The sequence below is a fragment of the Leopardus geoffroyi genome, chromosome B2, assembly GCF_018350155.1.
Source record: "Leopardus geoffroyi isolate Oge1 chromosome B2, O.geoffroyi_Oge1_pat1.0, whole genome shotgun sequence".
In the NCBI taxonomy this organism is placed as follows: domain Eukaryota; kingdom Metazoa; phylum Chordata; class Mammalia; order Carnivora; family Felidae; genus Leopardus; species Leopardus geoffroyi.
In genome coordinates, this window is record NC_059332.1 from 100,118,062 (window position 1) to 100,341,940 (window position 223,879).

General features: G+C 40.3%; 2 protein-coding genes, 2 long non-coding RNA genes and 1 other non-coding gene across 6 annotated transcripts; 3 read left to right on the forward strand and 2 right to left on the reverse strand.

The window, feature by feature from the left end:
* Positions 1-38,922: 38,922 nt before the first annotated feature.
* LOC123610064 lies at positions 38,923-39,052 on the reverse strand. The gene has a single exon (XR_006718090.1). It is a non-coding gene; the product is annotated as a small nucleolar RNA SNORA42/SNORA80 family (small nucleolar RNA).
* Positions 39,053-62,777: 23,725 nt separating this feature from the next.
* SLC16A10 (solute carrier family 16 member 10) lies at positions 62,778-172,014 on the forward strand. The gene is made up of 6 exons (XM_045499298.1): positions 62,778-64,842; positions 129,309-129,453; positions 132,128-132,593; positions 159,653-159,796; positions 168,139-168,367; positions 171,386-172,014. Exons 1-6 carry the CDS (start codon positions 64,509-64,511, stop codon positions 171,616-171,618), a joined length of 1,551 nt encoding a protein of 516 aa, XP_045355254.1. The 5' UTR covers positions 62,778-64,508; the 3' UTR covers positions 171,619-172,014.
* LOC123608865 lies at positions 141,644-202,025 on the reverse strand. Of its 2 annotated transcripts, XR_006717479.1 has the most exons (6): positions 201,754-202,025; positions 177,934-178,093; positions 166,760-166,834; positions 159,617-159,770; positions 159,199-159,262; positions 141,644-141,942 (listed from the first exon to the last, which is right to left on the reverse strand). It is a non-coding gene; the product is annotated as an uncharacterized LOC123608865 (long non-coding RNA). The 2 variants fall into 2 exon arrangements; XR_006717480.1 differs by lacking the exon at positions 166,760-166,834.
* On the forward strand, positions 176,759-180,590 carry LOC123608864. The gene is made up of 2 exons (XR_006717478.1): positions 176,759-177,005; positions 177,253-180,590. It is a non-coding gene; the product is annotated as an uncharacterized LOC123608864 (long non-coding RNA).
* A 23-nt stretch (positions 202,026-202,048) lies between the features above and the next one.
* Positions 202,049-215,158, forward strand: MFSD4B (major facilitator superfamily domain containing 4B). Its single transcript, XM_045499297.1, is given in 5 exon segments — positions 202,049-202,420; positions 204,031-204,199; positions 205,725-205,841; positions 207,034-208,241; positions 208,243-215,158. Coding segments are annotated over 5 exon segments (1,581 nt in total). The 5' UTR covers positions 202,049-202,369; the 3' UTR covers positions 208,279-215,158.
* The last annotated feature ends 8,721 nt before the right edge of the window (positions 215,159-223,879 follow it).

Genomic DNA, 223,879 nt, shown 5'->3' on the forward strand with positions numbered 1-223,879 from the left:
AGACGTTATTACTCAGGAAAGGAAGAAAAGAACTCACCCCAAGTCAGTTTTCAGTTATCTGATTACCTAGCTTCTTCTGATCTCTCTTTCCTTTCGTTTATACTGTTAGCAATTTCATGTCCCCCCAACCCCCAGGTGGGGCCGGGAGAAAAAGCTTTATTTATAATGGAAGAAGTTAAAACTATTCCTAACATTTGACCAAGGAAAGGCTTGTTTTTAAACCAAATTTCAGGGGCACCTGGGTGGCTCGTTCAGTTGAATGTCAGACTTAGGCTCAGGTCATGATCATGTGGTTCATGGATAGAGCTCTGTGTCAGGCTCTGTGCTGACGGCTCAGAGCCTGGATGGAGCCTGCTTTGGATTGCGCCTGCTTTGGATTGCGCGTGTGTCTCTCCCTCTGCCCCTCCCCTGCTTGCTCTCTGTCTCTCTGAAAAATAAACATTAAAAATTCCTAAAAATAATAATAAACTGAATTTCAGTTATTGGTGCTTTGTCCATCATAAAATTCAGTGCCTGCAAATAAATATACAGGGTCTTCATTATATCAACAGTATTTTTAATAGATCGTCAACATGGTCAAAATATCCCCGAGCCGCATTAAAGGCAAATATATCCTACCATATCTTCTACACAATTGAATAATGTTTTACACAATTTCATTATGTATATAATGAAATATATATGAATAATATTCTACACATTCATTGAAATAAGTTACTATGGACCAGGAGGTAAAATGGGCTCACTGGCTTGAAGTTTATACTAGCTGTGACAAAGTCAACTTGCTTTTAAATGTATATTGTTTTTCTCTTAAACCAACAACTTGAGTTCAAGTTTAAAAATAGCAAAACTGTCACTATGTTTCCTGTATCACCCAGAGTGGCCCATGTTAAGATTTAACTGTGCTTAGGTTGAATTGGAGCCATTTGCAGTTTTTCCACTTGAAAGCTCTTTGGGAAAGAGTTTTAAAATAAGGGGAATATATAAGGTAAGCCTTTCTTTTTAGATAACATATGCATTTTAAGTCTATTTTTGTTCTTTTAAACAACTTTCCCTCCTCCCTCCCCAAATCCATTTCCCCCCCACCTCCACCTTCACACCCACTCTAGGGCATCAGAAAATGGGTTCCAAATATGGGAGAAATGGCTGGCACCACAAGCTCCTGCTGAGCAGGGTTGGGGCTTGTATGAAAGATGGCAGATCATAGGGAAATGACAAAGCTTGTAGAACTCAGCAGTTAGCATTTTTGCCAAGCAAAGATGAAAGCCCCTGAACTTTACTGGGTTTGGATTGGTTCTTCAAACTGAAAGCCAGGGTTCTGAGGGCTCAGCAAGAAGCAGAGTGGCGGGTGTTGGCTCTGGGAGGCACACCCTCCCACTCAGCTGCAGAGGCACCAGGTCTGGATGCCTGATCAGGGTAAGGGGCTTGAAGCCAGGCCTTGTTCAGGTAACCCCTCTGTCCATCTCAGAATGCTGGAAGTGAGCGCAGGGGTTCTTGGAAGCAAAGTGCAAACTAGTAGGTGCATTTAAAATAGATTGGAAGATTCACATTCATTAACTTGAGGAATTTACTACCTCAGTCCCTTAGCTAGTTCCTCAGAGTCCTCTGACAGAGCAGATGGCAAGGGGACCTAACAGAGCTCACTTTAGATGACAACCTGTGACAGCATGTCTGGTTCAGCCTCTCAGAGTCAGCTTTCAGGTTTATGACCCTGGAGGAAAGAGCATGAGAATTCATTGTCCCCATTAGGCCCCATTTCGATCCATTTAGCTCATCACTTAAAGCTAGCCCAGGTCACAAATGTGTTTTGAGTTTTACCCCCAGCACCTTTCTCCATATAAGGGGACCTTAGGGAAGGATTAGATGGAATCTTGAAAAATCAATAAAGCCCAAACAGCATGGGAACTCCTTAAAAGAATTCTGACTGGAATGCATGGGAGGGAGGCAGTGCAGTGTGGGGTTCGGGGAAAGTTGTGGCATTAAAAGAAACACTCCTGATGCTGAGAGCTCAGCTGAGATTTAAAAGGTCAGGAATCTGGGATGCCTGGGTGCCTCAGTCAAGCGTCTGACTCTTGATTTCTGTTCAGGTCACAACCTCATGGTTTGTGAGTTTGAGCCCTGTGTTGGGCTCTGTGCTGACAATGCAGAGCCTGCTTGGTATTCTCACTCTCCTCTCTCTGCCCCTTCCCTGCTCGTTCTCTCTCTTGCTCCCAAAATAAATAAACTTTAAAAAATGAAAAGGACAAGGATCCAATTAAAGAGAGCATAAAATGATGGGCAGCACCATTTAGTAGTATGGTTTTCTAAGAGTAATGTTGGAGTGGTTAGTTCCCAGCATTTTCCCCAGAAATACAAAGGAAACAAATGAGGTTTTGTTGTGGTGGTAGTATGAAAGAATTTTTAAGTGCCTAATAAGGCAGGTGGTAGGATACTAGCTGACAGAATTCTTACGTTATTTCCATGCTTGAATATGAGAGGAGTAAAGCCATCATGGTTGAGAGGCAGAGTTCCAGAGAGTAATCCTTGTGACATCAAGGGGGGTTAAGCATGGTATGGAAAGCTCTTGGCTGATTGAAATGATTTGGAATCTCAATCCCAGACAGGGACAATCAGTTAATCTCAGAGGAATTGTGGGGAGTTGTGGCGTTGGGTAGAGGTAGTTATCTTCTAGAACTGGCCTTGGTAACATTTGGGGAAGAATCATGTAGGTGGCTTATGAGCTCTTATGTAGAAATGGAGATAGTCAATGCTGGGAGCCAGCCTGGGTTCCGTGGGGACTAAGAGTCAACCGTTCCCCCAACCTTTTTTTAAAAATGTTTATTTATTTTTGAGAGTGCAAGCAGGGGAGGGGCAGAGAGGGGGAGACAGAGGATCTTGAAGCGGGATCTGCACTGACAGCAGCGAGCCCAACGTGGGGCTCAAAGTCACCAAATGCAAGATTATGACCTGAGCTGAAGTCAGAAGCTCAACCAACTGAGCCACCCTGGGGCCCAATCCCCTTTATTTTTGGAAAAGAGTTGACTCTTGAACAACACAGGGGTTAGGGGAATCCCCCTCCTGTGCAGTAAGAAATCCATGTCTAGCATTTGACCTCCCCAGACCTTAGCTACTGATAGCTACTGTTGACCAGAAGGCTTACTGGTAACAGTCAATTAACACATATTTTGTATGTTATATGTATTAAATGCCATGTTCTTATAATAAAGTGGGAAAAAGAAAACATTATTAAGAAAATCATAAGAGAAAATACATTTATAACACTGTCCTGTGTTTATAAAAAAAAAATCCATGTGTGGGGCGCCTGGGTGGCTCAGTCGGTTGAGCGTCCGATTTTGGCTCAGGTCATGATCTCACAGTTTGTGAGTTTGAGCCCCGCGTCAAGCTCTGTGCTGACAGCTTGGAGCCAGGAGCCTGCTTCAGATTCTGTGTCTCCCTCTCTCTACCCCTTCCCTGCTCATGCTCTGTCTCTCTCTCTCAAAGATGAATAAACGTTAAAAAAATTCTTTTTAAAAATCCATGCATAAGTGGACCCGAGCAGTTCAGAACTGTGATGTTCAAGGGTCAACTGACCTTGCGTGGTAGATAGGGGAGTAATCATTCACTCCACATTTACCAAGTATGATTATTTTGCAGCTGCCTTCATTATGTATAGTTAGAATTTAAAAAGCATTTTTCTTAAAATACAGGTTTGATTTTTTTCCCTCATTATAAAAAAGAAAAACCAAGTCATTTTTCTAATTACCAAAGAGAAAGCTGTCTTCTAATTTCTAGTCTAGTGGATCCTCAACAAAACATTTAAATCTCTCCAAGTATTCTTGTGAATCAAATGGTGAAATGTGATATAACTAACACATTTAGGCTGCTTCATAGCAATTTGAAGGGCCACTGTACACAAAAAATATTGATGAATGATGAATAAATCTGTGGCATCTGCAAAGGAAATCTTTATTGGCAAGCCACAGGGCTCTGTCCTTGGCCTTTGTCTCCTAAACAGTTTTACTTTCCACTCGAATGATGACAAAGTGACACACTTACTAAATTTGTGGATGACATAAAGCAAGGAGAATATTAGATGACATAATTGTAACGTATCTTGGGCTAGAAAATATATTGGCTAAAAAATATATTTTGACTGAAGCCAAAAGGAGAAATTTAGTAAGATAAGTGAGAAATTCCATACCAAGGGGGGAAAATATAAATATAGTTAGGATAGGGGTGCCTGGCTGGCTTGGTTGGTAGAGCATGCAACTTTTTTTTTAACTTTAAAAAATTTTTTATTTATTTGTTTTTGAGAGAGGACCTGTGCCAGCAAGGGAGGGGCAAAGAGAGAAAGAATCCTAAGTGCAGAGCCCAACTGATGTGGGGCTAGAACTCATGAACTGCGAGATCATGATCTGAGTGGAAGTTGGATGCTTAACTGACTGAGCCATCCAGGGTCCCCATCAACTCCTGATCTTGGGGTCATGAGTTCCAATCCCATGTTGGGCATAGAGATTACTTAAGTTAAAAAAAAATAAATGAGGGGCGCCTGGGTGGCTCAGTCGGTGAAGCGTCCGACTCCGGCTCAGGTCATGATCTCGCGGTCCGTGAGTTCAAGCCCCGCGTCGGGCTCTGTGCTGACCGCTCAGAGCCTGGAGCCTGTTTCAGATTCTGTGTCTCCCTCTCTCTCTGACCCTCCCTCCGTTCATGCTCTGTCTCTCTCTGTCTCAAAAATAAATAAACACTAAAAAAAAAATGAAAAAAAAATAAATGAAAAAACATAAGGGAGATGTGGTTCTATAGTTGAGAAACAACCCAGGAAACAAACCCATTGTCAGTCATCAGTGTTAAGTAGACTTCCAGAAAGTTCCACAAAAATATAAGTTGCGTTGACAGAAGTAGAACATTCAAGGCTGACTGAAATAGTATACATGAGATAGAAAAGCAAGTCTGAAAATAGCACTGGCTGATATGAATATATAGTAAAAAGGTAGAGGCAACAGAGACCCAGTGTCTCTAATTTGCCCAAACCACATCTACAGTATTGGTTCCAGTTCTGGGGACCACCTTTGGAGGAACTTGAGCTACCTGGAGTGTGTTCAGAAGATGATGATGAGGGCAATGAGAATCTCCAAACCTTGCCAGATGAGGCCGAAATAATTTCCCAGGGGAAAAAGGCATTCACTGAACAAAATTTGTTTTTATCAGCTTAGTTGGAATATAATTTATGTATAAAAGGGTACATCCATTTATTTTTTTAAATTTATTTTGAGGGGCAGAGAGGGAGAGAGAGAGAATTCCAAGCAGGTTCCATGCTGTCAGTGCAGGGCCTGATGCAGAACTTGAACCCATGAACCGTGAGATCATGACCTGAGCTGAAACCAGGAGTCAGACACTCAACTAACTGAGCCACCCAGGCACCCCTGTATAATAAAGTGCATCCATTTAAAGTATATAATTTGGTGAGTTTTGACGTTTGTATATATCCACGAAAGCACTGGCACGTTAAAGACGGGAACATTTTCATTACCCCAGAAAGATATTTCACCCTTCTTTGTAGTCCATTATCCCTTTATCCCAAGGCCAGGCAGTCACTGATCTGCTTCCTGTCACTACAGATTAATGAAGATTTTCTAGAATTGCATGTAGTAAATGGAATAGAAAAGGACATCTCCTGTGACTGGCTTCTTTAACTCAGCATGAAGATTTTGAGGTTCACACATCTTGCTGCATCTATCAGTAGTTCATTGTTGAGTAGCATTCCCTTGTATGGATGTACCACCTGATTTACTTCTCGTTCATCTGTTTGGGAACATGTGGGTTTCCAGTTTTGGGCTATTATGAAAAAAGCTGCTATGAACACAGATGTTACAAGTTTCTGTTGATAGATGTTTTCATTTCTTTTGGTTAAATACCTAGGAGTGGAATGGTTGGGTTATTTTGCACATACAGTTCCATTAGAAACTGAGTGAATGACAGAGAGCTCATGACAGAGCTCTCTGAGTGAATGACAGAAGCTCACATTCTAGTTGAGGGAAGGAGGCAGTAAAACACATGAACAATAGGATAAGTTTAGAAAATGGTAAGTGATAAAAGGACAATAATGCAAAACAGGTGAAGAGTGACTAAGAAGGGTCTACTTTCACTTGAATGACAAGGAAAGATCTCTCTGTAAAGGTGACACAGGAGTTGAACTGAGTTCTGAGTTGAGAAGGAAGCAGTGTATGGAGATTTGGGGGTGCGCATTCCAGGAACTGGGAACTGCTGGTGCAAAGTGTTTGTGAAATGAAAGATGGATGAATTAGGGGTGTAATAGTTATCTCCAGGTACCTGAAAAGTAATCAGGAAGAAAAGGGATTACACTTGTTCTGGGAAATGTCAGAGTCATAAATATGACCTCCGAGTTTGGAAGTTAGATGGAGACAAGTTTTGGTTTAGTCCAACCTTTTAATAGTGGGACATGCAGGGATAGGAAAATGACCAAGTTCTAAGTTCTTTTTTGTTGCTATTGAGGTTTTGCTTTCTCTCTTTTTTCTGTTTTATTTTTTAAAAATTTTTTGAAGTTTATTAATTTTTGAGAGACTGAGAGAGACAGAGCATAAGTGGGGAAGGGGCGGACAGAGAGGGAGACACAGAATCCAAAGCAGGCTCCAGGCTCTGAGCTGTCTGCACAGAGCCCGATGTGGGGGCTCAAACTCACTGACCACGAGATCATAACCTGAGCTGAAGTCGGACACTTAACCAACTAAGCCATCCAGGCGCCTCAGGTTTTTTCTTTTTTAAAAACCACATTTCCTACTAATGTGAATAACAACTACGACTAGAAGGACCTGAAACTAAACTTGTGACTTTGGTCCCTCAATGTGAATTATAGAGCAAATAGAAATCTAGCTTATAAACCAACTGCAGTAATTTGTACTACTTCGTAAGGCCACTGATAGAAGAAATATTTCTTTTTCTTACTAAGTCTGGGTTTAACAATAGACCGTTAGAAAACATTCAAGTGTGCCCTGAAAGCCTGGGAAAGGAAGGATGTGTTGTCTTCCTTCAGTCAAATGACATCTTCTGTGGTTGGTGTATAGGAAGTGTGAGCACATGTTAATAATAAACATGAGGGGGATTCTTTAGCATTTAACTACATCTGTCCATTTATTTTTAACTTTTTTAACGTTGATTTATTTTTGAGAGATGGAGAGAGACAGAGCACAAGTTGGGGAGGGGCAGAGAGAGAAGGCAATACAGAATCCAAAGCAGGCTCCAGGCTCTGAGCTGTCAGCACAGAGCCCAACATGGGGCTCGAACTCACAAACCGCAAGTTCATGACCTGAGCCAAAGTCAGTCACTTAACCGACTGAGCCACCCAGGTGTCCCTATATCTGTCCATTAAAAGTAATAATATATCTCTCCATTAAAAAGTGTTGCACCTGGGTGGTTCAGTCGGTTGAGCATCCAACTCTTGATTTTGGCTCAGGTCATGATCTCACAGTTCAAAGTTGAGCCCTGTGTGGGGCTCTGTGTTGACATCGAGAAGCCTGTTTGGGCCTCTCTCTCCCTGTCTCTCTGCCCCTCCCTCACTCTCTCTCATTCTCAAAATAAGTAAATAAACTTTCAAAAAAATAAATAAAAGTAAAAATAATGATTTCTAATGATATCTACCGAGGTTTTAACCCAGACAAAAGATGTAATTATATAATTGGAAAATGTATTAGAGGACAAAGTTATATAATTATTATTGTGCAAACTTAAGAACAATAAAGGAACAGAAGAAGGGAGAGGAGGAGGAGGAGGAAATGGAAGAGGAGGAGAGAGAGAGAAGGAAAAGGGGAAAATAGCCCTGTCAAGAAACCGCTGCTTTCATTCTTCCGTGATCTCCTTCAGTCCTTGCCTATATGCTTCTGGAATCATCAGGAAAGAGTGCAGGCATAATTTTAGGACTATATTACTTTGTGGAATTTTAATTCAATAAAGTAGATCATTAATTATCAATTTCTTATATAAAAGAACAGTATATTTAGAGTCTTTTGCCAGAGAAACTTATTGGTAGTTTCTCTGGATGGGAGGGTACATAATGGATAGGAGTAAGATACAACTCCCCAAGCGGGGCTCCTCAAGCTATGGTCTGTGGCTCCTGTCACCTCCAAAGAATGTGATAAGGGCTACTTTCTAGCCCTGGTCATCCTCAGGGTCCTCAATTTGTACAGAAAGATCATTTACTAGTGGCAGAGAATGGCTGTTCTCCATGAACTTATCAGGGAGTATAATCTTTATTGAGATGTCATTCATATACCATAAAATTCACCCTTTCAAGGTATACAATTTGATGGTTTTAGTATATTCACAGAGTTGTGAAACTATCACCACCATCTGGTTCCAGAACAATTGAAGAAACCCAAGAAGAAATCCCGTACTCATCAACAGTCACTGCTCATTCTCTATTTCTTGGACTAATCTACTCCTGTCTCTATGGATTTGCTTATTTGGGAAATTTCACATATGTGGAGTGATACAGTTTGTGGTCTTTGGTGTTTGGTCTTTCACTTAGCATAATGTTTTCAAGGTTCATCCGTGTTGTAGCATGTGTCAGTACTTTACTCCTTTTTTTTTTTTTTTTTCTCCCAAGTAGGTTTCACAGCCTGCACAGAACCCAGCGTGGGGGGTTGAACTCACCACTGTGAGATCAAGACCTGAGCCGAGGGCTGCTTGGGTGGATCAGTCAGTTAAATGTCTGACTCTTGGTTTTGGCTCGGGTCATGATCTCATGGTTCATGTGCTGACAGCACAGAGCCTGCTTGGCATTTTCTCTAGGCTTCTTTCTCTCTCTCTCTCTGTCCCTCCCCTACTTCGGCTTTCTCTCTCCCTGAAAATAAATGAAAAAACATTAGGGTAGCATGGGTGGCTCGATCAGTTAAATGTCTGACTTCAGCTTAGGTCATGATCTTGCGGGTTTGTGAGTTTGAGTCCCGCATCCGGCTCTGTGCTAACAGCTCAGAGCCTGGAACCTGCTTCAGATTCGGTGTCTCCCTCTCTCTCTCTGCCCCTCCCCTGCTCATGTTCTGTCTGTCTGTCTCTCTCTCTCTCAAAAATAAATAAACATTAAAAAAAAACATTAAAAAAAAAAGACCTGAGCTGAAATCAAGAGTCGGGCACCTAACTGACTGAGCCACCCATGTGCCCCAATACTTTACTCCTCTTTATGGCTGAATAATATTCCATTGTATGGATACCAGTGAGTGTAATCTTGAACTCACTGTCACTCTGTATTTAGCAAAGATAAGCCAGGCCCTTGGAAAATGGACATAATTCTCAAATATATTTGTAAAAACAACATTGTTTATGGAATTGTACTGCAAAGGTCAAACAATGAAATGAAGGCTATCCAACCAGGCTATTAAACAAATATAGTCATAAAATCACACATTTCTTAAAAGCTTGATTCACTCACACTTGCAAAAACAATATAAATTGTGTACATTTTCATAAATTTTAGTTTTATTTTTCCAGATAGAATCCAAATCAAACCTTCTCCTCCCTACCCCAAACACTATTCACTATGTAATATTGATTCTTGTTTTAAGTGGATTTCCTTTCAACAACTTTTTTCTGTAATTTTTCTTTCAATGTTTATTTATTTTTGAAAGAGACAGAGACAGAGCATGAGCAGGGGAAAGGCAGAGAGAGGGAGATACAGAATCTGAAGCAGGCTCCAGGCTCTGAGCTGTCAGCACAGAGCTGGACGTGGGGCTTGAACTCGTGAACCACAATATCATGGCCTGAGCCGAAGTCGGATGCTTAACCGACTGAGCCACCCAGGCACCCCTCAACAACTTTTTTCCAATACTACTTATCTCCAACTTCAAGGATCCGAATGCTAACAGTGATCATTTCTAGGTGATGAGATTATGGGTGATTTTCATTTCCTTCCCTCAACAAGCATGCTTTATATTTGTAAATAAGAGGAGGAGGAAAGAAAAAGAAATAGGCTGAGAGAAACAGTTACGGAAGTTCTGTAAGATGTGCAGTCTCTCCATTTCCCTAGAGTCCAGAGTGCATTCTGTGATGAAGCCAGAGGTGGGTTGCATTTACTTTGGTGCCCTAACCTGTGTTAAAGAGTATTCTACGAATATCTTCATTTCAGTTGTTGCTGCATTTACTGAAGGATATCCATGGGACTGTCTTACTACATTTCACAGGATCCTCTTTATAAACATCTGTAGAAGAAACATCTTTTTGACCTCAGTACCAGGAATAGTATTAGCATTTCCCCCAAGGAAGTAGTTTGCTTTGTTGTTGTTTTTTAAGTATTACTGTTAATTTTTTAAGTAGCTTTATTGAGATCTAACTCATATACCATACAATTCACACATTTAAAATGTATCATTCAATGGCTTTTAGAATATTCACAGAGTTGTGTAACTATAACTACAATCAATTTTATAATGTTTTTATTATCCCAAAAGAAAGCACCTCCCCTGAGCCACCATCCTTCGGTTTCTCCTTCGCCAGTTCAAGACAACTACTAATCAATTTGCTCTCTGTGAATTTGCCTGAGCTGATATTTCATATAACAGAGTGATACAGTGTGATCCTTTGTGACTGCCTCTTTCACTTAGCATGTTCGTTTGTTTGCTTTTAATTTAAATTCAAGTTGGTCAACATACAGTGTAGTGTTGGTTCCAGGAGTGGAACCCAGTGATTCATCACTTACACACAACACCCAGTGCTCATCCCAACAAGTGCCCTTCCTAATACCCACCACTCACCTCACCCATCCCTCCACCCCTCTCCCTTCCAGCAAACTCCAGTCCGTTCTCTGTATTTAAGAGTCTCTAATGGTTTGCCTCCTTCTTTGATTTTATCTTATTTTTCCTTCCCTTCCCATATGTTTATCTGTTGTGGTTCTTAAATTCCACATGAGTGAAATAACATATTTGTCTTTCTCTGCCTGACTTATTTCGCTTAGCATAATGCACTCTAGTTCCATCCACGTTGTTACAAATGGCAAGAATTCATACTTTTTTCAAAAAAAATTTTTTAATGTTTATTTATTTTTGAGAGACAGAGCATGAGGAGGGGAGGGGCAGAGAGAGAGGGGGACACAGAATTCAAAGCAGGCTCGAGGCTCTGCGCTGTCAGCACTGAGCCTGACGCAGGGCTCTAACTCATGAGCTGTGAGATCATGACCTGAGCTGAAGTTGGACACTTAAGCAACTGAGCCACCCAGGCACCGCAAGATTTCATACTTTTTGATTGCCGAGTAGTATTCCATTACACACACACACACACACACACCCCACATTTTCTTTATCCATTCATCAGTCAATGGACATTTGGGCTCTTTCCATAATTTGGCTATTGTTGATAGTGCTGCTATAAACATTGGGGTGCATGTGCCCCTTCAAATCAGCATTTTTGTATCCTTTGGATAAATAACTGGTAGTGCAATTCCTGGATCATAGGGTAGTTCTAGTTTTAATTTTTTGAGGAAACTCCATACTGTTTTCCAGAGTGGCTACACCAGTTGCATTCCCACTGACAGTGCAGTGCGGTTCCCCTTTATCCACATCCTTGCCAACATCTGTTGTTTCCTGTGTTGTTAATTTTAGTCATTCTGACAGGTGTGAGGTGGTATCTCATTGTGTTTTGATTTGTATTTCTCTTTTGATGAGTGATGTTGAGCATCTTTTCATGTGTCTGTTAGCCATCTGGATGTCTTCTTTGGAAAAGTGTCTATTCAGGTCTTCTGCCCATTTCATCATTGGATTATTTGTTTTTTGGGTGTTGAGTTTAGTAAGTTCTTTATAGATTTTGGATACTAACCCATTATCTGATATGTCATTTGCAGATGCCTTCTCCCATTCCATCGGTTGCCTTTTAGATTTGTTGTTTCCTTCACTGTACAGATGATTTTTATCTTGATGAGGTCTCGTAGTTCATTTTTGCTTTTATTTCCTTTGCCTCCTGAGACAAGTCTAGTAAGAAGTTGCTGCGGCTGAGGTCAAAGAGGTTGCTGCCTGTGTTTTCCTTAGGATTTTGATCATTTTCTGTCTTACATTTAGGTCTTCCATCCATTTTTAACTTAGTTGTTTTTTCTTTAATTTTTTTTTTTTAACATTTATTTAGGTTTGAGAGATAGAGACAGAGTGAAAGCAGGGAAGACGCAGAGAGAGAGTGAGATAAGAATCCAAAGCAGGCTCCAGGCTCTGAGTTGTCAGCACAGAGCCCACTGAGGGGCTTGAACCCACGAACTGTGAGATCATGACCTGGGCTGAAGTTGGATGTTCAACTGACTGAGTCCCCCAGGCACCCCTTGAACTTAGTTTTGTAAAAATATGGAATGCTTCATGAATTTGTATGCCATCCTTGCACAGGGGCCCTAGCATAATGTTTTTGAAGTTCATCCATTCTGTGCAATGTATCAGCACTTCATTAATGTTTATTGCCAAATAATATTCCATTGTATGGATTTACCCCATTTTATTTATCTGTTCATCTGTTGATGAACATTTGAATTGTTTTCACCACTCAGCTATTGGGAACAACGTGGCTATGAATACTCATGTACATGTATTTGTTTGAATACCTGTTTTTAATTCTTCTGAGTATATAACTAGGAGTGGGACAAATGAATCCTTGATCGTGTGATTAATTCTCTGTTTAACTTTTTGAGACATCTCCACACTATTGCCACAGCCATTGTACTATTTTATTTTACATTCTCACCAGCAATGTACCAGGGTTTCAATTTCCCACCTTCTCACCAACACTTGTTGTCTTACTTTTTTGTTATAGCCATCCTAACAGATGTGAAATGCTGTTTCATTGTGTGTTTTCTGGATGCCTTTTATTTCATCTGCCAACTAAAAGTGATACTTCTTTGTCAGTAAATAAGAGGTTGTCATATGCTGTTTTCAGGCAGATTTGCTTTTCATTGTTGTTCCGATTAGCATTTCCCTGATGACCAGTGATGTTAAGTATCTTTTCATGCACATATTGGCTATTTGTATATCTTCCTTAGAGAAATGTCTATTGTGTGGGGGTTTTTTGGATGCTTTTTATTTTATACACTTTAAATTGGGTTATTTGTCTTTTTTTACTGAGTTGTAAAGTTTTTAAAAATATATCCTAGATACACAAGTCCTTTATGAGATATATGACTTGCAAATATTTTCTCATATTCTGTGAGTTGTCTATTCAGTTTCTTGATGATATCCTTTGAAGTACGAAAAATTTACATTTTGATGAAGTCCAATTTATCAGTTTTTTCTTTTGCTGTGTTTTGGTGTCAAATCTAAGAGACCGTTGCCTATTCCAATGTCACAAAGACCTACTCCTATGTTTTCTTTGAAGACTTGTAGAGTTTTAACTCTTACATTTAGGGCTTTGATCCATTTGAGTTAATTTTTGTATGGTGTGAGGTAGGGGTTCCAACTTCATTATTTTGCATGTGGATATCCAGTATCCCAGCATCATTTGTTGAAAAGATTATTCCTTTCCAATTGAATGGTCTTTCACCATAGTAAAAAATCAATTGGCAGTTAGTATGAGGGTTTATCTCTAGAGTCTTGATTCTTTTCCATTGGCCTCTGTGTCTTTCCTTATGCCAGTACCACAAATGTCTTGACTACTATAGCTTTGTAGTAAGTTTTGAAATGGAGAAATGTGAGTCTTCCAACCTTGTTCTTCTTCAGGATTATTTTGGTTATTCTGGGTCTTTTGAATTTTTACATGAATTTTAGTAGCTTGCCAATTTCTGAAAAGAACTCAGCTGTGATTTTGATAGGGTCTGTGCTGAATCTGTAGATGAGTTGGAAGTGTATTTCCATCTTAACAATTTTAAGGTTTTTTTGTATGCCTGTTTGTTCCTCCAAGATTTGGTTTAAGTTCCAGGTAGTTAACATACAGTGTAATATTAGTTTCAGATGCAGAATTTAGTGATTCAATACTTACATACAACACTGGACGCTTATCACAGTAAGTGCCCTCCTTAATCCTCATCACCTATTTAACACTGCCCTCCCCCCAACCCCACCTTTTGTCTGGTAACCATCACTTTGTTTTCTATAGTTAAGAGTCTGTTTCCTGGGGAATCCTGGGTGGCTCGGTCAGTTAAGCATTCAACTCTTGATTTCGGCTCACAGTTGTGAGACTGCATCAGGCTTTGCGCTGGGCATGGAGCCTGCTTAAGATTCTCTCTCCCTCTTTCTCTGCCCCTCCCTGCCTCAAAAAAATAAAAATAAAATAAAGTTAAAAAAAAAAGTCTGTTTCTTGGTTTTCCTCTCTTTTTTGTCCCCCTATGTTCATTTATTTTGTTTCTTAAAGTCCACATGAGTGAAATCATATGGTATTTTGTTTTTTTCTGACTGACTTATTTTCCTTAGCAAGATTTCAACAATTTTAAGTTTTAAATTTATGAACATATGATGTCTCTCCATTTATGTAGGTCTTCTTTTTTAAAAATTAAAACATTTATTTTTATTTTATTTGTTTATTTAATATTTGTTTATTTTTGACAGAAAGAGAGACAGAATGAGAGCAGGGGAGTGGCAGAGAGAGAGGGAGACACAGAATCTGAAGCAGGCTCTAGGCTCTGAGCCCTCAGCGCAGAGCCTGTCACAGGGCTCGAACCCACGAACCATGAGATCACGACCTGAGCCTAAGTTAGATGCCATCCAGGCACTGCATTATAAGTAGAATTCTTTATTTCATTTTTTTTTTTCAACGTTTATTTATTTTTGGAACAGAGAGAGACAGAGCATGAACGGGGGAGGGGCAGAGAGAGGGAGACACAGAATCGGAAACAGGCTCCAGGCTCTGAGCCATCAGCCCAGAGCCCGACGCGGGGCTCGAACTCACGGATGGCGAGATCGTGACCTGGCTGAAGTCGGACGCTCAACCGACTGCGCCACCCAGGCGCCCCTCTTTATTTCATTTTTTTGGTTGTTCATTGTAACTATTGTGTAGAAATACAATTTATATTTGTATATTAATCTTGTATTCTGCAAACTTGCTGAACCTGATTATTAGTTCTAGTAGGTTTTTCGTGGCCTCCTTTTTTTTTTTAATGTTTATTTATTTTGAGAGAGAGAGAGAGAGAGAGCATGGGTGTGTGAGCAGGGGAGGGGCAGAGAGAGGGAGAGAGAGAATCCCAAGCAGGCTCCATGCTGTCAGCACAGAGTCTGATGTGGGGCTTGAAATCGCAAACTGTGATATCATGACCTGAGCCAAAATCAAGAGTTGGAAGTTTAACCAACTAAGCAACCCAGGTGCCCCTTCCTTAGGATTTCTTTTTTTTTTTTTTCTTTTTTAGGATTTCTTTATGCAAAATCACATCATCAGTTAATAAGATAGTTTTACTTCTTCCTTTTTAATCTGGATGACTTCTTTTCTTATTCTAGTCTGCTTGCCTTGGCTATAATGTCCTGCACAATGTCGAATAGAAGTGGAGTCTAGTTCCTCATCTTAGGGGAAAGGCAACCAATCTATCACTTTAAGTATGATGTTAGCTGTGGGTTTTTGTAGATGCCCTCTATCTGGTTGAGTAATTTTCCTTCTATTCCTAGTTTGTTGAGTGTTTTTATCGTGAAGGGGTCTTGAATTTTGTCATGTGCTATTCTGCATCTACTAAAGGATCCTGTGGGGTTTTGACCTTTATTCTATTAATGTGATGTATTTTGGATGTTTTGTGTTAAGCCAATCTTGCATTCATGGGATAAATACTATTCCTACAAGACAAATCTGAGCCTCTAAATTCTGCTTTTCAAAGATGGAAGAATTAAAAAGTGAGTATTTTCATTACGAACTTAGTCAATATTAATATTAATATTTCAAGCAAAATTCACTATAAGGATCTCTAAAATAGTTGGCATCTTTAGGTATTACATGATTCTGTTTCCAAAAATATTATTTGCACATAACCTTCCAGGAGCACAATGGTCCTTTCAAATAAGGTACACCTATGGTTATAAAATGAGAAAAATGGGAAAACTAATATTTGGATTTCTTTTAGAGGTAAAACCCTGATCTAATTATTGACGATTGACCAACTCTGTCCATATTTTATTCATTGCATAAACATGCAAAAGTAATATTTTTGTTTCCCTCAAACATGTTCCGAGGCCCAGAAACCTTTGGGCCAGAAACTATAAACACCTTTTGAAATAAATTTTATTAATGGAACTCCAGTGGCTTTTATTAGATCCTTATTTTTGGTTAGTTAGTCCTTTTGCTTTTTGCACCAAACTGAGGTGTTTTGAAATAATATTGCATTGTCCCAACAATCTGGCAGGCATGGAGTTTTCAGACAAGAAGATATTTATGGTCAGCTGAGGCAGGGCAATCACTGTTCTAAATCTTGAGGTTTCAAGTTAGATGTAGAGACTATAACAGACTCTTTTTACTCCTGTCTCATTGCTAAAGACTTGGAGCAGATTCCAGTTTCCACTGGTAGTCTTTGTTGAACAGTTCAACCTTTGTAATATGTGATGGTTGGAATAATCTTCCCTTCTACAAAACTTAAAATAGCTTGGGTTTTGTTTTTTGTTGCTAGATTGTTGCAAAGGGAGCACATAAGGGTTTGAATATATATATTGAATATATATATATATATGTATATATATTTGATGTTTATTTATTTTTGAAAGAGAGAGAGAGAGAGAGAGAGAGAGAGCGCGCGCACAAGTGGGGGAGGGGCAAAGAAAGAGAGGGAGACACAGAATCAGTCTCCAGGCTCTGAGCTGTCAGTCAGCACAGAGCCCGATATGGGGTTTTAACTCATGAACTGCAAGATCATGACCTGAGCTGAAGTCAGATGTTTAACTGACTGAGCCACTCAGCCATCCCAGGGCCTGAATGTATTTGGAAGCATTCATTTAATGAGTTAGGTAGAGTTTAGAGAAGAGTTGGAGGAGAATTTGCTACAGTTCATGAAATTCGGACCAATTTTAAGTCATACAATTACTTCCAAACTTCTTCTTCACCAAGCTGTTACTAGTATCACTAAGCAACGCTTTTGGAAGATCAGCTTCACCCCATGCCAATGAAGTCAGTAAAAAGCATTAAATGGCTCAAAGGAAGCAGGAGGCAGGAGAGTGTTATCCCCCAAACCCCAAGGGCATATCTGTGGGTGGTGATTGTATCCAACTGCTACCCATCTTCCATTTAGAAAGGCCAGCCTGGCTCTTCCTCTTCTCATTCAGACGTAGTTAAAAATAAATTTAACCAACAGGAAATATCAGATAACATACATCCTGTTCACTCTTTCAGAAATTACTTATTGAAGGTATAGGATGGGCTAGGCCACAGGGACACATCTATGAACTAGACCTGTTCCTGCCTTGATAGAGTTTGAGGTATTTTACTGGAAAAGACAAATAAAAGACACGATGACAAAAGTAAACAAATGAAGTTATTACAAATCACAGTAATCTTTCATAAGATCTAAGAAGAAAGAAATATACCATGGTCTGGGATAGAGAATATCAACGAACCACCTTCATTAGACAAGGTGGTCAAGGAGGCATCTCTGAGGAAGTGATATGTTAGCTGAAATCCGTGGGACAAGGAGTTAGTCACTTAAAAAGCAGGGTGAACAGAGTCCTGGAGAAAAGGAATAGTACATGCAAAGGCTCAGAGCCTGGAACAAGTCTCACCTATTCTGGTAACTAGAGAAGGCCAGCCTGGCTGGAAGGCAACAAGCAAGGGAGAATGGCCTCAGAGGGAGCCCAAGGTTAGTGGGAATCCAGGCTATACTCAGCTCTTTTAAGCAACTGTATTAGTTTGCTAGGGCTATAGGATATATGTTTTGTTCCCCACACACTAAGAAATTAACCCAGTTCTGACACTATTTATCCGGTGGCAGCATCAGATCCTACAGGTTAAGGGCTTGGTCTTAAAAGACTGCCTCATCCCTTCACCCTCCAGATGCCAACGGCCAATTCCAAGTTGTCACCTGTGCTCTGACCAACTTGGCTATAGATTGGAGGTTCCAACAACCCTTTCCTTAGGTTTGATTAACTTAGAGTGGCTCATAGAACTCAGAGAAACATTTTACTTGCTAGATCACTGGTTTACTATAAAAGAATACAACCCAGGAAGAGCCATATGGAAGAGATGCATAGGGAAGTTATGGGGAAAGGGCACGGAGATCCCATGCTGTCTGGATGCACCACTCTTCCCAAATCTCCACGTGTTCAATGACCTGGAAGCTCTCTGAACCTGGTCCCTTTGAGGTTTTATGTAGGCTTCATTACTTTGGCATGGTTGATGGAATCCCTGGTCACTGGCATCATTTTCACTTAATGACCTCTTTAAAGGGCCATCTCCAAATACAGTTACATTCTGAAATATTGGGGTCTTAAAACGAAGACACAGGCCCCAAATGGAATTGCTGGTGCTAAGCCTCCCATCACCAAACTAAGACTTAAGACAGTTTCATTTCTCCCAGAAATGGAAACTTAACACCAATTGGGAATCGCCTGATCAGTGCTAGTTAGGTGATCTGTCCAATAGGCCCCCCCCCCATCCCCTAAAAGAAAGTAATCTTATAACAAACAACTGCCTTTTTGCTTAGTAGAACTTCCTTGTTCCTGTTCCCTTCTGGCTATGAAAGTCTTTGATTTTGTACAGCTCCTTAGAGTCCCTTTCTGTCTGCTAGATTGGGTGCTGCCCAATTGGAGTTGACTTTTGCTTAAATAAACCCTTAAAAATTTGAATATACCTCAGTTTATCTTTTCACAGGGGGATAGGGCTCCCACATATGAATTTTCAGGGGCATAATTCAGTCCATAACAGCATAACTTTAAGGATTTCAGATTTGCTCTTAAGAGTGGTGGAAAACCATTGAAGAGTTTGAGGAAGGGGTATGAGGAAGAGTATGTTGACGGAGATGTAGCAAATGCTTTTAGATATTAATTTTTTGCCAACCAAACCTTGTTTTTTGCTCAAGGCATTGATGTGTTCAGCCAAAAATGCAAATCGACTGGTTCTTTTGGCACAAGAGGTGGTCATGTGACAGTGTTACAAGTGCCTAATGGATACAATTTGGAGGTCTACTGAGTGGAATTCAGTAGTCTCAGGAAAGGCTTGTTTTACTGATGTAAAGGCATGCATGTCCCTTCGGCCTTCACTGTTCCTTCTTTTTCCTACAATGCCTGGCGACACAGCAGCCATCTTGCACCTGTCAAGATGAAGGTTTTATGCCAGGGATATAGAGCTGGCACATAAAAGGAGCTTGGTTTTCAGATGACACCTTTGTGCAGCTATATAAGCTCTGGTTAGCTTACACCCACACTTTGCTCCCTACTTGTTTAAGCCACTGAAGCAGGGATTCCTGTTACAGCTGAACACATTCCTAACTGATACAGAGGTCTGGACCAGAAGAAGGCATGCCAGTTCGGAGGCCTTTGCCAAGGTCCAGGCCAGAGATAATAAGGGCCTGGATTAGAATGGCAGTAATGGAGTTGGAGCAGAGTGGACGAATTCCAGAAACAAGGTACATTGCCTGAGCAGCACCCATGTGAACACCAAGAATTTTCCCTTACTTATCCAGGACCATTGAGCCCAAACTTGCTTTATTTGGCCTTTTCTTAAAGTCTTGTAGCATGTACAACCTCAATAAACATTTTGGTATACCTACTTTGTGCTAGCTCTTGTAGTTTTGAGGAATTCTTCCCTGGCTACTCAAAGGTACACTGATCATTTCTTCCTGTGAAGTCAGTTGTTTTCACTTTATTCTATAATCCACAGTAATAAATATATTTTGTATCATGGCCAGAACACATGTAACTGAAAAAAAAAGATATGTACAGATATAGGTAGATAGATAGATAGATAGATAGATAGATAGAGGCAGATATATAGATATATACACATATATGCATACATACAGATATATAGCTGAAAAAGAAGTATTACAAAGCAGTAATCAAAATATGTGCCACACATTCTATTCTACTCCGTTAACTGAAAAGATTCTGGTCACATACACCACCCACTAAATTTGCTTTCATGATCCAGTGAGGAATTAAGAACCATAGTTTGAAAATTTGATCTAAATTATTGTTTTGGGGCACCAGGGTGGCTTAGTTGGTTAAGCGTCCGACTTTGGCTCAGGTCACGATCTTATAGTTCATGAGTTCAAGCCCTTCATCAAGCTCTCTGCTGTCAGCTCATAGCCTGCTTCCAATCCTCCGTCACCCTCTCTCTCTGTCGCTCCCTGCTCTCACTCACTCGCCGTCTCTCTCTTTAAGAAAAATAAACGTTAAAAAAAATAAGTTATTGGGAATGCAAGCCGGTGCAGCCACTCTGGAAAACAGTAAGGAGGTTCCTCAAAAAGCTAAAAATAGAACTACCCTATGACCCATCAATTGCACTACTAGGCATTTATCCAAGGGATACAGGCATGCTGTTTCGAAGGGACACATGCACCCCCGTATTAATAGGAGTACTATCAACAATAGCCAAAGTATGGAAAGAGGCCAAATGTCCATCGATGGATGAATGGATAAATAAGATGTGGAATACACACACACACACACACACACACACACACAATGGAGTATTACTCGGCAATCAAAAAGAATGAAATCTTGCCATTTGCAACTATGTGGATGGAACTGGAGGGTATTATGCTAAGTGAAATTAGTCAGTCAGAGAAAGACAAAAATCATGACTTCACTCATATGAGGACTTTAAGAGACAAAACAGATGAACATAAGGGAAGGGAAACAAAAATAATATAAAAACAGGGAGGGGGACAAAACAGAAGAGACTCATAAATATGGAGAACAAACTGAGGGTTACTGGAGGGGTTGTGGGAGGGGTGATGGGCTAAATGGGTAAGGGGCACTAAGGAATCTAATCCTGAAATCATTGTTGCACCATATGCTAACTGATTTGGATGTAAATTAAACAAAATAAAAAATTAAATAAAAAAATAAAAAAATAAGTAATTGTTTTGACACTTATTTTTACCACCCAGTGGTATCTCTTGCACTGATATTTGACTTTTCATGACAATGTCTTGTCTTACCATCTGGACCATGATCTTCTCCTTACCTTGTTTTTGTATCTGTCCATAATGCCTAGCACAGTGCTTGGCATATAGTGGATTATATACTCTTTGAGATCAAGAGCCATGTAATATGGAATTTTGGGTCTCCTTGTTACTGTAAACATGATAAACCATTCTTTCCATTTGTCTGTGGTTGGGTAGGTCATAGAAGTTCAGGAAAATAGGAACAGCTGCTTCAGGCTGCCATCCACTTCTCTTAAGTAATGTCTTTCTTTTTAGGACTCGATATTATTATTATTATTATTATTATTATTATTATTATTATTTTGGTTTTTAGCCTTTTTTAAATTTTCTTAACTTACAACCAAATGAGTTAGCATATAGTGCAACAATGATTTCAGGAGTAGATTCCTTAATTCCCCTTACCCATGCAGCCCATCCTCCCTCCCACAACCCCTCCAGTTACCCTCTGTTTGTTCTCTATATTTAAGATTCTCTTATGTTTTGTACCCCTCTCTGTTTTTATATTATTTTTGCTTCCATTCCCTTATGTTCATCTATTTTGTATCTTAAAGTCCTCATATGAGTGAAGTCATAAGATATTTGTCTTTCTCTGACTAATTTCACTTAACATAATACCCTCTAGTTCCATTCATATCATTGGAAATGGCAAGATTTCATTCTTTTTGATTGCCGAGTAATACTCCATTGTGTATGTATACCACATCTTCTTTATCCATTCATCCATCGATGGACATTTGGGCTCTTTCCATACTTTGGCTATTGTTGATAGTGCTGCTATAAACATTGGGGTGCATGTATCCCTTCGAAACAGTATACCTGTATCCCTTGGATAAATACCTAGTAGTGCAATTATTGGGTCATACCGGTAGTTCTATTATTAGTTTTTTGAGGAATCTCCATACTGTTTTCCAGGGTGGCTGCACCAGCTTGCATTCCTGCCAGCAATGCAAAAGAGATCCTCTTTTTCCGCAACCTCGCCAACATCTGTTGTTGTATGAGTTGTTAATATTAGCCATTCTGACGGGTGTGAGGTGATATCTCATTGGGGTTTTGATTTGTATTTCCCTGATGATGAATGATGTTGAGCATTTTTCCATGTGTTGGTTGGCCATCTGGATGTCTTCTTTTTTTTAATATGAAATTTATTGTCAAATTGGTTTCTATACAACACCCAGTGCTCATCCCAACCGGTGCCCTCCTCAATGCCCATCACCCACTTTCCCCTCCCACCCGCTCCCCCATCAACCCTCAGTTTATTCTCAGTTTTTAAGAGTCTCTTCTGGTTTGCCCCCTTCCCTCTCTGTAACGTTTTATCCCCCTTTCCCCTCCCCCATGGTCTTCTGTTAAGTTTCTCAGGATCCACATAAGAGTGAAAACATATGGTATCTGTCTTTTTCTGCCTGAATTATTTCACTTAGCATAATACCCTCCAGTTCCATCCACATTGCTAGAAGAGGCCAGGTTTCATTCTTTCTCATTGCCAAGTAGTATTCCATTATATATATAAACCACAATTTATTTATCCATTCATCAATTGATGGACATTTAGGCTCTTTCCATAATTTGGCTATTGTTGAAAGCGCTGCTACAAACATTAGGGTGTAAGTGACCCTATGCATCAGCACTCCTGTATCCCTTGGGTAAATTCCTAGCAGTGCTATTGCTGGGTCATAGGGTAGATCTATTTTTAATTTTTTGAGGAACCTCCACACTGTTTTCCAGAGTGGCTGCTCCAGTTTGTGTTCCCACCAACAGTGCAAGAGGGTTCCCGTTTCTCCAAATCCTCTCCAGCATCTATAGTCTCCTGATTTGTTCATTTTGGCCACTCTGACTGGCGTGAGGTGATATCACAGTGTGGTTTTGATTTGTATTTCTCTGATGAGGAGTGACGTTGAGCATCTTTTCATGTGCCTGTTGGCCATCTGGATGTCTTCTTTAGAGAAGTGTCTATTCATGTTTTCTGTCCATTTCTTCACTGGATTATTTGTTTTTTGGGTGTGGAGTTTGGTGAGCTCTTTATAGATTTTGGATACTAGCCCTTTGTCCAATATGTCCTTTGCAAATATCTTTTCCCATTCCATTGGTTGCCTTTTAGTTTTGCTGATTGTTTCCTTTGCAGTGCAGAAGCTTTTTATCTTCATGAGGTCCCAATAGTTCATTTTTGCTTTTAATTCTCTTGCCTTTGGAGATGTGTCAAGTAAGAAATTGCTGTGGCTGAGGTCAGAGAGGTTTTTTTCCTGCTTTCTCCTCTAGGGTTTTGATGGTTTCCTGTCTCACATTAAGGTCCTTCATCCATTTTGAGTTTATTTTTATGAGTGGTATAAGAAAGTGGTCTAGTTTCATTCTTTTGCATGGTGCTGTCCAGTTCTCCCAGCACCATTTGTTAAAGAGACTGTCTTTTTTCCATTGGATATTCTTTCCTGCTTTGTCAAAGATTAGTTGGCCATACATTTATGGGTCCAATTCTGGAGTCTGTATTCCATTGGTCTATGTGTCTGTTTTTGTGCCAATACCATGCTGTCTTGATGATTACAGCTTTGTAGTAGAGTCTAAAGTCTGGGATTGTGATGCCTCCCACTTTGGTCTTCTTCTTCAATATTACTTTAGCTATTCGGGATCTTTTGTGGTTCCATACAAATTTTAGGATTGCTTGTTCTAGCTTTGAGAAGAATGCTAGTGCAATTTTGATTGGGATTGCATTGAATGTGTAGATTGCTTTGGGTAATATTGACATTTTAACAATATGTATTCTTCCAATCCATGAGCATGGAATATTTTTCCATTTCTTTAAATCTTCTTCAATTTCCTTCATAAGCTTTCTATAGTTTTCAGCATACATATCTTTTACACCTTTGGTTAGGTTTATTCCTAGGTATTTTATGCTTCTTGGTGCATTGTGAATGGGATCAGTTTCTTTATTTGTCTTTCTGTTGCTTCATTATTAGTGTATAAGAATGCAACTGATTTCTGTACATTGATTTTGTATCCTGCAACTTTGCTGAATTTACGTATCAGTTCTAGCAGACTTTTGGTGGAGTCTATGGGGTTTTCCATATATAGTATCATGTCATCTGCAAAAAGTGAAAGCTTGACTTCATCTTTGCCAATTTTGATGCCTTTGATTTCATTTTGTTGTCTGATTGCTGATGCTAGAACTTCCAACACTATGTTAAACAACAGCGGTGAGAGTGGACATCCCTGTCATGTCCCTGATCTCAGGGGGAAAGCTCTCAGTTTTTTCCCATTGAGGATGATATTAGCTGTGGGCTTTTCATAAATGGCTTTTATGATTGGATGTCTTCTTTGGAGAAGTGTTTATTCATGTCTTTTGCCCATTTCTTCACTGGATTATTTTTTGGGGGGGTGTTGAATTTGATAAGTTCTTTAGAGATTTTGGATACTAACCCTTTATCTGATATGTTGTTTGCAAATATCTTCTCCCATTCCGTCACTTGCCTTTTAGTTTTGCTGATTGTTTCCTTCGCTGTGCTGATTGTTTCCTTCGCTTTTTATTTTGATGAGGTCCCAGTAGTTCATTTTTGCTTTTGTTTCCCTTGCCTCCAGAGACGTGTTGAGTAAGAAGTTACTGCAGGCAAGATCAAAGAGGTTTTTGCCTGCTTTCTCCTGGAGGATTTTGATGGCTTCCTGTCTTACATTTAGGCCTTTCATCCATTTTGAGTTTATTTATGTGTATGGTGTAAGAAAGTGGTCCAGGTTCATTTTTCTGCATGTCACTGTCCAGTTTTCCCAGCACTACTTGCTGAAGAGACTGTCTTTATTCCATTGGACATTCTTTCTTGCTTTGTCAAAGATTAGTTGGCCATATGTTTGTAGGTCCATTTCTGGGTTCTCTATTCTGTTCCATTGATCTGAGTGTCTGTTTTTGTGCCATTGATATTATTATTATTATTATTATTATTATTATTATTATTATTATAACAAACCTTAGATTTTTGTTGTCTTTCTGAGTATTTAATGTATAGACTAGTTGATTTGGTAAGGTAATAACACACCCTAAAATGCTAGCAGGATAAAGCTAGGAGAGAAGGCTGTTCCTCTAACTGGGAGATTTCAAGAAAACTAAGAGAAAAAAGCCATGGTAAGGAGATGGGGGGACATTTGTGGGCCAGGTTATCACACCAGTCTTGGAGCAGCCCATCTGTGTTTGAAGCATTGGAGAGGTTGAAGGCTGGGGAGGTCTGGGGAGGTTTCCTGGAACATGTGTACTTGCACAAGCTAGTGAATGGGAGACAGAAAACAACCTTATTTCTTGAGCAAAGTTCACTCTTCCTGTCTTGTTTTCTCTGTATTTGCTGTCTTCATTTATTAACAGGAGACACTACTGTCTCCTTGGCTTCTGAGTGCCACCACTCTGTGGGTGGGAAATGGAAATCTCAGACTTGACATTCCTGGCTCACATGAGCAAACCTGGCAGGCAGGCTCCTGTCACTTGGGCTCAAGGGAGGGTCTGGTGGCTCTTGGGAGAGCCACCATTTGTTGCCGGCTAAGAAATTGCTTTTTGAATGAAAAGAAGAAAGCAGCTTTAATTTGGCAATCTGGAATAGGCTCCAAGATACACTGAGAAGTGAAAAAACTAAGTGTAGACAGTGTGTATGTGAGCTACCCTCAGAGGGAGAAGCTAGAAGGATATTTATTTGTAAATGCATATTTGTATATATGTAGAATATCTCTGGAAGAACACACAACAGACTAGAACTGTTACTATGTTTGAGGACGACTGGGTGGCTGGGAGATAGGGATGGGAGAGAGACTTATTTTTCACGTGTATCCTTTCTGCATTTTTAATATTTTACCACGTACATGTTTTACCCTGTTGAAATAAATTATCATTTCCAATTAAAGTAATCTATGCAGCCCCTAAAAGTGATATTTATGAAATATGTATGAGAACACAGCTTAAAATATTATTTTAAATGAGCCATTATAGTATATATAATACAAACAAAAATAACAATAAGCAAAATCCCTGTGTATGTAGAAAAAGACTTTGAAAGTGATACACCATAAGTTTAAAAGGTGGTTTCTGAAAGTAGAGGCATTCTTTTTTTCATTATTTCCAAATTTTCTTTTACTGTATCTTATTTAATCATGGTGAAAAAATAAACAAATCTTATAACTGAGAAGATAAACTGCTTTTCCTTCCCAGGTTGCAGCAACCAAGCTGTCACCGGGCTGACCTGTCCACATGGTCTTGATTCTGCTTGTGGCAAGTGGGTTAGATTGCGACTAGAGAGGAGGGTGAGGTGAGAGGCAGCGTCAAACAAAGGAAAAGACAGGAAGATTTCAGCTGCCTTCCACCTGAGGAATTTTCTTCACCTTCACCACGGATGTTTGTCAAATGTGGGAGAGTCAGGTGTTCCGGGCTAGATACATCTACTCATTAAAGCTCTTGCCATCTGCTAGGCTTTCACCCCTTGGATCACCGGTTCTTCTGAGTTCCTTGTGATTTTAAATGTTTATTTATTTTTGAGAGATAAAGCATGAGTGGGGGGGGGGTGCCGTGAGAGAGGGGGGGACAGAGTGTCTGAAGCAGGCTCCAGGCTCCATGCTGACAGCAGCAGACCCAACGTGGGGGCTCAAACTCATGAACTGTGAGATCATGCCCTGAACCAAAGTAGGATGCTCAACTGACTGAGCCAGCCAGGTGGCCCTCACAGTCTCATATTATTAACTGCCTCCAAGATATCTTCTCCTGGAGAACATCTAGCGCATTCAGTAGGTATGAAGGGCATGTGTGGCTCCCTCTGACAAACTTGCTGCCTGCCATATAATCTCTTTGTCTGTTAATAGCACTCTCATCCCCCCAGGGATCTCCTGGCTCACCAGCTGTTAAGTCCCCCAGCCTTTAGTCCAAGCCATCATTTAATTATTAATTTGTAAGTAAGCTGTATGCCCAGAATGGTGCTTGAGCTCACAACCCCTAGATCAAGAGTTGCATGTTCTACCCACTGAGACAGCCAGGCATCCCACCTAACCTGTCATTTTATTTTTATTTCTTTATTTAAATTGTAGTTAGCCAAAATATAGTGTAAGATTGGTTTTAGGAGGAGAATTCAGTGATTTATCACTTACATACAATACCCAGTGCTCATCCTAAGTGCCCTCCTTTTTTTTTTTTTTAAATTTTTTTTTTCAACGTTTATTTTTTATTTTTGGGACAGAGAGAGACAGAGCATGAACGGGGGAGGGGCAGAGAGAGAGGGAGACACAGAATCGGAAACAGGCTCCAGGCTCTGAGCCATCAGCCCAGAGCCCGACGCGGGGCTCGAACTCCCGGACCGCGAGATCGTGACCTGGCTGAAGTCGGACGCTTAACCGACTGCGCCACCCAGGCGCCCCCTAAGTGCCCTCCTTAATACCCATTACCCATCTAGCTCATCCCTTACCCACCGACCTCCATCAACTCTCAGCTTGTTCTCCACGGTTAAGAGTCTCTTGTCACTTGTTTCCCTCTCTCCTCTCCATCGTCCCTTCCCGTATGTTCATCTGTTTTGTTTCTTAAATTCCACATGAGTGAAATCATACGATATTTGTCTTTCTGTGTTTGACTTACCTTGCTTAACATAATACACTCTAGCTCCATCCACGTCATTGCAAATAGCAAGATTTCATTTTTTTCGATGGCTGAGTAACATTCCATCGTATATGTGTACCACATCTTCTTTATCCATTCATCAGTTGATGGACATTTGGGTTCTCTCCATAGTTTGGCTATTGTCAATAGTGCTACTATAAACATTGGTATGCATGTACCTCTTCAAATCTGTATTTTTGCATTCTTTGAGGAATCACCTAATAGTGCAATGGCTGGATTGTCAGGTAGTTCTATTTTTAGTTTTTTGAGAAACCTCCACACTGTTCTCCAGAGTGGCTACACCAGTTCGCATTCCCACCAACAGTGGAAGGGTGTTTCCCTGTCTCCACATCCTTGCCAACACCTGTTGTTTTGGGGTTGTTCATTTTAGCCATTCTGACAGGTGTGGGATGGCATCTCATTGCGGTTTTGATTTCTGTTTCCCTGATGATGAGTGATGTTGAGCATTTTTTCATGTGTCTGTTAGCCATCTGGATATCTTCTGTGAAAAAGTGTCTATTCATGTCTTCTGCTCATTTCTTCACTGGGCTATTTGTTTTTTCGGTGTTGAGTTTGGTAAGTTCTTTATAGATTTTGGATACTAGCCCTTTATTGGATATGTCATTTGCAAATATCTTCTACCATTCCGTTGGCTGCCTTTTAGTTTTGTTGATTGTTTGCTTCACTGTGCAGAAGATTTTTTTCTTGATGAGGTCCCAGTAGTTTCTATTTGCTTTTGTTTCCCTTGCCTCTGGAGATGTGTCTAGTAAGAAGTCGCTGCAGCCAAGCTCAGAGAGGTTGCTGCCTGTGTTCTCTTCTAGGATTTTGATGGTTTCCTGTCTCACATTTAGCTTTTTCATACATTTTGACTTTATTTTTGTGTATGGTGTAAGACAGTGGCTCAGTTTCATTCTCCTGCATGTTGCTGCCCAGTTTTCCATTTGTTGAAGAGGTTTTTTTTCCATTGGATATTCCTTCCTGCTTTGTTGAATGTTAGTTGCCTATGTAGTTGTGGGTCCATTTCTGGGTTTTCTATTCTACTCCACTGACCTATGTGTCTGTTTTTGTGCCAGTACCATTCTGTCTTGATGATTACAGCTTTGCAATATGGCTTGAAATCTGGAATCGTGATGCCTCCAGTTTTGTTTTACTTTTTCAGGATTGCTTTGGCTATTCGGGGTCTTTTGTGGTTCCATACAAATTTTAGGATTGTTTATTCTAGCTTTGAGAGAAATGCTGGTGGCATTTTGATAGGGATTGCATTGAATGTGTAGACTGCTTTGGGTAGTATAGACATTTTACAATGTTTTTTCTTCTGATCCATGAGCATGGGATGCTTTCCATTTATTTGTGACCTCTTCAATTTCTTTCATAAGTGTTCTGTGGTTTTCAGAATACAGATCTCTTACCTCTTTAGTTAGGTTTATTTTTAGGTATCTCATTGCTTTTGGTCAATCTATCATTTTAAAATGAAATTCTCACCAAGCAGCTTTCCTACTTAAATACTCTTGGCAGAACTCCATTCACATAAAATCCACATTTCTTGTGTAGTAGAATGGGTTCTTCACAGGATGTTCCTAGCTTGCCTCTCTGGCCACATCCCCTACCATTGCCTTCAGCTTCTTCTTCTTCTTTTTTTTTTTTTTTTTTTTTTAATGTTTATTTATTTTTAGACAGAGTGCAAGTCAGGGAGCGGCAGAGGGAGAGGGAGACACAGAATCCGAAATAGGCTCCAGGCTCCCAGCTGTCAGCACAGAGCCCGATGTGGGGCTCAAACCCATGAACCGTGAGATCATGACTTGAGCCGAAGTTGGAAGCTTAACCGCCTGAGCCACCCAGGCGCCCCTGCCTTCAGCTTCTTAATGTTCCTTGAACAAAATACATTCTCCATAACTCTGTACTTTAGTATATGCTGTTTCTAATCTAGCTAATCTCCTACTCATCCTCACAGAATTGCCTGAATTATCACCTTCTCCCTGAAGCCTTCCCAACTTCCCTAAGCGGTATCGGCAACTCCCTTTTTGTGTGTGTTGTCTAGGACTTAATCCCTAATCCTTGACACTACACAAGACCAAGGATTGTTATATCCCCTGAGTCTTCCTTGCACAATGCCTAGCACACAGTAGGTGCTCAAAACCTTGAATGAATTAATCAAAGGTTTGCATTTCTTCCGTGTTTCTATGATGTTATTCTGGCCCTCAAATATTGTCAAATGTTGTCCTATCACTGGGTCACACAGAGCTGTGGCCTAGAGGAGCTATTCATAAAGAAAACTTTCCTTCACCAATTTCCCTGGCTCTTCCCCTTTAGCCCTTTCCCCCTTATCTTTCAATCAGCAGACTCAGTGTGGGTGGTGGTATGCATAATAAAACACGTATGCCTTTGATTTGATTCTGTTCTTAATTTTCATCCTCCTCAACTCTGTTCTTTGTCAAGTTTTAATAAATAAGTGTGAATTCCCCTTGGCATCGGACTGCAAGTGGAGCAAGAGAACTATATTACGGTGAAGAATCATCTGAGCAAACAGAGGAAAGGGGTGCACGAAAATTGAAAATTGCACTGGAAGGGAGATGCCTATCAGGCTTTTGGAAGAGAGCTGCCCACCCCCGTCCTCTGGCTTTGATCTCCAGGGCTCCACTAGAACAAGGTATTAGCTTTAACCAGCTCTTTGTTTCTGTGCCAGGAATGGATGCCAAGGGGTCCTACTTAGAAGCAATAAAAAGTAACAACAACAAATTGCTGTCAGAGTCAGACATATAATAACCTTAGGAGATGGGCCCTTATCTAGCAGAAATACAAGCAGAAGAAACCTTAGCTGTGATCTAGAAACAGGGGAGGAGGTCATTTCCAAGCTTCCCCTGAGCCACAGCCCCTGCTGACCAGGAGACCCAGGACTTTTTTTTTTTTTTTTTTTTTTTTTAATTTATTTATTTTTGAGAGAGAGAGAAAGAGAGGGCGCAAGCATGAGCAATGGAGGTGCGTAGGAGGGAGAGAGAGAATCCCAAGCAGGCTTTGCACCATCAACGCAGAGCCTGATGGGGGGCTCGAACCCATGAACCCTGAGATCATGACCTGAACTGAAATCAAGAGTCATACACTTAACCCACTGAGCTACCCAGGCACCCCTGGCACAGAACTTCTTAAAGGCAGCCACTATCACCACTCCTCCAGAGGGAGACCACCACGTAGGTAGAGTGGGGACAGTGGGGGTGGGAGCCACCATCTCAGAAGAGAACAACACCAATGTACCAAAGGGCACTGTCTCTCATCACTCCCTGTGTCCTCGATCTCTACCTGCTGACAACACGGTCACTAGCATGCACTCTTTGAGTCTCCTTCTAATTGTGTTTCATCATCTGTGACTGACTCAAGTACAAGGTTGTATAGACTGGGACTATGATGCAGAGATGTGGTCCGGTTTAACATATATTCTATATCTATGCATATGTGTGGAGTGGGAGAGAAAAATGAGAGCAATATTAATTTTTCTTAGCCCAAGATAACCCTTTAGCAGACAAACCACACCAATGTCTGAAGAACATATCTTTTCTAGCCCAGGAAGCTACTTGAGCTTCCTCTTTCATTCCTGAACATCTGCCAACTTCATCTCTTCTAACCACTTCCATTTCCTTGTCACAAACTTCCTCATCCCTTTGCAGTGCGGCCCCCTCCTCCACTTCTTTCCCGAGGTGACACCAAGACTCCTGAATCTTCTCAGACCATATCCTGTTTTTCTCTGGGAGAAGAGTAGTGCTATTCACAGAACAAGATCAGGGGAAAGTGGTATCTCATTTATCGGCTGTGAAACCTTGGTCACCTTTGCCCCTTTTGTGCACATCCTGTCCCCCTCCCCTGCCCATCATCTAAGGAGTTGCCAAGGTCACCGAGTTCACCTCTGCAGGATCTCTCTAGCACCTACCAATCCTCTTCATCCTCACTGCCATGACAGAGTGCAAGAGTGGGAGTGGGGATGCTGATATCTGTCAATTCCAACTTTCACACCATGACCTTCTTCCCGTCTGTATTAATGTCCTAGAGTTGCTATAGCAAATAGCACAGACTGAGTGCCTTAAAACAACAGAAATTTATTGTCTCATAGTTCGGACGGCTAGAAGTCCAAAATCAAGGTGTGGGCAGGGTAGTTTCCTTCTAGAGTCTCTTCAGGAGGGCCTGTTTCATGTTGTTCTCCTAGCTTCTGGGAGTTGCCAGCAATCCTGGGCATTCCTTGGTTTGTGGATGCAACACTCCAGTCTCCGCCTCTGTTTTTCTAGGGCATTCTCCTCTGTGTGTGTGTATAGCTCTGTGTTTCTGTTTTCTCATAAAGACAACAGTTACTGGACTTAGGACCCACCTTCATGTTAACTAATTACATATGCAAAGATTGTATTTCCAAATAAGGTCACATTCTGAGGTTCTAGTGGACATGGACTTTTGGAAGACGCTGTTCAACCCTGGACACAGTTTTTCCAACTCTCAGAATCTCCCTACACCGACCTTTCTCTTTCTCCTCATAGGGTCCTCCAGTTTCATGGTCTCCCTACTTTGTCCCAGTGTGTCTGTCTTCTGTTGACGTCTGATTTTCTATCCAGATTGGACCACACAGTTAATGACTTGCCCCTTCTTCCAACTTTCTGTTGCTCCCTCTGTAGGCTGCCTACTTGGGGACACACAGGCTTTTCTCATTTGTTAAAGGAAACTGCGCACCTGTGAGGACTATGGTCGCAGGGAAATCTGTCTCCAGCTGCAGCTGGGCCTTCCAGGCCAATTAGCAGTCTTCAGTGACTCTTGCCTCACCTCTCTCCCCAAGCCCCACCTGACCGACCCTGCTTTAGTCTCAGGAATTAACTCTACTTCACTGAGAAAGTTGAGCCATGAAGCTTCCAGGACCTAAACAGCCTGTCCCTTCTCTGTTTTACCAACATTTACAACTAATCTCCTCTCCTCTCCTCTCCTCCCCTCATGTCACAAGGTAAGCTGCCCTCTCTGCTCAGGCCAGTCCAAGCCCCTCACAGCCCTCTGGGAGCTTGCTGCTTCAGCCATCCTGGCTCCCTCCCTCAGCCTACACCCATGCTCAAGCCATGTGGGTCTAAGAACACACTCCCTCGGGGCACCTGGTGGCTCAACTGGTTGGGTGTCCTGACTCTGGATTTTGGCTCAGGTCCTGATCTCACAGTTTGTGAGATCCAGCTCATGTCGGGCTCTGTGCTAACAGCGGCTGAGGCTACTTTGGGATTCTCTCTCCCTCTCTCTGCCCCTCTCTCCCTTGAGCTCTCTCTCTCTCTCTTTCTCTCTCTCTCACAAAATAAACATTAAAAAAAAAAAGAACACACACTTTTCCTCTCTCTGATCTTCTTTCTTCCTAGTTAATGACTTCTCTCTCTTCTCTGTATACCTTCCCCCATGCCCCGGGGCTTCTCTCTCTCTCTCCTTCTCTCTCTCTCATTAGCTAAGGTGCTTGAATAATTGTGTCTGTGATCTACATACACTCTCCCTTTCCATTCCCACAGATGCCATTTGTTTCATGGAGCATCCCAGGCCCCTCGGTGGGATGTGGTCCCTCCTCCCTTCCTCCTTCCTCTAAACCCCAAAGTTCTGTTTGTGCCTGTCCTGTTTGGTGTCATCCTGTCTTCCAGATTCAGAGCAGGGTGAATGTTACAGGCATCATTTAACTCTATATGGTACATGTAAAGGCTATGAAGGCAGCTCGTTCTGGGCCACATTGTGTTTGTTTTCCTCCTTGTGGCTGGATGAATGGAGTGGGCCTCATGGGCTGAGGGAGACAGAAACTTGACAGAACATGTAAACAGTTTCCGTTTCCCAAGGTCTCTTCCCTGTGGCTGCTGCTGCTGCTGCCTTCCATGAACAGTGGTGACTTGGGCAAGGAAAGAGGGAAGGGGACTGAGAAGGCAGCCCTCCCATTGGTGCCAATACCCTGCTTATCTCTCTTCTGACCTGAGTTTACATGTGCATAAGGTGGCCTAGGAGGCATGCATTTCCCATCATGTATGGCTTTGTGGGCCCAGTCCTTGCCAGCCCATCACACGGTACAGCCATAGGACAACCTCTCCTCTCCACATCCAGGTCTGCTATATTATCCAAGGCAATATTAGTCACCCATTATTAAACACGCACATGTGAGGCTCTGAGGTAGGTGTTTCCTATACCATTTTACCACTTCCTCTAGTCCTTACAGCAATCCAGTGAGGTAGGTACTATTGTTTCCCATTTTCCAGGTGAGAAATAAAGACGTAAAGAGGTTAAGTAACTTGCATAGAGTCCTGCTATTAGTGGCAGACCACTCCCCACGCCCTGGCCTGGATGATGCCAGAGTCCATGCTTGTGGCAACTCCACCAGCCTGTCTTCTTTTCTCCAAAGGCCAACCTTGATCTCAATTTTCACCTGATCTCAGGCCTAATGTTTCGGTGGTGCATTTACAAGGTGTGAGCTGCCTGAGGGACACAATTCTCCCTCTTCCCCTGTGGCTTGTCCAGGAGCCTTGTTCTGTTACCCATCATGGAAATGCATGAGGGGTGTAGGTGGACAGGGGAGCAATGAAAAGGAGGGCAACAGACCTGGGCTCTTACTAGATCCTCTCCTTCTTAGGACAGGATCTGGCCTATGTTTTCCCCCTTGCATATCTTTAGTGCCCATAACTATGTGCTGAGTGAGGAAATAAACATTTGCTCCTGATCAAAATCTACAAGCAGATGTATTTGCCCTGGTGGTGAAAGTTATTGCAGAAGCAGATCCTCATCTGGACTTTCTTCCCCTGCCTTATTGGAATATCATGTCAACAAGGCATAGCCCAGTAGGTACTCCAGGATGGGGAAATCTTAGAAAGCTGTTGTCAAAGAGTGGCAGGTGGTTTTGACATAAAGCAAGTTTTCGTGAAGATTTAATGTGATAATTTGGATAAAACCTGGCACAATCTTTATTAAAAAGGGAAGTGTTTAGTAAAGTAACAAAACATATTGACATAGCCAATCCTCTAAAGTGGCATCCAAATAAATGAGGCAAAGGGATAGTCAAAAACTTCTGTGCCCCTTTGGATGGCCATTTTACCTTAAAGGTCTTGCCACTGAATGTGGTACAAATAAAAACACATCACAATCTGCCACTTCTCTTCTCTTATGGCTCTCCATCATACTCAGAATAAAACTGAGCTGCCTCCTCTGACTTCAGGCCCTTCTTCATCTGCCTCCATTATAGATCTTGTCTTGTACCCTCTCCTTTCCTGGTCTCTGGCTGGGGGAACAGGCCAGAACCTTTTGCATGTGCTTCAGGGATGAATTGAAGTGTCATTTCTTTCCCTGACCACCCAGAAGGGTCCTCATTTGTCTGTTGTTTTGTTTTGTTTTGTTTTGTTTTAAACACTATGTCCCTAAGACTGCCTGACAAATAGATGTTCAATAGATTGTTGTTGAAAAAGTGCACAAAGGAACTGGACCGTTGCTACTTTGTTTTTTGATTATTTTTAATTTTTATTTCTTTTTAAAATTTCCGGTATAATTAACACAGTGTTATATTAGTGTCCGGTATACCATATAGTGATTCAATAATTCTGTACATCACCCAGTGCTCATTCCCTTAAGTGTACTCTTAATCTCCTTCAAGTATTTCACCCATCCCCCACCCAACTCCCCTCTGGTAACCATCAGTTTGTTCTCTATAGTGGAGAGTCTTTTTCTTCCTCTTTTTTTCTTTATTTGTTTTGGTTTTTAAATTCCACATATGAATGAAATATATATTTGTCTTTGTTTGACTTATTTCACTTAGCATTATATGCTCTAGATCCATCCATGTTGTTGCAAATGCCAAGATATCATTCTTTTTTATGGCTGAATAATACTCCATTGAATATATATATATATATATATATATATATATATATATATATATATGCAGCTAGGCACTTGGCCTGGCTGCAAGCCTGCCCCCCCAATATATATGTATATATCACATCTTTATCCAGTCATCTATTGATGAACATTTGGGTTGCTTTCATAACTTGCCTATTGTAAATAATACTGCAATAAACATAGGGGTACACATACGTTTTCAAATTAGTGTTTTTGTATTCTCTAGGTAAATTCCCAGTAGTGGAATTACTAAGTCATATGGTAATTCTATTTTTAATTTTTTGAGGAACCTCCATATTGTTTTCCATGGTGGCTGCACCAGTTTCCCAACAACAGTTGGAAGTTGCATGAAGGTTCCTTTTTCTCCATATCCTTGTCAACACTTACTGTTTCTTGTGTTGTGGATTTTAGCCATTCTGACAAGTGTGAGGTGGTTATTTCATTATAGTTTTGATTTGCATTTCCCTGATGATGAGTGTGTTGAGCATCTTTTTATGTGTCTGTTAGCCATCTGGATGTCTTCTTTGGAGAAATGCCTATTCATGTATTTTGCCCATTTTTTTCTTAAATGTTTATTCATTTATTTTGAGAGAGAGAGAGAGAGAACTGGGGAGGGGCAGAGAGAGAGAGGAATAGAGAGAATCCTAAGCTTGCTCTGCGCTGCCAGTGCAGAGCCCGACGTGGGGCTCAATCCCATGAACAGTGAGATAATGACCCCAGCCAAAATCAAGAGTCAGATGTTCAACCGACTAAACCATCCAGGTGCCCCTCTTCTGCTCATTTTTAAAACTGGATTGTTTGTAGCACTGCTAGGAATTTACCCAAGGGATACAGGAGTACTGATGCATAGGGGCACTTGTACCCCAATGTTTATAGCAGCACACTCAACAATAGCCAAATTGCAGAAAAAGCCTAAATGTCCATCAACTGATGAATGGATAAAGAAATTGTGGTTTATATACACAATGGAGTACTACGTGGCAATAAGAAAGAATGAAATATGGCCCTTTGTAGCAACATGGATGGAACTGGAGAGTGTTATGCTAAGTGAAATAAGCCATACAGAGGAAGACAGATACCATATGTTTTCACTCTTATGTGGATCCTGAGATACTTAACAGAAACCCATGGGAGAGGGGAAGGAAAAAAAAAAAAAAAAAAAAAAAAAGAGGTTAGAGTGGGAGAGAGCCAAAGCATAAGAGACTCTTAAAACTGAGAACAAACTGAGGGTTGATGGGCGGTGGGAGGGAGGGGAGGGTGGGTGATGGGTACTGAGGAGGGCACCTTTTGGGATGAGCACTGGGTGTTGTATGGAAACCAATTTGACAATAAACTTCATATATTGAAAAAAAAAGAAAAAAAAGAAAAATTGGGTTGTTTGGTTTTATTGGTGTTGAATTGTAAAAGTTCCGCATATATTTTGGATATTAACCCTTTATTGGAAATGTCATTTGCAAATATCTTCTCCCCATTCACTAGATTTTTTTTTCCTGTTGTTGTTCTCTTTCCTGTGCATAAACTTTTCTTTTGATGTAGTTCTAATAGTTTATTTTTGCTTTTATTTCCCTTGCCTCAGGAGACATATCTAGAGAAATGTTGCTACAGCTGATGTCAGAGAAATTACTGCCTGTGCTCTCTTCTAAGATTTTTACTGTTTCAGGCCTCACATTTAGATCTTTAATCCATTTTGAGTTTATTTTGTATAAGGTATAAGAAAGTGGTCCAATTTCATTATTTTGTATGTAGCTGTCCAGTTTTCCCAGCACCATTTGTTGAAGAGACTGTCCTTTTCTCATTGCATAGTCTTGCCTCCTTTGCTGAAGATTAATTGACCATATGATCAAGGATTTATTTCTGGGCTCTCTATTCTGTTCTATTGGTCTATATGTCTATTTTTGTGCTAGTACCATATTGTCTTGGTTACTATAGCTTTGTAGTATGTCTGGAAAAATGGCATTGTGAGACCTCCAGGTTTTTCTTAAAATCTTTGTTTTAAGTAAACTCTATGCCCAACATGGGGGCAGAACTCACAACCCCAAGATCAAGAGTTGCATGATCTACCGACTGAGCTAGCCAGGTGCCTCTGTGATACCTCCAGTTTTTACCTTCTTTTTCAAGATTGCTTTGGCTATGTGGAGTCTTGTGGTTCCATTCAAATTTTAGGATTATTTGTTCCAGTTCTGTGAAAGAGCACTGTTGGTATTTTGATTGGGATTGCATTAAATCTACATTAATCTACATTAATTAATGTAATTAAATTACATCTTTGTGTCATCTTCAATTTCTTTCATCAGAGTTTTATAGTTTTTCAGAGTGCAGTCTTTCATCTCTTTGATTAAATATATTCCTGGGTATCTTATTATTTTTGGTGAAACTGTAAATGGGATTTTTTTTCAATTTCTCTTTCTGCGCTTTAATTATTAGTATATAGAAATGCAATAGATTTCTGTAAATTGATTTTGTATCCTGAAACTTTACTGAATTCATTTATCAGTTCCAGTAGTTTTTTGGTGGAGTCTTTAGGGTTTTCTATATACAGTATCATATCATCTACATATAATGAAAATTTTACTTCTTTTACCAGTTTGGATGCCTTTTATTTCTTTTTCTTGTCTGATTGCTATAGCTAGGACTTCCAGTAGTATGCTGAATAAAAGTGGTAAGAGTGGATGTCCTTGTCTTATTCCTGATCTTATGGCAAAAGCTCTCAGTTTGTCACCATTGAGTTGATGTTAGCTGTGGGTTTTTCATATGTGGCCTTTATTATGTTGAGATATGTTCTGTCTAAAACTACTATGTTGAGGGAGTTTTATTATGAATAGATGTTGTACTTTGTCAAATGCTTTTCCTGCATCTATTGAATGATCATATGGTTTTTATCCTTTCTCTTGCTAAATTAAGAAAAATTTTTTTAAAGTTTATTTATTGTAGGAGTGACCAAGAGAGTGTAAGCTGGGGAGGGGCACAGAGAGAGGGAGAATCCCAAGCAGGCTCCATGCCATCAGCACAGAGCCCTATGAAGGGCTCAAACCCATGAACTGTGAGACCATGACCTGAGTTGAAATCAAGAATTGGACTTTCAATTGACTGAGCCACTCAAGTGCCCCTGTCCTTTCTCTTTTTGATATGATGTATCATGTTGATCGATTTGTGAATATTGAACCACCCTTGGGTCCCAGGAATAAATATATCTCACTTGATCATAGTTGATGATTTTTAATGTATTGTTGGATTTGGTTTGCTAATACTTCAGTGAGGATGTTTTAATTATGTTCATCAGAGATATTGGCCTGTAGTTGTCTTTTTTTGGTAGTGTCTTTATCTGGTTTTAGTATCAGGGTAATGCTTGTCTCATAGAATGAACTTGGAAGGTTTCTTTCCTCTTCTATTTTTTGGAATAGTTTAAGAAGAATACATATTAATTCTATGTTTTATTTTTGTTGTCATTTTTTCACACTGTACAGCTCCCTTCAGTGCTCACAGCCCACTGGTGAGAAGGCTGGGCAATGGTTTGCATGCATCTCTGGCACTGGCACACTATGAAAGGCCCACAGAGAAGGGCTGTCATCAGTCCATCACTGTGCACTTAATTATTCTGTAAATGTTTGGTAGAGTTCACCAAATGGTGAAGCCATCTGATCCCAGACTCTTGTTTGTTGGGAGTTTTTTTGATCACTGCTTCAATTTCATTGCTTATAATTGATATGTTAAAATTTTCTATTTCTTTCTGATTCAGTTTTGGGAGCTTTCATGTTTCTAGGGATTTATCCATTTCTTCTAGGTTGTCCAATTTGTTGGCATATAATTTTTTCATATATTCTCCTTTAATCCTTTGTATTTCTGTGGTGTTGGTTGTTATTTCTCCTCTTTCATTTTTTATTTTGTTTATTTGAATCCTCTCTCTCTCTTTTTTTATGAGTCTGGCTAAAGGTTTATCAATTTGTAGATCTTGTCAAAGAACCAGCCCTTGGTTTCATTGATCTGTTCTATTGTTTTTTTGTTGATGTTGTTTTTTGATTTCTATTTAATTTATTTCTACTCTAATCTTTATTATTTCCTTCTTTCTACTGTTCTTGGGTTTTGTTTGTTCTTCTTTTTCTAACTCCTTTAGGTGTAAGGTTAGGTTATTTATTTGAGATTTTTTTTGCTTCTTGGGGTAGGCTTGTATTGTCATAAACTTCCCTCTTAGAGCAGCTTTTGCTGCATCCTAATGATTTTGAAACATTGTGTTTTCATTTTCATTTTTCTCCATGTATTTTTTGATTTTCACTTTGATTTCTTGGCTGACCCATCTATTGTTTAGTAGCATGTTACTTAACCTCCATATATTTGTGTTATTTCCAGATTTTTTCTTGTGGTTGATTTCTAGTTTCATAGTATTGTGGTTAGACATGATAGATGCTATGAATTCAATCTTTTTGAATATGTTGAACATGTGGCCTAACATGTGATGTATCCTGGAGAATATTCCATGTGCACTCAAAAGAATGTGTATTCTGCTGTTTTAGGATAGAATGTTCTGAAACACATATTTATTGGATCCAATGTGTCATTATTAGGTCCAATGTGTCATTCAAAACCACTGTTTCCTTATTGATTTTCTGTTTGGATGATCTATCCACTGATGTAAGTGGGGTGTTAAAGTCCTCTGCTATTACTGTATTACTATCAGTTACTTTCTTTATGTTTGTTATTAGTTGCTTTAAGTATTTTGGTGCTTTCATGTTGGGTGCATAAATATTTATAATTGTTATATATTCTTGTTAGGTTGTTCCCTTTATGATTATAATAGTGTCTTTATTTGTCTCTTTTTATCAGTGTTTGTTTTAAATTCTATTTTGTCCAAGGGGTGCCTGGGTCTCTCAGTTGGTTGAGTGTCTGACTCTTGATTTTGACCTAGGTCACGATCCCAGGATTGTGGGATTGAGTCCTGTGTTGGGCTCTGTGCTGAGTGTGGAGCCTGTGTAAGATTCTCTCTCTGCCCCTCTCCCCCACTCACTCTCTGTATTTCTCTGAAATTAAAAAAAATCCTATCTAAATAGAACAAAGTCTATTTTGTCTGATATAAGTATTGTTACCCCATCTTTCTTTTTATTGCCATTTGCATAAATGCCTTTCCATCCCTTCACCTTCAATCTGCATGTGTATTTAGGTTTGAAATGAGTCTGTTGTAGGCAAAAAATAGATAGGTTTTGTTTTTTATTCATTCCATCCCCCTATGTCTTTTGATTTGAGTGCTTAGTCCATTTACATCCAAAGTAATTACTGACAGGTCTGTACTTATTGCCATTTTGTCATTTGTTTTATGGTTGTTTTTGTAGTTCCTCTATATTCCTATCTTCTCTTTCTCTCCTTTCTCACAGTTTGTTGGCTTTCTTTAATAATATACGTGGATTCCTTTCTCTGTCTCTCTCTCTCTCTCTTTTTGCATGTCTGGTTTTTTTATTTGTGGTTACCATTAGATTTATATATATCATCTTATGCATATATATCATAACAGTGTATCTTAAGTTGATGGTTGCTTAAGTGTGAACCCATTCTGAAAGCATTAAATTTTTACTCCTTCCCCCCCATGTTTAAGTATATGGTGTCATATTTTATATCTTTCAATTTGTGAATCCCTTGACTGATTTTTATAGATATACTTAATTTTATTGCTTTTGTGCTTCTTACTTTTCTTACTCTTGCTTTTAGTCTTTCCTTTCTGCTCAAAGAATCCCCTTTAACATTTCTTGTAGATCTGATTTAGTGATGATGAATTCCTTTAACTTTAGTTTGTCTGGGAAACTCTTTATCTCTTTTCTATTCTGAGTGTCAGAGTATTCTTGCTGGATAGAGTATTCTTGGTTGCAGGGATTTTTTCTTTCAGCAGTTTGTATATACCATTCCCCTCCCTTCTGGCCTGCAAAGTTTCTGCTGAAAAATAAGCTGATGACCTTAAGGGGTTTCCCTTGTATGTAACTGTTTTATTCTCTCTTAATGCTTTAAAAATTCTCTTTATCACTACTTTTTGTCATTTCAGTTACTATGTGTCTTGGTGTGGACCTCCTTGGATTGATTTTGTTGGGAACTCTCTGTGCTTCCTGGATCTGGATATCTGTTTTCTTCCCCAGATTCAGGAAGCTTTCAGCTACTATTTCTTCAAATAAATTTTCAGCTCCCCTTTCTTTCTCTTCTCCTTCTAGGATCCTTATATGCAAATATTATCACTCTCTTTTTTTTAATGTTTATTTATTTATTTTGAGAGAAAGAGAGTGCAGAATGGAGGAGGGGGCAGAGAAAGAGAGAGAGAGAGAGAGAGAGAGAGAGAGAGAGAGAGAGAATCCCAAGCAGGCTTTGCACTGTGAGTGAAGAGCCTGATGTGGGACTCAAACTCACAAACTGTGAGATCATGACTTGAACCAACATCAAGAGTTGGACGCTGAACCAACTAAGCTACCCAGATGCCTCACAAATGTTATTACTCTAGATGGTGTCACTGAGTTTTCTTTGTCTATTTTCATTTTTTATTATTCTTTTTTCTCTTTCTTAGTCAACCTGATTACTTTCCATTAATGTATCCTCCAGGTTGCTGATCCATTCTTCTGCTTCCTCTAGTCTACTATTTATTCCCACTAGTGTATTTTTTTTTTTTTTTTTTGATGGGTAGGGGGAGGAGCGGCAGAGAGAGAGAGAAAGAGAATCCCAAGTAGGCTCCATGTTTAGTGAGGAGCCTGATGTGGGGCTTGATCCCACAAGCCTGGGATCATGACAAAAACTGAAATCAAGAGTTGGAAGTTCAACCAACTGAGCCACCCAGGTGCACCCTCCCTCTAGTGTATTTTTAATTTCAGTTATTGAGTTCTTCATCTTTGATTGTTTCTTTTTTTATGTTTTCCATCTCTTTGTTCAGAATCTCACTGAGGTCCTCCACTCTTTTCTGAAGTTCCATGACTAAGTTTATGACCATTGGTATCTTACATATCTTCCTTTCCTTTAGCTCTCTTTCTGTGATTTTGCCCTGTTCTTTCATTTGGGACATGTTTCTCTGCCTCCTCATTTTGTTTAACTTTCTGTGTCTGTTTCTCTGTTTTAGGAAAGTCAGCTGTGCCTTCTGCTCTTGAATGTAGTTGCCTATGAAGAAGAGGTCTTATAGTGCTCTGCATGTCCCCTGTTAACCAGAAGCTGGTGCTTAAGGAGAGTCTTCTATGTGTGTAGTGCGCATCCTATTATTGTGGCTGAGCTGCATTTGCCTTCAGTCCAGTCACCTGCAATGGCTCTCTTTGCCTATTGTGGGCAGGGTTTGGTCCCTGTGTTGTTAGTGTGCCAGTCTGGGGCCACCTTGTGCTTGAGTTGGGTCAGAGAAGGCTTTTGCCAGAACTGTGGCAGCACTGAACCATAGGGTGCTCTCTCTGTTTTGTCTCCTGAGAAGCTATTATTGGTTGCTGAGGTCTGCGGTCAGACCAGTTGTCTGTCCCCAGCCCACTGCTGGGACCACAGTCAAACTGGTATGTGTGGTTCTCTTCCTCTCTCCCTGGGTAGGAGGAGTCAATTTGGGGTGATGCTGATCCCTGTTGGGGCTGCTTGCTGACAGCTGTGGTGCAAACTTTGGATGGACTCCTACCAAGGGTGTGTTGGAGGGAACAAGTCCACAAGAGAATCCAGGGGCGAGACTGCAGTGTTAGCAAAGTTTGCATGTCTGCTATGGGAGGAGGTTGGCTGGAGGGAGCCAGTCCTCTTCCAGGGGGTGGGGCACACTGTTAGGAAGCTAGGTGGAAAGTGTTGGCACTGTGGTCTGTTGATTCTCACAGGTGTCCGTGTATCTAAGCTGGATGTGAGGAGGGAAATGATGCCTGCCAACTCTTGTGTTCTTGGAGAAGTCTCCCAAAGATCCCTGCCCCTTCCCCACAGGCCTCTAGATTAGGAAATAAATCTCCCTCCCATACACCCGAGGAATCTTTCAAACTGCTGCTTCTGTGCTGTATCTCAGCAGAGCTGTTTGTTGTCCTGTCTCTTTAAGGGTGGGGACTTGGTTTCCTGTTGCCCTCTGGCTCTCCCAGAGCTGAGCCCACTGATTTTTAAATTTCCAAGTGTTAAGCCCCACTGATTGTAAGAATTCATGAAGTTAGGTCTCTCTGGTTTTCAAAGCCAAATGTTATGGCAATTTGTCTTCCCAGTGTGGATGCCCCCTGCTTGGGATGGGTTCTACTCTCCCCTCTCCATGACCAGTGGATCCCTCCCTCCTGTGGACAGTCCTGTGGGTCTGTTTGGCTCCTGACCATGTCTTCCCCCTTCCTACCCTCTTCAGTGTGACCTTTTCTCTCCATTTAGCTGTGGAGACTGTGTTCTTCCAGTCTGTGAGTCATTTTATGGGTTATTTACATTGATGTGGGTGTTATCTAGGTGAATCCATGGGATGAGGTGAGCCTCGGATCCTCCTACTCTGCCATCTTCCCTGGAAGTTGACCATTGCCACTTTAGATGGGAAAGGTGCACTTGGTTTTCTTGGGGTCTTACCTGTCTTCAGGGCTTTTTTCAAGATGATGCCCTGAGAAGTTTTTAAATGTTGGGGTGATCTGGAAAGTATGTCAAAAACATAGGGAAAAAAAGGCTGTCTATTAGTGAGACTAGTAGATAATTGCTTGAACTCTTTTTAGCAATCCCTGGGCACAATCCACTTCCTGATTCTGTCTGTTGACCTCACCCTGAGCACTAACTGCACATCAGCTTAGCTTGTGGTTTCTACCATTGCTTTCTTTTTCTTTCTTTCTTTCTTTCTTTCTTTCTTTCTTTCTTTCTTTCTTTCTTTTCTAAGTTTATTTGTTCATTTTGGGAGAGATAGAGGCAGCACAGGTAGGGAAAAGGCAGAGAGAGTGGGAAAGAGAGAATCCCAAGCAGGCTCCACATTGTCAGCACAGAACCCAATGTGGGGCTCGAACTCACAAACCATGAGATCATGACCTGCACCCAAATCAAGAGCCAGGTGCTCAACGGACTGAGCCACCCAGGCACCCCCACCATTGCTTTCTAGGTTTCTTGACTTGTTGCTTTCCAGGTTTCTAAATCTTATAAGGAAAATCTAGTTACACAGGTTTTTATCCCAATTAAAATAATTCTACAGTAGGAAGACAAGTGACAAGAATTTGTATTATAATCCAATTGCCAAACTCTTTATAGAAGTTGGTCAATTTTAAAAACAAACTAGAAGGTGCTTAGGTGGCACAGTCAGTTAAGTGTCTGACTCCTGATTTTGGCTCAGCTCATGATCTCACGGTTCATGAGTTCGAGTCCCCCATCGGGCTCTGCACTGACAGTGCTGAGCCTGCTTAGGATTCTCTCTCTCTCCCTCTCTCTGCTCCTCCCCTGCTCATGCTTTCTCTCTCTCTTAAAATCAATAAAGTTACAAAAAAAAAAACAGGCTAGAGGGGCATCTGGGTGGCTCAGTTGGTTGAGCTTCCGACTTGGCTCAGGTCATGATCTCGAGGTTTGTGGGTTTGAGCCTCATACTGGGCTCACTGCTGTCAGCACAGAGCCTGTTTTGGATCCTCTGTCCCCTTCTCTCTGCCCCTCCCCTGCTTGCTCTCACTCTTTTTTTTTTTTTTTTTTAATTTTTTTTAACGTTTATTTGTTTTTGAGACAGAGAGAGACAGAGCATGAACGGGGGAGGGTCAGAGAGAGAGGGAGACACAGAATCGGAAGCAGGCTCCAGGCTCTGGGCCATCATCAGCCCAGAGCCGGACGTGGGGATCGAACCCACGGACCGCGAGATCGTGACCTGAGCTGAAGTCGGACGCTCAACCGACTGAGCCACCCAGGCGCCCCTTCTTTTTTTTTTTTTTTTTAATTTTTTTTTTTTTTAACGTTTATTTATTTTTGAGACAGAGAGAGACAGAACATGAACAGGGGAGGGTCAGAGAGAGAGGGAGACACAGAATCGGAAGCAGCTCTCACTCTTAAAAATAAATAAACATTAAAAAATTTTAAAAATAAAAGAAAAATAAATTTATTTTTTATTTTAAATAAAATAAAAACAGACTAGAGTGGGCGTCCTCTCAACCAGAGATTTATAGCAGCTAATGGCAAGGGTCCTGGCCAAGGGACAAAGGTAGGAGTTTTAGGGACTTCTGGGGGCCTCGGGTTTGCCTCTGAGCATGATTAGGAGGTGTTGCTCTACAGGAGAGAAAGAAATGGATAGGAAAGAAAAAGCTTTTCCAAAGGAAGAAAGATTAAGGAGAAAAGTTAATGTTTGCCCATCCTATGAAAACAAAAAATGTTATAGGCCAGAGATATGAGGCCTTCTATATTCAGTCACTCCTTCATTGTCTCCTGCATTTATTCATCTATTCAGTGAATGTTCGGTGCATTGTGCAGGCAGTGAACTAAGTCCCAGATGATAGAAGGATGAATGGGTCTTGGTTCTTGACTTTGGATAGGTCAAATTACATGACCAAATGTTATGGTGTTTGTGAAAGTGTCTTGTAAACAGCCCAACACTATAATGTGTTGGTTATCCTATCAGTGCTTCATACAGTGACTGGTATGGAGCAGGTGCTCAAAATGGCTGTTGACTGAAGGAATAAGGTGAGGGGCTGAAACAACAAGCTGTGATATGTGAGAACCGGAGACTGTTGTGGTTGGAACCTAAAACGGGAATTGCGTGATTCAATAAAACACGAAACAGGTCTCCTTGATTATTCCGGAGACTGGGAACTCAGTGTTCTTTTTTTTTTTTTTAAATGTTTATTTATTTTTGAAGGAGAGACAGAGCATGAGCAGGGGAGGGGCAGAGAGAGAGGGAGACACAGAATCCGAAGCAGGCTCCAGGCTTCGAGCTGTCAACACACAGCCCGATGTGGGGCTCAAACTCACAAGCTGTGAGATCATGACCTGAGCTGAAGTTGGACACTTAACCAACTGAGCCACCCAGGTGCCCCGGGAACTCAATGTTCTAATCCCTCCTCTTCTCATAACTATGTGACCTTGGGTGACTTAATCTTTCTGGGGTTGAGTCAAGGAGTACAATCAAATTTCGGACTACCACCTTTGATGTGCTTTATTTGTGAATTGAGCTCCATCCTGAAGTTTGTTGAAGAACGTAGCTGGAGTTAGAATAATATGTTACTGATTCTCAGTTGTAAATCCCTTCAAATCCCATGGAAGAAAACAGATAAAACTGTTGAACAAACATTTCCTTTTCTGTGTAGGAATGTGGTCATCTCAAACGGGAACCACTGGTTAAATTATAACCTTACGCTGGTGCTTACGTTAGCTTCTGTCTTTCACCTGTTGACCTTCAGGAAGCTGCAATGAGGATTTAGTATCTAATTTGGAAATTAATAAGCTGGGCAAGTTTTGAGAGATTTATAATTCGTGCCAAATTAATTCCCTCAATTTTTTATATCATTAAATGACCATTAGCACATATAAATATAATAAATACAAAGCTTTCAAAGGCTGCTTGACCATCAAAGCCTGTATCATTCTTCATTTGTGCCAGGTTAGAGAAGAATGCCCAGAGTGAAATGTGGCCAGAAACCACAGTGCAGAGAAATTTAACAGTTCTCCGAGTTCCAGAATGAGTCAGAGAGGAGCCAAAATTTAATCTTACAATCTCATAAGTGCTTTATGACTACAATTATTACTTGAAGCTATCAGGTGGCATAGACATGTACTAACTACTATTGTGAAAATTGAGTAGTACTTCTAAGTTTTCCAACAGAGATCATTTTGACAGTAGGTTTATCATAAGTGGTAAGGATCTATTTTCTATTAAAACATTATGATGTATTTCATTATATGATTAATAAATGTTCACTACTGAAAAGTTAGAAAATGTGGATAAACAAAACAGGGGGGGGAACCCTCAAATTCCTATCCTGAAGGGAAAAACACACATATTTTTTTAAAAAAATGTTTATTTATTTTTAAGAGAGAGGGAGGGAGAGGGAGAGCGCAAGGGGGGAGGGGCAAAGAGAAGGGGAGACACAGAACCCCAACCAAGCTACCTGCTGTCAGCGCAGAGCATGATGTGGGGCTCAAACCCATGAACTGTGAGATCGTGACCTGAGCGGAAACCAAGAGGCAGACGCTCAACCTACTGAGCCAGCCAGGTGCCCTCACACATACTTCTTGAAATAAAAAAATGGGATTATACTATTTGTAACTGGAAAAATACTCAGAACCTAAGATCAAAAGTCTACACTCATATTTCTGTACTAGGAAAAAGCACCTGGAAAGGAGTGAAGGTGGAGGCTGACTTAAAAAAAATAAATTGTAGATACAAAGGAAAATGAAAACTTCGGGGAAAAAACACTAATCTTGAGGCATGTTTAATATATTGCTTCATATTATATTTGTATGGTATTACTTGAGGTCAGAGAACTTGAGTTCCTGATTTCCTGTGCTTTGTCCTAATAAGTGTTTTTTGAATTGTTTGCTGAGTAGTAATGTTCAAGTGTTCCACTTACTCTATTAGGTTATAGTAGTCTTTATTATAATCAAGAACCAAGTTTGCTGGGCGTCAGCCTGGCACAGTGCTATGCAGTACTCAGCATGCTCAATGAATATTTGTGGGTTTTTTTTTTTTAATGTTTTTTATTTATTTCTGAGACAGAGACAGAGCATGAGTGGGGGAGGGGCAGAGAGAGAGGGAGACACAGAATTTGAAGCAGGCTCCAGGCTCTGAGCTGTCAGCACAGAGTCCGATGCGGGGCTCGAACTCACGAACTGCGGGATCATGACCTGAGCCGAAGTCGGACGCTCAACTGACTCAGTCGCCCAGGCGCCCCTCAATGAATATTTGTTAAAGTGAATGTATGTGTTTAAATAATAGTTTCAATCGCTGTTTGAGAGGACAAGTCTAGGATGCTGAACTCACATGGATTTCATAGGTTTCACCTTTTTCTTTTTTAAAACATTTTTTAATGTTTATTTATTTTTGAGAGACAGAGCGCGAGAAGGGGAAGAGCAGAGAGAAAGGGAGACACAGAATCCGAAGCAGGCTCTGGGCTTTCAGCTGTCAGCACAGAGCCCAAAATGGGGCTCGAACCCATGAACTGGGAGATCATGACCTGAGCTGAAGTTGGACGCTTAACAACTGAGCCACCCAGGTGCCCCTCACAGGTCTTATCTTAACAAACGTCAGAATATTGATTTCTTAAGAGACTTAATTGACACACACAATGTACAGATTGACACTATGGCAGAGACTAAGTGCCACGCTTCATAAAGTGTGCTAGAGTTTGTCTAGAATCCCAGACCATTTGGTTACTAAGAGAAAAATTTGCTTTATGGCGACAATGAATGAACTGATAACTTTTAGGAAAGATTTACGTCCTTTTACACAATGAAGAAAAAAAAAATAGGCCAAGAATACTAATTTGACAATTCCCCAGAAGAGAATGATAGTTTATTTCATAGGCAAGGGGAATTCCAGAGAAAAGGGAGTGACTTTTCATAGAGTCATTGAGCTAGCTAATGGTAGAGGTAGGACTAGAACCTGGGACCCCTGAATCCTGATTCATTGCATTTTCCACTACCATGCTCCCTAATAGCATATGTCCTACAAATACTGGATCAGTGACCTTAATTTGGAATACTTTCATATAATATTTTTAACTAAGAAATGCAAATGCTTACCACCCTTATGGTAGACGGAATAATGGCCTTCCACGGAGTCCACATCCTGATCTTAAGAACCTTGGGGATATGTTACCTTACATGGTAGAAAGGCTTTTTTGCAAATGTGATTAAGTATTTTGAGATGGGAGATTAGATTATCCTAAATTATCTGGAAGATCCAAAGTAATCACAAGAGTCCTTACAAGAGGAGTCAGGAATGTCAGTGTTAGAAAAGGAGATATGATCACAGAAGCCAAGGATTGGAGTGATGTCACCATGAGCCAAGGAATGCAGGCATCTTCTATAAGTTGGAAGAGGAAAGGGACAGATTTTTTCCTGGAGGCTCCAGAAGGAGCCAGCCCTGATATCTTGATTTTAGGTAAGATTCATTTCAGATTTCTGATCTCCAAAGCTGTGAGAGAATCAATTTGTTTAAATCACTGGTATTTTAAGCCACCAAATTTGTGATAATTTGTTGTAGCAGTAATAGAAAACGAATACAGTCTTCATTTCACAATAGTTGTATTATTATTTTTTTTCAATATATGAAGTTTATTGTCAAATTGGTTTCCATACAACACCCAGTGCTCATCCCAAAAGGTGCCCTCCTCAATACCCATCACCCACCCTCCCCTCCCTCCCACTCCCCATCAACCCTCAGTCTGTTCTCAGTTTTTAAGAGTCTCTTATGCTTTTTTTGTCATATTCTTGAAGAGCTGGAGGGTGGATAGGTAGCAGTAGAAGAAATCCTTTTGGCTCTGTGGGGTGGTTAAGTATTTTCCACTTCAGGGTTTCAAAAGGTAGTGTTTTGTATTATATTTATCTGTTTTTGTCCTTCCCTTTATCATATTTTTTCTACTGCTATCTAAGCAAACTTATTAGGTCACTTACTGAGTCAGGGAGAGTCAAAATTGAAGCTTCTATTTGTGTCTTTTATCACAGACCTCTTACAAATATCTCATTCTTTCACCCCATCCCAATTCTTTCTTTTTCTTTTTCTCACAATCCCCTTTTCCTCATGCACTTTCTTTTCTGTCCCCCTATTCCATTTAATTGAAGTTAAATTGCTTACTCATCCCCCTTCTTCCTCTCGGTTTCTCTGGAGCCTTCTGTCACCATCATATTCCTTTTTTTTTTTTTTTTAAGCCCAATGTGTGTCTCAAACTCATGACCCTGAGATCAAGAGTTGCATGCTCTGGGGCGCCTGGGTGGCGCAGTCGGTTAAGCGTCCGGCTTCAGCCAGGTCACGATCTCGCGGTCCGTGAGTTCGAGCCCCGCGTCACGCTCTGGGCTGATGGCTCAGAGCCTGGAGCCTGTTTCTGATTCTGTGTCTCCCTCTCTCTCTGCCCCTCCCCCGTTCATGCTCTGTCTCTCTCTGTCCCAAAAATGAATAAACGTTGGAAAAAAAAAAAAAAAAAAAAGAGTTGCATGCTCTATTGACTGAGCCAGCCAGGCACCCCTCACTGTATTATATGCTTTAGTTTCTACCTGATTTTGTTCAAAATAGTCTAGACACTCCCTACTTTACGTGTGCTTTCCAGAATTTCTCACCCATAGGCTGAAAACCAATCAGAGGAGTCAGAGATTCTCAGAGTTTAAGGAGGTTTCAAAGATCATCAATTTCAACTACCCACTTATGTTTGAATTCATACCTTCTCCCTGATGTGCATGACAAATAACTTCCTTTCTTCCATCAGTTTTTTTTTTTTTTTTTAATATCTGTGTGGCAGGCATATGCTCAACCTTTGCTTGAACACCCCCAGGATGGAGAGCTCACTCCTCTATGAGGCAGTCCATTCTGTCTTTGGGATGGACTGACAGGGAAGCTCTGACATGGAAGAAGTTTCTCCTTCTGTTGAACCAGAATCTTTTCTCCTCTAACTCTGACCCATGGGTTTAATTCTATTCCTCAAGTCATGGAACAATATTAATTTTTTTATATGACAGTCCTTCAATATTTAAAGATAATCTTCACATTTACACTGGGTTTTCCTCTTGTCAGACTAAACTTCTCTGTTTCTTTGAATTCCTTGCCAAATGATGTCTTTTAGCTTTGTAGTTATGTTCTGGTTTTTTCTTTTCCCTCTTTGTCTGTGTTTGATTTGAAAAGGAATGCCCAGGACTGACTGAAAGAATCAGAGAGGAACGGTACTATCACCATGCTCATTAGATCAGTGCTGCCCAGCAGAAGTTTCTGTTATGATGGAAAAAATGTTCTATTTCTGTGCTGTCCAATATGGTAGTCACTAGCCACATGTAGTTATTGGGCATCTGAACTGTGATTAATGAGCATGAGGAACTGAATTTTAAATTTTATTTAGCTTTAATTATTTAAAGTTTAAATGGCTCTTAAAATAGAGGAAATTTGTCTCTATACATAAGACAGGAGAAGTAATAGGAAGTTCTGAGGGAGGGCCGTGATGAGAATCACAAGGGCTGGAGTCTTGTCACTATCATGACTTTGATGTATGTGTGTTCATGGAATAGTCAAAACACAGTCACTTTCCTTTTTCCTAGCATCAGTTTTTCACTTGTAAGGTGAGAGCATTGGATTGGATCAGTGTTTTTCAAACCTCAAATCTGAATTCATTAGTAGGTTTTAAAATCAATTTAGAATTTTCACTGGCAGATTGTGAAAATTAATAAAGGGAAACATTATTTAAAATGGAATCAGGAGGGGTGCCTGGGTGACTCAGTTGGTTGAGCGTCTGACTGCGGCTCTGGTCATGATCTCGCAGTTTGTGAGTTCGAGCCCAATGTCGGGCTCTGTGCTGACAGCTTGGAGCCTGGAACCTGCTTCAAATTCTGTGTCTCCCTCTCTCTCTGCTCCCCCTCCACTCATACTGTCTCCCTCTCTCTCTCTCTCTCTCAAAAACAAATAAACATTAAAAAAAATTTTAAATAATAAAAATAAATAAATAAAATGGAGTCAGGAGACCAGCAGGAGAAGTTCTCCCACCCTACCACTCCTCCTCAGCTCCTTGCAGACCCAAGAAGAAGAAACCTATGCTTAACTACCCCAGCAGGTGGGAAGAAGTTTTTCCCTTGCCCAACCAATGAGAGATTGCTTCACCTCAGCCAGTGAAAAGCCACCACACTTCAAAATCCCAGTTTACTCCAATGGACTCTTTGTTTATAATAGCCCTTCCCAACTCCCCCCTTTCCTCTATAAAAGTGTCTCTCTTCTTTGTTCCCTGGACTTGCCAATGGTTTTGCCATAGCTTGTATGTCCCAAATTGCAAATTCTCTCCTATCCCTGAGTAAGGCCATTTGCTGGTAAAATAACTGGCTGTTTTATTTTTAAGATTAGCAAAGCTTTTTAAAAGATGAAATAAAAGAGATCAGAATGTGCTGTTGTACTTTGTAAAGTAAATATTGTTTTGTTAAACTTTTGTTCCAATTTGTGTGTGTGTGTGTGTGTGTGAGTGTGTGTGTGTGTGTGTGGGGGGTACATACTGTGTTATTACATTAAACGTGTTTCTAACTGTGGATCACAGTAAAAAATGTTTTAAAAACATAGGAATTCATGACTGCTGAGGTTCCTTTAGCTTGGTATTTTTGGTTTCTCTGTGTCTGCAAAAAGTATTCCTTGGGGCTTTACTTTCATGGTGAGGTCAGAGAATACGTTTCCATGATGTCATCCCACACCCTCAACCCAAGCAAGCAAGTCTCTGTACTGAGACTGTGACAGACACAGGCAACTCAGAAGGTGAGAAGAGGCTGAGGTATAACTGGGAGCCATATTGTTAAACAATGCTGATTCCATGACATCTTGAGGGTTTTAATATACATGGACAGGATTTCTTGCACATTGTAGCCCCTTTGGTTTCACTATAATACTTGGAAGAGATTCTTTCTTGGGGTGCGTGGATGGTTCAGTCGGTTAGGCTTCCGACTCTTGTTTTTGGCTCAGGTCACGATCTCACAGTTCATGAGTTTGAGCCCCACTTCAGGCTCTGCTCTGACAGAGCAGAGCCTGCTTGGGATTCTCTGTCTCCCTCTCTCTCTCTGCCCCTTCTCTGCTTGCTCTCTAAATAAATAAATAAATAAATAAATAAATAAATAAACAAACAAATAAATAAAACATTAAAAAAAAGATATTCTTGCTTTAAGCAGGAAGTTGTACAAAATAATAGGATCCCCTCTCTAGAGGTAATATTGTATGATTCCATGAATACAAAATTTCAATAAATACTCATAACTAAGGACACTCTTCTAATATCAATAATGACATCAGTCCCTCTGCAATGAGGCAAAGGTCACAGAGCTTATTATCCCACTCCATCTCAACAGTCCTGGGGTCTTAGGTTGGCAGCTTTTGAGAGGGCAAGGCTGGGCTTGAGTTCAAATCTCTTTCCTCCAAAACTGTCTAGAATTCTACTGTACCACATGCAGAGGGATTATTGTTATCAAATTTAAGTGATCAAATATGTTTTTTCTTCTCATGTCAGTAAATGTAATTCTACTGAGTACAATTCAACAAACATTAGTAGGGCCTGTGCTAAAGGTGGGATGCTGCACTCAAGAGATTTTTGTTGAGCACCCATACTTTGGGGACACTTGGTATAGATGAACTAGGCATGGGGAGCACAGGCCACCACTAGGGCACACTCCTAAATTTAGGAAAGAAGGAAAGAAGAAAAGAAAGAAGGAAAGAAAGAAAGAAAGAAAAAGAAAGAAAGAAAGAAAGAAAGAAAGAAAGAAAGAAAGAAAAGAAAGAAAGAAAGAAAAAGTAAAAGGAAGGAAGGAAGGAAGGAAGGAAGGAAGGAAAAGGGGGGGAAGAATGGGTTTCCCCAATCATCTTTTATGATACTAAAATATACCTATGATAAGCTGTAGCATGACTGAGGTAATGCTGTTGCATGACTGAGGTAATGCTGTCATACTGGAAGGATGGAGTATGTTGGGTGAGTGAATTGGGTTAGATGCTGAGGAATTGTATTTGGGTCTCCAGCACTGACCTGCAGGTAAGCTCTTGAAAGCAAATGACCAGAACAAGGTCATTCAGATGTTGAAGTGACAGAAGCTCATTTTCTAATTCCAAGTGTTCTTGCTATGATAGCCTGTGTGTTCTGTAGTGGAGTTAGGGGGCATAAGGGTAGCATAGGCTTGAACATTTTCTCTGAAGATTACTCAACCTTCTTAACCTGGCGTAGGATCTCCTAACAGCCTTTGGGTAGTAATAGGTTTTGTCATGCAGATTTTTCCCTCTGGGAAAACAAGACACTGTGCAAAACCATTAGAATATCCAAGTTGGCCTGAAAGTATATGAAATTACATTTAAAAACTATATCCTAGGTTCTTAATTAGTTTTATTGTGGATTTAGTTTGACTGACTCACTCTCTAAAAGACAAATGACCCCAGTGAGGGGAAATAATTGAATTCTGGAACACAGAGTTGAAGACCAGACTCTGGACCTACATTGCACCCCGAAGGTGCAGGTGTTCAGACTCTAGCCTGAGCAGTGTCCAGTGAACCCCAGGCCAGTCTCTGTCCTGTCCTATAGAATACCATAGCACAGAGTTTGAGAAGCCTGTTGGAACAGTTAACAGTATAAACATTGATGCAAAATATTTTGCTTTATAAAATATATATAAAAACCAAAAATATCTGGAGACAAATCATGGTGTTAAAAGTTGTTACATTAGGGACACCTGGGTGGCTCAGTCGGTTGAGCAGCCTACTCTTGGTTTTGGCTCAGGTTATCATCTCATGGTTTGTGGGATCGAGCCCCTCGTGGGGCTCCACACTTACAGCATGGAGCCTGCTTGGGATTCTCTCTGTCTCCCTCCCTCTCTCTCTCTGCCCCTCCCCCACTCATATTCACTAACTCTCTCAACAAACAAACAAACAAACAAACAGAGTGTCTGGGTGGCTCAGTCAGTTAAGCATTCCACTTCGGCTCAGGTCATGATCTCACAATTTGTGGGTTTGAGCCCCGCATTGGGTTCTGTGCTGACAGCTCAGAGCCTGGAGCCTGCTTTGGATTCTGTGACTCCCTTTCTCTCTGCCCCTCCCCAGCTTGCACTCTGTCTCTCTCTTTCAAAAATAAATAAACATTAAAAACATGTTTTTAAATCTTTAATAAATAAACAAAAAAGATGTATTAGAAAAAAAGGAAATGTTAAAGTTATTTTCAATTAGAAATGTAAAATGGGTAAATGAAAACCACAGTTAAAACTTATCCACTTTAAGCAAATGGTTCTCTATCAGAAATAAAAAAAAAGAAACTTATCCACTTAAGTTGCAGAATTAGGGTCACAAGGGCTGGAGTCTTGTCACTATCATGGCTTTGATGTATGTGTGTTCATGGAATAGTCAAAACACAGTCGTTTTCCTTTTTCCTAGCATCAGTTTTTCACTTGTAAGATGGGGGGCCATAGGACGGCAGGCATAGAGCTGTTTATACCTGTTCTTGAAATAAGGAGCAGGTCTTAAGCCTGGAGAGTAGAAATTGGGCAGAGATAGGGTAGAGGATGAATTGGTGGAGGCAGAGATTTTTGGCAACAAGACTAATTAGAAGGTCACTGTGATGGTCCACGTGAAATGAGAAGGAATCATTAGGGAACCAGCAGCTAGATGGAAGGCAGGGGGCCAGTCAGAAGACCTTCTGGAGTTGGAATTGGCTGGATTATATTTGAGGGAACTAGGTGTTCTTCCAGCTGGAGTAAGAATTCAATTTACATGAGATTTATTAATAGGGGGGAAAAAAGCTAAGTTTTATTATGTGCACATGGAGGCCCAGTAATGAAAATGAGACCCAAAGAAATGACCGGGTCAGGTAGTTTTTTTTTTTTTTTTTTTTTTTTTTGTGAGGAATTTACAGGATAAAGAAAACAGGTGTTTGGGATCTTTAATTAGTAAGGAATTCTAAGTGGAATTTGGGCTGAGGCAGTGGATCAGTAACAAGGTTTGCTTCTCTGGCTTCTGAACTTTAAAGTACCTGTCTCTGGTGATAAGGATTTTTTTTGTTGTTGTTTTTTACTTCTTAGTATAGGGAGGGGATTTTTCTTTTTTTAAGTTTTTTTATTAAAATTTTTTTTAATGCTTATTTATTTTTGCGAGAGAGACGGAGCACGAGTGGGGGAGGGACAAAGAGAACAGGAAATGCAGAATCCGAAGAAGGCTCCAGGCTCTGACCTGTCAGCACAGAGCTCGACGCAGGGCTCGAACCCATGAACTGAGAGATCGTGACCTGAGCGGAAGTCGGACGCTTAACCGACTGAGCCACCCAGATGCCCCAGGGAGAATATTTTTCATATGGGTGATTTATTTCCTGCTTTCAGAGAGAGAGAGAGAGAGAGAGAGAGAGAAAGGGAGAGGAGGGTCTGAGTGTTCTTACTCCGGCTATTTCCCAAGTAGTTCCAATTCAAAATAATCAATATGTCACAGGGGTACATTTAGGAACAGCCTGCCCTGGGCCCCTACCTAGGGAAAAGGGATATAAAGGAGGAGCCCCAGCTTATTAGCCTGGTTTGGAGAAGATTAGGGGGATTCTAGGGGAAGAGCAGATTGAAGGGATTTTTAAAAGAGGTGAGGAAGTGGAAGTCAGAGAGTTAATCCAGTGTCACTTATAATGTGCAGTTTTAAGCATCAAAATCCTCATTTATCACTTGTGCAAGTCAACATTGAAGAATCTCTATGCATATGTTTTTAATCAAAACATTCACAATAAAATGTCTAGGTTGTGTGTGTGTGTGTGTGTGTGTGTTTAAATTTGATTTTATTGTAGCAGTTCACTAATACTCCATCTTCTCCCAAATAATCACCATGATAGTACTATTCCTATTTTGTGATTTGGAGAATAGACACTTAGAAAGATTAGGCATTAGAATTTGTCCATAGCCACAAAAGCAGTAGAAAGCTACTGTTGGCCACTAGATTTAAAATGGTAATTAAAATGGTATCAAAGCAGGTATTACGTACTGGATTACATAGAACATAGCTGGAAATCCATGACCGCATAATTTAGTAATTTAGTATTTAGTATATTCAGTTCAACTCAGATGTTTAAAGAGTATTTATGCTGAACCAGACTAGATGGAGAACATTTCTTGGAGAGTGGAAAGTGTTAATATTTAGCTAAAAAATGAGACTCTCCTAAATAGGAAAGAATGGCATCTCAGGATACAGTGAGGAGTCAAGTAAGGATACTTTAATAAGTAGTTAGTTTATAAATAATAGGTTTGGGGCGCCTGGGTGGCTCAGCTGGTTGAGTGTCCGACTTCGGTTCAGGTCATGATCTCGAGGTCTGTGAGTTTGATTCCCGCGTCGGGCTCTGTGCTGACAACTCAGAGCCTGGAGCCCACTTCGGATTCTGTGTCTCCCTCTCTCTCTGCCCTCCCCTGGTCATGCTCTGTCTCTCTCTCTGTCTCTGTCAGAAATAAATAAAAATTTAAAAAGTTTTTATAAATAATAGGTTTAATACAAACTACAGGTGAAAAGGCCTTACTGTGAAGTTACTGCTGGCATTTAGAGTTAAAGAACATATTGTTCTTTATATGTTGTTCAAATATATTTTATCGGTTATATATATATATTTTACTGAGAGAGAGAGTGTGAGCAGGGGAGTGAAGCAGGGGGAGAGAGAAAGAATCTTCAGGCTCCACACTCAGCACAGAGCTTGACACGGGGCTCTATGCCATGACTCTGGGATCAAGACATGAGCCAAAATCAACAGTCAGATGTTCAACCAACTGAGCCACCAGGTACCCTGTGTTTTATGTTTTATAAATCCTTCTATCTCATGATCACGAAGTGCTTAATAAATAGGAACCCATTAAGGAATAAACCATTATTATGAGGTAGTTATATATAAACAGTTTCATATTTTCAGATGGAGAAGGTGAGGCAAGAAGTCAACGTATACAATGTAAGTTAGTGGCAGGTTTGGATGTAGAAATAGAATATAGTTTCTCTTCACACCCAAAACTTTGCTTCAGTAGGTGGCTTATTGGCATTTATAAGTTAAAAGCTTTCTTGTAAAAAACATTCAAATAAGAAAATCTGATTTAAGTTTCCCCCTTTGATATAGCAAAACAAAATGCCAAACACAAACTTGCCTGATTTAATAAGATTTCAGCCCAGAATCCAATTTGGGGTCTAGAATATCTTTTCCAAAGAGCATGGAAACCTAAAATAACTCTTGATTTTTAATGTTTAAGGCACCTTATTATTTTTAAAGTGTTTTATTTTTTCATTTCACATCATGACATCTTTTCTTTCACCAACTTAGAAATTTGAGAAAGGCAAAGGAAAGCCGTGAAGGTGAAGGCAAAGCCAACTTGTGGCTTAACTAGAATGGAACTTCTGTTTTTATTGGTAAACTTCAGTATATGCCCTTCACTCAGACCATAGTCTAGAAGAATACTTTGCCCTGAGTAAATGAACCAATTGTTCCAAACAGATCTAGTTAGTAATGGGAGAGAGAGATTTTGTATCAGATTATTATTAAAAAAAATTTTTTTAATGTTTATTTTTGAAAGGGAGAGAGACAGAGTGTGAGCAGGGAAGGGGCAGAGAGAGAGGGAGACACAATCTGAAGCAGGCTTCAGACTCTGAGCTGTCAGCACAGAACCTGATGTGGGGCTCGAACTCACAAACCATATCCTGACCTGCACCAAAGTTGGACACTTACCCAACTGAGTCACCCAGGCACCCCATATCAGATTATTATTATTTTTTTATATTTAAAAAATTTTAATGTTTTTATTTATTTTTGAGACGGAGAGAGACAGAGCATGAGCAAGGAAGGGGCAGAGAGAGAGGGAGACACAGAATCTGAAGCAGGCTCCAGGCTCTGAGCTGTCAGCCCAGAGCCCGACGCGGGGCTTGAACTCACGGACTGCGAGATCATGCCCTGAGCCGAAGTCGGATTCTCAACTGACTGAGCCACCCAGGCGCCCCTTGATTATTTTTTTAATTGAAGTATAATTGACATACTATATCCTATTGGTTCCAGGTGTGCATCATAATGATTCAATATTATTATACATTATGAATGACCTACACCATAAGTCTTGTTACCATCTGTCACCATGCAGTTATTATAATATTACTATCTTCCCTATGCTATACATTACATCATCATGACTTATTTGTATTATAACTGGAAGTTTGTACCTCTTAATTCCCTTCGCCTATTTCTGCCATTCTCCAACCCCCAACTGCTCCCCACCCTGATAATAACAATTTGTTTCTCCCATCTACAAGTGTGTTTCTGTTTTGTTTTTTCACATTTTTTTAGGTTTCACATATACGTGAAATAATATAGTATTTTTATTTCTCTGTATGGCTTATTTAACCTAGCATAATACCCTCTAGGTCCATTTATGTTGTTGCAAATGGTAAGATTCATTTTTTTCATGGCTGAGTAATATTCCATTACATCGATATATTACAACTTTTTTACCCATTCAGCTATTGATGGACATTTAGGTTGCTTCCATATCTTGGTTTTGTAAGTAATGCTTCATCACATAGGGATGCATATATCTTTTTGAATCGATGTTTTTGTTCTCTTTGGATAAATATTTAGAAGTGGAGTTGCTAGATTGTATGGTAGTTCTATTTTTAATTTTCTGAGGAATCTCCATACTGTTTTCCATAGTGGCTGTACCAATTTACATTCTAACCAACAGTGTATGACGGTTCCCTTTTCTCCACATCGTTGCCAACACTTATTGTCTTTTTGATAATAGTCTGATAGATGTGAGGTGATATCTCATTGTGGTTTTGATTTGCATTTCCTTGATTAGTGATTAGTGATGTTGACCATCTTTTCATGTGTCTGTTGGCCACCTGTGTATCTTCACTGGAAAAATGTATATTCAAGTCCTCTGCCCATTTTTAAATTGGGTTATGTGTTTTTTTGGTATTAACTTGTACAAATTCTTTATATATTTTGGATATTAACTCCTTAGTGGATGTATGATTTACAAATATCTTGTCCCACTCAGGTTCCCTTTTCATTTTGTTGATGGTTTACTTCATTGTGCAAAAGGTTTTCAGTTTGATGTAACAATTTTATCTTTCTTTTTCTTTTTCATTTTAGAGAGAGAGAGAGAAAGAGTGTGGGAGAGGGGTAGAAGGGGAGAGAGAGAGAGAGAGAGAGAGAGAATCTTAAGCAGGCTCTATGCTCAGTGCAGAGCCCCACATGGGTCTTGATCCCGTGACTCTGGGATCATGACCTGAGCTGAAATCAAGAATTGGATGCTCAACTGACTGAGCCACACAGTTGCCCCAGTTTGAGGTAATTCTATTTGTTTATTTTAGCTTTCATTGCCCTGCCTGAGGAGATGGGTCCAAAATATATTGCTAAACTAATGTCAAAGAACTTATTGCCTAGATTTTCTTCTTGGAGTTATGATTTCAGGTCCTATACTTAGATCTTTAATCCACACTGAACTTATTTTTGTATATGGTGTAAGATAGGGTCCAGTTTTTTTCTTTTGTATGTAACTGTTCAGTTTTCCTAACACCATTTATTGAAGAGACTGTTTTTTCCCTATTGTATATTCTTGCCTCATTTGTCATAGATTAATTGAACTTTATGTGACCTTTCTGGGCTTTCTATTCTATTCTATGAATCTATGTGTCTGTTTTTGTGCCAGTGTCCTACTGTTTTGATTACTATAGCTTTGTAGTATAGTTTGAAATTAGAGAGCTTTGTGCTTCTTTCTCATGATTGCTTTGGCTATTCAGCATGTTTTTAGTGCCATACAAATCTTAGGAGTATTTGTTCTAGTTCTATGAAAAATGCCATTGGTATTTTGATGGAGATTGCATTGAATCTGTAGATTGTTTTGGGTAGTATGTACATTTTAACAATATTCTTTCATTCCACGAGCATGGAATATCTTCCCATTTATTTGTGTTGTAGACTTTGTATTGGATTTTGTAAGGGGTGCATTTTGTGAGTTAGGGAAACAGTGAGTGGTGGAAAATAAATTTCACTTTAAGGAATAGACAACATAATAGTAGAGGACAAGGATGTCTAAGCTCCTAAATTCAAATATTTTCATATTTTAATTTCCTAACCTGATATATTTGTGATTAAATAAAGGTTGTGTTTATAAAAATGTAAACATCCATTTAAATTGCTCGATTCCGAGTCCCTAGACAGAAACAATGATGTCATCAATAGTAATAATAATGGTAGTAACTGCTAACATTTCCTAAGAACTTGCTGTGCACCAGTCACCATGCTAAGTGGTCTGTGGGCATTAACTTTTTAATCCCTTAAGTCAGAGCTATTCCTAAATCAATCTGCATGAAAAATGTCAAACTTTAATCTGAAAATAAAGTACACTATATAATGCTTAGAAATAATGTTATATATATGGTATGTGTAACAATTATATATAAAGTAAAACTTAAACTGTATCATATTTAATACATTGCTATGTACTCATGTACGTATTTTTACAAGAATGGGTTCATGATACATAAACTTTTAAAAATAAACTTTAGGGGTGCCTGGCTGGCTCAGCTGGTATAGCATATGACTCTTTTTTTTTTTTTCTTAATGTTTATTTATTTTTGAGACAGAGAGAGACAGAGCATGAATGGGGGAGGGTCAGAGAGAGAGGGAGACACAGAATCTGAAGCAGACTCTAGGCTCTGAGTGGTCAGCATAGAGTCTGACGTGGGGCTCGAACTCACAGACCGTGAGATCATGACCTGAGCCGAAGTCGGACGCTTAACCGACTGAGCCTCCCAGGCGCCCCTTTCTTTCTTTCTTTCTTTTTTTTTTTAGCATATGACTCTTGATCTCAGGGTCATGAAATCAAGCTCCACACTGAGTCTAGAGCTTAAAGATTTTTTTAAAATACATTTTATATTTAGAAGTGTTTTAGAGTCATAGAAAAATTGCAAAGATAGTACAGAGTTCCCATCCCTTTTCACACTCTTCACCCATTTTCTCCTATTATTAACGTCTTAATTCACATTCCACACTCATTACAATTAATAAGCCAATATTAATAATTAACTGAAGTCTGTATTTATTCAGATTTCTTTCTTTCTTTCTTCCTTCCTTCCTTCTTTCCTTCCTTCCTTCCTTCCTTCCTTCCTTCCTTCCTTCCTTCCTTCCTTCCTTCCTTTCAAGGGAGAGAGAACAAGGGTGCCTGAGTGGGGTAGGGGCAGAGGGAGAGGGAGAGAGAGAATCCCAAGCAGACTCTATGTGCAGCATGGAGCCAGATGTGGGGTGCAATCTCATGAATTGTGAGATCGTGACCTGAGGTGAAATCAAGAGTTGGACACTCAACCAACTGAGCCATCCTTCCCCTAGATTTCCTTAGTTTTTTCCTAATGTCCTTTTGCTGTTCCAGGATCCCATCTAGGATGCCACATTACATTTAGTTATTCAGCTGCCTTCAGTTCCTCTTGGATGTGACAGTTTTGCAGACTTTCCTTGTTTTTCATGACCTTAACAATATTGACAAGTACTTGTCAGTTGTTTTATAGAATGTCCCTCAGTTGGGATTTGTTTAGTATTAAAAAAATTTTTTTAAAGTTTATTTATTTACTTTGAGAGAGACAGAGAGAGTTAGTGGGGGAGGGGCAGAGAGAGAAGGTGGGGCAGAGGATCTGAAGTAGGTTTTGCGCTGACAGCAGAGACCCAGGGTCTCAAATCAGGAATCATGATCTGAGCCACAGTCAGACTCTTCACTGACTGAGCTATCCAGGCACCGCTGTCTGGGTTTTTTTTTTTTTTTTTTTTTAATGATTAGACTGGGATTATGGGTCTTGAGAGGAAGACTTAATATACTTAATCATTTGCTTATATCGATATTGACTCATGGATATTTACTTTATATTTTGCGTTCTAATCCATGCCTTTTTAAAAATGTACTTTCATGGCTAAGTAAAATGTGGATAGCTTTTGAAGTCAACAGAGGTGAACAACATTTAGAGGTTATGCAGTATATATTTAATCAACCCGCCACTTTTTCCTTATTTCCAACAATGCTGAAATAACATCGTTGTGCGTTCATTTTTGTGCACTCGTGTGACTATTTTTAGTGTATTATTCTACCCCCATCTCTAAGACACATTCATTATACCTGAGCTATGTTCCCTTTCTTCAACTACACACTGAATTCTGTAGCTTAGGCGGTTTTCTCTACGGAGAATGCTCTTCTGCTATCTTTGCCCACTCAATTTCCCTATTTGATTCAGGGCTCAGCGCCAAGGCATCTTGCTGTAGAAGCTCTTCTGTAGTGTTTTGAAGAGAATTTTATGGTTCCATCCCACTTCTCTTTGTTGTGTATGTATTATAATACTCACCATCTGAGCCTCCTGTTTTATCCCAGGACTTTTTCCTGGGTAGTTTATTAATGGGCAGAAGAAGGGAGATCAATCACACTCATCTGTGTACTCCATTGCAGTGATGAGCCCATAAAATAACTAGTATATTTTGACTTTGAAGCGAAGAACCTGAGTAACTGACAGATTTAACTGTGCTCAATTTCATGGCTATTCTTCCTTTCTTTCACATATATTGTTGTTGCTGCATGCTTCAGGGAGTTGACTATAGGTGCTAGTTTTTGTTTAAAGTGCAAATAACTGTGCTGTAGTTTAAATGTAATGTTTTCCAGCTGTCTGTCAAAAATGTTACTGGAAGGCTTTGGTATTACAGTGTCTTACAAAATGGGCATTTTAATGTGCCAAGTATTTATAGGAAATTGTATATGAAAGCAGGAGAAATGAAACGATTACATAAGGCCCCTTATACTTCTGACTTTCTTTTAAGTAAGCAGGGGGCGTTATGTACCCCAAATATTATGGTTAGTAATAAGAGGTGCATGTCAAAAAGCAAAACAAAAACAAAGCAAAGAGACAATGTTAGTTTGGTTGTGACGCTGTCAGCTGAGGCTAAAGATCTCATACTGCTTTGTGATGACACACCCAGACTGTACTTAGGCAGATTCGCGCCCCTTCCTTTAATACTTGGAGACGAGGTAACCCACACATCCGTGACCCCCCAACTAGGTTGGAGGAGGCCTTGCCGCAGGCGCGCGCGCACAGACCGCCACCCGCGGACACCTGGCTCCGGGCTCAGCCAGGCGGGGGGCCCCGCCTCCGATCTACCGAAGCCCAATCATCTGGAGAGTCTGGGGTACGTCCCGCGCCGGCCACGCCCCCAGCCTGCGGGGCGGGGGGCGTCTTTAAGAGCCGGCCGGCGGGCCCCCGACGCAGTAGGGGGTGCGGGGCTGTGGGCTGGAGGCCTGAGTGCTGTGCTCTGGGGTGCCGGCTCGCCTCCGCCTTCCTCCTCGCGGCAACCTCCGAGCCCTGCGCCGCCGTCCCACCGGGGGCTCCACCGCCCTCTCCTCGGCCTCACCAGCCCGCCGGCCGGGCGCTCGGCGGCTCCTCCGTGAGCCCGCCGGGAACTCGCACCCCTCGCGCTCCCCTGGCTCCCGAGGGGGCCGCCTCGGGCCATGGTGCCCTTCCCCGAGGAGCCCGCCGCCGCGCGGGGGACGAGCGAGGCGCAGCCGCCGGGCCCCGCGCCCACCGGGGCAGCTCCGCTGCCGGGCCCGGGACCCTCGGACGGCCCCGAGGCGGTGGTCGAGAAGGTGGAGGTAGAGCTGGCGGGACCGGCGGGCGCTGAGCCCCCTCAGCCTCCCGAGGGCGGCTGGGGCTGGCTGGTGATGCTGGCGGCCATGTGGTGCAACGGGTCGGTGTTCGGCATCCAGAACGCCTGCGGGGTGCTCTTCGTGTCCATGCTGAAGACCTTTGGGTCCACGGACGATGACAAGGTGGTCTTCAAGACAGGTGAGGCGCGGAGCCGGCCGGGGCCAGCCCGGGGTAGGGGGAGAACGGGCATGGGGCCCCTGAGCGCATCCCGCGTGCGGAGTGTGCCCGCGCCGGCTTCTGCGCCTCGGTGGGTCCCTGTGTGTGGGAGAGCGTGAGAGAGGTGGGTCTGTCCCATCGCAAATGCAGCCTATCGCTTCAGGGGCCTCGGTGTGCCTGGCTTTGTAGTGAATACAGATTTGGGCACAGTGTGTTTGGAAACAAGCCGCAGAACTTATTTCCCATTAAGCAAGAGTAGGGTTTAAGAGTCTACGTATACTTTCCTCTTAATTGTCGAGAGCAAACAGAACCTTCCAAACCCAACGACACCGCTCTGTGATTTTTGCAGTCTCTTATGCGACCGTGACCGTTGGGTTTTCGTTCATGTGCCTCCGGGGCTGCAGAGGGGCGTGTGTGCTGAGGGGAGGCACGGTTGGCGAGATTAAAGAGATTTATTCCAAGGTCAAGGGGAGTTCCCCAAGGGAGCTCTGCCAAGAGCCCTGGTTTCGTGGTTTGTTTGTTTGTTTGCTTGTTTGGGGGGGGGGGCACTGTGTGCTAAATATAGAAAGCATAGGAGGCAGCCAGATCAGGGACTGGGAGGAGGAAGGTGAAGGGTTGCCCTTTCCTGCTGTGTTGTCATATTTAACCATATACTAGACTAGATGAAAAAGTGCAGACTCAACATTTTTTTTTTTTCCCTGTAGAGACTTACAATGTGATCTCTTGACAGGCAAAAAACAAGTCCAAGACCTTTTGTATATAACTCTTTTACATACATTATTGTACTTCAACCTGCAAGGCAGGTGTTATCAGCCTTATTTAGGAGAGAAAACTGAAGCTTGGTAAAATAGTGTCTTAGTGAGTAGCAGAATGGAGATAGAACACACATCTTATGACTTAAAGGGCTAAGGGATTTCCATGACTAAATAAGGCTCCTCCCTGCCATTTGAGGAACTTTATATGATTAATAGTCTTTTTTTAAACCTTAATTTTCTATTTTTAGAGTGACTGTTCCTTAGGACTTTAGTGTGCATACAAAGATCATGCTTTTAAGAGACTGTTCTAACAAATTCTAAGGCAGAGGTAATGTTGGGAGTTTTAAAACCTTTTATAAATACTATTATACTGTATGTATCATTCTGCAGTGTGCTTTTCTTCTACTCTGCATTGTTTGCAATTTATCCACATAATATCTCAACTTGAACTGGTAGCTTAAATTCTTTACATTTTAGCTCCAGGTTTTCCATTGTATGAATATATTATACTTTACTAATGCATTCTCCCTTTAATAAACGTTTAGATTACTTCCAAACTTAATATGAACAATGCTGCAATGAATATTCTTGTACACTGTCTCTTTGCATATGTGATAATGTACCATATTTAATCTGGAATTTCTGTTCCTTAAACAGTAGCTCTTGAACTACTGTGTTATGCAGGTCACAGGGCTAGTAATAGGCTAATGTAATATCCTATACTTATTTTTATGGAAGGCAACTGTTGAAAGTCTAGCAGGATTGATATGCATGTGCAATATTGAACAAAAATTTTTTTTTTATATGAGCATGGGTATCTGGTAGGGAGAAGCTCAAGGAGGCAGATGGAATTGGTAGAGTCAACATTTTAAGACTGGTTCCTTTAGCATTTAGCATATTCTTGACTAGGATTACAGATTTTTAATGCAGTCAAGATAGCAAGACAACAGTCTTTTGCTTACCAGTGTTTCTGCCAACTCAGGTGAGTAGGTCCTTTCTATCTGTGGATTTTTTCTCCTTCATTTTATGAGAGTGAGAGTGTGTGAGTGAGCAACTATGGGGGAAAAACCATAGGAGGGCCAGAGTTTTACTGTGTCCCAGCCTTGACCTATCTTCCATCCCCAAAGTTCCTGTTGGCTACAATGTTCCAACACAGGCCACCTGAGGGGGGACGGAGGGGACAGGAACCTGCTCTCTCTCGAGCTTTTTGAAGCTATTTTCAGTTTTGATGAATATCCTTCTCCATTTACTCAGTTGAATCCTTGACGATTTTCAGTTATGTTTGTGTATATGTGGGTGTATATTGTATGTATAGTTATACAAATATGCCAGCTAAATACTGAAAATCTTTTTACTTCTGCACATGACTCCCATGTATGGTTGTGCCCTTGCACGAAGGTGCCCAACTCAGGGTAAGTGGTGCCTGAAAACCAGCCTGTGCTCTGGGTGCCCGCCTATATACTTGTAATGGCCCTGTATGACATAGCAGCTACATTGAATCTTTACTTGGATACTATGTGATACAGAGCTGATAACTGATAAAATTTAAGGTCTAAGGAAGAACAAAGATTTAACCTCATCTGTGAAAAAATGGTAACAAGATACTCTTTAAGCCAGTTAATACTGAGACCTACCCACCCCCTGCGCCAGCCCAACACACACACACACACACACACACACACACACACACACACACACGCACACACACAGGTGTTTCATAGTCCATCCTTCACAGCAGGTATTAAAGTATTTGAGAATACCTGAAGTTTGACTGTTCAGGCTTCTTTATTTTGATATTCTAATGCTGAGTCATCTGTGATCAAACAGATGCAAGCTTCAAGTACAATACAAAAAATATCTGAATTGTTTAAGGCTTTTATTTTTCAAACTTTTAGTCCATTTTTTATTACTGTTATTCATGATTGATAATCTCAGCATTAGAGAGCATTTAATTCTGTCTCCATGTTTTCATTGGTTTCTTCATAGTGATGAGCCCTAGGGCACATAGGGAGGTAGTGATGGAATGCAAATTGAGGTTTCTAAATGATAGTTCACTTTTCTTGAGAACTACCTATGTGCCAGGCCCAGTGCCTGCATTCCTATTTAAACATTACAACAAGTCCAGGATATTGGCTTAATTAAATATCTTTCTTTTCAGATGTGGAAATTCAGGCTTGCAGAATTTAAGTAAGCAGTGGAGCCAGGATTTAGCCTCAGGCTTATGTCTCTAGAAATGGGGTTTTTAATGATTGATCATATTGCATTGAGTAGATAACTTTTGCTAATTCAGTGTTCTTAAAAAATTTTTTTAAACATTTATTTATTAAAAATTTTTTTTAAAACATTTACTCATTTTTGAGAGTGAGAGAGACAGAGCATGAGGGGGGGGAGGGGCAGAGAGAGGGGAGACACAGAATCTGAAGCAGTCTCCAGGCTTTGAGCCATCAGCATCAGGGCCTGATGCGGGCTTGAACTCACAGAGTGCGAGATCGTGACCTGAGTCGAAGTTGGATGCTTAACTTACTGAGCCACCCAGGCACCCCAACGTTTATTTATTTTTGAGAGAGAGAGAGAGAGAGAGAGAGAGAGAGAGAGAATGCAAGCAAGGGAGGGGCAGAGAGAGAGAGAGAGAGAGAGAGAGAGAGAGGGAGACACAAGATCTGAATGAAGCAGGCTCTGAGCTGTCAGCACAGAGCCCAATTCAGGGCTCGAACTTGTGAACCATGAGATTATGATCTGAGCAGAAGTCAGACGCTTAACTGACTGAGCCACCCAGGCACCCCTGCTAATTCAGTATTCTTTATGTTGTATATCAATTCAAGCATTAATTGAGCACTATTCCAGGCATTCTAGGGTTGGAAAAGAAGTCTGAAAGGTCATGATCTCACAGTTTGTGAGTTGGAGCCCCAAGTTGGGCTCCTTGCTGACAGCACAGGGCCTGCTTGGGATTCTGTCTGTCTCTACCCCTCTCCTGTGTGTGCACTGGAGCAATTTCTCACTCTCTGTCTTTTTCAAAATAAAGAAAAGGCTTTAAAAGTCTGAAAGATTAGGGTGCCTGTTTCTTTTTTTTTTTTTTTTTCAACGTTTATTTATTTTTGGGACAGAGAGAGACAGAGCATGAACGGGGGAGGGGCAGAGAGAGAGGGAGACACAGAATCGGAAACAGGCTCCAGGCTCTGAGCCATCAGCCCAGAGCCTGACGCGGGGCTCGAACTCACGGACCGCGAGATCGTGACCTGGCTGAAGTCAGATGCTTAACCGACTGCGCCACCCAGGCGCCCCCGGGTGCCTGTTTCTTGATCTTACTTTGCTATCAATAAACGATTGCCAATTGTTAATGTCTCATTGAAATAGATTTTTGTAGAGGGACTTCTATGGAGAAACAAGATGATTTCATATGGCATTTAAGCAAAAATCTGGGGTTTCCTTTGAAGAACCATGTTCCTTTAGATTGATCCACGGTAGGATGATGTTTCCAGACAGAACTGAAAAGGAACCTTTCTCAGGCTTACTTCTTTTCAGGCTATCTTAACTCTTCCTATGCAAAACAAAAACAAAACAAAAAAAACCCAACAACAACAACAACAAAAAAAAAACAACCAAAAAACCTCTTCCTATGCAACTGATGATCCACCCAAAATTTCTCAGGAAAGGCCCTGAAGAAATTCATTCACACGAAGATATAGGTTAGTTTATACGTCTTCATGTTGCTCCTTATTCATTCTACAATTGTTTACCAAGTTTCTGACACTCTGTGCTGGGCACTAGAGATGGCAATTGAGAGAAACAAGGTCAGCTGTTCCCAAGGATTTTTTGATCTTCTGTGGGATACAAATGAGTAAACAGAATACTTCCCTGAGGCATTTGCAATATATCCGAGCTCAATCTTATTTTAAAAAGCTGAAATTCTAAGGAAATTCCAGTGAATGCTGAGGGCTGAGAAAGGCATTTGATGGCCTCTTTCTCTATGGTAATAAATCTTACTTTATTAATTTGAGACTTTGGAAAGGGCAAGCAAGCTGAACTACAAGTTAGGCAGTAGAACTGATGGAAAGTGTTGAGTGTATCCCGGCCCCACTGCGTTATCCTGGCTGCTGATGACATGGTACTCAGAGGTCTGCCTCACACCTCCTGCTGCATCAGAGGAAACAAGCTGGGCTCAAGTGGTCTCTTTTCAGTTGAGCTTTTACCGGTTCACATGTGCACAGGTAAATCTGATGCTTTTGGGAACATGAAAATAATTACTACCACTAACTGGAACATTATTTCCCCTTAGAAATCACTACTTGGCTGGATATTGGAAAACGCATTTTTGGTTCCTTCATGGAATTGATAAAGAGTCAAGGGTACTTTTCAGACGCAGTGCTGTGGACACTCTGGGATCTTACGAGGGTATTAATCTAGTTTACTTCCCTGCTTTCTTCCTGGAGAAAGAAATATTTTAATGGCATATTCACTTTTTAAATATATTTATTTAAAACAAGTATGTTTTCAGAATCAGTATTCAGAGTAGTTAATGATATTCTTTTGGAGATAGGATATCTTTGTGGTCCAGAGGCTTGGTCAAGTAAATTCCGAAGGCTTCTTTGGGAATTCCGGAGGCTTCTTTCAGTAATTCCCAAAATGTGTTCTTTAATAACCTTCTTCAAAGTGAAGGTCTGTGGTTAAACAAGTTTGGGAAACACGGTGCATTATCCTCCTTTCTTGGATATTTAAAGTAGAAATCAAGGTATTAAAAATTCAGTAGTTTTAAAGAGAAGTAGATTATTAAAAAGGTTCCAAAAGGGAGGCTCTTTGTCTACAATCTTTAATGCAACTCTGCCTTCTCTGTGTGGAGGTAGATTGCTCTTTAGACAGTTAAAAATCACAAAGTAGGATTTTCAATAGCACTTAAGGAGCAATACATCTTGTTAGATCTTTCAGTATAATCCTACTAGCACCTCTCAAACTTCAAGTCAGTTCATGTTCCTGAAGGTTTAAAAAAAAAAAGTTTTCCAGGCACCTGGGTGGCTCAGTCAGTTAAGCGACTGACTTCAGCTCAGGTCATGATATCTCAGGGTTTGTGAGTTTAAGCCACCCCCGTCCCCGCCACGCTCACCGTCTCCCCCCCACCCCAACTTGTGCGCACACTCTCTTTCTCTCTCAAAATAAGTAAACTTAAAAAAAATTTAACTGCTCAAAGAACAAAATCAATCAAAAATAAATGGATACCAGAATTATGTCAGAGGGGTTTTGAGATATCTTTTTGAATAAATTATACTCTGTGCTCCTGATGTGATTTGCTATATCTTTTGGATGGGTGCTTGTTGAATCTGTGTTGCAGTTCCTTGAGGCTTCATCCTAGGCCATGTACTTCACTTTTCCTACCTTCCTGTGTGTCTCATACACCCTATGGCTCCAGGCACCTGTCTTGGGGTTGTTATTTCCAAATTTCTTTTCTGTGTTCATGACCCGTATTCATTATATTGGGACAGTTCCATTTGGATACACAGGTATATCATACTCAACTAAAATGAACTCATTTTTTAGCCACCCCATATTATATATATATATCTCCACCAAAAAGAATAGCCCACTTGCAAATAGACATATCCTTCCTTCTGAATTCTCCGTGCATGACACCTCTGATTGCTTGAGTCAGAAACCTGGAATTCATCTTAATTTCTTATTTCTGCCTTTTCCTTTCCTATTTTGTTAAATCAGACACAGTCCTTTTGCATTGACCTCCTTAATGCCTCATAAATCAATCCCCTTCTTTTCCTTTAGTACTGTCTTAATTCATGCCTTCATTAATTTTGGCCTCAATTATTGTCATAATGCTTTAACTGGTCCACCTGTCCTCAGTTATACACTTGAGTGACTTCTCTAAAACTTAGGTCCAGATCATCTTTCTGTTTAAAAGCCTGCAGTGAAACTCATTACTTCTAGGAAAACGTTGAGCTCCATACACCAAAGGACTTCAAGTTCTGGCCCTTGCCTGACCCGTTAGCCTTGTCTCTCACCTCTCTTCCTTCTTGTTCTTTGTGTTTTGGCCAAGCTGAAAGCCTTGTGCTTTTCCAAATTTATCCTGCTATCTTTTGCCTCTATGCCTTTATGTGTGCCTCTCCTCTCTTCAATGTAGTTGTTAGTCCTTGTAAGATTCTGATGAAATGGTTAGCCATTTTTGTCATTGGTTAGCCATTCCTTTTGTCACAACCATGGGAGAGAACAATGATTTTATGCAAGTGTTGTAACATTTTTGATGCAATTGGAATGTTTTGGGAGTAACATGAATTCAAATGAGTTAGGAATTAAATTTAAAGTGGAAGACAGAGCGGGTGCCTGGCTGGCTCAGTCAGTAGAGTATGGGAAGGGAAGGGGAGGGAGAGCAGGAGGGGGAGGAGGATCTCTGGGTGGTGAGTTTGAGCCCCATGTTGAGGATAGAGATTATTCCTAAAAAAGACTTAAAGTGGAAGACAGAGAACGTAATTGCAGTCTATTCTAATCTAGCATTCTGTGAATGGTATTTTAAAGAGAATCCATATTTAAGTGATAATTTGCACAGTCCTTTATCATAAATAAAGAGCTTTCATACACATTAACATTATTTTTTTAGAGTAGCCTTGTAGCGTGCTGTTACCTCCATTCACAGATAAGAAAGTTTTAACTTGCACAGTTTCGGGTTGGGGCACATGATATCAGTGTTTATATTTTTCAAGTTGAATTTAAGAGCATCTTTTCAGCTGTGTAAAAATTTGTGCTTATGTTAAAGTTGTCCTGAAATGTAGAACCTTGCCTGTTTTCTTCCTTGAAACTATTTTCTGCTTATTTCCCTATATATTCTCTAGAACTTTAATAGTGTCTTGTACCCAAGATATCAGAAATCCTGGGAAGTTGCTTTTGGAATAGAATTCTATTTAGAGTTATTACAATCCAATTAGAGATCTGATCTCATATTCAGATTAAACAAACAAACCTTGACAAAAACAAACTAAACCCCAAACACTACTTGAAAAGTTGGCTCACCATGGCTCTGAGCATTAGCCTAGCCTGGTGCCACCCATGAACCATGGTGTTTTTATTGGCAGTGATTCAGAATGAGCAACTCCAGCACTCCTGGGAGCTGTACAAACCCACCACACCATAGCCAGTTCCTCTGAGACTGTAGTGATGGAGGAAAGCAGTGCTTTCAGATGTACATGTACATGTACCAAATGCTAAAGTAATGCTAAGGTATCTTCATTAACAGCAGAAATAATTCCCTACCTTGAATATAGGAACCAGAGCTAAAAGAACTAAGACAATGACATGCCTTATTTCCAAGTTGCAAGTATTTTTTCATTTCAATAATTTTTAATTATGGGGATACATATGAAATACAGATGTGAAATAATGTATATGGACCAAAACAGTGTTTCTGCTTAAGTTAATTCCGGAAAGATATATGAGTCTGAGAAGGCAGCACAGATCCACCCCCCGCCCCCCCACCACCACGAGGAGCATATCAGAAGTTCCAGAGAAGCACATTTAATTTACAAAAGGATAGTCAAGATTATAATTCTGTATGCAAAAAACAAAAGAATCTAATTATTTCCATAATACAACCAAAAGTGACAAAATCTTAGCTGGTGGATAAATACAGAAGCATGGCTTTATCTTTTGAATATTATGGCTACTCATTCAAAAGGTAAACTACCCTTAGAGGTGTGCATCAAGGATTATGAGACTTCTGTGTTTATCAAGAGGGAACAAAGTTGGCCAGAAACACTGCTCCCCCATATGGAAGAGAATCATTGACTAGAGTTTATGCATTGGTATGCTGTTCAGCTATTACTTTTTTTTTTCCTTTGCTAAAGTAAATTGCATCAGCAGTGTTCTGTGTGTATTCAGAAAGTCAAAATTTATTCTTGTGACAAACTTAGACTGGATTCAAAACCAATTCTCTGATATGCTTTATAAAAGCTGTAAACCACTATTCATTAAATGGAGGTATTTCTTGACTCTTCTGGGTAGATCGGTATTAATGCCAAGTCAAGTGGGTTAGTCTGGTGGCCTTTTAATAGTAAAAACCTTTTCATCTTGCTTAATTATCCTTTTTATTAGTTTTGACTTCATGTTCCATTTTTTCAAATGGCAGCATCTCAAAGGATTCACATTTGTCAATAGTTGTTTAAACGACATTCCACAAAGTTAATTGATGTTTTAGTGCAGTCGGGGGCAGAAAGTTGCCATTGTTGCTCTATACTAATGCAACACTCAAACTTTGGCAGCAATATCCTTAACTTCATACTTCTCCCTCAGTGCCAGGATTTTGGATTTCTTACTTTCTATTAGTTTATCTGTGGCCTCTAAGTTTTTCATGTTGAATAAGTATTACTTTTATAATAATAAAAATATTAATATTAAAAATAATTCACCATTAGCATTAGAAATACTAACTTTCATGACTATAGTAGTAAACTTGCCCTAAGAATAAGATGTTCTATAGGAATAAATGATAGATGTATGAAGGTTTCTTTTTTAATTTTTGATTTTTAAAAATGTTTTTATTTAGTTTTGAGAGAGAGAGAGCATGAGCAGGGGAGGGACAGAGAGAGAGAGGGAGACACAGAATCTGAAGCAGGCTCCAGGATCTGAGCTGTCAGCACAGAGCCTGACGTGGGGCTCAAACTCATGAACCACGAAATCATGGCCTTGACCAAAGCTGGACGCTCAACGACTGAGCTACCCAGGTGTCCCTGTTTTTTTTTTTTTTTTTTTAAGCTTATTTATTCATTTTGAGAGTGAGCGAGAGAGTAAGCAGGGGAGGGGCAGAGAGAGAGGGAGTAGAGGGAATCCTAAGCAGGCTCTGTACTGCCAGTGAGGAGCCCCACAAGAGGCTTGAACTCACAAACTGTGAGATCATGACCTGAGCCGAAACCAAGAGCCTGCTGCTTAACCAGCCGAGCCACCCAGGCGCCCCTATATGTGTGGAGTTTTAGTTTTAGGTGTTATGTTTTGTCTCCTACTCAAGAGAAAAATGTTAATTATGGAATAGTCTGGAAATGGAAAGCCAATGAATACTAAACTTTAACTCTTCAAATTTATAATGGATGCATATATACCAGTGTTCTTACATGTGTATAGATGTCATTAGTATGGAGCCACAATCCCTACAGGGGAGTTTGAGGCAGGGCCCCATAGTCAGATACCTTGATAGTTCTGCAGCAAAATCTATGAGTATTCAGAGCAAATGGGACAACTAAAGGCCATAGTTTCATGTCAGTTCAGTTTTTTTTTTTTAAGTTTTCTTTTAGTGTTTATTTATTTTTGAGACAGAGAGAGACAGAGCATGAATGGCGGAGGGGCAGAGAGAGAGGGAGACAACAGAATCCAAAGCAGGATCCAGGCTTTGAGCTGTCAGCACAGAACCTGATGTGGGGCTTGAACTCACGAACTGAGAGATCATGACCTAGATGAATCGGACGCTTAACCAACTGAGCCACCCAGGCGCCCCCAGATTATATTTTGCTTCCAAGTGAAGTGTTGATATCATCTTATAAAAAACTTTGGGTTTGGGATTTCAGAATTGCCAATATGGAATTGTAGATTTACATGTAAATATTTACTTTTGTTGGGGCACCTGGGTGGCTCAGTCGGTTGGGTGATCAATTTCTGCTTTGGTCATGACCTCACGGTTCGTGAGTTCAAGTCCCCTGTCCAGCTCTGTGCTGACAGCTCAGAGCCTGGAACCTGCTTTGGATTCTGTGTCTGCCTGTCTCTCTGCCTGTCTCTCTTGCTCATGCTCTGTCTCTCTCTCTCTCAAAATTAAATAAACACTAAAAAATATTTACTTCTGTTTTTGGCTTCTCAGTAAACATTCTTTTTAAGGTACATTTTTCTGTATCACATAGTGTACCTACTTAAGGTTTTCAGTAAGCGTGTTCTTCTGCTGTACTGGTCTATCCTAGATTACTAACCAGCCCCTTTGGCTGGATGTTTGAATTGTAGGCAGTGTTATGCAGTGTAAGTATCATATCTATATACATCTTGGAACAAATTGTTTTTTCTCCTGTGGATTGCTTCCTTAGGGTATATGTAAAAGTAAGATTCCTGGTTCAAAGGGTATGAACAACTTTATAACACTTGTTACACATTGCCAGGTTGTTCTTTAGAGAACTTGAGCCAGTTTACTGTGTACTAGCAATATATTGGTTACCTGAAAATCCTACCAGTGTTTTATTTTTATTAATATTTGCTAATTTGATAAGTGCCAATGCTATTTTTAAAAAGCAGCTTTAGATTATATTTCATTGCTTTTAGGGCTATGTGTTTTCCCAGTTTTTGAGCTCTTTAGAAGCAGCAACATGGTTTGGTAGCTATATGTAATATCTGGAAATACAAGGGGGCATATAGCAATAAATATCTTAGAGTAAAACTTTGTTACCACGGGTGGGAATGCTAGGAAGGCCTGAGATTATTCTCGTTTTTATTCTCACCTGACACACCTTGGTAGGTGGGGCACACCCTTGTTCCCATTCATCTTTTCTCAGCCCAGGTGTTGATCAGGGCCTTCTTTGGGATTAGAAGTGGGGATGGAAACTAACCATCTGGAGACTCGGCCAGAAGTACTTCCTGACTCTTCCAGGTGACACCTAATCCTTCAGAGGATCAAGTCTCCATGAGCAGCCCTGTCTCCTTCTCTGTGCTATCGTCTTGCCTCAACCTTCTCCAGACCCAGCCAGTTTGGTTAAAAATAGCTTTAGTTAATTAATTTGGGTGTATGTGTGTTACAGTTGTTGTCGTTGTTGTTCTGCTTTTAGTTTTAAAAAGATCTAGAAATCCTTTATTGAATACAAACCACGTACTAGGGGTCATGCAAGAAACAAACAAATTTGACTTCTTGAAGCAAAATGCCATGTACATAAATAACTCTAATGCAATATGCTACACTTATTTGAGTGCAGTATACATAAGATCTAGGATTTTTTTTTTTTTAATTTTTTTTTTCAACGTTTATTTATTTTTGGGACAGAGAGAGACAGAGCATGAACGGGGGAGGGGCAGAGAGAGAGGGAGACACAGAATCGGAAACAGGCTCCAGGCTCCGAGCCATCAGCCCAGAGCCTGACGCGGGGCTCGAACTCACGGACCGCGAGATCGTGACCTGGCTGAAGTCGGACGCTTAACCGACTGCGCCACCCAGACGCCCCATAAGATCTAGGATTTTAAAGGAAGGCAAAATGTTTTCTAACTGAGCTGATCAGGGAAGGCTTCATGGCGATAGCTTTTGAGTTAGGCTTTAAAGTATTGGTAGACTTTTCCTCAGCAGATCTAGCAGAAAAAGGTATTTCAGGTGGAGTGCAAGGCCTAGGCAAGGGCTAGGAGGCAGCCTAATAAGGGATTTTTTTTGTGCTTTACTCTATATTTTATCTTGTTTTATCTATCCAATAATCGTATGATATAACTGCTATTATGATTGTCCTGCTTTAGATGGGCAGCTAAGACTAGTGAGCAGTGGGGCTGCATTTGAACTTAAGTCTCTTGCATTAGGACCCAGGCTCTTTATACCTGAGTACACACTGGACTTATTAAGTGAATGCACGGTGTTTGGTTTGCCTAGGGCCAGGGTATATATGTAAGGAAAGTCGCAGAAGATAAGGCTGGAAAAGAATGAGGGAGCTGGGGAACAGGATGTTTGAATGCCAGGTTAAGAAGTTTGGATAGGGGCGCCTGGGTGGCTCAGTCGGTTAAGCGGCCGACTTCGGCTCGGGTCATGATCTCGCGGTCCGTGAGTTCGAGCCCCGCGTCGGGCTCTGTGCTGACAGCTCAGAGCCTGGAGCCTGTTTCAGATTCTGTGTCTCCCTTTCTCTGACCCTCCCCCGTTCATGCTCTGTCTCTCTCTGTCTCAAAAATAAATAAACGTTAAAAAAAAAAAAAAAAGAAGTTTGGATAATAGGCAATGGGGAGATATTGGAGGTGTCTGAAGTGTGCCTTAAAAAGATGTGACTGGGTTGCAGAGGGAAATACTTAGGAGGAACGCCAATTACAAAATCGTTGGCTGAGAGCTGGGTGAGATTTGAGGCCACAGTTGTTGAAATGGGAAGGAAGGGACCGATGTGAAACATTTTAAAGGATAGACTGAGGGAACTTTAGCAAATGATGGGTGTAGACTGTGACATGGAAGCAGAGATGATGCCTATGTCTGGAGTCTATGTCTTAATACTTTATAATATGAATATGTATATATTTTGACAATATAATTTATTGTCAAATTGGTTTCCATACAACACCTAGTGCTCATCACAACAAGTGCCCTCCTCAATGCCCATCACCCACTTTCCCCTCTCTCCCACCCCCCATCATCAACTCTCAGTTTGTTCTCAGTATTTAAGAGTGTCTGATGGTTTGCCTCCCTCCCTCTCTGTAACTTTTTTCCCCCCTTCCCCTCCCCTGTGGTCTTCTGTTAAGTTTCTCAGGATCCACATATGAGTGAAAATATACAGTATCTTTTTCTGCCTGACTTATTTCACTTAGCATAATACCTTTCAATTCCATCCACGTTGCTGCAAATGGCCAGATTTCATTCTTTCTCATTGCCAAGTAGTACTCCATTGTATATATAAACCACATCTTCTTTATCCATTTGTCAGTTGGTGGACATTTACGCTCTTTCCATAATTTGGCTATTTGTTGAAAGTGCTGTTATAAACATTGGGGTACGTGAGCCCCTAGGCATCAGCACTCCTGTATCCCTTGGGTAGATTCCTAGCAGTGCTGTTGCTGGGTAGTTCTATTTTTAATTTTTTGAGGAACCTCCACACTGTTTTCCAGAGCGGCTGCACCAGTTTGCATTCCCACCAACAGTGCAAGAGGGTTCCCGTTTCTCCACATCCTCGCCAGCATCTATAGTCTCCTGATTTGTTCATTTTAGCCACTCTGACCGGCGTGAGATGGTATCTCAGTGTGGTTTTGATTTGTATTTCCCTGATAAGGAGTGATGTTGAGCATCTTTTCATGTGTCTGTTGGCCACCTGGATGTCTTCTTTAGAGAAGTGTCTGTTCATGTCTTCTGCCCAATTCTTCACTGGATTATTTGTTTTCTGGGTGTGGAGTTTGGTGAGTTCTTTATAGATTTTGGATACTATCTGATATGTCATTTGCAAATATCTTTTCCCATTCTGTTGGTTGCCTTTTAGTTTGTTGATTGTTTCCTTTGCAGTGCAGAAGCTTTTTATCTTGATGAGATCCCAGTAGTTCACTTTTGCTTTTAATTCCCTTGCCCTTGGGGATGTGTCAAGTAAGAAACTGCTGCGACTGAGGTCAGAGAGGTTTTTTCCTGCTTTCTCCTCCAGGGTTTTGATGGTTTCCTGTCTCATATTTGGGTCCTTCATTCGTTTTGAGTCTATTTTTGTGAATGGTGTAAGAAAGTGGTCTAGTTTCATTCTTTTGCATGTTGCTGTCCAGTTCTCCCAGCACCATTTGTTAAAGAGTATGTCTTAGTACTTTTTAAACTGGGAGTCCCACATTTTCATTCTGTACCAGTGCTACATATTATGTAGACAGTTCTGGATGGTGCCATTGTCGGGACTTGAGGAGGAGGAGTTGACAGGGAAAGATTGACTCAGATGTTAGACATTTGAATGTTAAATGCCAGCAGGACATCAGGGGATGGATATCAGATAACTGGAAATGTAAACCTGGAGCCTCAGAATGAAGCTGAAGCTAGAGGTAGAGCTTTGGAAAGACCATGCGTCTCTAAGAGGAACATGATGTTGATAATAGAAACCCAGAAATTCTGTCTCAAGCAGACCTGGGGGCTTCTCCGAGGTAGTTTAGTTAGTGTCCCTTGAAATCGTCTTATTTAAAATTAACAAAACTTCGTTCCTTAAAGTCTTTCTAGCATTTAGAATTCTCTAATTCAGATCTGCAACTTCCCAAAGGTCAGAATTGTTTTTTTACTATCATTGTCTTAAGTATTTCCAAAACGTAGTCCTGAGAATTATTTTTTCCCTGTAGTTTAGCATAATCTCTAAGGCTATTGACATTTACTCTTTCTTTCAAGCATGATGTAATTAAGCCAGTCTGTAAGTCTTATTTTCAAGATGTTTAGTTTTAATTCATTTATGTATTTCAAATTGAAAAGTAAAGTATTGACAGTGGTGGAAAACCCGTTCTACAGGCAAATGTTATCTTGTAGATCAGTTTTCAGGGTGTAGTAACTGAGTCAGCTACTTCATTTACAATTCATAATGAAAATAGCTAACTCTTTAGTGTAGGCTGACTTTTTAAAAAATTATCTAGGAAAACTAGGAAATCAGAATAAATGAATTTAAGTTCTCTGACTAGCACTAGGATGGAATATTGCACATTTGTTTAAGAAACATGATTGACTTTTCCAAGTTCGTCACACTAGATATCTGAGGTCTGGCAGTGGGAGGAGGAGGTGTCCTCATGTGCTTGCTGACTGGGAATGGAGTTGGTTGTAATTCAGATAATAACTGGACGTCTGGCTATGCTCAGGTATATTTTGCCTTAGTTTCCTGTCACATAGTGTAACAGTGAGACTCAAGCAAGATAATAGAATGTCAAAGTGCTTTTGGATGCGTAAAACAGCACAGATATGTCAAACAATGTTGTTATTGAGCAGCTTGGCATAGTGCCTATATGTGGGGGGTGTGTGTTGACTCACATGCTGTGCGGTAATCTTTTAGAACTCAGGTCCTGAATTGCTCTCTTGTGATCGAAGCCCCGTTGAAGGTGTTGGAAGTGCAGTGACCCTGGAGGAAGAACCTGTAAAAGCAGGTTTTTTTTTTTTTTTTTTTTTTTTTTTTTTTTTGTAAGATACTCTTACCTTTGCAGTAACTGTTTTATCTTTTCATATCATTTGGCTTCATTTACAAGTTGTGTATTAAAGCACATGTCAGGATTTAAGGCAGTATTTTTTGACCATGCTTGTCTCCTGTTGTGCTTGCTGGGATGAATTGAAGTCCTGGCTTGCTGACAAGTAAATTTGATATCTAACACTTATGGAGAGAGGAGGAAAAGGGAAGTCCAACTGAAGCATTTTTTCCTCTGAGTTTGATAAACAGAAGCCATGTAATCTTTTAAATCCCATGCCAACATTACAGGCAGAAAAAGACTTGCTAATAGCAAAGGTCAGGAATCACAAAAGAGCACTGTAAGTTTTTGGTATTGACTTCAAAACACACTGTTTTCTATAATTTAATGTTCATTTGTTATATGTATGCTGTTACAGTTTTGTGTGTATGTGGTAGTTGTTTTTTTAACTTTGATTAGGAAACAAATCATGAGCCACTTAAATCAAAAGGCAGACTATTACTCTTTTTGGGAAAAAATCTAGTAAAAGTAATGCTTAATCCAATTAATCTGTCTTCTTCCTCTGATTCATTGTGATGACTTCAGGTGTCTGGGAGCAACTGAGAATGGGTTATGGAAAAATGTCAAGGCAATGTAATCCTCATTATTTATGGTCACTTAAGAGGATAAATTAATCACTGGTCACTAATCTTTGGATAATTACTCTATTTAACTGGAAATATCCTTAGTTTTTTGGAAAGCAAGTCAGTGAGTTAGTAGAACTGTCAAAATTAATCAGCTTTTCTAAGTCTAATAATAAGTGAATAGAAACTAGTTGCCTGCAACCCTTTCTCCCCTGTATTGTAGTGCGATCCTTCTATAACTCCAGACATTGTATATGGACCAACAGGGAGAATATATTAATATACTACCTTGTGGTTTTCAGGTGGGCCTTCAAAGCCTGTTAGTTCAGGATTAACAAAGTTGCCATAACAGGTAAAGGCTTGTGACCTGGGTATATGGTTTTGGTTTTTAGAATTAGGCAAGTTAATTATGTTATAAAATTGGCTTGACTATAGGTTGTTAAGAAGTAAGTCTTTTGGGGACAGCAATTCCATTTACTTGTGCATTAAATAAATATTTTGAAGGAGTCAACATTGTTTAGGTACTGTACTTATTAGATGCTAGGGATGGGGATAGGAATAAAGAAAGGTATACATTTCAATTCCAAAAGAATAAAAAAGGAGGAAGTCCTAGCCTTGTGTTTTCAGCATGGGTACAGTGTCTCAAATGCAGACTAGTATTCACTTTTGGAGTTTGAGGTCCTCATTCATGAGGTTCCCAATGAATCTTTATATTTAAGAGTAAATGAGATTGTTATGTAGGTGGAATCAGAGATATATTGCTTTTTTATCACAGTCAAAGTAATGCCATTTTGATAATAAAATTCACTTGCGTATGTTACAAATTATTGCTTTTCTAAGGTTTCTGGAAACAAAGCAGAATTCTGCTAAGTATTGTTTCCAATCAATAGAGAAAGATTTGTGTCATTATGAGAAACCTAATACTGTATATGGGACTGACTTTAGAACTAAAATATAAATTTGGACTTTAGAAAACAGTTGAAGGTTTAGAAATCTTAACTAGGACCCATTTTAGAAAGCTCAATTTAATTTTTAAAATCCAACTCTATTGAGAGATAATTTCATATAAAATTCACCAATTTTAAGTCTACAATTTGATGAATTCTGACAAATGCACAGTCTTAAACCACCATCACAATCATGATAGAGCCTTTCCATCACCCCAAGATGTTCTTGTGTCTCTTTGCAGTTAATCTTCACCTAGACCCTGGCCCCTGGCAACCATTGATCAGCATTGTCCCTATAGTTTGGCTTGCTCTAAAACTTTGTATAAATGGAATCATACAGTATTTTTCTCTTGTTTCTAGCTTTCACTCAGCTTGATCATTTTGAAGATTCACCCATGTTTCATGTATTAGTAGTTCATTCCTTTTTATTGCTGAATAGTATTCCATTATTGCCTATACTACAATTTTTTATCCATTTACATGATGGACATTTGAGTTGTTTCTAGTTTTTGCTTGTTATGAATTGTGCTGCTTTGAACATTTGTGTGTAGTTACCTACGTTTTCATGTCTCCTGTGCACCTTATTTTAATGTGAATTTTATTCTGTATGCTTATCTGTATTTTTAGATACTATGCATTTTTTTGTTAAGTAGGTTTCATGCCCAGTGTGGAGCCCAGTACAGGGCTTGAACTCACGACCCTGAGATCAAGACCTGAGGTGAGATTAAGAGTCGGATGCTTCACCGACTGAGCCACCCAGGTGCCCCTGTATTTTTTTTTTTTTTTTAATTAAAAGAAATTGTGACTGAATGAGGAGGTGAAATAGTAAGTGGAGGACTCTGGAAAGATAGATTTTTCACTTGGGTGATTGGGTGAATGGTACTCCCGATCAAGAGAGTCAAATATGGCTGAGTCAAATATTTCCTGTTTTTAAAAAAGACTGAAGAGGGTCCATTGGAATGAGTCCGTGGGAAGTCACCTCATTGGTGTGGGTGGAGGTAAGTGGGGCCTGATTAGTTTGTGGAGCAGTGAATGGGGAGTAGAGATGGGGGTGTAGGCTGAGAAGTGAAGAAGTGACAAGAGGAGAAATATGGTGGTAGCTAGAGGAGGATCAGCATCAAGGGAGAGTAATCATTAATTTTCTAAAAGATGGGAATAGCTTGGGGAGAGGGAGTCTGTAGCGAGGAAGAAGGTGAAGTCAGCAAGTGGCTAATTAATAGATAAGGTTCATGAGCAAGTCAGATAAGGAATCCAGAGCACTGCTGGTGGCAGGGGCGGGGTGAGGGGAGCTTGCCAGGGGTGCCATCTATTCAGGATCTGGAGAGAAGAAAGAACAGGAGCAAGGGGAGGTGGGATTGCTGAGGATCAGGAAGCGGAGGGGGCCTTTGTTTTGTCTGGGAAGGTATTTGTTAAGTGTACTTAAACAAAAAGTATTTGTTAAGTGTACTTAAGTGTATTGGGGTGGAGTAGTAGATATGAAGACAGTGGCAGAGGTTTGGGGGCTGAGTAGTGAGGAGGAGAAGGATTGATAACAGCTCTGAGAACTCCACCAAGATTGGAAAACGTGAATTTGTGGTGAAATCGGTTTCCAAGATTGTGGCTCCCCTCCGCCCGCCCCGCCTCCAACTTACTGTCCTCTGCAGCCTGATAAGTGAACAGGGAAGGTGAACTGAACAATTGATATAAGGTTGGAAGAGAATTGAAGCAAAATGATTTTACATTTTTGTCTCTTTTCAGCTCTATGCTGTGTGGCTTCCTCTTCTTTTCACCTTTTATACACCTCATCTTTTTGGTAAAGTTGATTAAACATTTGACAACCAAATGCAGTTTTTTACGTTTTTTAAAATTGTGATAAAATCTGTATAATATAAAATTTACCATTTTAACCACTATTAAGTGTACACTTGAGTGGCATTAAGTACATTTACAATGTTGTGCACCCATCACTATCCTACAATTTTAATTTGAGGCATGACTCTGCCATCTCTTTTCTCCCTTTCTGTTACTCCTGACCTATAAATTCAACATAGTCCTTTACTGGGTACACGATTGGTATTTTTGAAATTGAGATATTAACAACAGTAGGTACTGAGCTTAATTTTGGCAGGTGCTGTGCAAGGCCCAAATTGTGGCATTAACTTTCTTGATATTTAGTTGTAATTATTTGTTAATGTCTATCTGCCTTACTAGGCTTGTAAGATCTGTGAGTGCAGAGGCTATCTATGTCTGTCTTGTTCACAATGATATCTGTACTGTCTGGCATAGTACTTGACACATATAGTAGGCATTCAGTGAAGTTTTTTTTGTTTTCACTTTTTCAATGTTTGTTTATTTTTGAGAGACAGAGCATGAGTGGGGGAGGGGCAGAGAGAAAGGAAGACACAGAATCTGAAGCGGGCTCCAGACTCTGAGCTGTCAGCACAGAGCCTGACGTGGGGCTCAAACCCATGAACTGAGAGATCATGACCTGAGCCAAAGTGGGATGCTTAACCGACTGAGCCACCCAGGCGCCCCATCAGTGAAGTTTTTAAACACTTGGAAGTCCTTTGCTGAAAGAATTTACTTTAGTTTAATAAGTTCTTTCTACATGCTTCCTATAAAGTAAGTAAAACTTGTATTCACATTAATACAGATTATAGGGCATGCCACATTCCAATGTCTAGTTAATTAGTAGAAATCAAAAAGGGTTTATATTTGCAGTTTCACCTTGGAAGTATTAGAGTAGATTGTGCATTAAACAAATGGTTGTACAGAATTGGCAGCAATAATCCCAAAGCTTGAAGGCTGTAGATTAATTAGGATAACTTGACAGAAAGTGAGTTAATCAAATTTGAGAGTTGAAAGAATGTTCCAATAATTTATGTTCACACACACTTCAAATATATCAGCAGGTTACAAGAACTTTAGTGGCAGAATACTCCAAAACGGCAAAATACCAGTGTGGATTTTATGGCTTATAGTAATGTTTTGGAGAAAGAAAAACCAATAAAATTGTTTGGGGCTATTTGGTACTATTACTTGGTATTAAATAAAATACACTAGGGTTTAAAATAATTCCCTTTGTTAAAGATAAAAATATATAGTTAATGTATTAATAAATTAGGAATTGTATTTTTTTACAGTTCCATTTATTAATAGATTCAGTAAAACTTTAGGAAATATGCGCAAATATAGACATTTCTATGTTAACTGGTATTAAAGTCTTTTTTTCCAACTGGCTTATGTTTAAGTGTATATAAAGGGGCAAAATACACATATAAGAATTAATTAGCAATATAATGACATCCCTATAAGAATAATCACAGTATGTCCTCTGATTCCAAAAGGTAAGGGCTCTCTCTGTGTGTAGAAAAACCCACTGAGGCCCTTTTAAAAAAACAAAATCTGCCTCCAGCAAGATATTTTTTGGATCATAATGAAGGAGAATAGAAAAGCTATTAGGAGCTATAGTTCTAGAATTTTTTTTACCCTTTTTAAACTCTCAGTGAGCTAAACTGGAGTTTGGTTTTAGAGACAATAATGAAAATTTTCTTATATATCATCTGCAAAATCTAGTCCTGAGTGATTACTATGGCTTTTTATTGTGGTATGTGTGCATGCAGATAGACGAGAGACCTAGGTCTTTGAAATGGATTTCCTCCACTGAAGTAATAGAAAGGGCAGGAGTGAGGGAGGGGTGGGCGGGGAAGGAGGAGCAGAATCAGAGGAAACAAAGACTGAGGCTCCAGGTTTGGTTGTGTAAATGTCTTCGTCACTGAGGCCTGCCCCATCCTATTCTGGTGTTCTGCCTGCTTTGTGGGAGCGAGAGAAGTCTGCTGTGTGAAGGCGGGATCTGGGGTCTTAGTGCCTGCTAGGCTGACATAAGCAGGTTGCATCTCCGGCTGGGCTCTGGGGTAGCAACGGCACAAATTTCCAGGAAACAAACTTTCCTGTCATCATTTTTATTTCGGAATCATCATGTTTAGTTATTCAGATGTCTAGTATTGCCAGTTACTTAGGAATGAAGCAGGCAGCTTCTTCTGTTGCTCGCCTTTCCTTCCTTTTTTTCTTATTTCTATCTTGTCTGCTACTCCTTTAATTTAGTCAAGCACAGGCATTTAAACATAGCGCTTCCCATTTCCACTAGCAAGCATAGGACTTCCTCCTTACCCGATTGACTCCTACTCCTGTGGTGTGCAATGGTGACCTAAGACATTTAAAGATGTTGCATACATGTAGTAACATTGGGAAATCTCCAGAAGATAGTATTGAGTGAAAATATGAAGTTGTAGAGTGTTTAATGTGATACTGTTTACATTTCATTTGAAAACATGTAAAACAATACATTTCCTAGAATCTAAAACGCTATTGATGCTAAGATGCACCATTATTTTACATACACTGAATTTATTGTAAGATGCATCCCAGTCTGTAGATTTAAAAAAAATTTTTTTTTACATTTATTTATTTTTTGAGAGAACATAGAGTGTGAGCGGGGGGGGGGGGGGGGGGGGTGCAAAGAGAGAAAGAGACACAGAATCCGAAGCAGACTCCAGGCTCCAAGCTGTCAGCACAGAGCCCGATGCAGGGCTCAAACTCACAAACCACGATATCATGACCTGAGCCGAAGTTGGACGCTTAACTGACCGAGCCACCCAGGTGCCCCCAGTTTATAGATGGTTTCTTTAAAAAAAATTTTTTTTTAATGTTTATTCATTTCTGAATGACAGAAAGAGACAGAGCGCAAGCAGGAGTGGGGCAGAGAGAGAGGGGAGACACAGGAATCTGAAGCAGGCTCCAGGCTCCAGGCTGTCAGCACAGAGCCCGACGAGGGGCTCAAACTAACGAACCACAAGATCATGACCTGAGCCGAAATCGGACGCTTAACTGACTGAGCCACCCAGGTGCCCCTTTATAGATGTTTTAATATGAAAAAAAAGCATCTTAGAATTGAAGAAGTAAGATAGATACACCTTATTGAAATGTATTTATATAATAAAAATATAAAAACATGCATAGAAATGATATATATAGCCAATTCAGGATCTCTAGTTTATCTCTATGAAGGGAGGGAGGAATGTAGAGGACAGGGCCACATAAGGGGCTTCAATGCTATAATTTCTTTAAAAATTTTTTAAAAATATTTATTTATTTTTGAGAGAGAGACACACACACACAAAAGACAGAGTGCGAGTGGGGGAGGGGCAGAAAGAGAGGGAGACACAGAATCTGAAGCAGGCTCCAGGCTCTGAGCTGTCAGCACAGAGCCCAACGTGGGGCTCAAACTCACAAACCATGAGTATCATGACCTGAGCTGAAGTTGGATGCAACCAACTGAGCCACCCAGGTGTCCCAATAATTTATTTTTAAAAATCCAAATCGAATATTGCAAAAAGTTAAGATTAGACAAAGCTGGTTGGTGAATTTCTGTAATTTTCTGTATGCTATAGATATTTCATAATGAAAAATATGTACTTAAAAGCTACAAAAAAGCAAGTTGCAAAATTCTACATATAGTGGATCCTATTTTACCTTCTAGCAGTATTTGATTTTGTGTTTTTTCAGACTTTTTCCTACGTCTGTCACACCATAGCAGGTTTTGTTGTTGTTGCTGCTGTTGTGGGAAGGCTGGGCCTTTCTGCATTTTCATTTTTGTGTATGAATTAAAAGGCATACCGTGTATTGCCTTAATAATGATAAAAAGGGCAAAATTTTAAAGATGTCACAGAATGAATAGGCTTGGCTGGCATTATTTCTTGGTTTTAATAAGGAGCAAGAAAATGTTTCCATTTTTCATTTCTTTGAAACCATTTTTCTGGTTGCTCCCTTGTTCTTTCTTTGCGGTAAGGTGTCTGTCGAGGTCAGGTCCTAAGAATGAGAATTGTACAAGTTGAACAAAAGTTAGTACTCTCAGGGCATTTGGCTGAGTCAGTCTGTGGAGTGTGCCACTCTTGATCTTGGGGTTGTGAGTTCCAGCCCCACGTTGGTTGTAGAGCTTACTTAACAAAAAAATACTATCACGCCTAGAAATCTGATAAAGAGACTTCTAAAACAGGGCCTTGAAGCTCATGAACTCTTTATAATCTTTTTACTGAAACCTGAGAAGTATTTCGGTTTTGCCCTGCTGCCACCAGCTGAAAGGGCTGCAGTAGGGTGTTTGTTTATTTCCCCGGTGGTGAGGAGAGTAGGGCCGAAAGGGGCATTGTGTTATCACACTACCCTTCGGGGTCCTTAACCTTCTACCTCCGTGAAGGACTGTTTTTCATATCCCATAATATTATTTTACTATCACACTTAGGTATTTAGTAGTCCTTACTGTTTGATTAAAATAAAATTTGGCAAAATCTATAAAAAAGTGCCAGATACCCAGAATCTCATTCCCTAAAATCTTGCCTAATGACTCACAAGATAGAAAAAACTACATGCAGAAGCTTTCCACTATACCATGAGTGTAAAAAAGTGAAACTTCAGAGTCCATTTAAATGTCCCCAATTCTAGAAATGGTAAATACATGATGACAATCTTGTTTGATGGATTATATTGCGACCGTAAATGATAATGAGTGCTATGTAGCAACATAGAAAATGTTCGATGGTGAAAAGAGCAGATGTACCATGATGTGACTCTAGAAACGTATGTGAATGTGAACAAAGATGAAGGGAATATGGAAAAAGCAACAACGACAAAATAGTTGTATTAAAATGGTAGAATTTTGAGTGGATTTCTTCTCTCACCATTTGTAAAAATATTTGTACTTCTTTTGTGTGTGTGTGTGGGTCAGATCCTTTAAAGAAAAATTTAAATTTCTCTTTAAGAAAATGGCAGATGGTAGGTTTGAGGATACTAGGAAACTAAAAGTAGCAGCCCTTTTGAAGATAAAACTAAAACATTTTAAACCAGGTTTGCTTTCGCAAATATTGACTATTTAATTTTGTCTTTTCGAAGTAAGTTGGCCTAGTACAATTGTGTGGAAATCAGAATATTGCAGAAGATTGGCAAAAAGAAGTGGGAGGGTCAAAGCCAATGTGACTGGCTTATTCTTTTGCACTACCAAATAAATTTTTGGACTATGTCTGCTTTAGTCAATGTTTGGTTATTTGCTTTGAAGCTATTTGTTTGCAATAATGTCGTTAGCATCCTCACAAGAGCCATAGTCTGACCCTGAGATGGTAGAATCTTTTTTTTTTTTTTTTTTTTAACGTTTATTTATTTTTGAGACAGAGAGAGACAGAGCATGAACAGGGGAGGGGCAGAGAGAGAGGGAGACACAGAATCGGAAGCAGGCTCCAGGCTCTGAGCCATCAGCCCAGAGCCCGACGTGGGGCTCGAACTCACGGACCGTGAGATCGTGACCTGAGCTGGAGTCGGACGCTTAACTGACTGAGCCACCCAGGCGTCCCTGATATGGTAGAATCTTAACTAATTTTATCATTTATATAGAAACTGGATCTTTTGAGGACACGATGGATCATTTCTTTTCTTTGTACTTCTTGTTTTTGATTTTTACATAACCACAGATTTATAGTTACCAAAAAAAGTACCATGATTAATGCATGGTTAAACCATCTTGCCATCATAGGTAGATTGGGGCTGTGGGACTGATGAGAGGATAGAATAGTACTAATAGACTGAAACAGTTTTAGACCTTTAGTGCCTTGGTAAGCAATTAATCCAGCATCCTCATTTACAGTTAAGCGAGTAGCAGGGAATCGTCAATGAACCTATAGGTCTTAGGACTTCATATCTATCTAGTACCCTTTCTATTTTCCAAGGAGGGAAAGGGAGAGCAGAGCCAAATTATTGACATTTTAGGGGCTACTTTTTCAGGAAGGAAAGAACATTGGACCTGATGTCATTATCATTTTAGTTATAGTTTTTACAAAAACACCCCAAAACAAAAATGGGTAAAAGACATGACTAGACAATTCATCAAAGAAGGAGTATAATAAAAATGAAAAAACATGCAGCCATAATTAAAAAGTGCAAATGATAAATGCATATTGCTACCTCAAGGTAAAAAAATTACATACAAAAGTTATTATTAAGATCATTGGCAGGGTGCCTGGATGGCTCAACGGGTTAAGCATCTGACTCTTGATTTCAGCTTGGGTCATGTCTCACAGTCTTGAGATTGAGCCCTGCATCACATGGACTCTGCATTGAGCATGGAGCCAGCTTGGGATTCTCTCTCTCTCCCTCTCCCTCTGCCCCTGCCCCACTTGCACTCTTGTGCTTTCTCTCTCTCAAATGAAAAAAAAGACCATTGGCCTTACAGGGCTTTTTGTTGACAATCTACTCTAGTTTTAGGAAGTAAATGGAAGAAAATGCAGTGCAAGTGGTAAAAGATGAAGACAACCTGGTCAATGAATTTCATGAAAAGTTGTGGTAGCTTTAAATTTCTTTTTACTCATTCATTCGATCCTATCTGGCATCTGTAGATGAATTACTCAGGTGGTGTTTGCAGACCATGAACCACTAGGAAGAAAGCTGTGAAGGGCTCAAAACAGTTGAGACTAGGTATCCGTACCTAATTTTCCATTCCTTCCGTGCCCTACACAAATAGAGAAGCTGGCGCATATCTGACTAAATGGATGTCCTCATCCCTCTTCAGAAAATTACTGCAGAGCCCCAGGAAGACAAAGCCAAGGAAAGAGAATCATCAAAATAGGAAAGGGACCAAAGTCTAGTTATTGGAGGATGTCATACTGAAGACAGGGGTTGGACTGTGTTGTAACTGTGAAGCTGAGTGTGGTTTTCTGAAGCCAAGTAAGGGGGCTGAGTGGGTTATCTGTCCTTGGCAACCATGTGCCACATCTCTGAACAGACCTTATCATCTGGGCTAAACCAGCCCAGGAGTTCTGATAAGAGGATTGAACTTAATATTTTAATATTACTGACACAAAAATAGCTCCCCTCAAATCCCATTCGGAAGTGAGCAGGGTAAAAATAACATTCAATGTTGCTTTTTAACTAAATTATATATTTTAGAGGTGGGCCCAATCAGACCATATAGAAATGCCTCATCCTTTTTCATTCTGTAGCAAGAGTGGGCAAATGATCTCTGTAAAGGACCGTATGATACATATTTTAGTGTAGGTCAAACAGTCTCTTTCACAGCTACTCAGCTGTGCTCCTGTTGTCGCACAAAAGCAGCCATACACACCATGTAAATGAATGGGTATGACTGTGTTTCGGTAAAGCATTGTTGGATACTGACGTTTGAGTTTTATATAATAATTTGTTATGACATAGTCTTCTTTTCACTTTTTTCAACCATTTGAATATGTAAAAACCATTTTTAGCTTTGGGGCTGTGTAAAAACAGGCAGCCGGCCAAATCTGGCCCGCAGGCAGTAGTTTGTTTACCGCTGCTCTGTAGCAGCCCTGCCAGTGGAAATAGAACACAAGCCATATATGTAAATCAAGATCTTCTAGTAGCCATATTTTAAAAGGTAGAAACAGGGAAAATTAATATTATATTTTAACACAGCTCAATGCTATTATTTTAATATGTAATCAATGTTAAAATTAGTGAGATATTTAGCATTCCTTTTTTCCATAATAAGCCTTTGAAATCCTTTGTGTTCTTTACATTTATAGCACGTTCCAATTTGGATGCTTGATACTGATTTTGTATTTAGGTTTCTTAAAATGTACAGTTGGGAGAAACAGATTCGCATACATAATTTGTTCCAAACATACTTAAAAGTTTTCCAGTAACTGAATTGAATATTAGGTTTAAGGGCTCAGTGGCTCCTTCTGTATGCTTCTCTGCAACGTTCCATTGTATGGATGTCCCATAATTAACTGATTCCCACTGATGGACCATAGGTGGTTTTCAGTCTTTTGCTTTTACAAACAATGTTATAATGAATATTTTTATACATACACACAGTATTAACCTATGTTAGTACATTTGTAGATACATTCCTAAAAGTGAAAGCTCTGGGTCAAAGTATGTGTGCAGTTTTTCACTTTTAAAAACTGTTTATTTAGCAATAAAGTTACAAGAATAAGAATAGTATCAAAATCCCTGTAAACTCTTTATCACCTCCTAATATTTTATTCCATTTGCTTTATCATTTGTGTATACCTGTACACTTTCTCTTTCTGGTGTTGTGTTTTTGTATATGTACGCACATACATCCACATATATTTGAGAAAAAATTTTTTTCTGAACCATTTAAGAATTAGCTGAAAAAAATAAGTCGCATATCTTATGGCCTTTTCCTTCTAAATGCGTAAGTGTATATTTCCTCAAAATAAGGATACTCTCTTATATAACTACAATAAGTTATCAACTGCAGTAAGTTGAACATAGATACATTTCTTCAGAATATATAACCCATATTCCAATTTTGTCATTTGACCCAATAATGTCCTTTTTGGTCTGTACTTCTAATTTTAATAACAATTACCAGATTGTCTCCATATTGCCACTTTTTTCCCTAAAGTAGTACATGAGAATGTGCCATGTACCCTCAACTTCACCAACACAATTATTTTAATGCATTTTGACTGTCTGTTAGGGAAAGAATGGTACTACGTCACAACTTGCATTTCTCTTATATAATGAGTAAAGTTGAGGATCTTCTCTTGTGTAAAAAGTGTGACTTATTTGTATTTCTTTTTTGTGAACTGTTACATCCTTTGTTTATTTTTCTGCTGGGATGTTGGCTTTCTTTTATAGATTAGTAGGAATTCCTGATTTGTTCAGAACCTCAGCCATTTGTCGGTGATATGAGTTGCAAGTACTCTTGCCAGTTTGTCATTTGTTTTTTGTTTTTGTTTATGGTATTCGTTATTGTTCCTGATTGTTTGTATTTGGGGTATTTTGAAAGCGTGATGTACTGGTGGGATGAACTGTGACTATTTTGTATTATATTTAGATTTCATAATCAAATCCACAAGTGTGTTTAGGGTATTGGGACAGCAGTATAAGAAAGGAAGAGGCAGGTTTTCACCTCAGGATAAGGGGTGAGTAAACCAAATAAAATGGGACATATTTATTTCATACTTAAATAATTGTTACTAACCTCACTGTGCCATGGCTGTTAACTCTGGCTCTCACAAAAAAACAAAAAACAAAAACAAAAAACAAAAAACAAACAAACAAACAAAAAACCAAACCAAACAAAACAAAACACAAAAGTCAGTAATGGTGAATACATTTAATGTTGTCTGGAACTTCATCATATCCAGGCCCTACCTAGGACTTGGAATTTTGGAAACCAACATTGCAGAGGAACACTATAACCCTACTGGTTTGGAAGCTGTGGTATTGGAAGGATTTCTATTCTTTACTTTTATCATTTTGGATGTTTCTTTCAAATATTTTATGTATCCAAATACATAATTTCTATGATAAAGGAATTTCTTTTAAAGCTGGTCAGGTGCAATCTTTAGATATGGAGTTGGTTTAAACAAACATTAAGTAGTAGTAATGGGGACATCCAACACAGATAATAATTTAGGATATTTAGAAATAGGAAAAATGTGGTCATAACTGTAAGGCCTGAATCTATTTCCATAAAACCTGATTTGCACATGTCTTCACATTGCAGAATCACATTGGTATTCAGACTGACATGCTGACATTGTTCTTCCAGCATCCCGAGTTTGGGTTCCATGAAGCATTTTTTCCATTTCTCTTTTTTCCTGTGTGTAATACTTTCTCAGATTCTTGGATAAATAATCAAGACATTTTTTTCTGGGTCTACTTATAAATCACAGGCATATGCCCAGTGTGAAAAGTGCTCATCCAATACTGTTTAAAAATAAACATAAACACACAAAAATGGGCCCCTAAATCAGAGGTTGAAGTTGATAAATGCCAGTTTTCCTATATGACATTGTTTTAGAGACTTCCCTTAGTTTATAGACTAATATAGGGCCAGATAAACCTGGCAGCCTTTGCTTTTTCTAAATATCTTTTTCTATAGTTTGTACACAATATAAATTTCACACTTTAAATAGAAGTAAAATGCCAGTTGGAATCTGTTATTGTATGCATATCTCCAGTCTAGAATTATTTAAAAAGAAAAAGACAATGATTTTGGATTTGTATTTTATATTAGATTTATCAGACATAAAATAACCCTTTCTAATTGCTGTAGACATTTTCATTTTTTATTAAAAAAACTTCTTAAATGTTTATTTATTTTTGAGAGAGAGAGAGAGAGAGAGAGACAGAGGGCAAATGGGGGAGGGGCAGAGAGAGGGGGAGACACAGAATCTGAAGCAGGCTCCAGGCTTCAAGCTGTCAGCACAACCCAATGTGGGGCTTGAACCCACGAACTGTGAGATCATGACCTGAGCCGAAGTTAGATGCTTAACCGACTGAGCCACCCAGGTGCCCCAAATTGCTGTAAACATTTTAAAACACTTTGTTACTTTAGTTGTCTTGTTGTGAACTGGTGACTAGTTTATGGACTGGCACCCATCCATGGGCTACTTAAGCATCAGTTTCAGTGACTTATGCTGTGTACCAATAGGTAGTATAGATTATTTGACAGCCTTTGACAAAGAGGATGAACGTCATGCTATAGTGCTGATTTTTAGTATTTGAACAAGAGATTAGGTTTGTCTCAGTGACTGCAGAGTGGTTAATGTGATTTTTTTAAAGAATTTATTTGATAGGTGTCTGACAGGTGTCAGAGTTATTTTTACTCTTTAGAACTTCTGGTGTAAACTGAACTACTCTGAAATAAAGCTTGTTTTGTGGGGAATAATTTTTAAAATGTGGTGTGTGGATATGAGGGAGGTAGGAATTTTATTTCTCTGATGAAAAAATATAAAGTGTTCTGTGAAATATTTCTGTTCATCTGTTTTTTTAACTCATACATTCAAAGTATATTTGGAATGTTTATTGCCAAGCGATTTTGGAATATACAATGCAATCAGCTTCTTACATGGTTTAAATGAGTCATGGGTCAAAAAATGACATGTAAAGGGCGCCTTGGGTGGCTCAGTCAGTTAAGTGTCCGACTTCACCTCAGGTCATGATCTCACAGTTTGTGAGTTCGAGCCCCGCGTGGGGCTCTGTGTGGACAGCTAAGAGTCTGCAGCCTGCTTCTGATCCTGTGTCTCCCTCACTCTCTGCCCCTCTCCTGCTCGGGTGCTGTCTCTGTCTCTGTCTCTGTCTCTCTCTCCCTCTCTCTCTACCTCTACCTCTCTGTCTCAAAAATGAATAAAAACATTAAAAAAAATTTTTTTAATAAAAACAAAAAAAATAACATATAATATGGCACACATGCTTCCCACCCCCTGTTGGAGGATTTGAAGCGGCATGGTTACCCCATAGATCTGGGTTAGTTTAGTTCTTTGACACCAGCATTATCAAGATTTCATTGTATTTGGAAGAACATAGTTTTTAGAGAAATTCCATGTTATTCTATTTCCATTTAAAGCATAATTTCAAGAAGCTTTCCATTTGTAGAAAGCTACAGACTAACCTCCTTTACCTTTGATTTTCATGTTATAGTGGAGAACCAGGCAAGCAAGCCTCAGCTTCCTGGGCATGTAGCGTATGCAGTTGTACAGGGCTTTGTGCTCAGAAGGATCCCATGTTTGGTTTAACGCTTTGCTGTCAGCATCTTGTTGTATTTGATCTTGTTTGGTACATGAAGTCCGATGGGACAATGGAGCCTGTGCTGGGGGTTTGGGACCTTGGCTCTACAGTTTTGCCTTTCTACCTCCCCAGACCCTGTTATGCTTCCCCTTCCCAGCCACTGCCCCATGTCTGCCTCCGCTCTTCATCTGGGGTGGTAAGTGGGTCGTGTTAGGGAGGAGGAGGCTGATGTTCTGCTGTTACTCTCCGGCTTCTGCTTGGCCTGGGTGCAGGCTTAGGGATGGTTGGGGTTGGTTACCTATATCTCATAGATCTCATAGTGTTGTGGGGAGTGGTGGTGGCCAGCCCTGCCCCTGGCTGACAGCACACTGGTGCGTTTAGTGGGTCAGTGTTTAGCTTACCCCCGGTCTAGGTATCAAGTATGTCCGGGTGCAGCGGTTTAAAAACCCGTGGGCATCACTTGCCATGGATTCTGGTGGCTGGCCAATAGGGGAGATGCCTGGCTCTCCTTCCCTCAGTCTGGTGGGTGGTCAGAAGAGAAAACCCAACAGCCATCAGGCCTAAGCATATACTTGCAGTCCCCCTCCCCCCTTAAAGGTCTGTACTTTTCCCTTGAATGTTTTTATGCTAGAAGGAGTGCTCCTTTGGGTAGCCTGAGGCACCCTTTCTTCCTCCTTCCAACCTTCTTGAGTCTGGCTTGAATTTGTCTCTTCTGCCTGGCTTGAGGTACCCTCTGGGAAGAAGCCATGAAATATAAATTTTGGAATTTCAGTGATTCTGCATATGAGCTAAATGCTCTTGTATTTATATTTAAGACTAGCACTGCACGGTATAAAAATGATGATGAAATTCATGCTAATAATGGCACATTTTTATTTTTCTTTACTGTGACTGCACAGCATCAGTGGCCTCTCTTAAAATGTTTCAGATAGAAAGATAAGCCCTCTTCAAGTTGGATTATACAAACATACATGAAATCTGATGTGTGATAAACTGGACCCGTGAGGCTTTTTGGTCAGAAGAATAATCCTACTCAATTTACTGTATTTTTACTATATATGGTATGTTCTGACAGAACACATCTTTCATTAAGCATGTGGTTTTTATGTGAGCATATAATGCCAAGGATGATTTCTGCTCTGAACTGAGTTTCTTTCCTGTCCCTGTGTCTGTCAGCTTCCTAGTTTCTGACTTTGGGAGCCCGTGGGTTTTTTGACTATGGCTTGGCCTTATTTTTGCCTGTGAGTCCCCTGGCCTTGAAGATATGGCCCTTCATTCATTCCTTCCCCTCACTGACAGCCTCCTGTGTCTTGCTTTTTTGTGTCCTGAGCTTGGACCTGACTCTGCCCTTTGCCTTTAGTCTAGTTTGCTTCTCAGCATGCCCTAGAAACTCACTTTGGCTGCATAAACAAGGAGATGCTTTGGGATATTATTTTATTTTATTTTTATTTTTTTTTAATTTTTTTTTTTTTTAACGTTTATTTATTTTTGAGACAGGGAGAAACAGAGCATGAACTGGGGAGGGTCAGAGAGAGGGAGACACAGAATCCGAAACAGGCTCCAGGCTCTGAGCTGTCAGCACAGAGCCTGACGCGGGGCTCGAACTCACGGACCGCGAGATCATGACCTGAGCCGAAGTCGGACGCTTAACCGGCTGAGCCACCCAGGCGCCCCGAGATGTTAAACATGGAACCCAATATGCTATCACAAAGGAGTTCAGATTCTGGCAGCACTGGGTCACTGATTTTCCAGGCAAGAGAAGCTTTAATTCTTGAACTGCCTACCATCGAGAACTTCTTCCTCCACAGGGGGCTGGCTAGGGAGGAAGTCTGGCATTTTTCTCACGGTTTTCTTTAAAGTGTCCAGGGCACGATTGAGATCAGTCATTTAGGTGCAGCTTTTCCATGCAGACTTAGCACCTGGTTTAGGCAAGGGCTCTTGTTACCCAGCTTTTATCAAGGTTCTTAGCACACTCAGTACAGCTCCTGCTTCCTGCTTCCCCGGAGAGAACTGGTGGGTTCTGTTTCAGGCTGTTCTGTGTGGCTGGAGTTCACCCTCAGTTGCCGGCTATCACCCATCTCCTGGGAGAGGGGCGCTGAGTGTGATCACTAGATACTGCTGTTGGTATTTTATTTACTGCCAGTTCATCATTACTGACAATCATTCCATTTGGAAGATAAACGTTGCCTCACCTGTTCATGGCATAATATTTTTACACTTGCTTTTCACTCACATGTTGCATATTAACTTTCTTTCTGAGAAGATCAGCGTGATCTTGGAGCCTGGTGTGATCTGGATCTTATTACTCCTCGTGTATGTTTTTATCATCAGGTGCTTCTTTGGACTCTAGCCCATACCTCTTACTTGTCATCATCCTGTCAGGCTGATTCTGCCTGCTTCCTTAGTAACTTTGCTTTTGGGGTTTTATCTCTTCATCCTACCTACTCTTACCTTCCCTGTCAAATACAATTCTGTCATGAGCAACTGTGCCTGATAATCCTGGTGTAAAGGCCACAGCCCAGGATGTTTTAATGCTTGCAAGGAAGTCTCTTCAGATTACTACAGTGTAAAAGAATCCTTTCCATTTCAGCCTCTCATAGCTTACTGGATCAATTATTTATTTACTTGTGTAATTCATGTCCATGCTCAGGTATGTGTTAGTGTAGCTCCGAGACTGTGACTCCCTCTGGAGAAGGAACAGTGCCTGATATTAGCCTCCTCCTCAGTGTCTAATTTAGTGCCTAAAATAGGGAGACCTGCTGGCTGAGATGCACTGCTCCCTCAGTTAAATAGGGTTCCCTGTCTGAGCCCTAGAGCCAGGGAGTAATCGTCTGATTCTGTTGTGTTCCAGTAGACTAATAACTAGTAAAAGATCCAGAATATTCTGATATAGGTCTAAGGGGCAAATACAAGTCTGAATTGGAGCCCCTCATCAGAGATAGTTTCCCAGAGGGCCTGGATTTGAGTCTTTGTCCTTCATACTAACTTTCGTGACCCTCACTCAGCTCAAGGGGCCTTTTCTTACCTAAATGCCCTCCTGAAGTAGCACTGATATTCCTCAGTCAAAGGGCAGTAGGGTTTACGTTATATTACCATTAGGGAGACACTGGCTTAAATCCCACCTTCTCCCCATTTTTTCCCTTTCAAATCTCCAGGAAGTCCCAGAACTGGGGGGGTCAGGACTGGATCAGAAGAAGCAGGAAAGTAGGCCACTCAGAGGTGGGAAGAGGCCGCAGGCTCCAGTATCTACTCCAGGGTGTGTTCAGAGGCTGCATTAAGAGCAAACCAAACACTCTGAGGTCCTAAGAGAAAATTGCCCTGAATCCAAGATAATTTCATTCTAAGACATAAGATGGAGGGGTTCTTTTCTTTTTTTTTTTATGTTTATTTTTTAGAGAGAGGGAGAGAGAGAGAGACAGAGTGTGGGGGGGGGGGAGGGGAGGGGCAGAGAGAGAGAGGGAGACGCAGAATCTAAAGCAGGCTCCAGGCTCTGAGCTGTCAGCAGAGCCCGACGGGGGGCTCGAACTCACCAACCTGAGATCATGACCTGAGCTGAAGTCAGATGCTTAACCGACTGAGCCACCTAGGGGCCCCAAGATGAAGGGGTTCTTGATTAGCAGTGGGCTTTTTAGTTGCCACAAAGTAAGTAAACTCTGGGTGATGAGACTGGCCATAGAATACAAACGACCCTATGCTTTCAACTCTTCTTAAGTTAGGGCCTTTTATCTGCTCATTCTGAACCTAATTATTTGGGTTTGGTTGATGGCTAAGAAGTGGACTTTTATTTTGTACTTACAGTTTGAAAAATATATTTTTTTAAGTTTATTTATTTATTTTGAGACAGAGACAGAGAGAGAGAGAGTGAGCACGGGTAGGGGAGGGACAGAGAGAGGGAGAGAGAGAATCCCAGGCAGGCTCTGCACTGTCAACACAGAGCCTGATGCGGGACTCGATCTCACAGACTGTGAGATCATGACCTGAGCCAAAATCAAGAGGCAGATGCTTAACTGATGGAGCCACCTAGCTGCCCCTGAAAAAATATTTTCAAGTGTTTTGTTTTCTCCAACAGAGTGCTTTTCCTTCACTGAATCCCTAAAATTTAATTCTGGCTTAGGTTATTGAGTGGGAATGCAAGAATATAATAATTTTTAGTGTGATCTTTAGTATGATGTAAAAATAAATCTCTGGAAACATGAAGTAGAAAATGTTCTTTATAGACTCTCTATGGGAAAAACAAATGTTTATAAACTCTGCTTATCAACTGTTTGTTTTTCCTACTCTGTAATTTTATCCAGTAATGACTGTCAGAGTTCAAATTCAGTTCATTGCACAGTATATGGAAATTTCCCTCACTGTTAATTAGTAAGACTTTGAATCCTAAGTCCTGATGGCTAAATGGCACAATTCATTAAAGGTAGTCATCCTTTAACCTTAGTACTGTTATACTGGAAGGATAAATACAATTAGAAAAATATTTTATGAAAGTATCTTAAGTTTTGTTAGTAAATCTAATTTTACCCTTGGTTTCATTTGTGTTTCTAAATTCCTCAAGTAGATCGTGAAATCTGTAGACTTATTTTAGTTCAAAGATCGTTTTGCTTCTATAATTAACCACACTAAAGATCACATTATTGGCATTAAAAACAGTGTTATTAAATTAGAGATAATTTATTAGATCATCTTCAGGGCTAATGGGAGCAGTTTGGGGCAAATCTTTCTAGAAATGGTAGTATGTTTTGATAAATATATATGGGCATGGAGTGGTTATCACTTACCTCCCAAGAAATTTCTGGGAAACTGGGACACATTTACAGTAAGATGTTACGATTAAGACTTATTGAAAAACCATCTGACTTGAGTTCTCCAAAAACTACTCTTTCCGTATCTCATCAAACTGTCCTTGAAATCCCTTTGCCTCCGTTAAGTTTTTCTAGACAGTCTGAATAAGAGAATGTAATTTCTTGGATATTTCTGTGGTCAAATTAATATTTCCTACAACTCTCTCTAACCTGAATATCAGTAAAACTTTATGTGTATACTGCATATATTTGCTATTAGAATTGCAGTCAATTGCCGTATAACAAATGCCAATCTGTTTACTGCTTTACACTTTCTAATATATTTTTACAAAAATAACATCCTTTATCCTAACACGACCAACATGTAGGATGGTGGTATTCTTATTATCCTCATGGTTACAGATGAGGAAACTGAGGCTCAGATTAACTGGATCAAACAGGAGGTGTCTGAAACCTGGATCTCTGGACTCCAAACTCTGTGTTCCTTCTACTGTTTTATACTGGATACCGTTGTACACTGATTTACATTATAAATTCTTAGTGAAGACAGTCACGGAAATTAGTAACTTAAATCAATAGTGGCTTTGTTCAGACACAGGCACATGCATATTTTATGGTAGGTGTTTATATGTATGTAATATTTGTCATAAATGTCAGAATTATAATCAATAGTGCCTTATTTTTAGATTTATAGTTGAGAACCACTTACTATTTTAGTGGGAATTATGTGAAATCCTTAGAATAAAAGGTATTAAGATTTTGGAGACTGTTCAAAGCAGTGTTCCAAATTGGGTGTTATCTCTTTTTTTTTTTTTTTTTTTTTTTCGTGTGATGAATGAGGAGCTGGTGTGTTGGTGTTTGGTTATAAAGATAAGTATTTTCTTGGTATTTGTATGTCCTCTTTCTGATGCCAGTCTTTTGGTTAGCTTCTTCCCGTATTTCATATTTATGCAGTTGCAACTGAAGGACAAGTAGACAGAACATGAATCGACTTATATTAAAATATATCTAGGGGCACCTGGTGGCTCCGTCTGTTAAGCGTCTGACTCTTAATTTTGGCTCAGGTCATGATCTCCAGGTGTCTCCCTCTCTGTCTGCCCCTCCCCCGCTTGTGTGTACTTTCTCTCTCTCTCTCTCTCTCTCTCTCAATAAATAAACCTTTAAAAAAAGGTTAAAAAATATATCTAGAAGTGTCAGATTCACGCTACTACTGCCAGCTGCACCAGAGATGAAGTGTGAGATTAAAGAATTTTATTGCTTACTCATTTTTTTTTTTGACCTAGTTAGATTCACGTTAGGCAGTCTGTGATTATTTTAAGATACTGTAATACATTGCATAGCACTTTATATACTTTTTAACCTGTTTTTATATATTTACTCCTCACAAAAAATTTGAGTCAAGTGAGATGACATGGTTATTATCATATTACAAATGAAGAAATAGGACTTAAAGATAGTATAGCACCATGGTTACGAGTATATATTTTTTATATATTCTTTTATGAATCAGACCAGAACCCTGGCTCTGCCAATTACTACCTGCATGCCCTTGTAGCACGTGACTCTTTCTAAGCCTTGGTTTTCTAATCTGTAAAATGGAGGACCTTGTGAGCTTGCTGGAGGGTTTAAAAGAGATAATGGGTAGACACTATTTAGAATCAATAAATATTAGGTAGCATTATCATCTTCAGAGGTTATTATTTATTTAACTCAACAAAAATTGAGAGTCCCTTTTCTGTGCCAATCGCTGGGCTAGGCATCAGGTACATGATGGTGAACTAGACAAATATAGTCCTTACTCCAATAGAATTTATGTTTTAGTAGTAGAAACGGTAAATGAGTCAATGAGAACTTCATGATATGACACGAACTTTGAGGAAAGTAAAATGGACAATGCTTGAGAGGGCATTCTTAGTTGGACGGTCTTGTTGGAGAAAGTGGCATTTGATCTGAGACCCAAGTGGCCATAGCTGTGTGCAGATCCAGGGAAATAGCTTTCTAGGAGGAGAAAAACAGTGCAAACAGAGGCAGGGTAAGGGCATTACAGAACAGAGAGACATTGTCCAGCGTGGAGAGGTGGAGGGCTGGATTGTATAGGGTTTGTATGCCAGGGAAAAGAGCTTGGGTTTCTTCCAAGTGTTGGGTTTTTGAGCAGGGGAGGGATATGTTCAATTTTGAGCAAGCAGCAGGGAGGTGCCAAGAAATAGAGGTATAGACGAAACACTGCTATTGTCCTTTAGAGTCTTCAGTGTCGTAAAACTAGCACATGGCAGATTAGCAGTTAGAGCAGCACACACCCAGTATTCCTGCTGGGGTACTCCTAATCTGATAATGGATGCTATTTATTATCATGTGTTCTCACAGCAGTCACCTCTCAGGTGACATTATGGTTTGTGTTATCTGTCGGTGAATCTGTTTCTCTAAGTCTGAAGGGCATGGAGGGGGTTGCGACAAAGTGGGGGGAAACGATAAAAAGACTATTTCTGAACAATGGATATGAAATAGAGATTAGGAAGTAGGGGAGTGAAGGAAAAAGCGTGGAGGTGAGGGATGCTGTTTAACCTGTGGCTTCCTGAGGTAGCATGTGTGAGTCTGTACGGGCTGGGCCGTGTCTCTCCCAGGTTCATCATGAATCCAGGCAGTGCAGCCCGGATGCTGCTGCTTTGATTCTCTAGCCTGAGATTGTTAGTAGTTTTCCTCACCTCCACTGAGGCCAAAAGGGGCAGTGATACCCTTGTGTTTTCTTCTTACAACAAGGTACTCTTCCCTTGGGAGTTTATTTCTTTGAGTCATTCCATCAGTTTAGCTATGATAGTCGATCAATTAACATAACGGTCATATGTAATTATTATATTGGCTAACATTTAGCCACTATGCTTACTAAGTACTTACTAAAAGTTAGTTATAGGCTCTTTTACCTACATTATTCTGCTAATCCTGAAACCCTCTGAGGTAGGTGCTACTAACCTTCCATTGTTACTGATGAGGAAAATGAAGCACAGAGAGGTTAATTATCTACATGTGGTCCCAGAGCAGGTCACTGAAGCCCAGGGTTCAAACCTATGCTTAATTTTAGAGTAGACATGATACTCTTAGTTGCTTCTGCACACTGTTACATATTTAATAGTTACTTATTGATTATTAATGGTCTGAAAAGGGGGGGGTGATGTTCTTCTACTGGAAAATGTAGTCTACTTAATGAAGACAATACCAGTTGGTTTTAAGAAATATGGAAGTTAATTCCATAGCACCATACTATAAGCCTTTCTATTCTGAAGAATTTCACCTGTATACCACCCACATGAAATGACATGCATTTAGGAAGGCTGTTTATTGAGGAGAGAACTGGTACCTCTGTTTCTTCAAAAGAGGATGTATTGTCCCCTAAAGAAGGGGCTTACCAGTGACAGATTGTGATTATTACCTCTTTAGTGGCTTTTTTTTTTATTAATTTTTTTTTTAACGTTTATTTATTTTTGAGACAGAGAGAGACACAGCATGAACGGGGGAGGGGCAGAGAGAGAGGGAGACACAGAATCGGAAGCAGGCTCCAGGCTCTGAGCCATCAGCCCAGAGCCCGACGCGGGGCTCGAACTCGCGGACCGCGAGATTGTGACCTGAGCCGAAGTCCGACGCTCAACCGACTGAGCCACCCAGGCGCCCCTTTAGTGGCTTTTAATTACACAAACGATATAATAAAAAATAATTTGTAAATCAAGAAAAATCTTTACCTCAACAGATTAACTGTTTTTATCTTTTCACATGCACTTCTAGTTCTTGTTTATTTGTATATAATTTGTACACAGTTCTAGAATACTTTTCATTTAATTTTATATTATAATGTGTTATTAAGTTAGGCCGTAAGTCTCTCCAGTAAACAGGAAAAGATTGGAACAGGAAAGGCTGCAAGTCATTAATGATCGATTTGGGTCATGCCTACCAAGCCAGCAACGTCAGTTTTGGAGCTGGCCTTGGAAGGAGCAACTGTGTGTTGGACCTTGGAAAGTCTTCATCTTTCCATGTAGTCTGTCAGGCTTCCAAGAAAGCCAGTCGGGGGGGATGGAAAAATACAGTGATTTGGAGCCCATGTGAAACTAACAAGCTGACTGAGTTCCGTGTTGGGAAAGAGGAAAAACAGTCCCTACCTGATACGGTACTTTAAATGACAGCCAAACCTTAGTGGATAGGGAATGCGTCATGGTTTGTCAAAATTATCAATATTTTGCTCTTTGCAGGGGCTTTAATAGTTACTTATTGGTCACAAATCTAGTTTCATCAGAGTGGAGGAACAGAGTTCTTGATAAATGCTATTTTAGTGATAAAGCTGTTATTCTGTAAATTCAGTTTAATTCAAAGTGGTTTTCAACTTTCAAATTTGTGTTAACTGTAGACCAGCTACATGCATTCAGAAGCCTCCATGTTCAAGCTCCAGATGTCCTGAAAGATGAAATCCCATATTCAGGATCTTTCCTGAAAGTTCCCCTATGCAAATTGGCCTTTTTCTCTTGTGTCTCCTGGATGTGACAAGAGGTAACTTGAGTGAAAGGCAATGGGACAAAGTAGAAATCCTGTTAAACCTGTTTGGACAAGGCCTGAGACAATTGGTAGAGATACTTGTTTCCACTTTTCTCCTTTATAAAACAAGTAAAATTCGAAGTATCATCATGATTTTTGGGCTTTGGCACATTTCGTTTGATCTGATTGAAGTCACCTCACACAGCAAATCCCTGGGAAAAAAATTTATACAAACGAGAATTCCAAAGTCAGGTTTTATGTTAAATTCATGCCATTCCAATGTAAGGATGCCTGTATTTGAGTTATGAACTGGAATATTTAATTATGGGACACATCATTATATCAGAATAGTTTGCTTTGAAACACTTCTTTGTATATTCTCTAAGACATCTCTCCCTTTCTGTCATAACAAGAATTTGAGGGAAGTGTGGGCACTGGAGCACTATATAGGTTGTGGGGGGGGGCGCGGTGAGGAATGTGTTCTAAATAAAATGCCACTACAGTGGAGTCAGCACAGTTTAATTTCTGGGGGAGCAGGTCTTTCTGTTAAATTCACATAAAGGCTTTCTTCTCTACTACAGAAACTTATTTATGCGACAGTCTTCAGTGAACCTGTTCACTGGCATATGGCCATTTCCTTTGTGTTTACATTTAAACGGTGTCTAGAAAAAAAGCATCTTTTCATGAGCTGTTCTTTTTTTTGTTGTCTCTACCTGTTTTTGAGTGCTCTAGTTGAATGACCACTATTGTACTCTCAGCACCGGACATCCTGTTGTGTGGTTGTGTGTAGAGCTGCATTTGGCTTGGTAAACATTACATCTGCCCTCAGGGAGGCTGCAGCCTTCCCGGGCAGAAAGGCCTCTCACGTTTTGCTGTTGCCGTTTGCCAGGTACCTCTGTGTCTGTGAGTGCACACACTACCCGCTCCCTCCCTGGGCCCCAGACTTGCATTCCTTTTGGCCATCATCCATGCTCCCACCTGCCCATCTCTGCTCTGATGGAATTCATTAAGATAATAAAATAACTTTTTCCTATACGAATAACCTGGGTTTTTTTTAATAGGCAGAAATGTGTAGTAGTTAAGAGCACGATCCAAACTGTATTTGAATCCTGTCTGGGTTACTTACTAGCTATGTAATCTCAAATAAGTTACTTGGTTTCCTTAGGTAAAAAGGGTATACTAATAATGCTCTGCTCATGGGGTTGTTATGAGGATTAAATGAGTTAATATTTATAAAACAAGACTGTGTCTAGCATATGGTAAACATTATATGAACATAAAGTAAAAGAAATACTTTTTTTTTTTTTTTTAAATGTTTGTTTATTCTTGAGAGAGAGGGAGACAGAGCGAGCAGGGGAGTGTCAGAGAGAGGGAGACACAGAATTCGAAGCAGGCTCCAGGCTCTGAGATGCCAGCACAGAGCCTGACAAAGGGCTCAAACTCATGAACTGTGAGATCATGACCTGAGCTAAAGTCAGACGCTTAACTGACTGAGCCATCCAGGTGCCCCAATACTTTTTTTTTTTTAAGTTTATTTGAGAGAGAGCACATGAGTGTGCAAGGGTTTGGGGAGAGGCAGAGAGAGAGAATCCCAAGCAGCGCAGAGCTGGACTCGGGGCCTGATCTCATGAACTGTGCGATCATGACACGAGCTGAAGTCAAGAGTTGGGAGCCTAACTGACTGAACCACCCAGGCACCCCTATACTTTGTTTTCTAATTATAAAACTTGGAGAATTTTTTATTACTTAATAAGAGTGGGAATAATAAATAAATGGGATAGTCAGGATGGCAGGAGTGTATTTCAGGCAGGGAAGTGTAGATCTGGTCTTTGAACTCCTAGACCGGTTGTCTTATTCATCATGATGGTGTTCTTGTTTCTCTCATTTCTAGATCTTTCTTCCACCTTTGATGAATTAATAAATTTGGTATATTTGATGAATGAATTTTCAGCAAAATGGCCTTGAGCCCATGCCTTACTAACTAGTTATATGACCTTTGGAGAATTACTTAATCTTTGTAAGCCTCAACTTTCCTATCAGTGAAATGGAGTCAGTACTCCCTGTCTGGCAGAGTTACTGCAAGGATTAAATAACATGAGTATGTAAAGCCCTTGGCCCTATGCCTGGCCTACCAGAGTACCATTTGGACATTCTTTTCTCTTGATTCCTTGCCAGTTCTTCTGACCATATTGGAGGTGATGCATATCGAAAGTCCCTAGTTGCCTGAGGGAGCAAGGATCCTGGAGAGTTCTGTGGCTTGACTCAGATCCTCCAAAAGCTGAATTCATATAAGAAAAGTGAGCGAACTGACTCCACTTCACCCATACTTTATACCAAGTTGGTTGGAAGATTCATAGCATCTATCAGAGTCACATATAGTGACCTTCTGGGATGCCTTTTCCTGTTCCTTTTTCTCTTCCTTTCACTGTGAAATATAACCTATATATAGAATGGTGTAAAACATACCTATAAACGATAATTATGAACACCCTTATAAAGAAACAGAATATTACCAGCCCAGCCTGCTTCTAAAGTGCAAATGGAATCCTATATACCTTATGTCGAAAAACTGTTAAAATATTCTCTGTATCTTGAAAAATAAACCTTCCTAGTAAAAGATTTAAGAGGTATTTTAAGTTATGGTTTTTTAAAGTTTATTTTTGAGAGAGAGAAAGTGCGCACGTGAGCGGGGGAGACGCGGGGGTGGTGGGCAGAGGCTCTGAGGCGGGCTCTGCACTGAACTCAAAAACCGTGAGATCATGACCTGAGCCGAAATTGGTTGCTTAACCAGCTGAACCACCCAGGTGCTCCTGTAAAGTTATGGTTTTAATTGAATGTCAGCAAAATACCAAAGATGGCTGAATTCCATTATTATTTCATATATTTTGTATACTTTGCTAGGCCTGTAATGCTTGGTTCAGTAATAAAACTAATAAAGTAAAATATATTCACAAATTACTATAATTCTATAAAATAACTTACCTTTTATTTCAGCAAAATTGCATGCTAGTATAATCAAGATATTTTGGTGTATTGGCAACAAGATGTAGTCACAGTGATGATTTAAGGATTAAAAAATAAGGTGATTGTTTTTGAACCACAATATTTGAATACTTTTCAACAAAGGTGTAAATTAAAGCAAATGTAAAAGTAAGAAACAAAATACATATTGTATTATTCCATTTATGGAAAAGTCTAGAAAATGCAAACTAATCTATAGTGACAGAAAATGAATCAGCAGTTGTTTGGGAAGGGGCAGGACTGAGGAATTACACTGGGGAATGAGGAAACTTTTGAAGGAATAGAAATATTCATTGTCTTAATTGTAGCAGTCGTGGGTACAGCTGCCAAAGCTTCCCATTGAGCACTTTATGTGCAGTATATTGCATAACAATTCATCTGTAAAATTATAAAAAAATGAAAATTTTGTTTTGAAAATGTTATTTGTCTTCTCCTGCATAGTAAAAACTATTGAGATAAAAAAGCAAGCCAAGACGGAATAGTCTTTTTGACTAAAGATGTTGGGACAACTAGATAACTACATGAGGAAGAATGAATTTGTATCTTTATCTCACATCCTATACAAAAATTAATTAAAAATGGATCAAAGACCTAAATGTAAGAGCTAAAATTGTAAAACTGTCAGAAAAAAGCATAGGCATACATCTTCATGACTTCAGATTAGGTAGTGGTTTTTTAGATATGACATCAGAAACACAAACAACAAAAAGAAAAAATAGATACATTGAGTTTCATCAGAATTAAAAACTTCTGTTTTGAAGGACACCATCAAGACAGTAAAAGAAAGAACCCACAGAATGGGAGGAAGTGTTCTGCAAATCATATGTTAAAGGACTAGTGTCCAGAATATATCAAGAACTCTTACAAGTCAACGATGAAAAGGCAAGGAACACAATTTAATTTTTTTTTTAATGTTTACTATTTTTGAGCAAGAGAGAGACAGAGAGCAAGCAGGGAAGGGGCAGAGAGAGAGGGAGACACAGAATCGGAAGCAGGCTCCAGGTTCTGAGCTGTCAGCACAGAGCCCGATGCGGGGCTCGAACTCACAGACCACGAGATCATCACCTGAGCCTTAGTTGGCCGCCCAACTGACTGAGCCACCCAGGCACCCCTGAGGAACACAATTTAAAAATGGGCAATGGGGGCACCTGGATAGTTCAACTGGTTAAATGTCTGACTCTTGATTTTGGCTCAGGTCATGATCTCACAGTTCGTGGGACTGAGCCCTGCATTGGGCTCTGTGCTGACAGTGTGGAGCCTGCTTGGGATTCTCTCTCTCTCTCTCTCTCTCTCTCTCTCTCTCTCTCTCTGTCTTTCTGCCCCTCCCCTGCTCATGTGCGCTCTCTCTCTCTGTCTCTCTTTGTCAAAATCAATAAATAAACATTAAAAAAATAATAAAAGTGAGCAACAGATTTGAATGGGCATTTCTCCAGAGAAGATCTGTAGATGGCCAATGAGCATATGAAAAGACACTCAACATCACTAATAATTAGGGACATGCAAATAGAAATCACAGTGAAATACTATTTCATTCCCATTAGGCTAACTATAATAAAAAAAGATGAATAATAACAAATGTTGGGAAGGATGTGGAAAAATTAGAACCTTCATTTATTACTGGTAAGAATGTAAAATGGTGCAGCCACCTAGGAAAACAGTCTGGCAGTTCCTTAAAAAGTTACTATATGGCACAGCCATTCTACCCAGGAGAATTGAAAAGCTATGTGAATGCAGAACTTTGTGTAGAAACATTCAGCATAGCTTTATTCATAATAAGCAGAAAGTGGAAACGACCCAAATGTCCATCAGTGAATGAATGGGTAAACAAAATGTGGTTTATCCATAAGTGGAATATTACTTAAACGCAAAAAGGAACAAAGTACTCATGCATGCTACAAGGATGAACTTTGAAAACATTATACTAAATGAAAGAAGCTGGACACAAAATGGAAGTGTATTTTGTACTTCCATTATACAAAATATCCAGAATAGGCAATTCCATGAAGATGGGCTGAGTAGAGGAAAGAATAGAAGTGACTGCTAATGGGTACAGAGTTTCTTTTTACGGTGAGGAAAATGTTCTGTAATAAGATAATGATGACTGCACAACTTTTTGAACATACTAAACACCACTGAGTTGTATATTTTAAAAGGTCAAGTTTTATGGTATGTGAATTATATCTCATTAAAATAGTTACATGAGAAAAATCAAGACAAAATACAGAATATAAATCAAGTTTTAATTTTCTTTTCATGTTTGTTTATTTTTGAGAGAGAGCATGAGTGGGAGAGGTGGCAGAGAGAGAGGAAACAGAGGGTCCAAAATGGGCTCTGCGCTGACAGCAGAGAGCCTGACATGGGGCTTGAACTCACGAGCTGTGAGATCACGACCTGAGCTGAAGTCAGACGCGCAACCAACTGTGAGCCACCTTGGCACCCCATGAGTTTTAATTTTAAATACAAAGTATTTATAGTTGAATTTGATTTATTTTTGAAATTTAATAAAGTCTTACTAAATAGTTTTGTAAAATCAAAATTGTTCTAACATTTAGTGTCTATTCCCAATATAAATAATCAGGGTCATGTTTCACTCATATTAGATCCACTAAATATGTATGTATTTAGGAATAAAAGGAATTGTTTAATGCTGCAAAATGTTTCTCTCCACGTGTAATAGCTGTGAATTTAGTGCTAATTAGTGAGTACCACCAGAACCATGAATTGGAATAGGAAGAAAAGCAAGAAAATGAGCAACTAGCTCTACTTGGAAGTGAAACTTTATTATGCAAGAATTCATTGCATTCATGTCCTCTTAGAAGATTTGATAAGTTAATTTGTTTTTCTCTTATCTAAGTGCTTTTGCAGTGGCACAGCTTCAACTTCATGGCATTTAGATGAGGTCCCCTTTGTTATGTGGGCATAGGACAACAGATATAGAGATGTGCTTCTCTGAGGCCTGGACAAGAGCACATGTTTAGAGTTACAAGTCTCACTGTGTCAGGATTGAGCATCTGTGTGTTCTTTAATGAGATTTGTATGCACACAGGAGTGTGTGATCTGCAGGGGTCTAGGGCAGGGGTCCCTCTTGTGGGGCTCTAAGGGACTGCTTCTGATCTTATCATACCCCTCTTTAGGCCTTACTTGATCATGAGTCTGCTTTTTCACTGTTAATACTTTCAGCAGATGCTTATTATTTAAACTTGATTTTAAGATTAAACAGAATGGCAGAGATAATTTAGACTTGGCTAAGACTAATCTTTCCTTTTATGTTATGGCAAGATCAAGATTTCTAAACATAGTAGAACAGAGCAAAGGCTGAATGGTTTTGGTATCTTTCTAAGCTATTTTTTTTCTCAATCATTTATCAATTCAACATGTCTTTATAAATCCTTTATGTAAAAGACGATCTAAGTCCTAAATCCAGTCAGGGAGGAATGTGAGAGTCTTGGCTTGCAACCCAGCGTCTATATGCAGTTTGTGGTTTATCTTGGCGGTTTAAGTTCTCTCTTAATTTCCTGCTCTTCAGTAGTAAATAACTCCCTGGCAGGATTACTTGTGGCTAGGAAGGCTCTTATCAGAGCATCTTTGTTTAGTTGGTACTTAGGGCAGGGCAAGGAGGCATTTGATTCACCAAGACAGAAATCTATTAGGTACAAACTTACTTGTGTGGGTTGATGCTTTCTTAGAATATCAAGGCTTGTTTGTACATGACAGTTGTAGGAGGTGCTTCCCTGTGTTTTCAAAAGGTTTGTTATAGCTCTTTTTGGATTCTTAGTGGGTACTGTGGGGTGGCTAAGAACATGGCATCCAGACTGTCTGGGTTCCCTTCCTCCACTCTCTGTCTTTGTGGCCTTGGGCAAGTTTTTTAACCATTCTTTGCCTCAGTTTCCTCCATTATATAGGGATAGTATGACCTCAGTCAGTGTTGTTGTAAGGATAAAGCATGTACAAGTTCTTGGCACAGAGTAAGCACTTAATAAATGTTACTTAGTGCCAAACTCCATAGGAAATGTATACAAAGTTCTGGGTCACTGAAGTGGTGATGATGTGACATTAACTGGAAATTTTATCTTGGAGTTTGTCCTAGACTTACCTAAACTACTTGTACTCAGATAAACCCCTTTGAAAGGAGTAAACAGGTCTTTGTTCCCTCTTGCAGGGAATGGAGATACTGTAGCTGTCTAGAATGACCCTTGTTACTCAGCTCTGTGAGGTATAATATTCCTTTTTACCTTTTAAAACAACACATGCTGCTATTAAGTATTAAATAGCAAAATAAAGCTTTATGATTTCAAATTCTCCCAAATCTCACAAGGGACTTTTTTTTTTTTTTTTTAAATAATTGTCTCTACTATTACCTTCCTTTGAAGAATTGACGTTTCCGGGCAAGGCAGCCTATTCATAGTCAGGACTCTTCTCTCGTTTGCTTTGTGGCAATCACTTTCACCCTCCATTTCCCTTTCACATGACAAATATTCTTGTTGTTAAAGGAAGGATGGTTGACTTTATGCTTTCCAGGATTAGATGTTCTAGCAAGTTAGTGACTAAACTGGGTTTTTAGCTCAGATAAAACTAGTTACAAGCATAAGACAATTTCTTGTTACCCCTTCAACCTCCAATCAGGACAAGCTGTGTTTTGACTGGGCTTAGAGAATCTACCTTTATCTTTGATATCTGACCCACAGATTTCATCTCTCCTTTGGAATTTGTCTTAGAGTTCTCAAATCGTGAGCCAGGCCACACCGCCATTATGACCCTCCTATTCCCAGTGGTACCTTCTCAGCTTAGGTTGTTTGCGGGGTAGTTTTGTGAAGTTATTCCATCATTATGGGGTCATACGATTTTTAAAAGCAGGCTAGATATATGCCCTGATTAATTCTAACAAAGTTTGGTATCAGTTTTCTAAAATTAATTTTTATGATCAGGCATATATGTATATAGTATAAAAAACTTCTGTGAGTCTTATAATAGAAGGTAGCATTCCCCTGTCCCACTCCCCCTTATCCTGAGTACCCTGTTCCAAAGGCATTGCTTTAAAAAAAAATTTTTTTTTAATGTTTATTTTTGAGAGAGAGAGAGAGAGAGACAGAGTGTGAGCTGGGGAGGGGCAGAGAGAGAGGGAGACACAGGATCTGAAGCAGGCTCCAGGCTCTGAGCTGTCAGCACAGAGCCCGACGCGGGGCTCGGACCCACAAACTGTGAGATCGTGACCTGAGCCGAAGTTGGACACTTAACCGACTGAACCACCCAGGCGCCCCCAAAGGCATTGCTTTTAACTTGCTTAGCAGTGTCTTATGGTTATCTTCATATTTCTAAACAAAATGCCTACATGGCTATATTTTGAATTTTCAAACTTACCTGTAGACTTCTTTCTGTGGAGGCTGAAGATACGACTCTTTTATACTACCCCTTTTTTTTTTATCCTCTTAATATTATGAATTTTGGTTAAATCATTTCAGAGGCAATATAGCATAGTGACTAAGAGTGAGGGCTTTGGGCTCAAATTCTAGCCTTTCCACCTACTAGATTTATGTGATTTTTAAATTTTTTTTTTTTTCAACGTTTATTTATTTTTGGGACAGAGAGAGACAGAGCATGAACGGGGGAGGGGCAGAGAGAGAGGGAGACACAGAATCGGAAACAGGCTCCAGGCTCTGAGCCATCAGCCCAGAGCCCGACGCGGGGCTCGAACTCACGGACCGCGAGATCGTGACCTGGCTGAAGTCGGACGCTTAACCGACTGCGCCACCCAGGCGCCCCTAGATTTATGTGATTTTTAACAAGTTTTTAAATCTCGGTGTCTCAGCTTTCTCAGGAATAACCTACCTCATGGGTTTGCTGTGGAGATTAAATGACTTAATATATGTGAAGCACGTAGAGTGTCTGGCACATGGTGAATTTGAAGTAAATTCTAGTTGTCATCCTCATCAGTATTATTATGATCTATGGCCACCTAATATCGCCCCCTGCATTTAAAGAATAGGGCTCGCATTGTAGTTACAGGTCAGCTGTAAATCTTTCCTACAGGATTTGCCCTATAAGCTCCCATCATGGGTGATCAGAGAATTTGGACCTCTTGAGGACAGGCCAGGACTGAGGACTGAACCCCAGAAGGGGCTGACTGAGCATGCTCAGTTCCTCCCGCTAAAGGCACCAAGCAAACAGTCCTCTTCCCCAGGAGAAGTTGCCGAGGAGGTGGAGACAGGCCTTGAGTTGTCTTCACTGGGAAGTCCCTGAATGGAAACAAGAGGCCAGGGAATGCGGAAGGTTTCCTGTGGCAAGTCTCTACTGGAGCTTTATTAGGACAGATGTTTTGTCCTGTGGGTGCATATTTGTGATCTCTACAACATAACTGCTTACTCACTATGTTGCTTTTGGAAATTTGTAACATCCAAACATGCAAGTGTGAAGTATGCTCCCAGGAAAATATATAAATGTGTGTGAATTTTTTTTATTCCTTTTTTTTTTTTAAAGAGAGAGAATGTGAGTGGGGGAGAGGGGCAGAGGAAGAGAGAAAAAGAGAGAGAGAGAGAGAGAGAGAGAGAGAGAGAGAATCTCAAGCAGGCTCCATGCTTAGTGTGGAGCTCAGTTCAGATCCCATGACCTTGGGATCATGACCTGAGCTGAAATCAAGAGTCAGACGCTCAGCTGAGCCACCCAGGTACCCCTTTTTTATTTTTTAACCAGTTCTGTCCATCAGGTGACCCGTAGTAGTATCTAAAACCAACAACAGTAGGTCGTTGAGGTAGTTTGAGGCTTATTTGTAATTTCCCTAACAATAATTTGTTCAAAATAGAAATTGAGAAAGTGCCCCATGATACGGAAACTCCTGAAAGAATTTAGTATAAAGCAATTATTGCTTTAATGTAAGGCGATTATTTCAGTTATTTCCAAGGAACAATTTTGGAAGAAGAAACTTGCATATTGAGTTAGTTGCTGGCATTTTCAAACAAACTGCTCTTCTCCTTTCCCTGCTCCCCAAACCCGTTCATTTTCCTTATTCTTAGACTCTGCCTCTGTTTCCCCTTCATTTTGTCGCCTAGCCAGATCTCTTAAGAGTAGACCTTACTGCTACTCCCTTCATTTCTTTATAACTAATGAATCATAACTTATGTTGATTCTACCACTCACATCTCTGATCTGTCCCTGTGGCTACCTTGCCACTTCTGAGTTCAGACCATTGTCATTTGCTACTTGTAGCAGTGTTCAGCTGCCTCCCTCCCAATCTCCCCCATCAATAGTCCACTCTGTTCACAGAGTGGAGTGTCTAAAATATCATCTGGTCATGTAATTCCCAGGTTAAAACCTAACAATGACTCCTTAACATCTAATGGATGGAGTCTGCATTTCTTAGAATGGCAGACAAAGCCGTACACTGATTCTGGCTGTACCTTTAGACAACCACTTATAGATACTAATTTTGTATATGCCGTTCCTTCTGCATGGAGTGTTCCTGCCTCTTTTCCCCAATCCTTGTCTGGTTAAGACCTGTTCATCCTGTAAGACACTTCGGGTGTTACCCTGAGGAAAGAGTGCCTGACAGCTCCTTCCCTCCTGGTGTGGGTACGTGTCTTATGTGGTCCCATAATACATGGTTCATACCTTGGTCAGTTATCACACTGCACACTGTTCAATCCTTGTCTGTCTGTCTCTCCTGGTTATGAGCTTCTGGAGATTGGGACTTGAGGTCTCCAGGGCCTAGTATAAAGCTGTATATCCTCTTCCCATTCGTATTTGTCCATTTAATTTCCTGGACTCTACATGTAAAGCACTATATATTTTTTCTCTATTAAACTTGATTTTGTTGCTTTTGGTCTTCTCTTTATATTGATTTCAAGTCCTCGTTTTGCCAACCAGTATATCAACCATTCTCCCTAGCTTTTTGTCCCCCCAGTGGAAGAGCGGCTCTGAGGACAGGGGTTTGTTTTGATCATTGCTCTATCTCCTCAGCACCTAAAACAGCAGCAGTATATATATGTTATAGGCATTCAATAAATATTGAATGAATGAATGTGTCACTTACAAATCTGATTAATGGAACTTACGTTTCCTTTCATGTCTTGGCCCTTACCTCGATTATGTTCTTTTTAACGTTTTTATTAGAGATAACTCAAAAAAAATTCTTTCACTATTATGTAGGACTTAATTTTGTGAGTCTTACAGCAGAACAGACTTTTTCAAGAAAAGTGTTAACGAATCAGGACTGTTTCATCGTGGGAGAAGTAAAGTAGTATAGAAATTGTTGATACTAGGCTGTAAGTAGTTTCAGCTATACTTGTAAGAACTCTTTTCTGACTTCTCAGCATTCTGCTGCAGTAAGGGAGGAACATCTTACTCTGGACAAAGGAGGTAGATTTGGATCCAGCCCTCTTTGAGATAACTAACATTGCATATCTAGCAATAACTTCCTTCTCAACGATTGAATGTTCCCATTCACTTATTTGATAACTATTTGATTGCCTACTATAATATGGAGAATGGAAGGGGAAAGCATATGTAAGGCATGGTGGTGGCTTTTTTTTTTAATGTTTATTTTCATTTTTGAGAGAGAGACAGAGGGCAAGCGGGGCAGGGGCAGAAAGAGAGGGAGACACAGAATCCGAAGCAAGCTCCAGGCTCTGCGCTGTCAGCACAGAGCCTGATGTGGGGCTCAAACCCATGAACCATGAGATCATGACCTGAGCTGAAGTTGGATGCTTAACTGACTAAGCCACCCAGCACCTCTGGTGGTGGCATTTAAGGAAATGAGACTTGGAGAGACGTGTGTGTGTGTGTGTGTGTGTGTGTGTGTGTGTGTGTGTGTAGACAATGCACAGACAAGGTAAATAACCTTGGGTCAGTGACAGTGAGTGGCACCAACTAGAAGCTGCTGCAGAAGAGCAGAGGAGGGAAAGCACACCAAAGGCCAATTGAAAGAGCTAGGTTCTGACCTATTCCTCCACAGAAGCATGCTAAGTAGCTTTTTTGGGTCCTTATCATCCTGTTGAAGGTTTCTAACTTGTTCTCCCACCTGAAAAATGTTCCCTGGCTTAGGTGCACTGACAAGAGTTTATAAAAGCAGTGTGGTTGTTTATAAGGGGTGAAAGAATGGACAGAGCAGAGCTTTAAACCAGGCAGTATGGGGTATAAATCTAGAGGCTTCCACTTAAAGAGCTGAGCACCCTTAGGCAAATCACTTAATCTCTGTGCTTTGGGCTATTTCAGACACTGTAATACAGGGATATTGTCCAAATCATGGGGTTGCCTCAAAGATTGAGTGAAGTGGTATATATAAAGTGCCCCACATATTGTCTGCCACATGGTAGTGCTCACTGAATGTTAGTTTTCCTTTCTCCTTACAAAGATAAGATGCTCGTCTTGAGTAATTTTTTAGTGTTCCTACTGACAGTTATTAGGTATGATTATGATTTAATAGCTATGATCTATATGGTTCTTGCAGCTAAAAAAAGAGAAAAGTTCGCCATGGTGGAGAAGAGGAACGCAGAAGTGGGTATAGAAAGAATGGATGTTTGAAGGGGATCTAATTAGAAAATTATTTTTCTTGATGGCCTAGAATTTAAAATTACATTTGAGAGTCTTATAAGAAAATGATATTCAGGGAAAGAATAGTTGTTTGTTTTCTTTTGGAGAATATTTTTCAATATCTTCTATAAGAATGTTGTAAAAAATTCTCTTTAACTAAGTTGCCCACTATAGGCCATTAATCCTGTCATTACTGTAGAGTTTAAACAACTATAGTAACAATAGGATTAAATGTGTATTAACTTATGTTACCTCATTCCACAAAGGATTTGAGGTGGTTTTCAGAAGCATGGAATACTACACAAATAAAATGGTAAGATAGCAGAAAATAAGAAATCAGAACATTGAGGAAATATGGTATGTGGTTAATAGTATGGGAAAATAGTACCTAATTAATACATAAGCCATTAAGGGTCTGTATTGTTATAATACAATAACATAAATGACTCTAAGCTTCCTGGAAACCAAAGTGAAAAGGGAGGCCTGATGGAGGTGGTCAAAGAGGAAATTTACTTATTACTCTAGGAAGTAAAGTGTAAAGTGTTTCCTAACCCTTAGCTTCTTGTAGGAAGCACAGAGGAATGAATGAATGAACGAATGAATGTTAGCATTACCCTTATGGTAGATGTAATAATAGATTTCATTAGACAGTTTCTGTAAGTGTCTCTTGATGACAGTTGAGTTTATGACATCAAGAGACAACTCTGAAAGCAGTTCTATCAGGGGCCAGTGTGATCTGACCAAGTTTACAGGTTCCAAGTCTAGCCTAATCCAAGGGTAATGTGGAGACTATAATACACAATTTCCCCATCTTTAGGTATCATTGCTTTCAACAGAGCGTTTGGTAAGGGCTGCCCAGGAGTTTAGGACTTGTATTGTGGGTATTTTATTGTAGAATTACACTGGATTTATCTCCCTTAGAGATCAAACTAGCAGACTGTCACGTTGGCATCCTCTCATGGAAATTGAGAGGCCTTAGCAGACTCACATTTAGTGTATGAGTAGCGCACTGCATTATGGATGTGGGCTGGGGGATTTTATCTTCTACTTTGAACAATGGCAAGATTAGAAAATGTTCATTACTCTTAGTGTGAGTTTCAATAAATTGGGGTGAGGAGCTTTGCATTAGAGACTGGTACTGTGAATCTATGTTTAGGAGTAAAAAAAAAAAAAAAATCACACAAACTCAGAACTACCTATATGCTACTTTGGATTTCTGAGAGCTATAAATTAAAGATGAACCCTGAAGACCCCAGCAATTGGTATGGGTATGATATATTGTGAATTTTTAAACCTTGGACTTTGTTAATTTTCATATTTTTGGAATAGTATGTGGTACATGATTCCAGAAATCTCTGTAGTTGTTAGGCTCCAGAAATCTCTGTAGCTGTTACTTCACTTTAGTGCTTCCCGAGTGAGGTGAATGGTTACAGGTGAGCATAAGTGTTGATCACCTCCTGAGTCCCAAGTTTCTGAGCCGTTGTCTGCAGCCATGAGCAACTTTGTCCATTTTACTTTAGTGAGCTGTACAAGTGTTAATATTTTCTATGTATGCCAGGACCCGGAGATACCGGGAAGTGAAGCTTTAGTTCACTTTACATTTGCATGAACTTAGTGTTGCTTTAAAGTTCTTTGTTTACATGGGCGCCTGGGTGGTTTGGTCAGTTAAGCATCTAACTTCAGCTCAGGTCATGATCTTGTGGTTCATGGGTTCAAGCCCCATGTTGGGCTCTGTGCAGATAGCTCAGAGGCTGGAGCCTGCTTCAGATTCTGTGTCTCCTCTCTTTCTCTCTCTGCCCCTCCCCTGCTCACGCTCTTTCTCTCAAAAATAAGATAACAAATGCATGGTTTATATAACTACCATATAAGTTACTACTATAACTACTATATATGTTATTGTATAACTACTACTCAGTACTCAGATTCTAAGATTTTCTTTCTAAAACACGGAATATTAGAGAATGCAGAGAAAGGGGAAGAACTCTTTTGCACTGCTGGTAGGAATGTAAACTGGTGCAGCCACACTGGAAAGCAGCATGGAGGTTCCTTATAAAATTAAAAATGGAACCACCCTATGATCCAGCAATTGCATTACTAGATATTTATCCAAAGGATACAGGAATGCTGATTCGAAGGGGCACATGCACCCCAATGTTTATAGCAACACTATCAACAATAGCCGAAATGTGGAAAGAGCTCAAATGTCCATCAACTAATGAATGGGTAAAGAAGATGTGGCATATATATATAATGGAATGTTACTCAGCCATGAAAAAGAATGAAATCTTGCCATTTGCAACACTGTGGATGCAACTAGAGTATATTATGTTAAGCAAAATAAGTCAGAGAAAGACATATCATATGACTTCACTCATATGTGGAATTTAAGATACAAAACAGATGAGGGGCGCCTGGGTGGCTCAGTCGGTTAAGCGTCCGACTTCAGCTCAGGTCACGATCTCACGGTCCGTGAGTTTGAGCCCCGCGTCAGGCTCTGGGCTGATGGCTCAGCGCCTGGAGCCTGTTTCCGATTCTGTGTCTCCCTCTCTCTCTGCCCCTCCCCCGTTCATGCTCCGTCTCTCTCTGTCCCCAAAATAAATAAACATTAAAAAAAAAATTAAAAAAAAAAAGATACAAAACAGATGATCATAAGGGAAAGGAAGCAAAAATAATATAAAAACAGGGAGAAAAACTGTAAGAGACTCTGAAATACAGAGAACAAAATGAGGATTGCTGGTGGGGTGTTGGGTGGGTGAGGGGTGTTACGGAGTGCACTTGTTGGGATGAGCATGGGGTGTTATATGTAATTGATGAATCACTAAATTATATTCCTGAAATTATTATTACACTATATGTTAGCTAACTTGAATTTGAATTAAAAATAAATAAATAAATAAATGAAACGCAAAACATTAGACTCTGTTGTAGCCACCTGTGTCCCCTTCTTCATCCATGCCGTCCTAGAGGTAATAACTATGCCTTACTGGTTTTTGTTATTCCCATCATGTTTTATTTTATTTTATTATTTTTTATATATAATTTATTGTATGATTGGTTTCCATACAATACCCAGTGTTCATCCCAACAGGTGCCCTCCTCAATGTCCATCACCCTCTTTCCTCTTTCCACCGCCCCCATCAACCCTCAGTTTGTTCTCAGTATTTAAGAGTCTCCAATGGTTTGCTTCCCTCCCTCTCTGTAACTTTTTTTCCCCCCTTCGCCTCCCCCATGGTCTCCTGTTAAGTTTCTCAGGATCCACATATGAGTCCCATCATGTTTTATACTATTACTACATATGTGTGAATCCATATTCCATTGGATGTTAATACCAACATTTCTTTTCAAATGCTGATGGATATTTAGGTTGTTGCTTTTTTTTTTTTTTTTTACCACTATTACAAACAATGCGTCAGTAAACATTCTTATTCATGTGTTCTTTTGCATAAAATTTCTCTGGAGTACATAACTGGGAGTGGAATTGCAAGAATATGGAGTATGCATATCCTTGGCTTTCCTAGATGTTGCCAAATGGCTACTCACAATGGTTATTTCTATTTATGCTGGTATGCGTAGGAATTCCCATTTTCCCATTATCTCACTAAAACTCAGACTTCTTATTTGTTGCCAAATTATGGTCATTTATCATTCTTTTAATTTGCATTTTTCTACTAATGAGCATCTGAGCCAAATGTCACTTGGCCATTGGGTTTTCTTTTCTGTGTATTTCCTCTGAACTCTTTTGTCCATTTTTCGGTTGGATTGTCTTCTTTGTCCTGTTGATTTATAGCCTATCTTTACAAATGCAAGATGATAATAATTTACTGTTTATATGCCCTGCAGTGATCTCCCATTCTGTGGCTTGTCTCTTTTTGCTTTGGTTCTAGTGTCTTTTTTTGCCTAGGAATTGTAAATTTTATCCATATTTTTCTTCATGGTTTGTGCTTATGTCTGGAAATACTTTTCTATCATGAGTTCAAGATATTCTTTTTTTAAGATGTGTAATTTTTTTTTATATTTTAGGTTTGTATTCTGGGGATAAAAAGTTTTCTCTGTTGAGTTTTTTTTATCTCAGTGACAATTTTTAATATCCAGGATTTCTAATTAATACTCTTTTTTAAACACACTTGCCCTTGTTTTATTTTTGCTTGTTTCATAGTTTTTTTTTTTTAAATGAAAATATTCTTTCATTTTATTTCTTTGAAAGTTCTAAATATACTCATTTTGGAGTGGTAGTTACACTGGTCTACAGAATTAATTTCATCTGGAGTGACTATATTTGCTAATTGGTGATTTGTTAGCTGTCTTTGTTAGCATTGGACTGACTTCAGTTTTTTGGAATTTGAGTTTACAGAATCATTCTTAGTGGGAGGTATATTGTTTTGTTTTCTCCTTCTTCACCTTCCCTCCCTAATGGGTCTTCTGTTAGGCTCCCTGAATTCCCAGTTTCAGAATAAGGTCTTTTAAGCTTCTTGTTCCACAGTAACACTAAAAATCTCACAGACCAGCTAGAGAGCCAGTGAGGACCTTATTTCAGGCCTAGTCATGAGGCTGAGTCTGTATTCTCCTTCCCCTAGAAGTTTGTAGAGTTCTAAATCTTTAATCTGGATAGAAATCACTAAAATACCTTAACAACTAGAATTTAAATAAAAACTTAAAAAGCAAACATTACTAAAATCCCATCTAGCTCACTCTTGCCTTCTCCAGTCTCCTTTTGCAGGTGTATGGGGGGAGTTCCAGCTCTGGGCTCAGTCAGTGAGCTTGGCTTTTTTCTGTTTCACAGGGAGTACTTTTAGTCCTCTTAACAATGCCTAGTATCTGCTTACAGACCTGGACTCCATTAGACAGGCCCAACTTAGTCCGTTCCTTTTTGCAGGTAGTCTGTACATGACCAGGTTTTTTCGGTATCTTTTGAAAAATCTGTATGTATATTCTAATTCTATCATTATTTTGTGTTGGGAACAGAGGATGACACATGGAACTTGAATTCACTGTGCACCTTGATTGGGATTTGGATTTTGTCTTAATTTACCTAGATTGTGAGCTTCTCCAGGAAGGGATAACTTTTTAAATTACGTTTTTTTTTTCTTTTTCTTTTCTTTCTTTTCTTTTTCTTTTTCTTTTTCTTTTTTCTTTTCTTTTTTTTTTTTAGAGAGAGAGAGTGTGTGAATGCCCAAGCTGGGGAGGGACAGAGGAGGAGAGAGAGAATCCTCAGCAGGCTTCAAGCCCAGTGCAGAGCCCCACGTGGAGCCCAGTCTCACAACTGTGAGATCGTGACCTAAGTTGAAATCATGATGACATCCAACTGACTGAGCCACCCAGGCACCCCAGGAAGGGCAAATTTTTTATCAACAACATCAAACATGGCACCTAGCTGTGGGTGCCCAGTGTCTGTTTTTTAATGAAGGACTCTTGGACATGTCTTCTTATTCCTGTTTCCACCCTGGATATTTAGTTCGAATCCCACCAGTGTTGCATAACCTTGGCAAGTTACCTAGGACCTCTAATCTCTTCTTCCCCATCTTTAAAATGAAGATAATTCCTCACAAGATTGCCTGAGGAGCTAATGACAATTCTGTGCAGGTCCTTTCCAAGGATTAGGAGACATTCCAGAAATGTTCTCTTTCCCGTCTGTCCCCACCCCACCCTCACCAGTGATTAACATTTTTCCTGGCAGAGCAGACAATTCTTTGCAGTCATTGTTGGATATAGTGTTCTGTAATGTCATTAGGTTAAGATGGTTTATAGTGTCATCCAAACTTTTATATTTTAATGCTTTTTTTGGTCTTTTCATTTCTATTAATTACTGAGACAGATGTGCTAAATATACAGCTATGATTGTGGATTTGTCTAGTTTTGTTAGTTTTGTGTATTTGTTTTTTATGACCTCTATTTTTTTTGTTGTTGTTGAAATCTTCCATATAAGTTCATTTCTTAATCAGTGTTATTGAGGTGTAAATGACATGTAATAAGCTGCATGTTTAAAGTATGTAATTTGATGAGTTTTGTCAGATGTATATGCCAATGAAGCCACTACTACAGTCAAACTAATGAACATAACCATCACCCTCAAAGGTTTCTTTGTCCCTTGGTAATCCCTCTTTCCAGCTCCTTCCCACCTTCTAGGTAAACACTGATGTGCCTCCTGTCACTATAGATTAATTTGTATTTTTTTTTTTTAATTTTAAAGTGAGAGTGTGTGACTGGGGTGGTGGCGGGGGGAGAGAAAAAGAGAAAGAGAATATCTTAAGCAGCCTCCACATCAGAACAGAGTCCGATGTGGGGCTCGATCCCTTGACCCTGGGATCATGACCTGAGCCAAAATCAAGAGTCTGATGTTCAACTGACTGAGCCACCCAGGTGCCCCTAATTTGTATTTTTCATAAATGGAATCATGCTTTATGTGCTCTGTTGATCTTCTTTCACTGAGTATAATTATTTTGCTATTCATCCATGTTATATTTATCAGGAGTTCATTCCTGTATATATGGCTGGGTTGTATTCCATTATATAAATACACCTTCATTTGTTTATATAGTCACTTATTTCTGGACACTTAGATTCTTTTTAGTTTTTGACTATTAGAAATAAAGCAGCTATAAGTGGCTGTTTACAAGTTTTTGTATGGACATATACTTGTTTCTCTTAGGTAAATACCTAGGAGTGGAATGGCTAGGTCATATGGTAGGGGTATGTTTAACTTAAAAAAAAAAAAAAATCCTAAACTGTTTTCCAAAGTGGTTGAACAATTTTATATTCCCTGTAGCAGCGTGTGATGGTTCCAATTGCTCTATGACCTCATTAGCACTTATATGATTAGTCCTTTTCCTTTTAGCCTTTCTAATAGATGTGTGGTTTTTTAATTATTATTTTAATTTACATTTCCCTTATGACTAATGATGTTGAGCATCTTTTCATATGCATATTTTCCATTTGCATATCTTTTTTTGTGAAGTGATTTTTCAAATATTTTGCCTGGTTTCTAATTGGGTTGCATGGTTTTCGTGGAGTTTTAAGAATTCTTTATATAATCTGGGTACAGGTTTTTTATTAGATACATCATTTGCAAATCTTTCTGCCTAGTGTGTGACTTTCTTTTTATCCTCTTAACAGTGTCTTTTATTTTTTGTTGTTGTTGTTTTTTAAGTGGGCTCCATACTGGACTTGAACTCATGCCCCTGAGAACAAGACCTGAGCTGAGATCAAGAGTCGGATGCTTATGGGTGGATTTGAAATGTTTGGGTGGGTTAAGGGGGCATTTTAACAACATGGCTTCTCCTTTGGCATGTTTAATTGTGATGTTTAATGGACATCCTTGAAGATGACTCTTTTAAAATGAAATTCCCTCCTAATGATGACTACTTCCCTGCCACTCTATGGGACAATCAGCAGAATCTGTACATTCTTATTTAGAATGGACATTCTCTTGTAATTTTGTTCCTGTTTATTTTAAAGTTTTCCTTTTGTTTCACTAGAAAGGAAAGATGATGCTTAGTTTCAAATGTTAAAAGTGTACAAGTTGCTTTGTTACAATAAAACTAAATGTGTAAAAAAAAAAACAAAAAAAAAAAACTTGGATGCTTAACTCCCTGAGACACTCAGGTGCCCCTTAACAGTGTCTTTCAAGGAGAAATTCTTAGTTTTGTGAGGTTTACTTTATAGATTGCTTTTAGTATTGTATTTGAGAAATCTTTGCCTAATTTAAGGTTGCAAAGATTTCTCCAGTGTTCTCTTCCAGAAGTTTTAAAAGTTTTCAGTTTCACATTTAAGTTTTATGATCCTTTTTGAGGTAATTTTTAAAGATGGTGTAAGTAGGTGTAAAATTTTAATGTTTCCTGTATCTGTGAAGCTCTGTTATGAAATGTGTATAAAGTTATCATTGTTATATCTTCCTGAAGCATTGATACTTTTATCATTATAAAATATCCCTCTGTGTTTCTAGTAATACTTTTTGTCTTCAGCCTGTTTTGTCTAAACTGAGTAGAGCCACTCCATTCTTCTTAGGGTTATTTATGTGGCATATCTTTTTCCATCTTTTTATTTTCAACTTGTGTATTTGTATTTAAAGTGCATCTTTTTAAACAGGATATAATTGGTTCTTGATTTTTTTAATCTAGTCAGAAAATCTTTCTCATTTGATTAGAGTCTTTAGTCTACTTTTATTTAATGTAATTACTGATATGGTCATATTCAGGTCTGACATTTTGCTATTTGTTTTCTATTTGTCTCATCCATTTTTTGTTCTTCTGTTCCTCTCTTCTGCCTTCCTTTGCACTAGTCAAAGAATTTTAGTAATCAATTCTAGTTTCTCTGTTGACTTTTAATCTATATCTCTTTGCATTATTTTTTAATGCTTTCTCTAGGGTTTATAATATCCATCTTTAAGTTGTCCAAATGCATCTTAAATTAATATAGGATTGCTGCAGGTGAAATATAGGAAACTTGCAATAGTATGTAACATCTATCTCCATTTTTAGTTTTTTTGTTATTATATACTAACAGTGTTATAATTTGCTTTAAATGGTCATATAAGTTCTTGTAAAGAAATTATAAAGAAAAAACATGTGTATGTGTATTTCAGTCCTTCCTTTACACCCATGTTGCCAGCTGGTATCATTTCCCTTTAGCCTGAAACACTTTCTTTAATATTTCCTGTAGTGGAAATCTTCCAGTGACAAATTCTCTGTTTTTATTATCTAAAAATGTTTTTATTTTGCCTTCATTTTTTGAAGGGTAGTTTAGCTGGATATAGAATCCATGGTAGACAGTTTTTTCCTTTTTCAGCCCATTAAATAACACTGGTCCAGTGTTTTCTATCCTTCATTATCTCTTATGAGCAGCCAACTGATAATGATATCATTGTTTTCCTTGTATGTAATAGGTTATCTTTTTTCTTTACTTTCAAATTTTTCTCTTTATCTTTGACATTCTGAAGTTTATGGTGTGTTTAGGAGTGGTTTGCTTAAGGAGGTTCTTTGAGCTTCTTAGATCTGTAAGTTAGTTTTTCACATAATATGTGATTTTGGGGTTTGATTAGTTCTTCATATATATTTTCTGCCCCTGTTTTTCCTTTCTAGGACTTCAGTCATAACATGTTGGTCCTTTGGATTTTTGTCTCACAGACCTTTAACACTTTGTACCTTTTTAAAAAATATTTTTCTCTCTGTTCTTGAGGTTGGGTATTTCCTGTCTTCAAATTTCCATATACTTTTTTATCTTTTGTTATCAGTCTAGTGAGCCTATGAATGCATTCTTCAGTTATTGTACTTTTCATCACTATAGAGTTTCCATTTTTTTGTAGTTTGCATCTCACTGTTGAGATTCCCTATCTGCACACTGAATAAGATTATATTTACATTTAATTATTTCAAATGGTATCCTCTAATACTTCTAACATTTATAACAGGTTTTTGAAATCTTTGCTAAATGCAATATCTGAGCACAGAGTCCATTAATATTATTATTTCTTTGAATGTCTGATAATCTTAGGTTGAAACATGGATATTATAGATACTATTTTGAAGTAACTCTGATTCTATTGTATTCTTCCAAGGTTATTGAGTTTTTGTTCCTAGTAGGCAGTTAGCTTGCCTGGACTCCTGCAAACTGTCACTCTGTGATGTGCAGCAGCTGATAATCTCTGCTCAGTTCTTACAGCCTTCGGCTGCTGCTTTTCTTTTTTCTCTAGCTGTTACTTGTCTTTAGTCTGGCCCCTAACTAGTCTATCCAGCACTTGTATTGTGTCTTGATCCTCAAAAAAGCCCACAGACTTACAGTTTTTAGTTTCAGTTTCAACTTTTCAAGGGTAAACTCTCCTCCACCTTCTATCTGCTTTAGACATTTTCCAGTGTGTTTAAATACTTTTTTTTTTTCCAGTGCACACATGCCATAATTGTTCCCTGCAGGAGGGTTTGCTTGACCATTTCACTCTGATGCTATTAACAGAAGTTGATAGCAAGTAATTAAAAAAAACCCCTCGTTAGTGGAAATATAACTCCCAAATAACATTTAGGGTGGCAAGGAAATGGTCAAGTACAGTCTACTCATTCTTGAATTTTTGTGTAGTTGCCAGATAGCTCTATGCCCCAAGAGTCATGGGAACTTTGTTGAATGATATTTTGCATTCTAATCTCAGTTTTGTATTATTTCATTTTATTTGAAGCTATTAAAACAATGTTGAGATATTAGAAAGCAAAGATGTCTTGAAAAGAGACCAAGATCAAGTGAAAATGAGGGTTGGAACTACCAAAAAAGGGTAAAAGAATATCAACCTTAAACTAACCAACAGTAGTTCTCTCTTTGAGTATTTTCATTTGTAAACACTTTGCCCTTGCAATCATTTATGTCTACATTATTATAACACCTTTATTTTATTTAATATGCAGGAAAATCTTATATATTAAACCTAACCACTTCCTTTCAGTGATTTGCATTCTCCTTTGGCCATATACTGAAAGCTGAGGATTTGTTCTCCATATGGAGGAGAAAACAAAGGATCTGGATGGGGAAATTGGAAAGCTACTTAGTATTTTTTGACAAAGATTCCCCAGCATGGCCTTTCTTGGATGTTTCTTTCTATAATATCACATACACATACATATATTCAAATAAGAGTATACAAACACATTTTAAAGAGTTTCTTTATTATACATTTTTAAAAAATGTTTATTTTTGACAGAGAGAGAGAGAGAGAGAGAGAGAGACAGAGACAGAGACAGAGCATGAGCGGGGGAGGGGCAGAGAGAGGGAGACACAGAATCAGAAACAGGCTCCAGGCTCTGAGCTGTCAGCACAGAGCCTGATGTGGGGCTCGAATTCACAGACCGCGAGATCATGACCTGAGCCAAAGTTGGATGCTCAACCGACTGAGCCACCAAGGCATCCCTATTATACATTTTTTGACATCTATATCTCTTAAGGCATTTATCACCTTCTATGTGGTGGTCTTGTTGGACCTCTATTTGCATATATGTTACTAGACTGAAAATTATTGAAAGGTAGAGAAATCTCTTAGACTCTTAGACTCTTAGACTTCTTTTCATGTGAAAGATAACATGCTTTCAGAAAAGAAGATAAAATGTGTGTGTGGTTTCATCAATAAAGGGATACCCAGGGGCGCCTGGGTGGCTCAGTCGGTTAAGCGTCCGACTTCGGCTCAGGTCATGTTCTCACGCTCCAAGAGTTCGAGCCCCACATCGGGCTCTGTGCTGACAGCTCAGAGCCTGGAGCTTGTTTCAGATTCTGTGTCTCCCTCTCTCTGACCCTCCCCCGTTTATGCTCTGTCTCTCTCTGTCTCAAAAATAAATAAACGTTAAAAAAAATTTTTTTTTTTAAAATAAAGGGATACCCAGTAACTATTATCCAGGTCAACAGATAGTCTACCTGTGTATGACTTGATTGCCTTAGCACAAGAACTAAGCCCAGACTCTAGGCAGATGTTCAGTTCTTAACTATTGGTTCCAAATGATTATAATTCTGTTTCCTCCCCCTAAGCGTTAACCACTATCCTGACTTCCAGTGGTCATCATTTCTTCGCAGTTTGACCACCTAAGCATGCATTAGTAAATGTATCTAAATTTTTTTTAATGACTTTCTTTCCATAGACTAGAAGTTGCTTAAAACCATAGATACCAGGTTAGAGATTAATAGAGTTTGGGTCATAGAAGAGTGTTTGATTTGATTACGGAAACAAACTAAGAATTCAGTTAAACACAAATAATTGCTGTGCCAGTTATAATTAGTATTGGCCAGTCCTTTGGGCTGTGATTCAGATCTGTTTCTAATTTATTCCAATTTCTTCTCATTCCAAAAAAGTAGTAGCTTTTTTGCACTAATGTTATTCTAAATATATATTATATCCTATGGGATAACTACAGGTGCAGTTTGCCATAACATAATGTCCCTTTTGTCCCTCTTTTACAGCGTGGGTAAGTTCTCTGTCCATGGGGATGATTTTCTTTTGCTGCCCAATAGCCAGCGTCTTCACAGACATGTTTGGTTGTCAGAAGACAGCTGTCGTGGGTGCTGCTGTTGGATTCATTGGACTCCTGTCCAGTTCTTTTGTAAGGTAAGGACTTGGTTCTTCATGCTGCTTTTCAAGAATTGTTAGATACCATAAAGTTGTGCTTTCAGAAACTTTGCTGTTTACAAGGAAAAAATCCTCTTTTCATTGCGTAAGCTTTAAGCACTATGACTTACACAGTGTTATCCATGGCAGCAAGTCAGAGCTTCATAATTTGAGTGCTTTTGTTTGCACCTCTCTCATATTTTTTATTCAGTTGCATTTTTTTAACCCACTGATCAAAAGCTATCAAGCTTTAAGGGGAGCAAGGGGTCACGTGGTATAAATTCCAGGTGTCGAACAGTGGACTCACTTTCCTATAGTTCAAGTTCAGCTTTCTTAGGAAAGCCTTCTCTAGCAACTCCAGGTCACGTCACATCCCTTCTCGGGATCCTCTTTACACACATGGTTGATATTTACTGACATACACTGCACTTTTCCAGTTGTCAAACTTCAACGATTTGAACCAGCTGTTACTGAGGTGAAAATTTAGAAGTGAAAGATGCTGAGCAGCATTGAAAATGCCATCATTTGTGCTTATGTGCTTTACTCTGTAGGAGACATACAAAGCTTAATATCACGCAGCACTTAGTATTTATTTATTTATTTATTTATTTATTTATTTATTTATTTTTATTTATTTATTTTTTTAAAATTTTTTTCAACGTTTATTTATTTTTGGGACAGAGAGAGATAGAGCATGAACGGGGGAGGGTCAGAGAGAGAGGGAGACACAGAATTGGAAACAGGCTCCAGGCTCTGAGCCATCAGCCCAGAGCCTGACGCGGGGCTCGAACTCAAGGACCGCGAGATCATGACCTGGCTGAAGTCGGACGCTTAACCGACTGCGCCACCCAGGCGCCCCGAAGCACTTAGTATTTAAAATAGTGCCCAAGAGAATGTTTCCAGTTTATATCCATGGCTCTCAGGTTTTCCAACTGACAGATTTACAGTACTGTGACATATTGTATAGATACAGGTGTCCATGATTGTACCGTGTTGTCAATACTGTTTTTAATATATGCTTTGAAAAAGGCAGAGAAATGTACAGTGGATTTAGATTTTTCCTTTAAAATTGTTAAATAAAAATAGCACCTTAAGTAGTAAGTTGCAGTTATCTTGAAAACTACTTATGTGGAAAAACTGAGGCACTGAGGCAGAATGAATGAAGTATTTTGTTCTATATTGTTTGGGTAGATGTCTTGTTTCACAAAGATTATGAGTAGGGTGTTTTTTACATGTTTAATATTTTTTTCGTCAAGTACCTGGAACCTATGGCTGCTGAATATATGTTTATGGAATAGAGTGGAGATTGAGTAGAGGGTGATCAGAATGAAGTAAAATTAACCTGGGAAAACCTAGGAGTGACTCTTGAGCCTCATTTGGAGATTGTGCTCGCTGTGGACTAATAATGGGGAAGGGCATCTCAGAGAAGATTGCCAACATGCCTTGATTTTATCAGATTCTGGAGTTCCTTATGATTACCTTAGCATATTGCTAGACTAGTGTTATTGTTCAAATTTTAATTATTAACCAACTTTATCTGTCTTAGTTTCTAATAAATAATTTGCCTTTGCTACTGAGATACAACCTTTTGAATTGGGCTTTTCAAAAAGAAAAAAATTTAGTATTCTTTTACTCCTTACCTTAATTGTTTCAAAGAATGTAATAATATCCTTGATGTTCCTAAGAGATATGTAATTAAGTTATTTGGTTAAACTATACAATTCTTAATCCTTTATTATTGTTTTGAGGCATACATGGCCTTAAAACTTACAAGGTGGGATCACTAATAACACACTTCCCTTCGTCTTCCGGCAGTCAGAACATGGTCTTTTGCTGTCTTGCACAATGCTGAGAGCCGTGCAGTACAGGGGCGAAGGTTGGTCCACAGCCGTTAGGCCAGCAGAAATGAGACACAAGTGCTTCTCTGTGCAAATGTTTCTGACATAACCTTGGGGATAAAATATCAAATGCAGCTTTTCCCTTGAATAGATTGCTTAGTGTCTGGGAAGTCTCAATAAAATAATGAGTTTTTGTAGTAAAATTATAATTTTCAAAAGCTTTTATTGAGACTAGGTTTTTTTGTTCGTTAGTTTAATCACTGTCATTTTACTGAAGCCCTTCCTGGCACTGTCCTTTCTGAGTTGTGGAGAGCACAACAGTTCTGACTGAGTGCTGCACGGTTCACCTGAAATCCATGAAAAGAGGAAGAGGAACAAAATCACTGATGGCCTTAATGGTCATTTTTCACATAGTTGAGGCATTTTATTATCCATTCAGATGATGTGAAAATATTTTTAGTGTCATATTCTTAGCTTATTGAGTTTTCACCTCTTTCTGTTAAATTTTTATTTCTGTGGGGCGCCTGGGTGGCTCAGTCGGTTAAGCGGCTGACTTCAGCTCAGGTCATGATCTTGCGGTCCATGAGTTCGAGCCCCGCATCGGGCTCTGTGCTTACAGCTCAGAGACTGGAGCCTGTTTCAGATTCTGTGTCTCCCTCTCTCTGATCCTCCCCCGTTCATGCTCTGTCTCTCTCTGTCTCAAAAATAAATAAACGTTAAAAAAAAAAAATTAAAAAATTTTTATTTGTGTAAAATCGGTTGAAGAAGGTTTTATTCTACCAAGCACTTGATAAAAATAATGAAAGCTGCTTTCTCTCTGTTTCATCTCCCCACAGCTCCATCGAGCCTCTGTACCTTACCTATGGAATCATATTTGCTTGTGGCTGCTCCTTTGCATACCAGCCTTCGCTGGTCATTTTGGGACACTATTTCAAGAAGCGCCTTGGACTGGTGAATGGCATTGTCACCGCTGGCAGCAGCATCTTCACAATTTTGCTGCCTTTCCTTTTAAGGGTTCTGACTGACACCGTGGGCCTCTTTCACACACTGAGGGTCCTCTGCATCTTCATGTTTGTTCTCTTTCTGGCTAGCTTTACGTACCGACCTCTTGCTCCAAGTGCCAAAGATAAAGAGGGTGGAACCAAAGGAGGCAACAACAGATTCTCCCTCTTTTCCAGGAGGAAGTTTAGTCCTCCAAAAAAATTTTTCAATTTTGCCCTCTTCAAGGTGACAGCTTATGCGGTTTGGGCAGTTGGAATACCGCTTGCACTTTTCGGATACTTTGTGCCTTATGTTCACTTGGTGAGTATGTTTCTCCGGCTTTGCTGGTAACGGGTATTGTTATTTCATACAGGAAAATTTCTTAGAAGAGCAAGATAGATCACGTGGAGGTTGGTCTTAAACATTATCCTGATTGTAATTCAGGGACTCTTGAAATTCAAGGTCCCTTAAGACAAGGTCAACACATCCATCAGATCATTAAATAAAGGATAGGTTTCGTGGTGTGCTTTTGGAATTTAAAAAATTGCCAAACCGTAAAAAATGGAAAAAAAACTTTAAAAAAAAAAAAAAGGCAGGCTAAAATACAGGAACAAATGTCATCAATACAAAAAACTTAGTTGGTCACTTTTTCTTTTTTTTTTCTTTTTCTTTAAAAAACATTTTTTTTTTTTAATGTTTATTTATTTTTGAGACAGAGAGAGACAGAGCATGAACAGGGGAGGGGCAGAGAGAGAGGGAGACACAGAATCAGAAGCAGGCTCCAGGCTCTGAGCCATCAGCCCAGAGCCCGACGCGGGGCTCGAACTCACGGACCGTGAGATCGTGACCTGAGCCGAAGTCGGACGCTCAACCGACTGAGCCACCCAGGCGCCCCGTCACTTTTTCTTTAAGTAGCTTACAAATCATAATCAGGGACAAAGATGGGGCAATGATTTTGCCAACATCAATAAATTATTTTTTGACAGAATGGTACAGAAATGAGGTAGGCTGTAAAAGCCAAATGGTCTTGACACGAAGAAGCATTACACTTACTTGTGGGATACTTCTGGGAAAGTGGGGATTTTATTCAGAGGATTACTTGAGAAATGTTAGTTAGCAATTTCAAATGAGGGGAGAGCAAGGATTTCATAGGAGATTTAGAATTCAAGTACTCAAGCAATTTATTTTGTTTATTTCTATCACAAAGGCAAATTTAAGCCTCTTAATATTGAAACAAGAATAGGCAGTGTCTAAAGTATCTGTCCCTGGCAAAATTTGCTCTAAAGTGCTTATTACGTCCCTTCCTTTTTTCTTGCTATTGTGGCTAAAAATATATTTATAGTTCAACATAGTTGATAAGTGACAAGCAAAATGATGCAAAGGTACATTCTTCTGTGGTATGCATACTGTGTAAGAACTTGGATCTTTTCTAGCTCTTAGTCTACTTTTGGATATTTGTGTAACTTTTCATTAAAGTTTTGGTGGAAGTTGGTAACACAGCTCAAGGATTTTTGGGCTCAAGCGGTCAGCTTGTAAACTATGACGTCAGTCCTTTGTGGGTTCCTATGCTTAGTCCAGAAAAGAATTAAGTCAAGGAAACAGGAAGAGAAATGGTAAGCAGTCCTGGATCTAGAACTAATTTTGATTTCTCTATTCTCCTAATTCCTGTTTTGCCAGAGGTGTTGAAGAAGCACTGGGGTAACCAATGGGAGGCAGGGAAAAGGACTGGTTTTTAGTACTCTGAGTCACTCGGCATTTTGCAGAGACTGAGGTAGTAGATAAAATGACCTCATATGTGACACCTGTCACATATGTAGTGTGTGACTACATCTTTTTTTTTTTTTTTTTAGTATGTGGCTACATTCTGACTTCACAGTCCATTTTTACCCTTTTAGGAAGGCATATCTGAACCATCTGAAGCTTTTTTGTTGTTGTTGGAATATAGATCTGTTGTGGGAGGATCTACTTTACCAACTATCTCTTCTATAGCTTCTAGAGTTAAAACATTTGTGGTGTCCTTTTCAAAGATGAATAGATTTTTTTAAAGAAATTCTCTTAGGGGGGTGCCTGGGTGGCTCAGTCAGTAAAGCATCCAACTTCAGCTCAGGTCATGACCTCATGGTTCATGAGTTTGAGCCCTGTGTCGGGCTCTGTGCTGACTTCTCAGAGCCTGGAGCCTGCTTTGGATTCTGTGTCTCCTTCTCTCTCTGCCTCTCCCCTGCTCACGCTCTTTCTCTCTCTCTCAAATAAATAAACATTAAAAAAACTTAAAAATTCTCTTAGGTACTACAAAGTGAGCGCACACAGAGAAATCAGTATCTCAGTTTTTTTTTTAAATAAAGGTTTTCTGCAACTTATGACTGATTTTTTTTTTTTTAATGTTTATTTTTGAGAGAGAGAGGCAGAGCGTGGGCAGGCAAGGGGCAGAGAAAGAGGGAGACACAGAATCTGAAGCAGGTTCCAGGCTCTGAGCTGTCAGCACAGAGCCTGATGCAGGGCTCCAACCCATGAGCTGTGAGATCATGACCTAAGCTGAAGTCAGACGTTTAACCAACTGAGCCACCCAGGCGCCCCTGTTTTGTTAATACCAGACATTTACCAAAGGACAAGTGGTGGGTGACTGTCTAGTTATTCTTGTAACATTTATAATTTGTAAATTAATTTTACATATGTTATTTCATCTGACCTTTACAAAAAACCTGTGACATAGGCAAAATAATATTAGTCCTTACTGTGTAGGTTGGAAAACAGATCCATCATTAGCAAAGATGTTAAGTGACTTCTTCTTCATATTCAAAGATGTTAAGTGAAGTGAGTATGCCTAAGGAAATTTAGTAAATATATTATTGGCCTTTTTCTCTTTTTTTTATATGAAATTTATTGTCAAATTGGTTTCCATACAACACCCAGTGCTCATCCCAACAGGTGCCCTCCTCAGAACCCATCACCTACCCTCCTTGCCCTCCCACCCCCCCATCAACCCTCAGTTTGTTCTCAGTTTTTAAGAGTCTCTTATGTTTTAGCTCCCTCCCTCTCTAACCTTAAAGTAAATCAAATTTCATAGTGAGTGATGAGTTAGATGGTATTCTAGATATTATTGTCATCAGGAGGCTGTAAATCAGATAGTACACAAAACAATAGGGTCTCTGTTAACTCCAATAACAAACCAGGTCTTTTTTCTGCTCTCCTTCCTTCCAGGCATGTTTTCTTAGAAAATTATTATTTTTCATTTGTGATTTTTTGCATTGTCGAACAATTATAACACTAAAAGCTATGTTGGAGAGGAAACACCAGACAGTTGCGGGCTGTTGCCATGCAGGCTGTTGAAGTCTCGTGTTTAATGGGTGCACCAAGTTGCTTGCTCGTGTTGTAAATTAAGGTTTGGATTGTGGACACTTGCTTAATCCAGGCTTCATGGATCCAGCCTTCCCCTTAGAGGAGGAAAAGGTGTCTTACATCTTTCCAAATACAAGTAGATGATATTCAATTCACATCAAACCCTTTGTTGTGTATTGAAGGGAATACACAGGAGGTATAAGAACCTGCCAAAGGAGGATAAAATCTAGTAAATATAATAATAAGAGCTGTTATATAGTTTACAACTTTTACATGCATTATCTTATTTCATCTTCACAACAGGGAGTACTTGTGATGCAACATCTTCATTTCACTGATAAAAAGACTGAGGCACCAAGAGATTTAAAAACTTGTCTAGGATCACAGAAATAGTGACTGGTAATTACTGGTGTGGCATTTCTATTCCAGAGGCAGTAGTGTATATTGGGTCAAGGTAAGGGCTCTGCAGTAAGACAGATCTGGGTTTTATCCCTAACTAGTTGCATGACCTTGAGTAATTCCTGTGAGCATCAGTTTCTTCATCTATAAAATAGGGATAAACCCAATTGTGTAGAGTTGTAAGGATTAGAAAAAAATGTATGTAAAGCATCTATCCAGTCCTGGTATAAAAATGAGAATTAATTTAAAGACAATGTGATTGCTGATTGAGTGGCTTTAAGTGAGGGCTATAGAAGAGTCAAAGGAGAGAGATGATACCCATTTGGAAAAGGGCTTAGTAAAAACTTCCCAGGATTGGAGTTGGCCCTTGAGCTTGAGATTGGTGTTAAATTCAGATCCCTAATCAAGCAGGGAATTAATTTATCTAGGTCTTCTTTGAAGATCCAGAAGTACAATGAAGTGGTTAGGTTAAAAACTCTAAGATTTTTACCTGCTAGGCTGTACACGAGACTTGAGAGAAAATATGCATGCTCTGTGTCAGTCTTGCTCTTGAAGCAGGGTTGGAGGTTTTCTCTTTTAGTAGTTGACTTTTATTTCTTTATTTTTTTAATGTTTATTTTTGACAGAGACAGAGCACAAGCGGGGGAGGGGCAGAGAGAGAGGGAGACACAGAATCTGAAACAGGCTCCAGGCTCCCAGCTGTCAGCACAGAGCCCGATGCAGGGCTTGAACTCACAGACAGCAAGATCATGACTTGAGCTGAAGTCAGACGCCAATCGACTGAGCCACCCAGGTGCCCCATTAGTTGACTTTTAAAGATGAAGAATCCTATTGTTTCCTGAAAGCTGTCAAATGATTTCTCTTTTAGGCCTACCCACTTACAGTCTCCACTGTGAGGGTACAAATCTTCTAGATCAGTTTAAGTGAGGCCTAACTTTCTAAATAAACATTCCTATTGGCAGCTGCTTCAGTTTTTATTATTTGCCCCTTTTGCCTGAGAGTTGTTTTAGGTTATTTTCTGGGCTACATATTTATGGTTTCTCCTTATCCAGTTCTTCGTTAGCTTCCAAAAGTATAACACTCTTAGTTTTCGTCCTACTTCTCCATCACTCTTTAGTTTCTTTGCTGGTTCCTTTTCCACCCTGACTCTTCATATCAGTGTGTTCCAGGGCCTGTCCCTGATCTTTTTACCTACTCATTCCATTGGTGGTTTCTTCCAGTCTCCAGAGTTCAAACATCTTATCTATGCCGGGGACTCTAAATTTGTATTTCTCACCCAGACCTCTTTCCTGAATACTCTGCCAGGCTTTGAGAACCAACTGCCTACTTAGTATCTCCACCTGAATGACTGCTACCTGTTTGAGATTTAATATGTCCAACCCTAAAGTCCTGATCTTACCCCCTCACAAAACTTCTCTGCCCCCCAGCAGTCTCCATCTCAGGAGATGGCAATTTCATCTTTCCAAGTGATTGGGCCCCAAACCTTGGAGTCATCCTTGGCTCTTCTTTCTTTCATATTACACTCCTGATCTGGTCTGGAAATGCTGGTGGTTCTCCTTTCAAAATATATCCAGGATCTGGCCACCTTTCATTATCCTCACTACTACACCTTAGACCAGGCCATCATCCCCAGCTTGGATCACTGCGGTTGCCTCACAACTGGTTTCCCTGCTACCTTCCCTGCCTGCTGCAGTCTGTTCTCTACACAGAAGCCACCAGGGTTCCTTCAATACATAATTCACTCTGCTCAAAATCCTTCAATGGCTCTCCATTTCTTTGAGAGTAAAAACTAATGTCCTTATAGTGGCCTACAAAGTACTCCATGATCTGGCCCCTCCTGCCTCTCTGATCTCATCTTGTATCTTTGCCCCCCTTGCTCACTCTGCTCCTGCCACACTGTCCTTTTCGTTATTTACCCTTTTTTTTTTTAAGATTTTATTTTTAAGTAATTTCTATACCCATCATGGGGCTCGAACCCACAACCCTGAGATCAAGAGCCGCACGTTCCTCCAACTGAGCCAGCCAGTGTCCCACTCTTGACCTTTTAATGAGACATACCCTGACCACCTGGTTATAACTCCCTCCTTCCTTCTCCCCTCCACAGCATTTCCAAACACCCTCACACTGCTTTTCCTTTTTTCATAGCACCCAATACCTTCTAACATATTACATAATTTAATTATTATGATTATTTTTGGCTATCTGTATATATGTATCTGCTAGAATATAAACCTCATGAAGCCAAGGGTCTTTTTTTGTTTTGTTCAGCGATAGATCCTAGACACCTAGCACAAAGCACATTGGGTGCTTAAGTATTTGTCCAGTGACTGAATATGTAAGTCTAAAGCGACATTATATAAGCAATTCATTTTCTCACCATTTTGATCTTTAAAATTCCCTATTTAATGCCATAATGATTTTTCACATATGTTTATATATTTTTCTCATTTTATAGGACATGATAATATATTCATTAAACAGTTAATAACTCAAACTCAGCAAACTTCAGAATAATTAACACTCATGCCATCTTTTTTTAAAGTTTATTTATTTGAGAGAGAAAAAGAGAGAGAAAACAAGTGGGGGGAGGGGCAGAGAGAAGGGGAGAGACAGAATCCCAAGCACGCTCCGCACTGTCAGCGCAGAGCCGAAAGCGGGGCTTGAACTTACAAACCATGAGATCATGACCTGAGCCAAAATCAAGATTTGGACGCTCAATTGACTGAGCCACTCAGGTACCCCAGTGCCATCTTTTATTTGGTTCAAAAAAAAATTTTTTTGTAATGTTTTTTATTTATTTTTGAGAGAGAGACAGAATGCTAGAGGGGGAGGAGCAGAGAGAGAGGGAAGGAGACCTAGAATCGGAGGCAGGCTCCAGGCTCTGAGCTGTCAACACAGGGCCTGACACGGGGCTCGAACTCACGAACCACGAGATCATGACCTGAGCCGAAATTGGACGCCCAACCGACTGAGCCACCCAGGCACCACCCCAAGTGCCATATTTTAACGGAGAAAGTAGTTTATGTGTTTTGCCCTGACCCACATCTTTATATGCATTATGTTGAAATTATAACTTGATAAATAGAAATTTCTGTGTCTTTGTGACTACTGTAAATATGTGGAAGGAGAGAATAGGAACGCCTGGTAGCCATCCCCATTAACTAAGAAAGCTAGACAGTTGGTGTCTGCCCTACTGTGTAGCGACCGAAAATCTTAAAGAGCCTTGGGTGGTGCGTGTTGGAACAGGTTTGGATGCAGGAGCCATAGTCTGACCACAGGTCTACGTAGCTTTGGCAAGACACAGGGCCACGTCAGTCAGATGACTGATAAATGCCTAAGAATGACAATGATAATGTAACTTTTCTAGGTAACATGAAGTGCTCCATCCTCAATACGAGGATCATGATTTAGTTTTAATTACTTTCACATCTCTCCACCACTACTCATCTTGAAAAGCAGCTATTTAGTACCTGTGTTCTTTGACTCTAGAACATGGTAGTAGGGTTGAGTTTTAGTGTTTAAGCTTTCGACCCACATAGTTCTCTATCAGGGAGAAGATGACTGACTCGTGTCGTAATCTGCAATATATGTGTTGATTAGCCTGTTTTCAAAACTTCTGATAAGAGAGGAATGTGTCAGTTTTGTGTCAGGAAGTAATTGTTCTCAAAAGAAACTTTGATCTGTAGAAAGACCCGTGTATCTGATACTGTGATCAAAGACATGGTCATTTGCATGCTGACAGGACAATTAAGTGGACACCAAGTCCAGTGGTAATTGGGGACAAACAATTTATATTTTTAAACTAGGAGTGAAATTTTGAGACCAATATGCCAATAAACAGGGCATATAGTACCTCAAGAGACATTTTATACCTTTGATTAATGCCAGATGTTCTCATGGGCCAATACAGAAATGTCACTGTTAGACCTCACAGGCCAGGGCCCTTCTCTTCATACTGTGAAAGCAGGAATTCTGTAAACCAGACCTCAGGGTGCTGAGCCATGCAAACAAGAACAGCATACATGCTTTCATCAGTTTGAGGCTTCCTCAGAGGGAGATTCAGGGAGAATCCATAATGTATCAGGCATTTTCACAAAATCTCACATAACCATCACAAGGATGAGTGTATCAAGTGTAATGATTAATTACAAAGTTAGGGCTAAGGAAATGACTGTGCTGAGTTCAACGTCACTCACTGAGTTATGCTTAGAGCTGGGATTTGAACACAAGTGTTGGAGTCTAAGTCTCATGTTCTTTTTATGAAAGAGTCTGCTGTCCCTTCATCAAGTCACCCCACAGATGGAGTGCTGCCTGTTATCAGGCCAAGTTTCCTTTGCCTTGGAAGTTTCCCTTCCATTCTCAGAACTAAGAACAGAGGCATTGCTGGGCCAGTGCAGCTCTCAGAGCCTGCTGTGCAGCCATGGACAGGACTGTGGAGGAAACAGGCTTCTGTTCTGATGTGATGTAAAGGAGAGGGTGTCATGTAACCGTATTTCCAGCCGTACATCAACTCTTCTCATCTCTACTACATTGTCAATATGAGAAAACTGAATCGCTTTTCACAACCTGTGACAAGCAGAATAGGGAATATACACAGTTTTGCATTAGGTTTTGAGTTCTACAATAAACATTAAGCATAGCAGAAGAAAAAAATGGACAAATGTAAAAATTTACAAGATCCAGCCTCTTTTGGTTAACATAAGTACTATTACAGGAAAATGGAAAAAAAGTACATTGCTTATATTTTAGAGTTATAAAGTATCCGTCCATCACTGATCATTAGTGTCCTGAGAAGGCCCTAAAGAGTCCTGGTGTTGGAAAGCTGTTCCCTCTCTCTTGTTAATGTCTAGTGTCACCAGGGTTTTTGTTTTGTTTTTAAGTATCTCAGGTTTTATTTGTTAAAATATACTTTTGAATAATTTCAAAATTTAACCATTATGTGGATATTTGCTTATCCCTCAATTGCTTGGATTAGTATCAAATTAAAGTTTGTTGAAGTTTGAAGGACCTAAATTAGCTGGTGAGGATCCTATTGTGGTTTTTATATCAATTAGAAGATGAATAGAAATAAAAATATTATTTGAAGAATCTTCCCTTTGTGAGGCTATACTTGGAAATTGGCTTTACCCCATATTTACTGGGTGATTCTGGCAGGTGGACAGAGTTGTCTGATCCATTGAGAGTACATTTCTGCTAATTTATCCTTATCTCCAAATTCTGGAGCATCTCTTTTGGAGAAGCCATTGTAGACACTAACTCCAGGATTACAGAGCAGAATAGGCCTTAGTTATATATTTGTCCTGAAGGGAAGAGTCTTTAGTGCCCAAAGCAAGTTTGAGGAATGCACATCTCTTATGTATTAGCCCCCGGACTGCCCATGCCACTGTCCATTTCCCCTTTGCTTTTCCTGCTTTCTGTCCCCGTTATCTGTATCTAGTTTTTTACAGCTCACTCATAATCAGGAAGTTTATATTCCTTTGTAACAAACTGGAGAAAAGCCCATTTACTGGTAGGCAGTGCCTGCCATGTGGAGGCAGAACGGCAAACATGGACAGCTGGTGTGCAGGTCCGCAGGCCAGCTGTGTCTGCACCCATGTCTAATTGAACAGATTCATTCTTGGAGTAACATGGCAGGAACAGCTGCCGCGTCCAGAGCTCCCGAGCATGTGGTTTAGGATTCAGCGTGTCCAGTCCTCACAGCCATGGAAGGATTTGCTTAAAACCACCAGTTTCTTAAACACATGCAACATTTACTGATTTCCCACCTTTTTATTGACGTTTGACATACAAGAAGTTCCCACAAACGTTATCTTTCACTGGAGTCTCAGGGCCACACTGTGAGATAGGCAATCATGCAAGGCTGGTAGCTGGTATGGCCAGGGCTTGAGCCTGGCTCCTCTGAAGAGTATGACTTTTAAATAAGATATTTATGTACCTGCAAAGATATAACAGTCATTTACGAGTTGAAAGGCATCGTATGGGTGATTTAGTTGCACTTTTTTAATGAGTAAAAAAGGAAACTAAAAGGAAAAGGAACTAAAGCACAGAAAGGTTAAGTTGCTTGCCAAAAATCACATCATTATAAAGCTGCAGAACCACTGTAATAACATCCAGGAGTATCCATAGAAAATAAGTGGATGCCTATTATAGCCTAAAATATAAATGTGTATATAGTAGAAATAGAATTTTTATTTATTTTTATTTATTAAAAAAAATTTTTTTAGTTTTTTAACGTTTATTTATTTTTGAGAGAGGGAGACAGAGTGTAAGCGGCGGGAGAGAGAGAGAGGGAGGCACAGAATCTGAAGCAGGCTCCAGGCTCTGAGCTGTCAGCACAGAGCCCGATGCAGGGCTCAAACTCACAGACGGTGAGATCATGACCTGAGCCAAAGTCAGACGCTTAACCGACTGAGCCACCCAGGCACCCCAGAAACAGAATTTTTAGAGGAATGACATAGTTTTCTACAAATGTAACCCTAGTCAACTCATAGGATTCATTTCCTAGTCCAGGGTTCCTTTGCCATTTTGACACATTTCAGTTCTTCAAAGTTGCCAATGGCAGTTATCCTGGTTTTGTTTTATTTTTTCTTTTGCTGATCTATTTGGAGCTCAGGGTCGAGGTTGTTGAGCCCAGAGAGTGCAGAGAATGCAGACTTCACAGTAGGATCCTTATAAACCAAAGGTTATTGTGCTTTGGGCCAGGACTGGGCTGCTGAGCTGATCTCTCCTGCTGCATTGATCACTGATCACGGTAAGGTTCTGACAGGAGAAAAGCCTTGGGGCTCATTACAGCCATGTGGGTGACGGTTGCTGCGCTTTGGAAACATTTTAAAACTGATTTATGATGGAATTGTATAATCTGAAGAGTTTCCCTGTCAGTCTTGCTTGCACTATAATCAGATTGCTGATATGGAGTTAATATTTGAATTTTGTTTTTAGTCTAGAGGCTAAAACAATAGAGACTAAATACTAGGGGCTAACATTTTAATTTTCTTCCTTCTTTTATTCTTGGTTTTGGTTTATTGTAATTATCTTTATGTTGATTGTTACTTTGACATTTATTAGCTATGCAGAATGTTTTGGTACTTTGCAGAATAAAAAGTAATCACATTGTTTTTCCACCAAATTTTCCTTTAAAAAAATTTTTTTTAATGTTTATTTCTTGTGAGAGAGAGCACACGCGTGAGCGTGGGGGTTGGGTGGGGGGAGGTGGCAGACAGAGAGGGAGACACAGAATCAGAAGCAGGCTGCAGGCTCTGAGCTGTCGGCACAGAGCCCGATGTGGGGCTCGAACTCACTGACCACAAGATAATGACCTGAGCCGAAGTTGGACACTTAACTGACTGAGCCACCCAGGCAACCCCAAGTTTTCTAATTTAAGTACAGCTGACACTTGACCAATGCAGGGGTTAGGGGTACTGGGCCCCCATGTGGTCAGAAATCTGCAAATAACTTTTGGCTTCTCCAAAACTTTACTACTAATAGCCCACCATTGACAGGAAGCTTTACTGATAATAAGCAGCCAGTTAAGACATATTATATGTTACATGTGTTATATAATGTATTCTTACAATAAAATAAGCTAGAGAAAATATTAAGAAAATTGTAAGAGAAGGGCCACATAACAGACCACGTAACAAAAAAAATTCACAAGAAATATAAAGAGATATTCTTGTGTCAAATTTATAAGCCTGTTCTAAAATGAAAAATAAAACAAAAATTACATTTGACCCTTGAACAACATGGGTTTGAACTGTGTGGGTCCATTTATACACAGATGTTTTTCAATAAATAGAGTATAGTACTGTAAATGTATTTTCTCTTAAGAGGCTTTTTTTAAAATTTCCATTTATTAAGCAACCTCTACAACCCAACATGGGGCTTGAACTCATGACCCTGAGATCAAGAGTCATAAGCTCTACCAACTGAGCCAGCCAGGTGCCCCACAAACATACGCTTTTTGATTCATTTCTCACAGCAACCTTTTGGGAGGAAAGCAGTACTGATGTTGAATAGATTAAGAACCTTGAGGATCAGAGGTTTTATTTGCTCAAGGTAGCACAGTAGTGGAAGGGGTGTTACTAGAATTAGAATGGGTTATTCCCATTATTCTGCCAGTTTTTTTTTTTTTTTTTCCCTTGCATGTGTGTGGCTTCCTCTAATTACAGCTCAGTTGAACAGATTCAAGCATTCATTCATTTGACAAATACTGGGTACCTCCTGGGTGCCATTAGCATTCTAGGTGTGGGGATGCAGTGGTGAGAACAGCTTGATAGATAAGTACACACATAAACACATAAACAAGGTAGTTTTCAAATAGTGATGTTTTCTTTGAGGAAAATAAAAAGAGATGAGAGGTAATGGTGCAAGGTCACTTCAGCGACAACTTTGAGGTGACAGTAAAGGCCTTCTATGGATGAGGTACAGTATTAGCTATGTAGAGAATATAAAAGCAAAATTGCTTCCTATTGCCCTTGGGAAGCCTAGGACATAGAATCCCTCTAGTTTCTATCTTTAAGGCCAGCCAATGATTGATGATTTTTTTTAGCCAACTTTTTATCCGGTGTATTATATTGAAATCTGCATGTTGAAACTTTTAAAATCTTGCATAGGGCCCAAGGATTGCTTTTTCTTCAGATACTTTACCCACTATGCATATTTTCTAAAAATACACTACTCTTCCTCAGTCCTTGTGGTTATTACATTAATGATGAGACATCTTCTCTCCTTCACTTTATCTCCTCTTCTTCCAGATTTTTTCCAATGGTGTCTCTGCTTTTCTTGCCCTTCTAACCTTGCACTTATTTCCCTGCAGATCTCAACATCTGCTGCAATTTGACCACTCAGGTTAGTGAAAATTTGCTCACTTACCAGTTTTGTGCCTTAGGCAGTATTCACCCGTATTCTCCTACTGAAGATGAATAAGGATCTTTACTTCGGGCGCTTCTACTTCATTAATGGCAGAAGTTAAAGAACTACAGAACGCTCTCATCAAAACAAGCTAGTTGGGTTTGGTTTGTTTGTCTGCTTTTTAGTTTTTTTTTGTTTTGTGCGTGTGTTTTTTTTCTCTTCCAAACTGTAATATACTAACATAGGAACTTGACAGGACAGAATACTGATCATTTACAAAGAAGTAAACTAAGGCAGAGCTGCTGCTTTTAGTAAGACAGTAAGTTATCATGTATTCCAAATTATATTTAGACAAAGACAAGTGTGTACAGGTAATTCAATTAGTTTTTAGGAGTGATGCATAATTTATATTCAGTGAGAAAATTATCCCTAGAATGTAGGTTCCAAACAGCTAAGAGCTTTTGAAATTGTGGGGGAGAAAAAAAAATCCACAGACATTTTTAAATACCTAGTTTTAACTTTAACTGAAAACCAGCAATAGTGTATTTTTGTCAAGCCCTTATACTATACAACATATTTGATTTTATTGATGAAAACTGAGTTTTTCTACAAAATACACTGGGGAGTTCTGTGTGGGAATTGTCTTGATACCTCAGGAAATGGCAAAGAATAAATGGGTAAAGCAGACTGGATACTTCAAAGGGTAGGGACAGAGCCCCCTCTTTGCCGCTCCAACCCCAGCACCTACCTAGCCTGTGCCTGGCACTCAAAATATTTTTTGACCATTTCCACCCTGAGCTTATAGATTGGTTGAATTGCTAAAGTATGAGTTCTCCTAATTTCTCTACTTATGCTTACTTCTTATTCTAATAGCACTTTATGTTCTTTAAGTTCTCTCTTTCTTTTGGTCTTCACTATATAAACCTTGAAGGTGACAACAGTTTCATCTCCATCTTACATGGAAAGGCATTAGCTGATTTAGAGACTTTCTCTGATCACGCACATATAGTGACAGGGTGAGGTTTATATGATAGAAAAGTACCCTTATCTAGTTTCAATGTGGAGTAATGGGAAGATCTGGAAATGGGTTGTAAGAAGTACATAGTTAACCGTGTTGAGGCGAGACGTTACCTCCTATGCCTTGTACCTTCTCCTAGCTGCTTCCAGAAGATTGGGATCACTGAGGGTAACCACAGCCCAGAAAGTAGGCTAACAGATGGCCGTGCCACTCTTGACCCCCACATACATCTGTGGAGTTTAAAATATCACCATATATTGATTATTGAATTTATGAGGCATTTTAATAGCCTCAACATAAATCAGGTATTCCTGTCCCTACTTAACTGTATCTCTACTTACGTGAACATGTGGTTTTTTCTTTTATGTTTCTTACTCAGGAGCTGCCGCAGGGATTTTTCACAGTTCTTGCCACATGTCTCTTGCTCATGCTCTTCAGCTTGCAGGACATTCTCAATCCTGGGATCAGGATTACTCTGTCCCTGTCCCACCTCTTCCTCGTGAGGTGCTTTCTAAGCTCGATATCACGTTTACCTTCACAACAACCCTGTCACATATCTAGAGTAATATGTCAGACCCAGGACCTCCTTTTGTCTTCTGAAATAAAATATCTAGTTCATAAAAACTACCCATACACATAATTTAAAAAAATAATACCTTACTTTTAACATAAAAAAAAATAAAGGAAGTAATTTTTTTAAAAAATCATATGTATTTTAATTTTTTTTTTCAACGTTTATTTATTTTTGGGACAGAGAGAGACAGAGCATGAACGGGGGAGGGGCAAAGAGACAGGGAGACACAGAATCGGAAACAGGCTCCAGGCTCTGAGCCATCAGCCCAGAGCCCGACACGGGGCTCGAACTCACAGACCGCGAGATCGTGACCTGGCTGAAGTCGGACGCTTAACCGACTGCGCCACCCAGGCGCCCCTAAAAAATCATATGTATTTTAAAAGTTAATGTGGGGTGCTCCAATTGGATGGGGGGGCACCAAATGTGGGGCATCCCAATTGGGTGGGGGGTCAGTGGCGCAGGCAGTGAAAGAATTTATCCAAGGCAGAACAAAAAAGATAGGAGTTTACTGAATACCCCACAAGGGAGCAGCAGGCAGGACAGCAAAGGGAGAGACTGTCTGTGATGAGGTGGTGGTGAGGGGCCACAGTTCTAGGGCAGAGTGAGGAAGTATGGGGACTTCTGGATTTTTCCCTTTTTTGGTAATCTTAGGAGCTGTGCCTGGTTATTATTGGTCAGTTAGGGCCTATGGCTATTTCAGGGTTGGTTGCTTAATGAACCTGTTTGCATTCAGCTTGGTGGTCGCTGTGGGTCTTTTTGCCTTGCTCAATTTCCATTGCTCAAGCCTATTGCCTACTAGGAGCCTCTATTGTTAATGCTTGGGACACATGCTACAACATGGATGAAACCTGAAGACATTATGCTAAGTGAAATAAGCCATAGAAGGTCAAACACTGTATGATTCCACCTAGATGAGGACCTAAAGTAGTCACATCCATAGAAACAAAGTAGAATGGTGGTTGCCAGGGCTTTAGCAAAATGGGGAATTAGTGTTTAATGGGTATAGTGTGTCAGCCTGGGAAAATGAGGAAGTTCTGGAAATGGATGGTGGTGATGGCTGCAGAGAGAGTGAATGTATTTAATGCCACTCAAGTGTATACTTAAAAAATAGTAAAAATGGTACTGTTGTTCAACACAGTCCTGGAAGTCCTAGCCTTAGCAATCAGACAACATAAAGAAATAAAAGGCCTACAAATTGGCAAGGGAAAAGTCAAATTTCACATGACACGATGTTCTACGTAGAAAACTCAAAAGACTCCACCAAAAAACTGCTAGAACTGATCCATGAATTCAGCAAAGTCACAGGATATAAAATCAATGTACAGAAATTGGTTGCATTTCTATACACCAATAATGAAGCAACAGAAAGAGAAATCAAGGAATCAGTCCCATTTACAACTGCACCAAGAACCATAAGATACTATGAATAAACCTAACCAAAGAGGTAAAAGATCTGTACGCTGAAAACTATAGAAAGCTTATGAAAGAAATTGAAGAAGACACAAAGAAAAATGGAAAAGCATTCCATGCTTATGGATTGGAAGAACAAATATTGTTAAAATGTCTATACTACCCAAAGCAATCTACATATTCAGTGCAATCCCTACCAAAGTAACACTAGCATTCTTCACAGAGCTACAATAAGCAATTCTAAAATTTGTATGGAACCAGAAAAGACCCCGAGTAGCCAAAGCAATCCTGAAAAAGAAAACCAAAGCTGGAGGCATCACAATTTGACTTCGAGCTGTATTACAAAGCTGTAATCATCATGGCAGGATGGTACTGGCACAAAAACAGACACTCAGATCAATGGAACAGAATAGAGAACACAGAAACGGGCCTATAAATGAATGGCCAACTAATCTTTGACAAAGCAGGAAAAAATATCCAATGGAAAAAAAGTCTCTTCAGCAAATGCTGTTGGGAAAACTGGACAGTGACATGCAGTGGAATGAACCTGGGCCACTTTCTTACACCATACACAAAAATAAACTCAAAATGAATGCAAGACCTAAATGTGAGACAGGAATCCATCAAAATCCTACAGGAGAAAACAGGCAGCAACCTCTTTGACCTCAGCCTCAGCAACTTCTTACTAAACATGTCTCTGGAGGCAAGGGAAACAAATGCAAAAATGAACTATTGGGACCTCATCAAGATAAAAAGCCTCTGCACAGCAAAGGAAACAGTCAGCAAAACTAAAAGGCAACCGACGGAATGGGAGAAGATATTTGCAAATGACATATCAGATAAAGGGTTAGTATCCAAAATCTGTAAAGAACTTATCAAACTCAACACCCAAAAAACAAATAATCCAGTGAAGAAATGGGCAGAAGACATGAACAGACAGTTTTCCAAAGAAGACATCCAGATGGCTAAGAGACACATGAAAAGATGCTGTGAGCCAATGTGCAGTATTTGTTTCAGATCAGGAAACTGATGCCAAGATCTTAAAATCAGTAAGGAGTAGTGCTCATAATTCAACTCAGCCTTCCAATTCTCAGTCACACAAGTTTTCTCACTGCTATGCTGGCATCCTTAATCCAGACCACTCAGGGCCTCCATTTTCTTACCTATCCTCCTAAAGGGGTGTGCTTTTTTTCTTCCTGAAACCTTTAAAATCACAAGACAGAGCTGAACATGTTTAAAATACTGTTAATCACACACCCCCTCCACCTACCCCAAAACTCTGAAATATGCTTATTTCTTAAGAAAATTGAAGAAAAAATGGGGGTAGACAATCTCAGAAATATGTATATGGAAATGACAACAGCGGGAAGAAAATTGACCTAGGCTCAATCCTAACAATTCAGATACATTTTTTTTTTTTTTACTTTGATGTGATACTAGGGAGAAGGTTAGCAATTAGATAACTCTTAGAATTGACAGAAGACTCATCCCTGTATGCCTTACAAAGACTGAAGGAGAGGAGACATATCCCCTTTTCTAAAGAAATACAAACGTGGAAACATGATGCCCCAAAAAAGAGCATTCATCACAAACAGGATCCACATCTGCAAAGCTTTTGTGGCCACAATGTATTTTCAAAGTGCTCTTTCAAGTATTGGTTATGCATGCAGACTGTGGACAGTGGCTAAGCCCTCTGGAACCATCTTACCAGAAGGGAGGGAGGTGGTAGTCTAACTCCTTCAAAGACAGATACTGTCTAAATTCACAGTTCATGGTGTTCATCCAAACTAGCCAGGAACCAAGGATCTGAGAGAGTGCTGAATCTATGCCAAGAATGAGACTCCAAGAAGGAAACTGTTCAGAATCAAATTTGGATTTAGGTAGAATGAATAAAAATTAAAATAAACCAACAGATTAAACATCTTTCATTGTTCAGGAAAGACTAGAACAATTTTTGGTAATTTGTGAAATATCTGGCATAGAAATTGTCAGGGTCACTAAATTTTAAGTTACCTCAAAATCCTAGAGATTTTTTTAAACAATTTTTTTTAAGTTTACTTATTTTTGAGAGAGAGACAGAGACACAGCATGAGTGGGAGAGGGACAGAGAGAGCAGGAGACACAGAATCTGAAGCAGGCTCCAGGGTCCAGGCTGTCAGCATGGAGCCCAATGTGGGGCTTGAACCCATGAACCGCAAGATCATGACCTGAGTTGAAGTCCAACACTTGACTGACTGAGCCATCCAAGTGCCCTTATTTTCTATTTTAAGTTGAAGTCCATCTTCTAAAATGCAGGATTATTTGAACTGTCATCTAAATCCAAATTGGTTTTGATAATTCCAATAGAACATTTTGCCAAATCTAGATCTGATCTAAATAATGCTATGTCAAGGGCGCCTGGGTGGCTCAGTTGGTTAAGCATCCAACTCTTTTAAAAAAAATTTTATGTTTAGTTTTGAGAGAGACACACGAGTGTGAGCAGGGAAGGGGCAAAGAGAGAGGGAGACACAGAATCGGAAACAGGCTCTAGGATCTGAGCTGTCAGCACAGAGCCCAACACAGGGCTCAAACCCATGAACTGTGAGATCATGACCTGAGCTGAAGTTCAATGCCTAACCGACTGAGCCACCCAGGCTCCCCAAGCATTCAACTCTTAATTTCAGCTCAGGTCGTGGTCTCACAGTTCGTGAGATGGAGCCCCGTGTTGAGCTCTGTACCGATAGCTCAGAGCCTGCTTGGGATTCACTCTCTCCCTCTCTCGCTGCCCCTTCCCTGTCTCAAAATAAATAAAATTAAAAAAAAATTTTTTTTAATTAAAAAAAATAATGCTATGTCAAGAATGGACTTTTGTTTTGCCTTTTTTTTTTTTTTTTAACCTAAGGGGAAAAAAATTTTTTTTAATGTTTATTTTTGAGAGAGAGAGAGAGAGAGAGAGAGACAGAGTATGAGCAGGAGAGGGGCAGGGAGAGGAGACACAGAATCCTAAGCAGGCTCCAGGCTCTGAGCTGTCAGCACAGAGCCCAACACTGGGCTCAAGAACTATGAGATCTCAAGAACTATGAGATCATGACCTGAGCCAAAGTTGGACGCTCACCTGACTGAACCACCCAGGCACCCCTAATGGAAATTTTTGAAAAAACGTTTATTTTTAAGAGAGAGAGAGAGAGAGAGAGAGAGCACATGCACACATTGGGGAGGGGCAGAGGGAGAGGAAACAGAATTCAAAGCAGGCTCCAGGCTTTGAGCTGACAGCAGTGAGCCCGATGTAGAGGCTTGAACTTATTAACTGTGGGATCATGCCCTGAGTCAAAATCAAGAGCCAGAGGATGCTCAACGAACTGAGCCACCCAGGTGCCCCAAGGGAAATCATTAAAAACAAACAAACAAAAAAACAGAAAAATAACAAATTTTTTAAAGAAATCTTAGAAAATGTTTTTAAAATTAGACCAGGGTTTTTTGAGCCATCAGCCATCTTTCATCCTTCTGAACTTTTCTTTTTCTGTCCCTTAGTGGCCTTTAAGTAATCTTTACTCTGGAAACCCTTCCCTCTTTTTTCTGAGTCCCCACCTTTACGTGTCTTAACAGTGCCGTGTGTGATTACCGACAACGTGGAAGCCCATCTTCATGAAATGGAAAGACTGGCCATTTAAGAAACCACGCAGAGCCAGCTCCTTGTACCTCTAATGGCCCTGTTAGGTCAAAGGTCTGCTCTGCTCTCTACCTGGTCAGCTGCTGGAGGCAGGGGGGCACCTGCTCCACAAGTTTAGTCATGATGGAGACATCTTATTAGTAGGTAGACACTGGGCTGCCTTAAGATGTTCTTAAAAATGTTAGCGGGCAAAGAATTTTATGTTTTCATTTCAAGCACATCTTAGAGCTTTATTCTGAAAGCACAGTTGATCAGATTTGACAAGCTAAAATGGCATTTGAGGCTGACCTAATCAAGGAATATCTATCTTAATAGCCATAAAGTCCTATTTCAATATTATATGGTGTAAAGGGCTTAATTTTTTATGTACCCAAATCTAGGAGTTTAGTTTTCTTCCACATTTGATCGCCTCACTGGGTTTGCTGGTGTACAATGTACTTGTGAAAAAACTTTCTAAGTGAATGCCCCACTTGTTTTACTTTTTTTTCTTAGCAAAAACAGAGGTAGAGAAAACATACTTGTTTAAAAAAGACAGGAAAAAAAAAAAAAGCACCCAGACCAAACCCTCATTCCATTCAGAGTTCTGTTCATCTTACTTTGAAGTCAAAGGGTAGTGTAAAGTTTTGATTTGCAACAAATTCTAAGATTATCCATTAACTACTCTAGCAAGCTTTCTACTTCCTTTCAAATGTACATCTAATTTTTAAAGGGGCCAGGCTCTTTTCTTTGAGTTTATCTTTTAAAAAATGTATTTTAAGCAGAATGATCTTTTAGAGTTGATGGAATAGCTTTTCAAATGTTGAATGGATGTATCAGAAACCTACTCTAACCTGCAGGTGAATCAGAGGCAACAGGTTGAAGCTGCTAATGATCTTTGGAGTGAATAGCAAGTGAGTGAAACTGCTCTGAACTCCATATCCCTGCTGGGAAGTAGGGAGCTGCAGAAATCATTCTTTATTACAAAACCACTGAAAATACCGTGTCGCATTTGCCACTCCGTTTTTGGATATAGCATGTAAACATTAAAAGTTACAGGTCCCCTGACCTGCCCAGCAGAGTTTATTCTTCTGGCAACAAAATGGGTGCTGATGTTTACCTGGTGTCCAGCTTGACGATGTGTATCTGAAGAGGAAGGGCAGGAGATCAGGAAATCAAAAACTTCACAGGCAAGGACAGTTGATGACTGCATTACGGGAATCTGTTTCTCTCTCAGAGGGCACAGTAACTTCAACAGCCGTGGATGATAACTGTTGTTGATTTTTTCCTGCCCAGTTCTGCAAAGGTAGTTGAAATTCTACCAGTTCCAGAGCCTGAAATGCTCTGGTGAAGCTGTTTTGTCTTGCTTTCCTGGCCTCCCAAAGTTACTGCCTTTTTTTTTTTAAGCACTCCATAGTGGAGTCAGCAGCTGTTACTTCAAGTCCACATCTTTAAGTAGCCTGTAGTCCCTCTTGTTTAATTAATTATTCCCCAAAGATATATAGTTTAACTTCTGCGTACAAAAGTTTTATCATATTCTTTATGTAATAAATTATATACATGTTACATAAAAGATACTAAGCTAAAACCACCCATCCCCTTAAAACGCTGGAGGCAAGGGCAGTTGAGGCTGAAGACCATCATACTAATGGCTAATACCACAATTTTATAAAATACTGTGGATCATTATTGGACCTCTTTTGGCCAGTGACCTCCTTGCTTTGCTGGTGTGTGCCACCACCGGGTTTTAAGGGTTTCTGTAAGTAAAGTGATGTAGGGTTCCCTTCTGTTGGGTATTCTATCGTGCAACTATTTGTCAAGGAGAAACTTGAGTTTCTGCTGCACTTACATCAGTTTTATAGGAGCTGTTTTTATTCTGTGGTCACCCATTTAATTTTCTTCATGGTTGACTAAAAGCCAGAGGACTTGGGCTGGGTTCTCCATGGAAAAACACTGTCTGATGTCTCCCTGTGTCTGGCACCATCACTCCTCTGAAGAGGAAGAGGTAGAGAGGGAAGAAGCCAACCCAGCAAGATGACTTTTTCTCTTTTCTAATGTTTGTTTTTGAGAGAGAGAGAGAGAAAGCAGGGAAGGGGCAGAGAGAGAGGGAAAAAGAAAGAATCCCAAGCGGGCTCTGTGCTGTCAGCACAGAGTCGGATGTGAGTCTTGAACCCATGAACCATAAGGTCATGACCTGAGCTGGAACCAAGAGTTGGATGCTTAGGACGCTTAACTGACTGAGCCACCCAGGCGTCCCACAAGATGACTTTGTCAGGCCCTACCTCAACCTCTCAAAAGGGAATCCGCATCTAGGCTCTAGTGAGGGGAGAGGAACCTCTCCCTTTGGCTGGTCAGAAACATGTCATCCATAGATGAATGAACGGTTGAACCGCCGTTTACTTGGAAGTGGGGATGGTTGGGAGGAAGGGGAAACTGTGAACTGTTTTTTTTTTTTCTTTCTTTCATGCATGATGTAGAATGAACAGATATTTTTGGATATGAGTTCTTGGATGACAAAACAATAAAAGGGTTTCACACAACCCACAAATGGCTTCTATGGGTAGCAAATGTTGCTTGAATGATAAAAAATGTTTTAGGAGCAGGCAGCATTCAAGTTGTCAGCAAGGTTTTGGTAATCCCTGACAGGCGTGCAGCCCTGGAGTAAACCAATGTTTGAGGACCTAAATAAAGGACTAATTCCTACCCTGAAAATACATTCAGATAAAGTCAACTTGAAACAACTGCTCTACAAAATGATGTTATTTTTTACGTAGATAGTGGCCTCTGTTGTAAGCTCTGTGTTCGTTTATAAAGTTAGGTTAAATAGGGAAACATCTACCCAACATTTTTACATCCTTATCCATGTAACGCTTTTTGAGAGATACGAATTTGGCCTAATAGTCATGCTTTCTGCCAAATTAAAGTGCATGGCAGTCTCCAGAGGATGAGACATTGGCAGAGATTCATCAAATAGCCTGCAGCAATCACGGGAGACCAGGCTGAAGTAGAACGCACCAGATCTCCAGGGAACTGCTACCTCAATTAAGGAAGGATCTCTAGGACCCAGAGACTAGCATCCCTAGACTCTGTTCTCCGACCCCCCCACCCCCACCCCCTAGATTCCCATACTTACCCACTGTTTTTGAGCTTGCAGATTTGGGCCAAGGGTGAGGAGGTGTATTGGAAGCTGAAGTTCTTGTTTTATTTCAACAGCAACAACAGCAACACATTTCAATGAAATAACACCCCTTATAGTTGAAGAACTAAGTTTCCACTTAAGCATAATTTGGACTTAACAAACTCACCCACTTTCAAAAGGCCCAAAACAATTCACCTTATTATCCATTTTAAGGATCTTAAAGTAGAGCAGGGGGAAAACTAAACTAAACCACTAATGAAAATAGCAGTTTGGCAGGCAAGTGTTCTTAGTTTCATCAAAAGAATGACTGGTAAGTTTAGTTTAGTTTTTTTTGTTTGTTTGTTTGTTTGTTTTTGTTTGTTTTTAATACTGAACAATATCTTTTAAAAAGTTAGATCCTTTGGGTACTTACTGAAGTAGATTAATACATTAAGTCTGGATTCAAATTCTAAATAAGTTGATGAATACACATAATTATATTCTACGTGCCTTAAATCAGGTTATTCATTTTCTTCGGAATTGAGCTGGAATCCATCTTTCCACTTTGTCTAATTTCACTTACCGAGAGTGATAAAGGCCTGGAGGAATAAGCCAGTTTGAGGTCACCTTTATCAACGGCTACCTTATCTTTGCAGCCACAAGTGGATTTCTTAGACCAGCACCGTTCAATAGAAATGTAATGTAAGCCATATAATTTATAATGTTCTACTTTCCATAGTTCAAAAAAATTTTTTTTATGTCCATTTATTTTTGAGAGAGACATTGTGTGAGTGGGGAGAGGGGCAGAGAGAGAGAGAGAGACACAGTATCCGAAGCAGGGCTTCCAGGCTCCGAGCTGTCAGCACAGAGCCCGATGCGGGCCTCAAACCCACCAACCGCGAGGTCATGCCCTGAGCCGAAGTCGGACACCCAACCTACTGAGCCACGCAGGCGTCCCTCTACTTCCCATATTTAAAAGAATTAAAAACAGGGGCGTCCGGGCAGCTCATTCGGTTAAGCATTGACTTCAGCGCAGGTCATGATCTCACAGCTCGTGAGCTCAAGCCCTATGTCGGGCTCTGTGCTGACAGCTCAGAGCCTGGAGCCTGCTTCAAATTCTGGGTCTCTGCCTCTCTCTGCCCCTACCCTGCTCATGCTGTTTCTCTCTCTCTCTCTCTCTCTCTCTCTCTCTCTCTCTCTCTCTGAAAACTAAATAAACATTAAAAAAATTAACAACAAATGAAAGTAGTTTCATGATATATACAATATATTTTATTTAATGTAGCCAAAATATTATTTCAACATGGAATCAATTTTTAAATTATTGAGATATTTTGCATGTTTTCCACTAAGTCTTCTAAATTTTCTGTATTTTGCACTTCGAGCACATCTCAATTTGAAGTAGCTACTTTTTAAGTGCTCAGTAGCCTCTGTGTGGCTAGCAGCTACCACATTGAACAGCACAGTGTTAACAGCGTGTGTGTAAGGAGGCAGCTGGAAGTGAGGCTGCAGTAGCAAAGCTTTTATCTATTAAAGCAGGAGCGGGAGCTTTATCCTGAAGGCTGTGGGAACCGTCAAAGGATCTCAGAGACGTGTTTTTCGTTTTGAACTTAATCTGGTGGTCTCAGAGAATTTAAAGATGCAGGAGTGGGGGGCTCAAGCCAGAAGCATGCTAGGAGGCTGTTGTTGTCTAAGTGAGTGATGGGAGCCCGAACTGAAACACAGGGAACACAGACCAAAGGAAGTGTGTCTGAGAGGGGGAGGAGGTAAAATCATCAGAATTTGGCAGTGACTCCTGGATCTGCAGTCTAGGATGCTTTTCAGGTTTCTCCCTTGGAGAGTTGGGCAAAAAGTAGTAGTGGAGGGAAGGCATGTTGTGAGGGGGAGAGGAGTTCAGCATGAGTCATGTTCACTTTGAGGTGTCTTTGGAACAGACGGGTAGATAGGCCTAGGGTGACGTGCAGGAGTTTATACAACAGAATGTGTAGCCTTAGAAGCTAGAAAGGCTGGGTAGGAACATTCAATTCTTAAGGTGCCAATGAAAACTTTAGGCAATAACAAGAATGGGATATAAGGCGGAGGTCATCAAGGACAGCTTTATAGAAAAGGTGGGATTTGAGCAGAGTCTTAAAGAATGGGTAGGATTCAGAAAGTCAAAGAAGAGACAGCAGAAATGTAGAGAGGTAAGAAAGTATGAGATGTGTGTAAGCAACACTATTTGAATAAACCTGTCCCGCTGGGCCAGATGGGATTAGGGCTGAGATCAAAGCCAGCCTAATGCAGTTTGCAGACTGGCATGGGGTTGGATCCTGCTGTGTTGTAAATTTAAGGTAGGTGCCAACATTTCCACAAAAAATTTCTGACTTCCCTTTAAAATAAAAGGGGGCTTGGAGTATGTGTTCCCTCTCTTCAGGAAATCTCTTTCATTCCTTCATGCTACTTGCCTGAGTCCTGTAGATATTTGAGTTTTCTGCTTTTGAGTCAAGGATCAATAGGTAATAAAGGCACAAAGACGACTGGTGACAGGTTATGAAGGGCTTTTAATACCAAACCGAATATAAATGTCAGTGGTGGGTAACTAATGGATGAGGGATTGATCAGATTAAAGTCCTGTTTAGAAGAATTATTCCGGAGCAGTGTGGAAATAGAGAAGTTAGGGAGGAGAGTTACCAGTTTGGGAAGGGAAAAGACAGAGTGATGGTGTTGGCATATCCAAGTGGGCCTAAAAATGTGAAATGAAAGTCTCTTAAGAAGACCTCATCCCTACAGGCTACTAGGAACACTTGGGAATCAATGGGCCATTGAGTTTGCTGGGTAATTTGCTTTGCAGGCTTCTAGAATTCAGGCCAAAGTTTGGTATAGGGAACGGCAAGTCTGATTGTTTGAAACAACTGTTGGGGTTAGTTAAAACATCTCTGCGATTGCAAAGAAAACAGTGGGAGTAGAGACATGCTTTTTTTCCTTGTGAGCACAGATAAATGATCATTGAGAAAAGGGATAAGATAAGATCCCTAAGATAGGGATGAAACTTGGGGGCTGTGGGAGCAAAGCTTATGTTAGTGGGTGCTGAGTTGCTGTGTATTTTTCTTTCACCCAGTGTAACAACTGCCTGGCCACACTTCCTTTTAAAACATAGTCAGGTTGTTGTTTTACAGTCATTAAGTACACTGCAAATAGAGGGAAAAGGTCCTTGAAAAAAGATAGGCTAAAATTGGGTGCCTGGTGCCTGGGTGGCTCAGTCATATAACCAACTGATTCTTCTTTTTTTTTTTTTTTAAATGTTTATTTATTTTTGAGAGAGACAGAGACAGAAAGAGGGACACACAGAATCCAAAGCAGGCTCCAGGCTCTGAGCTGACAGCACAGAGGCTGATGCGGGGCTTGCACTTACGAACCGTGAGATCATGACCTGAGCTGAAGTCGGACACTTAACTGAGCCACCCAGGTCAGGTGCCCCAACCAACTGATTCTTGATTTCAGCCCAGGTCATGATCACATGGTTGGTTGGTTGGTCATGACATCAAGCCCTGCGTCGAGTTCTGCATTGAGCGTGGAGCCTGCCTGGAATTGTCTCTCTCCCTCCCTCACTGCCCCTCCCCTGCTCGCACGTACACTGTCTCAAAATAAATAAACTTTAAAAGAAGGCTAAAATTAAAATTTTCAGTTATAAATAAGGTCTGAGGATCTAATTATATTGTTGATTATAGTTGGCAACAGTGTATTGTATAACTGAAATTTGCAAGAGAATAGAAAGGGTTCTCACCCTCCTCCCCCCAAAAAGGTAAATATGTTAGGTGATAGATGTATTAACTAATTTGATGGGGGGGGGGGATCTTTTTACAATGGATATGTGTATCAGTGATAGGTTGTATATTTTATTTTATTTAAAAAAATTTTTTTTCAACGTTTATTTATTTTTGGGACAGAGAGAGGCAGAGCATGAACGGGGGAGGGGCAGAGAGAGAGGGAGACACAGAATCGGAAACAGGCTCCAGGCTCTGAGCCATCAGCCCAGAGCCCGACGCGGGGCTCGAACTCACGGACCGCGAGATCGTGACCTGGCTGAAGTCGGATGCTTAACCGACTGCGCCACCCAGGCGCCCCATGGTTGTATATTTTAAATACTTGAGGGGCGCCTGGGTGGCTCAGTCGGTTAAGCGTCCGACTTCAGCTCAGGTCATGATCTCGCGGTCCGTGGGTTCGAGCCCCGCATCAGGCTCTGTGCTGACAGCTCAGAGCCTGGAGCCTGTTTCAGATCCTGTGTCTCCCTCTTTCTCTGACCCTCCCCTGTTCATGCTCTCTCTCTCTCTGTCTCAAAAATAAATAAATGTTAAAAAAAAAAAAATTTTTTTTAAAATAAAAAATAAAAAAATAAATAAATACTTGAGGTACTATTGCTATCTCCATTTTACAGACAAGGCAACTGAGGACCTAGAGGTTAAGAAATTACTCAAGGTCACAAGGCTGATAAGGGATGGAACCAAGACTTGAACCCATGCAGTCTAAGAGGCTTTTCTCTTAACCGCTGTGTTAAACTGTGTATCTGTCTGTTCTGATGTCACACAGATAGGCAAATTCACAGGTAGGGAACCTTACTTCTGCTTTATCCTGGAAGCTCCACTCCAGCTGTTTCAGGAGTGTCAGTTTGGTTCAGGTCCTCCTACAAGAGATAAAACTGTCTTAAATAGCCTGTAAGGAGAACAGATAATTGGGTCCTGGGGTGACCTTGAGAGGAGAAGGCCATATGGCGTGTTCAAAGTATGTTCTCTTCCTTTAGCTAATGGCTCAAGGTTAACTTATAAAATGTACATTCGTCATTTTTTTGAAATAGGACCTCTCCTAACAATTCTTCTTTTGTGCAAGCTAAATCATGTTAGCTTTGTCTTCGTATGTTCTGACGAACAATTATCACAGAAGAAATTGTATAAATATTTGGAATTGGAAGGGGGTGAGAATCCATAACATTGTGGAGACACAAAGGCATTTTGTGTCAAAACTTGTCAGTTTTTCCTACCGTATTTAGTGTTGCTTCTTTCTTGATGGTCCACAGATGAAATATGTGAATGAAAGATTTCAAGATGGAAAAAATAAAGAGGTGGTTCTCATGTGCATTGGCATCACTTCAGGAGTCGGACGGCTGCTCTTTGGCCGGATCGCAGATTATATGCCTGGTGTGAAGAAGGTTTACCTTCAGGTACTTTCTTAAGCTGCTTTTCCCCCAGCAGAATTATCTTTGTCACCTCATGTCTCATTATACGTATGTATGTGTTTGCTTAAATTCTTCCGTAAAAATTACAAATGTTTTCTAGAACCTAACTTCTACCAGCAGTTTTTCAAGGCCAAACTCAGTTATGAATTTTGGGTTTTCAACATGAGAAATTGGTGATCACACAACAAGCTTACTTGTTTTGTCATGGCACTCCACCAAATCAAGATGGTTTTTGCCCACTGCTTTTTCTAAGAAGAATGTTTTATTTTTGGCACAGTTCTCATAGTCATGTGCCTTTTGCACCACCTTGTGAAATTCAGGGGCCTGTTTCTTTTGAACTTTTTTACTGCAGATTGCCTCCTGGGTGTTGAGGGCTGTGCACTACACAAATGCTAATTCCAAGCTCACACGGACACTCACTTGACAAGCACTTAAATGACTCCTCCGTGCCAGACACTGTGCTAAATGCTGCGGATGAAGCATGAAACATGGTCTGTGCCCTCAGTTAGTCGCTAATGGTCTCATGGGGAGACAGCGTTGCAGCAAAGTGGAATAATGGCTATGCTAGACGGGTGCTAGAAACATAGGCACCAACTATCTGAATCACTAGTGAGGCTCTGAGCAGGCTTCCTGGGCTGGTGTGGTATTAAGAGGTGAGTGGCGGTCAGAAAGAGAAGGAAGATAGAGAAGTGTGTTCCAAGCAGAGGAAACCACATGGGCAAAGAGGTGGAGGTGTGACATAGTATATTATGTCTGCAAAACTGAGTGTTTGAATGGAATAAAGGGAGAGTGATAAACTGACTGGCTGGGGGGCGGGGGGGGGGGGGAGGGGGTGGGGAGAGGCAGGAGCTGGGTTAGGAGAAGGATGACACTATCCTGAAATCTACCAGGAGCCACTAGAGGGTTTTAACCGAGGGAGTGACATGACAGGAGTTGTATTTTATTAAGCTTAATGCAGTGGCTGTGAAGGGTGGATGACGTGGGAGGGCAGGAGCTCAGGCAGTCACAAAAGGCTACATGTTGTGCAGCTCTGTTTTGGTGGAGTGGCCAGAATAGGCAGTGCCACAGAGACAGAGTGGATTCCTGGTGGCCCGGGCCTGGCGGGGGGGGGGGGGGGGGGGGGGATGGGGGGGGCTGTGGGGAGTAACTGCTACAGGCTATGGGGGTTCTTCCTGGGGTGATATATTCCAAGGTTAGGCAGTAGTGATAGTTGTACAACTTTGTAAATTCAGTAAAATGTACTGAATTATTTACTTTAAATGGGTGAATTTTATGGTATGTGAATTTATCTCTATCAAGCTGTTATTAAAAACAACAACAACAACAACAGAGTGGAAGCAGGGGTACTAGCTGGAGACCATTGAAGCAGTCTAGGCAGGAGGAACCAAGGCAGAAACACTGGAATCAAACAGCAGTAAAATAGGGATATGGGAGTAAGAGTTTGATGGAGCCACCAACGCTGGGTCTGAGATTTGTGGCTCCGGTAACAGAATGGATGGTGTGCTATTGTGTTTAAGATGAGTCATTTCAGTAAATCGGAGTAAGATGTGGAGTTCACTTTTGCCATGTTAAATTTTTGGTGCTCACGGGAGAGCCATGTTGTGTCTAGAGCTCCTGAGAGAGCCCGAGGGACCTGTGGGGCTTCGGCATTCGTGGGCTGTATGGGTAAGTGGAGGACGAGGGGTGTGCATAAAGACTGAAGGGAGCGGCCAGCTTAGTGGGAAAGAAGCAGGGCACAGAGTGTTTCAGGGACAGCAGTGGTCAGCAGTGTCAGTAGCTAGTGACAGGGCAAGCACATTAAAGGCCAAAAGGTTTTCATTGCGTTTAGCAACAGAGTTTCAGTGGCATGGCAGGTGCTAAAGACTGATCATGATTAGCTGAGAAAATGGAAACGTAGACTACCTTGCCCAAAAGCTTGGCTGTGGGAGGAGAGTGAAGGGGAGCCCGGGGAAGGGGGCAATTTGGGATTGGAGAACTGAGCGTGCCAGCTCACTGTATAGATGGGAGGCAGTATTTGAGCTGGGCTTTGAAGTAGAGCTGGGATTTAGGTGCAGGAAAATGATTGGAAAAGGCATTCATTACAGATAAAGAAGCTTCCATTAGATGATTTGAAATAACCCAGCCGCCATTTATTGAGTACTTCCATGTGCCAGACAATGAACTAAGTGCCCCACATGCAATCTCCCTTGTTCCTTGCACCAGCCCTAAGAGGAAAGTATCGTTGTTATTTCCACTCAGAGGTACAAACCCTAAGGAACAGAGGCTGACTCACTGTGGGTGTCTGTGTGGAGGTCCCGGCAGCCAGCTGCAGAAAGGAGTCTGGTCACATAGCAGAAGGGAGAGTAGACAGCTGGTAGAGTGCTACTTTTACAAGTATTTACTGTATTATGATCGTTCCCCCCTTTTTTAGGACCTAACTGTGGGTATTCTTGTGGAACATTTGGTTTTGTTCTCAAGTGTCAAGAGAACCCTCTAATGGACATTCGATGCATTACAGACTTAAAAATACTTATTTTGAGAAAGAGCACACAAGCAGGGAGGGGAGGGGCAAAGAGAGAGAGGGAGAGAGAGAGAATCCTAAGTAGGCTCTACACTGTCAGTGCAGAGCCTGACATGGGGCTTGAACTCACACACTGTGAAATCACGACCTGAGCCGAAATCAAGAGTCAGACACTTAACTGACTGAGCCACCCAGGCGCCCCTGTATTACAGACTTTCAGCTTCCTTTCATTCATGCAAAGGATTGTGTCTACTGTGCTCCAGCCTAGACCTTGGTGGGGTGATACAAACAAGACACACGTGGTCCCTGAGTTCCTGGAGCAATACTGGAGGCAGGAAAAATGAAGAACTCAGGAAGACAGGGAGAGTGACAAGGGAAGAGGTTGGAAAGCTAGGAGGGGCCAGATTATACAGGGCCTTGAAAGTCAAATTGAAGACATTTTGCTTTAAGTGTTGTGGGTCTTTGTTGGAGAATGAAGTGGTCTGATTTCACATTTTAAGTCACTGTGGTTGTTCTGTCTCTGGAGGATAGATTACTGGGGTGGAAGCAGTAATCCATTCTCCACAGCAGCATATGCTGAGTCACGAGTGACATGACTGCATTTCAGAGAGCCTGTGAAGGAGAAAAAAGGCCTTCAGTGTGTCCTGTGTGTCCTGTGGCTGCTGGGAGTGCGCTCCTCCTGTGAACACAGTGGCACAGGAGCCAACACAGGCCTTGCCTGTGTGGCTACTGGACTCACTCCTTTGTATCACTCCCCTCCTCTGTCTCTCCTTTTTCCTGGCTTCCCTGCCCACCTGCCAACCATTCGGTGTGGCTTTTGATTCTTGGCTGTTCTCTGCTGTTGCCAGCTCCAGCTCTGTTTGCTTCCTCCTCTTTCTCTTTCCCTCAATGGCTGGCTGCCTTTTGGCCTAGCCTTTAAAAGTTGGAATGCTCCCACTTCTTACCTTGCTGTCGTTGGTGGTGCAGACATGCCCACTGCCTGCTTTTGTCTGTTATAGCCCAACTCCTCCCTGTCTCCTAGCAGCTGGGCACAGATCACACCTCACAGCCTCCCACACGGTCTAATTTCTGGTCACAGGCATCTTAGGTTTGGGAGGCTGCGCAGCAGAAAAGCACACAGGCTCTGGAGACACGAGTTCAGCCCAGTCCTTGCACCAGCCGTGTTCAGAACTGGCAGAGGGCTGTGGTAAGGATTCATGGTGACAGCTTATGTAAAGTGCCAGCCCAGAGTGGAGGATTAATGCATCCTTCCTTTTATTGTGTGGTTGGCGAGGGGCAGACGGGGGAGAATCCCAAGCAGGCTCCAAACTGCCAGCACAGAGCCCAACGCAGGGCTCGAACTCACGAATCCGTGAGATCATGACCTGAGCCAAAATCAAGAGTCAGATGCTTAACCAACTAAGCAACCCAGGCGTCCCCTTTTTATTTCATCAAATACTGAAGCAAATCCTGATTTGGGACAGATCTTAAGAAAGGAGACTTTGGTTATCCTGAACTAGAGATCTTTGCTTATAGATCACTTAGCTTATAGATCACTCACATTTTGCTTAAGAGTTCTGAATTTAAACTCTATCAAGGTCCTGGTTTCCAGGTATTTTCAGCTAACATTTTGTTTTTTAAGTTTATCATTTCTTTTGAGAGAGAGAGGGACAGAGAGAGAGAGCACAAGGCAGGGGGGAGGAACAGAGAGAGGGAGAGAGAGAGAATCCGCACTGTCAGCACAGAGCCCAACATGGGGCTCAGACTGATGAACTGTGAGATCATGACCTGAGCCGAAATCAAGAGTCAGACACTTAACTGAGCCACCCAGGAGCCCCCAGCCTAACAGTTTTAAATGCTGAAGAGATGACTGAATTGCATTATATGGAATTATAATGGTGAAAGGCTTTCTGCTCTGGGTTCCTAGCCAGAGGCCCTGAAAGTCTGGAAACTTTATATTGAATAAATTTGTAGGAGCAACACTTGAACCTAACTCTGGCCAGCTTTATGTCTGCCTCTGAAAATGCCTCCTGCTTATTCAGGTGCAGCTCATTTTTCCTCTTGAGCTATACTTAGATTCCTGAGCAGAACTTAAACTGACATTTCTCCAAGAATGTTCTCTTTGTGATAGAAATAGGGAAGGGTAATATAAAAAAAACAATTTTTTTTTTGTTCTTAAAGTATGTAAACTAACTCAAGCAAGGGGTTATTCTTCTAAAGCCTATAATATTGTGACAGAAGATATTTCCTTGGATGGTTTTAAGAAAACAAAAGCAAGAAATACATCTCAACTGTCAATGCCTTATTAAATTAAATGTCATTGCCAGAGATTAGAGGAGAATTAGGAGCCTCTGAATACCTTATTTAAATCTAACCAGAGTTGCTGTGTTTGAGGAGAGGAAAACACAGCAGTAATACTGTAGTAATACTAAATTTATTCATCTTTCAAAATGGGGCATCTACAAATCAATAGTTGATGTATGGATCAATATATTTTTTAATAGGTTTAATTTATTTAGCAATCTCTACACCTAACATGGGGCTCAAACTCACAACCCGGAGATCAAGAGTTGCACGCTCTTCTGACTGGGCCAGGCAGGTACCCCTGGATCAGTACTTATTTGGGGAAGTGATGAAGTATGGAACCTCTCATATGAACAGTTTGCAAGCTATTTTCTGAGAAATGCTAAGGAATAAATGTGTAAATTCCTGTGAACTCCATTCTTAAAGAAAAACCAAGAAATTTTACTTTTAAATAAGAATTTCTATTTAAGTTATTAAAATTTAACAGTTTCAAATAATAACTAACAATTACTGCCAAGTAATTAAAAAAGAAGATAATATAGTTTGGATTGAGGAGAACTTGTAGTCAGGTAAAGTATTAAGAAATGATATGGTTCGGGGCGCCTGGGTGGCGCAGTCGGTTAAGCGTCCGACTTCAGCCAGGTCGCGATCTCGCGGTCCGTGAGTTCGAGCCCCGCGTCGGGCTCTGGGCTGATGGCTCAGAGCCTGGAGCCTGTTTCCGATTCTGTGTCTCCCTCTCTCTCTGCCCCTCCCCCGTTCATGCTCTGTCTCTCTCTGTCCCAAAAATAAATAAACGTTGAAAAAAAAAAAAAAAAAAAGAAATGATATGGTTCAAATATATAGTAATAAATTCGAAACTCTTAAGTGAATGATTTTTTACAAAACTAACCAAAGAACAAAAATTGCAAGGGGCCAATGATGTATAGAAAAATCAGGATAACCACCAAAAGTAAAGCACCTGGGTCTCATGTTACATAAGTTTGTCCAAGAAAAACATTCATTTATTGAGCACAGTTGACTTTGTGCCAAGTAGTATGCTAGGGTTTCACTAATTCACTCTGGTTCTCTTATCTTGGAAGAGATTTGTACTAAACAAAATAGTAAAAGAATAGGAAACATTCAAAGAAAAGAATATTCTTGAAAGCTAACACATAGCATAGTTACAGTGGCATGGTTGTGAATGTTTGGTCTGTGGCAATGTGGCCCCACAGTGTCCTGAAGTTTTATTGTAGATCCTCTGGAGTTTGTGATAATAGAGATAAGTTTCTAAGATTCAAATGACTTTCCATGTTTATCTCCTTTTATGTTTTGCAGGTAGAGTTAAAAAATGTATATACAATTAAGACTATTTAAAGTATGGTTATTTTATCAATAACTCCTGAAATCTTTACCTACTTATGAATTTCAACCCACTTTCTACATTTTGATTTATTTTTAGATCTGTTTGTATAGATGGGAAGCATCAGGAAGCCTTTTTACTGGCTCAAGGTCACAGAATGCTGGAACATGGTCTTGTTCCTCTGGGCCTTTAGTTCCTTCCAACCTATCAGGCTGCAAGCCCAATAATATCCATGCAAGAAATTCTGTACGTGGTTTCATTGAAGTTGGGGTAGAGACGAAGATGTTTAAGTAGAAAATAAAAAAATCAGGAGAATGGGAGATTGTGTTCTTTGGGAAATGTGAGTGCCAGGCTTATTTTTCAACAACCAACTCGGAGTCTTATACTAATCATTATACCATAAAGCCATGTTTTAACCATGAAGAAAAGTTTTCAGTTGCATGGTGTGATGGTGTCGAAAAGAGATCTAACCTGGAGTTTGAAACTTTTTTCAAGAGCATGTTTCTTATTGTGGGGTCAGTGGACCACTTGTATTAAAGTCATCTGGAGAGCTTGGCCAGACTGCTATTCCTGTATCCCTACACTCAGTCTGCAGCTTCAGGAACTCCTCAGGTAATCCTGATGTGTACTAGGTTGTGAGGGGCTGCCCTGAGGTGAGCTACCGAGCTTGGTACGCTGTAGGTGTGCCTAGTGGGTCCTAGGAAAAACAGAATAGGCAAAGATGGTAATCCAGATGGCTGCTTCATGGTCTTTCCCTTCCCCCCCACCCCCTGTCATTGAAGGGTATCCTCTAGGAACAGTAGTTCCTTCTGCTCTCTACTACTACCTGTGTAGACCAAGGGTTCCAGGATGGGCACGTTTGGGCGCATTACTACCCCTCTTCCAGAATCACTATCTGCATCTGTAAAATGGGCACAATATCAGTATCCACTTCATAAAGTTGTTAGGAGATTATTAAAGTGCTTAGAACAGTGCCTGGCATTTAATAAACAATAAATGATAGCTGCTATTATATGCATATTTTTCAAAAGCTTGATGCATTTTGAAACATTTCTTCTGCTGCCTAGTGAATTGTCCAGTTTTAATTCGTTCTTTGCCTAAAGAAAGTTATTGAATGGTTTGCTTCTTTTTTTGTATTCACCATACTTGGAATATACAACTATGGCAACATCTAGAACACTTGATGTGCACTTGTTTCACGTGTTCATCTCCCCACAGCCCAAGGGTAGGGACCAGGTATTATTCACATAGCACACAGCACAGAGCTACCAAGTGGCAGGCAAAATTAAGTGTTCGGTTCTATTAACTACTCTAATGTTAAAATGAAAGTATTCCATGGCTCAAAGTATTTCCAAACCTTAACTCTGGAGGCTTAAATAGGATATACCTATGCTGTATCACCAGAAAACAGTGTTTGAAAGTATCATTTGTTAATCTTATTGATTTACACTATCAAGTAAAATAGGATTAGAAAATTTAGTTCTTCAATGTTATAGCAGAATAATGTTTTTCATTGCATATTATACATATTTCCTATGACCGTCAGAATTTAATTAGAATTTGAACAATCAAAATTCAGTACATATTTGTATAATACCTATCAAATCATAGTTACTTATTTTAGTCTCTCAGTTGGTCTGAATATCTGGAATATGTCTGGAATATTGGCAGGCAATGTATTCTAAATTATTTAAATATCTAAACCTTACATCATTGCATTCCCCGAATTGGAAGCTTTGTGATCTGATCTGATCTTGCTGGCATATTTTCCTTTTGCAAAGGACTAACACCAGTAGAGTATATATAATTTCAAAATCAGATGTTTAATGAATGCATTTGAGCCAATACTCAAAGAACAGATATTTATTGAGCGCTGACCAGGTGCAAGATTCTTAAACCTTAGAATATCTAGTCCAAAGAGGACTTGTACACATTCTGACCTCAAAGAACTTACAGGCTGGAGGGGAACGTAAATATGTAAAAATACTTACTTTATTCTTAATGGAAATTTTAAGAAAGTGCTAGGGGAACTTAGGGGAGATGATTATGGGGATTGATTACATAAAATCAAGGTGAATTGGGCCAGGGAGGCAACTCTTCCAGGGAGGAGTCAGTTAATATTCCTAGGCATGCATGTTGCTCAGTAATTGCAACATATACTTTTCCTGAGAGCAGAGTTGACATTGTGGTGGTGTCTTATTCTAGGTACTCTCCTTTTTCTTCATTGGTCTGATGTCCATGATGATTCCCCTGTGTGGTGTCTTTGGGGCCCTCATTGCTGTCTGTCTCATCATGGGTCTCTTCGATGGATGCTTCATTTCCATTATGGCTCCCATTGCCTTTGAGTTAGTTGGTGCCCAGGATGTTTCTCAAGCAATTGGATTTCTACTTGGATTCATGTCTATACCCATGACTGTGGGCCCACCTATTGCAGGTAAATGTAATGGTTCTCCAGTAATTATATGTAAAATATATTATGATTTATTGGTTGGTGGTCTTTTGCTTTTGTATGTGCCTTATTGATAACATTTTTAATAAGACCAGCTGTAAATGGCATGTTGAAAAAGTTTGCTGAGGAGTCTCTCTTATCCTTATTGATAATCTGACACACTCAGTAAAATGTGTAATTGCAATCTTCTGGGCTTTAAGCTTTTACAATTCCTGTATTTCACTTAATATGTGTTTTGGAGAAATGGGAACATGGTTTCTTTAAAAAAAAGAGGTGAAGATTCTAAAAGATTTCTAAATATGTATGCTTTGGGCAAGAGATCGTATCCCCCCTAGAAATAATTAATGAAAAATACCATTTAGTGGAAACAAATGTCCATCAGTGGATGAATGGACAAAATGTGGTGCAGCCATAACGGGATATTATTCGGCCAGAAAAAGGAATGAAGTATTGTACCAATACGTGCTACCAGGTGATGAACCTTGAGAACATTATGCTAAGTGAAAGAAGCACAAATACAAAAGGTCACATACTGTATGATTTTATTGATATGAAATATCCAGAATAGGTAAATCCACAGAGGCAGAGAGCAGATTGGTGGTTTCCAGGGGCTGGAGGGAAGGGGGAGTAGGGAATGACTGCTTAACGGGTATGGCATTTCCTTCTGGTGTGATAAAAATATCTGGGGACTAGATAGAGGTGGCGGTGATACAACACTGTGAATGTGGTAAGTGCCACAGAAATGGTTAATTTATGTTATGATGCATTTCACCTTTAGAAATCTTCTCAATAGCATAAAATTGTCTCATGTTCAATATCACTGGGGTGCCAGTGAATTATTAGATTAGAATTTGATAAAATTAGGATAAAATTCAAATGTATTTATTATCATTGGTGTTTGGCATGTAAGGGGCTCAGAGAAAGTTCATTCTCGTGTCCAGAATCGCACATATCTAGCAACTTTTCCCGCTGGGAACCTAGTCACGAATCAAGCACACAGAGTCACTAAAGGTCACAGTCTCCCTGTAGGAGGAGAACCCTCCAGCCCTTCTTCCCCTGCCTGCAGGTAATAGACTATTCACACTATTTTTACACCTTACAAACGTAGATTTCTAGGGTTTCCAAGTCAAAAGCAGATAATAAGCAGCACTTTGGTAGGAATGGTGTTTGCAACTAGAAATAACTGATGACAGACCAAGAATAAGGAGATAACTGGAAACTTCCTAAGTTGACAGAACAGCACCCAGCAACTGGCAGCAGAAAGCTCTTGACTCCTCAGGAGCTTCTGACGGATCATAGTATTACAGTCCAAACATGATGACTGGTGTTCATAAGGAAGGAAAGGGTCAGTATATAAGGAATATTCTGACTCAGAAGATAAGAAAATTGTAGATTTAGATATATTGTATATTTTATGTTTCTACCTAGAATAAATGCACACTTCATGTGTCGGTACTTGACAGATTTTCAGCTGTTTATTTAGAAAAGTCAGATACTCCATACAGTTTGTTCCCTGGACATTTCTGATAACTTAGGTCTTATGGTAAAAGTTACAAAAGTTTAAAAACACTAAGATGGGGCACCTGGGTGACTCATTTGCTTAAGTGTCCGACTCTTGGTTTTGGCTTGGGTCATGGTCTCGCGGTTTGTGGGTTCAAGCCTCACTGGGTTCTGCACGGACACTGAGGAGCCTGCTTGGGATTCTCTCTCTCTGCCCCTCCCCTGTGCGCGCGTGCACGCTCTATCTCTCTCGAAAATAAATAAATAAACGTTAAAAAAAAAAAAAACCACTAGGATAACTTTTAAAATCTGGATTTTGTGGGGTGTCTGGCTGGCTCAGTTGGTAGAGTATGTGACTCTTGATCTTGGGGTTATAAGTTCGAGCCCCATGTTGGGTGTAAAGGTTACTTAAAAAATAAAATCTAGGGGCGCCTGGGTGGCGCAGTCGGTTAAGCGTCCGACTTCAGCCAGGTCACGATCTCGCGGTCCGTGAGTTCGAGCCCCACGTCGGGCTCTGGGCTGATGGCTCAGAGCCTGGAGCCTGTTTCCGATTCTGTGTCTCCCTCTCTCTCTGCCCCTCCCCCGTTCATGCTCTGTCTCTCTCTGTCCCAAAAATAAATAAACGTTGAAAAAAAAAATTTTTTTTTAAAAATCTTAAAAAAAAATTTTTTTTAATGTTTTTATTTATTTTTGACAGAGAGAGACAGAGCACATGTGGGAGAGGAGTAGAGAGAGAGGGAGGCAGAATCTGAAGCAGGCTCCAGGCTGTAAGCTGTCAGCACAGAGCCCGACGGGGGGCTGGAACTAATGAACTACGAGATCATGACCTGAGCTGAAGTCAGACATTTTACCAACTAAGCCACCCAGGCACCCCAAGAATAAAATCTTTTTAAAAAAACCTGGATTTTGTTAGAGAAATTAGAAATAAGTATTCAAAATAACCGTTTTTAGAAGCAGAGCCCAAGGATCTATTAAAGTGCAAACATATATTCTTATGTTTTACTCCCACGTGCTGATAAATGTATGTAACAGTCTAACTTTTTCATCCTCTTAGATCTATAATTTTTGTTACGATTTCGGATCATAATTTTAAATATAGTTTCATGTTATTTCATAAACAAATAGGCCTAAGAAAGATGTGAAATGTAGACGTTGTAAGGACCATTACACCAAAGGTCAGAATACCCCAAATGGCCTTTGAATGGTTTCGAGAAAGCCAAAACTTGGTTGCAAATATTTTTTTCCATGTAATAACTTGGTATGAAAACCCATAGGTTTGTAGTCTGTGACGAGATTAAAGATCTAAGATCTTTTCCTTCCTCCTATCAGGAAAGGTTTTTACCTCAGACCCATTTCCTAGGCAATGTCTGATATTTGAGATGGTTGAACTAGTCCTGCTGAGATGAAGTTGTTAGCTTAGGAGGAGGCCATCAGTGTGATTGATCCGAGACCCCTAAAAGCCACACTTGGTTCTCTCTTGGTGACAGTTTTTTCCCTTCCCAGGGTTACTTCGTGACAAGCTGGGCTCCTACGATGTGGCATTCTACCTCGCTGGAATCCCTCCCCTTATTGGAGGTGCTGTCCTTTGTTTTATCCCATGGATCCACAGTAAGAAGCAAAGAGAGATTGGTAAAGCCACTGGAGGAGAAAAGATGGAGAAAATGTTGGAGAACCAGAACTCTCTGCTGTCAAGCTCACCTGGAATCTTTAAGAAAGAATCTGACTCTGTTATTTAATGTCTTATATACCTCCACCAGACTGGACTTGCTTTCGGAAGTTTAAGCAAGTTTCCCTTTTATATGAATTGCAAATTTCCTATTTTTTTAATTACATCTTAAGAATAGCACAATAATTGGGAAATAGAACCCTTATTACTACAAGAACCATTTCTGCCACTGAATAGCTAGCTGTTTGATATTTCCATGAGTTTGGGGGCAGAGACTATGGTATATGAAAACATGTCTGAAAGTCAAATATTAAGAGAATTGAAGCTATTCCAAAGCAACTTTGGAAACTGTGAATGCTAATAAGCTTATACAAATATTTAAAAATACCTCGGGGCGCCTGGGTGGCTCAGTTGGTTGAGCGTCCGACTTCGTTCGGCTCAGGTCGTGTTCTTGCTGTTCGTGGGTTCAAGCCCCGCATCAGGCTCTGTGCTGACAGCTCGGAGCCTGGAGCCTGCTTCGGATTCTGTGTCTCCCTCTCTCTGCCCCTCCCCTGCTTGCACTCTGTCTCTCTCTCTCTCAAAAATAAATAAATGTTTTTAAAAAAATTAAAAAAAAAATACCTCACGCTATACTGAAAGGGTTGCAATTTGGTTAGGACTGGAAATAACGTTTATCGTCTCACATGGTGTTTTTAGTTCTGGTATCTCCGTTTTAATTTCTTCTGCTATTTGGAAACTTTTTACCTTTAAGCCTGGATTCTAGATAATGTCAGACCTACCTAAACCTCAAGTCTATGTTAAAGTTGCTTGCCTGCTGTTAAGTAAGATATGAAATTAAGTTATCCTGACTTGCTTCAGTGTCAAGGGAACTTCTTGGTGCTGATGGTAACACTGTGTTCAGATTCAGTATATGTGAGATGAAAAGGATCCTGTTCATTAGGGCAGAGCAATTTGGAAATCAGGCACTTCTTCCACTTACTTTTTGTTCTCTTTTGGTTTGCAGTATGTTTTACTCAGGTAGCCAGAAACACCCCAAATTTCTGAAATTGTTTAAATTTTAACAAGAAAGTAAAATAGAATGAATGAAAGAGATTCTGGCAGTTTTAACATAGAATTTTTCTGGCTTCTGACTTTGTTGGCACTAGACTTGACATTTCAGCAGAGTCTTACCGAGCATGTTATCAAGTTGCAGTTTCAGGTGCAAATGGCGAAAAAAAATCTTTTAATCATGCAGAAGGTATTTCTGATGGAAATAATTGCTCAAATTGGTTTATAAAATTAATGGGTCTTGAAAGGTTAAAAGCACTTATAAAGAGAAATAACTTCTGTATTTCTCAAACTTTCTGGCAAAAATTTGCACTCATCAGTATTTATCCTAGCATGCTCCCCATTAACATTCCCAATATTTTTTCTATTTATACAAAAACACTTGTATGAAAGCTATTAAAGTTTTAAGGACCTAAACATTAAAACCGAAGTCATGCCATGACCTATACTCGTCTACAAAAAACTAAGAACAATTTCCTCATCCTGAAACTATACTTTAGTACTACATGTTTCTTATTTATGTCTTTGAAAATTAATAATATGCAAAGTATATTTAATTCCTAAGTATAAATGTGTATTAGAGCTTCCTCAAACGTAGCTTGTTCACTTGGGAAGAATGCTGTCTTTTTCTAAAGCACCTTCAGGATCCATAGGTTTCTAACTTCTCTGGATGGACAGAAACTTAATCTATTATCTCCCTGCTTTTCTTTTCAGCTTCTATTGTTTCTTTGCCTCTAGCTGAGGATATAGGTACCTGAAGAGCATATGAATTTGTAGTTGTTGACGGGGGTGGGGCAGGGCACACAGGGGGCTGGAGGGAAGCGAGGCAGTTAATTAAACAGCTAGAAAAACCCAAAAGTTCAAAGTAGGAATGCTGAATGCGGAATTTATTTTTAATGGGATTTTAAGTGATTTTTTTATTGTGAAGACATCACTTAGCCATTTACTACCTACACATGGTTGCAACTTCCAGTACTTCTATATTTCATATTTAGGAAACTTGGGTAATTTGTTTTTTTGGAAGGTTCTGTCGCTTAAAAGAACAACTATATTTTGACCATACTGCCCTTTCATATTCTTATTTTAGAGCTTTTAGAAAATGACTTAGAAATGATAATGTAAGATATTATCGGATTCATTTATTCACACCCAATTACATAAAACATTATTTCCTGATTATTATCAGTACTTTAGAGAACATACAACTAAGATCAATCATCAAACTTGCCATTATAAAAATTTTTTTTGATAGTTTTAGCATAGACTCCTAAGACTGCCCCACCCCCTTTTTACAGAAAGAATTCTAAAAGAGAAAACTTGCTCTGTAAAGACCTCCAAAATGTTTTCCCTTTCAAAATCTGGCTGATTTTAGAAAAAAAAAAAAAAGTAACAATCTGACTTGCTCTTGCTTGGTTAGTTTCCATAATAAAAGAGCAAAGTGACTGAAGTATTAATAGTATTTAGTATAGTATTTAGATCTCAGAATATTTTGTGTACAATATTACACATATGCAGCTTTCAGTCTAATGGAATGAATTAAATGGGATCTATGATACTGAAAGAGCTCCACTATAATAGACTGTTATGGGGAGGTCTGTGCTGTAATAATATAAAGTTAAAAAGTATAAGCGATGCTGAATTCTATAAAATGCATATTTCATAACATATGTTGTTTGGTACAAAAAGTTCTAGAAGTCTGAAGTTTAAAGATAAAATGAATAATACTAATATTCATAAGGATTTGTGTTTTAGACAAGAAATAGTACCATAATCTTTCAAAGTAAACCCTTTGTAATCTCTGAACAGAGTGTTACTACTGCAATAAAGTGACTCGATGGGCCTAAATTTTTTGGTTCAATCCAGACACTTTTTTGAGAGGAAAAGAATAGAGTCAGAACTCTGCTTTCTATCTCATCATCCTAATTCTGATAAAACTCAGCAAATTCTCAAATTCAAAGGTTCTGGTATTTGAGGCCAATAACATAAAGGGAGCAACTATTTGCTCCCTTTACAGAGACTCTGGATCAGGTACTATTGCCTATGGATCTTCCAGAAACATTGCAGTTAAATTTTACTGCGGTAGACATTATTAGGATCCATCCATTTCAGTAGTAATAAACCACCCAGATCGATACTTTATTCAAAATTTATAAATTTCTTTGATCCCGGTTAAAATCCTTAGTCTACAGTCCTACGACAAGACTTGTAATATCCACTGGAAATTGCATCATGCTTGCATTAAGCTTCAAATTCTATCCGTAAATAGAAACAAGACTTCATTTGTACTTCCTGATCCATTGTATCTGTTTATACATGTTTGCAGAAGATCCCCTCCCAAGTATGAAGAAAACCTTAACTCTGTTGGCTTCAACTTTCCACACTTTTAAAGTAAATGTACACCTAACTGTAAATAAACATAGGTTTGTCTTTACTTATGGTAATTCTAATCCTTTCAACTGCATTTAAGAATATTTTAATTTGTACCATTGTTATTTACAAACCACTTTATGTCCAAATGACTTTTGTGCTTAAGTGAATAGAAAACTGAATAGAAAATGCGATTAGGGGTAGGCAACCTCCAGCATGGGTAGCATAAGGGAAGTTCCTGGCCATGCACTTTTCCGTTTTTTTTTTTTTTTTTTTTTTTTTTAATATTTATCCATTTTTGAGGTGGGTGGGGGGACAGAGAATCTGAAGTGAGCTCCCTGCTGACAAGCAGAGAGCCTGATGTGGGGGTGGGGCTTGAACCCACAGACCTCAAGATCATGACCTGAGCTGAAGTCAGATGCTTAACCAACTGAGCCACCAAGGCACCCCCCTACCCTTTCTTAGGCCTCATTTGTTTACTCTTCCTATTATCTTTATCCTTATCATTCTTTCCCCCTTTACTTCCCTCTGTCTTTCAAAAACCTGCTCAAGAGTCCATTGACATCCTTGCTTAGTTCCACTGGCTGTTTAGTTGCACTACTTACTGGTCCCTATGGCTTCACAGGATGAAATCGCATCCAGTTTCAAGTCACCTGTCACCTGGTAGAATAGCTTGCTCTCAGCCTTCAACTTAGAGTTCTATTGGTCTCCATTGAAAAAATTGTTTAATTGTGTGATTAAAATTTGGGGAGGAAGTGATAGGTGTTATATATTTGGCATCTTTTGTGCTAATATATAAAACTTTATTTAAATGTTTAATGCCTTCAGAGAAAAGATCATCAAGTTCTCAAATATTTTCAGAGAGCATAATTTTTTACTTTGATTTTCATATTCCATTGAGAGCACATCGTGGAGGATGCTGTGGAATGTAGTGGCCTCTCAGAGACGGCTCCTAATGAAATCTGCTGCAGGCTGATACTTTATGGTAAAGGGTGTTAAATTCCCAGAGTCTAGAGGTACAAGTGGAAAGGATAAGTTAATTAGCTCTAATTAAAAAAATAGGTAAAAAGGGATGCCCTGTAAACAGGGTGGTTCAGTCAGTTAATCCGCCTCTTGGTTTCAGCTCAGGTCATGATCTTGCAGTTCATAGGATTGAGCCCAGCATCGGGTTCTGTGCTGACAGTGCAGAGCCTGCTTGGGATTCTCTCTCTCCCTCTGCCTGCCCCCCACCTCTTTCTCAAAATAAATAAAATAAACTTTAAAAAAAAATGTAAACAGTCAGGGGCGCCTGGGTGGCTCCGTTGGTTGAGCGTCCAACTTCAGCTCAGATCACGATCTCACAATTTGTGAGTTCGAGCTCTGTGCTGACAGCTCAGAGCCTGGAGCCTACTTTGGATTCTGTGTCTCCCTCTCTCTCTGTTCCTCCCCCACTCACAATCTTTCTCTCTCTCTCTCAAAATAAAAACATTAAAACAAATTTTTTTAAATATGTAAACAATTTAAGTTTTAGACTCCTTAGGAAATTTCTAATTGAAAACTTCATCGTTGCTGGCATAAACATTAAGGAGCATTTTTTGCATTAGGCTAAAAATTGTTGCTTTTTCCCATGTGTGAAAAGGAGAAGGAAGTGAAACATTATTTTACATTTATATTCTTTAAAAAAAATTTTTTTTTAAGTTTTTATTTATTTGAGAAAGAGAACACAAGCAGGGGAGGGGCCAGAGAGAGGTGAGAGAGAGAGAATCCCAAGCAGGCTCCGCACTGTCAGCACAGAGCCCCCCATGGGGCTCGAACCCATGAACTGTGAGATCATGAACTGAGCCGAAATCAGGAGTTGGACACTTAAACGACTGAGCCACCCAGGCACCCGTACATTTATATTCTTTAATTTGAAAGATAAGTGGTATCTTGGCTAAGAGAAAAATGTATCATCCATCATAATTTAATTAACTCTTAAAAACAAAACTGTGCCTTGTTATTAAAACAGAAGAACAAGTTGGCCATTTGTTAACGGTGATGTGGTAATGTGAAATAAGGACACAGGTGGGGCGCCTGGGTGACACAGTCGGTTAAGCGTCCGACTTCAGCCAGGTCACGATCTCGCGGTCCGTGAGTTCGAGCCCCGCGTCGGGCTCTGGGCTGATGGCTCAGAGCCTGGAGCCTGTTTCCGATTCTGTGTCTCCCTCTCTCTCTGCCCCTCCCCCGTTCATGCTCTGTCTCTCTCTGTCCCAAAAATAAATAAACGTTGAAAAAAAAAATTAAAAAAAAAAAAAAAAAAATAAGGACACAGGAGACAAGGAAGGCTGACAATCATTAATTCTGCTCATATTATAGTAACTGAGCTTTGTTGATACTTTGGTGTAAAGGAACTAAAAAGACCATCTAGAGCTGAGTTTGAGACTGGTTTGCGGGGCAAAGAAGAACGGGGAGAGCAACAGAGAGCTCCTGGGCTCACTATAATCTTATAGTCACAGCCATTTTCATCAGTTGATTTGTTGGCAAACACTAACGCTTTGTTTTATAAATACACTATAGAGTGATAGGTTACAGTGTCAAAAATAAAGGGCCAAATGCCCATAGCTAAATGTGAAAACCGCATACAACTTAGAACCACAGTTACTGAACTTACATAAATGTGGACTTGATCAGATGACTTTAGATGACTCCTGAGACAATAAAGACCCAGAAAACAATTTACGTCACATCTCTGAATCACTCAAAGAAACCTTGAAACTTGGGACATAGTTTACTTAGCGTGTCCTTTTTAAAATTGTCAGTTTTGAAAGAGTAAACATTAATCATCTTGACATCTCTACACTCAAGGAAATCCTCATGGTTTCTTGACAGGATACAATATAGGAGGCTACCTCATTTACAAAACAGATGATTTCAAATTTTTGTTAGTATGTTAGAAAGACATTGGGAATGAAATCAAACCTTTCTAAGTACTTGATCCTGATGGTCCACCTACCTCAGCTTTCAGTGTCCAACTAAAAGCCCTGCTTAATCAATTCTTGCTTAATCAGAAAGGAGCTAGTGGTGATTCTGAGATCGAAAGGCAAGGGAGTCCAAGTAGTAAAGGGGGCCACGATATCAGTAAAATTTCTTAAGTGCTTTGTTCTGACAAGTGGCTATAAGAAGAACAAAAAAAAAAGGAATATTAACCAATGTGCCCTGTGGATAATCTGAAACAGAAAAACTGGAGAAATTTATAATTGCTATATAATAATGAACACTTAACTAAAATGCTTCACTAGTGGCTTTTCAAATTCTACTGGCAGCTCGACGATGAACTCTTGTTTTCATTTGTTTTCTTTGGCAGGAAAATGGATGATCACTGACAACAGATTATATGCTTGTGCCTTACTTAACCTTACAGCTTACATGTTAAACTCCTGTCAGAGGCACCCCTTTCCTAGTGGAACAGGGACCACTGGAGTTTTTAAAAATGCTGTCATTGAGTGTGGCAACAGTGAAGGAGTTAACTCCCAAGTTCCTAATCTAATTAAAGATGTTTCTAGCCTTTCAGTATGCATGTTGTAAGAAAAGTATTTTGGAGTTGAATGTCACTAACCATGCATATTGTAGGAACTATCAATATAAATTAACATTATAATTAAGTCTGTGATAATATTTTGGAGCCTCTGATGTATAACTTTTATTCTTTACCAGATAATACTTTTCAGTATCTGTCCATATTAGAAGAGTCATTCCGTTAAATATCTTAAATGTGGGTAAGCACAAAAACATTTTCTATTATGATATTCTCTAAATGTAGTCTTCTGTAGTATGTTCTGATATGCTAGAAAGTTAATGGGTCAAAGTATCTTTCATAATTCAGTCTATATTGTAAGAGTATGTCAGGGACTGAGAGTTTCATGAGTGCTGTTTTTTGATCCCATACAATGAGCACACTATATATTTGGTGCCTTTTTTTCCTACCAAAGAAAGATTAGGTCAAAACTGGTGCTAAATTTCATGTTCCTTCCAAAATTATTTTTTCTTTTTAAATATAACACAATAGGAGAGGTGTAGATCCAGCAGTATTATGCATGTTGTATTTTGTATATACATCTAAGGAAAAAAACCTCACCTAAAAACTAGTATCTACTTAGAGGTATATGATTTTTGTTAACACATAAGGCTTCCAAGTGTAAAACTGGTAGGAAAATAATCACTAAATGAAAACTTAGTAATGAACATAGCCCCCCAAGGTAATAACTTTAAGGAAGAGGTCCCGTACAATGCTATATGTCAATTATATCTCAGTTAAAAAATACAAAAGTCCCTTATCAATGTTTCTAGCACAAAGTTAGCTATTCAAAGTATTCTGTAACTCTGAGAGGGTACAGAGAAAATTTTATGTATGTTTCTTCGTGTATCTATATTTACATATGTACAAAATAGCTTTCTGATAAGCTTATTTTAAGTAGATATTTTAAGCTATTTTTCAGGCTAAAATTTGAGTTTGGGGAGTCATCAATCTCAAAACTTGGACAATGAGTTACATTAAAATAAATTCTCACTGAAAGTATCATTGTTCATCTTTCAGATTTAACAAAGAATTGAGTAAGGACCACATCTGGGTGTCAGCAAACCTCAAATCTATGATTTATTAAGGGTTCTCAGCATTTCATGGTTGTAGCCAATTGTATGATACCCACCTAAAATTCCACATGGATCTCTGAGTTTTAATGTCTCGTAAGTAGGATTCAGATGAAGTGAGGACAACAGGTTTTTATTTAATCCTGCTGACTTTTGTAGACTGCCTTAACTATGAGCATTTTATAAATGTAAATTAGGAAAATGGTGCACTATAGAAAATTAGGAAGACCATACTAGAGTATACTGGATTCTCTGCTAACTAACGGTAACTCCTTTCTACTGTTAACATGAGTTAAATGTGGAGGGGAGAATGGGGACTTGTTCATCAGAAGTCACTGTACAGTGAGATTAAATATCCCTTCAGTAACTTCTGATGTAACTTAATTTATTGTGATTGGAGAACTGTACGTTTTGCAAAGGCACTGCACAATGCTTGATAAATTTGCATTTTGTCAGTTTGTTCTCCGATCGGTTTATTTTAGCCTGAAAGTTGGAGCCACAACAAACAGAACCCTACAGTTTTAAGAGACAGCTTGGATATTTTAAGTATCTCCTCATATAATGTGACATTTTTCATGTCAACTTATTTTAATGTTTATCTCAAAAAGCAATTTTTAAATTATTTGCATGTTTTCAAAGTTAGAAAAACATGCCTTATCTTAGACCTCAAAACCAAATTATTCCAAGTGCACACTGTGCCCCAGAGCGTGGCTCTGCTTCTCTACCTACACAGGATGCCATTTTTGGCACAGTAGTTGTTTTAAGTGCAGATCACTATGTGAAATGATTATGCTGGATTTGATCAGTATGCAGTATTTTAGTATTTGCCTTTAAAAACTGTTTTTTTTTTCTTTTTAAGGAGTATAATTTATAATTGATTTTTTTTATAATGTGCAGTTTCATATAGATAAGCAAATCCTTTTTAATGAAAAGAGCTTTGTAATCATTTGGAGAAGAAAATCGTTTACTGTGGAACAATGTGATATTCTCAGTAAATACAATAAAAAAATTCTAGCAAATTTCTTTAAGGCTTTGTGATTATACTTACAGAGTTCCCCGGGGAGATGAGGGAAGGAAAAATTACTGAGGTGAAGGAAACTGTCTGTGTTGAATAAAAGAAAAATAAGCTGTGTGCTTTTTAAGCTGCATACACGTATTCCAAGTGTGTTTGGGTATTGTTATTTCTCCTTGGTAAGCGACACGGATAGAAATAATCCCAAAGCACTGGCTAGTCCCAAAAGTAGTTCTCTTTGACACTCTTTTTTTGTAGTTTGAATTACATTACTGTTTTACTTAAACTGATGAAACGTATTACATTCAGCTGGTACTTGAGACCTCTGCCTCGCTGACACTTTCAAGGGATGATCTAGAACAGGCTGGCATTTTGGTGGAGACCCACTTAGAGAAAAACCGACTCTGTAGTCAAGGGTTATTTATTATTTGATGTGCCCTAACTACAAAGCCAATCATTATTTACATTTAACGGCGCTAAAGAGAATGTATACATTAAACTTGAGAATATGGGATCTGTGATGTATCACTTACTCCAAAATTATTTACATGCCTGCACATAGGTGCCAGAATGTGCAGGCCACCGGAAGCCTTTTGAGAGAACCGTGAGGGACTAGGTATGACAGATTGTTACTGATCTTAAGTAGGATAAAATTCACTCTCCCGGGAAAATAATTTTTACAGAAAACAATTTCTAATGTATATAGAAAACTTCATTTTTCTAGAGGCATAGCTCAAATCAAATAATTACTGTATCCGACTTAGGCTAGAAAGTTCTCAAATCTCCTGCTAATGAACCTAAAACTTTAGATTGAAGAGTTCTTTTTTTAAACTCTGAGTCACTGGTGTCTTCTTGAACCCTTCCAGGGATAGGAAGCTCACTACTCCCACCCCAAATGGTGGTCTCTTCTGTAGCTGGGCCCTTTGCTTCCCACACTCACCCCATTCAGCTTAACCACCTGTCCTTGTCCCCTTGTCCCAGCTTAACCACCTCCCTTGCCACTCTTGTACTTCTGTCAGCGATTCCAGCAAACGGCCAGTATGTATGGGGAGCAACTTTATTTCCACTCACACCCAAAAGCAACACTTGAAACCTTGTCATCTCTGGAAGTGGCTTCATCTTTGAAGTCTTTTTTTGTTTGTTTTTAATGTTTATTTATTTTTGAGAGAGAGAGAACAAGCAGCGAAGGGGCAGAGAGAGAGGGAAATACAGAATCCAGAGCAGGCTCCGTGCTGACAGCAGAGAGCCCGACGCGGAGCCTGAACTCACGAAACGTGAGATAGTGACCTGAGTCAGTCAGATGCTTAACCAACTAAGCCACCCAGGTACCCCAAGTCTTTTTTTAAGTTTATTTATTTATTTGGGGAGACAGAGACAGAGGGGAGAGAGAGAGAGAATCCCAATCAGTCTCCACACTGTCAGCATGGAGCCCAACGTGGGGCTTGAACTCATGAACTTTGAGATCATGACCTGAGCCGAAATCAAGAGTCGGATGCTCAACCAACTGAGCTACCCAGGCGCCCTTCATCTTTGAAATCTCAAATATCAACATCCCTCTCTCTTTTCATGACTTAGTGTCACGTTATCCCCCCTTTCTCGCTTCCATTTGACCTGCTCTTCAACTCTGAGCTCATCTTCCCGTTGACTCCATTCTCTCCCAATCCCCACTCACTCTCAATTTACCAGATCTGTTCCCTCTGTCTATTCCCTACCCTTACCCTGGGGATCTAAAAACCGCCAAACAGCTCTCCGAATATTCAGCTCACTAGTTCCCCCGACACCTCCCACTCCTCACATTAAACACTTCTAGCTTCCTCAACTGTCCTGTATCAATTTTTCCCCCTCTACTGGATCATTTCCATCATCATTATATACATGCTATTATTTCTCCCATCTTGAGGGAAAAAACTTCTTTTAAACTCACGTGCCCCCCTGCAGCTACTATCTCATTTCTTTCCATCCATGTAGAAAAGGCCAAAAAAAAAAAAAAAAAAAAAAGGCCAAAAACAAAACTTTGAAAAAATTTCTACTCACCCTCTTCGATTTTATCTCCTATTCGCTTTTAAGTCCTCTCCATTAGGATTTTACCCCCCACCACTCTGCTGAAACTGCCCTTCTCAAGGTTACCATTGGCCACCACGTCACTAAATGAAATCGTCATTTTTCAGTCCTCATTTTATTTGAATGACCAGCAGCACTCAGCACAGGATTCAATCCCTGGTCCCTGAATCAGGCTTCTGGTGCCACACACATACCTGGTGTTCCTCCATTCTTTCTAGACACTCCTTCCCAGTCTCCCTCACTGGCTCAGTCTCCTACCTCTAAACACTGGGAACACATCGTAGCTTCGTTTTGGAACCCCTTCTCTATTCTACCTACATGCTCTCCCTAGGTGACCACCCTGGCTCACAACTCGAGTTGTTACCTAGAGGCTGTTGGAGCACATACCTTCAGCCTTCAGACCTTCAGAAGTTCAAGGTCTTGAACTTCAGACCTTAGATTCAACTGCCAACCTAACACCTCTAACTGGATGACTAAAAAGAATCTCGTAATGTAACATATCCCAAACTAAGCTCCTGATACTCCCTCCAGAATTTGCCTCTTTTGTAGCTCTCCTCATTCCAGTAAATGGCAATTTTATTTTCCTGGCTATACAGACCAAAAACTTTGGAGTTATCCTCACCCCTCGTGCTCACACCCACTTCTGGTCTGCCAGCAAGTCCTCCTGGCTTTCCTTCCAGAATGCATCCAGAGTCAGCAATTCTGATTGCCACCTGCTGCCATGCTGGGCCAGGCCATCATGATCTCTTCTGTTCTTTGTTGCCATCCCGTGCTTCTCCTCTGTCTCTTCTCTATAGAACAGCCAGCATGACCCAGTCAAAATGTGTCAGGTGAAGTCAGTCCTCTGTTCAGAAGCCTCCCGTGGCTCCCTCTCTCTCTCTCAGAAAAAGCCAAAGTCCTTGCCATCACCGGCAAAGCTCCACGTGTTCTGGCACCTGTTATGTCTCTGACTGCATCTCCTGCTCTCTCCTCCTGAACCACCTGCCTCCTTCCACTTCCGTCCTTACATTGCTGCCCCTTGCCCAGGCTGCTCTTCCTCTGGCTGGACTGTTCCTACCACCTGCATTGTTCGGTCATGTCCTTTAGGGCTTTACTGAAAAGTCTTCTCGAAGCCTTCCCTAACTATTTAAAATTTAATTCCCCCCACCTCCAGGGCACCTGGATGGCTCAGGTCATGATGTTGAGGTTTGTGAGTTCGGCCTGGCCTCAGGCCCTGTGTTGACAGCTTGGAGCCTGTTTCAGATTCTGTCTCTCCCTCTCTGCCCCTCCCCTGCTCGTGCTCTGTCTCTGTCTCTCTCTAAAGTAAATAAACATTAAACAAAAATTTTTTTTTAATTTAATTCCCCCTCCCCGACACTTCCTTATCCTGCTTCCCAAGTTAATTTTTTTCTCCTTAGCTAGCAGTTATCACTAGTAATTTATGTTTTATTTATCTTCTTTATTGTCTGGCTTTTACACTAGACTGTAAGTTCCACAAGGGTAAGGTTGTTGTCTATTGTTTTATCTCTAGCACTTAGAAAAATGCCTGGCAGGGGTGACTGGCTCAGTCAGCTGAGTGTCCAACTCTTGATTTTGGCTTAGGTCATGACCCCAGGGTTGTGGGATCAAGCCCCATGTCAGGTTCTGTACTGTACTGAGTGTGGAGCCTGCTTGGGATTCTCTCTCTTTCTTCCTCCCTCTGCCCCTCTCCCCTGCTCAAAAATAAAAATAAGATAAAAATAAAATCTTTAAAAAATTAAGACAATGAAAGGAAAACGCCTGGCATAGAGAAGGTGCTCAATAGTTATTTGTTGACTGCATGGTTTCCAAACTTGTCAACACTATAATATTGACTTTCTCCATCTTGGGGACATTCCCCTAGAGAACTCAGCCAGTGCAGCTGGAGTGAGTTGGCAAGATCAGGATCAGGACTGAGGATAGCTTGGCTGGCATGGCTGCCCCAAGGCCAAGGAGAGGGCCTACACAGTCAGGAGATTAATGCCATATATCGGGCTTGAACAGATAAGTGAATAGATTGAGGTTTCCACTGTTGGAGAAGGGAGGCTTCCAACATGGTGCTGTGGTGATGGACTGGAACTGGAAAATGTGGTATGAATATGTGTGTTATGTGTGCACTTGTGCTGGGGGCAGGGATACACATGTGCTCATACGTCTACTTCCTACCTCTGCCCCTCCAGGCCCCTCTAGAGGGCCTAGAAGCAATGATATTCCAGGAGCCATGAGTAGACCGCCATATTCGACCTTGTAACAGCAGGGACTCAGATGGTAGATACTCAGCTAAATAGACGTCCTTGTATTTAATGTAAAATGCAATGCTAGCATAATGGAGCTGAACGGGACACTCATGGAAATCTTACAGTACTTCCTAATTTTATAGGAAGAGAAAAGCTTGTTTTCAGACATTAAAGAAGAAGAAAATAAATACCCCAATCCGTCATCCAGAGATAATTAATTGCCTTTATAATTACAGAATGTATCCCTTAAGACTATATCTACGGAAATGTTTTTGCAAAAGTGAAGAAATACTAAAAAAAAAAATAAAAAAATAAAAAAGTGAAGAAATACTAAACATGCAATTTTTTGCAAAATGTTTTTTTCACTTGGTATTTGTAAATATCTTCTCATGTTCTTGTTTTTGGTGGCAAAAAATGAAAACTGCTTCAAGTAAAAGAATGAAAAGTTCAGGTATCATCTGACATCAGATATGGCAGAATCTAGGGTCGAATCATGCCACTGCTGAGTTTGAGCCCCACCTGTGGCATGGAGTTTACTTAAAAAAACAAACAACAAAAACCAGAATGCTGCTGTGACCACTTTAATGTAAACTTTCTTCTACATTCCTGGTAATTTTCTTAAGCTGGGTTTCCCATAATGGGATTACTAAGGTAAGATGAATGAATGAATACTTACATTTTTTTATGTATATGTGGTTCCTGAGGTTTTCAATCTAAATTTTTTGTTTTAAATGTTTATTTTTGAGAGACAGAGCATGAGCGGGGAAGGGGCAGAGAGAGAGGGAGACACAGAATCCGAAGCAGGCTCCAGGCTCTGCACTGTCGGCACAGAGCCTGACGTGGGGCTCCAACCCACGAGCCGTGAGATCATGACCTGAGCTGAAGTTGGATGCTGAACTGACTGAGCCACCCAGGAGCCCCTGAGGTTTTCGATCTAAATAATGGATACTAAACATGATGCAAATGCGTGCATTCTCATCACATGATAAAAAAAAAAAAAAAACAAAAAAAAACAAACAAACAAAAAAAAACACGTGGGTGGATTTAAATATTTTTATATTTTAACTTACAGCTTCACTGATAAACCCAAGGGTAGGTGGACACAGAAGGCTTCAGGGGTTGGCTTGCTGGCAGGCTGGTGTGGCCTGGGAGTAGACGAGGTCTATGTCAGGAGGACAGCAGAAAACAATCTTCCGGGGACCAAATGAGCCGAGGCTGGCGGGTAGATGTGCAAACAGAGGTCGCAAGCTACTGCTAGCCTGAGGCCTGGGGTCTGCTTCTGGGAAGACCGGGAGAAGGTGGTCACTGGGCCCAGGCCGGGTCTGTGCCACTGCCGTAGCCAAGGGACAATGCACAGTGGCGGCAGAGCACCACTTGCGGGGATACCCCCCAATCTCGTGCTCACGGCTGTTAGACTGTGCAACAAGGGCAAGAGAAAGCAAAATGCAACAAAGAGGAACCAGGAGAAGACGCCCGCCCCCTTCCTCCTACAATGTCCCTCCAGCGCCCCCTCCAGAGAGGTTTAACAGTGCGCTTCACAGTAAAAGAGAAATGCCTGAGTCTAGTCTGTTAGTGCAGGGCAGGTCCTTGAGGGTGAATGTGGAGCTCAGAGGCAATCAGTTGATAACTAGTTGACATGATGCTAAAAGCTACCAATAACTGCTCATTTCAACCTTTTGACCTCCAGGAGAATTAGTTTCCTTTTATGATTAAATATTGAGAAACTCGGATGGTCAGTACATGCTGTGGGATACCCTTGATCTGACAGCCACAAATGTAACCCATTCTAAGAATTTGTGGACCAAGTCAGAAAATCTCACCCCTAAAGTGGAAGGGGGGGGGGGTGGAATTTATATTTTGAAACTAAAAAGAATCGACCTTAAATGGATAGGAGTAGCTATCTGCGGAAATCTTCTGTGAAAATAACATATCAGAGTAATGATTTATAAAGATGCTACTGATAAAAGTAGGGTAAAATCTAAATCTCAGACAGGTCTAGGTCATCTCCCTGAAAGATAGAAATCTAAAATCCTAACAATCAGGGCTAAACTGATAGGAAGACTCATAACTCAGAAGTCAAGGATATTGTTAAAAAGAGCTTTAGAGGGTAACAATTTGTTCCTACATCCCCAATACTTCTACGATTCTGATTTTGCTAATACAGCCAAAAAATTAGCCTGACAGTGGAAAAGGGCAATTTATCTGGTTCTAAAGTTCTAAGGACATATAGAAATTCCTTCTCCTCAATCTTTTGCTATAATAGAGAAACTTGAAATATAGCAGTCAGGGGGCACCTGGATGGCTCAGTCAGTTAAGCATCCGACTTTGGCTCAGTTCATGATCTCACACTCTACGAGTTCGAGCCCCGCGTCGGGCTCTGTGCTGACAGCTCAGAGCCTGGAGCCTGCTTCAGATTCTGTATCTCCCTCTCTCTGACCCTCCCCCGTTCACACTCTGTCTTTCTCTGTCTCAAAAATAAATAAACATTAAAAAAAAAAAAAGAAATACAGCGGTCAGCAAACTTTTTCTGTAAAGGGCCAGATGGTAAATATTTTAGGCTTTTCGGGCCCTGGGGGTCTCTGTCACAACTACTCAATTTGGTCACTGTAGTGCAAATCCAGACCATACATAATGGGTAAATAAATATATGTGGCTGTGTTCCAGTAAAACTTTATTTACAAAAACAGGATGTGGCCAGATATGGCCTGTGGGCTTCAGTTTGCTGACCTCTTACCTAACCTATCATTGATCTGACCAGACTGGTCCAACTAGTTGGGAAGGGGTGCCTTGGGAATACTAGATGCAGGGCATATCGCTCTGTTTACAGATTAGCATCTTTGGGTGTGGTCGTATCAGTCAGTTTTCTGGGAACTGATCCATTCTGCATGAACTAACAGTTTAGTTCTTAACCTGGAAAAGTTGATCTCTGAAGAGACTTGACCTTGGGGTCTGGCCTGAGTAGCTCATCTGTCTCATTCATTTACTATTCTCTCTCTCTCTCTCTCTCTCTCTCTCTCTCTCTCTCTCTCTCCCTCTCAATCTCTATTCCTCTTTTCACCATCTCTAAATGACAGCACCAATATACTAATTTTTATTTTTATTATTAATAACATTTAATATGTACTACTAACCAAACAGGCTTTTCTTTAGGTTTAGTAATCAGTCTATATGTATAAGAGAAAATATTCAGTTTTAACAATTCAGCTATTATCATGAAGAGTTGTTATCTGCGTTACAAACACAAAGTATTATGAAAGATTATATTTTCGTCATCTTGGGCTGCCATAACTAAATACCACAGACTGGATGTCTTAACAGGTATTTATTCTTCCTGGTTCCAAAGGCTGGGAAGTCCAAGATCAAGGTGCTAATTCAGTTCCTTGGGAAGGCATTCTTCCAGGATTTCAGAAGGTTGCCTTCTTTGTGTCCTCACAAGAATGCTCACTGGCTCTGGTCTCTCTTCCTCTTCTTATAAGGACACTAATCCCATCATGGGGCCCTACCATCATGACCTCATCTAAACCTACTTACCTCCCAAACAGCCTACCTCCAAATACTAGCACAGAGGGGTTAGGTTATCAACATAACTTTGCAGGGAAGGAATACAATTTAGTCCATAGCAGATTATTTTTGTTTCTTTATGAAATTGTCATCAAAGAGGCCCTGAAAGAGTTGAAAACCTAACCGAGGAGCTCCAATAAATTATTACTCAGTAATGGTTTTGAGTGTGTAATTAATGTTCCCTAATTGTCAAGGAAGATAGTAAAATGATAAACTATTGGTGGTAACTGCTGTATAAACCAGATAGAAGCTGGGCTTTAGGAATATGCCATTTTGGCATGCCTTAACTCATTCTTATGGCTTCACAAGCCCCTTGTTTTGGCTTATCAGTTTAGCTCCTATTCGACACTAGACCCTTTTGCTTAATGACTCAGTTTGACTCATTCTCATGGATTTTGACTATTTTGGCTCCCTTCCCTGGGTTCCCAATAGGTCTAACCCACTGAAATAATAGATAAGAAGCATTTCCGTCTCAAGTTAATGGTCAGAGCTGACCCTGACTCAGCCTGGGTTGGATGAACATTTTCCACTATGCATAATTTCTCTCTTTGAAGAGCCCTCAAAGCTAGACCTAGGATCTTAGGGCCATATTTTTTACATCATTTGAACCTTCCCTGTATTACGATTAGTAGCAAAGAGTAGCTTGGAGTGTGACAGGGAGCAGTTTAGCTCACTTAAAATTTCCTTTATTTCCTTACCTTCAGCCGCTCTAAATAAAGCTACAATTGAGGTGAAAATGTTTTATATGTATATATTTTCAATTAAAAAAATTTTTTTTTCAACGTTTATTTATTTTTGGGACAGAGAGAGACAGAGCATGAACGGGGGAGGGGCAGAGAGAGAGGGAGACACAGAATCGGAAACAGGCTCCAGGCTCTGAGCCATCAGCCCTGAGCCTGACGCGGGGCTCGAACTCACGGACCGCGAGATGGTGACCTGGCTGAAGTCGGACGCTCAACCGACTGCGCCACCCAGGCGCCCCTATATTTTTAATTTTAGAGTGAGAGAGAGCAAGTGGGGAGAATGGCAGAAGGAGAGAAAGACAGAATGCCAAGCAGGCTTCGCACTCAGCACAGAGCTGAGGCGGGGCTCCATCCCACAATCACGGGACCACCACCTGAGCCGAAGTCAAGGGTCACATGCTCAACCGACTGAGCCACCCAGGGCCCCAAAAATGGTTTATCTTGAATACAAGTCCCCAAACTCTCCCCACCTTCCAATCGGATTGTTACCTTACGCTGTCTTTTTAAAAAATTTTATCTATCTATCTTATCATTTTAGAGAGACAGGGGCACATGAGTGGGGCAGAGGGAGAGAGAGAGAGAATCAGGCAGAGGGAGGGAGGGAGAAGGGGGGAGAAGGGGAGAGGGGGAGTGAGGGAGAGAGAGAGAGAGAGAGAGAGAGAGAGAGAATGAGAATACATCTTAAGTTCCACACTCAGCACAGAGCCTGACTCGGAGCTAGATCTTAAGATCCTGGGACCATGACCTGAGCCAAAATCAAGAGTCAGATGCTGAACCGACTGAACCTCTCAGGAGCCCTACCTCACACCTTCTTCTATAGAAATTCTGGAGCCACCACTGAGCATGTATGTGCAGAGGAAAATACACGCTTTCACATGGGCACACGTGCACACGCGCGCGCGCACACACACACACACAAGGTCATGGGAACCGTTGCCCCCATACCCACCTTTCCATCCTCACCAAACCACTCTGGTGCAAATATAATGATCGCCTTGCTAATCTATGTAATAAAACCACTAAAGCTATTTCCCTTTCTCTAGATTCTTCCTACTCCGGTTCAACTGGCCAATACTGCCTGCTCATGTTCTTAGTCCTCCGCATTCACGTGATATTCTTACTACTCAGAAACCTTTTACAGTTTCCTGCAGTCAAACCATGATCAAAAGATTATGTCTTCAGTTGGTTTTCAAAGTTCTTCACAATCTAGCTCCCAAATGCCTTTCCAGACTTACCTATTACTCTCAAAGAACTTTCCACTTAGTAAAGGTGGTCAACTCATTATTTTTAAACTCACTTTAGACGGTCCTCACCTTTGGGCCTCTCTTAATGCTGTTTCCGAGCTCAATCCTGACTCGAATCTCACATGTCTCCTGAACCCCTGCCACACGGCCTGGTGCACACAATGCTTGCTTTTCTCTTGGCCCTTCAGCTACTCCACCATGATTCCTCTGTCCAAATTCCCAAGCTTTTTCTGCCTCAACTCTTTACTTTGACATACTTTGAATAATTTGTTTACCTCAGACTTCACTGAATCCTTCCTTCACCACTGTAGGGTTCACACTCAATTAATTCTTCCTAGATGTCTACAGTGAAAGTTTTCAGTGACTCTCTTTATATTGTAGTTTTGGTTACAACAATTTTGTTAAAGAATTATCAAAACACAGCACCTATGACAATCCCTTTTTATAATTACCTACAGCAAAACTTTGAAGGACAACCCCAGTCTGAAGGTTTGAAGAAGGGAGTAACAATACTACTGGTATACCAGTTTCAAGCTGCTTTCTTACTATTGGGCCAAAAATGAGTAAGAAATGGTTTTAAACAGATTAAGTTATTTGCTGCTCTTCTCAAAGTCAGAATTACAAGGGACCTCAGAGATATCTACTTTAACCCATGCATTCGGAAAGGGAGGCTGAGGAAAATTACATAATTATCCAACATGACTGTGATTCTTTAAATCCAGTGTATTCTCCACAGGAATTACAGGTGATCACTTGGGTTTTAAAACCACACACTCTCCTAATTTTCCTCTTCTCTTAGTCTCCTTTGTGGGAAGCTCCTCACCTTCCCTACCTTTACATGTGGCGTGGCCTCAGGGATTACTGAGTCCCTGGCCCTCTTTGGTCTATACTCACAACTGAGGCAATCTTACCCAGTTACATAGGATTAAATGCCATCTACGTGCTAACTCCCAGTTTATATCTAGTGTTTCCTCCTTCTATTGAGGGGAATATCTGGCTGCCCACTTGATGCCTTCAATATAATCTTAACACATTCAGCCAGAATTCTTGATTTTCTTCCATGTCCCAGGAGAATTTGTGCTCCTTCCACAATCTTCTCCATCTGAATAAAGAGGACTATTATTCACCAGTAGCTTAGTGAACAGTCTCTTGACCAAATTTTAGTCAGGCTCTTCTGAATTCTCTTCCCAATAAGGCCTGGACTTTGGACTTCTGTGTCCATCTTTGAATTGCCCAACTTTAGCCAGAATCCTGTTGGCATCTGATTGGGTCCCTCAACCTCTACTGTTCCCTTGGTGATGTCTGATCACCCTGGCCTGCCTTCAGCAAGAATCCTGTAAGGTTGGTTTAGCCAGAATCCCCCCTTACCCCTGATGTTTCCTCCTAGTAATTTTCTAACCTCCTCCTGCACCCAGCCCCTTGGCTATAGATTCCCACTTTTCCTTGTATTTAAAATTGAGCCCAGTTTTGGGTGCTTGGGTGGCACAGTTGGTTAAGCATGAGACTTTGGCTCAGGTCATAATCTCATGGTTTGTGAGTTTGAGCCCCGCATCAGGCTCTGTGCTGACAGCTCAGAGCCTGGAGCTTGCTTTGGATTCTGTGTCTCCCTCTCTCTCTGCCCTTCTCCGCCCCCTCACGTTCTGTCTCTCTGTCTCTCTCTCTCTCAAAGATAAACATTAAAAATAATAATAAATAAAATTGAGCCCAGTTCTATACTTTCCCCCTATTGCAATAGTCCCTGAGTAAAATCTGTTTTTATGGCTTCAACTACTATTCAGCTCTAGTTTTTCTTTGACATAAGTAAAAATCCTTGAAGTCATTTTTTTATACTTTATATATTCTTTGTCTCACATACCCAGTCCATTAGTGTGAGAAGTAAGGCAGATGATTCATTTTCAGACATACTAAATAAAAGCTGTGCTAATTAACAGTAGGTTTACACCCTATTGGAAATATGTACAAACCCCCACAATGGAGTCCCAAACCCTTAGACACTTCCCTTCCTGGTTCTTCTTCCCCTCTCCATTTTGCCGGCTTATTTTCATGGGCTTTGCAATGAGCATGCTCCAAAGAACAAAGGAGGGAATGAAAGTCTCTGCATCATCTCAGGGAAGGTACACTTGTTCCAGTCAGACTACTTTTTGTCTTATATGGGCGTAGGTGACTTCTGGGTAAGGCTGTAACCTCTGTAGTACTCAGCCAATGAGGAACCAGGGGAGGGATTTGCATGCTAGGAGATAAATTGTCTGCTGTGACTGCACGAGTGATTGTCTGCTGTGACTGCACGAGTGTGCCTGTCCATCAGACACCCACTCTTGCCAGAACATTGATTAAAGCCTCGCTTCTCTGTGCTCCAAGTCTCCGCATCCCTCCTTTGATGGGTCGATGGGCTTATTTCTAACAATTAGCAAATACTACTGTTTTTAGCTTCAGTAACTTCCCAAATCTGACCACTCTCACAAATACAAGTATCTGCACCTAACCAAATAACCTCTCAATTAGACCTCCATTCTCTCGGCTCTCCATCCTGCTCCTTTCTAGTGTATTGTTTCAACACATCCAGAAAGTCCTTAACATAAGGCTTGGGTGTGTACCCAGGAACGCTGCTTGCTCTCTGTCCTCATTTTCTACCAACTCTCCCTTCATTCATACGGCTCCAGCCACACCAGACTTTTTACTTCTCAAACACACAAAGCTGGCTCCTGCTCCCGGAGGCTTGTCCCTGCTGTTCTCTCTGGCATGCTCTTCTGCATGGCTGGTTCTCTCACTCCAGTTAGGGTTCTGTCCAAATGTCACTCCCAGGAGCCTTCTGCAACACTACCTTAGTTAAAAATACCCCCTTCTCAATCACTCTCTATCCCCTTTCTTCTTTGTTCTTCGGTAGGTTACTATCACTATCAACACATTACAAATGCCTTTGTTCATTTTCTACCTTGTCCATGAGGGTGAGAATTTTTGTCTGTTTTTTCACTGTTAGATCAATGCCTGGCATGGACTAGCTATTTAATAACTATTTAATGACTAAATCAATGATGAGGTGGGCTTTTATTTAGTTTGCTTATAAATTTAAAAAAAAAAAAACTGTTACTGGTGTTTGTTCCTAGTTTAGCAACACAATAGTCCCTGTCATTGTAGGGATTTCTGCAAAGGAGCTGGACTTTTTCCAAGCAGGTAGTAGCTAGTGTGATATTAGATGGCAGAGATTGAACAAGAATGGCTTTGCTCTGGAGCAGAGTAGTATCCAGCTCTGGATAAGAGGCTGCCTCTGTGTACAGAGGGAAGATCATATTTCTTACAGAGCACTTAAAGCCCTAAAGTAGTTTCCTTTTTTATGCAGACAACTCTAATTGCTCCTGAAGCACTTAGTACATTAAGAAATGTTAGACTGCTTCTATTTAAGCCTATAGTAGGCAAGCTCTCAACTTTGGGTTGCTTTTATTCTCCTGATAAGCTGAGTTTGGCTAATAACAGTACAGTATGCGAAGATTTTATCTGATCTAAACGGCATAGGAGACCATTATGATGGTAGATCAAAGAGTTCTATAGTCTTGAATGTTACAATGAATCCAACTAAAGGAAATTCTAAGTTTTGATTTAAAAAAAAAAAAAAAAGGAAATTTAAAATCAGTAAGTTTTTATTTTATTTTTTTTCAACGTTTTTATTCATTTTTGGGACAGAGAGAGACAGAGCATGAACGGGGGAGGGGCAGAGAGAGAGGGAGACACAGAATCAGAAACAGGCTCCAGGCTCTGAGCCATCAGCCCAGAGCCTGATGCGGGGCTCGAACTCACGGACCGCGAGATCGTGACCTGGCTGAAGTCGGACGCCTAACCGACTGCGCCACCCAGGCGCCCCAGTAAGTTTTTATTTTTAATGAGATAAAAAATTCCAGACACCGAAGTCAGATCCTTTCAGTATTATTTTAAACTTTTCAAAGTATATAGTACAAACAAAAGTTATTTTGCTGAAATTAAATCTTTCTGAGAGTTGGCTGTAACAGACTTTTTTTTTTTTAATGTTTATTTTTAAGAGGTGGGGGAGGGGCAGAGAGAGAGGGAGACAGAATCTGAAGCAGGCTCCAGGGTCTGAGCTGTCAGCACAGAGCCTGACGTGGGGCTCAAACTTACAAACTGCAAGATCATGACCTGAGCCAAAGTCAGACACTTAACCAACTGAGCCACCCAGGCAACCCTAGACTGGGTTTTTAATGCTAAAGTTAAAGAATGATCATTTACATAGAGGCTGCTTTTAGGAAACAGGCTTGAGCAATGAATGGAATGTAGAAAGGGCCCACAGTGACCCCGTGGCTAAATACAGACAGGCACACCAGATGACCCACCTCAAAATATCCATAGGCCATAACTGACCAAGGGGCTACTTACAACCAGGCAGTTACCAAAAAAGGGAGAATTCCATACATCACCATATCTTCTCATCTTCCCCCTTTAGGTACAGCCCCCCACCACACCTCGTTGAAGTCTCTCCTCTGCTGTCCTGCCTGCCGCTCCCTTGCAATGTATTCAATAAACTTCTAGCACATTTGTTCTGCCTCAGGTGATGAGGCACCATGAGATCATGACCTGGGCTGAAGTCAAGAGACACTTAACCAACTGAGCCACCCAGGTGCCCCAGACACCACAATTTAGCATACTGAAATAGTTAATGACGCCTAGTTTTTCCATGATGTGCTTTGAGGACTAATTAGATATTATTTGATAAAGTAAAAAGAATGGTCCCTCCAGAGAATATAGATTGAATAGGTCCTAACAGTGATGTGCAGTCCCCAAGCATGATCCGTCTAACGTCTCACTCTTACTCAAGATAAAATTTCAAGTTAAAAGATGAAAAATCCAGGGCTCCTGGGTGGCTCAGTCAGTTAAACGTCTGACTTCAGCTCAGGTCATGATCTCATGGTTCGTGGGTTTGAGTCCCGTGTCGGGCCCTGTGCTGATAGCTCAGAGCCTGGAGGCTGCTTCAGATTCTGTGTCTCCCTCTCTCTGTGCTTCTCCCCTGCTCATGCTGTCTCTCAAAAATAAATAAATGTAAAAAAAAATTTTTTTTTCACAAAATTTTTTTTTACAAAAAAAAATTTTTTTTTAATGATGAAAAAATCTCCCTCCTTGTTGCCATTTCACAAATACGCCAATATAGTACCATATTAATGACTAAGGTTCAGATATTTTCCTTTTTGATACATTATCATGTAGATTGTAAAATACCAATTTTTTCAAGGAATCAATAAAGCTATATTTATTTTCAACAGAAAAAATAGCCCTTCAATATTTTTATTTCTCCTGAATTGTCTCGCACAGAAGTTATTCTCACAAATTGGCCTAGAGAGAAAACTGCATGAAGCGATACTCCATTTTACACCTTTTTTTTTTTTTTTTTTTTTTTTTCTTAAAAGGTGGTGAGTGACCTCTGGAGGCAATTGGAAAAAATATCCTGCTATTTTTAGGAGTGAAGGGGCGGGGTGGGGGTAGAATTAGAAAATAGATCCTTCCGGGGCGCCTGGGTGGCGCAGTCGGTTAAGCGTCCGACTTCAGCCAGGTCACGATCTCGCGGTCCGGGAGTTCGAGCCCCGCGTCGGGCTCTGGGCTGATGGCTCGGAGCCTGGAGCCTGTTTCCGATTCTGTGTCTCCCTCTCTCTCTGTCCCTCCCCCGTTCATGCTCTGTCTCTCTCTGTCCCAAAAATAAATAAACGTTGAAAAAAAAAATTAAAAAAAAAAGAAAATAGATCCTTCCATTTAGAGGAGGTTTGTTTTTGAAAGTTTAATCATGATGAATTAAAACATTTAACTTGAGGGGCACCTGGGTGGCTCAGTCGGTTAAGCTCAGACTTCGGCTCAGGTCATGATCTCGCGGTTTGTGGGTTTGAGCCCCGCATCGGGCTCTGTGCTGACAGCTCAGAGCCTAGAGCCCGGAGCCTGTTTCGGATTCTGTGTCTCCTCCTCTCTCTGCCCCTCCCCTGCTCATGCTCTGTCTCTGTCTCTCAATAATAAATAAACGTTAAAAAAAAAAAAATTTAAACACTTTAAAATCAGTTCAGTGATCCTCAATTAAGTAATATTTATTGAGTATATAATACCATGTTACAGGGGAGATAGAGATGCAAAACCTTCTGAGCTTACAATCTACCAGGAAACTAAAGATAAGTGCTAAAATATTTATAACACAAGCTAGAACGTGTCAGAAAACTGAGGAGCGGCATAACTACACAGGAATTCAGATATTTGGTTAGCGCGACCAAAGAAAGTCTACTACGTTCAATATTTACTGAAGACCCACTGTGTGCCGGGCACTGTGCTGAAGGATAAATAAGACACAGTACCCACCCTTCGGACACTCTGAGCACGGGTAGAGAAGATGATACATAAAGAGGAACATTCCGTAGGTGGGCTCTTAGAAAGTATGCACAAAGGAGGGAAACTAAAACAGCCTCGAGATGGAGAGGAGGGTCAGGAAAGGCTTTCTAGAGGAGGTAACACCTAAGCAGGTTCTTAAAGGTAGGGAGAGTTCTGGGACGGCTTTGGCATCGTAAGTCTACTCTCGTCCATCTCTCCCACCGATTACAACTAAAAACTCATCACAAAATACAGGCAGCAACTGCCTGAGGATTCTGAAAAGTAAAAGACTGTGAAGGAGAGGCACAACTTGAAAAAGAAACCTGCAAGGGGGATGGGTTTCGTGGCCTTTTTTTCCTTTCTCTTGTGATTTTGTCCTGAGGGGACTGTTCGGCTGCCTGAGTAGCTAAAACTCTGATGGAAACACTGTCCTCTATCCAGGGATACTGAGGAAAGGTCCTGGGAACTGAGAAAAGGTTCCCCTGTGAGTTGGAAAGTGAGGAGGGAGGGGGGAGAGGACAGAGTTACAGAAGGTGATTCCTAATTTTGTGTAGGAACCACTTTAAGTCTTAGGTTCGTTCACTGCTGAGTTGCACTTGTTTTTAGCCAAAGCAGCAAAGCAAAGGCTTTGACAACTGAGTCAAACCACAGGGCAAATCTCAGACTGACCCCTGAGTGGTACATGTTCAGGACAGACCCAGAGCAATGGAGCAGAGGCTTTGAAAACCGAACTGAGAATGAAATCCTCATCCACAGAGGGTGATACAAAACCTGTAATGTGAACTCAACCAGGTTGAAAGTCTGCTTAAACAAACATACATTCTCCAGAGGAGGATTTTAACAGGATCCAAGGGCAGCACCATGTTAACTCTCACAATGTCCACGATACGATAGAAAACAACCTGTGTAAAAATTAATGGAAGGAAACTTTGTTTAAAATGGAATCAAGGACAGTCGGTTAAGTGTCCGACCTCAACTCAGGTCATGATCTCACGGTTGGTGAATTCGAGCCCTGCATCGGGCTCTGCACTGAGCGCTCAGCCTGGAGCCTGCTTCAGATTCTGAGTCTCCCTCTCTCTCTCTGCCCCTCCCCAGCTTGTGCTCTCACTCCCTCTCTCTCTCAATAATAAATACATAAACTTAAAATAAAATAAAATAAAATAAAATAAAATAAAATAAAATAAAATAAAGAGCCAAGAGGCCAGCGGGGGGAGCTCTTTCACCCCGCCACTCATCCTTAATTGCAGATCCAACAGCAGGAGACATACCTTGCTGCATAATAAATTGGGGACTACTTCTAAATATTACCTGACTATCCTAGCAAGAAGGAAGAGAGGTTTTCCTCCTCCTCTGGCAACAGCCCTGCCAATGACAGAATGTCACAAGTCAGCCAATGAAAATCCACCATACTGTGAATTCCCGGTTTACTCCAGTGGACATTTTGTTCATAATAATTCTCCCAACTCTCCTCTTTCCTCTATGAGTGTTCCTCCCCTTTGTTCTCTGGACTTGCCAATGGTTTTGTGGTAGCTTCCTGTTCCAGACTGCAATTCTATGCTATTCACAAATAAGTCCTTTTTTTTTTTTTTTGCTGGTAAAACAACTGGCTGTTTTAGTTTGTTTTTTTGTTTGTTTTTTTCAACGTTTATTTATTTTTGGGACAGAGAGAGACAGAGCATGAACGGGGGAGGGGCAGAGAGAGAGGGAGACACAGAATCGGAAACAGGCTCCAGGCTCTGAGCCATCAGCCCAGAGCCCGACGCGGGGCTCGAACTCACGGACCGCGAGATCGTGACCTGGCTGAAGTCGGACGCTTAACCGACTGCGCCACCCAGGCGCCCCATGGCTGCTTTAGTTTTAAGGTTAACACCTGTCACACAAAAAACCAGGAAGCTGTGGCCAAATCCTTGGGGAAAAGACAATCACCATAACAACCCCCCAAGATAACACAGGTGTTGGAGTTTTCAGACAAAGACTCTAAAGCAGCTATTACATGTTGCAGGAGGTAAAGATAAACACACGTGATACAAATGTAAAGACATTTTCAGCAGAGAAAGTATAAAAAAGAACTGAGTGGAAATTTTGAACTGAAAAGTACAGAATGTGAAAGAAACAAATTCACTAGATGGGTACAATATCAGAATGGAGATGATGGAAGAAAGCAGCAGTGAACTTGAAGATAGAGAAGTCAACAGAAATTATCTAAACTGAAGAGAAGGGGATAAAAAGCCTGGAAAAAAAAAAACACAACACAGGAGCATCAGAGACCTATGCAACAACATCAAAAGGTCTAACGTACAAGTCTTTCGAGTCCCAGAAAGACAGGTGAAGGAGGCTGAGAAAAAATCATGTGAAAAAGTAATGGCTAGAAACTTCCCAAATTTGGTAAAGGGCGTATCTACAGATTCCAGAAATTTGGTGGACTCCAACACTTAAATTCAAAGACAATCAGGCCTAGATCTCTCAAAATCAAACTACTGAAAGACAGCGATAAAGAAAAAATCTTGAAAGCAGCCAGAGAAAAATGAAACAGTACATAAAGAGCAAAGATCAAATGACTGCAGAGCTCAGGGTAGCCGGAAGACACTGGAACAACACCTCTAGGTGTGGAAAGTAAAGTACAAGAATCAGAAGCCTATATCCAGTGAAAACATTTTCAGTAATGAAGGTGAAATACAGACATTCCTAGATGAAGGAAAACTTAAAAAGCTGCTGTCAGTAGACCTGCCCTAAAAAACGCTGAGGATGAAGGGAAAGGATACCCAGAAGGAAATGTGGATGTTTAGGAATGAAGGAGGAGCAGCAGCAAATCTAACTATCTAGGTTAATATAAAAATCCTTATTTTTTTTATATTAATTTTTTTTTTTTTAAAGTAGGTTTCACACCCAGCGTGGAGCCCAATGCCGGGCTGCAAGTCACAGATTGAGAACTGAGCTGAGATCAGGAGTCAGACACTTAACCAGCTGAGCCACCCAGGTGCCTCTCTCTTAAATTCTTTAAAATAAGTATGATTATTGAGAAGACAAGCAGGAATAAGGCAGATGCTTTTAGTTACAGGAGACTAAGGTGCTGTAACAAAAATTCAGTGATTTTAAAAAACAGGTTTTTTCTCTCATATCACAGAGGGAGGCATTGTCTCTGGCCTTTCTGCTCACATTCTATTGGCATCCTAACTACAAATTCAGCTGGGAGATGTAGTGGAGCTGGGCGAGTCACACACTGGGTTATAGCTTCGTTACTTAGGAACGAAGGATTTTGATGCATAGCTAGCAGCCTCTCCTGCAGCAGGTGAAAGAGGAAGGCATTTTGGACAAGAGGGGACAATATGATCAAAGGTATGGAAGAGAGAAAAAACATGTAAAGAGCTAATAGCAATTTTGATGCTGTTGGAATGTAAATAATGCGATAAAGCTAGAGAGGTGGGTTGCGGCAGAGGAAGATGGATTTTATTCTTGAGGAGTTGAAGGGTTTTATACCGCAGATTTTCATTTCACTGAACTACTCAGGGGTGAAAGATGGGAGAACAGAAGACTAGCGGAGAGAAACCTAATTAGGAGCTTAGGGGGATAGTTTTGGTGAGAAGTGATCAAGTTTTAAAAGTAGGCTGTGATTGGGGCCCCTGGGTGGCTCAGTCCGTTGGGCGTCCGACTTCGGCTCAGGTCACGATCTCGCGGTCCGTGGGTTCGAGCCCCGCGTCGGGCTCCGGGCCGATGGCTCAGAGCCTGGAGCCTGCCTCTGATTCTGTGTCTCCCTCTCTCTCTGCCCCTCCCCTGTTCATGCTCTGTCTCTCTCTGTCTCAAAAATAAATAAAAACGTTAAAAAAAAATAAAAGTAGGCTGTGATCATAGCATAGTTTTAGAAATATCTGTGGAAATAAAACTGGCAGGACTTGGAGATAAACCGAGGAGAAAGAAGGAAGCAGCAAGGCAGGATCTCACATTCCTTACAAAGATGGCCAGGCGGCTGGCGGTATCAGCATGGAGTATCCCAGAGCAGGAGCAGATTTCTTTAGGAAAAGGAGGAGTTCGGTTTCAGGTGATAAAGATAAAATACTGTGAAGCTTGAATTCCTACAGAATATATTAAATCTCAGTGAGTTGAAGCATGGAGCTCAAGACCAAACTCCTCTGGATGGCGTACAAGACCCTCGGTAATGTGCACCTAACCTACCTCTTCTATCATCGTCTATTCTCTTTAATACGCATACCTTTTGCTTCAACCACATCAAACTCTTCTCAGAGGCCTTCCCGGACTCTGCAATCTAAAACAGGTTTCCTTAAATCACAGCATCTGTACTTTGAGGTAAATTGGGAAGGGCTTAATGACCAAATGGATGGGGCTGGAGAGTTGGGTTGGAAGGGAAATGATGAGGAGGCTCAGGTTTGTAGTCTGGGAGCCTAAGTGGGTAAAAGAAACCAGGTGCAAAGGAACATTTCCAATAGACAATAAAGAACAATATTTACGCGTTTTGAGGCTGTGGTCCGGTCAAAGGGCAAAAGGAATCAAAAAGCTGGAATCGGATAAAGACAAGGCCTTTCCTCCTCGGCGGCATACCTTTTACTCAGGGATCCTGAAAACCCACGTCCTGCTCCGCTTTCTTACAACAACGGTATTCTTCGCAGGGATTGAAGCCAGAGTGTGCTTGAAACCTCGGCTTTGGGTCCAGATTTCTCTTGAGCTATTGTTACACTGTGTATGTACAGTCCCTTATTCGCTGACTGACCTTGGGCAGGTTTCTACTTATTCTCTATGACTTAATTCTCTTCTGTGTAAAACGAGGGTAACATGGAATTTGGAGTGTTGTTATGAGCGTTAATTGAGATGATACCCGTGAACACTTCCATGAGGTTCAACAAATGCTGTGGAGTGACAGATGGACGACATAGTTCAAAGGCACGAGGGCAGCAATTCTAGGGAGCTAAGACACAGACCTCCGGGCTTCCTTTGCCCAGCGAGGAGACCCAGGGAGCGGTCGCAAAGCCATACCTTGCAAACCTCGGTCCGCATTTCCTCGGGACAGTGTGGCCGCGTCTTTCCTCACGATCGATCGGGTTCCAGGCTGCAGCTTCAGCTCACTCCGCCACGCGGCGCCCGCTCGCGGGGCCTCTGTGGGCTCAGCTGTGTGTGATGCCCGGGCCCTAGGGCGAAGTCCGGTCTCCCAGGCAACCACATAAACTTCCGGTTTGAGGCAGGCTGGGGTTGGCGAGAGGCCACATTTCCGCCACGTGACCCACCCCCCCCCCCACCCCCCCCCGCCAGGCACCTTGAGGGCTGAAGGGCGCGCGTCGCGGGCCTGCAACCTCCGGCTAGTTCCGAAGTTGGACTTCCCGGCCCTGAAGGGGGCCGGGAAGGTGGGGAGGTGGCGCCAGCGGGGACGGCCGGGCCTGGAGGGGCGGGGCCCTGGCTCAGCTCCCAGTTCCCGAGGCTCGGCTGAGAAGCCGGCCGGCAGCAGGACTGCTTCTCCCGAGCCGCCGAGCTGGACCTGGAGCTGGAACTCCGCGGGGCCGGGGCCCCGGGTGCCGGGCAGCGGCTCCTCCAGGCCGAGGCCGCGGCGGAGAATGAGGCGGTGGCGGGTTCCCGGCGGAGCCGCCGGGCGGGAAGCATGCTGCGCTGGTTCATCACCGTGATCCTGTGTGCCGCCTTCCTGGGTCTGGTGAGAGCGGGGGCTGGAATCCTCCCAGGCCGGGGGCGTGAGCAGGCGTCCTGCAGAGAACGCGGTCTTCCGAGTTCGAGTCTCGCCTCTGCCTCTTGCAAACTGTGCGACCTTGGGCGCATGCATCTGCCCCCAGACTTAGTTTCCTAATCCGAAAAATGGGCACAGTTCTAATCTTGGAGGGTTATTGTCAAGTGATTTTCCTAATATATTTTCCAGCTCCAGCCAACCGTCCTCCCTCTCCTACGTGGGGTGGGGAGCTGCAAGGGGGTTTGCCAGGTTTATAGCCCCTGCCCCTCGCGCCCACGCAGACCCCATATTATTACACAAAGCTGCTTTTCTGGGATTTCTTCTTCCTCGTCTGACAAAATATAGCCACCTCCTTATTTTTGCAGATGGGGAAATAGACCCAGAGAGGGAAAATGCCTTTTCCAGACCACACAGCTGGCTTTAAGTGGTAGAGCCAGGAATAATATGTCTCTTACTCTGCCCACAATCTTATGTAAAACAAACCCGTAGATCCTTCGGTGTTTTTCTTACAGTAAACTGCAAGGCCAGAAGGTCTTTTGACCAACCCCTTGACCTTCCAGCCGTTACCTTATTTCTGGACCTCTCCGTCTCGTCACTTGTCTGGAACATTGGGATCTTGGGGATTTGGTAGGGTGAGTTCTCTGAGGAGAGTCGCTTCTGGTCATTTAGGGTCTTTCTCTGGAGTCACAACGGATTCTTAGAATGTTTCGATGTGGAAAAAGGAGAAATCATTGCGGACGCTTGGGGAGTCCTCACCTTGCGCCAGGTCCTGTTTTAAGTGCTTGACAGGCGGGAAGTAATTTGATTGGAGATGAAGCTCAGCCTTCCCTCCATATACCAGGCGCTCACTCTGCCCTTAGTCTGGGACTGCTCTGGCTGGGGCAAGAGGCACACCCAAGTTTTAGAGCAGAGCAGTCCAATTAGAATCAATTAATCTTGAAGCCTAGACCGATAGAAACATTTTTTTTATGTGTCCAGCAACTATCCTCTGATGGCTTGGGGCTTTCTTTGAAGAAAAATGTAGACTCAGAAACATTTAAATTGCTTATCTCCTGCGGATGTTGTATGTGTCAGAGGAAGGACCCCCAAGTGCGTCCAGAAATATTGCTCTGTTTTAACAACATCAAAAAAACAGGAACAATATTACAATATGTCTTGATAATTAAATTTTTTAACCTCTAAGTTCCTATTATTTGTATATAATCTAGTATATTGAAATGCCAAGACAAAAATTATTTTAATGTTACATTTTACCGTTGGTACAACAGAGTCTTTTGTGGTATTGTTCGAAAAGGAAACAAAACTGCAGCAAAGAGCCAAAAAAATTAAATATATATTTTTTTTAAACTTGAGAGTTGTCAAAACTAGAAAACCAGTAGGATTTGACACACCAGATACAGGGAGCCTGAAGCTCCAGTATACTAGTACTGTTGTCCTGAAATTTTCCTGGCTGTAAGACTTAAAATATTCCCCTACGTTACATTGAAATCCCCTCCTGTCTTTTTGATAGGGAAGAAAGCTACCACGTAGACATTATTTTAATGGCTGCAAGTAAGAGATTTCGTCTTTTTAAATTTTAGGGAATGAGTGTTGCCATACTGGGACCCACATTTCAAGATCTGGCAACAAATGTGAACCGCAATATTAGCAGTCTTTCTCTGATTTTTGTGGGCCGTGCCTTTGGCTATTTGAGTGGCTCTGTGATTGGCGGAGTTCTTCTTGACGCCATGAATCATTTTCTACTCTTGGGTAAGTACAACACCAATTGTAGCTCTTTGCAACTTTTGTAGAATTCACAGTTTGTTTTAAAACATGAAATATACTAGCTTGCAGAGTGGTTGACGACTCAAATGGGTGGTATACAGGCATGCCTGTTTTCATCTTTGCAGTTATAGGGAATCTGTGCTGGGCCCGCTGTGGAAATTTAGTTTAGCCCCAGGGTGTGCTACCCGTCCTTCGCCTTCCTGACCATCACTGTAATTTAGGCACCACCCCTGGATCCACCAGCCAACATACCAGTTGTCCAAAGATCTTGGCTTGTCAGGGCTTAGGGCAGATCTCCTAGGGCCACCGTAGGTCAGAATGAATTCCTTGACCCTGCCCAGCCAGGCTAGACCCTGGACTGAGCATGAAGGTGGGAGGGAACGGTGGGTGAAATGACACAGGGTAAATTTTTGTCCCTGCCGCCCCATGTTAATGGTGACTCCAGACCTCTCTACCCCACCCTCAGAATAGATGGCAAAGCTTTTAACTTACTCTTTTTGAATAAATAGATATGTTTAAAGTTTATTTTTTGAGAGAGAAAGAGCACGAGCGGGGGAAGGGCAGAGGGACAGGGGGACAGGATCTCAAGCAGGCTCTGCACTGTCAGCACAGAGCCAGTGCAGGGCTCGAACCCACAAACTGTGAGATCATGACCTGAGCCAAAATCAAGAGTCAGATGCTTATCTGACTGAGCCATTCAGGCGCCCCTGAATAAATAGATATGTTTAAAGAAAATCTGGATTGGGGCACCTTGGTGGCTTAGTCAGTTGGGCATCCGACTTTAACTCAGGTCATGATCTCATGGTTTGTGGGTTCGAGCCCTGCGTTGGGCTCTGTGCTGACAGCTCAGAGCCTGGAGCTTGCTTCAAATTCTGTGTGTGTGTGTGTGTGTGTGTGTGTGTGTGTGTGTGTGTGTGTGTCTGCCCCTCCCCTGCTTGCGTTCTCTCTCTCTCTCTCTCTCTCTCTTTCAAAAATAAATAAAATTAAATTTAAAAATTTGGATTAATGGGATAAAACTGCTTTGGAAGTAAGGAGAATAATTTACTGTTATTGATGAATAAATGAATAACCACTCAGATTTCCAAAGTGGGTTGAGAACACATATCTGTGTGGTATTTCCCTCCCTATTCCCTACCTAATTATTTAATACACTTCTACAACAAACTATAGTAATTGCATCTTATTTTTCTCTTTTTAATTTCTTACCTCCTATCTAAAAATCCCTCTAGGTTCTTTTGAGCTGTCTGGTTTGCTATAAAACTTTGCCTTATGGTATCTAATTTGATTATTAGCGTTGCTAGAAATGAACTCCTGTTAGGACAACTTAGATTTTATAGTCCATAAAGATTATGGAAGCTTGTAAAGGAAATAACCATTTGTAGATGCTGAACCTCTCATCCACTTACTATTACTTAATTGTAATTTCACCTACTTCTATTTATAGTTTTTATGATGTTGACTTGATTCACGAATATTGTTTTTTATAGCTGACTTTTACCTTTCTTCTCAGGGATGTCAATGTTGGCCACGACAGTTGGTCTCTATCTTGTTCCATTCTGTAAGACAGCGGGATTACTGATTGTCATGATGTCCATCTTTGGTGTTTCAATTGGCATTCTGGATACAGGTCAGTGAGCCCTTCAGTGTCCTCTCTGGGAGTGGGGACTTCCTATTAGAAAAAGTAGAATGGATGACATCAAATGGTTATTTGCAGTGTAAAATGACACCAGCCTACTGAATTGCTCCTGGGGTCACCCAGTCAGAACCACCCTTTTGGCAACTACTCTTAGTACCTGTTTTTGAGCAGCCAACCATGGAGTGAATTTAAAGAACTTTGTTCAGTGAGGGATTATTGCTTTATGGTATCCAAACAGGAAAGGGTCCGCCACGTGGGTAACTATGGTGCAGGTGAAGGGGTTTTCATTTTGGGATAGAATTTGATCAGTGTAGTGTGGGAGGAATTGATGGGTTACTAGGTTGAACCAGCTGGCTGAGGAATCCTAGAAGTGGCTATCCAGTTTTAAAAAGCACTCTGCCTTTCTGAGAAACCTGTGCTCTGTATTATTTTCCTGCTCTTTTGTTTACTCTCAAAACCTCCTGCCTTCTTGCAGGAGATCCTCTCCATGGGTCTTGGTATCTTTTAAAAACCTACTAAATAATATGCTTGGCATTTTTGTTTACCCCTAAAAGCAACTCTTATCCCTTGCTCTACTGTTACTTAATAGATCGGGGATGTTTTGTACTTTAGGCTTCGTTTGGTTTAAAAAAAAAAAAAACAACAGAAAGAAAACCCAAGACTTGATGCTTCTTGCCTTTCACCTTGTAGAGGAGGTATCCTTGTTACCTGTCATGGGCACAGCAGAACTCTATAGTGTTCAGGTTTCTGAACACGTGTTTTGCATCTGTTATATACATGAATCATTTCCCTCAACTGGCTGCTTGGTAATTTGACCAGTATCTGGTGATCATATATACTTAAAATGTTTATAAGTAAATATCCACCCTTGCTCTGCCATCCTGGTATTAGAACTGTGTTATAAAAAGCCTTGGGCTAATGTCCCTAGCTCTAGGAGGGAGTGGTTTACTAGCTTGAGGAATCCATTTGTGAGTATGTGATGTTACACTGCTTCCAGTTCTCTGGTGGTGGGAGGTTAGAGTGCCTTAATCACAGAATTGAGTGAGTTGTAACATCTGATCATTTAGAATGTTATATAATCCTAGTGCCACATAAAGTAGGCTCTTCCTCTTTCTGATAGTAATGAAACGGGTTTTTGCCAAGTTTCTGTGATTAAATCATTTTCCTCATCTTTCATTGGTAGGTGGTAACGTCCTAATCTTGGCCATATGGGGGGACAGAGGAGCCCCACATATGCAGGCCTTACACTTCAGTTTTGCCTTGGGTGCCTTCTTGGCTCCACTACTGGCTAAACTGGCATTGGGCACGACGGGGTCTGCTGACAACCACACAGAAGCTGACTCTCACAGTTCTCTCAACCAGTCGTCTGAAGCTGACTCAGAATCTCTACTTGGAGTACCTGACAATCTGAATTTACTGTGGGCTTACGCTGTTATCGGTACCTACATTTTTGTAGTTTCTGTCTTTTTTTTGGCTCTGTTTTTGAAGAAAAGCTCAAGGCAGGAAAAAACCAAAGCATCAGCTCAGAGGTCTCGGAGAGCGAAATATCACAACGCCCTTCTGTGTCTACTTTTTCTGTTCTTCTTTTTTTATGTGGGGGCCGAGGTAACCTATGGCTCTTACGTTTTCTCGTTCGCGACCACCCATGCCGGCATGAAGGAGAGTGAAGCAGCTGGGTTGAACTCCATCTTCTGGGGGACCTTTGCAGCTTGCAGGGGCCTGGCAATCTTCTTTGCTACGTGTTTACAACCTGGAACCATGATTGTGTTAAGCAACATCGGCAGCCTGGGGTCATCTTTACTGCTGGTGCTTTTCGACAAGAGCCCAGTTTGTCTCTGGATAGCAACGTCAGTGTATGGGGCCTCGATGGCAACCACGTTTCCCAGCGGTGTTTCTTGGATTGAGCAATACACCACTATCCATGGGAAATCCGCAGCTTTTTTTGTAGTTGGTGCTGCCCTGGGAGAAATGGCTATTCCTGCGGTAATTGGAATTCTTCAAGGAGAATACCCTGATTTGCCTGTAGTTTTGTATACCTCTTTGGGGGCATCGATAGCCACTGCTGTTTTATTTCCTGTGCTCTATAAACTCGCCACCTCACCTCTCGATCAACAGCGGAAAGAACACAGAAAAAGCGAGGACCAGAAAGCTTTGCTTTCCAGTTCTGAGCTAAATGACTACGAGGAAGACAATGAAGAAGAAGATGCAGAAAAGTGGAACGAAATGGATTTTGAAGTGATTGAAATGAATGATACAATGAGGAATTCCGTAATAGAGACATCTAGAAATATTCTGATGGAGCCCTTAGCTGAAGTCTCCAGTCACTCCCACTCCAGTGCAGTGGTGTTGGAGTCCTCTCCAGTTAATACTGGCAAGTCCCCTGTGAATCACCTTGCAAGAAACCAGACTAAAAGGGACTAACACCTAGAGAAGATGGATTATTTACTGACCTCCTTGAATAGTCTCCAGTTCTAAAGAAGCCAGTCAGAGCAGAGCCTTAACAGATTTTCAGCATGCTTTGGGGAATCAAAATTTCTAGCTCAGAGTACATTTAGCAAATGCTAAAAAAGTTTTGGGAGGTTCTGTGATTCCCAGAGTTTTCCATAAAGAACAAATGGTCTCATACAGCAGGATCTTGTTGTGAGGCTAGCGTTTGGCACGTGGCTGAGTCAGTAATGTTTTATGGTCTCCATCCCTCAGAGCGTGCAAAGAAGGTGTTTGTTGTTGAGAGGTTGGGTGCCATTCTAAATAGTGTGTGAAACCGTCTAGCAGTTGAATCGATGAGCCGAACAAATGATCAGTCATCAGTATTCTGCCAGGGAAGTTGACGAGTGTCGTTTCATAAAAGAGCAACTTTGCAAGTGGACAGGGATTTTTTTCATTGCTTTGCCCTCTCTGTAGTAGTGCACCAGAAAACGCTAATCCTCATTTGATTTCTGATTTCTGATTTCTATGAAGAGAACACAGAACAGGACCCGAGAGACCTGGCTTCAAACCTTGACTGCTGCTTCCTACTTATCTGGTCCTGCACTCAGTCACTTAACTTACGCAGGCCTCATTTATCTTCTCTCCTGACTTGTGATTCCAAAAGTGAAACTGAGGTGGTTTTCAAACTAGGAATCCATAAGTTTTTTTATTTAAAGTATATGCAAGGGGAAGAAAAAAAAAACGTTTGTGCAAGATGTCTGTAAGAAATTAATATAAGTGCCATCCATTCTTCCTTTCAAATGAGAAATGAAGCAAAGTTGATAGTTTTAAGCATAGTACCAATTGTGAATACATGTCAGTTTAAGAGACTCCATGTTTAATAATGATTTGCAAAACACATTTTTAGTATTTCATCCATTCTAAGATGCACCTTTTTTCCACATTTATTTTCACATTTTTAACATCTCTGAAATCAGACTTTGTCTTACAGTCAGTAGTCTCTTAACACTGACAAAATTTAACTGATGGTTGTCCATGTACATATACGAAGTAATGTGGCATGTTACAATCAGTGTCTTAAACAGTAATCCATTCAGTTATGGAGATTTTACTATTTTTACAGATATTTTAAAGAGAAAAGTTATTTTTATATGCTGACTTTCTTGATGTTCAAGCAGGATTTGGAGGTGCGATGTTCCGACTTGAAAAGCTGTTTCTTCAGAGTTACTATGTTAGTACAGCTGTGGACAGTGTCTACCTTAGCAACAGGCTCTGAGTCTGAGCCTTGCATTTCCAGGACTCGCATTTCCAGTGTCTAACTGAGCCTTGCATTTCCAGGACTCGCTCCTCGTTGAGTCTGGCTGGTAATCACATTGTTAACACTGTAAACTAGGCTGCTAGTTTGATTTACAAAGAGGCACAGTCTTTTCCAGTGTTGGGAATATTTGTATCACCCATCTAGGGCTCTTCCTTTCTGAGTTTGAAACATCTGGGAAACCAAAATAATGAGTAGAAAGTGGCTTGGTAGCTTAGGGGTCCAGGGATCACAAAGGGTACTTCATAGGAGCGTGGCAAATGACTAGCACTGATGATAGTTTTTGTTAGTTTTATGGTGAATAACAGTTAATTTCTACTCGATTGCGGTATGTTTGCTTTCTCTTATCTCATTTCTATAATTTTGCCTTTGTTTTTTCCTAAGCAAAATACGGTATCTTTCTTAACCACTGCCCACTCACCTTCTCTACCTGCTGCGATAGTCGTTTATGTTTAATAATCTAGCACTTTTGGAGAAGGCTGGTGGAGAAATGTACAGTAAAACGCCTATTCTTGCTCTTTTTATATTGTACTTCTAGCTAGAACTTGGAGACCACCACTGCTGCATTTAGTGTGTTTTCTCAGGTTGGTGGAATTTAGGCTGTTGCTACTGTTTGGCAGCCAGGAGGCTTGCTGGAACAGGGATTCTGTCTGCAGCATCTACATTTAAGGGGTAGAAGATGCAGCTCGGGGAGAGAAGGATGATAATAAGAACATGGTGGCAAATTTGGAAATCCAAACTGGAAAATCCACTAGAGTTCCACAAACCAAAATGTGAATGGCCATGTGAGATTATAGGCATTGTGAAAGTTTGATGGTGTATTTCCATATTGGAAGGATAAGACTTAGTACAATTCCAAGAATTAGCATTCATCCTAAGCAGTTCTTAGGTAAGTGTCTGTTGATCTGTGCGTAACCAGGAGTGAAGCTCTCTCTTGCTGAAGAGCAGATTTAGCAGTTTGGACATTTATTATCTCACAGTTTCTTGGGTCAGGAATTTGGGCATGACTTCCCCGGATCCTCTGCTCAGGGTCTCGTGGGGCTGCGGTCAAGTCGTTGGGTAGGGCTGTGCTCCTTTCTGGAGCATCGGGTTCTCTTCCAGGGCTATGTGTGCGATGGTTGACAATCCTCAGTTCCTTGCTGTGGTAGGCTGAGGTCCCTGTTATTTTTCTGTCAGCCAGCACCGGTACCAATTCCCAGAACCTCCCACGGGTTTTTTTGTTTTTTTTTTTTTTTTTTGCCAACCAGGCCTCTGTAGATCCTCTCACAACATGGCAGCCTATTTCTTCAAAGCCAGCAGGAGAATCTCTCACCTGAGTCCACTCTGCTGGAATCTTCTATAACATAATCACAGGAGTGACCTCCCGTCACCTTTGCCATCTGCGCTTGGCGGGAAGCAAGTCATAAATTCTACCCAAACTCCAGGGGAGAGGCTAATACAGAGATGTGACTCATAGGGGGTCGCCTTAGAGTGTGTTTGCTATGCTCTGGTACCTATAGAACCAAGGTTTAAGAGAACTAAAAAGTTTGAGCTGGGGAAAAGAAACCCTCAGAAGTCATTGAAAGTGATATAGGTACCAAACCGAGTGAACTAATGTGGGGATGGAAGGCTCCCCATAGGCCAGGCCAACAAACCTGATAGGGGAGAATCTCTTTGTTTGTGGGGCACTGGATAGGCTAACTCCGAGTTACGCCTTTTTTTCCCTTGACATTTTATTTTATGTCCTTTACCACTATGCTTTTAGCCTGTTCAAATGCAGCTTACTATGAGGGAAATAGGTAAATTTCAGTTTAATTGTATTTTCATAGTAAAGTCCAAGAAGACGTTGAGAGCATTTTTCAATTACTCTTCTTTTTTAAAGAAAAATTGTTTTTAAAAATCAGTTTTTATAAATTTTTTTAATGTTTATTTTTGAGAGACACAGACAGAATGTGAATGGGTTAGGGGCAGAGAGAGAGGGAGACACAGAATCCGAAGCAGGCTCCAGGCTCCGAGCTGTCAGCACAGAGCCCAACACGGGGCTCGAACTCACTAGCGTGAGATCATGACCTGAGCTGAAGTCAGACGCTCAACTGACTGAGCCACCCAGGTGCCCCTAAAAATCAGTTTTTATTATATAAAAGTAATGAGGGTCAAGTATAAGTAATTTATACGAAGAAGGTCATGCTGGAAGATTAGGGAAGTACATAAAAATGTAAGGGACAAGTGTAAGTAATTTATATAGTTTTTATTTACTTTATTTTTTAAAAGTAATCTCTGTGCCCAACGTGGGGCTGGGACTTAGGACTCTGCGATCAAGAGTCTTATGTTCTACTGACTGCACCAGCCAGGCCTGTATAAGTAATTTATAATTTTAAACACCTAAAAAAAGTTCTTAATTTCTCATCAATGTAATTTCCTGGGTAAAGAGGTTAAAAGAGAATTTCCTCCTACCAGATAAAGTTTCAGAAACAACTTGAATTTTGTGTCCAGAGTACATGGACACTATAGTTGACGGACTGGTTGTTAGTTTGAAGACTTGTAACTTATATATATATATAAAAATAAATAAAACCATAGCAACGTATCACTCAGTCTTGCCACTTAAAAGTTATCACTAAAATCGAGCTTGAAGTTCTTAATGGAAGAACATCTGTTCTCCTGGGATACCCTGTGTCTGTGTGTGTTAAGGGACAGTTGTTTTGTTCACAGTGCTGTGAATGTGTGTGTGTTTGCATATGTGAACTCACAGATATCATGTGGGTTTGATATTTTCCTATACTCGGGGGGTGCAGTGGGGGTAGAGGTGGCAGAGAAGGGATACAAAAAAGCTTGAGGTATGATTCCAAGTTTGTTAGAGATGTTCCTTTTTTTTTTTTTTTTTTTTTTTTTTGGAGAGCATGAAGGGGAGAGAATCTTAAGCAGGCTCCGTGCTCGGCACAGAGCCTGATCCCACAACCCTGGGATCGTGACCTGAGCCAAAATCAAGAGTCAGACACTCAACTGGCTGAGCCACCCAGGTGCCCAGAAACGTTCCTTTTTTTAACTGAAATTTTTATCGTGATTATTACAGATTTTCATGCAGTTGTACATAGTGGCTCTTTGTTTTTTGTTTTCAAATTTCCTGAGTGAGGAATCCTTTTCTCAGTCTGCAAGGGTAGAGCACTAGACTAGCACTTCTCAAACTGTAATGTGCATTTGAGTTGCTTGTTAAAATGCAGATTCAAATTCAGTACTGCCTGGGATAGGGGCTGAGAGTCTACGTTTCTAACAAACTCTTAGGAGATAGGGAGCTATTGGCCTGGGGACCGACCACTTTGGGTTGCAAGATTCACTTTTTGGGAATGTCAAATTCTTTACTGCGTTGGGGAATTCAGTTTGTTTTTGTTTTAGCTTCTCTAAATCTGACCTTAAATCTGTAGGAGTCTATAGTCCCCATGTACTCCCTCCTCTTTCTTACACACACACTCTCTAGGACTCTGTTCTGAATTCTCTCCAGTCCTCTCCGTTTACTGTATTCACTGTTGAATATTTATTCCTTATGTCTGTTGAATGCCTCCTATTTGGCAGTCTCTGGGGGAGATGCTATGTGTACACGGGTGAGAAGATGAGGAGGTTTCTCCCTCCGTGGAACTTGGCCTCTAGGGCAGTACTGTCCAGTAGAGTTTTCCATAATGATGAGAACGTTTTACATCTGCGCTGCCCAGTAGCCACTGGCCACATTTGGTGAATTGAGCCCTTGAAATATGGCACGTAAGACATAGAAAGTGAATTTTTAATTTAAATATCTACATTAGCTGGTGGCTTCCATATTTGATAACGCAGGTATAGTGGGAGAAACAAGTGGGAGAAACATCACACAAGATGTTTCCAGGAAGATTTTATTTTCTGCTATATTAGAAATTAACAACTATTTGGGGTCAGAAAAGTTGTCATAGATACCTTCTCAAACGGCATAATGTAAGTTATCATGGCACTTAAGAAAGGCCTGGTTTTAATGGGTTATAGTGGTAGACAGTGGTGTTCAGTGATCTAAAAGAGGTTTATCTTTCCATGTGTGTTAAGGAAGCAAACCCAGGCTGGGTCATGTTGGTGGCCAGGAGGATTTAAGCTCCTCCCACTGAATGCATTTGAGCTAAGTTGAACTTGACTTGGATTTTTATTTAGCTATAAATAGTTTCATATTTAATAAGTTCTAAAGTTTCATAACATTGAATTTTGGCAGAGATAATTTTTCTATATATTCCAGCATTTTTTGGGTAATTGTCTTAACTCTGTGTTCTCATGTCCTCGATTTCTGCCTTTTTATTTCTTTTAATTCTTGCAGAGAAGATCCCTTAGTTTCTTACACTGTGGCTGTTAATTCTCATATATTGTCTTTCTTTTGGCTTGTATTTTTAATTGCAGAATGCCTTTCATGTCTGGTCTCTAAGTTTATGGCAAATTGCCTTTGATGTGTTTATATATATTAATAAAAAACGTTGAAGTTATCAGATGACATGACTGACTTAAGGCATTTTAGCCTCTGAACAATTTGTTGAGATTATAGGGTGCTTTTTAAAAGAGTTATTTTTAGTTAAGTAGTTCACATTATTGTGCAACCATCACTACCATCATTCACAAAACTGAAACTCTGTAACCCATTAAATGCTCTAACTCCCTATTCCACCCTCCTCCCAGCCCTGAAAACGATCATTCTATTTTCTATCTCTACAAATTTCACTACTCTACACACCTCATATATGCATCACACAGTATTTGTCTCTAAGTGCCTCATAAATGGCATCATACAATATTTGTCCTTTTATGGCTTGCTTATTTCACTTAGCATAATGTCTTCAGGTTTCATCCATGTTGTAGCACGTGTGAGAATTTCCTTTGTAAGGCTAAGGGATAGTCTTTTGAGTGCACATTTTGTTTATCCGTGTATCTATTATATAGACTCTGGGAATTGTGAATAATGGCAATTGTGAATAATGCTGCTATGGAAATTGATGTACAAACATCTGTTTGAATTTCTGCTTGTAATTCTTTTGGGTGTCCCCACAAGTGTGATTGCTGGATTATATGGTAGTTCTGTTTTTGATTTTTTTGGGTGCTTTCATTATTTGGCTTAGATATCTGTTTTTTCAGAAGAAACCAACTATAGGAAAGAGGATAGAGAAACCCATGCTTTTGTTAGCACGGTTTCAAACTCTAGGCAGACTTCTAGCCCGTTATAATCAAGTTAGTATCACCCACATCCTGAGTAGATGGAAGATTCTATCAGACATCTACCTCAAAGTTTTGTTATCTCTACTTCAGAATTTTTTTTTTAATTTTTTATTCAGTCATTGAGTAAGTGTTTGAGAGCTTCTTTGTTTGAAATCCTGCCTGAAATGAAACCAAACCTGGACCTTTTGGAGGTTGCCCTTCTAGACAGATTTTCACTAGTTTTGATTTGGGGGGCTTGAAGTGGTAGGGATGACCTTGTAAATTGAGTACCTCTGTATTTAAGACTGCTCACTACTTACATGGCTTTGTACAATGTAAAGCTTATTTGAATAAAATATTGATATAAATAAATGGTAATGTTGGCTTCAGATAAGATTGGTGTTTCATTTCACGGATGCTTAAAAATGAATTTGGCATTTCCAGAGATTAGTCAAGAATATTGCCAGACTTCAGATTGTGAGTGCTCCAAAACGTATACGGTAGTCGTATTGAGTTCCTAAAATGTGAGTAGTATGTATTTTTTCACTTCACGTAGATATTTTAGAAATGACACCTAACATCTTTTGATAATGTCTAACATTTCTGGCCCTTCAGCTTCTCTTAGGTTTATGATCCAATTTCTTTTTTTTTTTTTTTTTTCTAATTTTTTAACGTTTATTTATTTTTGAGAGAGAGAGAGACCGAGTGCATGGGGGGGAGGGGCAGAGAGAGAGGGAGACACAGAATCCGAAGTAGGCTCCAGGCTCTGAGTTGTCAGCACAGAGCCCAACACGGGACTCAAACCCACGAACTGTGAGATCGTGACCCGAGCTGGAGTCCAGCGCTTCCCAACTGAGCCACCCAGGCGCCCCTATGATCCAATTTCTAAATTTCCAAGTCCACCAAAGAAGCTATTGCTAGCTGGATATCTTTGTTAATATTTTTTTTCTTCATTAATATTTTATTTGAAGAATAATCCCCTAATTAAGATGATTACAGTTCTATCTCTGTCTCAGAATGGGGAAAAGGTCTTCAGAATTGTGCGTCAAGCAGAGACAGGGGTGCTTCTCCTTGCTTCTCGTTCATACAGGGCCCTGCAGCTGAAAGCCCGCTGTTAGTGACCACAGCCCTTTTTGTCTTGTTTAAAACAACTGTGGTGGTGATCTGGTTAAATGCTTCTCACTTAGAGTGTGATTCAGGTGTATAGCAGCCTCCCCATCCCCTCACACTTTACTGGAGTCTTGGGAAAAGATCGTTTTTAAAGTGGGAGCATTTGAGCTGAGAGAAACTAAATGGCACACTCTCCCTGGTCTTATCTGAGCAGTTATTAATGACACTGTAGGTGTCCTCATTTGACTGCTGCTATCTCAGCTTTCGGTGATCTAAGTTTACAGCTGTGCACTTTGCCCTGGGCAGGGATCTTGTACCTTTGCATCATGCCAAGGACTCTGGGCAAAGCTTAGGCTTTTCTGACTCCTCCTAAATGCAAAACTCTAGAAGCCTTGGCATTGGGCCAGATAGGATAGGATTTCAAGTGAACTGGCTGTGATATCCAGGGTCCCCAATGCTTTCCCTGATGAAGCAGGGGCTTCGTTTATGGTTCCACTCCTACTTCCTCTTCCATGGATTTGGTTGGGCATGAGAACGGATTAAATGGTCACAGCACCTGCTCTTAAGTGTTCCCTGGGCGGGAAGGATAGGGTGAGAGATGGGGTTTACAAGGACACAGACATGGGGCTCTTGCTACCACCCACTGGAAAAGATAATGGCTTAGGAGATGGAATTTTTCTATTTGCTCACTATAGCAACTGTTTCATTCTCTGTCCTTTGGGAAACTTGAATGGATCCTATAAGGTACACGAAAAAAGCTCATGTGTGGTGTAATGGTTAAGTGTGGAATCTGGAGTCTGTCAGCCTGGATTTGAATTCTGACTGCCACCTACTACCTTTGTCACATTACTCGATCTCTTGGCCTCTATTTTCTTTCATGGGGTAGGCAGTGAGACTTGAATGCATCTAGTATACTGCATCATACATACATTTACAAGTTGAACTGTGCCCGCCCCCGCCCCCCAATCTGTATGTTGAAGTCCTAACCTCCAGTATCCCAGACTGAATATTTGGAAATAGGGTCTTTAAGAAGGCAATTAAGCTAAAATGAGGTTATTAAGCTGGGCCCTAATCCAACGTGATTGGTATCCTTATAAGAGGAGGAAATTTGGACACAGGCACAGAAGGAAGACTATGTCAAGACACAGGGAGAAGACTGCCATCTACAAGCCAAGGAGAGAGGCCACAGAGGAAACCAGCCCTCCAATACCTTGATCTCAGACTCCTAGCCTCCAGAATTGTGGGAACGATTTCTGTTGTTTAAGACACCTACTCTGTGGTACTTTGTTATGGCACCCCCGGTGAACTAATACACATAATAAGTACACAGTGAAGGTTAGTTACTATTACTATTTTTATTGTTTCCAAACCACTAAGCCAAAAGAAAAAATAAAGCAGCCACAAATGGGGAATTTTATTCATAAAGGAATATTCATTAGATTAGTAAAAGAGACTACCAACCAAATGGAAATGATAAGAATTTTTAATAACTGTGGTTGGGAAGGCCAGGTTGGACACCCTAACTAAGCTAACAAGGTATGGGTCACAAGACCATTTATTTAGTTGTCCCGCCACACCAGTAAGAAGACAGGTGGCTGAGAGTTCACACACCTGGCCTTGGGAGCTCTCTGCTTAGGTACTATGCAAAGGATGGACTTCCTTGGACCTGACCAAATAGCTAAGGTAAATGGGGCCCCTGGCAATAAAAGAGTGGGAAACAGCAAAAGCACACAATTATTTTTAATGGAGAATGCACGTGTACGGTAACAGAATCAGTAACAATACAAAGGTAAATTAAAAGTAGATCTTATTCACCCTTGACCCCAACCCTCATTAAGGCAACCGCTCTTACTGTCCTTTTTGTGCATCATCTAGAGATATCTGTTCATATACAAAAAAGTGTTTATATGCACATATATAAAATGAATATAAATATATTCTGCTTTATTTTTATTGAGAAGTAATTGACATGTAACACTGTATTAGTTTTAAATGTACAACATAATTCGATATGTGTATGCATTCTGAAATGACCACCTTCACTCATTTTACACAACCCCGACCCTTACCTTTGGCAACCACTAATCTGTTCTCTGAGTTCAGGAGTTTTTTGGCTTTGCTTTTTCGTTTTTTTTAGATTGCACATATAAGAGATTTATTATGCAGGATATGTCTTTCCCTATCTGACTTATTTCACTTACCATAATGCCTTCAAGTTTCATTCATGTATGACATGGCAGTATTTCCTTTTATGGCTAATATTCCGTGTGTGTGTGTGTGTGTGTGTGTGTGTGTGTGTGTGTGTGTGTATCACATTTTCTTTACCCATTTGTCAATGGACATTTTCCATGTCTTGGCTATTGTACACAATACTTAAGTATTGAGAAAGTGATTTCATTTCTTTTGGAGAAATACCCAGAAGTGAAATTGCTGGGTCATATGGTAGTTCTGTTTTTAATTTTGTGAGGAACCTCCATACTGTTTTCCGCACTGGCTGTACCAAAGTACATTCCCACCATAAGGATTCCCTTTCCTCCACATCCTTGTCAATACTTGTTATTTCTTGTCTTTTTGATAACAGCCATTTGAGCAGGTATGAGGTGATATCTTGTGGTTTTGATTTGCATTTCCCTGATGATTAATGATGTTGAGCATCTTTTCATGTACTGGTTGGCCATCTGTGTGTGTTCTTTGGAAAAATGTCGATTCAGATTCTCTGATCTTCTGCCCATTTTTTAAATTAGATTTTTTTTTTTTGCTTTTTTTATTGAATTGTACAAGTTCTTTATGTATTTTGGATATTAACCCCCTATCAGATATATGATTTGCAAATACTTTCTGTCATTGAGAGATGACTTCTAAACCTATAGATGGCCTTTTCATTTTGCTTATGGTTTCCTTTCTTGTGCATAAGCTTTTATACTTTGACGTAGTCCCACTTGATTATTTTTGCTTTTGGTGTCAAATTTAAAAAATCATCACTAAGACTGACATTTAGGGGTTTACCACCTATTTTTTCTTTGAGACATTTTATGGTTTCAGGTCTTAGGTTTAAGTCTTTAATATATTTTGAGTTGCTTTCTGTGTACGGTATAAGATAGTGGCACAGTTTCATTCTTTTGCAAGTGGCTGTCCAGTTTTCCCAGCACCATTTATTAAAGAAACTGTCCTTTCCTCACTGTATCTTGTTGGCTCCTTTATTGTATATTACTTGACAATATGAGTGGTATTTTTTTTCTGGGCTCTCTTTTGTTCTATTTTATTTATTTAATTAATTTTAAAATTTACATCCAAGTTAGCATATAGTACAACAATAATTTCAGGAGTAGATTCCTCAATGCCCCTTACCCATTTAGCCCATTCCCCCTCCCACAACCCCTACAGCAACCCTCTGTTTGTTCTCCATATTTAAGAGCCTCTTATGTTTTGTTCCCCTCCCTGTTTTTATATTATTTTTGCTTCCTTTCCCTTATGTTCATCTGTTTCGTATCTTAAAGTCCTCATATGAGTGAAGTCATACGATTTTTGTCTTTCTCTGACTAATTTCACTTAGCATAATACCCTCTAGTTCCATCCACATAGTTGCAAATGGCAAGATTTCATTCTTTTAGATTGCCAAGTAATACTCCATTGAATGTATGTACCACATCTTCTTTATCCATTCATCCATCAGTGGACATTTGGGCTCTTTCCATACTTTGGCTATTGTTAATAATGCTGCTATAAACATTGGGGTGGGGTGCCTGGGTGGTTCAGTTGGTTAAGCATCCAACTTCGGCTCAGGTCATGATCTCATGGTACATGGGTTCGAGCCTCGCACGAGGCTCTGTGCTGACCACTCAGAGCCTGGAGCCCGCTTTGGATTCTGTGTCTCCCTCTCTCTCTCTGCCCCTCCCCTGATCATGCTTGCTTGGTCTCTCAAATATTTAAAACAATTTTTTTAAATTAAAAAAGGAACATTGGGGTGCATGTGCCCCTTCAAAACAGCATACCTGTAGCCCTCAGATAAATACCTAGTAGTGCAATTGCTGGGTCATAGGGTAGTTCTATTTTTATTTTTTTGAGGAACCTCCATACTGTTTTCCAGAATGATTGCACCAGTTTGCATTCCCACCAGCAGTGCAGAAGAGAACTTTATTCTCTGCATCCTCACCAACATCTGTTGTTGCCAGAGTTGTTAATGTTAGCCATTCTGATTGGTGTGAGATGTTATCTCATTGTGGTTTTGATTTCTATTTCTCTGATGATGAGAAACATTGAGCATTTCTTCATGTGTCTATTAGTCATTGGGATGTCTTCTTTGGAGAAGTGTCTATTCATGTCTTTTGCCCGTTTATTCACTGGATTATTTGGTTTTTTGGTGTTGAGTTTGGTAAGTTCTTTATAGATTTTGGATACTAACCCTTTATCTGATATGTCGTTTACAAATATCTTCTCCCATTCTGTTGGTTGCCTTTTAGTTTTGCTGACTGTTTCCTTTGCTGTGCAGAAGATTTTTATCTTGATGAAGTCCCAATAGTTCATTTTTGCTTTGATTTTCCCTTGCCTCTGGAGACGTGTTGAGTAAGAAGTTGCCATGGCTGAGGTCAAAGAGGTATTTGGCTGCTTTCTCCTCTAGGGTTTTGATGGTTTCCTGTCTTATGTTTAGGTCTTTCATCCATTTTGAGTTTGTTTTTGTGTATGGTGGAAGAAAGTGGTCCAGGTTCATTTTTCTGTGTGTTGCTGTCTAGTTTTCCCAGCACCATTTGCTGAAGAGACTGTCTTTATTCCATTGGATATTCTTTCTTGCTTTGTCAAAGATTAGGTAGCCATACATTTGTGAGTCCATTTCTGGGTTCTCTATTCTGTTCCATTAATCTATGTGTCTGTTTTTGTGCCAGCACCATACTGTCTTGATGATTACATCAAGTCAGTCTCGGATTGCGATGCCTCCAGCTTTGGTTTTCTTTTTCAAGATTGTTTTGGCTCTTTGGGACTTCTCTGGTTCCATACAAATTTTAGGATTGTTTGTTCTAGCTCTGTGAAGAATGCTGGTGTTATTTTGATAGGGATTGCATTGAATATGTAGATTGTTTTGGATAGTATTGACATTTTAAGAATATTTGTTCTTCCTATCCAGGAGCATGGAATATTTTTCCATTGTTTGTGTCTTCTTCAATTTCTTTCATAAGCTTTCTATGCTTTTCAGTATATAGATTTTTCACCTCTTTGGTTATATTTATTCCTAGATATTTTATGGTTTTTGTGGAATTGTAAGTGGGATTGATTCCTTGATATCTCTATTGCTTCATTATTGGTGTATAGTAACACAACTGATTTCTGTGCATTGATTTTATATCCTGCGACTTTGCTGAATTCATGGATCAGTTCTAGCAGTTTTTTGGTGGAATCTTTTGGGTTTTCCACACAGAGTTTCATGTCGTCTGTGAAGAGTGAAAGTTTGACTTCCTCCTGGCTGATTTGGATGCCTTTTATTCCTTTGTGTTGTCTGACTGCTGAGGCTAGGACTTCCAATACTGTGTTGAATAGCAATGGCGAGAGTGGACATCCCTGTCGTGTTCCTGACCTTAGGGGGAAAGGTCTTAGTTTTTCACCATTGAAGATAATACTAGCAGTGGGTCTTTCATATATGGCTTTTATGATCTTGAGGTTTGAGCCTTCTATCCCTACTTTCTTGAGGGTTTTTATCAAGAAAGAATGCTGTATTTTGTCAACTGCTTTCTCTGCATCTTTTGAGAGGATGATATGCTTCTTGTCCTTTCTTTTATTGATGTGATGTATCACATTGATTGTTTTGCAGATATTGAACCAGCCCAGCACCCCAGTTATAAATCCCACTTGGTTGTGGTGAATAGTTCTTTTAATGTATTGTTGGATCTGGTTGGCTAGCATTTTGTTGAGAATTTTTGCATCCATGCTCATCAGAGAAATTGGCCTTAAGTTCTCCATTTTAGTGTGGTCTTTGTCTGGTTTTGGAATCAAGGTAATGCTGGCTTCATAGAATGAGTTTGGAAGTTTTCCTTCCATTTCTATTTTTTGGAACAGCTTCAAAAGAATAGGTGTTAACTCTTCTTTAAATGTTTGGTAGAATTCCCCTGGAAAGTCATCTGGCCCTGGACCTTGTTTTTTGTAAGATTTTTGATTACTAAATTGATTTATTTACTGGTTATGAATCTGTTCAAATTTTCTTTTTCTTCCTGTTTCAGTTTTGGTAGTGTATATGTTTCTAGGAATGTGTCCATTTCTTCCAGACTGCCCATTTTCTTGGCATATAATTGCTTATAATATTCTCTTATTATTGTTTGTATTTCTGCTGCGTTGGTTGTGATCTCTCCTCTTTCATTCTTGATTTTATTTATTAGGGCCCTTTCCTTTTTCTTTTTGATCAAACTGGCTAGGGGTTTATCAATTTTGTTAATTCTTTCAAAGAACAAGCTCTTGGTTTCATTGACCTGTTCTACTGGTTTTTTTGGTTTCGATAGCATTGATTTCTGCTCTAATCTTTATCATTTCCTATCTTCTGCTGTTTTGGGGTTTTATTTGCTCTTCTTTTTCCACCTCTTTAAGGTGTAAGGTTAAGTTGTATATATGAGACCTTTCTTCCTTCTTTAGGAAGGCCTGAATTGCTCTGTACTTCCCTCTTATGACCGTCTTTGCTGCATCCCAGAGGTTTTGGGCTGTGGTGTTATCATTTTCATTGGCTTCCATGTACTTTTTAATTTTCTCTTTAACTTCTTGTTAGCCCATTCATTCTTTAGCAGGATGTTGTTTAGTTTTCAAGTATTTATCTTTCCAAATTTTTTTTTTGCTTGATTTCAAGTTTCATTGCGTTGTGGTTTGAAAATATGCACGGTGTGATCTCGATCTTTTTGTACTTGTTGAGGGCTGATTTGTGACCCAGTATGTGATCTATTCTGGAGAATGTTCCATGTGCACTGGAGAAGAATGCATATCCTGCTGCTTTAGGATGAAATTTTCTGAATATGTCTGTTAAGTCCATCCAGTCCAGTGTGTCATTCAAAGCCATCGTTTCCTGGTTGGTTTTCTGTTTAGATGATCTGTCCATTGCTGTAAATGGGGTGTTGAAGTCCCCTACTACTATGGTATTATCAATGGATTCTTTATGTTTGTGATTAATTGATTTATATATTTGGATGGTGCCACGTTTGCAGCATAAATATTTATAATTGTTAGATCTTCTTGGTGGATAGATTGCTAATTATGATATAAGCCCTTTATCTCTTGTTACAGTCTTTATTTTAAAATTTAGATTGTCTGATATAGGTATGGCTACTCTGGCTTTCTTTTGGCGACCATTAGCATGACAGATGGTTCTCCAACCCCTTACTTTCCATCTAAAGGTGTCTTTAGGTCTAAAATGGGTCTCTTGTAAAAAGCATATAGATGGATCTTATTTTCTTATTCATTCTGTTACCTTCTGTCTATTGATTGAAGTGTTTAGTCCATTGATGTTTAAAGTGAGTACTGAAAGATATGAATTTATTGCCATTGTGTTGCCTGTAGAGTCGAAGTTTCTTGTGATGTTCTGTGGTCTTTTCTAGAGTTTGTTGCTTTTAGTCTTTTTGTTTTTGTTTTTCATCTTTTCTCCCTTCAGAGAGTTCCCCTTAAAATTTTTTGCAGGGCTGGTTAAGTGGTCACAAACTCCTTTAATTTTTGTTTGTCTGGGAAACTTTTAATCTCTTCTTCTATTTTGAATGACAGCTTTGCTGGATAAAGAATTCTTGGCTGCATATTTTTCCAACTCAGCACATTGAATATATCCTGCCACTCCTTTCTGGCCTGCCAAGTTTCTGTGGATAGGTCTGCTGCGAACCTGATCTGTCTTCCCTTGTAGGTTAAGGACTTTTTTTCCCTTGCTGCTTTCATGATTCTTTCCTTGCCTGAGTATTTTGTGAATTTGACTATGATATGCCTTGTTGATGGTTGGTTTTTGTTGAATCTAATGGGAGTCCTCTGTGCTTCCTGGATTTTGATATCTGTGTCT

What these genes read in the sequence shown, in the direction of transcription:
- SLC16A10 (XM_045499298.1), top strand. Translation starts at nt 64,509, where the DNA reads ATGGTGCCCTTCCCCGAGGAGCCCGCCGCCGCGCGGGGGACGAGCGAG. An exon ending in CTGTCCAGTTCTTTTGTAAG is followed by an intron (nt 129,454 to 132,127) that starts GTAAGGACTTGG and finishes ATCTCCCCACAG; the next exon opens with CTCCATCGAGCCTCTGTACC. An exon ending in TGTGGGCCCACCTATTGCAG is followed by an intron (nt 168,368 to 171,385) that starts GTAAATGTAATG and finishes TTCCCTTCCCAG; the next exon opens with GGTTACTTCGTGACAAGCTG.